Source organism: Xenopus laevis, chromosome 4S (assembly GCF_017654675.1).
Source record: "Xenopus laevis strain J_2021 chromosome 4S, Xenopus_laevis_v10.1, whole genome shotgun sequence".
NCBI classification, from domain to species: Eukaryota; Metazoa; Chordata; class Amphibia; order Anura; family Pipidae; genus Xenopus; species Xenopus laevis.
Window position 1 is genome coordinate 87,701,978 of NC_054378.1, and position 275,323 is coordinate 87,977,300.

The following is a 275,323-nucleotide window of genomic DNA, read 5'->3' on the forward strand; positions in this document are numbered from 1 at the left end:
GTAAATGCCCTTCTAATGGCCAATAAAAGCCCTGTAGTGACTACCTTCCCCGGAGCATTGGACTTGGGAAGTGAGTGCTGTGTGACCAATACCTTTTACTCCAACCCAAGATTCCAGCGTGAAACACTTGGGATGCTGGGAATTAAGATGGTCCCATTGTGAAAGTTATATGAGCCTAGTGATTTCAGATATATTCATGAAAGAGATATACAATAGTTTGTTTCCCTAAGGTCACATCAAGCTAAACATGATCATTAAGCTCAGGCTTATCGAATGTACAAATTACTCTATTAATCTTTATCGGTCCCAGTGCAATCTATCTATGTTTGCAGGGACAAGCAGGCAGCTACCCTTTGTTTTCCTGGCAATATTGCCTGAAATGGTCTTTTTAGTTGATGGACAATTCGTACGATAATTTCGAGATAATCGTGGTCTCACGATGACGATCGGATCTTTTAAAAATCTTTACATCTATGGCCAGCTTAAAACAATGACTGGTTGTCCCTATAGACCCTGAATGTACCTTGTGGATTTTTTGGTATCTACGAAGGGCATGAGTTAAAAGCTAATGACATGTTAGACAGATCATGCATTTCCTACTAGGCACATCCAGAGAAATGCAAAATGAGTACTTCAAACATGTGACTTTACATTACAAATAAATTCATGACATTGCTTTGCCATTTTTGCAGACCAGTCCTTCTGATAAATCTCATATTTACTCTACATTCCCTCCATTCTGCAGCTGCATCAAGTATGGCTGAACTAAGTATGCTGTTTAGGAAGGCAAAGCTAAACTGGCCTGAGATCCACCCAAGTCACAAAACAGCGGGGCATTAATAACCTAATTATTAGTCTGGAAATACCTGAACAGCAGTTTGTGTGCCGAGTGTGCTCAGTAGGCATTTTCCAGGGCCAAGATTCAGATGCTTTACACCTCAGTTCTAATTAGCTCCCCACAGTGCTCTAGAAACAACAGATGAGCAATGACCAGCAAGAATAGGAAAATTATTCCTACCAGCTTTTCTAAAATCTCAAATGCTTGGAATGCTGGACCATGAGCAGCTGCCCTGTATGCTCAAAGGTAATGTCCTTCTAGCAGTTATATGTATTGGGGGGACACAGAAAGCTTGCCTTTCAGCTCAATCTACTACAGGGTGCAAAATCACCCATATGGTGAAGGTGAGAATTTGTCTGTTTTGAGGTGTGAATATTCCCCAAGGTGAAAAACTTTGCTGTTTCCTTGGATGTGATGATTTTCACCCCAGGGTTAATCAGTTTTGCCTGTTAGCAAATATTACATTATTTTAATCCAGTAAATACCTTTTGGGTTAGCTCTTTATTGGTGAAGCTATTTTAGATTTTTTTTTTTAAAAGTTTGGTGTCATCTTTTTGCTGCATTATATTCATGCCATGTGCATTCACACTATACTCCTGCTAGATGATCAGACCATATCATATCAAACCATATCCTAAAATGAATAACAAAATCTAACATTATGTATCTTTGCATGTAGATATTAATTCTACTTTTTTTCAGCACTCGATTATGAAAACTGACTGCAGAGTTATAAAGAGGCAGCTTATGCAAAGTGAGCACAGAACATTTAATTTCCAGTATGGATAAATCTGTATGAAAAGCTCCCATGTAAATGTATGTCAAAATAACATGTTTTTGTAGCATTGTTTTGTGCTACTCTGGACATGGCAAAGTCCTCTGAAATCAATTGGGCAAATGCTACAGACAACAGTCTGGGGTTAATGGCTGATACACTATCATAAACACAAAGTTAGGGTGCAAAATAGTCCTCTGCTGTATCTGGGGTATTAATAAATGTTGCATTAATACTTCTTGCAGTTGCTTCTCACAAACTGATATAGATTTATTCAGCTTTGTCTGTTATGTACCAGTACATGCAAGTCTCTTTTTCCCCAAGAATTAATCTATTTAGACGTCCAAGTTAGAAAGTGTGTTTTTGAGCCCCATAGTTCTCTTGGATCTGGGATCTCTTTAAATGATCCCTAGTGTCAGATCTGAACATATATAAGATAAGTGACACTGTTCTTATATATCTTTTCAGTTGGCAACTCCAATGTAGCTGCCTTATTATTACCTTGCTGTGGGTATAATAAGTTGAGTTTGAGGGAAAATGCTTCTCCAATTGAAGTATCTGAAAATACTTTTTAATTAGGACTCATTGGGAAACTCTACTCAGGTGGCAGCACCCCTAGTGCGAAAAGCACAATTGCACTCTCTGCACTGGCAACGTGAACCCCCTGGGTGCCAAAAAGGTGAGTTCAGGATGGGGGAGAGGAGGATGCCAGAACAAAAGCCGCCTCGGGTGGCAATGGGGGACAGGATCGCCCCTGAATCCAGAAGAACAGAAATTGCACCTAGTGCATATGATCAGATTGTTTAGCCTATGCACTAGGCATCCCTGGATGAACTACCTATATTAGACCAGTTCTTTTTAAAATGACTTAATAGGCCTCACAAATATAGGACATGCAATGTGTAAAATGCAAAACCATGCACACATGTTTTAGGAAATAGACAAATGCCCTCCAAAAAGACAAAGATCAGTGTTCCACCTATGAATACAATACTGCCAGCATTCTGTAGAGCTGTACTCCTGAGAGGTGTGTGTGTGTGTGGGGGGGGGGTTGTAGTTGGCACAAGTTTGGGGGCATTGGAGCTCTCTGCTGAGTCAAGCTTATTATTAAATGTCCCATTATTTCTTCTTTCAATTGGTTTTCATAAATGTATATGGGTTGATTCAGCTTTGTCCATTATATTCCAGCACCTTAAAATGTTTTTTTTCCCAATAATACATTTTATATAGTGATGGGCGAATTTATTCGCCAGGCACGAATTTGTGGTGAATTTGCGCGATTCACCACCGGCAAATTAATTCACAAAACGGGCTTGAAAATTCACTGGGTAAAAAAAATGGACGCAATTTCGCAAATCTTTCGACGTTTCGCAAAATTCGCAAATTTTTCGGCGAAGTGAAACGGCGCAAATTCGCCCATCACTAATTTTATAGTCTCTTTATAGAAAACTCCATTTGCATTTAGACACAATGTAGTTCTAGAAATTTTGTGTCATATCTACAAAACGAGATATCTTTATGTATTTATATTCGTTGCAACAGGCTTTTGGGCTCAAGTCCAATATACACTAAGCTCAAATGAATATAAATAATTTGTAGCTGAATAAGTGGGTTGTGTGTATAGAACATAGACATTATACACGCAAAGCCACTGCAATAACAATAAAAGCATTATGGCTTCAAGGAAATCATTATTATTAAATACCAGACAGGAGACACTGGTATGTGTGTGAAAATTCCATAGCATATTCAGATGTTTTTACATCAATATATAATGTCTTATTTACAGACAGCAGGGTAAGACACAAAGCTGCCATGTTTTTCAAACTTTGCATCACAGGGAACCCCCCATAAATTACATCTTTTTCCTTGAGCCGCCATTTTATGATATTCTGTGTGCTTCCTTAGAGATCACCTGACCAGAAATACTGCAGCTCTAAAACTTTTTTTTTCAATTGGCTCATGTGTGGTTTGTTTGGTTTGTTTGTGTGAGCCGTGATTGGTATGATCCCATGGGTGGCCCTTATTTCTAAAAATGACAATTTTCTATCTAGGATTACCCAATGGCACATACTACTAAAAAAGTATATTATTTTGAATATGGTTTATTTAGATGAAGCAGGGTTTCACATATGAGCTATTTTGTGCAGTATTTTTTATATAAAAAGCCTACTTTGTTTGCGGGTAGTTTCCTTTACCAGTGCGATAGTCATGAGTGTCGGGCAAGGGAAGATAGACAAAGGAGTTCCACTCAGTGTCGGACTGGGACACCAGGGGCCCACCAGAAGACCTTAGACCAGGGGCCCACCAAGAAAATTTAGGCATGGGGCCCATTCTCAGTACTATTGTTCTTCCTCTGGCCTCTCCTCACTCAACCTCTATTCTCCTAGTCTCTATTCTTTACATACTATAATCTATTATTCCATCTATTTAGCCTCTTTGTTCTCCTAGAAATAGGGAATGGCTATGAAATAGACCAAATGTTTAGCAGCAAAAGGGCCTACTGACACCTGGGCCCACCGGGAGTTTTCCTGGTGTACTGGTGGGCCAGTCCGACACTGGTTCCACTAGCACACTTATATGTTTCTTGTAATATGTTTTATAGACTGCAAGATAGTAGCCGTCATGTTTTTTCCTCTTGCAGTCCATTGTGAAAAATACAATAAAATATTTGAACAACAAAGGCATCCCATCTCCTGACCCTACTCATCCCCTAACTTTTCTTAATTTTACAGAAAAGGGCCATGGGGTGCACCAATTAAAATAATATAGATCATGTCCCCACATTACGTTGGGGGGGCAATAGAAATAAAGAACTATTAAGGAAAGAAGCTAAATGGATTTGTTTGCTAGAAACATTGGAGCCCCATGGCCTTAATCGGGAATATGAGCTCCACCCCATTTTTAGGTAGTTTCCCATGTCATAGGTGAGAATTTTTATTTAGGTTGTTTTTAATGTATATTTATTGTATTTTTACTATTTTACAGATTTGGACTGATCTGTGCGGATTACCTTAATAAAACAGATTTATTAAGAATGAATGGCTGATAAAGAGACAGAAATTTGAACCTAAATGTTACTCAGATAAGTGATAAAATGTTTTTTCTTTTGTAGCACTGTTGGGAGTTATGATACAATGTAGCCATGAGATGGCGCTGTAAGAGGAAGTATAAATTGTAACACAGTAAATGTATCAGTAACTTGACAAAGGGCTGGATTTAGGCCCGAAACTTTGTAATGTTGCAGATCTAAAGCCATGAGCAAATAAAGGCTTTTTAAACTAACATGGCAAGGAGCTGTGTCATGTACTGGATTGGAATGACCACTGGATTGGAATGGACCACTGGAAACGTGCACTATAATCTAAAAAAAGGTGTCAATTGGGTGAGTGCTGACTAAAAAACTACTTTTAAACATGAGGCCCCTAATCTCATGTTACCTGATATTTATCTGATAAAATTCCCTAACTCCCAGTCTGCTGGATAAAATCTCTCTGATGATACACTTTCCTGGTCAATGTTATTTCCATGCACATTTAGCAAAGGTAAATGACCTTCTTTACATAGTAAACATGTATATGTTGCTGAATTCAGTGTAACATACATAATTGAATTATGTACTTTTGATCTCAGTTTCTAGGCTCTTCAGTAAAAGCAAATCTGCTTTCTAAATGCCTTTCATAAAATCATATTGAATACTTTGTGATACATTAATCTATATGATCCTTCAGGATATGTCCCTATTGTAAATGCCAATTAATTGTAGCCACAGCACAAAACAGAAAGTGTGCCAAAGGTGAGAAAATTTAGAAGGAAAGTACACTGGCCCTTTAATTCTTCTTCAACACCGTTGAACTGTGTATTGCTTCAGTCACTGTTATATAGGTTGGGTAAGCCTTCTGCACTACTACTCAACTACAGTTCTGAGTCCCTTGAAAGTATGTATGTTTATTTTATAAATCAGAGGAAAGAGGGAGTCTCTAGAGAACGGGGCCTTGATTCTACATAGCAGCACCAAATGGAATGGTAAAACTAATCTCAGGCAGTACTATATTGTCTTAAGTGAATTTGGGAATTGAACTTCTAACTAATGCAAAAGGATGTGTAACAGAGTATGAACTGACACAGGTATATTCCTTGCTCACACTTATCAGTTGACACTGTGTGGCCCCGTCACATTATGCAGAGAACTTACTGTATGCTCATCTCTATTACATGAAACTAACACATGCACTAACAAGCATTTTTTGCAGAATAAACTTCAATTTGAATAATATTGTATTTATACTGGCACAGTGTTTCTAAAACCTTGATGTATTTGAAGATTATCCAGTTTGGCAAATTAAAAAAAAATAATTTCAAAACTGGTTGAATAGATTTATTTACCAATTATAGTACAGTCTGTCTAATCAGCAAACACCTCAGAATAGCAAACTGGCTGCTCTTTGAAATCTATCAACAGTATGTCTCAATGTGTCTATGGGTTGCAACTTAAAGGAACATGTGGCACCTTGTTAATGTATGGAAGCATGGCCAAGCTGTGCTATCAGTGTATTCCATTGTGCATGAGCCACATAAATTGCAACAGCAGGGAAATCATCATTTATAATCATTTCAACATACTCTATAATCTACTGCTAATAAAGTATTGACAGCGTCGCTTCACCATAATTAATTATAGTCTCCTTTGCTATAGGGCTCCAGAAAAGCACTTTTGTTAATAAAAACTTAATTATACATTAATACAATAATTATACAATTTAAGTCCAGAGTTTTTTGTAAAGTCAGTGTCCCCCACACCCAATGTGCAGAAGTTTGGGAAACCCTTCCCTTCCCACCATTCTTTTTTGATAATCTACTTATTATTGAATAAGCTGTGGGCGAAGAGGATCAAATATGCAAGAGTTCTTGCATTTCCAAGGTTATATGCACATCTTTCCTGAGACCTGTAGTCTCTTAGGTGGTATCATATGCCGAATCAAGTCTTTCAGTGGTTTATATGGGATGTCCAACCAAAAACTGTGATTTGCATAATGAAAAAGAATTTAATTCTAAGTAACTTTTCCAGTGTGGATTTACAATTTCATTAGGTTTTCATTATTTTTAAATCTAACGGATAAAGGAACTGAGATTATATTTATGTAGTAATTGGTGATAACTAGATTGTTTTGCACTATTTGGATTGTTGATAATTCATTTGATAAAGGCATTTACACAAGAGTTATGCCATAAAGGCTTTGCTATGCAGGGGAATGTACTGTATGCAGTATCTTTGTATGGAAGGAGCACATCTACCGGCCAATGCCTTTCAATCCATTTATTACAGCAGAAAATACAGCACAAGCTTTCGGGGGATACCCCCATCCTCAGGTGTAATACACTTACACACTCAATTAAACCATATGCTTAAATACATTCCTTAACATGTGACACAATCACATGATCAATTAACCCCTTAGTGCTTTAACCCATAGTCCACAATTCAGTCCATATCCAAAAATCATGGTATATCCAGTTGATGTACAGTATGTACATTAATAGTGCAAGATACTCAGAGACACAAATTCAACTATGGAACCTCGTAGAAGCAAGAGGAAGCCTCTGTTATCCACTTTTACTCTTCTTCTTTTCTTCCTATTCAGTCATGGAAACAATGAATTCTCAGTAAAAAGAGGAGAACCAATAAATAAACTTCTGACTTCTTAATAAAACTAAAGAAAGAAAAAAGTCCAGCATACTATTTGGTTGTTGTTTGAAAACAGCCTAACTGTAGTTTGTAATTAAAATTTCGCAGCTGGACCCTGTGAGGGACAGCATGTCACAATGTGTTAAAAAAATTCACGGCTCATCTCTAGGAAGGGACAATACCACCCGTTGCTATGTCATCTGTTCCTGAGTTGTCCTGACAACTGGACCAGCTCCTCTAGTGATAAATCAGCTTCTGTTATCAGAAAATAGCAGTGCCCGGGAAAAGGCCAACACTCAGCCAAAGCCAAAACATCTTGTTAGAGGCTGACATTGTGGTATAATACTGTACAATGAATGCATTATAGCTAGATCTGTATAATAAAACTTCCTCTCCATAGTATCAAGTGTGAAGACCATCTGCAGGTTAAGTAGAGGGCTGTTAAAACAGTGCATCATTTTATACGGTAACACACAAATCTAAGATGACCCCTGGAATTCAGGAGCAAATACTGTTTCAAAGTGCAAATAGAAACTGTTTGCTTAATATATACTGCACTACTTTATTATTGTCTCTTATATCACTATTACCCTATTTTGTATATGCTGAGGGTTATTCTACCTAGAATATTAAAAATATTAAAACCACATTTTTCTTCAGAGCAGTCGACTTCTGTCTAAATAATGAGCTATAAAGTCAGTGGTGTAACTAGATATTACTGGGCCTGGCAGCAAATTATTTTTCAGGCCCCCAAAATGTCTACAGGTTAACTTGTTTTACCAATATATATTGAAATTGTATATAAATTAGGGCATCATGGGGCCCCGATAACTCCTGGCCCGCAGGGTCTGCTTCCTCTGTAGTTACGCTCCTGTATAAAGTTTAATTACCTGGTCATTTACCTATGAATAGGTGGAGTCTAATATATCACTATATATAGTTTACTTTTAGACTACAAATTTAAGGGGATGTATACCCACAAATAAAATGAAAAAAAAATATTCTGATCAATTTTTACAATATACCTTAACTAAACATTCTCAGTGTTTTTACAGTTATTTGTAAAATGTAACTGCATCATTGTTCTGTCTCCTTTTGCCTTCCTGGGTTTTTGATACAATGTTGCAGCAGTCAGAACCACTAGTGCAGAGAGTATCAGGGGACAAATAAATACTGTACTGCTTTCAATAGCAGTTACATTTCCGAATAACTGTAAAACTAATTGTTTAAAGGGTTGTTCACCTTTAACATAACCTTTAATATAATGTAGAGACTGATTATCATTTTTATTATTTGTGGTTTTTGGGCTTGAGTTATTTTAGCTTTTTATTCAGCAGCTCTCCAGTTTCAGCAATTTGGTTGCTAATGTTCAAATTACCCTAGCAACCATTCATTGATTTGAATACAAAAATGGAATATGTATAGGAGAGGGTCTGAATTGAAATATGAGTAATAGAAAGTAATAGTGATGGGCGAATTTATTCGGCAGGTGCGAATTTACCATCAGCGAATAAATTCGTGAAATTGCAGAGAGAATTCTGACCCCGTCAACAATTTACTGCACGCCCATTAACTTTAATGCAGTTGGATAAAAGAGGCACGCATCAAATTGTCGCCAGCGTTGATTTTGATGCCTGTGAATTTCGCGAGAAATTCGGGAATTGTCAGGTGAAACGAGACAAATTCGCCCATCACTACAAAGTAACAATAACAATACATTTGTAGTCTTACAGAGCATTTGTTTTGATATTGTGAGTGACCCCATTTGAAAGTCAAAGAAAAAGGCAAAACTATAAAATATATATAATGAAGACCAATTGCAAAGTTGTTAGGAACTGGGCATTCTATAACATACTAAAAGTTATCTCAAAGGTGAGCCACCCCTTTAATGAAGTAAATTGCAACTTGAAATTAAATTTATTTTACATCATATATAATTACATTTTGGGGTTTACATCCCTCATTGAATATTAGTTCAGTAAACAGACAAATGCAGAGGTGGCAAAGCTCCATGTGCCATTTATAGAGAAGAAAACTTAGATTATACATTTGATTTGACCAATGCAAAATGACTGCAGCAGAGGAGCACACGATTAACAAAGCTTTTCTGGTGCAGTGGAGTTCGGCATACTATGTAATTAATATTGTGCTCATCATGAGCCTGAGTCGATTCACTATACTTGAGAATAGTTCTGTTTTTAACACGTTATTGAGGATCAGTTCAAAGATAAATCATCATCTTTCATCTTCTTTCATGTGAACACAATACTGTAGACACTGTGCTACATGGCTGACTGCTGTTAGATTGTTGCAGAATGAAGAAGCCAATGAGGCGTGAGGATTCACCTGCACATTGTGTGCACAAAGCAGGATTGTTGTGAGCAGGACCCAGCTCAGCCTGAGTGATAGAGCAGCAGCAAGGTCAGCCGGCCACATGTCTGTCATCCGAAGTCTATAAAGAGCAGCAAGGACTGGACCAAGACCAAATGAAAGAGCCTGTCTGTTCCTGTGGATATCTCCCATCTCTCTGTGCCTCAGCAGCTGACTTCAAAGGACTCATCTCTTGTATTGCTATTAACTGCAAATAATAACAAAGTATTTGTAGCCACCACCAAATACGTTATTAACATACAATATGTAAAGTGTTCCCTGGATGTTTGATCACCAAATGTTTTTTTCTTCCCTCTCAGCCTATATCCTCCCCTTGCCTTTGCTCTTTTTCTTTTGCTTTTACTTAGCCTCTCCCTGCAGCTATTACTTACGTTATTCACATTTTGATGGAAGTGCCTATTGCTGCAGCTCACCTGTCTATCTCTATGCACACAAACTGAGCTCAAAATGTGAAACAGCACAGTGCAATGTGGCTCCAGTTCAAATATTTTTCCATAGCAGAGAGGTACTTTCTGATGCTTTTTCCCATTTAGGATTAGTTTGATTCCTTTCTATTGGGGCACAAGTGCCTATTCTAAACATCATTCATCATGATTATCAACATTTATTTATATAGCACTAGCAAGTTATGCTAGCAGATTTATAACTAATAAGGGCCTTTAGCAAACATCACAGAATTAAAATAAATTTGGGCGTTGGCACATAAAGTCCATGTTTCTGCTGCCAGCAACAGGTCTTGTACTGAAAGTACAAACCAAACATTATCAGTGCCAGTTGTTAGATTAAATATATAATATATCTATATGTGTGTGTGTAATATGCCAAATTGTTAACATAGTAACATAGTAAGTTCGGTTGGAAAAAGACACTGTCCATCAGATTCAACCATTTTTAGCCTATATATAACCTGCCTAACTGCTAGTTGATCCAGAGGAAGGCAAAAACCCCATTTGAAGTCTCTCCAGTTTACATCAGTGGGGGAAAAATCCAGCGCCGGATTTAGTGGGCGGGCACCCTGAGGCCGCCGGTCCTGGTTCCCGGCTGCCATGGATGTCAGTACTGTGATCACAATCCAAGCATTCATACAGTAGGTGTAAGTACTTTAGAGTTTAACTGGGTATAACTATACAAAATAGAAATACAAATAGTAGCCAGTATCACACAAGTGTCTATTTGGATCACAAAACTCAAAAATTATAAATTTGTCCAAAAAAAAAATCCCCCACACCAAAAAGACAAAGGCACCACAGTGTTTCATGGTCCCTGAACTCCTCCCTCCTTACGCATTTCATGTCATAGTGTATATACAGTGAATGTGTGTATACTGTGCTCATGCTCAAAGTTTATATAAACTAGATATAAGTACCATAAACTTTGTCAAAGTTTATATTCAGTAGATGTGAGTACTGTGCTCGTGCTCCAAAGTGTTCATATAGTAGATGCGAGAACTTTAGGGTTTAACTGGGTATGTGAGTAGTGTGCACTTTCTCTAAGGGGGTATTTATAAAAATCCGATTTTTTTTCAGACCAAACTAGAATCCATATTTATTATTTATTATTAAATGTAATTATTCGTTTTTCACAGCACATCACTAATGGATTCCATTTGGGATTTGATTGAATATCAAAATATATTTCAGGATATGGATTTGACTAGTGATGGGCGAATAAACTCGGCAGGCGCGAATTTGTGGCGAATTTCCACATTTTGCAACCAGCAAATAAATTTGGCAAAAAATCCGCTGCGACAACAAAAATTTGTCGCATGTCAGAATAGTCTCGTGCATAAAATTGCATTTGGCCATTTGGACAAAATAGTCACGCGTATAAAAATTGTTGCTCAAGTCAAATTTGTCGTGCGTCAAAATTATTTTGATGCCCATTGACTTCAATGCAAATTTTGCGGTATATTCGCGAACAGCCTCGATTCACCCATCACTAGATTTGACCTTTGTAGAGAATAATCCAGTAGCACACTGATTATCAAGCCTTGATAAAGGGCCCAGTGGGGTCCGAAATGTTGCCCTTACCTTGTATGTATGTGGGCTAAATAAACAATTTACCACTTATTACACCATAACCAGTGTGCTACTGGATTATTCTCTACATTGTATGCTGGACCTGTTGGGCAGTAAAGGGTCAACCAGATCAAGCACCTGATACCCTGCACAGGGTTTACCTGAAGGGTTGAGCATATTGTAAATATAGATTTGACCTTTGGTCTTTAGCTGAACCAAATCCAAGTGAAAATGTAACAAAAGCCATAAATAAAATAACCTAAAAAACCTTGCGTGAATAACATTTTTAACTTACGTAATATACTTATATAAGTGGTATATACTTTTCCAGGAAGTGGTTTTATTACATACAATGCGCATTTGTTCAATCTATAAAATGTGCAATTTTTCTTTCACTAAAGGATGAGGTCGCTAAATAATCTAAGGAAGCTAGATTAAATTTGTGCAAAGGAAAATGTGTTTTTCGTTACATTTTCCTTTATGTATGATAAGGTCATGTGACATTAAAGAGTTGGCAAAGGCAATCATTTTTGTTTACAGATTATATAATTTTTTATGCAAAGATTAAGCAAATTGCAATATGAAAAATAAGGTGCAGATTCATGACTACAGTAGTGATGACCAAAAATTTCTGCAGGCTTCACCGCAAAAAACGCCCACTTTCCAATTTTTTGACAAGGCGCAATGAGACAGATTTGCTCATCACTACTTGGAAGCATTTAGATTCCAAATCTGCCAGTTTTTTGAGTATATTTTTACTTTATAAATCTCTAAAATCTGCTTTTTGAATAATTTGCTACAATTTGTCAACAATTTGCTACATAAGTTGATACATTTAATGAAAGTCAGGGATTTTGCACAGCAGGGCAAAATATAAGACATTTATCAAATGTATCAAATAAAGTGCAAGTAGAGGAGTGCAAGAGCTGCAAGAGTGTGCTCCACTTGCATCCCTGGGGTTGCGCCGAGTCTTTGCAGATCAAGAATGTGTCAGACGGTTCAGAGAGTAGCATCAGGAGGCGCAGCTTAGTCCTGTCTGTACCACATGCCTTAAGGTAGGCAGTTTACACAGGGGCCCAATGCAGGTTGCAGGTCCTCCTGGCACTCACTTACATGTACATGAAAATAACACGCAAGTTAGGGGCAGATAGGGGCTCGGATGGTGGCATGTAAGCGTCCTCCCACTCACTCCCCTATTAGATCAACAACTGACTAACTGAGCATTTGATCTCAGGGGCACGCCACAGGTCTCTGCACTTGTTTTTACTTCTATTAACCCTTTATAGTATTAGTAACTGCCTTTCCAATGCTATAAACAAAAATTTAGTTAATGTGAAAATATTTTTCTATTGCTCAGAATTATCTTTATAAATATGGCTTGAGTTATTTCACACTGTACATGTACAGTTGAAGCATAATTGAGGAGTTGTTTATCACAATAATAAGCAGTATCAGGTCCTTACTATCATCTTTACTTCTAATAGTATCCAGAAACCCTAGTAGGGAAATAATCATATTAATTAAATCTTGTATTGACTCTAAAATACACTTGCTCGGTAACTGTTGTGTTGCACATAGCCCAAAAAATATATGTCTGAGCCCATAAAAAATATATAAGTCTGCTGCCCAATCATTACTAATACAGTTATTTTCCACCTAATGAACATTTCCAGCAATGTAATCTACCTGTAGTTGGCAGTAAACTCCCTCCTGACCCCTAACTGTGAGTCACTAAAACTATATACTGTGTTGTATTAGAAGACAAAGCTGTTTTCCATCCAAAACCTGTTTTTCGTATAAGAAAAAAAATATAATTATTAGCAAATTTTCTAAATACTTTAATGAATATGCCTTTGTTAACATTTTCTTTGATTTGAAAATTTTTTGTAAAGGTAATTGCTATAACAGAAGTATTTGGTCTGACTCTTGAAATAATGTAGCGGCCAGTTAACCCCTAGGTTTGTTAATGAGTTGATTTCTGCTACATTAATTTAGGAACCCGATTCAGAAGAATGAATATAATCAGACAGATAGATTCCTTTACAATTCCCCAGCTAATTGTCAGTTCAGAATATGGTGCCGATGTGGCATTTGCATTTTGCCAGAATTGCTTGCTTGTTCCAGTGAATCTAGTCTTTTTAGAAGGCATCATCCTAAAAAGGTGCTAGTGTTACAAGCATTTATACCAGGATGACATTTGGGATAAATGCTAATGTGATGTTCTACATTCTTTTTTATTTTATTTATTAACTGATGGCAATACATGAAATGCATACAAAATGCAAATATATTTGATGAAAGAAATATACATGTACAAAGAGCAATGTTTTGTTGGCATGTAAATAAACACTAGTATTCAACAAAGAAAGGGGGGGAATAGAATAAAGCTAAGGATCCACTGTATTTGCAAAGTACAGAGCATGGCACAAACAACTCAAACCCAGGGGCGTAACTATAGAGGAAGCAGACCCTGCGGCTGCAGGGGGGCCCAGAAGGTATAGGGGCCCCACGAGGCTCTAATTCATATACAAATTCAATAAAACTTGGTAAAACAGGTCAATTTCTAGACATTTTTGGGGCCTATAAAATTATTTGCTGAGGGGCCCACTGATATTTAGTTACACCACTGCTCAAACCTCCAATTTTTTTGCACTTTTGCACCCTTTTTAATGGATAGTCATAGGCCTTTAAACTTTAAAATAGAATGCAAAGTCCAGCATCAGTCTCATGAATGCAGTATGCCTGTATTTCAGCAGCTTTGCTGTTTTGGGAAGGGAGAGGGACATAGGTGTCCCCCTGCCACCCCCTTACATCTTTAAGGTAAGAAGAGGGCTGCCTTATTTTCATTGGCACTGCAACCTGTACCTTGTGCTGTGTTTTTATTTTGTTACAAGATGCAGCATTATCCAATATGAATGAGTGACAGGCGGTGAATCCTTAGTGCTCGTGCACTTTCAGTAGGAGCATTGTTAAAGGAGAAGGAAAGGTGTTTTTACTTGGGGTGCCAAAAGTTATGCACCTCCAAGTGATTGTATTTACTTACCTGACACCCGGGGCCGTTGCTCATATCAGGAGAAAACTGCACTGGCCCAGGGTTATACCAGTGAGTGATCTTCTTCCTGCTCTTCTTTCTTCAAATTTCCCTGGGGCAGACACATGCGCAGTTGAACGAAATAGCCGGCTTTTCGTTCTACTGCACATGCGCAGCCGTGAGAAGAAAGAAGATGCCGGAAGAGCATTGCTCCATGGTGCTCGCTGGAATAACCCTGGGCCGGTGCAGTTTTCTGCTGATAGGAGCACCCAGGGTGTCAGGTAAGTAAATTGAATCACTTGGGTGACTAACTTTTGGCACCCCTAGGTAGAAAATGTCTTTCTTTCGCCTTTAAATGAGCCCATGGTCTATAATTCAATGAGAATCAAACTAAGATCAATTTGGTTTGATAAACAGAAATATGTCATATTCTTGAATGTGTGTTGCACAATGGTAAACAGTAGGCGCAGTATAACATTACATGAAGTGCAAGGCATAATTCTTTGAGTAAAAGGATCAAAGATGTAGAATATAACCTAAAAAAAGACTGTGAATACACCGTGCCAAGGTGCTGAAAGAAGTTACAGGTTTGTAGCAATAAACAGGTGAGCTATGTTTTGGGAGAACGTTTCAATCTGTAGTTCAGTTTGGCCAGAGCAGTACAAAAGGCACCTTGTCTCCCTGACAGGCCTATCTCTGAGGTGGGCTGAGTATAAGGAGTTTATAGTCATGTGCACCTGGGCTTAGCACACAGGAATGTAAGGGATTTGGGCTTTTGATATGCAGCACCAGCATACACCTCAGGATTTCATGCAGCCGCTCTGTGCTACGATTTTTCCATTTCCATTACTGAATTAAGCCCAACAGTTTTAAAACCCCACAGCATTTGCAATGTGATAAAGATCATCTCCAAACCCCAATGCATGTATTAAACATGAGCAACATTTAAGAACTTTGTCACTCTTGAAAGCTTTTAAGTCATATGACGTATATGCGGGAATTTAATAAGAATTGGTAAAATATGCACAGCACAAATATTTTCCTTCAGCGCAAATAATTTTGCCTTTGTACATATTAAATATTGATTTTGTGAACCTGTAGAGCCTCATCTATTAATGGAAATCAAACTGCACATTTTTGAGTTTGTTCCAACACGCCGGGGGTTATTTATCAAAGTCTGATTTTTTTCTAGTCGGACTTTTAAAGGGGAAAACCACAATTTTTTCGTAGAAAAAAGAACGAACATTTTTCTGGATTTTTTAAAGTCCGATGGTGTTAAAAGTACGAATAAAAAAGTACTCCAACTCAGACCTGCCAAGTTCATGTTAAAGTCAATGGAAGATGTCCCGTTGATATCCTGATCTGCACTGGGTTTCGTGCAATAATCGGAAGATTTTGTGGTTTTCGGGTAACAAATCCGAAAAAGTCACAGTTTTCAGTGACAAATTCAAAGAAGTCGCAGTTTTCAGTGACAAATCCGAAAATTTGTACGATTCAGATCTTTTTCATGACTTTATATCGAGTTTTTCCAGCACAAACTTTTTTTTTTTTTCAAGAAAATTTCGTTTTCAGGGTAGCTTTCTGAAAATTGTGAGAATTTTTCGGATTTTGATAAAAAAAAAAAAACCCTCAGTGTATGTAAAATCCTCATATTGGACCTGTCTCCTTCAGGGAGGGTATAACAATGTGCAATTAGCATTTATAATTTGCAATAAACAAGAACAATAAACAAGATTCCATTGCAATTTTCATTCTTATTTTTACCAGTAATTTCCCTCTTTTATTTTATGACTCCCCTAAGGCTTTACATTTAGTATAAATGAATACTCTGGGGAAAAGCATTTTACCTGTTGGAAAGAATCAGCTACTCTGCCTGAATTTTTATGCCAGAGGTAAAAATGTTCCTACTATTTACAAAAATTATTATATAAGAAATAAGAATATAAGAAATGTTTGCATACAGTGACATATAGGTTATAATAGTTTCACCACCATAAAGATGGCAAACAGTTTTAGGTGCAAAAACTGTAAGATACAGTAAATGCATTTATCTAATGTTGCATTATATGAAAAGCATAATGTAATGTAAAGTAAAGTGGTTTTCACTACCTCACGCAAACAGTTTTAGAAGAAATGGAAAATTCTAAAAATGCTTTAATAAATTGCACACAGGCAAAAATAATTATTTAACTTTTCCTATTTTGGGAAAAATACCAATTTTATTTAAAAACTTTTATACTAAATCCTGGATTAAGTGTAAACCACCATATGTCCAGAATGTATATTTTTATTTATATATCAAATACTCCAGAAAGCCCATCCGCAGGGGCATCGCCAATTTACAGGTGTAGAGGACATTTCGCTAGTGAAAGAGTACATTGATTGAATTTTCGCACACTTTCACCAGGCGCATTTTCATTCAGGCAAACGATCATTACTCCACAAATTCCCTTAGTGTGAATTTTACATAACATTACCTCTTTCGCCAGAGTTTCCTTAGCCAGCTTAGACCTGGCGAGCTGATAAGATGAAGCAACATCCTCCTCAATCTTAAATCAGTGACATCATATCCTGTATGCCGAAAATTCATAAATATTTTAAAAAACGCTGGCGTTTTTTTCAAGTTTTAAAGCGGTATTGTCTTTAAAAGTTGTAGCTATTAAAAACTTTTAATTTAACATTTTTTTAACCATTTGAGGGACATGTCACATTTGTTTTAGGGTGGGCTCATATCTAGGGTATTAGAGGATCTCTTTTGCCTTTATTTTGCTTCCATAAATATTCTTAATAATACATCGCCTTTCAAGCATTTGCACCAACATCTCATGTATATCACCTATATGTGCCCTATTTAAATTGACCTAAGCGTAAGTGTACTAACAAAGTTTTGCTAGGCAGAAAAAAACAAAAGTTTGCTATGAAATGCTTGCGCTGACAAATTAACGCTAGCGAAAATTCTCCACCGTTTGACTGCAGAGACGCAACTTCACATTTTAGTGAATTTGCTTTGTGGTAGTGAATTTGCACCTAGAGAAGTTGCGCCAAGTGTGGCGAAGCCTTCACAGGTGAAAATTCGCCTTAAGTGAATTATGTCTATAACAATGTAACAATGTAAAATGAGTCAAAGAATTGCCCGAAACCCATGGACAAGAGTTGGGGTTGAGGAAGAACAATCGAGGGCAATGGCCTATACCACCTATATCTAAAAGGTGGGTATCCAAAACCACTGATACACCCACTCCACCAAACACAAAATATAATTGTTTTGTAAAATAGTTTCTTAGTGTAAATAAATGTTCGTTTTTCAGCCTCTTTACTGTCAGAAAACCAACCCCCACCGGCTATGATGGGGTTAAAAATGTTGAAGCCCTTGTATTTTTGCATGGATCAAATTCGAAATGTTTCTGTGTTGGAAATGTTGCACTTTCATGGATGTATTACATTAGAAATGATATGGTACCTTGTGGTTTTATAGTCACACAGGTAAAGAGTATAGGATGGCCAAAACCTAGATCCCCAGTGGCAGATTCAGAATAATATGCATCAGTCTGTGCTGTAGAGAAGCCCTGCCAGGCTCAGCAAGCTTGCTTCTTTTGCTTCATCTAGAGTTTCAATAACAAAACCCTTTAATGCGTCTGGCTAGTCATCCCCAGCTTGAACTCGACTCTGCCAGCCAATGCCGAGTAACTGGATCTCTAAAGGTGCACAATGCACATACTATTTTGGGTGAGATGTTATCACATTAGGACTGGCCTCCTGCACGTGGTCACACAGTGTTTATTCCAAGGTGGGCTAGGTAACTGTCATCTACCTTTAGAATACTGCACAGTGGAGTTTGTGTAATATAGAGGTGATACATATGTACATATAACAATAGTTTTATTCTTACACCGAGCCACCACAGGGTTTTGCAGAAGTTCATATCATTTGTAACGCTTGTTCTTTAGAATTCACAATTTATTTTTGGAACTTAAAATGCAGAGAATGACCAATGTTGTCAAGTTTAACCAGTGGATAAATGAATCCCAAGCACTATGCAATAAATAATAGACAATTATATCAAATGGTCAGTGTAGTAAGAATAAAAGAAATAGAAATCTAAGCAGTCTCCAATAATATATAGATGGCTGAATTTGTTGTATTTTTACTTTAGATTGTGGATCACATATCCTTATGCAACCATTCATTTTCTGTTTCTAAGAAGGTAATTTCTGCCTATGCAGAACTAATAGACAAGGGGCATATGTTTAGTAACTGGTGAACATACACTTTAAGGACATTGTATAAGATATAACTAAACACAAGAATAATGTCCTTGAATTACATTACTGATAAAGGGAAAATACATAATTTACATTTATATTCGCAAATCAATTATTTGCACTCACAACGTATTTTTACAGAGCAATATCAGAGGGCTTAGCTGAGCTAAGATGCTGAAAAACAGCATATGAATTACCTGCTCCTGATGCTTGCCTCTGGTGTTCCTGCACTAGGCTTCTGGCATCTGACACCATGTAATCTCCTCTTTAGTATACACACAGTTTTAACCAATCACCAGACTGTATGGCTGTCAGACAGACCCCTGTTCTGACATCAGATCCTCTTAAGGCCCCCATACACGGGCCAATAAAAGTTGCTGACAGCTTATTGGCCTGTGCGGACAGGCTTTCCCATTCGATCGAGCAGGGTAAAAAATCCCTTCGGATCATGGCTGCATCTGTTCGTTGATGCAGTCCGGCGATCCGAACCCCCGTATGGCCTCCATTCTGATCTGATGGGCCCACGATCGGATCAGCTCGATATCACCCACCTCAATGTAGGCATATCGGGGAGAGATCCGCTCGTTTTGGCAACATCGCCAAATGAGTAGATCTCCCTGTGTATGGCCACAGGGAGATCTACTTAAAGGGATACTGTCATGGGAAAAAATATGTTTTTTTTCAAAATGAATCAATATTAATTGATTCATTTTGAAAAAAAAAATATTTTTTCCCATGACAGTATCCCTTTAAGTAGATCTCCCTGTGGCCATACACAGGGAGATCTACTCATTTGGCGATGTTGCCAAAACGAGCAGATCTCTCCCCGATATGCCTACATTGAGGTGGGTGATATCGAGCTGATCCAATCGTGGGCCCATCAGATCAGAATGGTGCTGCTCTAGCAGAATTCTGCACTAAAAACCATTTCTCAAAAGAGCAAACAGATTTTTTTATATTCAATTTTGAAATCTGACATGGGGCTAGACATATTGTCAATTTCCCAGCTGCCCCAAGTTATGTGACTTGTGCTCTGATAAACTTCAGTCACTCTTTACTGCTGTACTGCAAGTTGGAGTGATATCACCCCCCCTTTTTCCCCCCAGCAGCCAAACAAAAGAACAATGGGAAGGTAACCAGATAGCAGTTACCTAACACAAGATAACAGCTGCCTGGTAGATCTAAGAACAACACTCAATAATAAAAACCCATGTCCCACTGAAACACATTCAGTTACATTGAGAAGGAAAAACAGCAGCCTGCCAGAAAACATTTCTCTCCTAAAGTGCAGGCACAAGTCACATGACCAGGGGCAGCTGGGAAATTGACAAAATGTCTAGCCCCATGTCAGATTTCAAAACTGAATATAAAAAAATCTGTTTGCTCTTTTGAGAAATGGATTTCAGTGCAGAATTCAGCTGGAGTAGCACTTTTAACTGATGCGTTTTTGAAAAAAACATGTTTTCCGATGACAGGATACCTTTAAGTAAGTGAAAAGAAAAAAAATGTAATTCTAAGCAACTTTCCAATATAGACATTTTCAATGATTTTAGTTATTTGAAAATAGAATTGTTATTAAAATCAACATATATCAAGCTATTTTTTGCACTCCTGGTTTTGACTCCTGAAACAGTGTTTCAAACTAGCTGGTTAAGGCAGATTAAAAGGGCAGATTTAAAAGACCTGGCTTTTCAAAATCAATTACATCTACAAATAACTTTAAAACCATTAAATATAAAATGAATGTATATTAGAAAGTTGATTGAATTATATCCAGGATCGGACTGGATGGCCCGGGGCCCACCGGGACTGCTGGTCCAGGGCCCCCCTCCGGCCCTCTACTGTGACGCACCGAGCTCTGCGTGACTGTGTGAATGCAGAAGGCGCTTCGCATTGCCGAAAACTTTTTTCCCCAAAATTTTAACATCTGCAGAGGGGGTTGGGGCCCATCGGATTTTTTTTCCGGTGTCCCGCCGGCCCAGGCCGACACTGATTATATCTTCTTTTGTTATGGCTAAAGCATATTTTGGGTGGAGAAAGAGTGGGCCTTTTAAGTGTTCTAGACTTCTCCCCCTCTTTAGAAAATTCCCATAGAGATTTAAAATTGGAGTTAATATTGAAAGTGTAATACAAAGGATACATATACTAAAAATTATTTTTCAGCATCCAAGTCTTTCAAAATCAACATTACCCTTCATTCACATTTATTTATGATATTCCTTCGATTTTATCCCCTATGTTAGATTGACACAGGGTCATTAGATTTTAGATCATTATTCTGTTTAATTAACCTTGCTGAGTTCAACAAAATAACCCCAGTTCCTAAGTAGTATCTCTGCAATTGTGGCCAATGAATCAAAATTGACTGGTTGGTGAAATTTCTGGAATCGGTTGTGAGGGTGGTGTATGCAGCTGCAGCATATACTTTTGGTGCAGCTCCACTGAGGCAGTTGATGCACTCTGCTGTGTATCTACCATGGGGTTACACTGCATCAGTAGGTGCAACTAACTAAATTGAGAACAGAATGCAGCAGTATTGGTTAGCACAACAGAAGTGCAAGGAGTGCATGTTGATGCAAGCAACTTTAATAAACGTTTCACTTAACTGACTGCGACCAATCGCATCTGGACTGGTGGTTGGAAATGATACCTAGTGAGCGGGAACATAGACTGTCCTAAAGCCAGTATGAGTGAGAAATTGTAGTCGATTGTATAAATGCAAGCTGTAGATCCATGCATGGGCATTGTCAGCTATGGGCACATAGGAACCCGGTCCCAGTTCACAAAGCAAGTGACCTGGGTCTCATAAGGTACAGCAGGCTTTTTGTTTTTTATACTAATTCTACTTATCCAATTTCGGGGCCCATGATCACTCGTCTCTTAAGGTGGCCATAGATGTTATTGGAAGACCAAGCTTATCTTGAAACGATCATTTAAATGTAAGATTTCATCATCAAATAAAAAGACCATTTCAAGTGATATTGTCTAGTTGAAGCCAGGAAAACTGTGGGTAGCTGCCTGCTTGGCCCTGCAAACAATTGGACAACGGATGGATTTCATTGTAACCGATGACAATTTTCTAGCCTGCTAGATCGAAAAAATCATTAGATGCACGATAGTTCAGTGCCCACTAACCTCATGATAATTTGAGATTTGCTAAAATGCTAAAATTGGTCATTAAGGAGAGGTCTATGGTAACCTTTAGTCATCTAGCAGTGTGGGTGCTGGTGCTTATTTCCCCTCTTGATGCAGGAAATCACTTTGACCTTTAGAAACGTTAGTAACTGCGCTGTTAGTCGCTGGGAGTAAGTGTCCCATTAATACTGGAATTTGTGAGGAGTCTTGGTCTATATGCCATTTAATTCTGAGGATCAGCATTTGATATTGGGAGTCACTGTGTCACTGTGCTATTTAATGCTGGGAATTATTGTACCATTTAATGCTGGGAGTCACTGTGTCATTTGATGCTATGGGTTTCTGCCAGGAACTTCTGTTGGATTTAATGCCAGGAGATACTATGTATTTTTATGCTGCTGGGATCACCAATGCTCATTTATCAAAAGTGGTCAATTTTGCACAATGGCAACCACCAATCACATGTGGGCCACTGATAAACAGACTACACCTTAGAGGGAATGCTTCCACTTAGCGAAGGCCCTGATCCTGAAGTGTGAGTCCAAATGTAACCATGCTCTGCTCACTAGCTGGACTGTGGTGGGGATAGCCCAGATTAGCGTTACACTATGAAAAGTGGTTAATTGTAGATTAAGTTATACATAATACATTAATCTTCCCAGGCTGTTAGTTGCTCTAAATATGCAGATACATAAAGTGTGGTTTTATTTAAAAATACAGGTATGGTATCTGTTACCCAGAATGCTTGGGACCAGGGTTTTTTTTAAAGGACCAGGGATCTTTCTGTAATATGGATCTACATATCTTAAATCTAAAAAATTATTCAGACATCAATTAAACACAATAGGATTGTTGTGCCTCAAATAAGGATTAATTATATCTGACTTGGGATCAAGTACAAAAATCAACACAGAAAAATATTTAAAAAAAATAGAATTATTTGATTAAAATGGAGTCGAAGGGGCAAATTTACTAAAGGGCGAAGTGACTTACGCTAGCAAAATTCTCCTGCGTGACGTCATTTCGGAACTTCGCTGCTGGCGTAATGAAGGAGATAGACTCTAGCATACTCCATTCCCTAACACCAGGAGAATTTGCGGCTCTGGCGAATGGATGTAACTACGCAAATTCACTAAGATGCAGATTTTACTGAACGTTACCTCTTGTGCCAGACTTGTCTTCGCCACCTCAGACCTGGCGAAGTTCCTAAAAAAGTCCCAAAAAACGCTAGCGTCTTTTCCTTTTCAGGGAGATAAGCTGCAAAAGATCATAACATTTTTTTGGGGTAACCGGCTTCCCCCCTACAATTCCTAACATATGGCACATAAACTATACACTGGGCTCATGTGTAGGGCAATATAACAACTTTATTTTCCTTTATCAAGGTTTCCTGGGATTATGTAGTGTAATGTATTTGCTGCAACACAATTCAAAGATAAAGAGCCACACTCACACCAATCACTGTTTGAAGTCACAGGTGCACGCTGTCTCCTCTCTGCAAAAGGTTCTCACACATGGATTGAAGTAACTGCAGCAGCACTCTGTTCTGTGATAAATGATATTTATTCGTGCATCGGCAACGTTTCGAGCTATACCAGCTCTTTATCAAGCCAGAGCTTGATAAAGAGCTGGTATAGCTCGAAACGTTGCCGATGCACGAATAAATATCATTTATCACAGAACAGAGTGCTGCTGCAGTTACTTCAATCCGTATTTGCTGCAACATATACGTCCATTGAACTTTAACTTCCCGCCATATGCAAATTTTGCAACGATAGCGCAACTTCGCTTTGCTTGGCGCAGTAACGCTAGCGCAACTACGCCAGCGTTCGGCAAACTGAATGCAACTTACAGTGCTACGCAATATGTTGGCACTATATAAATACATGTTAATAATGAATTAGCGTTGTCCTAGCGATTCTATGCCTGGCGAAGTGTTGCGCTGTGAGCGAAGCCATCGCTGGCGAATTTGCCCCTATGGGAGATGGTTTTCCCATCGTTTGGAGCTTTCTGGATAACAGGTTTGTTCGTGGATAATGAATCCTATAGCTCTATACGATTAATGTATAGTCTCTTATATCTGGTCAGTTTCAGAGGTTTTTAGAATTTATAAATGCAAACCTGGTTTTAAGGTTAAAAATTTGGCCAGGGTAAAATATAGATCATAGCACAGCTATAGACATATGGAAAAACATTGCTGTGTAAGAAATTAATCCATTGCTGCAAGTATATTTAAAATAGCAAATAATTTAATCCTCCTCCAAACAGACCATAAGGCTGAATTTACAGAAGTATCTATGAGAGGAAATTTCACTATAACTAGACTTCATGCAGGGATCCCACAACTACTGCCCTTGGTACATCTGGGTGGGCTATATATTTATTTGGCAACCATTGGCTCATTTTGTGTTTATTATTTTATTTCTTTATATTAATGTGAATGTTAATGCGAATGTTTTAGCAAAATTGTGTTGAAATTTCGCAAAAACATTTGCGGTCGACAAAAATTTGGAAATTCACAGCGAATCCATGCCTGGCGAATAAATTTGCCCATCACTAGTCTCTCTATAAATGGATAGTAAAATGCTGCAGTTCTGAATGAATCAGATGGGAATGAGCTTGCCCGGGATGACTTTGGCTAGTTAAATATATTGCAATATACTGGACACATAGTTCATCCTCCTAAATTTCAAGAAGAGAGAGATTTTTAGCAGTGTTTTGTCTCTTAATATTAATAAGGAGGATTGCAGTGGATACACAATATCTACATTGCACATGATACACACTGCCAACTGTTCAATTACCCAGGTCCAGCCAGCTGTGACCCAGTCTGTGCCTTGTAAAGCTTACAGGTTGCACTATGTGCCTTCATGGGGTCTGGGGCACATTTTTATACTGAATTCCATTTCTGGGCTTTCATGTGTACATAGCCAGAATGGGATGAACAACTTTGCTGAAATTCAAATCTTTGGCTGCTAAGACAACAGGCTACTGTATACTGCAGTTTATAAAAACATACTCTAAGGAGGTTTATCAAGATATCATTGCCCTTGCCAACTACATTTTCTGGCTTAAATATACAAATGAATGTAGATACAGCACAAAACAATAGCTCAGTATCACAAATGCACACAGAAAAATATTGGATTTTGGTAGCTATTATCCAAGCAGCTGCTATTTTGAAGGTCATCCAATACTCAGCAATTTTTCCATCTTAAAGGAAAACTATACCCCCCAAACAATGTAGGTCTTTATTAAAAGATACTGAGTGAAACAGCTCATGTGTAAAACCCTGCTTCATGTAAATGAACCATTATCATAATAATATACTTTTTTAGTAGTATGTGCCATTGGGTAATCATAAATAGAAAATTGCCATTTTAAAAAATAAGGGCCGCCCTCTGAGATCGTAAGATTCACTGTGCATACATACAAACCACATGTAAGGTCACATGAGCCATTTAACAGACAGAGTTCTGCCTTTTGCTTCCTCACTTCTTCCTGTTACAGTTAGTGTTGTAGTATTTCTGGTCAGATGATCTCTGAGGCAGCACAGATAGAGTCACAAAATGGTGGTTCAAGGCAAGAGATGTAAAAGGGCAATATTTATGTAAATATATATTCCAGTATTGTAAGATTCTTTAATATGTCATTCAGTTTGATATAAACTATCTGTTGCTTAAATATTCATTTTGGGGGTATAGTTTTCCTTTAACAAAATGTTATTTAATGTTATTGGTCAATGGAGGAAATCAAGTAAGACGAGTTCTTTGCAGTCTCAAATATAATGCACTCAAATTCATATTCCTGTTTTCTGTGCCACCGCCAATCCAAATACATATTAAATTCTATAAATTTACATTTACCTCTCTATGAAATTCCTCCTTGAGTGGTATTCCTCTATAATGCTCTATTTGATGCTGTTTTCTTTATGATGTTTACATTGCAGTGTTAAAAACGTATAGGTACAATCTGTTCAGTTCTTTGTAACCTATTTTTTTTAGTGCATAGATGTAATAAAATCCTCTTACCCTGGTGGTCTAGTCGTGCGACGCCCGCCGCTCCTCTTCATGTGCCATGTCTGTCCCTTAGGGCGCGTGGACGTGGACACACTGGCGTGATGACGCTAGCGCGCAATGGTGCGAAATTCAAAGGGTATTTAAAGGGACTTCATTCATTCTTGCATTGCCCATTATAGGACTTGTTTGCTGGTGCTGTTAGCTGTTGCTATTCTGTTCTGCACCTGATTCTGATTACCTGTTTTGACCCCTGCCTGGCTTTTGACGATTATACATTCCGTATCCTGACCCCTTGCCTGATTACCGACTCCGATTCTGCTTAACCCTCTGATTGACTTCCTGGTCGTGATTTCGTTTGTACTCTGCCTGCCCCAACCCAGCCTGATCTGACTACGATTCTCTATAACGCCTAGTACCGCAACCTTCTGCCCTAAGACTTTTGCTTTACAGTTGTGCCCCTTTGTTTGTCCAGAACCCTTCGCCTTGCATCTCACATTATAAGACCTGGCGGCATCTGAGTAGCTGAGGGCTCCTCTCGAGGCCAAAGGCAGAAGCACGAGCCAAGACCAGGGTGCTTGGCATCGGTTCTGGGTTTAGGGTGCCAACAGTTACAATAGATCTCACATTGCACTCTGACAACTGCAAGGGTCAGTTTATGAATAATGGGTTATAATGAGAGATGTTTGTTGATAACCAAGGCTAGACTAAAAATGAGCAATAGATGGGTGTCACAGGACTGTTCCCTTGCACCACAGTGCTGTGACTTGTGTACAGTATTAGGTGTTCACAGTAAGAAAGTTCCTGTATGCTGCATACCTTTTTAATCACAATTATATGCCATTTTTTGCTCACAGCATTGATCCCAGTGATTGTAAACAAGCCTTTCTATGTTATGCTAAGCCAAATAACCAAATATAAAGATATTCCCAGTAGCCAAAAAGTCTAAATTATTCCTTGCCATGATATTTCTCTCTTAAAGGAACAGTTCAGTGTGAAAATAAAAACTGTGTAAATAGATAGGCTGTGCAAAATAAAAAATATATCTAATATAGTTAGTTAGCCAAAAATGTAATGTATGAAGGCTGGAGTGACTGGATGTCTAACATAATAGCCAGAACCCTACTTTTCAGCTCTATAACTCTGAGCTAGTCAGCGACTTTAAAGGGGAGCCACATGTTACATATCTGTTCAGTGAGTTTGCAATTGATCCTCAGCATTCAGCTCAGATTTAAAAGCAACAGATATGACCCATGTGCCCCCCTCAAGTCTCTGATTGGTTACTGCCTGGTAACCAGGGTAACCAGTCAGTGTAAACCAAGAGAGCTGAAAAGCAGGAAGTAGTGTTCTGGCTATTATGTTAGACATCCAGTCACTCCAGCCTTTATACATTACAACTAACTATATTAGAAAGATTTTTTATTTTGCACAGCTTATCTATTTAGCCAGTTTTTATGTTATAAACAATTCCTTTAATACTTCCATTATATACTTTCAAAGAACAGCTGTCAGTATATTTTGAATAGATCTGTTCAGCTTAAAGGAACAGTAAGAACAAAAAATTAAAGTGTATTAAAGGAATGACAATATAATATACTTTTAACCTGCACTGGTAAAACTGGTGTGTTCAGTTCACAAACACAACTATAGTTTATATAAAAAGCTGCTGTGCAGCTATGGGGGCAGCCATTCAAGCACAGGATAGACAATAGATAACAGATAAGTGCTGAAGAATCCCATTGTGTACTATAGGCCTTGCCTGTTATCTGCTGTATATCCCGTGCCTTTTTTCCTTCTTTTTTCAGCTTTGAATGGCTGCCCCCACGACTACACAGCAGCTTGTTTATATACACTGTAGAAGTGTTTCTGAAGCAAATACACCAGTTCTACAAGTGCAGCTCAAAAGTTCATTACATTGTCATTCTTTTAAAAAACGTTCATCTTTTGGTGTTACTGTTCCTTTAAATTGCTATTTCAATACATCATATTCAGGTGGCTTCTTGGAGCATTCAGAACTTTTGTACAGTATTTAGTAAATCCATCTTAATAATCCTATGTAAATGCTATACAATACAGTTGACTGCTGAATCTGATGTTAAATCCTTACACTGTCTCTACACACATCTCTACATACTCCCCCACCCATCTCCTTGCTGAGCTGATAAGCTGCATACAGGTCAGTTCTGTAGTTAAGTCTGTCATCGTGTGATAATTTTTGCGCTGGCTGATCCACTCCCCTTTATCTGAACATTTGGAACAGGTGTCACCTGGAATCATAACTGAAGGGATAAAATAAAAATGTGACCTACGTTTGCAGATGGGTTTTGAAAGTCCGGTCCTAAATATCTAGTTTAACCCTTCCAGTAAATGACTGTAATTTAAATGTATTCAAAATGACAATAGCAGGAATTCTAAAACTGACTTTAATGAAAATCACAGCAATATGTGGGTCAAAATGAGTTGTTACAGAGATATCAACTAACTGCAGGTCATAGGGGTGATAATGACCACTAGCTCTGACCCTATTCCATGTAATTATTTGGTTTAAGTGGATGTCATTAGTTACATGCCAGGACTAGATCATAAGTCTGATGATATGGAGTTAGTCTCTGATTTCAGTTTGTTCCAAAAAGAATGTATTTAGAGACTCGAGACTGTGATTTCTGTGACCAGATAACCCATTCTCACTGTGCTGTGAAATCTCTGCCCTCTACTGTAAATCTGCAACAAGACATCCCTTCTGGGGCAGTGCGGCTCCAAGAGTAATTACAATGCAGATGGTCCATTTGCAAGGAATACTGTCCCTGGCCATATTATGCAGATCCGGCAGAGTGCAGAAAGAGTACCTGCTTACTATATTAAATTGAGTAGATTTTGTATCCCTATATGTTTTGTCAACTAAGGTCCTTTCCATCATCAATACCCTTTGATATGAATCCCCATATAACCATAACCATTCTAATTTGTTATTCAGTGTAGTGATATGTTCAGCTCTACGTCTGCAATGCTCATGTTACAATAATGTAATGTTATTACAACCCTATTCATTCTGGTTAAACAATCTTCTTCAAATATTTCTAGCATTTGTTACTGTAAATTACAAATAATTGTTTTGCTGTGCTTCCATGTGTTTTTTTGCATTGTTATTGTTTGTTGTTTTTGATTCTTACTGATGAATTATTTTGGGGCCTCACCTTAAGCCATATCTATGCTACCCCTTTCCATGTTAGAATATTAGACTAAATAGCATTTTACCTTGCCACGATTTAATATCTCCTCCAACCTTCTAGCCATCTTGAGTAAAGTTACTCATGTAACTTAAATTCTCTAACAGCTTTGGATCTTTAATAATACTTCACCCCCTTAACCTCATTAACTTTTGTTCTCTTCTGGCCTTGGTCTTGCTTCTCTTCTCGTCGCTTTATCCAATTTCCATTTGCACACTTCTGTCTTTCACTGAAACTTCCTGTCTTAACCTACCCTTCCTTCCAAACCTTCAAATTCACCCTAAAGGCTCACCTGTACAGAGAAGCATATTCATTGCAACCTGATTGATCAGAGATCAAGTTCTCACAAAGAATCACCAATTGTTTTTATCATCATCAACTCCATCAACCCACTCTGTGTCCTTTAGCTATGAACTCATGGACTTGTATTCATAATGAGACAATAATAATAATAATAATAATAATAATAATAAGGGGACATTTTCACAATAAATTATTCAATCTTTTTGACATATATTTCCATATATTTTGGGACAAATTTATTACCACCTACTGTAACTTACAGTAAAAGTAACTTATGAAGCTTATATATTCAGAAATATTTTTTTTAGATTTATATATTTTTTAATTTTAATCTTTACTATTTTCTATTTTTCTTCTTGGTTTTATTAGTCAGGTTTTACATATTAGTTCATGTGTATTCAGGGAGCCTTAATGCAATTCTGATAGTTTGCTAATCAGATGTTTGACTTCTTACTACTGTATAAATGAATGATGATGATGATTTGGAAAATTCAAGTTTTAAAAACTCAAGCTAAAATGCATGTGAGATTGTATTTTTTTGCAGTGATTTTGTCAAATTTTAACCGATGACTGTTCACAATAATAATAATAATACTGAATGAAACACAAGAAAATTTAATTCACATAGAGAATTTCACACAAAATGTTCCTATCTACTACAAGATTATAACGCAAATTACTATTTTGTATAAGTTAAGGGCACATATGTGCAATATTAAATATATATCCCAAAGACAATGTGACCTGTCTGTTCAGTCTGTAGCAATATAATTCAGTTAGTAAAATGGATACGAAAAATTTATCAGTCTACTATTTTCCAGTGTATGGCTCATGGCATGAGTATCAACAACTATGTCTTCTCTATCTCTATAGCAAGACTGGTTTTCAGGTATTAGGTGTTGGTATTGTTTCAAAGTGGACTCACATAGAATTGCATTCATGTTGGACCATTGCTGGTGATGTTCACAGTTGTTAGCAATGTTGCACAGTTCTTATATATTCCTTTTGGTAACACTGCATGCAAAGATACAGTAGCAGAGTGGTTTTTTATTGTCCCTGGAAGATGTCAGATACTGTATGTTGGGAGAAACATTTAGATTAGACTCAGTGTAACACTAATCATCATTATTAGAACTAATTAGAAATCCAGAATCCAAGTGTAGGGATTATAGCAGCAGCTCAGGATATTCAGTGTACTGTAGACTTAATAGCAGCTGAACAGACCAAGAGTTTGTTTGGTTTCAGCCTCACAAAAAATGGCCAGTGTTTTCATTACTCTTGCATTCTCTGTGCTTGTAGTTCCCAAGAAAATATTACAGTGGAAGTGTACACAATATTTCAGCTTTCAAGTCTTTAGAAGAATCATTGGCAGGAAATAGTTTGCTATTATTTCAATTAAGTGTGGCATAATCATAAAAAGTGCCAAACATCAAGACTTCATGATATCTGCTCTGCCACCAAGCTTGGTTTTTCAAGATGTAAAATAAGAGTTTTGCATGGAGTAAAGGCGATCAATTGGGTTTCCAATTCTGCCCTGTATAAGTCCTAATTCTGGTCCATGTAGAAGGCACTCACTCAGGTTGTTAAGGGAAGCGTCATCACTGTCGATATCTTGAAAAATTGATTCTCCACCTTAGAAAAGAAAATTACAATTCTTTAATGCCATACAATCATACAAGCATAAGAAATATTATGCACCTACTAGTTATTGGGACATACTAAGGCAGGGCCATTCAACATTTCCTATGTACTGCTTGAATTTTATTTAAGTGATGACATCATAGAAGTGAGCTGAAAAATACCATTGCTACCAACATTTGGCCTACGGCCTCAAGCAGGCCTCCTCCTGCAGGGAGTAAAGGGTCTAGTATACATTTCAAATGAAGTTAGACATCATGAATTGATATCATTAATTTATTTATATCCTATAATACTTAAAGCCATGAACAAAAGTCATGTAGAGTTCATATCAAAGCAGGAAAATATGGTTGATTTACAGTGGCATAATGTGCTAATGATAATGTATTCTTTTCTATTCATATTTTTTTTGTAGAAAAGATTTTCTGAATAGCAATGGAGCTCAAAGATCATCACTAATAAATTGTCCTCTTGTATGTAATAATACAAAATATTGCTTAATAAGCCCCTGTGAATTGGTGCATACTAGACTGTGTCTCAGAGAACTAATATTCCATACCATAGGGGTGCATGTGGTCTCCAGGCATCTGTGGGGGAGTAAGACCTTGCTGAAATGGGTCAGAACTGTATATATTCTGCTCTAAGGAAAGAAGTTGTTGCTGTGGCAGGGTAGTGAAAACATTCATGAGTCCTTCAATACTAGAGCTGCTTGAATTATGCGTTTGAGCTGTAAAAAAAATATATATCATGAGAATTTACATATACATCAGTGATAATAACGAGAGTCAATTATGTTACTGTTTTTGCATCACGTGTATATTTTATTAGTATTCATGGCAGACAGTATTAGGTTCCAGTAAAAAAATAGTAAATGCTCTCCAGTTAAATCTTTTATCCTAGAAGGGAAAGTAATTTAAGGGTGCAGAGATTGGTTGTTTACTAAACAATACCAGGATGCTAGAATATTGCTATTTTTAATTTAAAAGTTTGAGTCCAAGTGTCAGCAGACCCAGCAGCTGCTTGAGAGATGGAGATGCATGGCAGGCCCATTGGCAGTCTTGAATGATGAATTATTCCAGTATATTACTGGCACACTAAGTTCTGGCCGTCCTACTCTTCAGTCCCTATGTTATCTTTTTGGGAAACATTATATATCCCTTATGTAACAGGTAGGGATGCACTGAATCCACTTTTTGTGATTCGGCCGAACCCCCGAATCCTTTGTGAAAGATTCGGCCGAATACCGAACCCTAATTTGCATATGCAAATTAGGGGTGGGAAAACATTTTTTACTTCCTTGTTTTCTGACAAAAAGTCACACAATTTCCCTCCCCGTCCCTAATTTGCATATGCAAATTAGGATTCGGTTCAGCCAGGCAGAAGGATTCGGCCGAATCCGAATACTGCTGAAAAAGGCCTAATCCTGGCCGAATCCCGAACCGAATCCTGGATTCGGTGCATCCCTAGTAACAGGACTAGATTGTAAACAGTGCAGTACAGGAAATCAGCATGACTTGAAATTCAGCTTACAGATGTATGTAAAACAAAGAAACCTAAATGAAGTCTAATAATAAGGTTAGCATTATTAATAACAGAGATATAATATTTGTCTCTTCCCTAGCGGCTCAACTGCATCCAGTTAATACTGCTGAGAAACTCTTTTACCTGAGGGAATGCGGCTTGGGTTCTGCTGATCTTGCTGCGGCTGCTGCTGCTGTTGCTGCTGTCTCCTTGCCAGCTTTTTCATCTGTTATAAATAAAGCACTAGATTGGGTTTCTTGTAATTGACAGTATTTGCTTTTTTACAGTAAGTTCTTCAGACAAGGCTATAAACCTAGTACTCAATTCTTGTTGTGAAGTTCCTTTGCAATATTCCTTATTGATCTTTACTGTGTTTATGTCCATGTAAAACATGTCCTTTTTTAACAGAGATGGCCCATTTAGCAACATTCTAATTTTAGTGGTTTTCGTTACCTTCAATTTAAGAGGGTTCAGAAACCACAAAAATTTTTATTTTCTCTAAAACCACAAATGCCAATTAATTTATTAAACCCGTCTAATATAAATAGCACAAAAAAATTAAATTGTGGAAATAATACGAAAACTAATCTGAATAGCTCGAAATCCTTTTTTTGTGCAAATACAAGTTAAAAAACACGAAAACCTCTGAAAGCTTGAAATAAAGAAAGATTTTGCAATTGGAAAAGGTCAAATCCCCATTACTTGACATTGGCAGCTATTAGATGGCAAAGTTTTGTTATAGTATTTTTCATGTTTTTTTCATTTAATAAATTAAGGGTTTTTTTTCCATGGTTTAGAGTAATTAGTACAATCCCATTATTTTTAGCACTAAAATGACAATTCAGGGAAAAGCCAAAATATGAATGCTAGTAAATTCACCCCTTAACGTCAGATATAATCTTGCCTCGGACAGAAAAAGCCCCGGAGTTGCTGGGGTAGCAAAAAGATGATTGCGTTAACTTTAAGAGACAAATTACCAGTCATTAAAACAAAAATTTGGCTCTTTCCTAGCAGAGGGTAATTTCTCTCTCTGCACTAGCGATGTGGCCCCCTGTACATGCTTTTGCACAAAAAAAGGTAATCACTGGGGACTGAGGGGGGCAGCATCGCAGAAGCCGCCTCAGGCACATGAGGCAAATAATTGCCCCAGCGCATGCTATAAGTTCATTACATCTTCCCCAACTCAGGGGCAAATTCGCTAGGGTTTGGCATTTTCGTTACTGCACAAATTCACTAACGAACGCTGGCGTAGTTTCGCTAGTGTTACTTCGCACCCTTACGCCTGGCGAATTTTCGCTAGCGACGTAACTACGCAAATTCACTAACTTGCGCAGTGTACTGAACGCTACCTTTTACGCTAGACTTCCTTCGCCACCGCAGACCTGGCGAAGCGCAATAGAGTAGATAGGGATTGTTTCAAAAAAAGTCAAAATTTTTTCTAAGTCCCAAAAACGCTGGCGTGTTTTCTACATGATGGGTGATAGGCTGAAAAAGATCGAAAAAATTTTTGGGGCTCCCCTCCTTCCCCCCTACATTTCCTGACTCATGGCAACTTACCTAGACAGTGGGCACATGTGTAGGGCAAAATAAAAATTTTATTTGCTGATTTGAAGGTTTTCTAGGCATTTGTAGTGCTGATACGTATTCCTCCATTGAAATTTGAATTTGGAGCCGTATGCAATTAGCCTTCGCTAGCGTAACTTCGCTTTACATAGCGAATCAACGCTAGCGCAACTTCGCAACCTTACGCTACCCCTGAGCACAACTTCGGATTTTAGTGAATTTGCGGAGCGCTGGCAAAACTACGCCTAGCGAAGTGCGGCGAAGTTGCGCCTGGCGAAACTACGATTGTTAGTGAATTTGCCCCTCAGTGTCAGGTAATGAACATTTATCACCAATACAAAATTATTTCATACATGGTACTAAGGCCAAATAACTAGCAGTGCAATATATATTTGGTTAGCCAGCGTTACTTTTTCTGCACTGCAACCAACACGCTAATGCTGTGAGCAGTTTGCTGTGTACTGTGCACAAAAAGCATGGTTTAGCAGGTCAACAAAAGAAATAAACCATGTATATCTCAAAAACTGCAAAAAATTCTATTTATGACAATCAATTTTTGAGTATTATAGCTGAGTGCAAGGAAAGGAAAACGTCATTGCCAGTTTACGTGCTATAAACTGTACAATAGTGAATAAAATGGGTTTGTTTGTAAATGTCATCTTTTTAATTTTCATTGACAGGCACAAACTCAAATTCTTCTTTATCGTTGCACATTAAAATTGTTTATACCATCAATAATTATCTATTCTTACCTTGGCTCTTTGATTCTGGAACCAGACTTGTACCACGCGAACACTGAGGCCTGTTTCAGCTGCCAGGGTCTCCCTCACCTTTACAAAGAAGTACACCAAAGTATTTTCAGAAAATTAATTGTATATCTTCTTCTTTTAATTGTGGATAATACTTAAACAAAGCTTTAGAAGACTATTAGGAGAATGTAATTAAAATCGCAAAGAGAAAAACAATTTGCACCAATAAGAATAAAAATTCAAATCTCGCAATGTAATATTGTTCCTTAAACTGTTATTGCATTGCGAATGTTAATTGCGCACTCTTAAGACGTACTTGAAGGTGTCGTAATCTTTTGGAGCAAACATAACTTTTTCAGTAAGAAGTTTTATTACATTTACTGCCGATTAGCGCAAACTATAAAATTCGCAACCGGTCACAAAACTATATTAAATTCACGCAAAGCAAAATTTGTTTGCGCAAAGGCATAACCTTTCGCAGTGCGAATAGTTCTTCCGTTACTGACTTTTATTACATTCCCCCCGTATGTTGGAAACTTGGGTAGCAGCACAATCGATTCCTTCCTTTCCAACTAATTGCTCAGTGATACACCACCCACCTAGTGCTCACTCTGCTACTCCTAATCATCAAAATATAGATTGCAGTCTACTTGTCGATAGATTGCAATCTACTTGTCGATCTTGAATTGGTGCCTGATAGATAACAGCAATCCAACATACAACTCAATGAGATCACTCTTTTGGATAGTTTATATTTAGATTATCACTTGAGAAATTAGTGGTGTTCACTGGAACAAAAAATGTATGTTTTCCTCAGTATAATACGGTCGTAGTGAAGACTCCATATGGCTACAATTTTAACAATCTGAAATCAGTGGTTCTGTCAGTGTCGGACTGGGACACCAGGGGCCCACCCAAAAACCTTTGACAAGGGGCCCACCAATTAATCTTAGACCAGGGGCCCACTCTTAGTACTATTATTCTTCCTCTCCTTACTGAACCTCTATTCTCCTAGTCTCTTTCTTTTACATACTGTTATCTATTATTCCATCTATTTAGCCTCTTTGTTCTCATAGAATTTCGGAATGGCCATGAAATAGGCCAAATGTCTAGCAACATAAGGGCCCACTGACACATTGGCCCACCGGGATTTTTCCTAGTTCCCGGTGGGCCAGTCCGACACTAGGTTCTGTGGAAGAGTATATTTGATAGATACAAACTGAAGAACAGTAGATAAAATCATACCTTCCTGCAAGGTTTGGAGGAGACCTCAAAGGAAGCCTTGAATGCCCTCCGCTGCTGCGTAGTTAAGATAGTTCTTGGCCTCTTGGGACGTTTTTGGTCTTTTCCATCCTCTGTGCCCTTGCTGCCATCAAACTTCACAGAATCATCTTCATCTTCACTTTTACCTAACAGCAGGAAGGGTGATTGTGGAAATTATTATTGGCATGCAATAAACGTCTGCTTCTCAAATGTTTTTTTCTAATTACACTTTTATTTACGTTTTGCCAAGATACATATTATTTGCACAGTACAATATTTACTATTAGTATTTTTTTTAAAACTAGAGATTCTAGTCTATATTCATATATATATTAAATTGACAAGGAAAGGAGGATGACGGCAGAATCTGGATTGTCCAACTTGAAAAATAATCATCTGTATTGTATGGAAGCACAATGGTTAGCACTTCTGCCATTTAGTACTGGCACCCTGAGCTTGATTTAGCCTAAACTATCAGGAAGAAGTTCTCCAAAGTCTACTTGGGGTACCTCAATTATCTCTCACACCCCAAAAAATAAGCAGACAGGTTGATTGACTCCCAATGAAGCTTACTAGTGTACATCATTTTGTTAATGATAGCGTTTAGATAAATAATGGTGTAGAGTGCTTATATAAATAATGTATAATAAAATGCACTTTCATTTATTTCCATGGTCTTAATGATAGTTTCCATGTGGAAATCAGTTTATGATTAGCTATATTAACTATATTTGCTATGACATTTACTTGGCCATACTTAGTGGACTCCCTTATTTTCATATTGTGTTCTTTTTTTTTTATAATAAACTCAAATTCCATTTGTCCTCTCGGGCAGGATAATATACTTCAAAGCAAAATATATATATATATATATATATCTAACAAGATTACTTCAAGGAGCTTGGATAGGCCTACTGTTCAATAGCATAAGAGACACTTATTCCTACAGCAATACTTCCCCTTTAATAAAAATATTTCCCAAAGATCCCTCTTGCAGTACTTGACTATATTCTAGTGGAAAAAGTGTAGGATTAAATGAAGTGGCTAATCTGTTCTCTTCATGATGACAGACTGTCTTTATCTCTATATCTTATTTAAAACAATGTATCCACAGTCTATCTACAAATATGCCTGGTGCAGGAGCTGCCTGAGAAAGAGCAAACATTAGCACACAGGGGATTGCTTACACACTAGGGCCCTAATATTGCCCAGCTTGTCACCACCTGCTATAAATGAAAACAGGCTTGCAGATAAAGTAGACAGCTAATAAAAGTGATGCAAATTCAAGGACAGGAGACTTAGTTTTAATTATCGAAATCTGTGCCTCCTTAAACGTCTCAGGCACTAGAAATGGTGCTTAATTAAGCCTTAACCCTCATCCCTTGGTCTAGAGGAAGAAAGGAAAAACATATTGTGTGTGGATGACCTTTCATGAGCTGGGCATGGATTGCTTTACATGATTCTGTGGTCCATTTTACACAAAAGGAGATTGTCATCAATGTGGGATAAGGGAAAGGGGACATCTGTATAATGAAGCTACATAGATCATCTCTTTCAGTGCTTTGAATAGCCACTTCTTTAGCTTGGAGGAATTAAGGGGAGAGGCAGAGTTAGGGCACTTAATTGGAAATGGGGATGGTTTTTGAGTTGCTGCTGTTTACCTAGGATTGAGTGCTAGAGTAGTCAGAATCTGTAATTGAAGTAAGAGCTTTGGAGATTAGTCTCAGCATATGGGATCGGCTGGTCCACTCTCCCCCTCTGCATTTTTCCAATAAAATTGGGTTTAGCTTACGATCTCTCTCTCTCTCACACACACACACTCTTGTTTATAAAAAAGCTCTTTGAAAGTTAGCCAATAGACAAAAGTGAAAGAATGGAGGGGTGAAAATCAAATAAACTCATAAATAATGGTGGACGTTGTTATGACTGTGTTTTAGTACTTTGCACCTGTACTGCACTATATATAAATATGTGGTTGTCTGAAAACAAACTAAAAAATGTATAAAATGAGAGCTGTTTTTCCCATTTGTTTCAGTGTGTGCCAGTGTTCCAGTGAATGTTGTACCTGAATCAGAGGCTGCTGGGCTCACTAGGCTGAGCAAGTCTCTTTCTCTCTCATAGTCACTCTTGCACAGCAGCTGTCCATCTTTCAGAACAAACTCATCGCCCTTCTGGAGCTGCCTATCACAGACACAGCAGCAGAAGCAGCCCAAGTGGTAGACAATTTTCTGTGCTCTCATGACAAATTCACTGGGTGTGATGGTATCTAGGCACGATCCACATTTCACAGCAAACAGTCTGTAGGAAATGAAGGGAAACTGCTTACAACCTAAATACTTTTAGTGATAAGAGCATATCAAATACTTCAATATTGCAAGCTGAGCACTAAGGAAGCAAACAAATCTTTTTAAATACAGAAAACAATCACAATTATTTCATTCTGAGGGCTAAGAAAATGGTATTGTGAGATACTCATAAGCTCTTCAGTGCTTGCACCTTGGCATCATAGCAAGAGATTAAGCCAACACAAGAAGGATCTTACTAGCCTAAACAACCTAAATTATAAAGACCCATACTTGGCATCCAGCATTTTTAAACCATACCGTGACATCAGTTACCAAGATAAGGTGTTGAAACAAATACAGCATTGATATAATTTTTTTTGTTTGTTAAAATGGAATCTATAGTCGGCCATCGACAAATCGCCTCTTCTTCGGGCGACTAATCTCCCCGCAATGCCTTCCCACCGGCTAGAATCTAAAGAGAGCTTTGTTTTCCGAAGCCGTCTGAAGAAAAGGCAATATGTCGCCGGGCGACTGAATCTCCCCGAATCTTCACGTGTCTCTCTGCCCTAAGGACAACTTGTAATAAACTTTTATAATTTTCTTAACTACTTTTAAATTAGAATTGCTCATTCAGCCACAGGTTAAACAAGATGGAACTCCAATTGTAACTAAGAGGGTGAGTGTATTGAGTGGGGCCTGGTGGGATGTGAGTGGCGCCTAGTGGGTTTGTGAGTAGATATAGCTGTCATTTCAGAACATTGACCTTAGAGCACTGTGAAGTGACAGAAACACCTACTCAATTCCCATTGACTGTTAATCTGATCAGCAGACTTGACATGACAGCGGGAGGGCTTTTCGGGGAGAATAGTCACCCGAAGAAGAGGCGTTTCCACGCCGGCTGACTAAATCTCCCTGAATCTTAGCGTGTGCCCTTACCCTTCCACAACTCTAATAACTTACCTATATCAAAGAGCTTAGCTGGTTAAAGCTAGGCTTTCAGCTTTTGAGCCGCCCACCACCACCCACCCATATATTTAGTATCTGAAACAAACCAGGGCCATGAACTCAAAGGCTTTCCCTTGTAGTTCACAATCATATCAACCCTGGGAGTCACCATGGGCTTCCCTGTCTACACTGAAAATATAAAAATGGACCACAAATGGGTCAGGTGTTGAGCTTCCCTACCAAGTGACATGCAGGCAAGTCTTCAAATTGTGAATTGCCACTTGCTGAAGAATGTGAAAAAAATATCAAATAAACATCTCTCCTAGAAATATTCTGCTGCCTAAAAAACAAAGGCTTATGGAAATTTAGTTAGCAATAATAACTTATTGGTTGCAATAAACATACAATCTATTGAGCCATTACTTGAGCCTTACTCATTGTTTCCCCAGAGGATACTGTAACTGAGAATATCATGGGTATAAATGTGTTTTATACAGTAGGTTAGAATAATGTTATATATGTTTTGTATAATTTGCACCATTGGAAATGGTGGCATTGCCTGCCAATAAAGTATGTAAACATTTATTTTACATCATGAATTTGCTGGTCACAGCTTTGGTGGTTGGTCACTTAATATATTAATAAAAGTGTCAAGTCAAGAGGAGGAGGAGGAGGAATGAATGTTTACAGAGCTCATTAAAGGTTTGGTACTGAGTTAATCTGCTTAACTCCAGCAATAACATGACAGGATAACATGGCCTCTAGCTTAATATTGTAGAACCGCACATAGCCTACAAGAGAATCATTCCAATCCCTGATCCTAGCCAGCTGTTTAAGCAGTAGCCGCACAGGGGCCACTGATCTCACAGAAAAAGAAAGCAAATACATTTGAATAAATCTGTAAGACGCTGAAGATAGATACAGAATATACTCAGAATATGTCAGTGTCATTAAACTCAAAGTTTTTTCGACTTTTTGGTAGACTTTGAGGTACAACAACAAGGCAGGGCCCTTTTACCCCATGACAACTTTAAAGATATACAAAAACAGTGTCATTACTAATCATTCTTCTATAGTTTAAAGCATATCAAGAACAGAAAATAGGTTATCACCACAAATCCTGCTCTAATTGGAATTTAGGCCTGACCTCCATTAATAGCTATAAGAGCAAACGATCATAAAAATCCCAACATTTCACTATCAAAGAAATAAGGATACTATAACAACATGCTTCTAAAATAATTAAAGTATTCATCTTAGTTATTAAAGGGGAAGCAACAACATGCTTTTGATTTTTTTTTTTTATTAATGACAAAATCGCTAATGAAGAACAACTGCAGTCCTCCAACAACTGTAGTCTTCCATCTATTCATCATCTCCTCTAGCTCCTAGAATTCCTATAAATACCTAAACAGTGCACTTGAACATGAATTGAGATCTTTACACCAGGAGAATTACAGTGATGACAGGCAGTCCCAGGAATGTCTCATTGTACAAAAATCTCTGTCCACTCGAATGAACTGTCCACTCTGCCCTAGTGATTAACAAAGCAGAAGAACATTCTGTAATAAGATAAAGGACAATCTGTCAGGGCTCAGTTATTAGGAATGTAAATGTTAGTCAGTTTTTGGGACTCAGTGTTAATGATCAAAGTGGTTGTCCAGCAGTTAGGAACTCTTTGTTATAAGGAGCAGACAATCAAACCAAAAGATTAAGATATAAAAATATTCCAACAAGCCAATGTTTTCCCATCCTACACATTTATACATTTACATTTCAGGAAACCGCATGATAAGGAGGGCAGGAAAGGATTCAGTTGGTGAAAGAATTACTGCTCCTTGCAGACACCAAACATGTTTCCAAGGTCAGAGTCCATCAATCTCTCTGCACAAAACTCCCCATCCTGCCTAGTGAGATTACTGTAGCATATTAATTAACCTCTTTTCGCAGGAAATTAACTCAAAATTTCCACATTGAATATGATACAGTACAACTTTTAGGGGCCTATTTTTTAAGCCTCAGATTTTTCTGGTAACCTTTATTTTTTGAGATTTATTATGCTTCGAATCTCAAAATACTCCAACTAAAACCTGTCAAAGTCAGGCAAACGTCAACGGCAGATGTCCTTTATACAATTGGAAGATGCTTTTTGCCTTCATGATTTTCAAGGGTTTTGGGCTGTTTGACACTGGTTTTCCAAAAAATCCCCAAAAATGTGTGGTTTTCAGCAACAATTCGAATAAATTGCAAGATTTGAATTTTGTTGAGATCAAATTCATGTTTAATGCACATTTATTTATCACAGCTAGTGACAGATTGTCATTTTAAGCTATTGACAGGCCCGGGGGTGCATCTTTGAGTGTATGTGGGTTTCCTCCTGGTTTTATAGTGTCCTCTCACACTCCAAAATCTACAGCCAATTTAATTGCCTTCTGATAAAAAAGCTGAACTCTTTATCTATCTAGGCTGCGCTGCAGAATGCAGTCAATAGAGAAGAAGTGACCTCTACATAAGAACTGTTCTGTGCTCTGTTGCACCCATTAGCGCTTTTTCTCAAATCTAGATAAGACCCCTTATAAGCTCTTTAGCTCTTACTGCCCAAACATCCCCAATTTGCACCTGTTCCTTCCCTCCATCATGTATATCTGTCCTCTACTTCATGTGACCTTGTACATTGGGTCTAATACTTTGATTTAGTTTTCTGGCATGAACTATGGCATACTTTTTGCTTATAAGACCCCCTTGAGTCCCAGTATAGGTTATGACCTTGTCATCCCCCCCCATAGTAATGCCCCTGCATGAAGTAATGAGCAGAATAAGTATGAGTAATTTCAAATTTGTGGTCTCCAGTTCCACACATGCCTGCTACAGGTGATCTACAGACAGAAGCCAACCTCCATATATAAATGTACCATTCTAAATAAAATTAATGTTAAGAGGAGCCCTGTAAACCTATTATGGTAACATATTTTATAAATATCTTTCAAAAACATTTGTGGTGTTAATGTGTAATAGCAAATTACATCTAGTGCAATGTAAATACTTTTGTTTTGTAATGGGGTTCATACAAGAATTTGGGATCTATTGTATTTGTACGTCTCCTCACAGTCTGAGCTTGTGCAGCTTCTCTTCAGGTATTTGGCTGTTGTGCCTGATTCAGCTTAATTTATCAGTGCATTTCCATGGCTAACTTTCAGTATTAACTAGATCTGGGGCCGTTCTGTTGGCAGCTGAGTGCTGTCAGGTTTCCATTCTCAGCAGGACAGTGGTGAAGGAAGGAAGGAGGAGGGAAAGGGATAAGAGGATTTAACACCTTATAGATTCCTTCATGGTCTTATCCTCCCCTGCTGAGTGGTTACTGGCTGACATTATGTTCAAGAAGTCCAACAATAGACTGATTTACGTACTCTGTATTTTTATTTTGCTTTAATTAAACTAGGGGATTAGAATTTAACAAAACAGCTCCAGTGTTTTGTTGGTAGATACACATTTTTATGAACATTAGCTTTGCTGCCAGGTATAAGGAGGAACTGAGTAAGAATTTTCACCTGTGGGATTGTCCCCAAGATCTCAAACCAAATGTCTCACCTCAAATGTATCAGAAGTACTTTAAAACCATTGTCCCAGAGCTTTGCTCTCTATGGGGTATATTTATCAAAGAGTGAAGTTAAAGATCGCCACAGTCCACTAGAGAAAAATTCTGCCACTCTCCATTCATTTCTATGGGATTTTGAAAGGTGTATTTGTTAAAGAGTGAACTTTCACTTTTAGCCATTGATAAATACTCTTAAAAATCCCATAGAAATTAATGGAGAGGGGTGGACTTTCTCTCTAACGGACTATGGCAATCTCTATCTATCTGTTTAGCACAGTCATAATAAATAATGTTAACGATCATCTTCTGCCCACTTTCATTCATTTCATTATTAAATCTGCTAAAAAAAAACATTTAGAAATGTAATAAAACCAATAGGATAGTTTTACCACCAATATAAATGTATCCAGCTTAGCTAGAATCAAGTACAAGATTTTATTATTACAGAGAAACATAAAATGATGAAAACAATTAGAATTATTTGCTTGATATGGACTATATGATAAACTTTCCATAATTCATAGCTTTCTGGATAACAGGCTTTTGGATAAGGGATCCCATACCTGTAGTTATATAGCAGCTGGAAAACAGTGAAAGACATAAAAATACCAACCACTTACTAATTTACTGCACAATATATTTCCAATGATATTATGTAAAATAATTTTGACAAGGGACCACTGCTGAGACTAGAGACCCAGGCTAAACTCTCGCTATATGAGCAGGTCCTGTATAGCAGTTTGTAATGAGAGACAGGGCGCTATTGTATCTATACACATACCTCCCAAGGGTCTTTACTAAGTCTCTGACTCTCTCAGCTACATTTCTGTTTCCATAGCTAAAAGTTGCTTCATGTGATTAGCTAGCCTGCCGTTTGTTTTTTGCTTTAGTAGTTAACATGACCTCTTATTCTCTCTTTGTGACCCTCTCCTCCTGTGACAGACAAGTTTTCGTTTAATACCTGGCAACCAAGGGAGAGTTAAGCTTTCTCAAATATGAGCATTTTTTTGGCTGGAACGGCACAGGGCTGCTGCCCAACCGAGAGAGAAAAATTAAACACCACAGGCCGTGGCTCCAGAGAAGAGGAGATAAAGTGTTCCCATGGAGTAGGCCAGGCTCTGTCGTTCTCTAGTTAATACTTAACAAGACCTCTCAACAAAGACTGCCAATGTAGCCTGATCTCAGCAAGCATATTGCTGTGTAATAGAGAATTCTTTAGCCAGTAACCCTTCACTTCCACTATCCTTCCAGATTTTATAATGGTGCATCCCCTTTTCTGTATCTCTCATAGGGGCAAATTCACTAACCTCTGTAAATTCGCCAGCGACGGCTTCGCTCACATCGCAACACTTCACCAGACATAGATTCACCAGGACAACGCTAATTCACTAAAATCCAAAGTTGAGTACAGGTTGCCGAACTCTGGCGAAGTTGCGCTAGCGTTACTGCGCCAAGCGAAGTTGCGCCAGCATTGGCTAATTTGCATATGGCGGGAATATTAATGGACGTATATGTTGCAGCAAATACATTACACTACATAAGCTCAGGGAAACCTTAACATGAAATACAGTTGTTATAATGTTCTACACATGTGCCCAGTGTATAGTTTATGTGCCATATGGTAGGAAATGTATAGGAGAGCCCGGGTACCCAAAAAAAATTGTGAAGTAGCGCTAGAGTCTATCTCCTTCACTAGTGAATTTTCACTAACGTTAGTCACTTCACCTTTTAGTAAATTTGCCCCTTAGTGTTTACATTGATGAGATAATATGATCACTCTCACATACTAAAGTGCGAAGTGACTAACGCTGGCGTAACTTCACTAGCGAAGGAGATAAACTTCTCACTCTTATGCCAGGAGAAGTTTCACTCTGTGAAAGAGCTTTACTTCGCAAATTTACTAAGATGCGGATTTTACTGAATGTTACCTCTTGTGCCAGACTTGCCTTCACCACCTCAGACCAAGCGAAGTGCAATAGAGTAGATAAGACTATCTAAGTCCCAAAAAACGCTGTTGACTTTTCATTTTTCAGGGTGATAGGCTGCAAAAGATCGTACATTTTTTCTGGGGTACTCGGCTTCCCCCCTACATTTCCTAACATATGGCACATAAACTATACACTAGGCTCATGTGCAGGACAATATAACAACTCTATTTTCTTTTATTAAGGTTCCCTGGGCTTGTGTAGTGTAATGTATTTGCTGCAACATATATGTCCATTCAACTTTAACTTCCCGTCGTATTCAAATTAGCCAACGCTAGCGCAACTTAGCTTTGCTTGCAACAGTAACGCTAGCGCAACTTCGCCAGCATTCGGCACCCTAGACGCAATGTCATTTCCCTTGATGCTACAAGCAGTTTATTTGCAATGTCTATTCTTCAAAAAACATAATTACGGACACCATCCTTTTTTTTCTTGCAAAGTCCTGATTCAAGCATAATTAAAGTATCAATAGAAATCAACACTATAGGGCTCAATGCAATGTACATAATAATGCAAATAATGCAAACATAATTCCAAAGGTTTCATTTACAAATGCCAGAGGCAATGCACTTGGCATTAAAATGCACTAGTGGGCTTCCACCAAAAATATCTGCCACAACTTGTGATTTACTGTTGCAGGAACTCATTATAGTCAACTTTGAAGTATTGCACACAAGTTCCCTTTCAATGTCTATATGGTGTCATCTCTGGCCTGGAAATGCTTGAGGTGCCCTTCCACACAGGGTTTTTTAACTGTATTTCTATGCAGTAGGTTTTGTGCATTCCACTGCGTGGAGATGCAGGCACTAACTGACCCCATTCTTCTCTATACACTTGCTGGTTCAGGAATAAAATTTTATATTGTAGAGTGAATTATTTGCCGTGTAAACAGTGTAATTTAGAAATAAAAACTACATCATAAAAATCTTGACCCTGTATAAGAGCTCTTAAAGGGGTTGTTGAGAGTGATGGGCAAATTAGGGGCGTTTCGCCGAAAAATTTGCGAATTTCCCGCGAAATTTGTGAAACGGTGAAAAATTTGCTAAACGGCGCTGGTGTCTCGATTTTGACATTTCGTCATTTTTTCGCCGTCTGGGAATCGCGGGAATTCGCCGTGAATTGGTGCCTGGCGAATAAATTCGCCCATCACTAGTTGTTGACCTTCCAAACACATTTTTTTTCAGTTCAGTTGTTCACCAGAAAAAAAATACTTTTTTCAACTTTCCATGTTTATTTATGATTGTATAAAAGTTAATTGTTTGTGTCTCGCGACCCCACTACCAGAGCTGCTTCAGAAAAGATATATAAAGGCGAAAAATGAAACTTCAATATTAAAAAAAAAAACAACAACAAAAAACAGTCACCAATAGAAAATAGAAGATAATTGAAAAAAGTATTTTTTTTCTCATGAACTATCTGAAACTAACTGAATTGGAAAAAGAATTGGACCGTAAACAGCCCTAGGTGCAAACCAGTTGCATGTGCAGTAGCAACACGCAAAGGAGGGCCCCAAGGCAGGTGTTAATGCCAGGACTTTCTTGCATCCCTGTGCCCTGTACTTTGGACCTTCTTCCTTGTTCAGCAAAGCACAAGTATAGAAGACAGTTTGCTGATGTAAATATTATTTTGAAAAACATTTAAATACATGCATTTTTGTCTGCATTTTGGTGTTTATAATCATGCAGTTATGCAGTAACATTTCAGCAGATAGGGGACTTGCAACGTTTTGATTATGAGTAACCAGAAGGAGATGTGGAGAGAAGCCATGGTGTGGGGAATAACCAGATGGAAGCACCACAATTTGGACCTATACATGCAAAGATTAAGAATAAAGCTATCTTGTTTTTCTCAAGATTCATTCCGAAATAGTAAAACTATGACAGAAATGGTAATCCATTATAGCAAGTATCAACAACAATAGATATAAAGAACAGAGAACAATGTGCCTTTTTTGACTGCTATTAATCAGAGATCATTTCATAAACGAATACTGAGCATCAGGTATTATTCGACATGCAGGGCAGTTAGACAGACCAGAAAGTTGAAGTTCTTAAGTTCAGTAGGGAATTTTATCCGACAGTCACACTTTGTCCAGAGCAAAGGAAATGCAACACAATTTAACAATCTTGATTGGTACACTGGTAAGCTGATATGATCATTACATTATTGACATACGTTACTTTTTCACTTGTACACTTCTGTTTCAGAGCTTATCCAGCCAATAGGTATAAAAAGCTTGTAATTGCAGGGGTGGACTGGCTTGTTCCTTAAGCCTGGTTCCTCCTATTGGTACTGGTAAATGTACTGCCCAGAACAAACTGCCCTGCACATAACAATAACACTCGCAATGCCACACAAAACTTAACTGACCCATAGACAACTCTGAGCCAGAGTAATGAAGGAAAATTTACGCTACCAATTCTCCAATTAAAATGTGAATCCATTACTAATGATTACTACCTCAAAGCAGAATTGGTTTTGGCAGCTCAAAGCAGTTGAACACTTTCTAACAAAGTGACACAGGTATTAGCTTTGATAAATGTGTCGACTGGGGTTGTAAAAATCAAACTGAAAGCCAAATTCAGCACACAGGCCACCAGATAGACGGCCCTTATCTGAACCACATGCTGTAGGACAATATAAACATACATATACACTTACATTATCTGAGTATGGTACAGCAAACTCACAAAATGTATTTCTAACACACACCAGCTAAATAATTCAGCAATCGCCACAATTTCAGAGCTGCTCAACTGATTTACAAATAAAGCTTAACTCTGTTGTATTTGGCTTCATGGCCTGTATAATTTAATGGCTATTTCGCCTTTAAATTAATGTTATAGAGTGTCTTATTCATAGCAACTTTTCAAGTGGTCTTCATATTTTGTAATTTTTCACTTATATGTCTTCCTGTTTTGTCTTTTTCTAGAACTATTGCTCTCTAAGGCTTGAATTTTATTGTTTCTGTTTTTATCTTTCGGTTAGCCCCTCTAATCTTTCTGTTTAGCCCCTTCATTAATAATGATCAAAAACTTTTAAAATCTAAACTTTTTATAAAAAATATTTAACAAGAGGGTGTTAAATTTGCTAACACAAGTTATTTTATAAAGGACATACTAATTGTTTTCAAGTAAAATTGAGCAGTCTGTCACGAGTATTAATCTGTTACACAGCAAAAGTTTAATTTAATTAAATCTGTCCAATGTTGCTTTTGTGCATGTATGCCTTTCTGCCCACTCCAGTCCCTTCTGACCTCGATAAATAGCAAATTGTCATGACACCCTCCAGGGACCCTCATTTCATGGCCACTAAAGGTGCAGAGATATATTAGTAGTAGACTGGAATTCCGTGAGTAAGTAAAGGTAAGAGGAAAGTTTGCAATTAAGGGACCTAAATGCCTTAAGTGCTTTGAGTTTCACATTTAATGCGACAAAACTTTGATGATGCAAAAAAACAAATGACAGAAATAGACTGGCTAAAGAGTTTACCAGAAGAGTAAAGAGTAAAGATTGGCTGCTATTTAGATTTTTTATTTAGTACATCAATCCAAAATAAAAAATCTTTTTTGATGAAACAGCAAATTGGAGTGCGGGTCTTTACAGCAAATCTATATGGGAAATATTTGACCCTACACCAGCAAATATTGAGGAAAGTCCGGTTTTGAGAGTGCGGCTGCTTACTACTGATTATATATATATATATATACTGTATATATATATATATATATATATATATATATATATATATATATATATATATATATACACAAATATAAAGTTCCAGCTGTGGTGCACTCCAGTCAAGCGTTCTCTTCATGCCTAAGTGCTGTCAAATATATTGTAGAAAGTAGTTCCCCAAGATTGATTTGGAAAAGGAATGATGTTTTATAAAATTAAATGGTAACAATTTCCTGACACTCAAATAAATTGAAATATTTATCAAAGCTGATATATGTGTCAGTTCATCAAAATGTGTTTGATTGTTTATAGCAGTGGTACATCTTTCTATTCAGTGGGGTGTTAGAGCTCATTGGCAAGGCTAATAACCCTCTGAACCATTAGGGGGTTATTTATCAAAGTCTGATTTTATCTCAATATTTTCTGCTACAAACTCCGATCAAATCTGCTTGGGTTTTTTACTCTTATTTATTATTACATTTTCCAGAAAATTTGCTTTGTGGGAAAAAAATCCGATTTTCGTGATTTTTTTGAATTTTTTCATACAATTTTTATGATTTTTACCGCAAAGCAAATTTTTCGGAAAATGTAATAATAAATACGCATAAAAAACCTGATCGCATTTGATCGGAGTTTGTAGCAGAAAATATTGAGATAAATTCGGACTTTGATAAATAATCCCCTTAGTGTCTGAATGTCTATTTGCAAGCAGGAACTAAAGTTTCAGACATATGTTTTCTTCATGCTTTTCACCACTCCACTGGCCCCAGAATAGTTGCACCACTGATTTAAAATTAATGACTTTTTGACTTTTGTAATTATACACGTATATATAGTCAGGTGATCCCACTGGTGTCTAATAAAAGGGCAGCCAAGTATGGAGGTTTACTTTGAAAGCAGAAAGTTAAGTTGCAGGTAAAACCAAGTCCCTTTGTAAAATGTATAATGAAACTATAGAATTCTTAATGAATCAGATGGAATTGAGCATAGGACTGGCCAGATATGGGATGACTTTGACGTAGTTGGCCAGCTTAAATATATTGCAATATATGGACAAACAATCCCTGTTTTGTTTAAAGGGTAAGGCATTTTTTAGTAGCAGTATGCACAAAATGTCGCTGTCTTAAATATATTGATAATGGGTTGAGTGCAGAGGACTCTTGTATTTGACTGTATGTATTTTGTGGTCACAGCCTCATTGCACCCCCGCCTAATGGTTTTAAAAAATAGTGGTGAGCACAACTTTCCCTTGTTTGTTATAGTTTATACAGGAGCAGTGACCAGCTCCATGTTGTAGCTCCCACCCTTCCCAACTATAGTCAGGTGATCCCACTGGTGTCTAATAAAAGGGCAGCCAAGTATGGAGGTTTACTTTGAAAGCAGCAAGTTAAGTTGCAGGTAAAACCAAGTCCCTTTGTAAAATGTATAATGAAACTATAGAATTCTTAATGAATCAGATGGAATTGAGCATAGGACTGGCCAGATATGGGATGACTTTGACGTAGTTGGCCAGCTTAAATATATTGCAATATATGGACAAACAATCCCTGTTTTGTTTAAAGGGTAAGGCATTTTTTAGTAGCAGTATGCACAAAATGTCGCTGTCTTAAATATATTGATAATGGGTTGAGTGCAGAGGACTCTTGTATTTGACTATATATATATATATATATATATATAGCTGTTGGTAAGCTTTAAGAATGCTATGCCTCCTTAAATTTTCATTATTCTTACCTATGCCATTGACTGCACATAAAGTGTATAATCTAATGTTTAATTCAGTGTATTACTGAGCCTTTTTTAAATGGCTAATAGCTGAACTGTCACTGACACTGTTGTCATTATTAAGCTTGCACAGCGTTCCCTCAATCCCACTGTGAGCCCAGCAGGAGTTGCATTGTATCACCAGTCATTGGTTTCAATCCCTTCTATCCTTCTTCTTTGCTCTGACATTTCAGTCTCCGTGTAACCTTTGTGTTTGACTTGTAACTACTGTGTTACCAGTGTATTGCCATTGTTGGTATCATGAGCATGGATAACATTCTCTGTTGTACCCAACATGAGCATATTGTAGCTAGTGTTTTTTCTTTCTTCCTTCTAAACAAAAATGTCAGTTTCTATATCTAAGACAGCATTAATGATAGGATGTGTAGCTTCTCCATGATTGGCTCCAGCTATGAGCGGAAGGTGTTTTTGTCACTCACAGAAACATGGTGATGAATCCAACTGAGCAATAATAGAATGAATATGTGATGACTCAAGCATGACAGTATGTAAATACATGTTGCCCTTAGCTACAATTTAGTGCATTTTTTACCCATTTATTTGGCTCTCCAGGGGCTTGCCTGTTCTTCATGCTGCATACCTTAAGCATGAATATAGTGCCACTGCTATCAAAGGGAAAACCTTTTCTATTCTTTAGGATTACAGTTTCTTGGGGGCTTGACTCAAGGAGTGTAAGGTTATATATTATTTGAAGTGTGTATAATTTCAAGCAAGATCTTATAGGATGAGGAAAAGAAGAAACATACATTATAAATAAGTTGTACACACAATACAAGGGCAATTGCACATGATGAAAGCAAAAGCAGTGTGATTCCTGTGGACTACAAAGAGGAAACAATTTGCAATGCTTCTGGGTGTGTTGTTAGCACTTTAAAAACAAAAACTTGATTAGGACAAAAAGCCACGTGGCTACATGTTTTGTGTTTCCTCCAGTTTCCTGTTGAGCATCTCTATGACACATGGGTCATTCTCATTGTCATTGTTTATGGTTGGTTTGGAATTAAGTCAGTGCTATAATTAATGGACTGGTTTTCTAAAAATGACTGCACCCAGTCGAAATCAAATTGTGTGCTTCCATGTAACTAAAGAGGAATGACAATTCTGCATTGAGAGCACAGCAACATCACATACATTGTTGTAAAGCATGGAGTAACTTGCTGGTTCTATATAAATTAATGATGTTGCATCTGCATATTTAATATTATTACAGTCACAAAGGTGATTTTTCATTTATTGCTTCTTTAATAGTCATTCAGTGTACACAGGGGCCTTGTTGCATGGTGAGTGTCTTACCCATGGTGAGTGCCTTAAAGGGCCAAAAATGGATTAGAGGGCCTACGATGCCTGTGTTTGTCAGTGTTGTATACAAGAGGTGCAGCTGGGGGGGGAGCACATAGGCATGCCCCTTTCTGTCCCCTAACCTGCTTGTTATTCAGACACCCACGTTAGGGAGAATCAATGGGCACTGGGTTCAAAGGAGTTTCTTTCTTATCTCCTTCCCCCAGGTGTAGTGTACAGGGCTGTCTTGCACCACCCTCACTGCACACTGCACCTAGAGAGAGAAGACAAAAGTCTGTGTTAAACTAGTGCAGCAATTTTGCACATTTTAGTGCTCCTGGGGTTAATAAATTAATAAACTTTCAGTCTACCGTTAATTTGACATGGACAGAGTTCTCACCTTAGGGAATATATAATGTGCTGACTGGGCTACATTTTTCCATTAATAGATTACTAAAAATGAAATCTCAATTTAGCATGTGCATGTTCATTTTATGCCCATGACATATAGGTGCCTCAGTGACAGCTACATTGAATAATATGGTACACCCTGGGATGCACAGTACTGTATAAGTTCACAGATGCACCTCAACAGCTCCAAAGTGACTAAAGCACTGACCCAGCTCTGAAACATGACCGCTTACGTTCAGCATAAAAATTGGCATAACCCTGTAAACAAAAGTAAGCCTGCTGGGGACATAAATTATTGCTTGTGCTCCTTATACATAATTAATACATACACATATAATAAACACATATCAATTGGCAGTGTGTATTTTACATTCATTTCTCCCCATACTGAAAGTTTAGGTCCATGACGGCAAACAGGCATATGCAGTTTATTTTACAACAAACACAAACATCATATTTTAACCAGAACTAGCTTATACAAGCTCTCTGTTTGCTTAACTCAATTGGAAGGAAATCTATGACATGCTGGCGTGCATCACAGTGGGTTTGCAGCATTGTACTGATAGCATTATTGATTAATGACACAGGAGAAGAGCAATCTCCTTCACAGAGAATAAGGCCTGGAACCCTCTTGTATTCTTGTTCTAATGTAGCCTCTAGTGACTAAGAAAAGTGATTGATGGTCTGGTTGGTTAATAACCCTCTTCTAGTGACTTGGATTTACATGTTACTATGCTTACTGCTACTCTGTTAGGTGAAGAGTTAATTAGAAGGCCAGAAAAACAAACTGTATATATGTGGTGCAGTCGCCATCCATGCGTGTATCAAGGCTTATTAACATTTTGGCCCTGGTTTTTATTACCACTGTCTCTATCAATATTTGGTTTGTAATTAAAAGAATCATCACAGGGAGATCTTTTTTATGGTTGTGTAAATTTCCTGATTTGTAAATAAACCCTTTTCCTCCAATTACTTTTTATAGCTTACATTTATTATACCAATTACAGCCTCTGGCTGGAAAGTTAAATACAGCTTCAGCTTCCCAGAGAGAGAGGTCACAAAGGTTTCAGTTGTAGACTGATTTCTAGGTGCTATACAGGTTGACATTTTCATGACAAAAATTTTTGTTTTGCAAAGAGAAAAATATGGAAAGTGTGCTGCTTTTTTGTTCACTAAATTGCCTCTGTTCACTGCTATACAGCAACTCATTTACTACTATTATGGTCCATGGGGGCTAGCTTAAACTACATATCTAGCTTTCTTGAATAATTCTTAGGGAACGTCCCAAAAGAAGTTGCCTAATGACCCCTACAGTACAGTTAAAATTACAATTGTATATTATTAGAAAGAGTGAACTAAAATAATAAACAATATGATGTCCAAGGAAATTAAATGGGCGTTGAATGGACTCTTTATATTTTTGCTGTTGATACTAAATTGTGCAAAACAATAGGTTCCATGCAAGATGGTGCCACTTTGCAGAGTGATTTGACTAAAATTAGAAACCTGGGCAGCAAACTGGAAAATAAGGTTCAGTATTGATAAATGCAAGGTTATGCACTTTGGTAGATATAATATAAATGCAAGTTATACACTAAATTGTAGTATATCCTTAGTTGAGAAATATTTGGGGACTTTTGTAGATAACAATTTGTCTAACTCCAGGCAGTGTCATTCTGTGGCTACTATAGCAAAGAAAGTTCTGTCTTGCATAGAAAGTGCATTAACTCAAGGGATGAAAACATAATTTTGCCTCTTAATAAATCCCTGGTAAGGCCTCATCTGGAGTATGCAGTGCAGTTTTGGACTCCAGTTTTCCAGAGTGTAGGGACATGAAACTAAACTGGTTAGGGATGAAGGATTTAGACTATGAGGGCAGACTGTCTAGGCTCTTGCAAGGAGACATGATTACTCATTACTCAAGAACACTAGAGGAAATTATAGATATATAGTAAGGGATCTTTTTTCCCATAAAAATCATCAATGTATCAGAGAACACCCTTTAGACTACTAGAGGAACAAAACTTTCATTTGAATCAGTGTAGGTTGTTCTTCACAGTGAGGACAGTGAGTTTGTGGAATGCCCTGTTGGGTGACATTGGGATGGCTGGTTCTATAAATGCCTTTAAGAGGGGTTTGGATTATTTCTTGAACAAGCATAATACCCAAGGCTATTTGATACTAAAATCTACAATTCAGGGCCTGAACTAGGGGTAGGCAGAAGAGGCGCCTGCCTAGGGCGCAACAAAAGGTGGGTGCTGGGCAGGTACCTGTCTTCTGACTACCCCATGTCCATGTTCACTGCTTTCCCGGCCTCCCTCTCTTCCTGCTCTCTCAAATTCCCTCCTGCTCTTTCTCACCTCCCTTCCGACTCTCTCTCCCCTCCGGCGCTCCCTCCCCTCCCATGCTCGGCACATGAGCGTGCTCTACGCATGCACATGAGGGGTAGTGCAGTGGCCGACCGGGTCGCCTAGGGTGCCTGGTCGGCTTAGCCCAGTGCTGCTACAATTAGTAAAGATATTGGTATATATAGTTTATATATGTGTGTATATATCATCCTGTGATTGTCTATAAATGCCAACTAATTTTCGGATTGCAACCACTCATTGATGAAGATGGACCTATCCTGTGATTGGCAGCAAAGTAAAGATTCTTGAAATATTTTCTGGCAAACTATAGCTTGTGTTCAGATGAGAGTTTCTTCACTGCCTCCCTACTGATCCCAAGGAAAGCAGGGAGTCTTAGTAAAGCAATAAATCCAGCAGCACTCCGATATGTGAATCAATTATTTATTCATGCCATTAGCAGAGCAACGTTTCGGGCTATTCCAGCCCTTTATCAAGGAAAGCAGGGAGTCTTAGATACTCACTGGTCTGCACAAGTTTCTGTCTGTAAGTGGAAAGGAATCAAATTACTACCTATCATTTTGGGCTAAACACCTTTGGCATGGCTATGAAGATCTCTTAATATACAGTAGAGAAAGCCTTTATGAATGTATTGCATTGTTATATAGTTACATAGTTAGTTAAATCAGGTTGAAAAAAGACAAAGTCCATCAAGTTCAACCCCTCTTAGTGAAAACCCAGCATCCATACACACACCCCTCCCTACTTTCACATTTATTATATATACCCATATCTATACTAACTATAGAATTTAGTATCACAATAGCCTTTGATATTATGTCTGTCCAAGAAATCATCCAAGCCACTCTTAAAGGAATTAACAGAATCAGCCATCACAACATCATCCGGCAGTATGGTAGAGTGCTTCCACCCCTGATCATGTACCCTTTGTGGTACCAGGTGCTACACCGGAGAACCCACTCCTGTCGTGTGGGTCATGTAGATACATAGAAGAAATTCCAGTGGCACACTGAATGCTGAAAAAAGTGTTTAGTTTATTCACCCAAATACATACAGACAAGGGCAACGTTTCGGACCACTCGGGCCCTTGACGTTGCCCTTGTCTGTATGTATTTGGGTGAATAAACTAAACACTTTTTTCAGCATTCAGTGTGCCACTGGAATTTCTTCTAAACATCATCCGGCAGGGCATTCCACAAACTCACTGACCTCACTGAGAAGAACCACCTACGTTGCTTCAAATAAAAGTTATTTACTTCTAGTCTAAAGGGGTGGCTACATGTATGGTGATCCACTTTATTGGTAAAAAAGATCCCCTGCTATTTTTTTATAATGTCCTCTAATGTACTTTTAAAGAGTAATCATGTCCCCTTGCAAGTGCCTTTTTTCCAGAGAAAACAACCCCAGCCTTGACAGTCTACCCTCATAATTTAAGTCTTTCATCCCTCCATAACCAGTTTAGTTGCACATAGTCTCTGCACTCTCTCCAGCTCATTTATATCCCTCTTAAGGACTGGAGTGCAAAACTGCACTGCATACTCCAGGTGAGGCCTTACCAGGGCATAACCTTGCATTTATCAACATTGAACCTCATTTTCCAGTTTGCTGCCCAGTTTCCCAGCTTCAAACTAACTGGCTTAGTGGTAGGAAAGCTTTTCAAAGGATAAGATACTGGGCTTCATAGCAAATACTATGAGTTTGTGCCAGCATGGTTTTATGCATAATAGATCTTGCCAGATTAACTTAATTTCTTTTTATGAGAAGGTAAGTAGAGACCTCGATTCTGGGATGGCAGTGGATGTGATTTAGACTTTGCTAAAGCATTAAATACAGTGCCACACAGAAGGTTACTGGTTAAATTAAGGAATGTTGGCCTGGAACATAGTATTTGTACCTGGATAGAGAACTGGCTAAAAGATATACTACAAAGAGTGGTGGTAAATGGAACATTTTCTAATTTGACCAGTGTTGTTAGTGGAGTACCACAGGGCTCTGTACTAGGTCCTTTGTCTCCATTTAGCCATATTTGTGCTTATATACTGTACTGACATTTGGACTTAAATACTGTGTTATTTAAATGGATCCTGACTGAACACAGCACACACAAACATATTGTTTAGAAAAACAATTAAAATAGTGTAAAACCAGGGAAATCATTACAGGAGCACAGCTGCATCTGTATCAGTCTGTCCTCTGGCTATCAGCCCCCTTATGAGATAATTTCACTCTTTATAGCAATTGAGATATCAGCACTGTTCGACTTGTCTGGAGATAATCTTCAACCTTCAGTGGCCATAAATAATTAATGTGTGTTTTAATGTAAAGCGTTTCCTCTATGAGCTCAGAGCATGGCTCGGGGAATTACAGATTACGGAACTACTTATATGCTTTGCTTTTCAGATGAGAATTCAGAGTTACCTGATGTAAAAGGCTATGTTGTTAAGAATCTTGGGACATTTTGAAGTGCTAATAATATTAACATTACCAATAAGGAATATGGACTGTCTTGGAATCAGGACAGCGGATATGCTCAGTCTGTTAATTAAAAATGAATACCATATTGCAATAAGGAATTAAATTTAAAGTGGGCTGGCAGACAGGAAAAGGATACCCCCAGAATATCCTGGCACATGTTGGGTTAAGCCATAACTCAAATGAAGCTGAAGTTATAGACATTAGGGCAGTGCCTCAATGTTGATTTTGTATCTCTGTGCTCTGTGCTGAATTTCTCCCTGGAAAAATATAGAAGCACTTTGCTAAATGTTTTTCTGTGGTGTCAAAATTCACAGTCCAATTCCAAGATGGATTCAGTAAAGATATACTCAAGTATGAGCTAAAAGCCTCACTAGTTTCTTATGGTAAATGGTAACTGAGCTAGTTGATATTTGTTGCCAACTGGAAATATTCATGTCTGAAAAATGTTTAATGTTAACCCATCAGCATGCGTGGTCCTTACACTTCTCCTCATGGACTTAGTCTAACCATAAGTATAACCATACTTATATACCTAATCTACAAAGACACTGAATTTGTTCAGTGTTAAAGGGGAACTGTCATAAGAATGAAAAGATCAATGGAAATATTAAATATTTTTTAAATATAATCAAACACTCTGGAAACTCCCTGCATCATTATCACAGTGATCTGAATTTATTTCTAGAAGATGCTCAGTCATACTCATTTAACCTGGTTGCTGCGTTTACTATAGTGGAGCCCCCAAGAAAATAGATATGAGCCTCTAACAAAAGTGCTCCAGAGCAGTTTCTTGAAAAGGGAAAATCTGATTGGTTGGCCAAGCAAAAATATGAGTCCTTGGTTATAATGCTGTAGAATGTCAAATAAAATTGCTATGGTTAAATAGTGTGATCAGTATCCAGGAATTATAAATGTTGATTACATTTCCATTCCTTATTCTCAAACATTTTACCTCTGTTCTCTACAGAACTGAATATGTTCAGAATATCAACTGTGCCCAGATAAAGCAAATAGCCTGTCAGGCCTCCAGCACGGTGTATTATTCGTTAGCCCTCTGCAAACCTAAATCCTACAACTACTTTTACTGTTTTTGTGTTTGGAATAAGAGTAGGTACTAAAGTTTAGTTCAGGGACAGACAACCTTTAGCCTTTCAGCTCTTGCTGAAATACAACCCAGTCCCTACCAGGGATGAGTTGCCATGTAATAACTGTAAGTATGTAATAGTTACAGAAGTATACTGCTTGAAGAGCCATTTCAGTGACAGAGTACAAGGGTGGAACCAGTACAAGAATCTCCAGAGCAATTGAAAAATGTTATCACAATTCATACTTTTAAAGGAAAATTACACATAAAAGTTGTTTCCCTCTAAAAACAATACTGTCTAATATGGGTTTCTTGCAGAGCTATACACTTCCATATCTGTGCAGTTTATTAGAAGTCATCCTGCCATAAATGGAGAACCAAAACATTCAATATTAATCAAATTGATGTGCAAATATCAGGCCAGGACTGGTCTTGTCTCCCAGTTGGACATTCTTTGCCACAATACTGCTAAATGTGTTTGCTGTTGTACTGTACAGGTATGGTACCTGTTATCCAGAATGCTCAGGACCTGAGGCTTTCCCAGATAATGGATCTTTCCGTAATGTGGATCTTCATACCTTAAGTCTACTATAAAATCAGGTAAACATTAAATAAACCCAATAGGTTGGTTCTGTTTCCATTAAGGATTAATTATATCTTAGTTTGGATCAAGGCACTACAAAGAAAAAGGAAATCATTTTTAAATTTGAATAATTTGGATAAAGGTGAGTGGAGTTTCCGGATAACAGATCCTAAACCTGTTCACTACTATTTAAAGTACAGAATTATAGTAAAATTATGATGTTGTACACATATAACAGTAATGCTCTTGGACAGGCTGAGAGCTAAAAATCCCATATGGGACCATATTCAGCCCCCAGGCCTCCAACTGTACAGTCCTAATTTACAACATTTGATTTCACATAAAAGGTGGTCCATATCGTCAGGCCACTATCCCATAACTTTTGTATTTTTAGAATCATCATTTACAGGTAAGTTCATAACTAGGGTAATCTGTTAAAGTGATCACATAAAATATCAGTTTACCCTTACATATAAATATGTACTGTATCTGTACACAGAAAGATGAAAGATGATTCATATTACTTCTATTTCATATTTAGAAAATCAGACATTAGAGTTACAAATTGTCTATGGCTTTGGGAGAAAACACAAGTGAGTGTTGTCACATTGTATGGATAATCACTTTCTTTTTTTTTCAGTATAAAGTTCTAATCACAGACACATGTGCACCTGGTCTATAGACACTACTGACCTTCCTTCTAAAGTGAAGCTCTTTCTCTAATGATGCTCTAGGCATTTCTCTTGTTATGTACTAGCATGTCCTAAAACATGAGCCTTTCTAATAACTATAGCAACCAATCAACCGTTACATTTCTCTGGTCTAATACTATTAAAATGCTATTTTTTTTTTACTTCTTGCAAATTTCTGAAGAATAACCTGGTGAGTGCCATTAAAGATGATAGTACTTTTGAAGTTATTTTGGCAAAGGTATTTCCTATTCAGATGAATTCAAAATCCAAAGTACAGTTGCAATAAACTTATGGCGCAGCTTGAAGAATTCAGGCAGCGAAGTTGAGGAACATCACAGCTGTAACTCAATATAGCATTCAAATGTGTTTAGAGATTCTGGTGAGGTATATTAGTATGCCTCAGGCTGTACTACTCAAGGTGAAATAACTGGTTGTCTTTTGTGTTGTTCAATCAACCAAGAGTTAATGCAGAATGACTAAATTCTGGAACTCTGTCCAGGTCTATAAATGGTTTCTGTAACAAACAAGGGAAAGTTGTGCTCACCACTATTTTTTAAAACCATTAGGCGGGGGTGCAATGAGGCTGTGACCACAAAATACATATAGTCAAATACAAGAGTCCTCTGCACTCAACCCATTATCAATATATTTAAGACAGCGACATTTTGTGCATACTGCTACTAAAAAATGCCTTACCCTTTAAACAAAACAGGGATTGTTTGTCCATATATTGCAATATATTTAAGCTGGCCAACTACGTCAAAGTCATCCCATATCTGGCCAGTCCTATGCTCAATTTTATCTGATTCATTAAGAATTCTATTGCTTCATTATACATTTTACAAAGGGACTAGGTATTACCTGCAACTTAACTTGCTGCTTTCAAAGTAAACCTCCATACTTGGCTGCCCTTTTATTAGACACCAGTGGGATCACCTGACTATAGCTGGGAAGGGTGGGAGCTACAACATAGAGCTGGTCACTGCTCCTGTATAAACTATAACAAACAAGGGAAAGTTGTGCTCACCACTATTTTTTAAAACCATTAGGCGGGGGTGCAATGAGGCTGTGACCACAAAATACATATAGTCAAATACAAGAGTCCTCTGCACTCAACCCATTATCAATATATTTAAGACAGCGACATTTTGTGCATACTGCTATTAAAAAATGCCTTACCCTTTAAACAAAACAGGGATTGTTTGTCCATATATTGCAATATATTTAAGCTGGCCAACTACGTCAAAGTCATCCCATATCTGGCCAGTCCTATGCTCAATTTTATCTGATTCATTAAGAATTCTATTGCTTCAGTATACATTTTACAAAGGGACTAGGTATTACCTGCAACTTAACTTGCTGCTTTCAAAGTAAACCTCCATACTTGGCTGCCCTTTTATTAGACACCAGTGGGATCACCTGACTATAGCTGGGAAGGGTGGGAGCTACAACATAGAGCTGGTCACTGCTCCTGTATAAACTATAACAAACAAGGGAAAGTTGTGCTCACCACTATTTTTTAAAACCATTAGGCGGGGGTGCAATGAGGCTGTGACCACAAAATACATATAGTCAAATACAAGAGTCCTCTGCACTCAACCCATTATCAATATATTTAAGACAGCGACATTTTGTGCATACTGCTACTAAAAAATGCCTTACCCTTTAAACAAAACAGGGATTGTTTGTCCATATATTGCAATATATTTAAGCTGGCCAACTACGTCAAAGTCATCCCATATCTGGCCAGTCCTATGCTCAATTTTATCTGATTCATTAAGAATTCTATTGCTTCATTATACATTTTACAAAGGGACTAGGTATTACCTGCAACTTAACTTGCTGCTTTCAAAGTAAACCTCCATACTTGGCTGCCCTTTTATTAGACACCAGTGGGATCACCTGACTATAGCTGGGAAGGGTGGGAGCTACAACATAGAGCTGGTCGTAGAGCTGTTTGTTATAGTTTATACAGGAGCAGTGACCAGCTCTATGTTGTAGCTCCCACCCTTCCCAGCTATAGTCAGGTGATCCCACTGGTGTCTAATAAAAGGGCAGCCAAGTATGGAGGTTTACTTTGAAAGCAGCAAGTTAAGTTGCAGGTAATACCTAGTCCCTTTGTAAAATGTATAATGAAGCAATAGAATTCTTAATGAATCAGATAAAATTGAGCATAGGACTGGCCAGATATGGGATGACTTTGACGTAGTTGGCCAGCTTAAATATATTGCAATATATGGACAAACAATCCCTGTTTTGTTTAAAGGGTAAGGCATTTTTTAGTAGCAGTATGCACAAAATGTCGCTGTCTTAAATATATTGATAATGGGTTGAGTGCAGAGGACTCTTGTATTTGACTATATGTATTTTGTGGTCACAGCCTCATTGCACCCCCGCCTAATGGTTTTAAAAAATAGTGGTGAGCACAACTTTCCCTTGTTTTGTTATAGTTTATACAGGAGCAGTGACCAGCTCTATGTTGTAGCTCCCACCCTTCCCAGCTATAGTCAGGTGATCCCACTGGTGTCTAATAAAAGGGCAGCCAAGTATGGAGGTTTACTTTGAAAGCAGCAAGTTAAGTTGCAGGTAATACCTAGTCCCTTTGTAAAATGTATAATGAAGCAATAGAATTCTTAATGAATCAGATAAAATTGAGCATAGGACTGGCCAGATATGGGATGACTTTGACGTAGTTGGCCAGCTTAAATATATTGCAATATATGGACAAACAATCCTTGTTTTGTTTAAAGGGTAAGGCATTTTTTAGTAGCAGTATGCACAAAATGTCGCTGTCTTAAATATATTGATAATGGGTTGAGTGCAGAGGACTCTTGTATTTGACTATAAATGGTTTCTGCACAGCTGGATGGAGGAGCTTAGAAAACATCTGGCCAATCCCTAGAGCACTTGTTGCTTGATGTCCAAAATCATTGTCTCCATCGCTGGATGACCTGGGCTAGGGCAGCTTAACCAGTTTATTACCAGTTTATTACAAGACAATGTTCATATGATTTTACTGTACTGTAGCAGCAAATGTAGGTGAATTTTATTTAATTAAAGCAAAAAAAAAATATTTATTGGGTTACACAAAAATATTCATATTACTATTTTGATTTTTCTAGCTACAGTGAAGAAAATTGTGACTCATCTGCATGCATCTACAGTCAACTTACTGCAGGCCCACCCTAAATATGGCCTCTGCCATGTACTTATAGTATGGGCCTAGACCACTCATGGACACACCCTAAAGCACCATAGGAACATGTTTATATTACTATTAAAATATTTAAATAAAACTTTTTTAATTTTAAACAATTGACCTCTGGTCAGATTACAGTTCATTTCTGTTACGAGAGTGAAAAGGTTCAAGGCAGAGCAGTGCCCCTTAAATTTCCATATCACGATATTCCCAGCCAAATGCACTTTGGTTAGAAAGAAGGGTACCTCAAGCCCTCAGTTTTGAAACTGATTTTTTTTTACAGTAACAAGTATTGTAATAGTTGTATTTTGACTGTGTATCAACATTTGTCTCAATTCTATTAATTGTTGCTTTGCTCTATTACATGCTCTGCATCACATAGGTACAGATGTCTGAAGAGAGAGAGAGAGAAGAGAGAGAAAAAGAAAAGTCATCCCTCCATTTGCACACGTTAGGCAATGATTAAGTGTCTTTGGATGAAAAACACCAGGCTATCTGGCATGTTGCTGACTTGATGATAGCTGTATTTTTTAAGTGTTTTGTAAATAAAATGGATATTTTCACTCACAAATTCTATTGCCAGTACCTGCACCTGGTGGCTTGTCTCTGGAGCCAATCGGTGTCATTCACAACAATATTGGCAAGTCATGTTAAAAACAAAGAGTAGCAAGCCACATAGAAAGTATGACAATGTTTACTAAATATTGGGTAAGTAAGTAATAAACTGCTTGCTTTGGGGTGGCTTGTGGATATTAAACAAATATATATGAATACATATATTCTATGTATATATACTGTATATAAACATTTTGTTTTAGTTTTACATTTTTGCTTAAGCCATTTCCTATTTTGCACTCAATGTTATCAGATAAAATTTATTTTACATTTTACTCCATCTTTCTGGCACATTCGGCACAACTAAAAGGCTGTATCTTTCCGACTTTTCTGGTTGAAGGGAGGGAACAGGTGTGGAAGATGTCCTGCTTCACTCAGTTTAAGCTTCTAACAAGTCCTGTTTGTATGATCAGCCCCCCCCCCCCCCGGGTTATACTACATCTTGAAATGCTTTTTAGGCTGACACAGGACCTCTGGTGTTTCTTCCACATAAAAAGTTCTATTGTGAGGAAAGACATCTGGTCCAGTTAGCAAAATTCAGGCCAAGATTGAAATATGAACATGACCTCACAAGAATGTCAATGAAGATATTTGGAAGGTTATATAAAGAAATGGTGTTTGTAAAAGCCATTGCACCCTAAAGAAATGTAGCATTAGTGAGTGTTGCATTCTTTGATGTTGTGCAAAATAGGAGAAATTTGTTGTTTGAACCTCCCAAGCATAACACTGCACCAAATATAAAGCAATAATGTAAAGCAAGAATCTGTATGTGAACAAAGAGAAAACTAATGCCAGTAAGTTACAGACATTGGTCCAGAGTCATTGCCTTTCCAGCATTATTTGTAAAAGTAGAAGAAAGAGAAATTGGGCACTTCTGGAGTAGTTTTGTGTGGGAGTTAAGAGAAATTAGTTTAAAAAATCAACAAGAAAAGAGATGTAAATGTGCCTTATTTTGGAGCACAAAAGAAAATGGTATTTATTTAGGTTATGCAGATCTGTATTTGGCACAGTCAAGTATAGGCAAAGGGGCAGGATCCCAAAAAGAAGCAGTTATAGGTGAAAACAGTGGGATATGCTGATACAGTAAGGCAAGATAGAATAGGTAAGAAAAGATGGTGACAAAAGCAGCTTACTCAGACATCGCTATTAGGCTCCCACAAAGTCTATTGTGCCTCACTCCTTGACAATATTAATAACAGTCCAGCCTGCAACCATGTATTTTATGCCCTCATTTTCTAATGTTATACAAAAACAACCTATAGAAAATACAAAATAATTAGATTATCTCTTACTTTCTTGCACAGTGCTCCAACCTTGTTAGGACAGTAGCTCAACACTTTAGATGCAGTTAGTATAGTCAGGCCCAGATCTCCAAATTTCTAATAGAACATAATTTTTCATCCTTCCTGGCAATACACCATTTTATTTATCTTGCTTTGGTGAACGTTGTCATCATAAGTCGAGATTTAGTTGGTTTATATTTTAGCATTATTTAACAGCAGACAAATATACTATGCCAGGTTTCCCTTGGTATGTATTATTCTTCAGTTATAATAAAACTCAGAGGTCATCCAAACACGAGAAATAACATAATTGCTTAGGCCTTCCTATGATACATTTATGAACTCTTTGCACTGACTGGCACATCTGACTTACTTACACAGACCAAGATTACTGCAACTGTGTAACTTTTGGATGGCTTAGAGCAGTGGTCCCCAACCTTTTTTACCTGTGAGCCACATTCAAATGTAAAAAGAGTTGGGGAGCAACACAAACATGAAAAAGTCCCCTGGGGTGCCAAATAAGGGCTGTGATTGGCTATTTGGTAGCCCCTATGTTGACAGGCAGCCAACAAGGGGCTCTACTTGGCACTATACTTAGTTTTTATGCAATTAAAACTTGCTTTCAAGCTTGAAATTCAAAAATAAGCTCCTGCTTTGAGGACCCTGAGAGCAACATCCAAGGGGTTGGAGAGCAACATGTTGCTCACGAGCTACTGGTTGGGGACCACTGGCTTAGAGAATCATCACAGCTTTGCAATGCCTTGCAGCAAACTGAGGGAAGCTACTAGTAAATAGATGAATTTATGTGTATAGGGACAGGCAAACACTTGCACACGCCTGCAGCTAATTGTGAAGAGGCAAAATGATCACATCACCCCAAGAAAGGGCAGGTGATAGATATCACACAAGGGTGCCATTAGTTAGGAACTTAACCATGAGCAGTTCCAGCCCAACGCTGCAACTATCAGAAAGGTACCGTTGAACTGTATAACCGGACACATAGTTTTTATCTAGATTCCATGTATCACTACTTTAAAATTCCAGTTTGTACCATTATACTTTCACACTGTTTGCCCAGTAAATGTTGGCATCATTTGCCAATAATATTTAACTGCTCAAGGAAAGAGTTTGGTTTGTCTTCTATGAACCCCATAAATGTTTTCATTAAAATTAATTCATCAGTCATTCATCTGCCTTCCTGCCCAGTACAAGAATCCTTTTTGGAAGGGATTTTGTATTTAAGAATATATATTACACAAGGTGCAGAGGATCCTGTACTCAATGCTTACCATAGGATGGCAGTAAATACAGAAGCTTTCTACCTTTAGGGCCCTGGCTCTCCCAGGCCTGAACGTCTGAATGGTGTGCAATCTGGGGAGGGGGGGGCTCTGAATGCAGCACTTTGCTGACAGAGCTGTATTAAGAGCATGGCACCCAACTATTGCACTTTACACATAAATGAGGCACAACGTTTACGTTTTTAGCAACACTGCAGGGCTGCACCCCAGAGGGGGTGGGTGGAAAGTGGCACATGAGTGTCCCCTTGTGACATTGGTGTCCTGTGTCCCTTTTAATCTGGTGTAAATTGCAAAGCACAGCCTGCATAGACTATTAGCCCAGATGCAAGTACTCTGCCCTATGGGATGCACATTTGAAACCCTTAGGGGCAGATTTATCAAAGGTCCAAGTGAATTTTCAGTTAAAAAACTTCGAATTTCGAAGTAATTTTTGGGTGCTTTGATCATCGAATAGGCCAAATTCGACTTTGATTCGAATAGAAGTCAAAGGTTTTTTTTTGAATATCATTCGATCGATTAACTAGTTCGAAACGATTTCTACGATCAATCGAACGATTGTAATTCGATGGTCGAATTTCGAAGTTTTAGCACAAAAAATAAGTATAGGACTACTGGAGACTAGTCACTGAGTTATTGGACTACAATTGCCTTCTCATGTATTAAATATTTTGCATCTCTGCAAGTAACTAGTTTTATAACTTAAACTTTTCCCCTTCCCCATTAGGCCCATGACAAACTTAAGTTTGTGTGATTAGAAGCCACCAGAACTGGGTTTATTAGTCTCCACAAGGTCGCACATATTAGTCACTGCACAAGTTAGAGAGAGTCTTTACAACTATGTTATTTTTTTTTACTCATTATTATAAGAGAGCAAGAATACCAGATTAATTGCAAAAGCTATGGTTTTAAAGATTTTTTGCCTAGGAATACACCACAGGTAAATATTGTGATAAATATATATTCTTTCCCTATAGTTCCTATGCAAAAGCAAATAAAGCATAAAACACACCTGGGTTAAATGCTTCAATTAATATATTATGATCAGCTCAATAAATTTATAGAAGGGCCATTAGTGGTTAGAAATCCCTCGTGATCATCCAAGACCCTTTTGCCATTAATTTTCATCATTGTTAAAGCTTTACCTCCATATAAAACATTAGTTCATCTTTAAAGATTAATGATCAGGAAAATGACTTAAGGTTCAGATAGCTAAGCATTTCAGACAGCATATGTAAAATGGCACCTGCCAATAAACACCCAAGCTCAACACTGTGCTGTAAACCAAGCAACAAAAAAAGGGTACAGGGGGATACAAAAATTTGGAGAGCTGTGGAGAGTAGTGGGCAGATCAAAATGACAAATACAAGTTGGATAACTGTGTTAGATAGCACTAGGATTAACCAGTATGTTGCATCTGTTACAGCTGCAGGGAAAAAACATCCAATTCTTTTGGAATTCACCCACATGCAGCAAGGAGTAAACAAAGGGATATGGAACTACTGCAGAGAAAAATAGATTGTAATACAAGAGTTGATGAAAGTGCATTATTTACACAATGTATATCAAATGCTAGGGATAAACTAGTGGTCATAAAGCAGTGCCATAACTAGAGGCCTAAGTACACTAGTGTCAGTTTGGAACCTTGACTCACTCCTCACCATGGAGACTCCTAAACCACCACTCAAACCTGTCAGTCTTTGCACCTGGACATTTTGTTTTGGCCGCTGTACACAATAATGAGAATGAATGTCCCCATGAGTCACTGAGGTGCTAGGGGCGAATAGATAATTATATGGGGTGGGAGTTATTCAAAAGAACCTAAATATTAGAAATAAGAGACCTACTTTTTGTGAATTCATTGTGAATAAAAAGGTATATCTGATATGCCATCCAAGCCCACTCTTAGGGGTGTCAGGGGATACATGAAACTATATTAAGTGGGCAAGTGAAACTAATGATAGAAGTGACACAGTAAAGCAATAACTGTAAAGCAGCCTCCAACCGCTAGCCTCCAGTTTTCCTAGACCTTTCAAAGAAACGCATAACTCCCTAATTGTTATGGCTACAAATACAAGAATGTTAGCGTTACAACTCACAACAGCTGTTCTGTTTTACTGGTGGAGTAGGAACTATTTCTCCAACCTGAAAGAAAGAACTTTATAATTCACAGTATATTGGTATTTTCTAACCATATCCTCATGATATTGGTGCAGTGTAGACCAGAAGCACCAAGTCTACTTCACCTAATAGATTCCTCAGGTGGTCCTCTTTTTGGCTTGGTGCATTTCAACTTTTATTTCACCCCCATATATGACCAAATAGGTAACAGATCTACTTATTCAGTGATCGCATGGGGTAGATGTATCTCTCAGGACATGATCTTGCAGAGTACTTTCCTATTGTATTGTTTTATAGAAGATGATGCCATGAGAAATTTTCTTTCCAGCTGAACAAGAACAAGTATGAAGAGACTTTGCATTTTTATATTTACTATATCTCAAACATTACTATTTAAAAACATTTTTAAATATATACACACATATGAATACAAAACTGTGATTAAAGGCTGCCTCATATAACATTTTACCTATTTCACCATAGGTCACAGTTCATAATGTTTATCAAACATGTCAGTTGCGGTATGAATAAATGCTTCATGTTTTGATAATACACCGCCTTTAAAATTAACAGAAACAATTAAGATCTAGATGTTTTTAAACACCTTATGGAAAAAAAGTGTAAGGAAAGGGGTTTCATTTCTCATGTGCCAAAGGAGACATCTACAGATGTTGAACAGAAGAAGTCTATGAGTGCATATCACCCATTTCTTACACTGGGATTTGCCTCTTCTGTGATTTACTGCGCCCCAACCATGGCTATGTGTCACCCAAAGTTCAGGTTTCTGCTGTCCCCTAGCACATTCATGATATTGTATTAATCTGGTATGTGGGGAGGGGCTGGAGGTCTAGTGATGGCCTCAGTAAACGGGATTTGTTACGCTGCTCCACAGAGGGTTGTCTCCACTGAGTCACATAAGTCACCAGAATTTGGAAAGAAAGATTGAGGGGGAAGTGAAATTATTGTGAGAGTCGCAGTGGGGAGTAAGGGGTCATGAAGTGATAACATGCAGCCGGGGGCAAAAATAACATGAAGGCGGAACAGACTAAATCAATAAGAAACCTTCTCCCTACAGAACTTCAAGAGAAGAACTTCTTATCCTGCTTCTATATATTTATTTATTTAAAGGCCTACCCAATAAGGTAGAAAACCTCTCTATAAAGTTTTGCTAACCTTCCCCTTATGTTACTCCATAAAATATGAAGCACTATATAATCATATAGTACTCTGTGGATGTGCATTAAATAAGACTTACCATACTTGACTTCAATTTAATACCTCAAAATTCTACTGATAGAGAAAAGTATTCCACTTAAAAGTAATGGGGCACTGGGTGACATTTTGTAGCTCTGTGAGCGGGGACAAAAAACTCCAAAATACCCCTTCCATAGCATGATGGAGATTACTGCGGACCATTATCCTTCAAAAACTATGTGCCACATGACTTTTGAAAGTTAATGGAGGAATTTTTTTTATAGCATTTGAACCCTTTGTATGGAGTCACAAATGCTTCAAATTATCTCATGTGCCATTAACTATATAGTATAAATGTAAATATGCCCAGAAGGTTTATTAAGTCCTCACTGCTTATCCTTATACTCCGTTCCTTCTTTATATGGCAGCCAATGAAAGCTGAAACATGGAATCCTAACTTAGTATATTTTCCAGCTAAACACACAGGAGGACACTGGTTTGTCACATAGTAACCCAAGCTGAAGTTTGTTACTGATGATTTACTGCTGCTGGTATCAGTGTGACTGGGATGTGCTGGTCACTATCTGTCATGTTATGGAATGCGAGATGGCATTTTATGAAAAAGCACCAAAGCAAACAGGACGGCAGGTAATGAAGGATTATCACATAGAAGGATGCCAATATCACTGGTATTGTCCCCTTTATGTGTGAATTATCTTTATATCTTGTATTTTTAACACTTTTATAACCTTTTAGCCCAAAAGGGCAGAGTGAAAGTGACCGGTATTTGAAGACAAAAGCTAAGACTCTAGGAGCTGCCACCCAGCAGGGGCATCTTATTGTGTCCCTCCGGGACATTCCAGGAATAACTTGAGTTATCCCTCCCAGTGTATAAAACAGCAGGTTCAAAGAGCTGGCTAATTAACCCCTTGAGCAAAAAGATCCCAACCTGAGACAAAAATAGAATGGGACAGACATGGGAAACATGAACAACACTGTGCATTCATAGACCTTATAGATGTAGATATGTACATCATTTTGTTTACTTTACTCTCACAGTGATTTTATAATGATGCATTAGTGGTTTGATGATAGTCAACATGCTTTTTACTTTTCCGTTAGTATTTGCCATGTTTTATATCTGTGGACACCTTTTAGCGCTGAATCCATGAATAATGCACCCAAGCAGCCATAATCCCAAACAAAGAAAACCTCAACAGCACATATATCAAAGTATAGCATAGCATGGAAAATGAGTGGCACATTGGATTCATATGTTATCTCCTCTTGACTATCATCTTCAATGTCCCAAACACAACCAGAAGCAGACTATATACTTAAGGCTAATGGCACATGGGACATGTAAATAGGTTTTAGCATCATATAAAGGAAACAAGGTAACTCAAGGCAAGCTACTAACCTACCGGGGCTGAAGAGTGCACCCACAGAAGTGTTAAACAAATCTTGATAATGTGTGCACATGGTTACTCGCATTGTTTGACCACTTCCAGCATTATAAGATCAAGGTGTATAAAATACATTCTCCTTGCACTGGTGGTATGACATAAATGATATTCTCTGTGTTTGGTTTAGGAGTGATTTTAATACTTCACTAGCAGTGCATTCAAAATACATTTAATATGCAGAAGGGCTGATTTGCAAACATAGTGCACATAAGCTACCATCATCAACAAATCAGCAATTATTTTTAATCTGACTATGACCCATTATAAAATGAAAACAAAAATCTAATAGATTGCTATGGGCAACTGTCCTCAAGCAATTTAGCACCTATGCTAATAAGGCACCCAAAATGTCAGTGAAACACTTCAACCACCATCAACAATACTCTTGTTACACATCCAATTACCAAAATAAGTAAACATTTACAAGTTGCAAATTAGTTTTGCTCATTGTAGAGAAAATCAAAGTTGACTTATCAAATATAATCGGGGCTAAAGTTTGGCAAGTGTACAGACAAGCTTATTGAATTCCATTTTTACTTACTTCACATAGTCGTTCCTACAGTAAAGCCTTTTGTCCCTGTAGAAACAGCTGCTTTCCAGTGGCTCTTTGCAGGTGCAGCACTGGGCACATTGTTCATGCCACAGACTGTCACTTATTCGGAGAAGAAATCGATCACAAATGGCCCGTTCGCATCCCTCACATACCCACTTCTGTTCCATGCTTTGACCTGCAACACCAAATAACACCACCATTTACTGGCCTGGGATACACTGTAAGGTAAGCTGAATTTGTAATAACCTGTGCTGCAAGGTCCTGGAAGGGGCACACACAACTAAATAGATTTTTAGAAGGGGCATAATTTTAATATATACAGTATCTGTTCATTTTGAACCTTTTTCAAAAACATATTTGTAAAGACCACATTTTTAATAGCTTTGCCAAGGGCAGGAGGGGTCTCAAATGTTGGTCCACAAAGGATGTCCTAAACAAAACAAGTCTCAAAACAGATTAGGAATAGCCATATTTAGGAATACAGAAACATTTATTATGGTCTTACACAGATTCATCCTGATGCATTTGATCCAGACACAGTTATTCAACGACAGGCTATAATTGAATTAATAGTCTCTCCAAAATGTGGCTGGTTTGATACACAACTTTGTGTAATACAAATTTAGAGACCTTAAGTACAAGTGAACTCCTCATTATTGCACCCGGGTACCACAACAGAGATGCCAGTCAATGCAATCCCAGGAAACAGAACAGTCATATGAAGTGAAAATATAATGTCCAACATTTTTGAAAAAGTGCAAAGACCTTGCTCAAAACCAAAATTGTAGCAAAATTAAATTTTTCTATTCAAAGATTGTTAGTAGATTTAGCAGATATACCCCTTTCTCTAGAAATAGTTGTTTACTCAATCAGGCACTTAGTTCCTCTACATTCTGCTGAATGCGCTCTGAGCTGCCAGATAATGTCATAAAAAAATTCTAATAGAGAAATTAGCCGGTGGGTATCCTGGAGAAGAAGGGTTAATGTGATCCGTGCCATCCCTTTATTAAATCTGCTCTATGCAGCCTGGGGTAAGAATGCTGCTCCTCAACGACCCGACTCTATATTATTACTCTTTGTGCAGGAAGCTCCAATAAAACACCCACTCAGGGGAAAAAAGAGGAAAAGAAAGGAATAATGGAATATAAAGAAGGAAAACATACATAACTGAAAGTGCTAAATTGAGTGTGTAAGAGGTTCGGGTAATCAGAATTTTGGGGGCAGAAGCTATCCGGGTCTATTACTCTAACAGAATCTTTTCAGCATTCTACTCTCTATTAGTCTCTATTATCTATCTGCGTCTTTTAGTCTTTCTCTAATAATCTGAATAAAATTCTCAGCGTTCAACTGTCAGATTCCATCATCTACCTGCGTCTTTCGTTCTCTGTCATATTCAGTATATCCTCATTATTGTACTCTTTGTATGTCATTCTCTATCATTTATCTACTGTCTTTCCTATTATTGTCTATCTCTAATATTCTTTTCTAATATTCATGTATTCTTTTCTTTTTCAGCTCTTCTTCTTTCTGTCCAATCTACTGCCCCTATAGTCAAGCAACAATCTCTTTATATCTGTCCATACAGATTACTATTACATCTATTGTAAATATGACTGTTTTTCTGTTGTCCTGTCATTTATTTATACAACCTTCTGTACTTATTGTTCGTTCTATCGAGTCATCAAAAAATGGAAAACAGTTATAGATAAACAATAAAAAAAACATGGAGCAGGTATGGGTTATTTTCTTCTCTATATTTATACATCTCTCTCTCTCTCTCTCTCTCTCTCTCTCTCTCTCTCTCTAGATATAGATATAGATAGATAGATAGATAGATAGATAGATAGATAGATAGATAGATAGATAGATAGATAGATAGATAGATAGATAGATAGATAGATAGATAGAGATATATATATAGATATAGATAGATAGATAGATAGATAGATAGATAGATAGATAGATAGACAGACAGACAGACAGACAGACAGACAGACAGACAGACAGACAGACAAACAAACAGATAGATAGATGATAGATAGATAGATAGATAGATAGATAGATAGATAGATAGATAGATAGATAGATAGTATTTGTTTTCTCCTTTAATGTATAATAAGGGTGCAGGGTCAGAATAACACTGAACTCTGTGAAATAAGCAGCACTCCCATAAATACATGTGTGTAAAATGATTTACATCCTAAGCAGCCAAGTTTGAAGAATGGAAGACTATCTATGTATATTAATCAGCGTATTCATATTTGATTGAAAAGCATCTGAATTATTTTAAAGTACAGCGGTGACTACCTGTATCAGCGCTCTTTGCAACATTAGGTCACTGGATAAACAAAAATTTTATGATGAATGTAATCGTTTTTTTTCCCAAAAAATAGAAACTTACGAACTGAAACGGAAAAGTGTATTTCTAAATATTTCTAACACAGGCTTGAGCTTAGAATTCAGCTACAATGGGGAAATGCCTTCTGATTGCCCCTAATAAAGAGCCTGGGTCTGTACTCAATTATATAGAATTTACATAAATATATATATACACACACAGGGGCTAATTGATAACAAAAAATATCTGTTTATATTAAACACAATTTACCGTCTTATCTAGAATTCTGAAATAGCGAGTGGTCTGATGTATCTAGAATTCAGATAATTCTCACATACAATAGGAGGAAACGTAAGGTGAGATCTAAAAGTCATAAAACCCTGCGTGGATTAAAACGTCCTTTGAAATTTACCGAACAGGGAGGAAAGTGCTGCTGAAGTTTGAATGACGTTCTGTATATTTTCTTCCAATTTCAGTCCATCCAACATTCTGACACACCTTCTCCCATAAAAGAAAAATTAAGAGAATATAACAGGTGTAAGGAATTTAAAATAGAGCCTAGACCCCTATACATTTTATTCAATCAATAATAAGGAAAGTCTATATCCACACGTTCATTCCAGTATTTAGACCTCCGTAAAAAAAAACCATATTCGAATATTTAGCATTAGATTATTATTGTTACAAATTCTAATATAATTGCGGTTCCTTCCTTGTGAAATGATCATGCGCCCACTGTCAGCCCTAACTGCCGCTTGTACCCCAGGAATAAGGCAGTATTCTATTTTATTGCCATGAGTGTGATGGGTTATGGGATTAAATCATTTTCTTGAAACTGATATCTATAAAATCCCAAATGGCCAGTAAATGTATAATGTGAGCGACACATAACATAAGAAGTTGTTAGCTAACTATGCAGGGAAGCGTAATAGAAGCTCGGCAGCAGGGGCAGAGAAGTGGCTGGGGCTGTTGAGGGGATCCCGGTAGAATGGGGGTGCTGCTCACCTGTAAGATCAGTAGTGATGCGATACTGCAGCTCCACACACGCCAACCTAGTGATAACGATTCGATCAGCTGCTCAGTAGTAGATGCCTTCACGCTGACACTGTGCTCCTATGGGATCAGCTGTTCAGTAGTTCCCCTTACTCTGTGACACTCAGCTCCGCTCAGCTCCTCAGTGAGTATCCCCAGTAGGTTTTCTCTCTACACACCGCTCCACTAGATCCACTCCTCAGTATGTCCCGGTACCCTCTGGCCCAGTGCTCTTGTAGGAGTTGGCTCAGGTCCCAGTAGGATATGACAGTCACAGAAACAGCTGTGCAGCAGGAACTCAGGAGGAGCAGGTAGGGGAGCGCACTGACTGACCCAGCTGGGATGCTCCCGTTAGGTTAGAATGGGTTGGCTGCTACACTGTAGACGAGAGCTGCTGTAAGGATCCTCCCTATGGCCGGTACCGGGGACTCTGAGTGTGCGAGTGTCAGGCAGCTAGTGATGCAGCTAGTGATTCAGCTAGTGAGCACAGGTTAGCATGGAGCTGTCACTAGGCTTGTCCAGCGACCCACCCTCTTATTGACACCTGTCACTGCTGCTGGCAGCCCACCCCCTGCACATTCCTCAAGGCAGAGAGTCCGAACGAAAACGCCCCGCCTGCGCTTTTATCTGTTAGGGGAGACAGTCGCTAAATACCTGAAAAGTATCTGCTTTGCATGGAGCCCGGGGTGGAGAGGTACTTCTAGTAAAGGACAACCCTCTGCCTTATTTTGTCACTCGCATCCTTTCTTACATCTTGCCCTGTTCAAGCTTCTAGCGCCTGTCCCACCCCAAAACCTTCTCTGTGCCCCTTTCTGTGCCCGTCATTTGCTTCTCTTTTCTCTCCTTTCCTCGCTTTTCCCTCTCTTCTCTCATTTCCTCTCCCCCAAATCCCTCCTTCTCCCTCCATCAGACATTAGTGGGCCCCCTCCACACTCTCCCTCCATCAGACATTAGTGGGCCCCCTACACACCCTTCCCCTCTCCGCCGCTGCCTCTTACTCCTACAATACTTTTCTACACGGTCTCTCCGCTCTTGCTTTGCAGAACCTACTTGTCCAGTGTAGGACTGGGACACCAGGGGCCCACCCAAAAACCTTATACTAGGGGCCCACCAAAAGACCTTAGACCAGGGGCCCACTCTCAGTACTGAATAATTCCTCTCTTCACGCAACCTCTATTCTGCTAGTCTTTTTTCTTTACATGCTATAATCTATTATTTAATCTATTTAGTCTCTTTGTTCTCATAGAAATAGGGAATAGCCATGAAATATGCCAAATGTTTTGAAGCAGGAGGGCCCACTGACACCTGGGACCTTCGGGAGTTTTCCTGGTATCCCTGTGGGCCAGTCTGACACTACTTGTCTCTCATATCTTGTATCATAATACACCCGTTTTATTTACACCTGAATAACCCCAGGTATAGGCACAGAGGAGCAGAGTATACAGTAGGAGATGGAGAGCTGCTGAAGGACTCAGTGAGAGAAAGCTGCTGATGATTGGTGAGAGAGACAGCTGCTGTTTGCTCAGATAAAAAGATGCTGGTTTGTCAGTGAGAGAGAGCTGGTTGAGGGCTCAGTGAGAGAGCTGATTCCCCAATAAGAGGGAGTACTGCTGGAGAGTTCAGGAAGATAAAGAGCTGGTTCCCCAATAAGAGGGAGAGCTGCTGTGGGGCTCAGGAAGAGAAAGAGCTGGTTCCCCAGTGAGAGATGCTGGGGGCCAAATGCCTTAAAAATTAATACTGTCTTCACTTATGAATGCAGTTTGTTCTGTAATGCTGTGTAGCCTTTGTTGAAGCCTTTCACTCAATCTCAACATGGTCACTCAATTATTATGGGGCAGGGGCCCCAATAATGAACCCATTGGTCACCTGAGCCCCTGGGCAGTAGAACCTGCTAACAAGTAGAGTGGAGACCCAATAAAACAAAACATGAACCATGGAAGCATAGCCATGTCCTTGATCCACCACAATCACACGTATTAGACTAAGCTCTGTCGAAACCCCACCCAGTCTCTCACAAGCCCAACACCCTTCATGGAGCTCAAACTTTTACTTCTCTTGGACCCCTCTATGGCATGAGCCTTCTGAGGGCAGTACCCCCTGGAGCCCTCTGATGGTAGTCCTGTAACCACTATGACTGGATCTGTGTGAAATATAATAACATGCCATGGATGGCTTGCAGTAGTTTGCAGAGGGTAAAAATCTTTTTGAGGGTCATCAGGGACGTTTACTAGAAGTTACTTTTTTTTTACATAGTAAAATACTTATTGGACCACCAAACTTTGTAAATGACATGTTGGGCAAAAAATGCCTAAGTACTTCACCATAAACTGTCTATACACTGGTCGACACTGTCTGTCTGGTGTAAGTGCATTTGGGGTTTCTTTGATAAATCACTAGATTATTTTACAGTACAGTTTCTTTTACTTCAAAGCCAGCTCTAATAGAGACTGTGATGCACCATAAGACAGCATTACTGCTTCTTAGAGTTGGGGTCTTTGGTTTGATCCTTACTGGGCACTTTCTGTTTATGTGATGTGTATGTTTCTCCTGTCTTTGTATGGATTTCCTCCATGGTAATTCAGCTTCTTCTCGCAATAACATATTAGGAGGGTAGCTGTTAAAATTGACCAGTGAGTTTATTCATCTGTAGTTGCGAATGAGACTGGAAGCTCCATTGGGACACAGAATGGTGTGTGTGATTAAATATATCTAAAACAATGCAAAATGTGTTACTGCTCTACTAAATGAGGATAATAAAGAAAGATTTTCATAAATCACCCTGTCGCAGTAGAAGGCATTGGGTGTGTACATCATGCAATGGAATCAGTAGATGTAGTAGAAAAGCCAAAAGACCCCCTGATGCTCAGCCAAGAAGTATACTGGCCATTATTGTCCTAGGTTCTAGACAGGGCAGATGTGTGGCTTTTCTGTATTTCTTTAAAACACAAAAAAAGTTTTATTTAGTGTAAAAAAACAAGAAAAACTGTAAGACAAAATTTTGCCAGGTAAATTCTGTTGAGGTCCTATAGAAGTCAATGGGAGCTGCCCTGATCTTATTGAACCATTTTTAATCCGTTTGGACTTTTAGAGGTTCTCAGGTTTTTGCTTTTTGCTACTAATTATCAAAAAACTCTGTCCAGCATTTTTCTTTAATCACACTTTTTATAATCGGATCGTTTAATAGCTTTCATGGCATTGGTGATAGCGTTTCATAATTAGTTGTTCCCCAAGCTATTGTATAATGCATAACCCTGTATTTTCTCACTTGCTAAAAAGTCATCTTGAATCGAATGTATCTGCCAGTACAAGCACTTCATGGAGAGAATAACACACCATCATAGTGCTCACTATAAAAAACCTTTTCTAAATATTATGATGGAACCTCCTTTCTTCTAATTGTAATGGGAACCTTAGTGTCTGCTGGAAGGACCTACTGGAAACTCAGTCAAGCTTTCAGTACTCGTCAAGCTCCTGTAGTGAGCACCCATCTCCTGCTGCTTCCATGGTATAATCATTCTGCACAAAAGCTTTTACCCCTATTCAGGTGCAGATTACTCCACAGACAAACTAACTTTTAACAGATAAACAAAAATGAAATTGAATTAAAGGATATATGCATGCAACTAAGCTATCATTTTTATTTGAAATATAAAGTGTTGCTTATATAAAGTGCATATTATTGTTGATGGTGTGTTCTTCTTAATGACCCCCTGCAGAGTGCTCTGTAAGGGAAGAAATTATCGGTGTAATCAATTCTCTTATCCAAAGTTTTTTTATATTGATCATTCCATAATGTATTAGCCCATGTTTCTTTCCATTTCAAACATGTGTATTCACATAAACTGTTCCTCAGATGGAGGAACAAGACTTACTAATAAAAGTGAGGTCAGCAACTCCAGAAAATTTTACAAAAAACTTCCTTTGATTATTGGAGTTGAGGAGCACCAAAGGGTCTGGATCTTTGCACTACATCAGGCCATTTACATAAGGTATAAAAAGAATAAGGCAATTTTACAGCGGTTGTTATACTGCATTTATTTTGTAGGATTGCAATGAAAGCCAGTGATATGCTCTATAATAATAGAGGAGTGTTGCAGTATTTAAGCAGTAGTAGTAGTAACTATGGGCTACTGCTCCTGTGCAAACTTAGTGCCTTTTATTACAAATGGGGGATTATGATTAATGAAGAAAATCAAGCTGGAGCTTTGCCCTCTTGTGTCAATGGGTGGTACCACATGCCCAATGATAAACGTGTAGTAAATGGAAACCAATAAAATAGCTTGAAGTAACTGATTGTAAAAGGAGTACAATAAACACTTATGAGGGAAAATGGAGACCCTTAGACATTTTAAACTCTTTATTTACAAAAATATGAGCTACCAATGTGCAACTACTCCTGAAAATGAAAGCATAAAACAGATTGGATGCTACTGGCAACTGCCTTTGTGCAAGTTAGCACCTATGTTAATAAATAAGCCCTACCATACAATAATGGGCACAAAAAACCAACGGAGGAAAGATGGCCCTATAAATTGTATTTTAATATTTTTCTGACATTTGTAATGTTTATGTAAGAGGAGCAGCAAATACATTCTTATCTCAGTTTGTTCTAAACTGATGAACAGGATAATATAAATGTTGATGCTGGTGTCATTGGATCATAATATTAACATGAAATAATTTAAAGCTATGTAACTTTTAGCTTTTTCAGGGTGTCGCTTGAAAAATCCACATTTTTCGGATTTAACGACCGAAAAGTCCAAATTTTTTGTGAAATCACGGGAAGACCTCAAAATGTTCGGATTATTGTATGGAACCCAGCGCAGACAATATCTTGGTTGAAGATGGAGTATTTTTGGATTCTGACTTTTTTGCAGCCTTGGGTATAACAAATCTCAAAAAAATTGAGTTTTTTTTTCCACTAAAAATTCTGATTTTATAGTAAAAAACTAGACTTTTTGAGTTTTTAGCATTCAGACTTTAATAAATAACCCCTTGGTATGTTATAGATGTACCTATTCCTAACAACAAAAACACACAGTCCACAAATATATAGTGGAGAGAATGGGCACAAAGCATTTCTTTACAATTACACAGATCAGAGACCATTTCAGATATTGGGGGTATGTCAGGTTAGTGTTAACAGTGACCAGTTGGAGGAGCAATTTATATAGTTATAAGAAGCATTTTGTAGGTCATAGAATGCACATAGAATGTTATTGTACATACATTATAAGAATACAACCTTATGTGATTTAATGCAATTTGATGGTGCCTATAATGAAAAAAAGTCACCAGCTTTTAGGTGTCAAAAATTTCCTTAGTTAGAAAAGCCAACTGGGGAAAATTATGAAAATTGCAAGGCTTTTTCAGCCCACAAACCAGAGTGAATACGGAAATTGAAACTTGATGATTGCACAAGCCAAAAAGCTCTATCACAGCTCTGACGTATATATGCCCCCAAATATGCAGATATCTTTTTTTATGTCCTCTTTATGGGGCAAATTCACTAAGCGCCGAAGCGCTGAACGCTAGCGTTAATTCGCTAGCGTTTGGCATTTTCGTTACCGCGCAAATTCACTAACGAATGCTGGCGTAGTTTCGCTAGTGTTACTTCGCACCCTTACGCCTGGCGAATTTTCGCTAGCGACGTAACTACGCAAATTCACTAACGCGCGCAGTGTACTGAACGCTACCTTTTACGCTAGACTTCCTTCGCCACCTCAGACCTGGCGAAGCGCAATAGAGTAGATAGGGATTGTTTCAAAAAAAGTCAAAATTTTTTCTAAGTCCCAAAACACGCTGGCGTGTTTTCTACATTATGGGTGATAGGCTGAAAAAGATCGAAAATTTTTTTGGGGCTCCCCTCCTTCCCCCCTACATTTCCTGACTCATGGCAACTTACCTAGACAGTGGGCACATGTGTAGGGCAAAATACATTTTTTATTTGATGATTTGAAGGTTTTCTAGGCATTTGTAGTACAGATACGTATTCCTCCATTGAAATTTGAATTTGGCGCCGTATGCAAATTAGCCTTCGCTAGTGTAACTTCGCTTTACTTAGCGAATCAATGCTAGCGCAACTTCGCAACCTTACGCTACCCCTGTGTGCAACTTCGGATTTTAGTGAATTTGCGAATCGCTGGCGAAACTACGCCTGGCGAAGTGTGGCGAAGTGCGGCGAAGTGCTGCGAATTCACTACGAATGTTAGTGAATTTGCCCCTATGCATCTCATTGTAGTTCCATCCATTCACGTGTATCGAGCAAAGATACATAGAGAATAATGCACAGAAACATTCTGTGATTGATAAATCTAGTGATTTAAGGATGTTGTACCTGACTTTCTATACTAGTTATACATGTATATGCCTATTCTGTGTTTGTCAAGAGTTTGTCAGTTGTACTGCTGACCACTTTCACTTTTGAAATCTTTGTAAAGGTGCCTGAAGTTTTGTGCAATTCCACTTCCATAAAAAGATATATGAACTTAAAGGAGAAGGAAAGGTAATTTTACTTTGGGGTGCCAAAGGTTAGGCACCCCCAAGTGATCGTATGTTCTTACCTGAAACCCGGGCCGGTGCATCGATCAGCAGAAAACTGCACTGGCCCGGGATTCTTCTAGCTAGCACCATGGAGCGATCATATTCCAGCTTCTTCTATCTTTAAATTTCTCAGGGCAGACTTACTTAACTTTTTTGTTAAAGTATGACTTTTCGCACTACTGCCTCTTTTCCTTCTCCTTTAAATGCCTCAAATGAAATATATATATATTGTTCATAAAGTAAAGAAATATATCAGAAATCCCTTTGCCTCCTGAGTGTGACATACAATATACTGTACAGTGAAACCTCGATTTTAAGTACCCTGAATTTACGTTTTCTTGCATTTTACCTTTTTTATTTGTGGTCCCCGTGCATTTCCTGGATTTTACATCAAAATGTTGTCCTGATCTACCCAAAAACTCCTTTTTTCTATCTATGAATGTTATTATTTGTGAAATAAAGTGGTTTAAAATTCTAACCAAATGTATATTTTGCCATGGTTCTGCCTGTAAATAGTCAATTCCAATTAGTCTACCCCTTATACAGTCCTGCATCATTCACTTATTGCTTTAGATTGTGTATGTGACTGACAGAGGCCTTGCATATGCCCCCCATAGTGTAAAATTAACACTGCAATGCGTAACCCTTATTAATACAATAAATATTGTATCTCAAAGTAAAAAGGATTCCTGTATTTATATCCTTTCAGTGCTTGAAGAAAAGGTTACTTTAACACATTTCCCTGATATTAGATTTTTACTGGATTTTACATACATTTTTTCCAGGTCCCCTGAAAAACTTAAAATGGGGGTTCTACTGTATTTATAATTTTATTCAGATCTAAAACTCACAGCAGTAGAAAAAAGCACAATTTGGATTGCAAGGACAAAATTAAGTTAACACCCAGAATACTATATATTCTGACAAATTCAAAATCAGTAAATATGCCACTACTTTAAACTACCAGTCATAAGCTTTGTTACAGTTATTTATTTTTTTTAAAGAAAATTTCTGTAAAATGCCTTCAAACTGTTTATGGCACTTACATAGGTCAGGGGTCTTCTTAGCTGTTTGATGCCTGATATGCATAGAATTATCAACGTGACCCCCAAAATGTGTTGATAAATGTGTATACTGAATGTGCAACTGCCCCTAAAAACGTGTGTGTGTGTGTAAAAGTAAGTGTGTGTAAAGCAGAGGGGACTGTAAAAACTGCTTTACCTAAAAGTGCCTCATATAATTGAATCTACAAACTTTGTCCACTGAAAAACTGTATTTTTTTTTTTTTGCAAATTAAAAGAAAACATAATGCTAATCACTTTCCAATATATAGTAGTTTAATGATAAATATGTTCATTGTAAATTTGATTCCAATTCTAAGCAATTTATCCATTTATATTATCTGCGTCTGATTCTTGAAACAAGGTTGAGGATATCAGCTCTCTTCCAGGTCTGTCAAGCAGGTGGCTACTGCTACATTATTTCAGGAGTCAGAGCTAGGAGTGCAGTGAATATAAACAATCCAACACTGCCTTTAATGGTGGTTACATAAACAACTTTTTCAAAATAAACATGAAAAGCTATTTTTTTTTCTTTCAAACATCCATACCAGTTATAAAGGTGTTTAAATATCTGAGCTGTCAATCATATATTGTCTGCTCCACCTCTGTGCCTACAAAAAGAGGAATGAAGAATGCAATGTTTTACTATTACTAATATGTTTTACTAGTATTACTAATGAAAAAAAGTACTGCCCACTCACCCTCCCATTTACTCACCGTTTGGCAATCAGAAAATGTGCATTATGTGTAGCATTGGTAGTATTGTCAGAATGTCCAAGGACCATGTGGATTATGGGAATATCAGTATCACTGCCAAGAAATAGCAAGCTCAGATTTTTGGGAAGCCATATCAGAGGGGGCCCTCCAAAATTATAAATTAATGCGGATGACTGGTGTGTGAATTGGTGGTTTTACTTCTCTCCATTAAAGGTTTGATTCAGTTGAACTATAAATATATATCCAAGATATATGTCCGAAAGCTCAATTCTAGTTATAAATTGAAAGTTTATTAAATATCACATTTAGAATGGTACATACTGACCCCACATAGCTCACGTTACACGTTTCATACCCTCCAGTACTTAGTCATAGGTATTAAATGACACAGAAACCTATGACTAAGTACCTGAGGGTATGAAATGCTAAGGTGGGCCATGTGGAGTCAATATGTATCATTTTAAACTTTACATTTTTAACTAGAATTGAGCTGTGGGGCATATATCTTGGATATATATTTATAGTACATTGTGAGTGCCTTTGGAACTGGGGCAAGTCACTTTGGCTCAGCCTGGATCCACAGGAATCAGTTACATAGACTCCCCATTAATGATAGAAAATATTTTTTGATTCAGTTGAAGCTGTCCTATAAAACCTACGAAACAAAGATTAGTGTCTGTGTATGTTTTCACCAGGTACCCTGGTTTCCTACTGCCAAGCCCTAGTATCATACATGTAGGTTTATTGGTTCCTGATACAATTTGAAATTAACCATTTTGTACATTTTACCGAGTAAGGAATATGCGGGTTCCACAATCTTGCAGTGAGATTCTACTCAGATCTATGAACTTCCCCTTCCTAACACTAGATAGCCAGACCAAACACCACACAGGGACAGATTTACTAACCAGCGAAAATTTGCAAGCGTCCACTTCACACCCAGTGCAACACTTTGAAAATTCGCTCAGACTACGCTAATTCTCTAAAATACAGAGTTTCGTTGTGGGCTCTGAACGCTGCAGACTTTCCGCTAGCGTTACTTCGGCAATGCAAGCATTTGATAGTGAAGAAGTGCTAGTGTTCATGTGTGCCTAGCGAAACTTCGTTAGGGATCTTGCACTCACTTACAGTTGTATGGACGACTTTATGTTAAATGTTGGTACATATACTTAAAAATTACACTTTTTAAAACACATGTCCAGGGAACCTTAATAAAGACAACAGTTATCTAATGCCCTACACATGTGCCCACTGTAAAATTAATCTTCTATATGTTAGCAAATATACGGGGAAACCCGGTTACCCAAAAAAAGTTAAAGTTAGGTTTTTTGCAGGCTGAAAAAAAAGGAAAAGATGCCAGAGTTTTTTGCATTTTTGGCTCACAGGATATGATGTAAGTGACCGAAGATTGAGTAAGATCTTGCTTCTTTTTAGCAGTTCACCTGGTCTGCGGTGTCGAAGGCAACTCTGGTACAAATCCACACTTCAGTGAATTTGCGGAGTAACGTCAATTTGTCAGAGCGAATTGTCGCCTGGCGATAGAGTGGGAATGGCAGATAACACCAGTCTCTTTCGCTAGTGAACTGGCACCTTGATGTCCTGCGGACGGTAACACTAGCAAATTGACGCCAGCGTCCGCCCTTTAGTAAATCTGCTCCTTAGTCTCACACTAGATAGCCTGGCTAAGATAATACATACAGAATCTCTACTAGGGAAAACGCTTCCCCCTGGTGGTCAATATGATAAGTTGGGGTCTTTATTCCATTTTTAATACGGTTTTGCCAATTTCTTCTTTGCACAGAGATCAGCCCAGCATAGCACGGGGAAAGATGTACCACCGCATGCCATACAACAGTAAGTCCACTCCCAACTGTCCCTTTTTCGGAGGGACAGTCCCTCTTTTGACAGCTCAACCTGAGGTCCCTCATTTGTACTGGAAAGTCCCTCTTTTCTCTGCACTGAACAGCCAGAAAAAGAAACAAAGTTTCTCACTTAATTGGCTTTTAGCAGAGAGCCCAGAATAGCTAACAGGTGCAAATAAGATACTTTGTAACAATTTTGAGACACAAAAACACAGTTTAGATAAGGAGAAATATTTTCAAACTTTCATAACCTGCCAAATTTTGTAAAAAAAAATGGTAATTAGGGGGTGGGGCCACATAAAGGGGTGTGGTCAAAAAATTGCTGCGCTACATGCTGAAAAAAAAATGTTGTCCCTCTTTTTACTTCCAAAATGTTGGGAGGTATGCATGCTATGGCACAGAACTCAGTGCGTGATTCATCTTCAGCAGCAGCCTGTTTTGTTACAATAATCCAATATAAAGCGTCCCTCAGAATGAACAGGACACTGCAACCTTTTCATGCGCTTTCCCTGCCAATCAGATGACTTCTAGGCCTTCAGAGAGATACAAATTATATAACTGGCTGCAGACTTTCCAAGTTACTTGCGGCGCGTTCATGCGCGTTTAATAAAGTTATCCGAAATTGAACAAGAAAAAAAATGCGTCAAACAACTTTATTGTCAGCGCGCAATTGACAGGGCGGAGAGGAGGATTGTGGGAAGTGCTGAGGTTACAGGAAGGTGAGAAGAATTTTTGTTTATATTGTTGTTTCTGCTCAGTGACAGCTGCTGGTGGGGTTCAAGTCTGCTGCCGTTTCTATAGGATAATAGCCCGTGTGTAGAGAGAATGCGTTATTTTTGTAGGCAGATTTAGGTCCTTCCATATGAATTAGTAAATATTGCTGATTGCTTTGGTCACTGTTAAAAACAAGTATTCGGCTTGAGCTAATAATTGCAGTGTCTCTTTGCCCTTTAAACCCTTTTCTCATCATCTTCAATTGGAGGTCAAGTGGTTTACAGGCTGCCAGGAGAAATTATGGGAATTGGGAATGCCCTCAGCACTTGTGTTTATTATTCTCATTCCTTTCTTTCTCAGAAAGGTACCAGATCTTGTTTTTATACAGTTGTCATTTTTACTAAATAGTAGTATTTGCTCACTTTCATTTGTGTGATTCTGTTACTGTCTCTCCCTGCTTCTTGTGTATATGCTACCTACCAGCGGAAACCTATAATCACTCATATTGCCATGAGTTTTAAGACAGGTCCCCCCTCAGTTTAATTTGTGAAGAGTGATGCAACCCTGTAGTTGTAATTGTATGTAAATGTTAAAAGATATATATATTTTTAATTTCTAAGAAATCATAATACAATAGTTTCAAGTATTGAGCTTTACACGTGTGTGTGTGTGTGGCTAGTACTATCATACATTTGCTGAATTTGTGGGGGTTGGAGTAGCCCTTGGAGTCAATAGAGTCTTGCCTTGCGGCAGGTCAGGCATCAGCGGTAGACCCACAAGATTTTGGTCTTGTGCCTACATTTGTTTAGCTCATTAATGTAGCCATTCTTCTTAATAACTTAATTTTCTGCTGACTATGGCCTGATGCACACAATGAACAGCAGGTGGCGCTGTTGTTTCAAATGCACGATAACAGCAGTGTAAAAAGTGTTTTGAAAGCTAGAAAAAAAGCAGTGTACATTACAAATTGCTTAAAAGTGTTCTGTGAATTTTTTATAAATTTGTTTTGGGCTTTTACATTTCTTTTAAGACTGGAGGACTGCCGGTTGGACATCAATTGTCATCACTGTTTATCACCATTACCAGCTGCATGTTTGGCTGCCAATATGACAAGCAGTAGTATTTCTTTGCAGTACCACACTGACCTCCGAGCTGGAAATAAGGAGGTGGGGTGTGTACAGAGGGGCAGGGGGTTTGAGTATTGTGGGTGGAAAGTGAAGCTTGTGCCAGATGTCCAATCTGCAAAAGGACCTTATATGCTTGGAGAAAAGAACAAACAATGATGTTATACAGTATAGAAATGATTAAAGTTATACAGTATAGAAATTATTACTGTCTTTTTGTTATTTTGTTACCTGGTACCCCTTCATACATTCACTTCTGATATTATATGCAAGCATTTGGAAGAACACCTGTCATACAGTATTAATTGGAGGTACACACAAGACTGCAACTTCTTTTCACATCCTGCTTTGCTGATCGTTTAAACTGTTGGCCTGAACAAATGGAACAAAACAAAAAAAAAAGCGTTGGCCCTTGTACTATTTGCTTTGATTTGACCTGCTGGCTAACTAGGTGGATGGATACAATATGGGATCAGCATATGTATACCCAAAGTTAGTATCACAAGAAGCCCAAGAGGAATGTTTGGTGTGAATAAAAACAAATATGCATAGAAATATAAATTTCTGTACTGTTCTTAATGCACCAACCAAAAGTTTCAGAATCTCTATAGCAGTAACGAGTCAGGCCTTCAAAGTTGTGCAAAGGGGGTCACCATCTTGGATTTTGTTAGGCGTTTCAGTGACATACACATGCTCAGTGTGGTTTGGGAAGTTGTTGAGAAGCTAAGTCTAGGGGTTGTGTAGATTATCAAGCAGAAAATTAAGTTTACCTGTAATATAAGCAGATGCTACAGGGTAGTTATTAAATGCTTCTGCAGATTGCACTGGTTTCTAACTAATTAATGCAGAGATGCAAAGGCTACACAGTGGCCCCAACAAAGTATATAGAACAGATATAGTGACCTCAAATAAGCAACAATACATATACTGTGCTTCCTAAGCTTTGATCCCCCACCTACAGTCTTCAATATCCGCATATGAGGATGACTGGGTGTTAAAATTCAACAAATAAGACGTTAGGAAATACAGTCAGGAGTAGTGGCAGGGGATCTCAGGTGCCCATTACACCCAAACATGCCCCTCCTTTACCCTGATTTACCCACCTGATGGCAGTCCAGGGGCCACCACTGGAATCAGGCTCCTGACAGGACTATTTTCAGCCCCATGATGGCAGCCCGGAAACACTGTTCCATAGTGTGACAGCCCAATAACCACTCTGATATTACATTACATTGCCTACAATCTTGCACTGCAGCTTGTGTGGTTATTGCTTTGCCCAGACACCAGTCCTATAACAAACAAGGGAAAGTTGTGCTCACCACTAGTTTTTAAAACCATTAGGTGGGGGGTGCAGCGAGGCTGTGACCACAAAATACATATAGACAATTACAAGAGTCCTCAGCACTCAACCCATTATCAATATATTTAAGACAGAGACATTTTGTGCATACTGCTAGTGAAAAATGCCTTACCCTTTAAACAAAACAGGGATTGTTTGTCCATATATTGCAATATATTTAAGATGGCCAACTACGTCAAAGTCATCCCATATCTTGCCAGTCCTACGCTTAATTTTCATCTGATTCATTAAGAATTCTATAGTTTCATTATACATTTTATAAAAGGGACGAAAACGTTTTACCTGCAACTTACTAGCTGCTTTCAAAGTAAAACTCCCAAACTTGCCTGCCCTTTTATTAGACACCAGTGGGATCACCTGACTATAGTTGGAGAGGGTGGGAGCTACAACATGGAGCTGGTCACCAGTCCTAGCCATAGCATAAGGCTCCTGAACACATTTCTGCCTCCAAAGGCATTGCATAACTCGCAGCAGCACCCCACTGGTAACCAGGGCCACAAAAATGCTTCTCCTGTTAACTTTAAGAGACAAATTTCCAGTTTTAAAACCAGAAATTTGTCTCTTCTAGCACTGAGTGTGCAATTGCTCTTATCTGCGATACCCCCTCCGCCACCAAAAAGGTAAGTGTGTGTGTGTGGGGGGGAGGAAGCAAAGGGGCCAGGATTGCCCTTGTCCATATAGTGGTCCCAGCAGTGTTGTTAAAGAGATTCTGTCATGATTTTTATTATGTAGTTTTTATCTCTAAAATTACACTGTTTACACTGCAAATAATTCACTCTGCAATATAAAACGTCATTCCTTAACTGGCAGGTGTATTTTTTAGTTGTAATATTGGTGTGTAGGCAAGTGTAGCCATCTAAGGTCATTTTGCCTGGTCATGTGCTTTCAGAAAGAGCCAGTACTTTAGGATGGAACTGCTTTCTGGCAGGCTGTTGTTTCTCCTTCTCAATGTAACTGAATGTGTCACAGTGGGACCTGGATTTTACTATTGAGTGCTTTTCTTATATCTACCTGGGAGCTGTTATCTGGTTACCTTCCCATTGTTCTGTTGTTAGGCTGCTGGGGGGGGGAAGGGAGGGGGTGATATCATTCCAACTTGCAGTAAAGAGTGACTGAAATTTATCAGAGCACAAGTCACATGACTGGGGCAGCTGGGAAACGAACAACATGTCTAGCCTAGGGTTGCCACCTGTATTTTGAGGGGCTATACTTCCTGCCTGGTTTTCCAAATAAGGAAAACTGGGCGGGATTCCCTTGATTGACACGGCGATCGGGCAATCGCCGCTCCAAAGCCCCGCCCACTGACGTCACGGGTCCACCAACTGATGTCACGGGTCCGCCCACTGATGTCACAGACACACCCACTGACATCACGGACCGCCCCCCGCCCGGTCTCAGCCAGACATAAAGGTGGCAACCCTAGTCTAGCCTCATGTCGGATTTCAAAATTAAATATAAAAAATCAGTTTGCTCTTTGAGAAATAGATTTCAGTGCAGAATTCTGCTGGAGCAGCACTATTAACTGATGTGTAGTCTTCCTAAAGGGTCATTTTAGTTGTTCATCTTCCAAACACTTTTTTTTTTCCAGTTCAGGAGTTACAAGAAGTAAAGACTCTTTCTTCAACTGCTTTCTATTTTTAATTTTTTCAAAAAAATTTTTAAGTGTATGTTAGTTATTGTTCCTCTCTTTGGGTCTGGCTGCTCAGGAATCCAGAAGCACAATGTGCTTCTTTAGTTGATACAGTTCTCGGCAGCACCTGTGGAATATTGGCAAGTAGTGATGAGCAAAGTAGTTTTTTTCCCAAGTTTCTCTGCAAATAATGACTCCTGATTGACTCCAATGGCTGAAAAAAAATTGTCGCATGTCAAAAAAATGCCGCCCATAGACTTCAATGCATTTCAGAAATTTTCTCTGTTTCGCAAATTTTCTCCTAAACGGGTCAGTTTCGCCCATCACTATTACCAAGTTTTATATCAATTATAACAGCTGTCAGAAAACTCTGCTCAGCAGGGCCAAAGATACGAAATGTATCAACTATACCAGTTTACAGTAAAACTTTTTAACAGTTTACAGAGTTGGTGACCCACTTCCAAGAGCTGCTTTAGAAAGACATAAAAAGGTGAAAAATTAAACTTTAAACTTCAGTAAAAATAAAATAGAAAGCAATTAATAAAAGTGTGCTACAACCCCAACAAAACAAGTAGTTGAGGTATTTACAGAGGGGCAGTGTAGGAGTTTTATGGGAAGTGCAGTGGTGCCAAATGCTGTCAATAGTCATAAGTTGCACTAATAACATGGCCACACAACAAGCATTGATGGTGGTTGCATTTAAGATATGTTGTTTTTCCTGTCTTAAAATTGTTTACCTTTGAGTTAATTTTTAGTAGGGATGCACCGAATCCAGGATTCGGTTCGGGATTCAGCCAGGATTCGGCATATGCAAATTAGGGGCTGGGAGGGAAATCACGTGACTTTTTGTCAGGGAAAAAAAGGAAGTAAAAATGATTTCCCCTTTCCACCCCTAATTTGCATATGCAAATTAGGGTTCGGATTCGGTTCGGAATTCAGCCGAATCTTTTACAAAGGATTCGGGGGATCGGTATGATGTAGAGAGTGAAATTCTGACACAATTTGCACTCGGTTTTTATATTTTAGAATTTGTGTTTTTTCAGTTATTTAACTTTTTATTCAACAGCACTCCAGTTTGCAATTTCAGCAGCCTGGTTGCTAGGGTCCAAATTACCCTAGAAACTATGCACTGATTTGAATAAGAGACTGGGGTATGAATAGTAGAGGATCTTAATATTAAGATGAGTAATAAAAAGTAGCAATAACCATACATGTGTGGACTACAGAGCATTTGTTTTTTAGATGGCGTCAGTGACTCCCATTTGAAAGATGGAAAGAGTCAGAAGAAGAAGGCAAATAATTCAAAAAGTATAACAAATAAAAAATGAAGATAAATTGAGATGTTGATTGTAACTGGCCACCCTATAACTTACTAAAAGTTAACTTAAAGGTGAATCACCCCTTTAATGGCCTTGGAGCTGGGTATGTTTCGAAAACTCGCACAGCTGCAAGTTTGGGCTGTGCACCAGGAGAGTAGATATGTATATTTATACTTGTATCTGTGAGCACTCTGCATAATTAAAAGGGAACTCTTGCTTGGATAGAAATTCAAGTACATTAATAAATCTGTTTCACATGTAAGCCTTTATTTGCAAAAGGCTAGGTGCAAGTGCAGGAGTGATTAGGGCTGCAGCACCTTTCAGCTTGGCTACTACACACTGCTCCCTGTCCCTGAATAAAAATTTGGCACAACGTGCAGAGCACTGGCAGGCACCCAAACACCCTGTACTTTAACCCTGCCATTTGCAGGTTTTTACAATAGGGCTTCCTACAACTTGCAACCCCAAGTGCTCCCTGGCATGTGCATTCAAGTAAGGATACAAGTTAGGAGTGTGTCCTGGTATGTGCATCTTTCACCCACTGCCTTTCCCTCCTGTATACAGTGCTGCATACAGATTGATGAAGTGCTTTGTGCTCATTTTTTGTCATTTTTTACTTGCCTTTTTTGTAAATGAGCCACATAGTCTTTTAGTATACTTATTAGGTTATTTGAGTTTCTCAACAAATACTCTGATCTGACCTGGTTGAAATCTATGCATATTTGAAAAGGTTGGCTTATTTGCCAAGATTGCTAAACTAGCAAATCATTGCCCAATTTGTCCTTTGAGATGGTGGCCAAGTCAGGTCGATCCAATTATCTGCCCCCCAGGCCAATAATCGGATCATAATAGAGGCCTGTGCCGACCCAGTCAGACCCATACATGAGCCAATTAGCTACCCACTCTGGAGGGTAAAGTCTACATTAAGATCAACTCATGTATACCCAATTTAAGAGGATAATTAACTGCAAACAGGGTTAGTTGTGTTGTTTACAGTTGAAATTAAATGTTTGTGAAAAATAATTCTTAAACCGTCCGTGCTTTATCTGTGACAGTGTCACTTAAAAGGAGCAGTAACACAAAAAAATGAAAGCGTTTTAAAGTAATTAACATATAATATACTGTTGCTCTGCACTAGTAAATGCTATGGGGCAGATTTATCAAAGGTCAAGGTGAATTTTCGAATTCAATTTTTTTTAACTCTGAGCTATTTTTTCTGTACTTCGACTAGGGAATAGTCCAAATTCGATTCGAATTTGAAAAAAAATTCAAAAATTCGAATATCAAAATTTATCATGTCTCTTTAAAAATTCGGCCATTCGCCATCTAAAACGTGTCAAATTGCTGTTTTAGCCAATGGGGGACCTCCTAGAACCTATTTAGAGTCATTTCGTGGACTTTGAAAAATCAAAGTTTTTTTGGGGAAAAACTTTGAATCGAATTCAATTTGATTCGTATGGTTCGAATTCGGCCAAATAAGGACCTATTTGATCGAAAAAGGACCTATTCGACCAAAAAAAACCTTCAACTTAATTTCAATTGGTCTTTTTGAATTCAAATTTCGAAGTTTTTTCAATTCAAAATTCGACCCTTAAAAGGGTGCCCCTATGTGTTTGCTTCAAAAAGACTAGTATAGTTTATATAAACAAGCTGCTGTGTAGCCATGGGGGCAGCCATTCAAACTGGAAAAAAGGAGAAAAGGCACAGGTTACATAGCACATAGCAGATAAGCTCTGTCCAATACAATGGTGTTTTATCTATCTGCTATGTAACCTGTGTCTTATCTCTTTTTCCCCAGCTTGAATGGCTGCTCCCATGGCTACATAGCAGGTTGTTTATATAAACTAAAGTAGAGTTTCTGAAGCAAACACATCAGTTGTCCCAGTGCAGAGCAACAGTAATTATATCTTAATTGCTTTGATCAATTTAAAATTTTTGTTGTTACTGTTCCTTTAAGGAATGTAAGCCGTGAGTGTGTATTTAGCACTGTGTATTGCAGAGGGAGGGCTGAGATGTGCTATTTCTAGTGGGAGGTCCCTGCTCTTTGTCCTGTCCTGACTCTATAACTCTGCACGTCCTGCATTCTGTGGGATTCTCAGGGACATTTGGAGGGTCTTTGTAGGAGGTGTACACAAGAGGAGGTAAGCTGAATATATATTTAGATGGTTTGCTGGGTAACAAGAGTTGTTTGCATCTGACAAGCATTTAGCAGTTGCACTACCCAGCTAGGGATACTATTCTAATTAGAGGAAACCCTAGTGTCATTCCTTCCTAAACAGCTGATACATTTTGCAGAATCGCATAAGCTTAAAAGATGTAAGTTATGCATTAAGACTTGGGTGAAACTGTAATTGTTCTATGCTTATTTCTGATATTTATGCTTCAGGGGGCGCTTGTGTTTTTATTTGCCAACTCCCTGTGCTCTGAAGAGGAAGCTTGCAGCAAGAAACCACAATGGAGCACAGTAAGCAGGTCCGGGTTCTGCTGCTTAACGATATGGAGAAGTTAGATAAGAGACTTTTCAGACTTGAGCAAGGTAAGGAGCTACATTTCTAGGTACGGTAAACAACAGAGCCTTCAGAAACCTGTTGATCGTTGCTTAGAGATAATAATACAGAATTGTTACTAGGAATGCACCGAATCCATTTTTGGGATTCGACTGAATCCTTCGTGAAAGATTCGGCCGAATACTGAACCAAATCCTAATTTGCATATGCAAATTAGGGGTGGGAACAGAAATGGTGGGAAAATGTTTTTTACTTCCTTGTTTTGTGACAAAAGTCTCATGATTGCCCTTCCCACACCTAATTTACATATGCAAATTAGAATTCAGATTCGGTTCTGCTATGCAGAATCCGAAACCTGCTGAAAAAGGCTGAATCCCGAACCAAATTCTGGATTCAGTGCATCCCTAATTGTTATATTGGTTGTGTTGGCAGCACAAGGCACCATGACAACACATTACAGAAAGAATTTTGTAAGGGGCTCACTTGAATTATTAAAAGAGAAAATTTGCTATATTGCTGCCTTGGGTAGAACAACTTAGTTTGCCTCTGTGTGTACAGCTCAGGCTCAGAGGGGAAAAACACAAGGTTCCTCTGATTTATGTTTGCTCATGTATCTGCCTTTAGTCAAAAATGCTTATTGGCATTTATACATATTTTTAAAAAAAATATATACACATTCCTGCAAAATCAGCAGAACAAATGTGCATTCATAAGACTGGATTTCAGTGTATACTTAAAGGAGAACTAAAGCTTAACTAAAGAAGTAGGCTAAAAATGTTGTGCATTATGTTTTGGGATTCTGTACCAGCCCAAGAGAACCACAGCCCTTTAACAGGGAAGATCTGTACTTCTGAAGATGCACCAGTAGCTCCCCATCTTCTTTTATGCGTATGGACTGACTCAAAATATACAGTACACATAAAATATAAATGTCACAATATAAGGCTGATTAGTAATTAATACAGATAATTACTACATGACAGCACAGAAACCAGTGCAATTAGGAACCGAATTTGTCTAATTTGTTGTAGCATCATTTTATATTACAGGCCAACCTAATTGCTTGATAATTTGTGACAATCCCTTAATTTAGCTTCTCAACAGATGCTCAGAGCCCACTGAACATGTCAGTGTCGCAGACACTTTCCAAGATGGTGACCTCCTGTGACAAGTTTGAAGTCCTGGATCATTGCTGCTATTGAGATGGTGTAACTTTGGGCTGATACAACAAGTTCAGTATATCAAATATGGCATTTGTAGCCATTATAATTTTTAGGGTTTAGTTCTCCTTTAACTGAATATTTGGAACTAAAGGGTTGAGTAAGTGGACTATATACACCATTTAAGTGCAAATTTTAAAAAGTTTTTTCATGGTGCAGTAATTGTAAGATTTACTAAATTTGCCTGTACAAGAGATACCATGGTCTGCCTAAATGCCAATTTTTTGCGATTGGAGGACAATACACAACGTAGCTCAAGGCACTTTAATAAGACTAATATAATTTTGGTTAGTACCACACATTGATATTTGTATTTTTTAGGTAACAGTAGCACATGACTAACAACTGACAGTTGTTAGTCCTGTGCTACTTTGGGTGCTTGAAATTGCCTGCTGTTGATGTGCCACCTGCAGTGATCTTGGGAGTCTGATCATTTCTACTTGTAGCGCCTAGTGTGCCATAGACAGATGTTGTTCTACATATAGCCAGGTCACCAATTAATATAGTGTTTATCTGTAGCTTCAGGCTAAAAAACCAATAAGTCATTCATGATAACCGCCTTTTGATATTTCATTGTAAACATTGACCTTCCCCATTAAGCTTTTCTGGGTCTTCCAATACCATCGCCATACTCTTTCTCACTGGGCTTTTTTCTGGCCCTACTCCCAAGTGCAGCATCTTCCCTACCTCCACCTGACTCTCTGCTTGGGTCACATTTAGGTTGTAATCATTTGTCCACTGGGTCAGTTCTGAGTTCATAAACATATGTTGTTGCCTTTATAGTCTCATTATTGCAGTGTAATTTTGTGTATTAAATCCCAGAAAATAAAATTGATAGTAGTATACTCTGCACAGCCTGAAAAAAAGATAAGATTTATAGAATTTATAGAATAATTACAACAACTTGAGTGCCTAGATGACCCTTTGTGGCCCGCCAATTAAAGGGTGCAATGTAATACATTTTGCAAAATTCTTAATTCAGTATTCCCAAATCTTTCTTCCAAAAAAAAAAAAAAAGCATATGACCAGTGAATCCTGCCTGCTGACTGATTGCTATAAGCTGTGAGACCTAGCATTGTATAAACTTTGCTCAAAATAAACTGTAAAAATGCAGTACAATAATGAGAAAAATTGCACAAATCTATTTTCATACCTGTCAATAGTTACTACTAAAAAGCACTATCATTATGTGACAGATGGTCTTTTCTTATTGTTTGGCTTTGTGTTCCCTACACTTCTCCTTTAAATTACAGCTATTGTACCTTGTTCGAGGAAGCCATTCAGAAAGAAAAGCTAGTTCATCACAGAGGCAGCTGCTTGAGAAGCAATACAGGGCTGTATATGCAACCCAAGTTCATTTCGAACATTAACTTTAAAGGGGTTATTTATTAAAGTCTGAATGCCAAAAACTTGAAAAATTTTAGGTTTTTTCTTTCTATGAGATCCAAATTTTTAATGGAAGAAAAAAACTAAATTTTTTTGAGATTTATAATACCCAGTGGATGGGAAAAGTCAGAACCGAAAATCTGGCATCTCAGACTTGCCGAGGTTGTGTATAAGTCAATGGGAGAGGTCCCTATCCTCTTTGGAAGTTTCTGTGGTCTCCGCTGAAATTAGCTTGAAAATCCAACTATTTCGGACTTTTCAGGCGAAAATCCAAAATATTCAGGCTTTTCGGGCAAAAGCCTGAAAAAAAACAAGTGATTGTGGGGGGGAAATCAAGCGATTGGGGGAAAAAAAAAAAAAAAAAAAAAAATTTCACTTAATTTTATCAAGTTTGTCCCCGATCTTATTAAATTATGCTTTTTTTTACCAATAAATAAGGTAAAATCGTGGATTCTAGTTTGCTCTGACTTTTTTAATTTAAAAAAATTCTGATTTTGATAAACAAGGCCCTAAATGTTCTCCCAAGCTATTTGGAATCTTATTTCTAGTAGCACTTAAACAAGCATATGGCTAATTTAGCAAATACTGAATTTTTATGGTCATTGTTGTACAACAAATTTGCATTAACTCTTCAAATGGCTTAAAAGAATGGTGCTTTATGTCTACATGCATTTTTACACACATATAAAATGAATATTAATACATTTGGCTATTGTGTGCCTGTTGCAGGCTCCTCCTGTGAGTGTGAAAGTAGACATGTACACATAAATTAAGCATTGCTGACCTTCTGATGATATACAGCATGCTGGGCAACTTTTGGCAGAGTTAATTAAAGATAAATATTTCTGGTGTCATTGCCCTTAGAAACAGAACACCGGTGGCATATAGTCTAGCAGTACAGGCTAATATTAGCGGTCACTGCAGTGAACAAACTGGAATGGGGCCTGGAGGTGACCTTTGAATATCTTCTACTTCTTTCATGTAATAACCAACTGCAGCTGAAGTTGGTCTGACCTACATAACCTGCATTCTAAAGGGACTGAAAAGTATAGTCACTCCTTATAAGCATTCTCAGAGCAGGCCATTCATTATATATTTTTACACATTACAATTAGAGTGCTGCAGAGGATAGTCAATAGTCATTTTTGGAAGCATAGTTTAACTGAAAGTAAATGGGTAGAATCTACTTTAAGGGGCAGATGTATCGAATTGAAAATTTGAATTTTCAAGTTTTTTATGGTCAAAACTGTTAAATTCGACTAGGGAGTTATTGAAATTAGAGTTTTTTTAAAAAATTCAAATTCGATTTTCGAGATTTTTCATACTCTGGGCCTTTAAGAACGCAAAATCGCCACGTAAAACATGCCAAATTGATGTTTAAGTCAATGGGAGATGTCCATGACATTTCCTGACATTCGAGTCTTTTTCTGAGAATCGAGTTTTTAAAATGTAAGACTTTTCGGGTCGATTTAATTCACCCGAGTTTAAAAAATTCGATTTTTATAATTAAATTCGAGTGTTCGAATTTATGGGAGTTTAGGGGAGTTTTTAAAACCTCAAATGAATTCAAAATTCGACCTTTGATAAACGTGCCTCCCAGAGTAGATTCTACTTATTTTTTAAAAAATATATATTTTTTTAGATAAACAGTATTGTGTTTACACAAAATGAAACCTATCAGAATTTCACCCTTTCTCTTTAATAAGTTTAAAGGCTATCGGGCCAGTTGGCAATGGTAACTTACCTTGATTTGAGGGGCATAGTCTGCACATCTATATGTAGATACTTCCAGTGGAACCCCCATTTTACGTTTTCCAGGGGACCATAAAACATGGTGTAAAATCCAGGAAAATGTAAAATCAGGGAAATGTATTATGCATAAAATATAGGTGGGACCACAAAACAAAAATGTAAAATGAGGGAAAACTTAAAATTGGGATGTAAAATTGAGGTTTCACTGTATCATGTTGCTGCTTAGAGTATAGTATAACGTAGAGCCAGGTGCCAGAGCATATTTATCTCTCATCAGTAAAGGCATCACAAAGTGTTTTACTCTTTAATTCTGTTCTTATGCCCTTTCTTCTGCCAGGGTTTGAGCTTCAGTTTAGACTTGGCCCCACTCTGCAAGGAAAAGATGTCACTGTATACTCAAACTACCCACCCCCCGGTGCTGTTTATGATCGTCAGACCTTCCACCCCCTGCAGTGGCACAATCCGACAGGTCGTGAGGAAGATTCTGATAAGTTCTGTAAACTGGACTTAAAGATTGCTGGCTCATACCAGTACCATTTCATGCAGTGGTAAGTGTCTGTGTGTCGCATAACTGCACGCCCAGATCTTTCAAAATTCAGGCTTCTTCCAAAGATATGTCTTTATTATTGCTAACAAAACACATATCCATGTTTGCTCAAACATATCTCATAAATATGGCTTCTGCCAAACATTAAGGGGCCCATTTACTTAGCTCGACTGAAGGGATAGAAGAAAAAATATTTTGAATTTCGAATGGTCGAATATGGCTACTTCGTCCATCGAATAGGCTACTTCGACCTTCGACTACGCCTTCGAATCGAACGATTCGAACTAAAAATCGTTCGACTATTCGACCATTCTATAGTCGAAGTACTGTCTCTTTAAAAAATACTTCGACCCTCTAGTTCGCCACCTAAAACTTACCGAGGCCAATGTTAGCCTATGGGGAAGGTCCCCATAGGCTTCCTAACAATTTTCTGATCGAAGGAAAATCCTTCGATCGATGGATTAAAATCGATCGAACGACTATTCCTTCGATTGTTCGATCGTAGGAATAACGATAAATCCTTCGACTTCGATATTCGAAGTCGAAGGATTTACTTTCGACAGTCGAATATCGAGGGTTAATTCGACCCTGTGTAAATCTGCCCCTTAGATGTTAGGTTTGCATTCAAATTGTTTTACATTGTGTCTAAAATGTGTATAAGTGACTGTTAAAGGGAAAATAGACCTTTCAGTCAAAAGGGCTCATTTACATCCTCACTTAGTCTTTCCTGCCTTCTGTTCTGAATGAAGCGCTGCCAGGAAATCCTGGAGCTACCGCTACATCCTGATCAGGTGGTACCTTCAGGGTTCCGTTTGTTCCCTGCATCAATAGGTGTGGCACACTTGTGTCATGTGCATGGCAAACACCAAAAGTAACGTCTGGCAGACTTTGAAAATATTCAGCACAATTGGTGCATTGTGGGAAAAAACACGGAGATTGCGAATGTTCCCTAAAGTCTGAGTGTGCTGTAAAGCATGTTATTTCAGTACGTTTGCACTCGATATGTAGTATTTTTTCTCTCTGTAGTTTTGTATCCAGAGCACTTTTTCATGCCTACACCTCAGAGAAAGAGAATTATTACAAGCACAACCCCCCATTCTCTAGCCAGTTATGTCATAGACCCGTTTTGCTGAAATGTATTTATCATGTAAAACACTAAAATGTAATTGAACCTTTCAGAAATATTGGTGTTAAGAAAATGAGCAAGATACACACAGTATGGTGAACTGAACCGACACACCAGCTCACTATAATCTCTTATAATGTCCTCCCACAATGATTTTTATTGAATTGGTTACAGCTACTGACCAATTTGGTACAATAATGACTGTAAATAACTGTTAAAATATATGCCCATCTTTAGTACAAGTAAACAAGTTTTCACAGTCCCATTGTGAGCCCTGAAAAATGTCTGCAAATGTTTAAAATCTTTGTGTTGCTTTGGGTATTTGCAACACTTGTGTCCCAATGCAAGTACAGAGCATGTATGTGATCTGAACACTTAAAGGGGATGGAAAGCTCCAAGACAGTTTATTGCCAACATATTAGCCACAATAGTGCAAGCTAGAATGCTATATTTATTCTGCAGAATGCTTTACCATACCTGAGTAAACCGCTTTAGACACTGTCTCTGTTTGTTTAGAATAGTTGCCATATAACCTTGGTGTGACATCACTTCCTGCCTGAGTCTCTCCCTGCTCACTTACAGCTCTGAGCTCAGATTACAGCAGGGATGGGAGGAGGGAGGGGGAGAGGAGCAAACTGAGCATGCTCAAGCCATGCCCTGGAGGTTTCAGCTGAAAACAGGAAGTCTGATACAGAAGCCCATGCGTACACAATAGAAGGAAAGAAATGTGGTGTTTCTTTTGACAGAGGACTCAGAGCAGCATTACTCTGAGGGGTTACTGGTGTATTTATATAGACCTTTCTGATAAAGCTTACTTAATTTTAGCCTTTCCTTCTCCTTTAAAAGCACAGCTGCTGATGGAAACCCTAGTACTAGTATGTACTGAAATTATAAGATCCCTTATATTGCCTCTAGTGCGCAATATACATCAGTGTGTCTAGATGCAGCTGCAACTGTAAGAGAACATCTTTTTTGTAGTGTTTTAGCAAGGGGCAATACATGAATCTAATACAGGGGGGTTCATGTATAAACAGTGGACAAATTTGCTCATGGGCTGTAACCCTTGGCAACCAATCAGATTACTTTCAGTGCTCAACCTGCAGCTGGATGGCCTGTATTTATAAATGAGCCCCAGGATTCGTATATTGGTCAACTAATCTAAAATGGGGAGTAGGATATGCTTGTGATAAATATACATAAATTACCAATAATAAATAAACACACCAGTAAACCCGATTATTGTGATAGACCTTAATGTTAGTCTGGTGTTCACACTTGATTTGTTTTTTAGATCATCTAAGTTATCTTGCTACTTTTCTTAATATTCCAGCCCCTTAAGCATTTATTGCATAAATTCCCAAATTACTGGTGGAATATAACTTGTCTTTAATTCTTTCAGTGAACAGAAGAGCGGGGAGGGATACATTGTAGTAGATCCCGTGCTCCGGGTTGGAACTGATAATCGAGTGCTTCCTCTTGACTGCATTACCCTTCAGACTTACCTGTCCAAATGTTTGGGGCCATTTGATGAATGGGAGGACAGACTGAAGGTGTCCAAAGAGTCAGGTAAGTTCAGAACATAAAAAGCTTATTACTTGACCCAGGCAAAGATTGATCATAAAACAGGTTGCTTGTATCACAAAATATCATATCACTAATGCAATTTCTGATACAAATTATATCATACTTTTATGAGTTTAGCCTTTTGTTTTTGACAATATATTTAACTTCTTCCAGAACTAGGTGTAAGATGAATTGGCAGTAGTCTACAGGTCTTTTATTTTAATTATTTTATGTCTTTACTGACAATTTCCCTATTAAGTAATAGTCGTGAGACTAAGGGTCGATTTAACAAAAGTTACGTGATAATATAATTCATTCTCAACAAAGTAACTGTGTTTCTCCCTGAGATCAAAACTTTCAGGTATTCATTTGTATTGAATCTTCTTCTTTCTAGTACTTCACACTAAGAGGGTTATTTACTAAAATCCGAAATGTTCTCATTATTATCACTATTTTTTTGGATTATTGTACGAAATCCAGTGCAGATCAGGATATCTACCAATTGTAAAAGAGACATCTGCCATTGACTTCTACATGACCTCGGCAGGTTTGAGATGGAATAATTTTTATTCGGACTTTTAGCAGCCTCCGGTATAATAAATCACAGAAAATTCAAGGTTTTTTTTTCGCACGAAAAAATTGTGTTTTCCTCTTAAAACTCCAACCAGAAAAAAATCTTTAGTAAATAACCCTTTAAAAGTTCAAAGATACCAAGATCTATTCAAATGTGTGTGTGTGTGTGTGTATATATATATATATATATATATATATATATATATATATATATATATATATATATATATATATATATATATATATATATATATATATATATGTATATATGTATATATATGTGTGTGTGTGTGCGTGATAAATATATATATATATATATATATATATATATATATATATATATATATATATATATATATAAATTCTTACAGAGGAACCTGCACTCCAGATTCTTGTGTTGAAAAAACTTTTATTTATTCATCACTCGTGCTTTCGACGTTTCGGCCCACAATGGGGCCTTATCAAGGATGTGGGCCGAAACGTTGGATAAAATATAAAATAAAATAAATTAGTTTTTTGAACACAAGAATCTGGAGAGCGGGTCCCTCTATAAGAATTATACAATTTCCATTGACCCACAAACGGATATTGGAGTTAGAGTGTGGGTACCCACTGGACTTGTGTGTGTGTGTATATATATATATATGTATCAGTAAGGGTAAGGACACACTGGACGATTTGTCGCCAACGTTTTAAAAAAGTAAATCGCGGCGACAAGACGATCGTCTTTTTTGAACAGACGATTCACAGCGACTATTGGCACAGAGCGATTTGTATCCCATTACTCTGTGCGGTACGTGCTCCACCCAAGCCGGAAACGGTTTGTGCTTCCCGCTGTAACCTGGCGTCTTTACGTTCTTGCGTCATTGCGTTCGCATTGTAATTTGAATACAATTGCTGCTAATTATCTGTATGTGTGTGCGTGTCTAGGAGATTTCAGTGCCTTTCTAAGTACATGCTATTTCTGATAAATCGCTCGGAAAAGGGTCTCAGTGCGTTTTGGAGCTACAGGCGATTCACAAACGCGCTGTGGGCACAGGAGCTGGCGTCTTTCATTTGGTTTTGTTCAGAAACAAAACGAGCGATATGTCGCCGCGATTTGCTTTTTAAAAACGTTGGCGACAAATCGTCAGCATTGGACTAACTTTTCGGCCCTGTCCAAGGCATTTCTCTTTCTCTTTGACCGGGCCGAAACGTCAGTCCTATGCTGTTTTATTTTCAATAAAACCTTTTATATATATATGTACAGTAATTATGTATTAATTATATTTGTGTGTTACTTTCAAGTGTCTATTTACATCTGTTTTGGTGTTCATTTTTATATTTTAAAGGTTACAACATGGTGCATTTTACCCCGCTACAGACACTTGGAGAATCTCGTTCCTGTTATTCTCTGGCTGACCAGCTTCAGCTTAATCCTGACTTTTCCCGGCCTGGAAAAGTATATGGTTGGGATGATGTCGGCAAACTGGTGGAGAAAATGAGGAAAGAGTGGAATATGCTGAGTATCACAGATGTGGTGTATAATCACACAGGTGAGGAAAATATGCAAGGCTTATCTAGTGGCACTGTCAAATCTAAACTGCATATTTTTTATGTTGCTAAATTTTCCATTTTTAATTCATATAATTACACAATTTAAACTGGCAGAGAACTGCCTCTTGTGACTTCAGCTTGAGGACTGTATCTAAGCTGATGTTGTCTTCAACCAATGGGATTTTCAAACTTCTCTTATAGATATCTTGCTGATTTTCTGCCAAATATCGGTCTGACAAATCCTCCCTAAGGGCCTTATAGACAGACCAATAAGCTGTTGACTTGTTCTGGAGAGGCCAATGTGGCAGCTTGTACTGGCACATGTATGGGCCTCCTTTACTTAGTCACTCTGCTATTAAATGGTTTTATAAAAAAGCCTGCATTGATCTAAACAGTGTATTTTTGATAGGATTTTAGGCCACTGTGTGATAAGGCTAATAGCCAATGTCAGTGAAGCACCCACAAATAGCTTGTTGGGTGATGGCAAAGGCAGTTTGGGTACTTCTCTGCTACTTGAAATATGCTGGTGGATTAAATCTCAGTTTACCATAACCCTAAAAATTACTAAACTTGGAACCATAAAGTATAGCAGAATGGAAGAGCTTAACCAATTGAAAAAGCTTTGCAATACTAGTAGAAATGGGACTATAACTTTTCAGTGTTTCAGTGAAATGAGCTGTTCCTTCCTAAAGATTACACACCAAGGGTCATGTAGCCATGATTCATGGTAAAACCACAACTTCCATTTTTTACACCAATCACAACAAAATAGTTTCAGAGAAAGTTTTCTGATATTTTTTTCTGCAATGTTGCACTATTTGTAGAAAACAAATCATTCAAACAGTTTTTTATGTAATAAATGTTCCCCTAAGTTTAAGCATCTGATTATGGTACAAATACTGACTTAATTTTGGTGACTCATGTGGGTTAATTGGGTGCTGTGAATGTGACGGACCTAAGATTGTAAGCTTCATTGGGGCAGATACTAATTTGAATAATATGTCATCTCTGGATAGTGCAGTGTAAATGTAGCAGCATTATATAAATAAAGTATAATAAGAATAGAACCCTGTAACTTAAATAATGAGCCATTGTAAACAGCACCTTCGGAAGTTGGCTAGTGACACCATTTACATTGCAGCTCATAGGAAACATGTTTTATTAATATAAACAAACCCAGTTTTTTTTTTCTTTTATTCAGTCCCTTCACATAAAAAAGTATTGTTAATAGTTAAATGAGTACAGCCATATAGCAGTATGTTCTAGCAGAGATAGATGTAGCAAATCACAACATGTTATGCCATAAATAATAGAGCTGACCTGTTTTACTGCACTTTTGTTACCTAAGCCTTCTACTGTTTTCTTATAGCTTTTCTTATATTGTCCCACATCTTCTTTTAAAGAACAAGGAAAGCCTCAGCATTACTCTAATCCATGTGCTAAGGTCTCTTAAAAGGAGTGCATGAGTACTTACCAGGCATCCTATATATGCATCCTATATATGCATCCATTTCCAACAGCACTACTGTGATTCTGCATTTTTCTAAGACTTGGCTGGCTTCACATCTAATTACATGCTGTGTTACAAGTCAGACCAAGCACTTGCGCAATTAGTCCATCTGAAATTCTGCACATGTGCTCCTAGGATATGGCACTTCTGCATCTACAATGATGAGAATATCATATGGTCCCACATGATAACCACAGCTGAAAGCAGAAAGTTGTAGCTGTGCAGTTCTTATCTCCTCTTTGCTGCTTTGAACGACAGCTTGTGTACTGTAGTATTTATAATCACAAGAGCTCCATACATGTATATTCACATGTGCAGCTTGAACAAAATGGCCTAGAGGATGGCGCCAGCAGAGGCAGTAGGGCTGGCACAGTCCTCTCAGAATATGTGAACATCCCCAGAATGACTGCAGCAAACGTAAGGGGGTTTAGAGCATAATCAATAAACCATCTTGTTTGTACCAGTTTTTTTTTTTTATATACGTTGGCCTTTAAGCATATGGAGTCCGACTCTGATAAAGAGTCTGACTCTGATATAGATGATAGTTTAATGGACAAATTAGTGAAACTGCAATATTTGCAATGACAAATCATTTGTAATAATTGTCAGACCCCTTGTTTTATTCAGCTGAAACTTCTACATCATACAACAAAAAAATAGATTATAGGCAAATATTGCATTTACAATTTAGCTCTGTTTAATTACCAGTGCTGTTTTCTCTCAACTGTATAGTAACTGGAAGTAAGGAATCTCCAAGAGAACAATGGCACACCACGCTATGTCGTTGCCAGTCCAACCATATTCACTTCCATCTGCTTTTTGTCATAAGTGCACTGACAGGCATGGAGTTGGCCTCTGTGTGCACACAAGAAGCAGATTTATGATTGGAATGCAGGGTAGAAACTTTAAAATAGGGCAGTAGGTCATGGGAATGAAAGGAATATTAAAGAAGAAAAAAGAATAATCAGCAGTTAGCTCAAAGTCTTCATCTCAAGATATTTCCTGCTTTTTTTTTTTTTTCTCTTGTCTTACATTTTCATATTCTTGTCTTGTGTAGCTGCCAACAGCAAATGGATTCAGCAGCACCCAGAATGCGGATACAACCTTGTGAATTCTCCTCACCTTAAGCCAGCATGGCTACTCGATCGGGCCCTATGGCACCTGACTTGTGATGTCGCTGAGGGAAAGTATGCAGCAAAAGGGCTTCCAGCACTGATCGAAACTGACCAGCAGCTAAATGTGTGTAAATCAAACTATGCCCTTTAAGTGAAAGAGATGTCAAATAATCTTTCTGTAGAAGTGGTAACATAGAGTAGAGATGCACATCTAACTACTGAAAAACATGCCCAGGGAATTATGAAAATTGCAGCTAAACAGCATGTTTTTCACATATTGACCCCACTTCAGTAATGTTTTTTTTTTTTTGTCCTAGCAAAATAGTGGGGTTGTTTATTTTTTATTTGCTCAGTGAGTTATTCACTGGTGATTGAATGTGCATAAAAAAGGAGAGATGTATAAAATGTAACATGGATATAACAAGGAAGGGGTGGCATTTATAAGGTAGAATATAAATATATATGTTAGCACTATAGCATAATTGTATATTACTAGATATTAGAAGCACCTATTATGTGTATTATTTGTTTAGAGCATCCGCGGTATTATGCGGGAGGAAATCTATCCCAGAATCAAGCTGTGGGAGTTTTATCAGGTTGATGTTGATAAAGCAGTGAAACAGTTTAGAATCCTGCTCACCTCAGGTAAGTAACCAATCCAAAAAAGTGCACTTTGCTAACACTGGACAGAACGTTATTCTGTTGGTATCAACTTTTTTTATTGGTTAACTTGCTTCAAGGTGCACAGAAGAAAGGAAATAAGTCTGATCCTAAGCACTTGATAATCATTCAGGACCCTGAATACAAAAGATTTGGGTGCACTGTTGATATGGATACAGCTCTCAACACATTCATACCACACAGGTTAGTACTGCAAGAAGAACAGTTATGCGTTAACTGTGTATATTATAATGTTTTCACTGCCTTTTCTGTCATGCCATTTATAGGTTATTAAGGCTTTTGGAATACTACACTTTCTTTACATGTCTGTAAAATGTCTACTGTACAATAAACAGGTTAATACCAAAAGATATGCAATTCAATGACCGTAAATGCTTTAATATATTCTCTGTCATTAAAGGGGAACAACCATTGTGTACTATTTGTGTACCTAATGTCTAACAAGCACTTGAACAATGGCCAACATAAAAATTCTGCAAAAGGCAAATTTGCTGCAATCCTCAGTGTTTAGTGAAAGCTGATATGTACAACATCCACTTTTGTTTTGCAGTGCAGTGGTCACTGTGATGTTTTCTTCACTTTTTTCAATGCAAGTCAGTGGAGGGTGGCTTTAGGAGCTTTGGAACCACTTATTTAGGCTACTTAAAAAAGCAGAATACTTGTCTGTAAGCTAGAATACACCAATGGATAAAATGTCTCATGTGCCATTACCTTATCAAAAACACCTGGCATGAAGCTAGAAACAGTGTTTATGTTGTTTACCCAAATGAAATGGGAATAGAAATAGTGATATGAGTACCAGTAATCAGATACAAGCACTTTTTCTAAAGCTGTAAGGCAGATGGTACACCTGGTGTTTTTGCCATGTAGCACTAGAAGCCACCACTGCTGCATGCCATTTACTGAAATGGGAACTGCATGATATTTCGGATACTGGCTGTTTTCACTCTAAAAGTGAGCATTTTCAGGTTGAAATGTTCCAATACCAACACATATATTTTCCCATTCAAATTAATGGTATATAGCAGTGACAATTCTGACAATTCTGTAATTATTTTTCTGACAATAATATACACCATCAGAGAATATACCATGTGTGCCAAAGCCCTAAAGCCATTTTCCCCTCAAAACTACACTACTGCAGAATATATATCTTTATTTCAGGCAAACACTAGGGGGGTTTTAATTTTTGAATAAACTTTCAGTATATCATAAACTGGTCTCTTAATATTTTTTTTAAAGTCATTAGCATTCCTATTCTGCCTTTTTCTGGCATGCAATTAAAAAAGACTGCCATCATCTTCCATTCTGACTTCTCCACTGCTGCCTAGTTGCTGGGATAATTAAGGCCTAGCAAGTGGATGCCTGTTCAGATTTCAAGCCTGACAACTGGAAAACAATAATGTAAATAATCTAAAAAAAATGAAGACCAATTACAAACTATTTTACAATTCTTCTGTCAGAGTCATACTTCATTTTGAGACAAAGTACTCCTCAGTCTGTTTCAGTTTAATGCAATGTTGTTAATTAACTTCTCTAGATAATAATTGTAATTACCATTGATAGTTTGTGCCTATTACTTTCTCTTGCAGTAATGGCCCTTCCGCAATTGATGAATGCTGCACCTGGTTCCGCAAGAGACTTGAGGAGCTGAATGCAGAAAAACATAGACAAATGAACTTTCACCATGAACAGGTAAACAGCATGTGACTAAATTGACCCATAGATAATTGTTTGTAATTAGACTGTTCTAAATAAACCTCATGTTATTAAAACTTTCCAATATATGGCTATTCATTATTCTGTTGAAACAAACATATTTATCTGTATGTTGATGTTAAATGGAATAGGATCATTGTACTTACTTTGCCAAGCATATGTTAGACTAAAGAGTGATCTTGTTTAACCAATGTCTATTGTTCTTAAAATTTGTAATTGGTAAGAATATTTAATACAGTGCAATGCGCTTTTAATATTGTTTCAAGTCTAAAAAATACATTTGTCCTTTGCACATATACATTCTTATATATTTTTTGTGTTTGGTTTTTTAGGCAGTAAACTGCATTTTGGGTACCATGACTTATGAGCGTATGGCCAGTCATGGTCCAAAGCTTGGTCCTGTCACCAAGAAAGACCCCATTGTGACCAGGTACTTTCCTTGCCTGCCTGTTATATATACTGTGTTATTTGGAACACCTAAGTTATCTTTTCCAGGTAATTTATTAACATTGCCCTTCAGGCATCAACTGGAGAAACTGAGGTCTGCACACTGTCCTGCAAAGCTCTGTTTGACACACATTTGAATGCAAGGCATAATTTGTTCTTTGAGATTTATGTAAAAGCATGATAAAAAATAAGATTTCATCTCTATGCAGATATTTCACCTTTCCATTCAAAGCTATGCCTCTGTCTGAGGAAGAAGCTATGATGCAACAGCCTGATAAAACATGTTACTTTTTGGCTCACAATGGATGGGTCATGGGTGATGACCCTCTTCGAAACTTTGCTGGACCAGGTAACAAATGCTTTGGGGAGATAAAATATATCTAGTGAAATACTATAGCTGCAGTTCAGCCGTCAGGTTTGTAAGTGAAGTCTCAGGAGGTTCAAATTGACTTGCCTAATTAGTTTCAAGAAATGAAAGTGTTCTGTAATTAACTACATTAATGAATTCAAAGGATTTACCATGTTATCCAGTAGATCATGTTTTTGCACGCAGGCACAAACTAGAAAAATTGGGCCGTTTTTTTAGTAATCCTGTTTATTTTTTTATAAAAAAAGAGTGTCAAACATTTTAATACATTTACATTCCCATATCTCTCTCACTCTTTGTAATTAACCATTTATTCTAAGCAATGCTGTACTCAGGTCTGGTGCCAGCCTAGGCATCAGACTTTACTCCCCCCCCCCTCCAGCTTGCGGAAGTGACATCACAGGCACATGATAATACTTCTACTTAAAATTCAAGTCATGTTTTCATTTGATATGATATACCTGCTGTATCATTCCTTTGCTTTATTCTTAAAAAGTGATCAAAAGAACACTTTGTGACCAAGATTCTTGCACTAGAATGTAAACAAAATATGAGTAACAAAAGAAGTCCTTTTAAATCATGAATCCCTTGTCTGAAAGGTTCATAGTTTCTGTTGTTGGCATAGTTTTTGTTATTGGTGGCTGCTTTGTGTTGCAACAGATATGGTACAAGAATGGGTATCTCATCATTTGTTAGTGTCCATAATTTATGTTTACCTCTAAGGTAAGCAAAGAGTCATTTGTATAGCTGAATTATCACATTTATTATTATTGTCTCAAGAAAGGAAGCTTGTTAAAACACTTAAATACATTTCTGTGTGTCTTCTTTTCCACATTAGAGATTTAAATTCACTGTTGCCGTGACCCTTTATATATTAGGCAAAAACATTGAATTAAAATGACCTTTCTTTTTTCTTCTTTGTTTTTTGATTTAACTTATTTTGTCAATATGAATTACTGTGGAAGATTACATAGAAACATTTTCCATCTTCCAGATTCCAATGTTTATGTTCGAAGAGAGTTAATCTGCTGGGGAGACAGTGTTAAACTAAGATACGGTGACAAACCATCTGACTGTCCATATCTCTGGGATCATATGAAGAGGTACACAGAAATTACAGCTAAGCATTTCCACGGAGTGCGCCTGGACAACTGCCACTCCACCCCCATCCATGTGGCAGAGGTAGGAAACCCAACACAGGGGTTGTTATTTTGCAGGGGTTTGGTAGTCATTCTGACGCTGTAGTTAAAAAAAAAAATTCATTTATTGATGGGCTGAGGGATGAACGGAGTCCAGATAAGTTTGATTTCTTACCTATTAGGGTTTTCTGCCTATTTGGCTCACTGAGCAAATATAAATACTAAAAGTGCTCAGCCCTTTAATATGCAGTTTTGACAACTTATATTTAATAATTTACAAATTAGGGGTGCATACAGTTCAATATTAAGCAGACTCTTTTGTGGATGATTCTGTATTCAGTAGAATCCAAAAATAAAAGATTTAGTGCATATGCAAATCTTATATGTTGTGCATGCCCATCTGCAGGGAAGAATGCTGTAGTTTATCACACACATTCACACATGAATTGTTGGGTACAGAAATTGAGGCTAAGGTTGAGACAATGCTACAGCATTTTTTTTACATCAGAATCTTTATATATGAATGCCTAACTATAAATAAAGCTAATGGTCCGGCAATTTTCATCTGTAATAAACGAATGATGTGTGTGAATTTCATAAGTGATATCTAGGGCTCATATCAGCACAGAAATTACACTCCACTGATTTAAAGGATATAATTGAAAGCATAGTTTCATAGCTCTTGTATAAATGTTACAATCAAGATTTGATACAACCAAACACCAGTAATTTCTACATAATTAATGTCAAATCCTGAGTGCTTGGCCAAACATAAATCAAACACTTAATGCCACATGACCTTAAAGCAATGGTTTGCTGAGGGATTTCACTCACATATTGTAATTGTATGTAAAAACGTTTTGCGTTTCTCACATTTCTCTGGTCAGTTCTAAGCAGAGCAACATCACAAGTTGTTCCTCCTGTCACTAAATGCATTTTATGCTGGCTGTGTCCAGTCATCTGGTATAAACAGCGAATGGTACTATTATTTTAAAGTGGTTGTTCACCTTTCAAACACTTTTTGAGTTGTTTTCAGATTGTTCTCCATAAACAAATGCTTTTTCCCAATTACTTTTTATTTTCTTTGTGTGACCATTTTTTCTAATATTGAAGTGTAAAGTTTCATTTTTCACCTTCTAAAGCAGCTCTGGGGAGGGGGTCGCCGACCCTGTAACCTGTTCTAACTTGATACATTTAGTTGCTATATTTCTTATCTTTGTCCCTGCTGAGCAGAATCCCTGAGTTTTATTAAACGCAACTGTTGGAATTGATACAATAGCATACTCCAGAGATAAATGTATCAACTAAATGTTGCAAAATTTAAACAGTTTAGCATCTGCACCTGAATTACTAAACTGTCGACTGAAACACCAGAGACATGAACAATACATTTTAAACTTGGGGGCAGATTCACTAAGGGTCGAATTTCGAAGTTAAAAATACTTCGAAATTCGACCCTCGAATTGAAATCCTTCGACTTCGAATATCGAAGTCGAAGGATTTAGCGCTAATCCTGCGATCGATCGAAGGATTTTTCGTTCGATCGAACGATTAAATCCTTCGATTCGAAGGATTTTAATCCAACGATCGAAGGAAAATCCTTCGATCAAAAAAAGGTTAGCAAGCCTATGGGGACCTTCCCCATAGGCTAACATTGACTTCGGTAGGTTTTATCTGCCGAAGTAGGAGGTCGAAGTTTTTTTTAAAGGGAAAGTACTTCGACTATCGAATGGTCGAATAGTCGAACGATTTTTAGTTCGAATCGTTCGAATCGAAGTCGAAGGTCGTAATCGAAGGTCGAAGTAGCCCATTCGATGGTCGAAGTACCCAAAAAATACTTCGAAATTCGAAGTATTTTTCATTCGAATCCTTCACTCGAACTTAGTGAATCGGCCCCTTAGATTTTGGAAAAACGGTACAATATTAAAAATATGGAGAGTAATTGAAACAACTTATTTCTGGGGAACAATCTGAAAACCACTGAACTGAAAAAAGTGTTTGGAAGGTGAACGACCCATTTAAATTAAAACTAACAATATCTTGCAAACTAGAAAAAAATCATTTATTTGTTTTGAGGGTTTATGTTTCCTTTACAGAGGCAAGTGGGAGGTTCAATCATGAGTGCTATTCGAAAAATGTGAACCAGAAATATTTGTGCATTTCACTTCTTGTAGTTGTAAATGTATTATATAATAAAGCATCATTCTCAATGACACATAAAATAATCCATACTATTGTGGGAGCTTTGAGAAGCTATAGGTAAATGACTAGTGGTGTGTCAGTACTTTGGAGCTGTGTGAGTTTAAACATGGACGTGTATTATACGCAGCACTTTATGTCTGTAGGAGATGCTGGCTGCAGCCAGGTCTGTCAGACCCAATCTTTATGTGATTGCTGAGCTCTTCACTGGCAGCGAATACATCGACAATGTGTTTGTCAACCGCCTGGGGATTACAAGCCTCATTCGAGGTATCAGCAATGTGAAAGTGTTGCTGCTGTATTTACATGACTGCTGAATCAAACACTAAATGTTGCTCTGTTTCTTTTCCACTCCCCTTCTCGTCTCTCATCTCCTTCCTTGTAACATTTCATTGTTTCTGGAAAACCATGTCACTTATCACCGTCTTCTCAACATCCCTTGCATGGTCTCCAATATCCCCCTGTTCTGCCTGCGCCTAGTGCTTTTCTTTACCTTGCTTCACTACCTTACCTCAATCTCTCTCCTGCCTTCACTAAATTCTCCTCCAACTGTCTTTCCTACTACTTCCTTCATCTGTCCTCCCAACTTCCTTTTGCTCCTGGCTGTGCTTTTTGCAGTACTTACTGGATGTTGCTAGAAAAGTCCGCCCGGATTTGTATGTAGTGGCTGAACTATTCACTGGAAGTGAAGAGCTGGACAATGTGTTTGTCACTAGACTGGGAATTAACTCACTCATACGAGGTAGGCCGCTTTGTTTTTGCATGTCATAAACCAGCACAATCCTTGGCTTCTTTAACAGCATGTCTGTTCATTTTTTGTCACATCTATATACACATCAAATGTCTCACAGCACCAACAATAAACACAGTAAAATGCCATATATGTTCTAAAGTTATTCACTACACTGCAGTAGATGAAACAATGATATGCACTACTGCACTTTAATGGGTATCCAAATATATGAGACTTCCTCTTATATGGGATGCAGATATAGTATTTAAAATAACTAAACGCGTGGAACAAAACCGAGCTTGCAGGAAAAAAAGGATTGTAATTGAATCAACGGACCAATAAGGAATATGTTTAGTCTTGTCTTCTAAAACCTTTTTTGACTCAAGTCAAAGCAAGCCTAACTGTTCTAGTGAGCTGCCTTTAAACTCAGGGAGTGCCACACTGCAGCAAACCTAGAAGGACATAAGATTACAGGGGTTTTTACATTACCCTGGGGTGCAAGAGCTAGAGCGCTAACAGGTACATGCACCCCTTAGTTCTCAGTTCTTAGTTCTCACTTTAAATGCACGTGTGCCTTGGGGTAAGCTTCACTGTGAGGTAAGCAGTGCTTAATCCAAGGGGCATGACACAGGTCTTGTTGCTCCAAGAATTTGCTGTAAGTTACACAATGCAGCACTCAATGTGTAAAGTCCAAGAAAGGGCTGATTCAGATCAGTAAATTATTCATTTTTTTTTTAAAGTTAAAGGAGAAGGAAAGCTACGGAGGCATTTGATTGCCAACAGATTAGCTGCATTAGTGCAAGCTAGAATGCTATATTTATTCTGTAGAATATTTTACCATACCTGAGTAAAAAGCTTTAGAAGCTCTCTGTTTGTTTAGGATAGCAGCTGCAGTATTAGCTTGGTGTGACATAACTTCCTGCCTGAGTCTCTCCCTGCTCACTTATAGCTCTGGACTCAGATTACAGCAGAGAAGGGAGGGGGGAAGAGAAGCAAACTGAGCATGCTCACGCCCGGTGAAGGAGGTTTAAGTTGAAGGCAGGAAGTCTGATACAGAAGCCCATGTGTACACAATAGAAGGAAAGAAATGCAGTGTTTCTTTTGACAGAGGACTCAGAGCAGCACTATTTTGAGGGTTTACTGGTAAATTAAGGTGGACCTTTCTGATAAGGCTTACTTAGTTTTAACCTTTCCTTCTCCTTTAAAAGGAGAGCCATGAATTTTTACATTAGCAGACTAAGGCTTCCCTCTTACAATAAAACTATCAATTGCTTCTTTCATCCCAAAATTGACACATTGTTGCTGCAAACCATATACAGATACAACATAAAGCGTATGGTATTGAGTACAAAATCACATTTTGGCACCTTTGTCACAGTTCAATATGATCTGTCTGTCATCATACCAAGATACACAATTCTGTTGTAGTTCAATTGTTCCAAAAGGTGCTACTGATCATACTTTAAAAAAAGGAAAATTAGGAAAAAAAATATGAAAATATATAGTGTAGCGTTCTTTGTAAAATTCACACCTCAGTGTAATTGCATTCACACATTATCAGTGTTATATTCCCCACCTAACCTTAAAGTGCAAGTGAATTAATTTCAGACATACTCATACACCATGCACATTTTTTGGAAGTTGGAGAGAACCTACACATTACTGGGGATCACACTTGGTTTAGCTTTTTTGAATTGTAATGACTAGTTAGTCTTTTTGCCACAGAGGCCATGAGTGCATATAACAGCCATGAAGAAGGCCGATTGGTGTATCGCTTTGGTGGAGAGCCTGTAGGATCATTTGTCCAGCCCTCTCTTAGGCCACTGGTTCCCAGTATCGCTCATGCGCTTTTTATGGATGTAACACATGACAATGAAAGCCCTATTGAGGTAAGTCATTTTGAGGCTCTACACCTCTGATTGGTCAATTAGATTACATATGTTTTATACTGTTGAACCTAAACAATAATACATTTAGCCTAAAGACAGACAATACAATTTAAGTAAATTTCACATATTGATCAAATAAAATTTTACAATGATTATATATTATATCTGTCTAGCAATTTCTGTTACCTCCACTGCTTGTCCGGGCTACATGTACCATTGAGAAATGGAGAAGTATTCTGCTTTCTTCCGGGAAAAAGTTTTTCATTACATTTTAAATTAATATGCTATTTTATTTACTTTATTTTAGTGGAGTTCCTCTATGAATCTAGATATAACAATTGCATAGGGTGATGACTGATGGCAAAAAAATGAATAAAAGTTTTCTGTTTGGATTTTAACACATTGACCATTATAATTCTTTCCACTTAGCATCGATCTGCCTATGATTCACTGCCTAGTTCGGCCATTGTTTCAATGGCTTGCTGTGCTACAGGGAGCACCCGCGGTTATGATGAAATGGTACCCCATCAGGTCTGTTGTAAAATGACTTTATATTTAGCTGGTTTATTTCACAATATCACTGTATGTTTGTGCATATATATATTATTTTTTTTATTTTTTTTTTTTAATATATAAATATATATAAATATGAGAGAGAGAGATGTGTGTCTGGATGCAGGGGTCTCTAAGCCTTTTCACCCATCGAGCACATTGAAAATAAATAACACTTTGAAAGCAACATATACAAGCATATAAAAGCCGGCAGCTTACAAGAGGCTCTGTTTGGCAGTACACCTGTTATGCAGACAAATATTACCTCTAAGCCTGGATTTCAAAAATAAGTACAGGTATAGGACCTGTTATCCAGAATGCTCTGGACCTGAGGTTTTCTGGATAAGGGATCTTTCCGTAATTTGGATCTTCATACATTAAAGTGGACCTGTCATCCAGACATAAAAAGCTGTATAATAAAAAAAACTTTTCAAATTAAACATGAATTCCAAATTCTTTTTTTTTATTGAAGCATTCTTAGCTGTTTTAAACTCATTTAAAATCTCAACTGTCAGTCAAATATTGCTTGCTCCTCCTCTATGCCTTAGGTATAGAGGCGGGCAAGCAATTACTTTCACTTTCCATTCAGCACTTCCTAGATGTCACTGCTCTCCACACATTCCCCCGTTCTCTTCACCGTTTAATTGTGTACCCAGGACATGGGGATGGACATCAGGTCCCTCATTCTGGTGCACAAACAAAGATTTTGAGATGATGCAAGTCTTGCCTTAATAACAATTCGGAGCTTTCTGGATAATGGGTTTTTCGGATAACTAGTCCCATACCTGTATCTGTTTTGAGGCCACTTGGAGCAACAATCAGGGTTGGTGTGCAACAAGTAGATCAAGAGCCATTGGTTGGGGACCACTACTCTGAAGAATACTATATAATGCATATTATAGACAGTTGTTTGTCAGGTGTGTTAGAAACAGATAAGCGGGATAAATATGTAGACAAACAGGCTGATTATCAAACTCCTTCATACCCTTCAGAAACTCCATTTTGATGTTTTCTAATTTTCCCTATTTATCAAAACTTTATTGCCATTAATGTTCCTGTTTATGTTCCTACAATTTGACATTTATCAAAACGTATACCGTTTTCTGTTAGACAGAATGTATTAAACTGATTTGAGGAGTCAAGCATAATTTTGATCCATATTAGCTTCACTATTTAAGCATATTGATAAATTCACTGTTGCACTGCAGTTTATACAGATACAAATTTGATTAGAAATTTTTGTGAGAATGCACATGTGCTCCCTATGGCAGATCTCTGTAGTATCTGAGGAAAGGTTTTATACGAAATGGAACCCAAAGTTGAACACTCCCAACGCCAGAGATGTGAATAGTCAAAGTGGGATCATTGCTGGAAAGAAAGCAGTGAACAAGCTTCACCTGGAGTTAGCAGCACGTGGATTTCTGCAGGTAAGCTATATTGTGCTGCTTGCTTGCACTCTGTTTCCTATTCATGCATTCTCTCATTGTATATCTCTTGTTGAAAACTTTTTTCCAAAGCCTAGGTAAAACAGATTATAGCATCGTCTTTGAGTAAATCAAAAAAATGTGTAATTGTGCAAAAATGCAGATAAAATATTTTATCATCACGCAAATCATTATGTATTATATAATCATATATAATCATAAGTATTTTTGGATGTCTTTTGTCATCCATGCTGACAAGAAAACGTGTGTGTTTTTTTTTATCTTAAGGCTCTCTCTCCAAAAGCGTTTTGTACCTGTGGCATTATATAAATAAATAAATAATGATAGATAGATAGATAGATAGATAGATAGATAGATAGTGGCTTTAGTGCCTCCATAATACAATGTATGATTTGATGCAGCAGAGATGTGGCAGAAGAGCCCAGACTTTCTTTAATCATTCTTGGTAGTAGTAGTTCTTATGAGACCTTTCTGAATACATTTTTTTAGCACACATAGTGCAACTTGTGATTTAATGCTTACCTTTACTAAATATTTGGAAGGGCAGTGCCTTTATTGAACTTTGGGCTGCCAAAATAAAACATTTTTTTCCAGTGCTGCGCCATCTGCGCATGCGTGCCGAGTGTTGCCGTTTACACATGCACGTGGTGCCGTTTGCGCATGTGTGTGGTGCCAGCTGCGCATGCGCGCCGAGAGAATCGCCGCGCCACAATAGGGGATCAGTGGGGGCCCGAAGGGGGGACCTGGACAGCAGTCCCGGTGGGCCCCGGCCCCCCAGTCCGACACTGTATAAAATGACATTCCTTATTCTTTAAGCACTATGTCTTTCTCCCTTTTTTTCTAACTGCATGCTATCATCACTCCAGGCCATTTTCCCCTTGTCTCCTGTAGTCTATGTTTTCACTCCCCCCTGTCCTAGGCTATCCCCTTATACTTTTCCTTCTCTTTGCCCTTTTCTAGGTATATGTGGATCAGGTGGATGAGGATATAGTAGCTGTGACACGTCATTGTCCACATACACACCAGTCTGTGGTGGCAGTGTCCAGAACAGCCTTTAGAGATCCTAAAGTCTGTTTCTATAGCAAGGAAGTCCCACAGATGTGTATCCCAGGTACTGCTTTTAAGCTCCCTAATGCCAGTATAGTATCTCCAGATAAAAATTGCCGTCAATTGTTTATCCCCATGAGCAGTATTTAGTTTGTGTTTCTCCCAACTATTAACTAATATTTTTTCTAAATAAAATCTAGTAATAATATCAGCTAGCATTTTATCACACATATTAAAGGTATTCTGCCATGATTTGTATGATGTAGTTTTTATTTCTAAATTACACTGTTAACACTGCAAATAATTCACTCTACAATATAAAATTTCATTCCTGAACCAGCAAGTGTATATTTTTAGTTGTAATATTTGCTTGTAGGCAGCCATCTCAGGTCATTTTGTCTGGTCATGTGCTTTCAGAAAGAGCCAGCACTTTAGGATGGAACTGCTTTCTGGAAGGCTGTTGTTTCTCCCAACTGAATGTGTCACAGTGGGACCTGGATTTTACTATTGAGTGCTGTCATTAGATCTACCATGGAGCAGTTATCTTGTGTTAAGGAGCTGCTATCTGGTTAACTTCCTATTGTTCTGTTGATGGGCTGCTGGGGGGGGGGGTGATATCACTCCAACTTTCAGTACAGCAGTAAAGAGTGACTGAAGTTTATCAGAGCACAAGTCACATGACTGGGGGCAGCTGGAAAAATGACAATATGTCTAGCCCCATGTCAGATTTCAATATTAAATATCAAAAAAACTGTTTGCTCTTTTGAGAAGCGTATTTTTGAGAAACAGAATGCTGCTCCAGCAGAATTCTCCTGGAGCAGCACTATTAGCTGATGCATTTTGGAAAAAAACATTATTTTTTCCCATTTCTATCCCTTTAAGCAACCATTAGAGATCATTGATCATTAAACAAATTTGTTGTGCAATATGCTTTCTGCTCCTCAATTACAAATGATACTGGAACTTATTTATAATGGTTGTTATATATGGAAAGTTACTACTAGTATTGGAGGAGCTACAACTGCAAGAAAAGGTGCACAATAATGAAGTAGTAGAAGCTGGAAAGAAACAGAGGTGGGGGACAGAGAATCTAGAAAGGGACAGAAATGCGTTGTGTAGAAAGGGGTTAAAGAACATAGTAAAGCACCAAGTAGTTGTTAAGGTTGAAAAGATGTTAAGCAGAAAGGGCAGTAAGATAAAGAAGCTAAACAGGGACAGAGAGGGTAGAGAAGTTGGGTTGAGAGAGAGGGGTTAAGGTGCATAAGGGATAACGGGTAGATGAGCTGAAAAGAAACATAGGGGGTAAATTTGAAAAGCTGGGTAGAGACATAGGGGTTTAAGGTAATTGGACAAGGAGGGTGGAGGCTATGGTGCAGACACTTTATAGGGACAGGTAGATAAAGGTAGAGAAGCTCGATAACGACAGTAGGGGTTACATGGGGATGGGCGAATTTGACCCGTTTCGTTTCACCAAAAATTTGCAGCCAGCAAAATGTCGCTGACGCCCATTAAAGTCTATGGGCGTTGAAAAATATTTGTCGCTCAACACCATACAAGTCAATGGACATCATTTCCGTGGCGAAACAAGGCGAAAAAAATCACCCATCCTACATACACTGTATTTGAGGAGAGAGAAATGAAGTTAGAGAAAGGGTGAAGTAGAGTTTGACAGAGTTATTATGGTGTACTAGTTATTTAATTTTAAATTTGCTGTATGTAATTTAGTTATGTAATTTAGTTATAGGAAGTTGAAACAAAGGGAAATATTTCTGTTTTATCATGATTATACAGGATTTTGTGTCATTTTGCAGGAAAAATAGAGGAAGTGATTCTAGAAGCAAGAACAGTTGAGAGGAAAGCTGAGCCATATTCACAAGATGAGAAGTTCATTAATGGCCTGCCCCAATATACAGTTGAGATAAAGGAGCACATCCAGGTAATTTATCAGTTCTCTGCATCTTGCACATGGTAAACTGCACAAGGGTCCTTACACTGAGCAATGAATGACTTTTCCTTACAGCTGAAAGAGAGCAAGATTGTAAAACAAGCTGGCATCACATCAAAAGGACCAAATGAATTTGTTCAGGAAATAGATTTTGAGAATTTGACCCCTGGAAGTGTAATTATCTTCAGGTACTGATTCCCTGATTTATTTGAGGTTAATGTTGTTAATCATTTAATTCAAGTAACCCCAAAAAATAAAAGCATTTTAAGGGTCAGGCCACACAAGCAGATTCGGGGAGATTAGTCGCCCCAACAAAAACGAAGAAAACGAAGCGCCACATGTGCATTGCCGCAGGCGATTTTAATTTTAGCTGGCGGAGGGCAGGGGGAAGGCAGTTCGGAGAGATTTTCGCCCTGAAGAAGAGCCGATTTGTCGCTGGGGCGACTAATCTCCCCGAATCTGCTTGTGTGGTCTGTCTCTTAAGTAATTAAAATATAGTTTACTGTTGCCATGCACTGGTAAAAGTTATGTGTTTGCTTTAGAACGACAACAATGGCATATGTAAATAGGCTATTGTGTAGCCATGGGGGTTGCCATTCAAGTTAAAAAAGGAGAAAAGCATAGGCTACATAGCAGATAACAGATACATTCTGTAATAGAATACAATGGAATTCTACAGAGTGCATCTGGTATCTGCTATGCTATGAATGGCTGTCCCTATGGCTACACAGCAGTTAGCTTGTAAAAACTATAATAGTGTTTTTAAGTGCAAGGAATCTGTAAATTATATTTTAATTTCTTTAAAACACTTTAATTTTTTGGTGTCACTGTCCATTTAAATTTTTGTGTTTTTGAAATAATAATTACAGTACGAATGATCAGTTCAGACACTGATATTTTTAAGAGCACCGGCTCTAACATACTGTAAAATATTGTGCACTACTTGGACAATAGATCGATGGATGGATAGATAGATAGATAGATAGAGAATGTAAAGGTCAGGGATATGATTTTTAAGCAATTTTAATCTGCATTTAGCACAAACAGTTGGTACCATTTTGGGCCATTTAAGACACAAATTCATGTCTGGCAGGATTTAAAGCTGGTGTACTGCAGGTTGCACAAATCCAGTACGTCTGCCAGGTTTATAAAAGTCCAAAGGTCATTAATGTTGGTCTCTGGTCCTCTCTTCAGTAATGGAATATGGTTAATTTTCTTTAGGGTGGATTAAAGTTCCAGTAATAGGTGGTTCCTTGTCCACTGACTCCCCAGTACTACACACACCTCTCTTAGAACATACGCTGTTAATACATTATCCATTGTATTTCTACACCCCTCCTTTCAGATACAGGTACTATTATTCTTTTGTTCTAATCCCCATTCTGGACTCAGTGGGTGCTGCAGCAGACAAGGTATGGGCTGGAAATATTCAGAAACTTTTTTAAAAAACTCCATCACAGCGACTTAGTCGATGTAGCCAAACATACATGCCGCACTGAATCAGCCACATTAAAACAAAATATAATTCCAAGATAAATGCTACAAGCCCATGACAACCCTTTATCCAGAAAGCTCTGCATTACGGGAAGGCTGTCTCCCATAGAGTAAATTTTAAGCAAATAATTCCTGATTCTATAATTTCTTTTTTCCTGTAATAAAAGAACAGTACCTTGTACTTCATCTCAACTAAGTTGATTGTATCTGTATTGGCAAAACAATCCTATTGGGTTCATTTTAATGATTTCTAGCAGAAGTAGGGTATGGTTATTTAAATTACATAGTATGAAATTGTTTCTTGTGGAAATATTTTTGGTCTCAGAATAATGATATTAATCCTTATACCTCTGTGTTATTTCTAGAGTAAGTTTGGACCCTAAAGCCCAAGAATCAGTGGGCATCCTGCGTAGTCACCTGATCCAGTTTACACCACACTTCACGTCTGGAAGTGTGCCAGATGACCAAGCTCATCCTATCCTGAAGGTGCCCTTTGCATCGTGAGTACTGAATTTTGGCTGATTAAAGTCTTTCATTGGGATTCATTTTGACTCGTCTAACAAAGTATCAAATAGCATCAGCGTGTTCATCAATAAGTTATTTCCAGATAACAGGAACTACATCTTTTACATACACAAATCAAATCAGAATTCTTTATCAACACGTTTATGCAAATATATGCTAGATACCATGTACAAAGCAGTGATATCTAAATGTACAACCAACTGCAAGATACATACAGTAATAATACAAGCAAATAAAGTGAACTTACAGTTAGTTCTAATTTTGGTTATGTACATTACCACAGTGAATTTTAAATGAAACAACTCAGATGCAGCTGAACTGCAGATTTTCAGCTTTATTTCAGTGGGTTGAACAAAAAGATTGCATAGAAATATGAGGAACTAAAGCCTTTTTAAGACAATCACTTCATTTCAGTGGCTCAAAAGTAATTGGACCATTGACTTAAAGGCTATTTCATGGGCAGGTGTGGGCAATTCCTTTGTTATGCCATTATCAATGAAGCAGATAAAAGCTTCATTGATAATGGGGGGTGCTTGTATGTGGATGATTTTGCTGTGAACAGACAACATGTGATCAAAAGAGCTCTCCATGCAGTTGAAATTGCTACAATATTAGGAGTGGCAAAATCTACAGTTTGGTACATACTGAGAAAGAAAGAAAGCACTGGTGAACTCAGCAACACAAAAAGACTTGGACGTCCACGGAAGACAATAGTAGTGGATGATTGCAGAATCATTTCCATGGTGAAGAGAAACCGCTTCACAACAGCCAAACAAGTGAACAACACTCTCCAGGAGGTAGGCGTATCGATATCTAAGTCTACCATAAAGAGAGCTCAAATCCAGCTAAATGCAGTCAAATTGATTGGGAGGCATTTCATAATGACCCAAAACATACAGCCAAATCAACCCAGGAGTTTATTAAAGCAAAGAAGTGGAATATTCTTGAATGGCCAAGTCAGTCAACTGATCTGTACCCAATTGAGCAGCATTTCACTTGTTGAAGACTAAACTTCGGACAGAAAGCCCCTCAAACAAACAGCAACTGAAAGCTGCTGCAGTAAAGGCCTGGCAGAGCATTAAAAAGGAGGAAACCCAGAATCTGGTGATGTCCATGAGTCCAAGACTTCAGGTTGTCATTGCCAGCAAAGGGTTTTCAACCAAGTATTAGAAATAAACATTTTAATTTCAGTTTTTTAATTTGTCTAATTACTTTTGAGCCCCTGAAATGAAGTGAATGCGTTAAAAAAAGGCTTTAGTTCCTCACATTTTTATGCAATCATTTTGTTCAACCCACTGAATTAAAGCTGAAAGTCTGCAGTTCAACTGCATCTGAGTTGTTTCATTTAAAATTCATTGTGGTAATGTACAGAACCAAAATTAGAAAAAAGTTGTCTCTGTCCAAAGATTTTGGGCCTAACTGTACATGTTGCAGCATTATCAAATAATACAACAGATTGACAGCAACCTCCCAATGTTAAACATGGAGCCCTTTCTTAGGAGTATCCACTGATCTGGCCCATACGTATTATAGTAATTAGCACCATGCAAACTTGTGTTTGATATGGGTGTATTGTTCTCTTTCCTCACAGTATTGCTGCAAAGCTGTCTCTGGCTGATCTGAATCAAGTACTGTACCGCTGTGATGCAGAGGAACAGGAAGACGGAGGTGGCTGCTACAATATCCCAAACTGGACACCTCTGAAGTATGCAGGTCTACAAGGTATGAGGTGCAGAATGCATTTTGTTGTTTCTACACTGAATCTCTCAGCATGATCTAGGCCTATATATTACAGAAAGAGAAATGTATACATTTATGATATAATCTCTTGATTTTATTTTGCAGATATTTCTCATGCTGTTCTTAAAGAGGTTGTTCACCTTCAGAAACTTTTTTCAGTTCAGTTGGTTTCAGATTGTTCACCAGAAATACCGTTTTTTATAACAATGAAGTGTAAAGTTTTATTTTTCACCTTCCGCCCTGGGGGGAGTGGTCGCCGACTTTTTAACTATATTTAAATTGATACTTTTAGAGGCACATTTATTAAAGGTCAAATTTCGAATTCATGTGCATTTTTTTTAACTCTATTAAATTATAATATACTTGAAACGAGATTGGCGGTTATTTAAAAAAAATGAAAATAATCAAATATCTAAAACTCGTACAAATTTTACAGACCCGAAAACTCGAATCAAATTGGACTAAACTCGATTCCAGTTTTTTCTCCGAAAAAAACTTGAATGTGAGGAAGGCTAGCAATATGTCCAAATTGGTCCCTCTCCCATTGACTTATACATGAACTCACCAGGTTTTAGCTGGCAAATAGTCGAATTCGAGTTTTTAATGGGCCCCAGTGTGATAAATCTTGAAAATCAAATTGGAATTGGAATTAAAATTCAAAGAGAGCTTTGACCATTAAGAAAATTAGAAAATTTGAATTTTCAATTCGACCCTTAATAAAATCTGCCCCTTAAAAATTCAAAGAGAGCTTTGACCATTAAGAAAATTAGAAAATTTGAATTTTCAATTCGACCCTTAATAAAATCTGCCCCTTAAAAATTCAAAGGAAGCTTTGACCATTAAGAAAATTAGAAAATTTTAATTTTCAATTCGACCCTTAATAAAATCTGCCCCTTAAGCTGGCCATAGATGTTAAGATTTTTAAAAGATCCGATCGTCATCGTAAGACCAGAATTATCTCGAAACGATCGTAAGAATTGTCAACTAAAAAGACGATTTCAGTGATATTGCCAGGAAACCAAAGGGTAGCTGCCTGCTTGTCCCTGCAAACATAGATAGATTGCACTGGGACCGATAAAGATTTTTTAACCTGGCCGAACTATTTTCTGACAGCTGTCCGCCGAAAAATTGTAAGATGTACGATCGTTCGAATCCCACGATAATTAAAAAGGATTGGTCGGACTTCGCTAAAATCGGTCCTTCTGCAAGAGAAATCTTTGCGTCTATGGGGACTTTTAGTTGATACATTTGTTATCTTTGTCCTTGCTGAACAGAATCTCTGAGCTTCATTTAAGGCAGCTGTTAGAATTGATACAGTAGTTGCTAATATCTCACAGACACTACTGAGAAATGTATCAACTAAATGTAGCAAATTGTAACACTTCATAATGGTCCTGATCACTGAGCTGCCAGACCGAAACCAGAGACAGGAACATTAAACTTAAATTCTGGGAAAACTATAAAAAATAAAAGATGGAAAGCAAATGAAAAAAGTTCTTGTTAATGGTGAAAAATCTGAACAACTGAACTGAAAAAAGTGTTTGGAAGGTGAACAACCCCTTTAATACAGTGATCTCTGTTCTTGTGAGTCAGTTAGGTTGGCAATATGGGGTTTTGAGTAAAGGTTGGCCATACATGCTTAGAATTGGTGAGATAGTTTGGTTGATTTCAGATTACAGCTTAATATTGTTTTTTAAGCAACTATTATCTGTAAATACTGTCTATAATGTTCTGTGGCAGGTGTATAGTTCTCAGCACATGTTCACAAGTAAAATTAAACACTGAGTTCTCCTTCTCTGGAACTGTTTTGAAAGAGGTTATGTGTTGCATTATTGTATTGCTGCACCCAAATGGACCCACAGACCTTTACCAATCCTCAATTACCATTATATTTTTTTTTCACTACCAGGTTTAATATCTGTGATGGTGGACATCAGACCAAAGAATGATCTTGGACATCCCTTCTGTGACAATTTGAGGTGTGGGGATTGGATGATTGATTATGTCAGTAACCGTCTGATTACACGTGGAGGGCCGTGCACAGAAGTGAGTAAGCACCTAGGAGGCAGCCTCTCCTTCCCACACATGTGAGGGAATACTTTTCCAATTACTGAACATAGAGTTATTCGATTAGCCAAGTCCGTGAATATGTGGCTAATGATTACTATATTTATGAACATTTGGAAAAAAAAAAAAAAAAAAAAGTTTACCTTAAAGTAGTAATATGATGGTGACACATTGTTATCAATTTTATTATTACATAGCTATAAAGCACCAACATTTTCTGCAGAGCTGTACAATAAAAGAGTACATATATCAAACATACAAAAATAACACTTCCATAAAGAGTGTGCTTTTTGTTCCGTGGTGTGTCGGTAGACTTGGGAAATCTTCTTTTCCTCAGGCTGTGGTCTGTGCATAGCTCTGATTAGCAAGTACATCTCAAAACTGAAAATTAAATCATACTGCACATTGTAAATGAGTGAACATTTAAAAACCTGTTTATTCAAAGGTATAGTTTTTTTAACTGAAAATAGCAAAGCCTTATTTAATTCCTGCATACAAGAAGGACACGCAGTCATAGGCTGAGAGCAGATGCATGTTTCCTAAATGTCTAAACTTATAGACTACAACCATCAATGTTCAACCACTTGTCACGCTATACGTGTCTGCTAATTGTGATATTAGGCTTTAGTGCCCTACCGGTGACAATAATATTTAATGTAAACTTACTTTTCTTACAGGTAGGTAAATGGTTTCAGGCTATGTTCTCCTATTTGAAGCAGATCCCACGTTATCTCATTCCATGTTATTTTGATGCCATCCTGGTGGGAGCATATACAACACTGCTAGAAGCTGCATGGAAGCAGATGTCCAGGTATATATTATTTGCTTTATTCCCTACCCTGGGACATCACCTGCACTGTTCATTTACAGAAGCATTCAATGTTTATAAAAAATTTTTGTATACGTTTTAATTAAGTAAAAATTCTTGACATATTGATAGCGCTTGACATATTGATTGATCGCTTAAAAGGTGTTTATTTGCTAGTTATTCTTTGAGATGACAAAGTTATTTCACCAAGGCACAAACAGAAATAGTTTGGTGAAATATGTTTGTTTGGTGTAAGTATACAGTAGATATTAGCACCTATTTTAATTTACCTAGTCATCAGTCATCACTTGTTTTTTTTTTATGCAGATCAATTGAAATTTTAAACTGTGTTCTTTTGCAGCTTTGTTCAGAATGGATCCACACTCATTAAACACTTGGCCCTTGGATCTGTGCAGATGTGTGGAGTGGGAAGGTTCCCTGCTTTACCTGTGCTATCACCCTCTCTGCAAGATGTCCCATATCGCCTTAACAGCATCACACAAGAAAAGGAGCAGTGCTGTCCCTCTTTAGCGGCTGGTAATCATGAACTGTGTCTTATATCAGACGTTGTGCTTTAGGAGTAGTGTGTAAATGAGTTTTGGAAAGAATCAGGCCAAGGGGGGGAACAATATAACCTGTTGAGTGCACAGGGATTTTATTTAGGCAAAATGTACAAGTGCATGTTTCGAACCTCACTGATCCAGACTTTTTCAGGTCTTCCTCATTTCTCTTCTGGAATTTTCCGATGCTGGGGAAGGGATACATTCATATCTCTGAGAGGAGTGTTGCTAATCTCTGGACGCCACCTTGAAGCCAGGTAAGATGTACATTATTACAGATTTACTTTATGTTATACTGGTTTCTCATACACTTTGTAGATATCAACATCTTTTACAAAACAGTCTGTTAAGTTAGCATTTCACTCTCTAGATTAATAACATTTACTTAAGTCATGATGGATCCCATCTGATCTGATCTATGCTGTAAGAACCCAGTAGTTTAAGTTATGTTCTTTTATTTTGTGCATGAGAGTTGTATATCCCCAGTTATAACCCTGTTATAATTTATATGTAATCTTATATAAACATTTAAAAACTCTGTGCCTGCCCTCAATAGTTGAGGTGGCTGGTACACCTGTACAAGTGTCAAACTAGGCACACGCATAACTACACTGCAAGGCTATAGCAGTTAACGCAAAGGGGGTTAATATAAGCTGCAACATGTCCAGTTTGAACTTTACTTGCATAGGGCTATGTGGGGAATCATACTGCCATTCCATGCACTGCACTGACCACAGCCTTAGTGCTATTTTTTCTTTATGCAGAAATGAACAAAAGCAGAATTGCAAAGTTTTAAACAGATAATTGTATTATGTATTATTTTGGACACTCCAGCTATCATGCCATACTTTTGCCATACCAACAATTGTAATTACTCATTGGTACCACTGATGAGAGTAGCATCACTATCATGTCCTATGTAATACACAGTATAGCGAAACGGCCCAATGTTTTTTTGTTATCAGTCAGTCAGTCAAATTTTTAAATCATAGTGCGATTCCTATGATTTAAAAATCTGAATTTTGGCTCCTAAAGTTACCAGGAGCAGCTCTTTGCTGCCTGAGGCGAATTTCTCAACACGCCTCATGGCAGCGCGCCCCTCAGGAAAATTTCCTTCATTCTAAATTAAACCATTATATGTTCATAAATAGACGTTTTCAAGCTTATAAGTTAAAGTTAAACTAAAAATGCTTGTTTTGCAGCATAAGACTGTGTTTTTCTCAAGGCTATAGCCTGACTTACACCTTTTTCCAATACAGTAGAACCTTTTTCAGGGGACCAGGAAAAATTGGTGTAAAATCCGGGAAAAGTAAAATCAGGCAAATGCATTATGTGTTATACTGTATGTTGGTGTAAAATTCAAGAAAAAAATCAGCCTATGGGGGTAGTATTCAGCAGTAGACTTATTGAAGTCTGAGTAAAACAGGATTTGTCCTCTCATTTATGTTTTGATATTAAATGTGTGTGTGTTTGGTATCATGTTTTTTTTTTTTTTTGGCTTTTCAGAAACATTATCCTGGCATTTGCAGGAACTCTGAGACATGGGCTGATTCCTAACCTTTTGGGCCAGGGGACATACGCTAGATACAACTGTCGTGATGCTGTGTGGTGGTGGTTGCAATGTATACAGGATTACTGCTCCATTGTTCCAAATGGCACTGCAATATTACAGTGTCCTGTCTCCAGGATGTACCCCAAAGATGATTGTTCTGCACAGCCAGCAGGACAAGTGGTAAGCAACTTTTTCTACAGGAATAACCTTGGTTGGATAATTCTGTATACTAAAGGGATTCTGTTATGGCAAAACATGTTGGTTTTTTTTTAAGTGCATCAGCTAATAGTACTGCTCCAGCAGATTTCTGCACTCAAATCTATTTTTCAAAAGAGCAAACAGTTTTTTTTTTTTTGTTTTTTTTAAATCTGACATGTGGCTAGACATATTGTCAGTTTCAAAGGTGCCCCCAGTCATGTGACTTAATCAACTCTGATAAACTTCAGTCACTCTGTACTACTGCACTGCAAGTTGAAGTGATATCAACCCCCCCCCCCTGCCAGCAGCCTAACAATAGAACAATGGGAAGGAAACCAGATAATAGCTCCCTGATACAATATAACAGCTGCCTGGTAGATCTAAAAATAGCACTCAATAGTAAAAACCCAAGTCCCAATGAGACACCTGCTGGAAGGTAATAGGTTGTACAACCTTGAATTAGGTAACCTTTTTTATATTGTAACCCCTGCTTTCCCACATTGTCTGGCTTCTCACATTCCTAACTCCTATGTCTCAGACTGAGATTCACGGGGTGATAAATTCACTGAGGGCAGGGGCATACATTTTTTCTTTTGTTTTTTTTTGTTATTTTTCTTTTGCTACTGTCAAGTAGAGTTAAGGTGAAAGCTGAAATAACATCTTTTTCTATAGGATCAGCCATTGTATGAAGTTATCCAGGAGGCTTTGCAGCGCCATGCCTTGGGAATCCATTTCCGGGAGAGGAATGCTGGCCCACAGATAGATAGAAACATGAGAGATGAAGGTGAGTGTGGCATGACTGCATATAACTTCTCACCTTGCAACAGATTCTGTATGTGCACTATGTCAGCACAATGACTGCTGCTTTGAACAGTGAGATTGCATATTTGTAGAAAGGCAGGTATTCCTACATAATTGTAATTTCTAATTTATTCACTATTGCAACGAAAATGTTTTTGGGTGGAATCATACCACCATCATCGTATTTATTCTGGATCTTTTTATTGCTACAAATTCCCTCTTTGTTCCAGACTAAATTATGCAAATGGCGATCCACCTTAAACTGCACCCATTCATTCAAACATTTGTTTATAAAGACAGGCTCCACTAATAAACCTTTTATCTGTGGCTGATATGTATAATAAACATAGTTTTCTTATTTACACCAACAGTATGTTGTTAAAATGTTAAAATCAAGTAGTCTGTTAAATGCCTGTTCAGTTATGAGACTTATATCCTGGTGAATACAAAGTTTTATCTGTGGATTTCGCCTGGCCTTTACAAGCTTCTGATAATTTTGTTTCAGGCTTTAATATTGTTGCTGGAGTAGATCCAGAAACTGGTTTTGTATTTGGAGGAAACCGATTAAATTGTGGGACGTGGATGGACAAAATGGGGGAGAGTGAAAAAGCCAGAAATAAAGGAATCCCAGCAACTCCAAGGTAATTCAGAAATGTAGATGGTAAACTCTGCTGAGCAGATCTGTATCTAGATCAGTGTATACACTCATCTGTTGTTCAGTGCTGCAAAATATGTTAGCGCTTTATAAATATAGGTATGGACCTGGCTGGAGTCCAACTAAAAACCATTTAAACATTAATTTAACCCATTAAGATTATTTTGCCTCCAATAAGGATGAATAATATCTTAGTTGGGATCAAGTACAAGGTACTGTTTTATTGTAACAGAGAAAAATGCAATAATTTTTAAAACTTTGAATAATTTAATTAAAATGGGGTCTATGGGAGATGGCCTTCCCCTAATTTGAAGAATTCTGGATAATGGGTTTCCAGATAACAGATTGCATACTTTTATTACATGTTAATATAATAATAAAAATACTGTACCCACCTGCAAAAGCAAATATGTCCTTCACTTGCATGAAATGCAATCACAGTTGTTACCCAAGTATAAATGTATATCCATAGAGCATTAATGTAAGTATACACATTTCTATGGGCATATAAACAAACATGGCTCCAAAATATTATGATTGCAGTGCACTGATGTGGGGTATTTGTGACCCTTAGTTACTGAACTTGTATTCATTTTATTCTCCAACAATGTATATCTACTCCTGGCTTTCCAAATCTGTTCTTAGGAATAAGATGATTTCAGAATAGTTTAATATTGAAAATTGTATTTTCCTTTCCCCCTGTGTTTACTTAACCACTGTTGACTTAAATACAAATGCAGCATTAAGGCATCTAAATATCATGATCAAGTATTTTTGCTCTCCTTTTTCAGTCTGAGGACAACAGGGGCAGTGCCTTACCATAGATCAACAGGCGCTCTCTCGTTTCTACTCTGCTCTACATCTCACTTATACCATGTGACATTGTCTCACTGAGTTGCATTTTCATTTACTCTATTAGAGATGGCTCTGCTGTGGAAATTGTTGGCCTTTGTAAATCCACTGTGCGCTGGCTTAAGGATCTGAATGAAAAGAAGCTGTATCCATACAAAGGAGTGACTGTGCAGAAGGACGGTAAATATCTGGAAAAGGTGTATGCAAAACAACAGGATTAAAACTGAGCAGAACTGCAAATTCTGAAGTGTAAAAGTGTAAATACATTATATAAGGAAATAAAACTGTAAATTTACAGTGTGGTATACCCCAAGTAACAAATCACATTGTGAGCCAGCTGTTTATAAACACTAGATATGTGAGGAAAGGAGGTTCACAGTCCCACTTGCATCTTCATGTGAGATGAATTTGCCTGTTGTAAGTGTGCGTTCTGACCTGGTAGTGGGAAGGTGGAGCGGTGATCCTTATTTATTATTTGGTAATTCCTTTTTAGAGTATCTTTATGGTCTACAAATGTGAATAAAGCTCTGCTCTATCTGATATCTTTCAACAAAACAGATGTTTGAGGAAAATAATAAAACAAACACATAAGAAGCAATCACAATATAACACATGGAGGCCTATTTATTAAAGGTCAGGTTTTTGTGGTTTGTAGAGGTTTTTGAAACAACGACTAAACTCACAAACGCTAAAATCACAAATGTCATAACATTTATTAAAAGATTTGAATATAAAAAGTACAAGTTTAAAAAAAGCACTGAACAGTACTCTCAAACAATACAAATACCACTAAAACCTCTAGTTTTTAGGACAATTCCTGGCGAGAAAGAAATCAGAAAACCAATAACATCTAAACAACTCCCATTGACTTCTATAGGACCCCAACAACTTTAACTTGCCAAATTTTTGCATTAGAGGTTTTCGGGGTTTTTATACTTAAAAAATCTCGGTTTTTTTCATGAGTTTTTAAGAAATGTTAAAAAAAAAAAAACACAAATTTTTAGAGATTCATGGAAAAAATCTAAATTCAATTGTTAATAAATGGGCCCCATAGAGTAAACCTGGCCATATAAGATCTGCTCGTTTGACAAGGTCGCCTTCAGTAGGCGATATAGGGCAAGCTTTTACATTGTGGAATACTTATATAATTGCATTAAATTCCAAGTTTAATGCTTTCCTCTTTAGGTAGAGAAGTGACAATGACTTTCTCTGAGTGGAACCAACGTATCAAAGATAATTTTGAGAAGAAGTTCTTTGTATCTGAAGATATTTCTGATCCCAATGAGCAGCGCCCAGACCTCGTCCATAAGCGTGGTATCTACAAAGACAGCTTTGGAGCTTCCAGCCCCTGGTGTGATTACCAGCTCCGACCAAATTTCCCTGTGGCCATGGTTGTGGTGAGTCTCTATAACAGTGTGGGGGTATAAGGTAAAATGCTGTAGTGTGGGCACAGGAAGCCAATTATTTGTCAGTTTATAGATTCTGGGTTTTTTTTTACTATATATTCATAATTATTTACATAAACTCATCGCAATATACAAATCTTAAAGGATTAGGAATCTAAAAGAGAATACTGCTCATCCCATTTAAGAAATGGTTTGATGTTGTGGAATATTGTTGGTAATAATCACAATTCCTTGGAAAGCATCAATTCATAACAGATAGCAAAAAGGATTGTTTTTCTATATAAACGTCTTGCGACAAATCAACATTAGCATCAGAAAAGCTGGAAAATATGCTGCAACATTCAAGAACTAATTTGGATTTCTGCATTTGTTATTCCACGTCTACAAAGGCCCCGTTTAGATGCCCTCTATATTTAATAGATGCATAAGGAGCTTCTATAATGCCTTCCCCATTACCTTATTTCCTATTTCCATTTAGACTGAAAGGTTCTGAACCAACCATAAGCTATTATGGGAGTTCTAGCCCAACTACAGTGGGAAAGCTGCAGGTTAATATCACTATATTTAGGGGCAGATTTATTAAGGTTGGATGGTAAATTCTAATTTTCGAATTGTTTTGGTCCAAACTCACAATTTGGAATTTAAAACCACCAACTCGAATTCAATTCCATGCTTTATCATTCCGCTATGCTTGAAGTAACTCAAATTCGATAATTCAGCACCTAAAACCTGACAAGTTCATATAGAAGTCAAGGGCAGAGGTCCACTGACCTAATTGATGAAGGTAATAACCTTCCTGGCATTCAAGTTTTTTCTAAGAAAAACTCGATCTGAATTCGATTAGAATTCAACTAGAATTTTCTAGTAAAAAAAACTCAAACTAGATTGAATTTAAGACGTTAAAGTTTTTTCTTAAATAAGATACCATAGGAGTTTCAAGGTAATTTAAGGTGAAAAAAAACTCTTATTACTTTGATAACTATGCCCCTTAATGTATTTCTTTGTTTGTTTCAGGCCCCAGAACTGTTCAGTCCTAAGAATGCTTGGAAAGCTCTTGAGATAGCAGAGAAAAAACTAATGGGGCCATTGGGAATGAAGACCTTGGACCCAGAGTATGTATTTTTGAGAAAAACAAATCCATAGGCTAAAGTTTTTTAAGGTCTGGCAATCCATAGCAACCAATCAGAGAATAATTATCTTTAGCTTTAGGATTAAAGCAAATGTGTAACTATACTATAAAAAATAACATATTTTTTACAGATGGAGCAGTTGTAGTGGTGCGTCAAAATAAGCATAAGTGCCACCCAAATGATGATGTTCTGTGGTTCCTACATCACATTCAGTTCAGACTTCATCTCTATATATGTAAAACAGGGGAATAATCATAAATTTTACAATTTTCTTTTAACCACAATCTCCCCATACAGTTTATATATTTTTTAACTGAACGGTTATTTCAATATATTGTCTTTAATGCTCATGAACAAACTGGAGGCCCCTGTCTAAAATGACTACTTAATTACCTCATACTAAAACTAACTCTTTCCATTCTGTGCTTTATATTTCATATGATTTATAAGGGCAAATGCTTCCAAACACCTGACTTTCCAACATCTAATTCCAAAACCAAGGCCATTAATATGAACTTGGTCATCTCTTTGCTTATATAACAGCCTTTTTCCTGGGAAGGCTTTCTATTAGATGTAGGAGCATTGCTGTTGTGATTTAATTCTTTAAGGCCACAAGAGCATTAGCAAGGCTGAACACTGATGTTGCATGACCGATATGGCCGATGTTAGCATTTCAGTTCTTCTTATAGTCATTTAGTTGTGTTGAGGTTAGGGCTGTTTGCAAGGCAGCCAAGCAATGATAAAGTTAAGGCATGTCTGCTTGCCAGATGGTGAAGCCTGATTTATAAATCCAGTTTCCAGTGCTCAAGAGTCCAAAAGCAGTTACCTCTAAACCACGCCATCTGATGCAAGGCATTATGAATGGTTGGTAATAATTGGCTTGTGTGGCTGAACTTCTATAAAAACTCATTTTTCCTTTGCTGACGTTGCTCTCAAGATGGTTTAAAAATGTCCACTGAACTGCAATTCTAGAAGGAAACAAGTCCCAATACTCTTGTTCATATAATGTGCTACTTGTTAATAAAGGGTGGTAAGGGAAGAAGGTTGCATTCTTTTATTGTGTAAAAGGCGGAAGCATTTCAAAATTAAAATAATGTCAATCCATACTATGAATGCTGCCCAATCCGATTATTTGTTTCCACCATCAGGATACAATAGTAAAAAAGTAGAAATTGATTGCATAGAATGTAATGCTTTTATATCAAAACAATACATAAAAGCACACAATCAATTTAACATGAGTTTGGAAATACCCTGATATAATATAGTGACACACCATTCTGATTTCTGAGTGTAAAGGACATGTGATTTTGTATTACAGTGACATGGTTTATTGTGGAGTGTATGACAATGCTTTGGACAATGATAATTACAACCTTTCAAAGGGATTTAATTATCACCAAGGGCCGGTAAGAAATATCTTCATTTAAATCTCAATGATATATCTCTAGAAGGCTTAAGTTTAAAGAAAACACTATTTTCATTCCTAGGAATGGCTGTGGCCCATAGGATATTTCCTACGTTCCAAGTTACATTTTGCAAAACTGATGGACCGGGAATCATACCAGAAAACTGTGGTTTTGGTGAAGAATGTTTTGTCTCGCCATTATACACACTTGGAAAGGTAAGCACTGAAAAATCTCCACATTGTTATTTATGACATCTTTACAGCTACACAGTTATTCCATATGTGAGCATCACTGATACTGAAAACAGACATTTCTAAGCATGTGATGAAATATATTCTGTTTGATGCAATTCTTTGACAGTTACTGGAAACGCTTAGATGGAGGGCAGGCATTTCACATAAAACTTTACAGGAACTGAGTTTAGTGTAAAACTAAAAACTGGGAAAATAATAATAATTAAGGTGTGAGACTTTACAAGTTGCTTATAGCGACAAGTAGGAAAGCTATGGAAGTTATGGGCTGGACATTCAGGCTAACTTACATTTCCATGTAAAGATAAAAGGTTTAAAGGAATTGTTCAGTGTAAAATAAAAACTAGTTAAATAGATAGACTGTGCATAATAAAACATGTTTCTAATATAGTTAGTTAGCCAAAAATGTAATGTACAAAGGCTGAAGTGACTGGATGTCTAACATAATAGCCAGAACACTACTTCCTGCTTTTCAGCTCTCTAACTCAGTTAGCGACTTGAATGGGGGCCACATGCAACAAGCAACAGTTATGTCCCATCTAGCCCCCCTCAAGTCACTGATTGGTTACTGCCTGGTAACCAATCTGTGGAAACCAAGAGACCTGAAAAGCAGGAAGTAGTGTTCTGCTTATTATGTTAGACATCCAGTCACTCCAGCCTTTATACATTACATTTTAGGCTAACTAACTATATTAGAAACATTTTTTATTTTGCACAGCCTATCTATTTACCTAGTTTTTTTTTTTTTTACACTGAACAATTCCTTTAAACCTTTTACCTTTAAATGGAAATGTACGTTAGCTTGCATGTCCAGTCCATAACTTCCATAGCTTTCCTACTCGCTATAAGCAACTTGTAAAGCCGCACACCTTATATACTGCACCCCTATGTGTAGGATATATTATTGTTTCCTCACAAGCTATAATAACAATACTTGAATAGTGAAGTTGTAGCATGAATCACACACATCCTTTTTGCAATTTTGTTGCCCTTAAATTTTTACCCTTGAATGACCAGAATCAGAGAAACACAAAAATGATCTGGATTTTTTTCAGACTTTTTTTCCCTATACTTTTTTTTTTTACGTGATGCATGATAAAATAAAATATCGTTGAGAGGACAAAAACAATGGGAAAGGCTTTATGCATATCTGTAAATTCGGTGTAAAGAGGAACAAAAACTATAACATATAGTAATATGAAATCAGCATGTTTCTGCTACATGTACAGTATCATACACCCCATCCTTATACACACCTCTTAGTTATTCTTTTATGTTAATTGTCCAGGATGCCAAGATTCTCATATTCATAAGATTGCAAGTACTGGTTCTACACAGGATTTTCCTAGATATTACCCATAATGTGCATTTATTAAGCTTTTTTCATTGTTTTACGTTTTTTGTCTTGCAGATCTTCTTGGAAAGGCCTACCAGAACTAACCAATGAGAATGGTCAGTATTGTCCCTTCAGCTGTGAAACTCAGGCCTGGTCAATCTCTGTAGTTTTGGAGGTCCTGTATGACTTGTAGAGCACCATCATCTTGAAAATGCTTATTTGAAGATACTCCATCTCCATGGTTTAAAGAAGCAGAGGATAAGTGGGTTTCATGGCATCCCCCAATGGGGAACTAAGTGTGAGCCACTTGTATCAGTGTAATGTGGTACACATTCCTACAATGATTTGTTTATCACCTGTAATGCCTACATACTGAAACAGTTGCCCTCCTTCCACTGCTTGATTTGCTCTCCATACAGCACATTTCATTATTAGTAGAAATACAGATATGCTCTTGCAGCTCTTTTCAACAGCTTTAGCGATATGTTTTAATAATAAATGATGCTGTTCTTAATAAATGTAAATAAAATCCTAGAAACACCAATGATCTCAGTGAGCTGGCCAACATTCTGGTTCACAAGTGTGCCGTCTGTACTTGGTAGATACACAATGAAACTCAGAATGGTGCAAGTCTGAACCAGACAGGGCTTCATGCTTCCAGTTGGTGATTCATGAGATGCTAGTGTCAGGTGATATAGGCAGGTTCTTTCTGCAAAACAAGTGCACTGTGTTCCTTGTTAATTTTCAGAATGTATATGGAAAGGTGCAATACTAAAAATACAAGTGATAGCAGAGGCGTTGCCAGACATAAAGGATTGTAGGTGCTGTGGCATGAAATCAGTTACATATAAAATATATAATACTGTCTTCCTAGCCTTATCACTTTAGGTAGAACTAAGAGTCAGCTGCTTGTGTGTTATTGCTCCACTGTGTGATTCGATGATGTGCATTTGTGCTGGAAAATTACTGTTAAATAATGTCTACTTTATGTGCAATATCTTAATAAAGTGTATAACACGCACACTGTCTATGTTTTTGCAAAACCCTGATATTATTGTCCCACTTCATATGATCCCTTTTCAAATGAACTAGCCCCAGGGCAAAGTGAATATGGTGCAACTTTTAAAATTACAGTGCACCTATTTTCATTATTTTGTAGACTGAACCAATCACAGATGAAGGAGCTGTATCCAAAAATATGTAAATCATATTTTTAAAAGGCTTCAATGATTATAACTCATGTCTTTTCCAGCTGGTGCCAGCAATTTGACTGGTGCTGGACTCACTGACACACAGCATGGAAATATTCATTGCAGAAAGAAGACAGTGTTGAGTTGAGGAAGCACATACTGTAAATCATTTATATTTCATGCTAAAGAAAAATGTATAAAACCTGTAAGTGAAAAATAATTGTAATTCATTTACTGTATTATTTATGCGTGACATATGCTGTCACAAACTAGCAGCACTCAAAGGGATTCAAATATAAGGCAAATATTTATTTAGATTGACATTATGGTTACTCTCAAGAGACTTTTCAAGACATCATGTTTATTGGCGTGCTCTGTTTGACGCTGCTGTACATACATACACTTTACACACAAATATATATATATAAATATATATATATATATATACACACATACACACATTTATATACACAAATCTTGCCTTTGTACAAGTATTGTATATCTTCCACCTCCACCTAAACCACACCTACATGTGGCCCATTTCAGAGAAACTGCAGAACAAAAACTTTCTGTTTGCATCAGTAAGGTTATTAGATGAGGGAAAAAACAGGAAATTTGCCTAATACAAGGCTGTATATATTTCAACATTGTTCCCTGCACAATACATATTGCAATAAGGGAGTGTTATGCACAATACAAGGCTGTAATATTATCCCTTTAAAACCAGATTATTATAAAATTCACATTCTTCATGCTGCAAACTGCACTTATATATATATGCATTTAAAGGGCTAGTAATTATCCCTTTATGAATGACACCTAATCCAGTGCTGCATACACTTGTCACGGCCGGCAACCAATACCAGAACAAGTGCCAAGTACCCTAGTCTCTGCTCGGCTTCATTAGTAGTGTGACCACCGTTGGTCTTAGGGAGGAGCCCTCAGCTTACTTGGGTGCCACCTGGACTTAACGAGGGGTACAAGGCGAGATGTTCTGGCTGGCAAAGGGGCATGGATGTTAGCAAAGTCTTTTGGGCCGAAGGTCATCGTACAAAAGGACAAGGCAAGCGGATGGTCAGACAGGCTGGGTCGAGGCAGGCGGATAACAGAATCGTCAGGCAGGCAAGGGTCAAAACCAGGTATCAATCAGACAGATGGGATCAGACAAGAGAGTGGTCAAAGTTCAGGCTGGGTCAATATTCAGAGTAGTCACTATATAGGCAGCGTCAAACACAGATTATCAAACAAGATACAGGTTCAGAAAGCACAAAGCTCAAGAAGCACCAAGATATCAATCCTATCACGGGCAAGGTCCTGTGGCTTTTTTATTTTTTTAAATTTGGCGCCATTGCACGCTGGCGTCATCAGCGCGCCTGCGCCTTTAAAGGACACGGAGTCGCACGCGCGCCTATACCGAAACAAGATGGCGCCGGACACAGAGCGGCGCGGCGGGCGTCCCCGCCTCACCACTGGACCACCAGGGTGAGTTTTATTTATTACAACACTTTTACATAGGTTGGCATCAGATTACTAAAATGAAATGGCACTCCCCTGTGCCACACAGATATCATTGTAGCCCTTCATGGTGGGCAACTTGCAAAAAGATATGTGTTCAAGCATCAGATTTATTCTTCATCCCATTGTGTTTTTATATCATTTGTGTTGGTAATTGCAAACAAAGTAACGCAAGATCATTTTTCTTGTTAAACCGGTCTTTTTGCAGAAGTGTTGTGTATCCTATAAAAACTATAAGCTCTACTTATAAGTTGTATTTTAACACAGTTTCTCTTTATAGGGTAATGGTGAGTTGACCAAGTATAAACATGATGGGGTTAAATGCAGGCATACAAATTTGGCTGGGTAATCTGATGCCAGAAATACCATTCCTAATGCCCTTAGTGCTACAAGGACTCCTGTATATTGCATGGGAAACCCAGTGTACATCAGTTGAGTATGAAGTGAGCAATCTATTTTTTTACTAATTAATGTAGATGGATTCCTCATTAATGTACAAACATTTGAGTAATATTCCTTGTATGATCAGAAATAATGTACTTTTAACTAAAGTTATATGGGGTAGAGTGCCAGAAAATTTCTGATTAGGGGTCTTTCTGTAATTTGGATCACCATACCATAAGTATTCTAAATAATCAAACATTAAATAAACCTAATGGGGTTGTTTTGCCTCCAGTAAGGATCAATTATATCTTAGTTGGGATCAAGAACAATCTACTGTTTTATCATTGGAAAAAAGACAGGGGCAGATTTACTAAAGGGCGAAGTGAATAACGCTGGCGAAGATTCCCCAGCGTTACCGTTTTCACAAACTTTGCAAATTAACGGGCACAAGTGTCACTTCGCTAGCAAAGGAGATAGATGCTTGCGATGATTCGCACTACATCGCCAGCGGATTTTACTGAACGTTATCTATTTCGCCAGACTTGCCTTCGCCAGCTCAGACCAGGTGAAGTGCATTGGAGTGCATAGATCTTCCTCATTCTTCTGTTACTTACATCATATTTTTTAGTGGAAAAAGTTAAAAAAAAAATGCTGGCGTCTTTTCCTTTTTTCAGAGTGATAGCCTGCAAAAGTCCTTAAAAATTTTTTGGGGTAACCTGGGCTCCCCCATACATTTTCTAACATATGGAACATTAACTATACAGTGGGCTCATGTGTAGGGCAAAATATCTTCGCTTTGATTTGCTTGCATTGCCGAAGCAACGCTAGCGAAAATTCGACTTTGCATTTTAGTAAATTGGTGTTGTTTGAGCGAATTTTCGCCTGGCAAAGCGTTGCGATGGCTAAGAAGCTGTCGCTGGCGAATTTCCGCCACTTAGTAAATTTACCCCATAATGTAAAAGCATTTGGAATTATTTGATTAAAATGGAGTCTGTGGTAGATGACTTTGCTCTAAATCAGAGCTTCCTGTATAACGGTTTCCGAATAATGGATCCTATACCTGCATATCATTCAAATAGCAGATTCCCACCATTAGAATATTGGAAAACACAGGACTTCTATGACATTAGAGAGGCATAAGGTTACAGGGCATGAAATTCTAATGGGAATGCGTATATCCTTATTTTATTAATAGGAGATGCAGTATTTGTTATTAAATAAGTTGTATTATACAACACTAAGCACATATTATAAATTATAACATCACTAAAAGTTTTGTTTAAAAGGATATATTTTGCAGGTTAATTATGGCATTTTGGCACAAGGTGGCAAAAAACATTGACACAGGTTTTAAGACATTTGTGGATTTGATTTTAGATTATTTTCTGGAATAAATTACTGTAACTGCAGAACAGGGCTAACTACACTGTTGTGAATTCACTCCGTGTACCTGTGGGATGTAACAGTCATGAAAAAGTTTGGAAACCCCTCTCATCCTGCATAAAAATTTACTCCACTTTCAACTAAAAAGATAACAGTGGTATGTCTTTCACTTCCCAGGAACATCTGAGTACTGGGGTGTTTTCTGAACAAAGATTTTTAGTTAAGCAGAATTCATTTGTATGTAATTAAATCAAATGTGAAAAACTGGCTGTGCAAAAATGTGGGTACCCTTGTAATTTTGCTAATTTAAATGCATGTAACTGCTCAATACTTATTACTGGCAACACCAAACTGGTTGAATTAGCTCGTTAAGACTTGAACTTCATAGGCAGGTGTGTGTCAGGGAGCCGGGAGATCACTCCAGGCAGGTAGTCAGGATCGAGGAGGAAGCCCTCTAGAGGGAGCAAGGTCGCGGTGTCCAAAGGGTTAATCCAAAGAGTAGTCAGAATCCAGGCAAGAGTTCAGGGGCAGGCAGATAACAGCGAAGTCCAAAGTCCAGGCAGGGGTCAAGATAAGTAATCAGGAACAGGATTAGCAATATCAGCTCACAGGAAACCCAGGAAACACTTAGGAAATGTATTCCTATACTTGGGCGCCATTCTGGCATCTAGATGGCGTTTTTATTTTGAATTTGGCGCCATTGTGACGTCATTGGCGTCCTTGCGCCAGCGCCGCTACCCACATGGCGACCATGGGCGCCACCACCCACGTGGCGACCATAGGCGCGGCCATTTTGGGAGCGATGCCGGCAAGGGAGGACGCGCCGCCCGGAGCTCCAGGACCTGCTCAGGGCGGCGATCGTGACAGTGTGTCCAATCATGAGAAAAGTATTATATAAAGATATTTAAGGTGGCTAATTGCAAGTTGTGCTTCTGTTTGACTCTCCTCTGAAGAGTGACAGCATGGGATCCTCAAAGCAACTCTCAAAAGATCTGAAACAAAGATTGTTCAGTATCATGGTTTAGGGGACGGCTACAAAAAACTATCTTAGAGGTTTAAACTGTCAGTTTCAACTGTAAGGAATGTAATCAGGAAATGGAAGGCCACAGGCACAGTTGCTGTAAAACCCAGGTCTTGGAGTCCAAGAAAAATACAGGAGGGGCATATGCGGAGGATTGTGAGAATAGTTACAGACAACCCAAAGATCACCTCCAAAGACCTGCAAGAACATCTTTCTGCAGATGGTGTATCTTTCTACAATTCAGTGCAATTTGCACAAAGAACATCTGTATGGCAGAGTGATGAGAAAGAAGCCCTTTCTGCACGTCACAAACAGTCGCTTGTATGGAAAGCTCATTTAGACAAGTCGCAGTCATTTTTGAACAAAGTAATTTGGACTGATGAGACCAAAATTGAGTAATTTGGACATAAAAAGCAATTTGCATGGCGGAAGAAGAACACCGCATTCAAAGAAAACACCTGCTTCTACTGTCAATTTTGGTGGAGGTTCCATCATGTTGTGGGGCTGTGTGACTAGTTCAGGGACTGGGGCCCTTGTTAAAGTCGAGGGTCGGATGAATTCAACCCAATATCAGTAAATTCTTCAGGATAATGTTCAAGCATCAGTCACAAAGTTGAAGTTACACAGGGGTTGGATATTCCAACAAGACAATGACCCTAAACACACTTGGAAATCTATAAAGGCATTTATGCAGAATATTCTGGAATGGCAGTCACAGTCCCCTGACATGAATATCATCGAAAATCTATGGGAATATTTGAAGCAGGCTGTCCATGCTCGACAGCCATCAAATTTGTAGAGATTTTGTAGATTGAAATCCAGACACTTATCAAAGGCTATAGGAGGCATCTAGAGGCTGTTACATTTGCAAAAGGAAGCTTAGCTAAGTATTGATATAATATCTCTGTTGAGGTGCCCAAATTGATGCACCTGACTAATTTTGTTATGATGCATATTGCATATTTTCTGTTAATCCAATAAACTTTATGCCACTGCTGAAATACTCAGTTTCTTATAAGGTTTAGGCTTGAAACCAAAAATACTGAAAACTACTGGCTTAAATGAACACAAGCCAAAAACATTGTTTTGATTCTAGGTAAAATACAGTAGATGTTGTTTCTTCTTTCAGCTAATGTTTTCTGCCACCTATGGTTTGATCTAACCTAGGTAATAGGCATCCATCATTATAGAATTAAATTAAAGTCCTCGTCACAATTAAAGGATTCTTACAAAATTTAATAGGACTTAAGGACATTTTTACTGGTGTATTCTTTTTAATTACACAAACCCACAGACAAAAGCTTGTTACAACTTGCAACATATTTATTTAGATTTGTTAACAATATCTGGGCTGGTCCAAATCCAGTCCTGTGCTATATAATAACATTATTATTATTAGCAAGGGAAGAGCAGTCACAGTCTTGAAGTCTTGCAATAACTCATGAGCTACAGAGATTATTTGTATACTATATGCACAGTATAAAACTGAATCTTGGTTAGTGTAGGTAGGACCATAGGATGCCAGAGAAAAGCCCAATTTCCCATTCTGAAAATGTTTCCAGTTCATACAGGAAAGGGCTGTGCTGTATTTATAAGATCAGCTGGCCATTCCTTTAAGTACATTCAATTAAAAAAACGGATAAACTGCTAAAAATCCCTTTGCACATGGTGTGTTTTTGCACATGTTCCCCTCCAGTGGACCTTTCATGCATTCAACCACAGCAGATCGCAGGGAGAATGGTTTAATTTATATACCATATATCTGCCCAGAGGGAGGGACAATATCAGTTTATTTGCATTCTTGCACAATCTGCACAAATTAAACAACAATCAATTTGATTTCTAATACTCACACATTTTATTTTACATTAGTGGTGTCATTCTCTCTCTCTATAGATAATATATATATTATTATACAGTGTATATATATATATATATATATATATATATATATATATATATATATATATATATAATATACTGTATGCATTTGTTTGATTATGGATATACACACACACCTACATATGGAGCTCATGCTTTACATTTTACATTGTTACCGTTCTGTGATATTTAATAGCTAGTTTGAGATGATTATATACTATCAGCTAGCTGGAGCCACTGATTAAGGGTTTAGGTGTTTTAGTCTCTTGCTTTTTCCCTAACATATACTTTATTAAAAAAAAAATCACATTCCTTAAGCTACAATGCATTTTACAAACATGTAGGTATTAGTAGCAGATTTTGACCAAAATATGTAAGCTCATGCATGTCAAGATGCCTCATGTAGCAATGCCTACTGTGTATTAAATAATGAAGTGCATTTAAACCCTTTGTATTATGTGTTACTGAGTGGTAGAGCCGGGGCCACTTGTATATGCTCAACTGCAGTGTGTAGGTTAGTCCGAGCGCTGATAAAATGGCAGCTTTTCAATGCTACAGTGTGGGTCAGACTGAACGCTCCAGATTTCTAGTCTGTGTACATATTATAGCTAAATATTGCTGTCATTCATCCTTTAGGAAAAAGGTTCAGGCACCTGTATAAAAGCTTTCTTGTCGATCTCTTGTGAGTTTCTAAACAAAGAGTGAACATGGTTCCACAAGTTTTACATAAAAAAAGTTGGCACAGCCTGCAAAAAGCAGGCAAGTAGCATGTGAGTAGTGTATGCATTTAATTGGCTCAGTTCTGGCAAAACTTTTTAAAACCAGCAATATACCCAATGTTCAAAATGAGTGCTAAAAATAGGGCTTTTTGCCACTTTTTTTCATCACAAAATATGTATTTCTTGAGCTAAACAGGGCAAATTGGAAAACTGAAGCAAACCCATGTTTGATCCTTGTAAGGTACAAAATTATAATCCTTTAATAAGCAGATGTTTATTGTGCAGGATATTATCTGTGTATTGGTAATATTTCTACCTTGCAAGGACCAAACATAAAGTAGCTTCGTTATATGTTTTTTCCTGTCTTCCGCAAGAAATTAAAAAAAAAAATAGATTATTTTTCATGAAGGTAAAAAGTATGTACAGCCCAAACCTCATTCTCATGCCCCATTAAGAACCTCATTTAAGTAAAGTTTTCTTGCCAAAGTACAGTTTCAGATGTTGTTACTATTTAATCTATGTGAGTGTTTTATCCATAATTTAAGATCACCCATCACTCATTTTTATTCTATTGTAGATGTTCTTTTTTAAATACAGTTTGACTGGCTGGGGTACAAAGACTTCGCTATGTTCCAAGCAATTGTCCAACCAGAGGGAACCTGCTGGTGGTCCTTTAAATAAAAATGTATGTAAATATCAGGTATTGCTGGGATTCGAGCCTGGGACCTTGGGGTTTTTGGCTTGATGCCTTAACCATTTGGCCAGGTGAGCAGCCTGAAGGCTTGTTCGCTTTGTGTTACCTGGCCTCTGCAGTCCCAGCCCAGCTCAGCTGCCACCTGATTAGTTACAATCAGCCAATCAGGGCTGACTCTGCCCTATTTAAGGTCAGCCCTCCAAACACACCTTGCCAGAGCATTGCTTCCCAAACTAGCAGTGTGGCATTGTTCCTAGCTAAGTGGTTTAGCTTTTGCCTTGTTCTGTCCTACCTTGAACCTTTCCTCCTTATCCTTCCTTGTTCTGTTCCTGTCTGGTCCCTCCCAGTTTTGCTCCAGTTCCACCTTTCACCTTTTTTTAATCTATTTCAGCTTTGACCTTGACCTAACCCCTGCCTTGCTTGTTCTTGATTTCTGCTTCCTGTTCCACCTTGTACCTTGCCCTGACTTCACCTTTTACTGACCTTGCCTCACCTGTTCCTGATTCCTGCTTTCTGACCCTGCCTTGTACCTTGTACTCCTCTCTTGCTATCTGCTGCAGTCCTCTCTAGCTATATTCTCCTGCTATCCTGCTCTCCAGCCCTCTCCAGCTATCATGCTCTAGTCTCCTTCTGCACTCTATCCCCAGTTTGATCTGATCTACGCCCGCACCATCCTGTCCCATCCAGTCTGGTCCTGTTCCACTCCTGCTCCGTCCAGTCTGTTCCTGTCCTGAGTCGTCTCCCTCTTCTTCCTGCCTAGTCCAGTCCTGATCTTCGCCCTCTCCATCCTGTTCTGCTCTCAACCTGATCCAGTCTGACTCTTCGCCCTCATCAACCTGTTCCTGCCTTCCATTTACGTGTTCCCTAGGCACATAAAGCTCCTGCCTCAAAGACTCACCCTTTCCCTATCAGTCTCCACAGCGCCCCTACCTAATCCTTGACAGTAATTCAAATCACCAGACACAAAGTTCAGTCATTCATACTCTTTACAGCAACCAACCCCTCTACAGAAAATATTGAGATTCCTCCTTCACCGGCACCCAAAGGAAGTACAAGACAAGAGTGTCTAAGCAATCTTCAGATCAAATGACAGAAGTATCTGGAGTTGAGCTTCTGGTAATTCATGAGATGTGACATGGGCTAATATTACTCTCCCAACCAAAAATACTTAAATATTATTTTGAAAAACTGTGCATTGTCTATCTAAGTAAAACTTTTCCTCCATGTTGTGCAGCAAAGTCATACAAGAATTCTACCATTTCTCATTGCACACTAACCTCAGGAGGATTCTGCTTTGTGTTATTATATAGTTACTGTATGTTCCTGTTTCCTCGTCAGAATAACGATGGCTGCTCTTATTCATCTAAAAAACATAGGGCTCAGTGTGTAGAATGACATGCCATAATGTCTACAATTTTTTAATGAATGTTTATAAAACAAAATCAATGGGTGTCTGGTGCACCAAGATCTCTAGCGGCCTTTTGTGCCAAAAGGGTTTGTCATGAATATTGGATATTCATTAATACCTAATTCCAGCTACTGCTTGAATCTGGTACACCCCACTGCTACAGTATTACAGTATTCATAGGATGCCTTTTATTTGTGTTGGAGCAGAGGAATCACTACCAGCCCATGCAATATGTCAGCCTCACGATCCTTCAAACATGTCCATCCACATACCCAAACACCACCATGTTTTTAGTCTTATTGCTCTTAATTCTCATTTCGCCCAACTACTACATTGTGTAGCACTGCATTGGTCTCTTCACTCTGCATTTTCTCTCATTAAATAGCAATGGTCTAAGAACTTAGGCATCCCTCTCTGATTTCCTCCATTTTTCATGGTGGATCTGTTACTGCAATATCACTTAGCATCAAAAGGCAACTAAGAAAGTAAATAGATGATCTTAAGCATTTTCGGAAAGTGACTTTTTAAAAATAATAGTTATGACAAAAAAAGATCAACTGAAGTTCACAGATGGCAAACAAAAAAGTGTTCCTTTCTATAAACACCTTAAAAGGCTAAGGCAGGCTGAGTTACACCCAAAATGATGCAAGCACATATTATGTTGTAACAAATGATTCAGCACAGAGAAATAGTTGCAACCATAAATACTGAGAGCCTTACTGGAATAGGAGTGTAGTTTATTATGTTGAGATTGCACCCAGGCCCTAGGACCTAAGAAGGTTGGTCCCATAGTTGCAAAGAGGTAGATATTAAGTCACATTAAAAAAGCTTGTAGCTTGAAAACAAGCTTCACAGTCCCACATACAGGGGAGAAGAGCGATAGGTTGCCAGAAAGCAAAATATTTAACTGGAGAGTGACATCAGAGAAAAATAAAGAGTGATAAAGAGACAGATGAATCCATATCTAACATAAAAACATTTTAATTGAAAAGATTTACAATGTTTCTGTCTCTAGGCCATTTCAAGTTTAAAGGAGAAGGAAAGCTCCAAGACCGTTTTTCGCCAACAGATTAGCCACACTAGTGCAAGCTAGAATGCTATATTTATTCTGCAGAATGCTTTCCCATACCCGAGTAAACGGCTCTAGACACTGTCTCTGTTTGTTTAGGATAGCAGCTGCCATATAACCTTGGTGTGACATCACTTCCTGCCTGAGTCTCTCCCTGCTCACTCATAGCTCTGAGCTCAGATTACAGCAGGGATGGGAGGAGGGAGGGGGAGAGGAGCAAACTGAGCATGCTCAAGCCCTGCCCTGGAGGTTTCAGCTGAAAATAAGAAGTCTGATACAGAAGCCAATGTGTACACAATATAAGGAAAGAAATGTGGTGTTTCTTTTGACAGAGGACTCAGAGCAACATTACTTTGAGGGTTTACTGGTGTATTTATATAGACCTTTCTGATAAAGCTTACTTAATTTTAGCCTTTCCTTCTCCTTTAAAAGGACAGCCACAGCTAAAGAATACAGACTGAAAGAGTGATATCCACTTTCCATACAGAATGCTATAAAACCTTCTACAGTATTACAGTTTACACCAACAGGCAAACACTTTGGGTAGAAAATCATTAAAAAGTATTTTAAAATGTTTTCAAAAATGTACACAGACAACTGTAGAAATAAGCTGCACCCGAGCCACCACTTGATACCGGTGAGTGCAAGTCACACATGTTTCACTTTGCCGTGTAATTTGTGCCTGAAGGAGATGGACCTGGGGGTTATCTGTTCATCGGGTGAGCCATGGCTAAATTTGTTCACTGATTAATTAATTAAATACATAGATGTCAGAGTTTCACTCATTCGAACAGATACTTTTTTTTCAGCATTTTTTTTACTTATTTGGGATTGAGCAGCAAACAATCCTTTCTTTCTGAAAAATGTAGACAGACATGGTTGTTAATGAAAAAAAAATAGTTTTCAAAAATAGAAAAGCAAAAACCAGCATTTTTACTAGATTCTGTACTTAAAAATACTATGGATTATTTTACCTCCAGCTGTACTAGCTAGAGATTCATTTTATTTCAGTGAATTTACAAAGCATCTGCATCTTATTAGTTACAAGAACCCCTTTCCTGTAGACATGGTAGCCAATTATAATTTAGTGTTGTGAACAATTCATTACCGGTCTTGGTGAGCTGCCCTTTCTGTTTATCTGCTGAGATTTATTTGTTTTACTATGACATCTGAATCCTCATCCTTCTCTCTTTGTTTCATCTATAATTTATTATTGTGTGTCAGTACTATATGATACATTACTTCCTGTGTACGCAAACTGTCAACACCTCTGTCCTTAATGGTCTTTTCCCCTTAGAATCTCTAACAAACTGTACTTTAACCTACAGTGTGCCACCTACAAGTCTTGCACTCTACACCCATTTCTACACAGGGACATTTGGGACCCTTTGCCTTTTCATACTAGCAGACACTGAGGACTAGGTATGGGGTTCACTCAGCTATAGGTAGATAATGCATCTTCTAAGACGCTGTTATAGCACAAGATATTCTTCATGCTGCTGCAGAAAGTGGTAGGACTGGTCAGTGGTGATTGATGCACATCTTATTGGGCTACTATGTATTGCAGGGATTTTGATAAGCCTCCAGTGCCTCTCATACTTGAAGGGTCAGTACTAATATTAGAGTAAAGAATGGACACCCAGTAATACTTATACAGTTTGTTTTCAGTATAAGAACAAGGGAGATTATAGTGACTGCAGTAATTATTGAGGCATTGTCCTTTTTTTTTAAACAGTAGGAAGGATATTTGCGCAGGTTTTGACTGACAGACACTGATAACAAAACCTCATCCAGAATCCCAGTGCCGCTTTAGGGCAGAAAGACCCACCACCAGCATTTTCTGGTATTTATTGATCTGACCAAGACATTTAAGTTAGAGGGCTATTCCAATCTCGGAGAAGATTGGCTGATCTCCTAAGCTGCAGAGTATGCCCATCATTTTCTCTGGGGTCAAAAAGGGCATTGATCTAGTTCTGGTCCCTTGTTCCATCAACGGCAACACCAACAGTGGTGTAATTACCAGGGCAGGGTGCAAGTGTACCATGGTCCATTCATAATGAAATCTTGGCATATGGATGAATAGCCAGTATGTTCTCACTTAGCATTATCTTAACTGACTTTGACATGTATGGTATGGCTACATACCTAAATAAATTATTTATGCCCAATTTGCCATTTGTAGCAGGCATTTTTGGCACCCTTCTCTTTGGTTCAGGAATGCCTGTAAATGGGATATTAGAAGGTATGGCATCAGCACAGATAACTGTGAGGCACATGACTAAGATACCAGACAAAATGGCAAAGGGGGAAACAGACAGGCCAACTAGCATTTGAAAAGACAGAACACTGAAAGTGAGGGGTAATTTCCTCCTTGTTACAGTAACCCCACTCACATTGGGTCACTGTCATTACTACGTGTCCTAAGACAGACAGTAAGGACAGGGTTGAGCTGCGCGTCCTAATGCCGCTCTTCACTGGTTGAATTATCCAGCATTCAGTGCAGAGCACAGTGTCCAAGAGAGCACGAGTGCTCAGGAAATGAACATTAATGGATGCGCTCCTGCTTAGTGCTTGTCCATTTGTGTACCCAGGAGACATGAATGAGTCCTATATACTGCAGTGGCTGCAGTCCAAACGGGTAATTCTGACAAAAATAGATCTTCCATTCCAGAACTGTAAGAAATATAATAAAAGGAAAAACTACAACTGAAGAAGATAGCACTTGCTTATATTTTCCCTTCACCAGTCATTTCCTGTATGTCCCATATTCTTTAATTTTATATTGCTGAACTTTTTCAATTTCATTTCAGACGTAGACTTTTTTCAATGAACAGTATTGAATTTTGATACACAGAGATTTCAAATTAGAGTCAGAACACTGTAGGACATGGTATATTAGGGCAGGTACAACCCTGTTCCATTCAGACCATACCGAGTGTTACTACAACTCTTGGAATGGAAACACAAGAAATACGAGTTTTTATGTGCCTAAAGTGCATTAGAAGCTCAGTATTAATACTGATTGGGATTTGTTATTAAGTGAGTGTTTTTTGCATGCCCATTGAAGAACCCCATTTTCTGGGCACTGGGGGGATTAAGTAGTATAGAAAGCTGCAACAATTGTCCCACAATTTCCAAACTGTCAATGTTTCTTGGGTGTGGAAGATAAGTCAGTTGCATCACTGAACATCACATATATACTGGGTTAATTAATAAAGGATATTGATTCTGGTTGAAAGTCACAGGAAGTGTCATTTTAGCAAGTAAGCAAAAGCATGAAGTTACATTATAATATGAGGCAGAACGGAAGTGGTTAGGACTTATAGAGAAGCTGGCAGTGGTGAAAACAGAGTGACCCTGCAGAACAGAGAGTGGAGTGGGCGAGGAGACTGTGAAGGCTGTGGAAGTAGGTGAGACCTATCTGGGGTATTACAAGGGCATGAAAATAGTGGTTACTTGGGAGGTGCCTATTGGTAGTGGCATTCCAGTGGTCCCCCTGCCACCAGATGATTGCCTTCCAAACTTTTGAATGGTTTTTCATAATGATTGCTGATGAACATCCTACATAACAAAATGCGTGACTCCCTTTTACAAGGAATTCTAGGGACCCTGTTATTTTTTTGTGCTGCCACTGGTATAACAAACTTGACATGTATGGACCTGGGCAGCCAAACACTTTGCCACTCAATATCGAAAAGTAGAACATGAACAAATGTTGACCAGGGCTTTTTTTGAGTAATTCGATATATATAATGTAATATATATATATTACATACAGGCATAAGACCTGTTATCTAGAATGTTTCTATTAAAGGGAAAAAGGAAATCATTTATGAACATTTGAATTATATGTTTGAAATGGAGTCTATGGGAGATGGCATTCTTGTAAGGTAGACCTCTTTAGATTATACCTTTCTGGATAATGAAGCTCATACCTATGTATATAATTGTGTTCAAGACAGTTTTTTGATTAATGCAAGAAAAAAAACCAGATAAAGAGCCCAAACATTCAAATTGTGGGTAATTTACAGTATATATGATATCTTAAATTCTGTGAGATCCCATCCCTACATTACAGTTTCATTCTGTCATTCTGAGCTAGGCACATTATTTGTTAATGCTAAACTAGTATGAAATTTTGCATTCAGGAAATGAGCCATAAGACAAAAAAACATTTGATTCTTGTTTGTCCTGAATCTAAATTTCCAAAACTTTCTTCATAGTAATTACATTGTAAAAAAAATCAGGTCTGCAGCTGAAAGAAACTGGGAAGGCTCCAGGCTACTAGACAGGCTCCACCCAAAGCTGGATGATCATTTGGAACAGGCATTGTGTTGAGATCAGAGCTTAAACAACATCATACCTGTCTGCATGATTCAAGGTAAGGAAGTAGCACATCCTACTGTATATCTGCCAAATGCTCAGTATTTGTTATAAACACAGTAAGTTATATGTTTTCCATGAATGTTGATGCTAAACTGTGTAGTTTTATTAACAGTCCAAAGTCTTGATGACTCTTGTAACCTTTGTTATGTACAATTACTTATTATTATTGTAATCTGGGATATATCACATAAGGGATATTCCTTAATCTGACCCTACATGGCAAAAAATCTATTTGAATTTTAAAACCCCAATACATTTATTTTTTGATCACCACAATTTAAAATTCGATTAGCTAATATTATTGACAGAATGTTACAGAGAAGCAGTTAATCAGGCAAGCATTTAAACAATACAATGGCATATTTGCTGTTTATAGGGCTTGTACAGAGAAAAGAAACTGTAAAAAAACTGAAAGTTTAACATTGATGCTCATTTAACATTGGTATTAGTGGTGTTTTGGTGCAGATAAATAAAACAGGAGTGGGAATATATTGTTTGATTAAGCATTTCCTAGTATTTAGACCAGAAATGAGTCATTTACTTGTGCAAAGCATATCTTTTATTTAATATTTACATTGAAAAAAGTTGATATGGGAACCTCAGTAGGGTTCTTTAAATTATAGAGTAGTGTTCATTGAAGCCCCAGTATACCAATAAAGGGCCAGTATACCTTCATGTTAAATTTTGTGCCAAATAAATATTGAGGTGACTTGATAAATATTTTGTTCTTGCTTTGTTTTCCCTGGTGACGCATCTCAAAATATATCATGGATATGTGGATTTGACACCAAATGATGAATGAATTTCTAAAGGCAATACAGATATTATGTCAGATTCAATTCAACGAGAAAAAGGTTTATCACGGGAAAACTCATTCAATTTGACATGCAATAAAATTCTGAAAAAGCTATCTCACAGTTTATCATCTCACAGTTTATCATGTAACATGACATTTGGAAAGACATCCAGTATTTATTGGAGAAAATAACAGGGGTTAACTTACCAATGTTAACAGGGGTCCAGGGGCTCATGCCCAAGACCTTCAGCTTAGGGGAGGTAATGAAAACTTTCTTGTCTTCTCGTATGAGCTGGTACAAACCAGACATCACATGGAGATTGATGCAGTTGAAAAAGTAATTTATTTAAGGAAAAAAACATCTCAACGCGCCTTATGCTTTTCATGCATTGTGGGCACTTAGTCATAGGCTCCCAATATGTTAGCAAATTATCACACCACTTAGAATAGAACTGAATTAAACTTCTTAAAGCAGGACATTTTTTTATTTTTGATAAAATGTAATCTGCTGAGACTCCATCAGGATTCCACAGTTCAAATTCTCATACCTTTCAGTCTCAAGCAAAGGGCAAATAAAAAACACTATTTTAAAAAATTATATATATATGTATTGGTAGAAACCCATAGCAATCAAATTATAAGCCTTTTTCAGCCAGCCAGCCAGCATGTACAGTAGAATAATAAAGGCAAATATCTGACTGGGTGCCATGGGTTACTGCACAGTTGCAAATGTGCCCAGTGATTATAAATAAACCCCTCTAAATTCACTGTGTAAGCCACACACTGTTTTGCAGTATAACAGGCAATATAAGATTTTAATTTATGGGATGTTGGTGAGCCTGCCTTTATTCAATTGCGCTGACTTTGCCATAGTGCCACTTGATTGACATTACAGGGGACTGCCATGTCTGATATATTTTTATGCTAACTTTTTGTCCAAAACATTAGTATTAATTACTACTATTGAGAGGTCCATTCACATCTGGCCACACCGCAATGGCATTATGCTACACCCTCTGGCTGTTGGGCTACTTGATAATGGGCAATAATACAGTAGGAGGGTTATGAATGATTATAAGAAGACTGTGGCCAAGTTGCTCAGGCATGGCTGAAACTGCAACCTGAGCCATTATTGCAAGGGAACACAAAAGGAAAATAAGGAAAATAGCACATGGGGAGATTTGTTCAGTCTGCTGTTCAACCTACTATACACTACAGAAAATGCTTTCCCACTGGCAAAAATATAAATCTCCGCTGGCTTTCCGATTGCTACTATATTGCTACTATATTAAGGCGAGATGGATAGTTGCAGGTTTGTTGGGTGGGGAGACAGGCATAAGACATTATACTGCTCATTTATAGACCTACTGTGCAACATGCGCATTGCTCTCAGTGAGTTGCATCTGAAACTACTTTCATAAAAGGTACATCCATAAAAATGTGCTTTGCACATTTATGTATAATTGCATTCATTGGCGATCAGTCCTTCCTGCCTTCTATACTGAATAAGCATTGTTGTGCCTTTTAATGCCCAGCACTGTGCAAATTCTGGAGCTACTGTCTCCTCCTGACCAGACAGTTGCTCTAGGGTTCCCTCAATGCCCCATGTCAAGGCAAGAATACAAGCATAGTTGTATCCATTTTCACAAATTAGACACAGTTGCACCAGATGCAGTGAGCAAGAGCCACACACAGCTCAATTGTGTCCGATTCAACACCAGTTTTGCACGTATAATGATATGTGGGAAATACCGTTGCACTGTGGAAAAAAACATGCCAATTGGGTGCAAAGGTGCACTTTGTTTAATGTGTCAGGATACGTGAGTGTCCCCTTATGTGTCCACAATTTTGTCAAACACACATTCTCTAAGCAAAAGTCATTTTGTAACTTGTGTATGATTTTCCCAATTATTCAACAGATGGATTCAGCATTACAGATTACAGTTATTTTACTGACCATCTGCTCCCTTCATGTTTCTGCCTATCCCAGTGGGAAAGTTGAAGCCTCCTGCAATACAATGGTGCCAGGTCATGGAGTTGCAGCCCAAACATCTGCTTCTCCTTATACTCTGGATGTATCTAGTACTACCTACGAGGATGAACAGAGCATAACAGGTATGGTAACTCTGTGCAGTTCAGCTTTGTAGCATAGGAGATAAGCAGGAAGTAACTTTAGTTGAGCATTAGCACTTCGATCTCATTCCCAAAAAGTGGGTGCTAATAATTAGTCTCTGTTGACTCCCCCCTCCTATCCACTTCATTTTCCTTGAAACTGCTGCAAATACAAAACAAGGTACATTTGTGCATAATAAACAGTGACCAATTTCCAAATGGGCAGTTGAAGTGGTTGCCCAGGGCCCATAGTTTCTAGAGGACTGGGGTAGTAGCTTAGATGAACTGATGAGGTGGGGGGGGGCCCAGGGTCTTTCAAAAGAAATATGGCCCCAATAATAAAAATATTAAGAACATAAAACTCCTAATATCAACATCAATGGCAGATAACTGTCTCTTATAAGAATAAAGTTTTTGCACAGATTCAACCAACAATTTCTACCAAGTATTGGAGATCAGAAGGTCCTTCTGTGTCCTGTTATAGTTTCACTCCAAATCTGTTTCATCCAACAGTCACACTCAGAAACACATCACTGGTGCCTCCCTTTAAAGGCTTCATGATACAGGCTCGTGCAGTCGGTGATGGTAATAATATTGCCCTGGGAACCTTCACAGTCAGCAATTCAGCCGCTCAGACTCTGCAATGTAGCACTGCAAATGTGAGTTGGTCTTGTTGATATTCTACTGAAGAAAACCCTGATGATTAAATGCTGATTATAAGCCTTGTAGATGCATCATTTTAGCCTTAATATCCATAAACTGTCAGATGAATGCAGAGTAGCTATAGAGAAGGCATTATAAATGTTTTTTTACATGAAGAAAGAAGGTTAAAAACAGGAGTTCAACAATAAATGATAGGAAGTGATACCACTTTTAAAAGATAAGGAAAGCTACAGAGACAGTTTATTGCCAATAGATTAGCCACAATAGTGCAAGCTAGAACACTGTAATACTGTATATTTATTCTATAGAATGCTTTACCATACCAGAGTAACAGCTCTCTCTGTTTGTTTAGTATAGCAGCTGCCATATTAGCATGCTGTGACATCACTGCCTGAGTTCTCCCTGCTCACTCGTATCTCTGGGCTCAGATTACAGCAGGGGGGAGGGAGGGAGAGAGGAGCAAACTGAGCATGCTCAAGCCCTGCCCTGGAGGTTTAAGCTGAAAGAAGGAAGTCTGAAACAGAAGCCCATGTGTACATAATAGAAGGACAGAAATGTGGTGTTTATTTTGATAGAGGACTCAGAACAGCACTACTTTGAGGATGTATTGGTGTATTTATATAGACCTTTCTGATAAGTCTTCATTTTAACCTTTCCATCTCCTTTAAGAAATGCATCACAAGCCAGCATATGCCATAGAAGACAATTTGGTATTAAATACCACACATATATGCACATACAGTAAATATAGTGCATCAGCTAAGAAAATCTCATTGGCAGCACAAATACAATCTTCTCAATCGATGTATGTATCTGTACTGATAAATGCACTGGCAGGAAAGTGTTGGGAATTCCTTTGGATTCCTCAGTTCAATGATGTAAAAAATATGCCTCTTAATTTTATTAAACTGACTGCATTACTGTAATGCGCCGTAGTAAAGCAAAAGCTGGCTCTCGCACACCCAGAGTAGAGATGCGAAGTCTGGTGCTCAGTGGTAGAGGTTCGGCCACCTCACAGTAGAATCCAATAGGAAAGAAATCCACGGCACACAGGCTGCTGCAAGCAAGGAACCCCTTGCACGTTTAATGCGGAAGTGAGCAACGTTTCGGGGTCACGCCCCTTTGTCAAGCCTACGGTAATTAGTGCATACAAACATAAATAGCCATACAAAGGCCATGATTGGTGCAGTAATCAGATCATGTGATAACAGTGCTAAGTGCATTTAGAAAACATTATTCCAATAAATACAAACATTCTCATACAAGATAGAAAAACATATTTTTATAAACATTTTTATAAAAAAAAAAAATTTTTTAAAAAAGACAATTTTTTAAAATTGAAAAAATTGAAAAAAATTGAAAAAAATGAAAAAAAATCAAAGTCCAATAGTGATACCAAACTAACTAAAGTCCATAAAATATCAAAAAATTATCAAATAAGTAAATATTAGCGCACAAAAATACAATTAGTGTATAATGATATAAGATATATTAATTTTAATCAGAACATCTTACCCTACCAGATGATGAGCAGCAGGTTACAGTACCTGTCCCTGTCATATATTATGGGAAAATTATCTGTAAAAAAAGAACAAACGTTACTTATAAAAAGCATGCCAAATTGTACTCTTCGTTCAAACCCTTAGGTTGCTTAGATTGCAAACGCCAAATCCAAAAGCATTCTCTTTGGTGTAACAGTTTTTTTATATCCTGCCCAGGCCTAGAAATCACCCGCTCCAATATTTGCCAGCGCAATTGCGCCACCCGGTGGCCATGGGTAAAAAAATGTCTTGCCAACAGCATTTCTTTCTTCTCTTTTTTATCTTTTCTATCCTTTATCTCCCCATCAAGAATACCATCGACCGGTCGTGACGACCCAGTGGGTGGTTTGTAATTCCTTATAATAGATTTATGCTCATTGAGCCGTGTCTTGATAGGTCTAGTGGTTTGGCCTACATAGGCCATCCCACATGGGCATTTTATACAATAAATCACATTTGAAGTGTCACATGTAAAGAAACCTTTTAACTTATGTTTCGTGCCGAGTGATGGATGCATTACCACATCCCCAGGAATTATGCCACTGCAATGCCCGCAGTTTCTGCAGGGGAAAGTACCATTAGACTTAACCGAATGATGGACATCCATTTTACCCTTAGGTTTGGGTTTGATTAAGTCCCCTATATTTCTGCCCCTTCTATATGAAAAGAGAGGTGGCGATTGAAACAGATGTCCATATTTCGGATCAGCCTTCAAGATGCCCCAATATTTTAGAATGACATTTCTACATAATTTAGAATTAGAATCATATGAGGAAATAAAAGGTATGCGTGTAGACACAGTGCTACTAGAAACCTTACGTTTCAATGTTTCATTTCTAGGGATTGCCTTAACGGCCTCTTTGGCCAAAGTTAACTCCTTAGTGTCATACCCTTTATCGGCAAATTTTTGCATGATATTTATAGATTCTTCCTCAAATAATTCCTCGGTGGATGTAATGCGCTTAACACGTAACAGTTGACTCCTAGGTAAACCTTTCAACAACCCTGGTGGATGAAAACTTGAAAACCTAACCAGATTGTTCTTATCGGTAGGTTTCGTATACAGGGACGTAGAAAAAGAATTACCTGTATACTTAATCCACACATCCAGAAAGTGTAACTCACAAGGACTAGCCTCAAAGGTGAATTTAATGGTGCCATGTGTGCTGTTCAAATACGTGACAAAATCATGTAATTTGGTGAGGGAACCTGTCCAGATAAAAAAGGTGTCGTCCACATACCTCATGTAAGATTGTATGTGTCCAGAAAATTCGACATTAGAAAAGATGAAGGTTTTTTCAAAAAAATCCATAAAAATATTAGCATAGGCGGGAGCCATGTTGGCCCCCATGGCGCAGCCCTGCTGTTGTAGGAAAAAATCGCTTTTGAATTGAAAATAATTTTTTGTGAGTACACACTCCAGCAACGTACACAAAAAATTGACCATATATGTAGGTAACATTCCCTTAGAAAGGTACGTCCGCACACATTCGATGCCCTCATCATGTGGTATAGAGGTGAAGAGATCCTTCACATCTAAAGAACACAGGAAGAAAGGTTCCACGGGTATTTCTACATTGCCTAGTCTGGTAAGAAATTCAGTAGTATCGGTTAAAACCGGTTCCAATGTGGGCAATACCTCCTGTAAATATAGATCAATATATATGGAGAGAGGTTGCCAAATAGAGCCAACATTGGAAACGATAGGCCTTCCTGGGGGTTGTATTAAGCTTTTGTGAATTTTCGGCAAAAAATAAATTTGCGGTATCTTAGGAAATTGTGTTAGCAAAAGCCTCCCAGTCTCATCTGGTATAATCCCTTCCAAAGTAGCCTCATTTAAAAGCATGTTAATCTCATTCATAAATTTATGGGTGGGATCACTGTCAAGCCTTTTATAATGCACACAGTTATTTAACTGGCGTTCTGCCTCTTTATCATAGTCGGCGGTGTTAAGAACGACTATGCCTCCACCTTTATCTGCTTTTAAAATAGTCACTTCACTTTTACTTTGTAAGGATTGTAATGCCCCTCTTTCGGCCCTTGTGATATTACACTGTTTACCCCTAGTTTTATTGGCAAGTAATTTGGACAATTCACATGTAACTACAGACTCAAATGTATCAATAGCAGCAAAAATACCAGGTGGAATAAAGCTACTTTTCGAGCCTAATTTACTCTTAAGCATTGGCAACCTTGTATCTTTATTAGTACTGCCAGATTTATCAGAGAAAAACGCTTTCAATTTCAAAGACCTGGTGAATTTAAATAAATCAACAGACTGCATAAAGATAGGAGCCGTAAAGGTAGGAACATAATTTAACCCTTTGTTAAGCACATTCAGTTCAATGTCAGTCAGTTCGTAAGCAGAGAGATTAAACACCGAATTTACCTGCGGTGTTGCTGCTGATGTCTCCGCCTGGTGTAGGGACGTGGTGGTGGGTTTCCTGCGTCCCCTCCTGGTCGCTGGTTTCCTTGTGCCGGGCCTGCTCCTAAAAAAGAGACCGCAGAGCCTTGTGATGATGATGGAGAGCCGTGTTCGGCATCGGAGGAATGCTGTGATCCCTTGTCGGACGCCAGCCCAGAAGCCGCTCTCTGTTTGCGATAAATGCGCCGTTTCTCCATCCAGGTGTACTCCTCTCCCAGCTCGTAATCTCGGGTGTCGCGCCGAAACTTGCGTAGCTTCAGTTGCAGGATCTCTTGCTGCAGGCGTTCCATCTTTACCTCGAGATCTCGTAGTAGCGTCTCGTCTGCCTCCACTTTTTCCTTGTAGCTTTCCTCGGTGGCGTGTATTTGCTGCTTTAACTCCTTCATTCCCACATGCAATTGCTGGACCGTCAATGTAATCAGGTCCAAGCTGCACCGGTTCAGGATACATTGCCACTTTTGAAGGAACTCGTGATTGTCCTTGAACAGCGCTGGTTGCAAGGTAATCCTTAGCCCGCGTGGTATCCGCTGTGCTTTTGCATATTCTGCTAAAGATGATGAATGCAACCCCCATGCTGTTTCACGCCGTTTCAACTGTTCTAGTTTACGTAGAATATCTGCCCCCGCTGGTATAGCGGTAGAAGGTAAGCTGTGGGCAGCACTTAGAATTTTCTTCCTTTCAGCTTCGGTAAAGGAAAAGGTATCAGCTTTATGTTCCGTAGTAGCTGCAATATCCGCGAAGGACATAATTCAGGACACACAGTCGGGGTGCTGAGGGCACAATGCCGAGAGACTAGTAGTAAAGCAAAAGCTGGCTCTCGCACACCCAGAGTAGAGATGCGAAGTCTGGTGCTCAGTGGTAGAGGTTCGGCCACCTCACAGTAGAATCCAATAGGAAAGAAATCCACGGCACACAGGCTGCTGCAAGCAAGGAACCCCTTGCACGTTTAATGCGGAAGTGAGCAACGTTTCGGGGTCACGCCCCTTTGTCAAGCCTACGGTAATTAGTGCATACAAACATAAATAGCCATACAAAGGCCATGATTGGTGCAGTAATCAGATCATGTGATAACAGTGCTAAGTGCATTTAGAAAACATTATTCCAATAAATACAAACATTCTCATACAAGATAGAAAAACATATTTTTATAAACATTTTTATAAAAAAAAAAAATTTTTAAAAAAAGACAATTTTTTAAAATTGAAAAAATTGAAAAAAATTGAAAAAAATGAAAAAAAATCAAAGTCCAATAGTGATACCAACCTAACTAAAGTCCATAAAATATCCAAAAATTATCAAATAAGTAAATATTAGCGCACAAAAATACAATTAGTGTATAATGATATAAGATATATTAATTTTAATCAGAACATCTTACCCTACCAGATGATGAGCAGCAGGTTACAGTACCTGTCCCTGTCATATATTATGGGAAAATTATCTGTAAAAAAAGAACAAACGTTACTTATAAAAAGCATGCCAAATTGTACTCTTCGTTCAAACCCTTAGGTTGCTTAGATTGCAAACGCCAAATCCAAAAGCATTCTCTTTGGTGTAACAGTTTTTTTATATCCTGCCCAGGCCTAGAAATCACCCGCTCCAATATTTGCCAGCGCAATTGCGCCACCCGGTATTAATATCACAAGGGCCGAAAGAGGGGTATTACAATCCTTACAAAGTAAAAGTGAAGTGACTATTTTAAAAGCAGATAAAGGTGGAGGCATAGTCGTTCTTAACACCGCCGACTATGATAAAGAGGCAGAACGCCAGTTAAATAACTGTGTGCATTATAAAAGGCTTGACAGTGATCCCACCCATAAATTTATGAATGAGATTAACATGCTTTTAAATGAGGCTACTTTGGAAGGGATTATACCAGATGAGACTGGGAGGCTTTTGCTAACACAATTTCCTAAGATACCGCAAATTTATTTTTTGCCGAAAATTCACAAAAGCTTAATACAACCCCCAGGAAGGCCTATCGTTTCCAATGTTGGCTCTATTTGGCAACCTCTCTCCATATATATTGATCTATATTTACAGGAGGTATTGCCCACATTGGAACCGGTTTTAACCGATACTACTGAATTTCTTACCAGACTAGGCAATGTAGAAATACCCGTGGAACCTTTCTTCCTGTGTTCTTTAGATGTGAAGGATCTCTTCACCTCTATACCACATGATGAGGGCATCGAATGTGTGCGGACGTACCTTTCTAAGGGAATGTTACCTACATATATGGTCAATTTTTTGTGTACGTTGCTGGAGTGTGTACTCACAAAAAATTATTTTCAATTCAAAAGCGATTTTTTCCTACAACAGCAGGGCTGCGCCATGGGGGCCAACATGGCTCCCGCCTATGCTAATATTTTTATGGATTTTTTTGAAAAAACCTTCATCTTTTCTAATGTCGAATTTTCTGGACACATACAATCTTACATGAGGTATGTGGACGACACCTTTTTTATCTGGACAGGTTCCCTCACCAAATTACATGATTTTGTCACGTATTTGAACAGCACACATGGCACCATTAAATTCACCTTTGAGGCTAGTCCTTGTGAGTTACACTTTCTGGATGTGTGGATTAAGTATACAGGTAATTCTTTTTCTACGTCCCTGTATACGAAACCTACCGATAAGAACAATCTGGTTAGGTTTTCAAGTTTTCATCCACCAGGGTTGTTGAAAGGTTTACCTAGGAGTCAACTGTTACGTGTTAAGCGCATTACATCCACCGAGGAATTATTTGAGGAAGAATCTATAAATATCATGCAAAAATTTGCCGATAAAGGGTATGACACTAAGGAGTTAACTTTGGCCAAAGAGGCCGTTAAGGCAATCCCTAGAAATGAAACATTGAAACGTAAGGTTTCTAGTAGCACTGTGTCTACACGCATACCTTTTATTTCCTCATATGATTCTAATTCTAAATTATGTAGAAATGTCATTCTAAAATATTGGGGCATCTTGAAGGCTGATCCGAAATATGGACATCTGTTTCAATCGCCACCTCTCTTTTCATATAGAAGGGGCAGAAATATAGGGGACTTAATCAAACCCAAACCTAAGGGTAAAATGGATGTCCATCATTCGGTTAAGTCTAATGGTACTTTCCCCTGCAGAAACTGCGGGCATTGCAGTGGCATAATTCCTGGGGATGTGGTAATGCATCCATCACTCGGCACGAAACATAAGTTAAAAGGTTTCTTTACATGTGACACTTCAAATGTGATTTATTGTATAAAATGCCCATGTGGGATGGCCTATGTAGGCCAAACCACTAGACCTATCAAGACACGGCTCAATGAGCATAAATCTATTATAAGGAATTACAAACCACCCACTGGGTCGTCACGACCGGTCGATGGTATTCTTGATGGGGAGATAAAGGATAGAAAAGATAAAAAAGAGAAGAAAGAAATGCTGTTGGCAAGACATTTTTTTACCCATGGCCACCGGGTGGCGCAATTGCGCTGGCAAATATTGGAGCGGGTGATTTCTAGGCCTGGGCAGGATATAAAAAAACTGTTACACCAAAGAGAATGCTTTTGGATTTGGCGTTTGCAATCTAAGCAACCTAAGGGTTTGAACGAAGAGTACAATTTGGCATGCTTTTTATAAGTAACGTTTGTTCTTTTTTTACAGATAATTTTCCCATAATATATGACAGGGACAGGTACTGTAACCTGCTGCTCATCATCTGGTAGGGTAAGATGTTCTGATTAAAATTAATATATCTTATATCATTATACACTAATTGTATTTTTGTGCGCTAATATTTACTTATTTGATAATTTTTTGATATTTTATGGACTTTAGTTAGGTTGGTATCACTATTGGACTTTGATTTTTTTTCATTTTTTTCAATTTTTTTCAATTTTTTCAATTTTAAAAAATTGTCTTTTTTTAAAAATTTTTTTTTTTTATAAAAATGTTTATAAAAATATGTTTTTCTATCTTGTATGAGAATGTTTGTATTTATTGGAATAATGTTTTCTAAATGCACTTAGCACTGTTATCACATGATCTGATTACTGCACCAATCATGGCCTTTGTATGGCTATTTATGTTTGTATGCACTAATTACCGTAGGCTTGACAAAGGGGCGTGACCCCGAAACGTTGCTCACTTCCGCATTAAACGTGCAAGGGGTTCCTTGCTTGCAGCAGCCTGTGTGCCGTGGATTTCTTTCCTATTGGATTTTACTGTAATGCGCCAACAGAGTGCAGTGAGCCACACCTCTGCTGCTGAAAAAACAGCCATCCAGGTCACATGGATGGGACCAAACGCCAATACATCCGCCTACGAAATAAGGTAACGGAGTTAATTCTTCTGTCGTTAACATTTGAGGATACATTTCAGAGGCCTTCTCTACAAGAATACTGGCAGTTAACTTTGTGTAAAAGAAATTTTCAAAACACTTAGGGGCAGATTTATCAAGGGTCGAATTTCGAAGTAAAAAATACTTCGAAATTCGACCATCGAATTAAAATACTTCGAATTCGAATATCGAAGTCGAAGTATTTTTCACCGAATTTGGCCATCGAGCGATTGAAGTAAAATAGTTTGAACGATTCGAGCGATTTTAGCGTACGATTGAACGATTTTTCATGTGTAAAGACTTAGAAAATGGTTGTAGAAGGTCCCCATAGGCTAACATAGCACTTCGGCAGGTTTAATTTGGCGAAGTATTAAAGTCGAAGTTTTTTTAAAGAGACAGTACTTAGATTATCGAATGGTCGAATATTCGAACTATTTTTACTTCGAATCGAATTCGAAGTTAATTCGAAGTTTTAGTATCCTATTCGATGGTTGAAGTATCTTCAAAGAAATTACTTTGAATTTTTTTCAAATTTCAAATTTTTTTACTTTGAAAATTCCCTCGAATTCACTTCGACCCTTGATAAATCTGCCCCATAATGAGTGCATAAAAAAGTGATCTAAGCAATATTATATTCATTTGGTTTAAAGATTAACATTTCCTTTAACTCCTCTTCCACACCCCAACTATTTGACATATGAATAACCTTGTTGCTGACCTTACGGAAATACATGCACTTAACTTCTCTTACAAATGCGCAATTCTTTATATATGTGACCAAAAGGGATTTGCTCTGGATCTCAGTAACTTCTAATTATATCTCTGTCCAACAGAGTAAATTGGAGGAAAGGTGGCACAGCCATTCATCTATACTCACATTCAGTACTGTATTCTTTCATTTCAGAGCCACAGTTGTACAGAGCAGAAATATTTTTTGGATAAATGTTCGAAGTTCAAATATTAAATTTACTGGTTCTGGAGGATTCAGGCTTTTGGTAAGAATTCAGGTTCTTGTCATTATTAATAAGAGGGAATGTCTGACTAACTCAGAGTTAGAGAGCTGAAAAGCAGGAAGTAGTCTTCTGGCTATTATGTTAGCCATCCAGTCACTCCAGCCTTTATACATTACATTTTTGGCTAACTAACTATATTAGAAACATTTTTTTATTTTGCACAGCCCATCTATTTACCCAGTATTTATATTTACTCTGAACTGTTCTATTAATAAGAGTCTTTAAAAGCAACTATGGGAGCGTGTTGTGAAATACACATGTATGGTTGCTATCTCAATCCTTTAATATTCATTACATATTTACCATATATATTGAAATACAACTATACTTTGCAGGTCCAATTTGTACCCAGCAGGAAGGATGCATTCCATACGCTATAATAGCAAGAATCAGAAGTGATTAAACCATATATAGAACATGACTGTTTCATGAGTGACTGGTATTAAAGGGATGAGGTAGCAAGCAACCTTAAAATGTATATTATAGAACCTCTAGGAGTTACCTTTACATATACTGTAAGCTTTAAATCTATGCAAGAGGACTGCAAATAATTATTTAAGTGTATTAAGTGTGTTTGGATGGGAAAAAGAGCTGGATACTTTACAGTATGCATACAACCTTTCTGTGATTGCCCCATGACTTTAGAATGCTTTTAGCATCAGACTGGGGGGTCCAGGGCCACCACACCACCCCTGTGCCCCCCCCCAGTGGCTATACACACATATACATTCCTTATTTTATTTTGTTGCAGCCACAACTGGGGCCTGGGGCGAAATAAGGGTGCCACGCCCAGGGCAGGGAGCAGGTTTGGGTCAGCAGAGCCCACCCTTTAAGGGAACCTGTCACCCAGACATACAAATATGTTTAATAATTTTTTTTAAAAAATTAAACATGAAATGTAAATTCATGTTTTTAAATTAAAACAACCAACCATTCATGTCACGATTATGGTACTTCCAGCTGCAGGTGACTTTAGGTGTGACTATCATTGGTCACTAACTCCGTCTCTCACACACCTTGCACACAGGTTAGACTAATACACCTGCATCCCACACACCAACTAACACCCACAAAACTCATACAAAACTTGCTGCCACTAATCTTAGGAGAGATACCTTCATTTATTATACAGGTACGGAATCCATTTTTTTTTTTTACCAGAGCCTCCATGTTAAGGGGAGGGGAGTTTAGAGTGGAACCCCAGAATAGAATATCTATTAAGTGGTCCGCTGTCTCCTATTATAGGTCTTTTTAGGAGAGGCAGTTAGGCTCAGGGCTATTTAGCTGAGCAGTTTTGAGGTCCATAAATTAGTGATAGAGGGACTGTTGCCCATAGAGGGAACCAGTGTATAATCCATAGGGGCTAAATAGTTCTACCCAGGTTAAACTTAAAGAGGCTTTCCAAGAGAAGGGAAGAGAACTCTATATTGTTCTTTGTGTTTTCTATTGAAACATATATCTCGAGTCACATTGAAAGACTTTAATGTTGCATGGAAATTTGCAAACGTTTATCTGCAGCTATTGGGGTGCACCAGTGAGCCCCACCGATTGCAGACATTTCCCACAGAAAAGTAATTTATTGTACAAAAGTATATAGTGATCTATGCATAGTTACATAGTTAAATTGGGTTGAAAAAAAAAAAAAAAATCAAGTTCAACCCCTCCAAATGAAAACCCAGGATCCATACACACACCCCTCCATATTTTCATATAAATTATATATATACCCATACCTATACTATAGAGCTTAGTATCCCAATAGCGTTTGATATTATGTCTGTCCAAGAAATCATCCAAGAAACAGGACACACCGGCACAACATGGGCAATTCCAGCAGGTAAAACCTTGCTCGTTTATTGCGGATGCAACGTTTCGGGGCGTGACCCCTTTCTCAAGCATAGAGAAAGGGGTCACGCCCCGAAACGTTGCATCCGCAATAAACGAGCAAGGTTTTACCTGCTGGAATTGCCCATGTTGTGCCGGTGTGTCCTGTTTCTACGTTGTTTTTGAGGTTGCCCATTCCCTCTGGCATCGAGCACCTGGGAGTCGCTGAAGTCTGGACGGCCAGGGTGTGCGAGTGTAAGTCTTTCTTTTTGCAAGAAATCATCCAAGCCATTCTTAAAGGCATTAACTGAATCAGCCATCACAACATCACCCGGCAGTGCATTCCACAACCTCACTGTCCTGACTATGAAGAACCACCTACGTTGCTTCAAATGAAAGTTCTTTTCTTCTAGTCTAAAGGGGTGGCCTCTGTTACGGTGATCCACTTTATGGGTAAAAAGGTCCCCTACTATTTTTTCTATAATGTCCTCTAATGTACTTGTAAAGTGTAATCATGTCCCCTCGCAAGCACCTTTTTTCCAGAGAAAACAACCCCAACCTTGACAGTCTACCCTCATAATTTAAGTCTTCCATCCCTCTAACCAATTTAGTTGCACGTTTCTGCACTCTCTCCAGCTCATTTATATCCCTCTTAAGGACTGGAGCCCAAAACTGCACTGCATACTCCAGATGAGGCCTTACCAGGGACCTATAAAGAGGCATAATTATGTTTTCATCCCTTGAGTTAATGCCTTTTTTTATGCAAGACAGAACTTTATTTGCTTTAGTAGCCACAGAATGACACTGCCCAGAATTAGACAACTTGTTATCTACAAAGACCCCTAGATCCTTCTCATTTAAGGAAACATCCAACACACTGCCATTTAGTGTATAACTTGCATTTATATTATTTTTGCCAAAGTGCATAACCTTGCCTTTATCAACATTGAACCTCATTTTCCAGTTTGCTGCCCAGTTTTCCAGTTTAGACAAATCACTCTGCAAAGTGGGAGCATCCTGCATGGAACCTATAGTTCTGCACAATTTAGTATCATCTGCAAAAATAGAAACAGTACTTTCAATGCCCACCTCCAGGTCATTAATACACAAGTTGAAAAGCAAGGGACCTAGTACAGAGCCCTGTGGTACTCCACTAAGAACACTGGTCCAATTAGAAAATGTTCCATTTACCACCACTCACTGCAAGTAAATGAACCCACTCTGAGCAGCTCGACATTGGCACCAAGCCTACTGATGGTAGAGGCAATACAGTATGTGATGTTTATACTCCTGCCCTCCTGAAAACTTTGTCTTCCTTTTTTATAGTTCTATGTCATTTGTATTTTTTTTTTAAAGTTCTTTCTAGACTAGACTTTAAACTTAATACTTAATCCTTCGGATTCTTTGTGTTTTTGTCTAACTGGTAATTTTTTTCCCCCATACAGGCTCCTGCACTCAGCCAGCTGCTCCTTGGTGCCTCTGCACTGATATTGATGCTGCTCATTGTCTAATGATTCACAATCTTACAGAAACTGGACACAATGCCAAGATAGTTTTCTCACTTTATAAATAGGTTGTGTGTCCTTAAAGAAAAACATTTTTGGGAATATGGCAATTATACTCATTGAAAAGGCAGTTGAATTGCAGAAATTGAGCTTGAATATATACTGTACCTCTTACACCCTCTAGTCTGTAAAAGGCTAAATTAAGACTTACACAAGTGTTTCTTATGTGTTTTTTTCAGGGAACCCAAATTAAGTTTCAGAATCATGGGACACAATTTGGCATATAGCCTCTTATTCACCTTATTTTAATTACTAGCATGGGGATCCATTCTGGTTGCCACAGTGATGACATTAGGCACATTTTACTGGTTTGATTCTGTCCATGCGCATTAACATGGAGCTACACTTTCCAGCACTACTGGATCAGGTGGGGTTTCATTTTAAAGGGGTTGTTCAACGTTGAGTTAAATTTTAGGGATATTCTGCAATTTGCAACTGGTTTTCATTTTTTATGATTTCTGTTTTTTTAGTTATTACACTTTTTAATCAGCAGCTCTCCAGTTTGCAGTTTCAGTAATCTGGTTGCTAGGGTCCAAATTATCCTAGCAACCATGCACTGATTTTATTAAAAGGCTGGAATTGGAATATGAATAGGAAAGGGCCTGAATAGAAAGATGAGCAAGAAAAAGTAGCAATAACAATAAATATATAGCCTTATAAAGCATTTATTTTTAGATCGGGTCAGCGACCCCGATTTGAAAGCAGGAAAGAGTCAGAAGAAGAAAGCAAATAATTCAAAAACTGTAAAAAATTAAATAATGACAACCATTTAAAATCTTGCTTAGAATTGGCCATTCTATAACATACTAAATGTTAACTTAAAGATAAAGCACCCCTTTTATGCTGTGCATTTTTAAAAGTTTAAATTTTAATGCAATGTAATGTGACAGTGTATATGCATAACAGTAGCTACAGTATTTAAAGCTAGCAATGCTGTGTGATATTTTAACAGATAACTATTTGTACTGTTTATCTGGGTTTTCTAGGTACATTTACTCAATCTGAAACAACATAGCTCAGGGAGGGCTTTCCAGCCTCCACTGCTCCTTCTGTTGTTAAAGGAGAAGTAAAGCTAGCAAAGCAGTTATTGCCAATAGATTAGCCACAATAGTGCAAGCTATAACGTTATTTATTCTGTAGAATGCTTTACCATATGGGAGTAAACAGCTCTAGAAGCTCTCTCGGTTTGTTTAGGATAGCAGCTGCCATGTTTTCTTGGTGTGACATCAGTTCCTGACTGAGTTTCCCTGCTCACTCATAGCTCTGGGCTCAGATTACAGGGGGGGGGGAGAGGAGCAAACTGAGCATGCTCAAGCCCAGCCCTGGATGTTTATGCTGAAAACAGTCTGATACAGAAGCCCGTGTGTACACAATAGAAGGAAAGAAATGTGGTATTTCTTTTGACAGAGGGTTCAGAGCAGCATTATTTTGAGGGTTTACTGGTGTATTTATATAGACCTTTCTGATAAAACTTACTTCATTTTAGCCTTTCCTTCTCCTTTAAGTTAAAACTCTCATGCTGTCTGAGGTTGCAGGGAGTTGTAAAATCCTCAGAACTGCGGTGTTCACATTTTCTCCAAGGGAATCAGGAGCAGAAAGGAAACAAAACAGAAACATTTGGCTTCCTTCCATAGTTGAAAGGGAAGACAATTAAGCTGGCTCTAGTCCTTCTAACAATTTGGTGAAAACATTATTTAAAGCACAAAGCCATTCTATACATTTGCTGAACTATAGCTCACCCAAGGGGAGAAGTGACCTGGGTGTAGAAACCCCAGGTCCGACACTTCAAACACTTGATTCAAACAAACATAATGTGCTTAAGGGCTCTTACACATGAGCGTTTTTGCCTGCGCTCCCCTGCGTTCCGTTTTTCGGCGTTCAGCCGCAGGGGAGCGCAGGAATAGACGCATTTAATTATTTCAAATGGGGCTGTACTCACACAGGCGCATGTAGGCGCCGAACGCAGGTTGAGACGCAACATGCTGCATCCTGCGCTCCCCTGCGGCTGAACGCCGAAAAACGGAACGCAGGGGAGCGCAGGCAAAAACGCTCATGTGTAAGAGCCCTTAAAGTCAGCAATAAGCGCACTCACCAAATCCGGTCGTTGGCCCAGGTGCTGTGCCCCGAACCCGTAGCTTGAGGCGTTAATTACATCAAAGAAAGTGTGCGCACTCCTGCAGCCAGCCGGTGAGGTGAAAGGAGAAGCTTTATTCCATTCAATTAAAAGTCAATCGTCCTAATGCATTTCGTATCACTGGATACGTAATCATAGGCCCTTCCTTCCATAGTTGTCCAAAATAAATTCACTGCAGCTTTATATAACAAGACTGAATGCAATTTTCACACAACATTTTTGGATAAAACTGTATTCAAGTGAAAATCTATTCGCCTGCAATTTTTAGACATTTCAGCAGAGATGAAAGGCAATTATGCTCTATGTGCAAAGTTCCTGCGTGCAGAATCTACTGGAAATTTCCAAAGTGGCTTCAAATAATAAAAGTTTTTTTCCAAAAAATTGTTGTTTCCTTACAATTATACAGTTATTACAGGGTATCCGGATACTTACAAAACAATAAAGTACCAAGGAACATCTGTGTAAGATATTGTACTAAGATATTGGCAAAACTGAGGAAGGAAAAGGAAGAATAGTGAACAATAGTGGAAAATTTTGTATATTCAAGTATCAGTGTAGTTAAAAGGGCTCAGTTATGTCCACAAGTGCAGTGAACAAAATGAAATTGTAATCTCCGTGTTTTTTTCCTACAATGCATGGCTTTCCCCAGAATTCCAGCAGCATTGTAGTCACAAGGGGGCAGTGCGCTTGGTGCAATTATGCTGTGCCTATCGCAACTGTGTCTGATTTGCCACAATTAACAGAACTGCATGCAAGTTTTGTTGTTTAACGCTGAGGGAGAGGGAGACCTGTAGTAACCGCCTGGTCCATATGTGTTGGTAATTCCATGGTTTCCTGCCTGTAGCAGCCACCTTTGGCCTCGGGAGGAGCCCTCAGCTACTCAGATGCCGCCAGGTCTTAACTTGAGAGAAGCAAAGCAGATGTTTTGAACGAGCAAAGGGGCATGTGCGTTTCCAAGGTTTTGGACGGAAGGCAGATACTAAACGAGTTATACCGAACAACGGGCAACAAATTCAAACCCAAAGCCCCTTTATATAGTTTTGGATGACAAATCGCAATGATGTCATCATGCTGGCGCATAAATTGCAGAAGTGCGCGCCTTAGGAACCCGGCACCAGGAGAGGTAGCAGCACCTGGCCCGGCCAACTAAACCACCAGGGTGAGTCGTCACACCATGATAGGCAGAGATGGTTCCAAAAAGTAATATGTTTTTGGAGTACAGAATATATAGGCATGAAAAACTATTGTCAAGGAGTAACCAGTGTTTCTGGGAGATGTATTCCAGCATACTGGATGAAGTGTTTGTAACTGTATCCTGTCACAAAATGTATTTTACCAGCTTGTGCTGGTTTACACTGGACTCTTTTTTTTCCAGATGGGTCCTCACTAAATGGAAGAGGAAGGGAGATTGGTTTTGTGCAATGACTGCTCTCTGCTGCAGTAAATGTTGCGAGTACACATAAGGTTCTTAAACATAAAACAAAATGTATATTGTGAAAAACAGCAGGGTTATACTCACAGATATACAGTCTCAGATATACTCACAGCACAGGTGTCACCACTGTGGGGAGGCTTGATAGGTTTAAGATACACATTTAGGATACCAGCTAGCGGTCTGGATCCCCTTCAATATAATTGTTCAGGGAGTAAATAGTAAGCCTGAATCCCTTTGCTACTGTGGTCCCTTCAGTTTAGGCCAGTTATGCCTAAGGAAGAGCTTCCTCCAGCTTTCAATCTATAGATGGAGCACAAGACTGTTATTTATAGTCTCACTATCTTACATTACCAGAAGTAATGTAAATCTTGTGCTGAAACTTGCCATTTTTTGGTAGCTGATTGATCTCTTCCCAGGAGTTTGGTTCAAATATTTCTTGTGTGTAAGCTAAAGAGTATCTGGGAGCTGGTATCCCTTTTGTGGTACGGATTGACCTTCACAGTTCAGTTTCCTCTGTGACATTTGGTTGTTGAGTTGAACTGCTTTAGCCTGTCTGTTTCTTTTATCCCAATCCTCAGGATTGTTTCAGGAATCCCTCCAGCCAGAGCTTAAGAGGAAAGGCTAGGTCTGGAGAGTGAGCCCGCCAGGACCCAAGAGAGGTGCCTATGAGCATTTGTCCCCATGGCAGTGTGCAGTTAGAGGAAGTGTCATATAGAAAGCTGGGAGATTGAGCCCTGTGAAAGTGCTGCTACTTAACTGAAGGCAGTGACAATAAAGAGAACGTACTTGAACTGTAACTCCCTGCATCGTGTGTTTCACTGAAAGTCCCCCCCCCACACTCACAAAAGTTTGGCGGTACATCAAGCGTTAATAACGGGTATGGCATAGGAGATATTTGCCTCCGTTACAAGCCAATCGCAGTAGTAGACAAGAACCTCAGAATCCAAATTATTTTGCAGGTAAGGACAGGGCTTTTTCTTGCTTGAATTAAGTGTTGCCTGCTTAAAGCAGTGCTCAGTTCAAGAGAGGCAGGTGAGGTAAGCACCTAGGCATCCTCCTCTGGTCCTCCTCCTCCATCCTCCTTGAGGCACAAGGTTCTGAAAAACAGAAGGCACATCTCACATCTGGTCCATGTCCAAGGAGCCAAGATCATTCTGGGTGCTCCCTAATAGCTTATGTGATATATATTAGCACTATGGTGCTTATTCAAGAGTGAAAATGGCTGGCAAAAGGAGTACCCTTAGTGAGTTCTAACTGGAAATGTGGAAGTAAAAGACACAGATAATGATGTTTATTGGCTGATGTAAACTAGCATGGATCTGTGAGACATAAAATGGAAGTTTTTCTATATGGGATTTTTTAACGACAAATACTACTAGAAAAGTATATTTTTCATGAACAAACTTTATATATATAAAACTTGTTTTACATATGGGCTGTTGTAAAGATTTTTTATAGAAAATGTTCAGAGGTATAGTTTGCCTTTAATTGAGGAAATATTTCACTCATTAATGTTTGTGGCATCTGTATTGCTTAAGGGGTAGTGGCTGTTTCCCACTCTACAGTGGTGTGCTTTAATCTGGAAACCATTGTACATCATTCTGATTCAGCTAGATTTATCTAATTTAGCTCCACTGTGCCGGCAAGGTTTGTTTTGGGGTTTTCAGTGGGTGTTATTTTATATAAAGCTGTTCAAGCTTGTTGTTTTAGATGCTCTTTATTGTAGCTTTTGTGCATTTCACAGCATGCCAGTATTGTGTTTTGGTGTGCACATTCCTGCTTGGTCGACGACAGGTAGATGTTAAGTAAATGATCCTTGATGTCACTCATAAAATCCCAAAGCATGCTCAGGTGCAAAAGAGCTTGCACTTACATGCCTGATCTTTATCTGAAACAGTAGGACTGAGGTCCCAGCCCTGTAGACCTTGAAATCTAAGGGGGTGGTTAATATATAAACACAAATGTGTTGTGTGTGAAATGCATACCAATATTTATAGGATGGGGGAGATCGTTTTTATTAGTGTGTAGTGTAATTAAAGTGATACTGACACTAAAAAACTACTTTTTAAAATATGAATGTACATTATGGGGCACATTTACTAAGGGTCGAATATCAAGGGTTAATTAACCCTCGAATTCGACCCTTGAAGTCGAAGTATTTATTGCAAATACTACGATCGATAGAAAAATCATTCGAACGATGAAATACTTAGAATTGAACTATTCGAAGGATTTTAATCCATTGATCGAAGGATTTTCCTTCGATCAAAAAACCCTTAGAAAAGTAATGGGGATGGTCCCCATAGGCTAACATTGTAGCTCGGTAGGTTTAAAGTGGCGAAGTATGTAGTCAAAGTTTTTTTTAAAGAGACAGTACTTCGACTATTGAATGGTCGAATATTCGTACGATTTTTAGTTTGAATCGTTCGAGTCAAAGTCGTAGTCGAAGGTCGTATTAGCCTATTCGATGGTCGAAGTACCCAAAAAAAGAAATAGAAATTCGAAGTTTTTTTTTACTTCAAATCCTTCACTCGAGCTTAGTAAATGTGCCCCTAAAAGTCACCCATAGGTCATGCTGATTGTTTTTTGCTGAGAGGTCTGTTTTTGTAAGTAATTGTTAGTTGAATTTCCTAAACCTGACTGTTTTGCCAACCTGACTGTCCCATCTCAGCCTGTCAGTTAAAGTTTCTAATGCTAACGGACTCCTGCTGCACAAATATGGCAGCCCCCTTATAGGCTGACGTTTATTAATCACAGGCAGTCAGACAGGTAATGTAAAAGCGTTGGGCAAATACTTTATGGCAAAATTATAAGAAGCATGCAAAGTCAATTTTATGGTAGATGTAAAAAAAAGGTTTAATTTCTGGTGTCAGTATCTCTTTAACCCTTCTTACTGTGTTAATGCTTAAACTTATTCTTTGTATATAACATGTTGTTACCTATGCTTTCTTTTTATTCCACAGTTGGATTATCCACTAGTTTGTACCTGAACCCCATGAAGTTGAGGCACTACTTTATAATATTTTACCAGTTTCATTGTCTCTCTGAATGCCTCTGCAGTGCGATTTCAGGCCCAGGCCAGCAGGTCAGGCTTCACAGTAGAATGTAGCTGTTTGGAGTGTGTCAGGAATGTTTACAGGTGCTAGACTGTCCTCATTGTTCAGAAAGAGCAAATAATGAAACATAGCTGGTTCATGTGAACCCTGTTATACGGGGAAATAGACTTGAAATTATCATAAGAATCACTGGTTTGTTCAGTTTTCAATGACATTTCTTTCTAAAAATACAAAGTATTTATTGAAAGTGTGTGCATTCTGTAAATTGTTCCTTAATATACTAACTTATTGTATGTGAGCATTGATTCTGTGTATGCAGAGCATTGATATATTAAAATGGAAGTTGCAAAATTATTCTACTTGCAATTGTAATGACCACTAACTTTTCGGTTACCCCTTTCAAAAACTGTTTCTATGTTGTTACGCAAGTAAGTTCTTCAAAATTACTCATAGAAAACTATGTATATTATGAATAAGGAATCAACAAAAGTATTTGAAACCTAGAACATACACAATATATAGGGTTTTTTTTTTAACATCTGCTATGTTTACCTATGTTGTCACAAAAATGTGGCAGCCTAAAGGACATGTCCATACTAACTATCTAGTTAAAAGGTGGGGGACAAGGTGCAACAATTGTCCTTAAGGACAGACCTTGGCTGAGAAAATGGGAACATTATAGCAAAGCACCTGGCAGCATTTCTTAAGTGACATCAAGGGACCCTTAGACCAATGCAAATTTAGCCAAGGGTTTCTTCCTTATCATCAACAACTGCCTGTGCCTCTAATACTCATGCACAGCTATAGATGAAAAATGTTGGAAGTACAAACCACAAGATGGCACGCACATAAGATGGCGTTGCCCAGGGAAAGAAGATGCCGCATTGCGGTGCAGTGACGCATGGTGTGGCGCCAAATTCAAACTTTAAAAGACGCCAAAAGGCTATAATAACTACCCGTGGATAGGTTTTGTTTTGTACGTTCCTGGGTGTACATTTCTTCTTCATTATAAGACTGATTCCTGATCTTGACCTTGGCTTTTCCTCCTGACTACTAATCTCTGCTGCCTGTACTGACCATCTGCCTGGATACGACCACCAACTTGTTTAACCCTTCGGATACCCTGCTTGGATCCAGTGACCCCTTTTGGCTTCCTCCTTGGTCCCGACTTCTACATCTGAGCCGGTAGGCCCTGACAGTATCTTGTCAATATCAATTTTCTATATTCTTCCTTTTTTTGTATGATGGCCATTTATCAATTCAGGATTCTACCAGATGTTTCAGATCAATATATCCACCATCTTTAGTATCTCTGTACTCGACCATATAAGAAATTAGATACATTTTCTATTTTGTTCCTTTTTTATGTGAGGCCATTAAGCAAATTTGGTTCTAGTAATGCAGAATATTATCATTCTGCCTTGGAATGACCATAGCTCTGTATACAGCCTTGCATTTGGTCAGAGGACCCTACTTCCGATAAACTAAGAATACAGTACTTCTGCTGCTCTTTCCCCATGTCCCAGCACAGTGCCACTGGCAGAGAATACATTCAATGTGTGAGCAAAAAACACAGCAAAAAGGCCATTTCTGTTGTGCCAGAAAAAACATGAGAAGCGATTTTTTTTTTCTTACAAATTTGCAGTTTCCAGCTACAGAAAATGTAATATTATTTACAGTAGTTTTAATATGTAGTTTACAGTATATGTACAGATTTTCTTTCTTAATAAATAGTAGTCATAGTGATCCATAACACCTTGTTCTAACCATTCCAGATAAGAGATCACATATGCGTTTTGTTTTTTAAGAATAATGCTGATGGCATCTGAGGAATCATCGGAAGCAGTTGAGCTTATACTGTTGTTCATACAGGTGCATGCTCTGCTAGGCTGGGTGAATGGCGAATGGTCTGGCCCCTCCCACTGCTATGTATTAAATGTTCCTCCTTGTGTTTAGGGAAGGCAGACAGCTGGAAATTCTCTGACACACCAAACACTGCCTAGAAACCTCCTGTGATTCCAAGGTAAAGATAATGAATGTATATATTCCTTTATCACACGTACAGTAGCACAATAACTGTACCTTAGCACCAGGGATTACTGTACAACTCAAGGGGGCATGGGCCTAGCATTAGATTACTTATCTTGTACAGGTATGGTATTGATTATATGGAAACATATTGTCCAGAAAGCTCAGAAATACAGGAACAGGAATACTATTTTTTGACTGATTTCCCTAATATTATTTATGAATTAACTTGTACTTGATGATATCTAAGCTACCATAAATCCATGTTGGTGCCAAAACAATCTTATTGGGTTTCTTCAATTTCTAAATGTGTTTTAGCTTTAGGGAACAGTGCTCTAACTTCTATATATTCTCCCACTCCCATTTACTCCTTCCTGAAATATTATTTGACATTTTGATCTCTTTCTAGTGGGATCATGAATCACTGTTCTGAAATAAGACAAAAAAAACATATTATTTGAGAAACACCAGGAAGTAACTTGCTTTTCACACAAAACCATTCATGTGTTTGATTATGTTTTTAGCTTCACATAATTGTCTTTAGATAAATAATTTAGTGTCATTACCATAAGTCCTCACATGACGGTTAAAACTTTTCACGTATGGGTTTAAGGCAATATTATGGTTGGATATAGCATAAGGCAAATAAATACCTTCTAAGAAGGTATAGTACAGGTATTGGACCTGATATCCAGAATGCTCAGCACCTGGGGTTTTCCAGATAACTGATCTTTCTGTAATTTAGATCTTCATACCTTAAGTCTACTAGAAAATCATGAAAATATTAAATAACCCCAATAGGCTGGTTCTGCTTCCAATAAGGATTAATTATATCTTAGTTTGGATCAAGTACACGGTGCTGTTTTATTATTGCAGAGGAAAACAAAATCATGTTTAAAAGTTTGGGCTATTTGCATATAATGGAGTCTATGGAAGACAGCCTTTCTGTAATTTGGAGCTTTCTGGATAACAGGTTTCCGCATAACTGATCCCATACCTGTATTATTATTAAAATCAGTGTTATCCTTGTTTATTTTCTATGCCTAAGAATAAATGAACTTGGTGATCTAGATGAACTTACATATCCCACATATATTTAAATGATAGGTGCAGCCAATTGGAGTTGACAGTTTCTGTTGGTTGTATCCACATATAAAATGACCCAGCTGTAGAAAATAAATTACAGAATACACACACACACACTGTGATCTGAAAAAAGTCGGGTAAGATGTTCAAAATGAAACTAAAATTTTAGAAACTTGGTCAGTGCTTCTGGTTTCAAGGCCTAAAGTCATATATGTGGGAGCTGTGCTAGCTTGTTATACACTGGCTGTCAGGCTTGAATATTACTATGGTCACCACTGACCAATGTCAGAGTCTAGCACATCTGCTCCACGACTTACTTACTTAAAACTGGAATATTTCCTCAGCAGATGGCGCAACCATTACAGAACTTGTTGATCCTATTATGTGCCCTTCTACCAAAGTACACTGATGCTTTTTCAAATGGGAAAGTTACAAGTGTTTGTGCCTCAATGCTTCCTTCTCATGGTGCTGCACCTCAAGCCAGCGACCCTCCCTATACTTTGGTCTCATCAAAAGACACCTACAATCATGGAGAAAAAATCACAGGTAAATATTTTCTGATTGCCAGAACCTGTATGCCAGAGCAAAATACTAAATTCATGTTGCTTTAGATGCCATCTTTTCTGATATAGCAATAAGATCCTAAAATATAAATGCACGTATTGATTATTAAATCCTATATATATATATATATAGAGAGAGAGAGAGAGAGAGAGAGAGAGAGTATACGTTTATGTATAGTTAGTTATATAGCTGACATATTAAGTTAACTTCATATTATTTGTGGATTTTAATAAGTAAGTAAGAAGAAAGGTGCTTGCATAATAAGGAATATGTGAATAGCACAAGCAAAATGCTTCAGTGTGCATAAACGTTTTTGCTGCTGTCTTTATGTATTTTTCCCAGTAAAGTATTTATCATTCATTACATAGCTTTGTTGGTAATAGCTGTGGCACAATGTGGAGCTGTAAGAGACAGGTTTTCAATATATAGAAAATTATGTTTTCTCACTGCCTCAAGTCATAGACTCTCATTATCCCTACAGTTATTTGATCCCCAGTAATTACATTTGGGTATATTATACCCTGCATTTGTATTTATATTTATTCCAATAAATGTATTGGATATAGTTATTTGATCAGCCAACCTATATCCATAAATCTACATTTGCACATTTTTGTAACAACCCTGCAGTTTGATTACATTTACATATATCCCTGATGCATAGGCACATACCCTTTTGGTTACATTTGCTTGGGTCGTGAAAATGCTTACAGTCACTGCATAGCCTCCATATCCCCACAGTAGTGCAGTTACAGCTGCACATGCACATCATATACCTGCAGTTACCCATACCCAGATTATCCCTGGACTGTACCATTTTGGTTCCATTTGCATATGATTTCAGTATGAAAGGAGTTCAATTTGTACAGAATCCCAATAATACTGTAGTTATATACTGTATATAAAAAAACCTGTTGTATGCTTAAGCAACATATGCACAGACACTCTCAATTAGCATTAATCACACCTTGGGAATACCTCATTGCTAAGATACTGCCGTGGTTCCTTGCAGTTATGGTTGCACAGACCCACAGTACCTATTTCATGTCAATGCTGGATATGTGGAAAAAAAATACTGCATTATGGTTCTCTACATAGTGTAACTATAAATTAAAACTTTACTTATATAAACCAGAAAATTTGTTGCCAAGAAATAATTTATTGGTCAGTTTGACAGATAAAATCTTTAAATATAAAAAAACAATTTTTTCTCCTTATGGTGTCTCTCTGCCAAAAAACAATATTATATTGCATAATAAAAGAGAGTTTATTTCTAAGCAACATTCCTATACATACAAATGCATAGATTGAAGTGTTTCAGTGTTTCTAGTAATTTGTAAATGTACTGTAGTTGCTAATGACTGCATCTATCTGTATCTTGCTGTTCGGGTGAGTCTACAGCAAATGATGGCAATAGTTTTAAAGGGGAAAGCACATGCAATATTTAGATTTTCAAGCATTTTTTAAAGGAGCTCTGAAGGTAACTCTCACTGACTAGTTAATCAGTGCTCTATCACTGCTGCATCCCTTTGTAATGACTGTATGGAATTAACTTGCACTCTCCGTGGCACTACCTGTTGGCTCCCTAGGGTAACTTAACCTTAGAAACATGGACATAATCTTAAACTGTCAATGACTTAAAGCTTATCCTCTGTTTGAAGGTAGCAGCTGGCTTACATATGGAGCACAATGAAAAAATCCTGCTATACAGATGCATTAAATATGACTTTTTTTTAAATTCTGGGTTAAGTTAATCCTTTTGGAGCAATCCTTGTGTAATTTATGCATTATTTAAACCAACATATAACACAATGCTTAACAGAGTTTGTCACTATATGCACAACTTTAGGTAGCCCTAGTGCTAGCGATGTGCCGACCCCTGTCTTTTAGGGTTCGGCAGAATCCCTGAGTCTAGGGTTACAGATTTGGCCAAATATCAAACCGAATCCACACCTACTGTCCATGCTGTAAAACCGGCGCATATACCCTCCAGTCACACATTCAGGTCACTTCAGTGGGTTCACAACATCTGGATTCACAGTGTAGCATTATTCAAGCCCAAAAAAATTAGGCTTTGGTGCCATCTACTCACTGAAGAATTACTCAGGAGTCTTTTTATATTAGAAGCAATATATTCATGTATCTTGCAATCTTTATTCTACTAAATATATGAAAAATCCTGGAATTTTCTTATCTGTCTACATGCTGTAAAAGCTTTGGTTTCGTTTTAATTACACCTTTCATATTAACCCAAGGCATGGTGTGTTGTGGATCAGCACAGTCACAGGTTAACAATCTCTTACTTTACAAAAGACAATGTATTGAAAGCATACCTCAAGAAGTTGGGAAAGGATTGGCAGCTATTTTGCAACTGGATAATTGCAGTATTACCCAGAGTCCTTATGATGTTGACCTAATTATGTCCAAGATAAAATCATGTTTATGCACACTTAACATAATTTGCCTCCAATGCAGAGAAAGAACTCAAAGTGAAGAAGTATGGATAATATGCTCTGTTTTCTAAAGACTATTTGAAGTGCTCATCTCTGTTGTAAATTCTGTTACCTCCTGCAGTCAGTCTCTCAACTACAGCAACTAACATGATAAAAGGTTTCCTGGTTCAAGCTCGGACAACAAATGGTGATACTCTAGTTGGTTCCTTTGAAGTCAGCAACCCAGATGTTCAGACACTGGACTGTACTAACCCTGCAGTGAGTATTAACTTGCTAACTAGCCCAACCCAAACATATCAAGGCCAAAGGTCAGTGGTTATAAAACCACTGGGGAGGGTGGTCATTTGCTTTCCTAGATATGCCTGTGCCTTGCAAGTCAGTAAGGGCAAGATTTGGGGTGAATATATATATATTCACTGTGCTATATATTTTTTATTTTAAGGACCAAGGAGACAGCTGGTTGGGTGTGAGGCAGAGGAAAGGGAAGCTCCTAATTGATATGGAGGAATGACTATGGATGGGTTTTGTGTCCTTTAGCACACAAGCATTTTGACTGCTCTATCTACTTTTTGTTGTTTCATGTAACAAAGTCGTTTCTACCACAGCACTGACAGTGTATAGAAATACTCTTACATGAGCATCACCAAATTCTGACTGCTACACTTACAGAGAGCTCACACATCACTAGTGGGGCATCCCAAATACATCTACAGTACTCCAGGAAAACAGTCAATTGAAATGTAGCTTCTTATTCACTAAATGTGGCTCTAAACTGGAAGAGGTGGCCTATTTTACATACAGTACCTATAAATAACAGCATTTTCCTGTTTTAAAGGAAAACTATACCCCCCAAAACAATGTAAGTCTCTATAAAAAGATATTGTATAAAACAGCTCATGTGTAAAACCCTGCTTCGTGTAAATAAACCATTTTCATAATGATATAATTTTTTAGTAGTATGTGCCATTAGATATAGCAATAGAAAATTACCATTTTAAAAAATAAGGGCTGCCCCCTGGGATCGTAGGATTCAAACCAAACAAACCATATATGTTAGGTCACATGAGCCAGTTAACAGACAGAGTTCTGTCTTTTGCTTCCACACTTCTTCCTGTTACAGTTAGAGTTGTAGTATTTCTGGTCAGGTGATCTCTGAGGCAGCACAGAGACCATCATAAAATGGTGGTCCAACGCAAGAGATGTAAAAGGGCAATATTTACTTAAATATATATATACCAGTTTGGTAAGATTCTTTAATATGCCACTTAGTTTAATATAAACTGTTAGTTTAATATAAACTGTTGCTTAAATATTCATTTTGGGGGTATAGTTTTCCTTTAACTCATGTACCTCAGCTAGGAGGGACTTTTCTCCCAAGATGCATTTATTCTGAGTTTATCTTCTTGCACCTGGGTCTTGATTTTAGTTGGTGGTGGTACATTACTCAACATTTTATATGTAATTCTTTATCTTCCAGGATGCAGTCAGTCACACTGGTTCCACCTCCAAATCAAATATACAGGTGATGTGGAAGGCCCCTGACGTACTGACTGGAAATATAATGTTTAGGTAAATACATGAACTAGTCTGAGATTTGGGGAAAATTATATACTGTAGCACATCAATCATGTTTTTCATTGTTTTGTTAAATTTTTTTTTCTGTGTTGTTTTCAAGGGCCACTGTTGTGAAAAGTGAGAAGACATTCTGGACAAATGTTGTCAGCAAAGCACTAACCTATAATGCAGAGTCGAACAGTACAGTCACAGGTGTAAATGGTACAGCCACAGGCGGAAGTGGTACAGGAACAACTTCACTGGGTTCTCCTAACAGTGGATCCAGACTCTCTGTAAGTGGTGTCCTTAATGTTTATATCCTAATGATGTGGTGTCCTTAATGTTTATATCCTAATGATGTGGTGTCCTTAATGTTTATATCCTAATGATGACCCATTCTAGAATTTGGTGGTGAGATTTAATCAAACATAAAAAACACAATCCTATGGCAGTCCAAATCCTGAATTAATACTAAATTAATTTAATTAACTGAAACAGTTAACAAATTATTATAGGACAAACAGTTATTATCTTTGTTCAAACTGGATGCAGGCCATAAAGATGTGCTATGTGTCTGCAGTTCATTCTTGTTCTTCTATCCTTACCTTTCTATATTTACTTTCAACAGACCCAAGTATTATTTGCATATATTTTTTTGGCTGCAAGTGTGCCGTGTGTATTGACACAGGCCGTTGTGGGAACCCTGGAGCTACAGGCATCTAATTGGTGGCGGTAGATCCAGGGTACATCTGTGTCAATATGCGAACTTGCGGGCAGGATGGATACATCTTTGCCAAGTGAAAGTATTGGAGGTGCAAGAAGTATGCTTGTATGTAAGTACCTTTCATGAATAGTGACAATTCATACAATAACTGCATCCATCTTTGGACGACCACTCTCAGTTTCTGTCTATTGGTGGTTTAAAGAATATGTAAATCATAAAAAATGTCATTTAGAATTACTCAAGGTGATTTTCTATGAGCTTTTGCAATTAACATTAATTATAATGAATTTTGTAACAAAAGCACCACCAGCTGGTCATTTAATGTATCTATACATTCAAAGAGATCTACATTTAGAAGGAAAACAAAGAAGTGTTCTGATGTTGCTCTGCTCGGCAAAGTGATCAGAAGCCACAGTTGCTGTTTCTCAGCTCCTTCTTGAGCAAAGCAATATCAGAACACTTCTCTGGTTTCCTTCTGACTGTACAGTGTATATGACAAGCAGGTGGCACAGATGTTACAAAGTTCATTATATTAGCAGTTAATCAAAACATGGCACAGAAACTGGGAAAAAAATAAACAATTTAAAATGGAAAAGTGTTTCTAGGGTAATTAAAAGGGGCTACTTTTCTTTCTTTGGCTAATGCTCTCTCACTGTTTGGGTTATGACTATGTTCTAACTTTTATTCAAGTTGACCCCTTTCTGGCTGTTTTAGCAACCCTTTCTTGCCCTCTGATTTATGGTCAGCATTTCTCTACCCTTTAGCTTACATGTAGGCTGTAGATTTACAAGAATAGTATTGTAAATATATTTTATGTGATTAATGTTGTTAATACTCCAGCCACGAGATGGAGCTGTTAGGCAGGCACTACTCTGTGTCACTCAGAAGGGGATTTCAGTAGGTAGTCTATTTAAAGGACTGAGTTCTAGGCCCAGATCATTTGAACTGATGAAATGAAATAACTGATGACAACACGGGCCTGAGGACCAATATGTCACATTAGGGTAAGAGTCTTGCATACAACATCTTTTAGATAGGTCACTTAATATTAGGGTAGCTTATGTGGAGCTCCCCGTAGTTGTTTAGAGCTGGGAGCAGACCAGTTAGCTTAGTATTTCAGGTTGCACCATGAAGGAAGGAAGGGGTTTGTACCCTGGCTGCATTGACAATTATGGGCACCGTTTTAGAGTTGTAGGGCTAGAGAAGTCCTTGTTCTGCTAGGTTTCTGGGCTTCACTTAGGCCAGACACCGATGTGAGCCAAGACGGCCCCTGAGTAAAAGGAGAGACTCAGGGAGATGATCAGGCTAAATGTGTAAATAAGAAAATATTGGTGATCTACAACATTGGTGACTGTGAATAAAGCCTGTTTCTGAGTTTATCTGCAAGATTTGTGGGCCATTGGTGCGCCATGATGAAACATATTACCTTGTTCCATTGTCAGACTTTCCTGCAAAACTTTCTATACTATGGTTTTAGGTCATTTGTTCTGATCTCATCTGGATAATCCAGAACCATTGACAGTGAATTGTTTTCTTTTCTAGGATCCCTTCACGTTTGTGCTCATGTTGGGTATTCTGACTGTGATCGCTTTTCTCCTTGGAATCTGAAGATCAAACCAAATATTTGAAACATTTAGAAAACGAAATTGTTATGTAAAATGAGCACTGTTATACTATATAAGCAAGGTTGCATTTTCCTATTAATAATAACTGGACACAGCTTACACAACTTCTGATTTCTGTTTATTTTTGCTTTTACCTAAGGAAACTACTGCAGACAAAATACTGACCCCCCCTGTGTCACTGGCCTTTAGACCACTAAATACTAATGTAACTACCAATAAACTGAGCAATCGTGTAACTTGCTCCTTGTTGACAATAAGGCAATAAATGATTTGCACAGGGTTCACATTCAGATTATATGCATTTGTATTTCCCAAATGCCTTGGTACACATATCAGGTTATTGTAAATGCTATATTTCATGGTGTTTACTTTTGAGTAACTGAGTACTTTTATTAATCTCAACAGTTATTCCTTCTGAATATATTTCTCAAGTAAAACCTTTAAACTCGTTGTTGTACAATGATACACCAGTATTACCAGTGCAGCACAACAGTACATTATATTTTCATTACTTTAGGACACTAATTTTTTTAAATGAATTCTGCCACTTCTTTCTGGGTAGTTTTAGGCAGACCATCTTGTACTTTGTAAAGAGCCTGTATGGGGTGTATAGTGGTGTGAGATCTGTTGGGCATCTATGTTCAAGGTAACATATGTGAATGGGTGTAGTATTTTTAATTATGTTAGAAAATATTTAGTGCATTTGTCCCCTAAATTTTATGTTTTCTGTTAAATATATTTTATTTAATTTAACATAAACAAAAAAAAAATTAATGTGACAGCATATATTAAGCAGATTTAGAGAATGGTTTTCTGTTTATACATAAGATAAGCCTTGTAGGTATATAACGTTTTAGCTGTAGTATTTTTTACTTCCAAAGAGCTTTTTTTTTACACTTGAATCGTATGGGCATGTGTCTCTCTTGAACCTAAATAAGTACAGCATGATGCATGTAACTATATTTCTACTTATAAGTTTTTATTTGAACAGCTGTTGATGATCTGGCACCAGTCTTCAACATTTTAAATGTTTCTGATAGCAGATGTTTTATCTAAGCCAAGTTCCAAGGGCCACATGGTGTTTTTGAGAAGAGAATGAATCATAATGACTCTGCATTATTATACCTGCAGTTTTATGTTTTTACTTTTCATAACAGTCATCTGTTTGAGATGATTCTGGTCCAATTTATTCTTTATAAAGCAATAGTAAACATAGTAACATAAGTCTTACTATAACTGGTTTATGCTGTGCTGCAATGTAGTGAGCACCCCAGGAACAGCAGTGTGCAAAAGGGCAGCAATTTCAACCTGAGTCATTTCTTTTATGGTATTCAAAATACAATATCTAATACAAACTTAAAGGGGAAGTAAAGTCTAAAATAAAATAGGGCTAGAAATTCTGTATTTTGTATACAAAACAAAAACATGAACTTACAATCGAACAAATAATTCATGCTTTACAAAGTTGTCAGCAGGGGGTCACTGTCTTGTAATTTTTTTAAACATCTTTGCAAGACCAAGACTGTGCACATGCTCAGTGTGGTCTGGGCTACTTAGGGATCATCATAAATTTTCAAAACAGCACAAGTCAAATAATATCTGCCAGAAGCCGATACAGCAATACTGATTAATAATCAGAATAGGCAGACTGCACTGGGTCCTGTGTTGTCATGTAATTTAATGTGGATTTTATAGTTTTTGTATTGTTTAATACAAACTTTCTCCAATTCTGTAGAACCAGTGGCTGCAGCAAAATAATCCTCCAAACGGAATCCCAGTTTATCTGTTTAAATCTGGCTCCGTGATCTTTGTCCCTGCAGCTGGAGTTGGAAACCATAAAGGGGATGTAAAGGCAAAAATAAAATCCAATACGAAACTCTACACAGTCGTCAACTGCTCTACAGGGAAACAAACAAAGCTGCTTGAGTTCTGCATGACTGGGAAGTAAGGCGGGAGCTCCCCCTGCTGTTCATAGTTATGATTATTTCCCTGCAGAGCAGTTAGTCATGTGCCCTCTGGAATGCACGGTCAATCTGCAATAAACTAACAGCAGTCCATGACCTCTTTATAGCTAAATCCCTTCACCTTCTTGCAATCACTGAAACATGGCTCTCCCCCTCAGACACTGCTTCACCTGCTGCCCTCTGCTATGGAGGCTTCTCACTTACTCAAACTCCTAGACCGGATGGCCGTCATGGCAGTGGGGTGGGATTTCTTCTCTCCCCCAAATGTAGGTCTCAAAATCTAACTACACCGACTTCTCTCTCCTTCACTTCTTTTGAAGTCCACAGCATACGTTTGTTTTCTCCAATCTCTCTGTGTGTTGCTGTCATATATCACCCCCCAGGTCCCTACTCCACCTTCTTGGATCACTTTGCTGCCTGGCTTCCATACTTTCTCTCCAGTGAGACACCTGCTCTCATTTTAGGGGACTTCAACATCCCCATTGACAACTCTGCTTCTGCTGCCACCTCTAAACTTCTCTCTCTAACAGCTTCTTTTGGTCCCTCTCAGTGGACCGACTCACCTACCCACATCGAGGGTCATGCTCTTAACCTTATATTCTGCCACTCATGCTGCCCATCCAACTTAATTAACTCTCCCTACCCTCTGTCTGACCATCATCTACTCTCCTTTCAGATACTGCTTTCACCTGCACCTTCACAACCATCTCTCTCTACCCACACGTACAGAAACCTTAATGCCTTTGAACCACAACAATTATCAACAGTATCAGCACAATCCATATCTCATATTAATACTCTCTCCTGTCCCAATATGGCAGCTTCACTCTACAACGATGCCCTTTCAACAGCACTAGAATCCCTTGCACTTTCTACCACCCGTCACAGCCGGCCAGCTAAACTCCAACCCTGGCACACTAGTGTAACACGGTACCTCAGAAGATGTAGTAGATCAGCTGAGCGACGGTGGAGAAAGTCACGAACTGATCCTGACTTCATCCATTTCAAATTCATGCTCTCCTGCTATAACCGAGCTCTATCATTAGCCAAAGAACAATACTTCTCTTATCTAATATCTACTATGTCCTCCAAACCACAGCAGCTGTTCGCCACATTTAACTCACTCCTATGCCCTCCTCCACCTCCTCCACCTATTAATGTTACCGCCCAAAACCTTGCTCATTTCTTTAATGAAAAAATCGATCTCATTAGGCTGAGCATACCGTCCAACAATAATCTCAGACCAACATGCAGTCCACTCACATCTACTTTGCACTCCTTCATCCCTGCAACTCTAGATGAAGTTAGCAAACTTCTAGCCAGCTCAAAACCCACCACCTGCTCCCTTGACCCCATACCCTCTCGCCTTCTCCACCCAATCTCTGATACACTCTCTCCTGCACTTACCCACCTATTCAATCTTTCACTCTCTACTGGTACCTTTCCATCATTATACAAACAAGCACTAATCACTCCTATCCTCAAAAAACCTTCCCTTGATCCCAGCTCTCCCACTAACTATCGACCGGTCTCCCTTCTTCCATTCACATCCAAATTACTAGAAAGGCTTGTTTACAAACGCCTGATCCAGCATCTCACTCACAACTCCCTCCTCGACCCCCTTGCAATCTAGCTTCCGCCCATCACACTCGACTGAAACTGCACTCACCAAAGTAACCAATGATCTTCTATTGGCAAAGTCTAAAGGTCATTATTCCATTCTAATCCTTCTAGATCTCTCTGCAGCCTTTGACACAGTTGACCACACACTCCTCCTTGACATTCTACACTCAGCTGGCATTCGGGACACTGCTCTTTCATGGTTTACATCTGATCTGTCTGACCGTTCCTTTAAAGTTTCCTTCTCTATCTCTACTTCTACTACACCCAACTCTACTTGTCTACTCCTGATCTTTCTAATTCTGTCCTTTCCCAAGTCACAGACTGTCTCTCTGCTGTCTCCTCCTGGATGTCACAGCGCCACCTGAAACAGAACCTTTCTAAAACAGAACTCATCATATTTCCTCCAAGATCTTCCCCTGTACCTCAGATATCACTCACCGTAAACAACACCACCTTTCATTCCACCACACAGGCACGCTGCCAAGGAGTCATCTTAGACTCTCATCTGTCTTTTTCACCACACATTCAAACACTTGCAAAATCTTGCCGTATTCAACTGCGCAACATTGCTCGAATACGACCCTATCTCAGTTCAGAATCAACTAAAACACTGATTCAGTCTCTCATCATCTCCCGCCTTGATTACTGCAACTTACTCCTCACAGGTATTCCAACAAGTCACCTTTCACAACTCCAATCTATTCTAAACGCGGCCGCTAGACTCATTCATCTAGCTTGCCGCTAGATGAATGAGTCAGCTGCTCCCATATGTATGTCCCTTCACTGGCTCCCAATCTCTTCTAGAATCAAATTCAAATTACTTACACTCACATTCAAGGCCCTTAATAATGAAACCCCTCCCTATATTTCATCTCTAATCTCCAAATACTCTCCTTCACGAAACCTACGCTCTGCTTCTGATCTTCGCCTCACTTCTCCTCTGGTCACTTCTGCCCATTCTCGTCTACAAGACTTCTCTCGGGCTTCTGCTTTTCTCTGGAACTCTCTGCCACAAGCTGTCAGACTTTCTCCTTCTTTCCAAACTTTCAAGCGCTCCTTAAAGACCCATCTGTTTAAAGAGGCCTATTCGATGTACCTTAATTAATCATTGCTGTATCAAAAATGACTAAGTGTTTATACAATCCTAATGTCTCAATTGTACCCTAACCTTTTAGTTTGTAAACCCTATTGTACTCTGTAATCCTTGTCTGTTATCCACCATTTATTCCCTGTTTGCTATAACTGCAGTAAAGCACTGCGTATCTTGACAGCGCTATATAAATAAATGATGATGATGATGATGATGATGAAGGGAGAATTTCACTGCAGACAGTCAGGTTTCTTATAAAAACGGTACACATTTTTTAACTACAGTAAATTAAAGATAGGTTTCTTTTTCATTAAAGAAAGTAAAAATTGGATTTTATTTTTTTTGCCTTTACATGCCCTTGCATGTGTTTTATATTAACGGAAATCACATACCTCCCACCTGTCCGTTTTTTAGAGGGACAGTGCCTCTTTTGACAGCTCAAACCGTAGTCCCTCATTTGTACTGGAAAGTCCAGTTTTTCTCTCTTCACTGAACAGCCAGAGAAAGAAACAAAGTTTCTAATTTAATTGACTTTTGGCAGAGAGCCCAGAACAGCCACAGTAGAAGATAAGATACTTTTGTAACGATTTCTAGATAAGCAAATAAGTAATTATATAATTATAACAATATAAGATAGCAGGTCTCTTGGGAAAATTTAGACTCACAGCTTAAAGGGCAATTCACCTTCATTAGCAAAACTGTAACAACTGGGGGGAAAAACAGAAATATGTTCAAACTTTCATAACCTGCCAAATTTTGTAAAATGAATATGGTAATTTACATGGTAAAATAAACATGGTAATTAGGGGGTGGTGGCCACACAAATGGGCGTGGTCAAAAATGTGAGGTATGGAAATCAATTTTGGGGCCATATTTTTTTTTACTATTGTTTATATTGTCTCCACCTGCTGAAATGGAATTAATGCATGTAATTGTAGAAAAACATTGCATTTACAAAGCATATTCTCGCTAATAAAAAAATCAAACAAAATAGTTTCCATTTGTGCTAATCTATCAATCAGGTAAGTAGTTTATATTCATGTTCTCAGTGAGGATATCGGGGAGCATAATTGCTCATGTAATGGGCATTGCTGGAAATGGAACCGGTAAAATCATGTAAAGAACAAGCAAACGATTCATAGGTCATGCAACTCTGAAATGTGATTAGCATGCTATAGAAATACCTCAGCTTAGCCTCTTTAAATGCTAAAGCAGATTTGAACTGTGTTTGTATCCTTGTCCATTTCTTGGACTTGGGTACCATAAGCAGTATCTTCCCCTCTCCTTTCCCCAAATGCCATAGACTTGAATCATAAGAAGTAATCCAGACACCTTCTTTAAGTGCAATATTGGATTTGTATATATATTCATTTGTGTAGTGCCTCTAATGTACACAGTGTAAAGACTTCTGAAAACAGAAGGTGTTTACATGCCTCAAGCTACACACATAGGGTTGCCACCTTTGGCAGAAAAAAATACCAGCCTTACTATATATTTATCATTTTACCCTATTAATAACATTGGATCAACCATCATTTTTAACGGCCAGGCTGTTAAAATACCGGCCAGGTGGCAACCCTATACGCACATAGCACTGCCTTTATACCAAAACGAGATTTAACTTCTCTGATTTGCTACTCTCCAATTCCTATCCACTCACAGACTCACAGCAGGAGCTTAACCTTTAAGAGAAACCTTGCAAGAAGCTTGGAGAAGTTCATGGCATTGCTCAAAACAGTCATTATTGTGCTTAGCGCCTTCATCCTGTGCTGGTCCCCTCTATTCATCTTCCTGCTGTTAGATTTTGGCTGTAAAGTCAAGACTTGCCCTGTCCTGTTTAAAGCGGAATATTTCTTATCACTTGCTGTTCTTAACTCAGCCCCAATTCCATCATTTACACTCTAACACACCGGGAAATGAGAAGAGCCTTCCTTAAAATGGCTTGTTGCACTCATTGCTCCATCTTTGGTTCCAGTTCAAAAGTCAAGAGGCCGATCATCACAGGAATGGAGTTCAGCAGGAGTAATTCAGACAAATCCTCTCACCCACAGAAAGAAGCCATGCCATGCTCCAATATCTTGCACTGATGAGATCTAACAAAATTGAAACAGGCTGTCTGTATATATTTGTGTATATAACTCTGAACTATTAGGCTGTATCTGTGCTACAAAACCAGTTATTTGGGATGCATAGTTGGCCACAGGGACATAAAGGAGTGATTTGCATGTCTCCATCCATAATGCCTCATGTGAGAGTTAAGCTCCCATTATTGGCATTGAGGCAGTGCTATATGTTTAGCATGAGGCACGGAAATACCTTTTATTTTCAGAAGGCTTTTTGTCAGGTTCTGCACCCCAAATCCAGAACCAGTGCTAGGCTCCCTGGTCTCGGCTCTTGCTTCTGCCTTTAAAAACCACCTTTCACTTCGAGAGGAGCCCTCCGCTTATTGGATGCTGCCAGGTCTTAGTAAGAGAGGAGCCAAGCAAAGGGTTCTAGACGAGCAAAGGGGCCAGGATCCAAGCATATTGGACGAAAGGCAACACATCTCATAAAAAGGGCCAGACAGGAAAGCGTGGTTTGGCAGACTGGGCCAGCACAAGCAGCATATGAATAACCAGACAGGCCGGGTCAGTACAACCAGAGTACAATGAATGGCTAGACAGGCTAGGATCAGGATTGGAGAGCTAGAATAGTCAGCAGGCAGGCAATGGTCAGATTGGAGAGTTCAGAATAGTCAGCAAGCAGGCAAGGGTCAATACCAGTAATTATCAAACCTGATTCATAGAAAATAGGCACCCAGGAACTACAGAAAATAGACCTAACAACAGGCCATGTGAATATACAGTAGTCCCTTTAAATAGCTGAATTTCGCGCCAGTGCACAATGACGTCATTGCACCAACACGTAAAACCCGGAAGTGTGCGCCATAGAGGATACTGGCATTGGAGGAAGAACAAGCACGCAGGCATCCTCGCCAGAGGTGCGACAGGGAGTCCTTACAGCTTTACACTGAATGTCTTGCATTGTGAAGGGCTCTTTGGCTCCTTTTAGCCCATCTCACCCTAACCAGGTTGGTTTCTCTGCTTCTGTAATTTACAAATAACAGAAAAGCAGACATAAACTATATATTAAGGGGATATAAGCAAGTACACAAGCAAGGGTTTGTTGTAGCAATAGAAGACTAGCAAAATGCTTCCTCTATAAACTGATTTTTGAAAAGTTTTTAGCTGAGTTAGCGTGGGAACTTTCCTGTAGAGCACTCCAGAGGCATGTGGAGACATCTGGGATTATGGTTTTATGAATGACTCAGCTCTTGTGGTGAACTGGATGTCGATAGACATAGAATAGTAAAGCTACAACAGTAAGGCATTGTGTTACTTTTGCCTGAATAGCATGGATGAGACATGTGTGCTATCAGCAAGTTAAAGGAGAAGGCAAAGGATATGACTGGGGGTGTCCATGCCCACCAGCTTTGCCACATTTTTGTGCCTTTTCCTGCTAGGACATTTGTACTGGCAACTGCTCAATCTTTGCCCTATTTGCTCATTCCAGACCTGGGACAAATCAGATTTAATGCAGTCCTCGACCCATAAGATTTCCTGGTAGGCATCAACACCAGCAGCAACTTCTCCCTGCCTGTGCATAGTCATTTGAAAAAAACTAGAGAGAAGATGCATGTTGATTCATAGCTTATTATCAAGTTTCCTTATGGGCATTTATTGCATTTATTGCTTTGCTGGATTACTGGATGATGGCATTAAATAAAAGGATGAATCACTGTTGTGTCCATTGTTTCATTTATGTTATATTAATAAAGCAGAGCAAAGCGTTGTTACTACATCCTTAAAGTGCAACTTTTTATAGTTGAACCTTTAATTTTTTAAAATTAGTTTTGGGAAACCGTTTTTTTTTATATTGTTATATGCCTTTGTGGTTGCACCTTTACTTACTGTATGCAGTCACAGTATAAAATTGTGTATGACTGAACGCAACCCCTATCTTGTGCATCATTCAGAAGCTTTCAGATTAATTCGGGGGCTGTGTGTCCTGATGCCCTTTTGTACCAAGCAATGGATTTTTCCAGCACCGCTTAGTGCAAAGCACAATGTGCAGTGCTCCTGTAACTGTGCCTCCCTGACCATGTCACTCTCTTATGTTGCTGAGCATTCATAGCTACTGCCTTCTGCTGGGAGGTCTCACAATGTTTATTACTACGTCACTGTGTATAGGCAGGATTATCTGCTCAATTATAGACAAGTTGCTACAACTATACTTGTGCTTTGTGTAGCTTCAGGTGCACGCTGCTTTCCCACTGCCAAAGGAACCAATCATTCATAGAAAAATTCACGCTGCAGAACTTGAAATGGTGAAAATCGGAATTTATTTGTGCCAAAGACTAGGCAACGTTTCGGGCTCCTGCCCTATATCAAGGCAGGACTGTCTGCATTACTATAATGACATATGTGAGCAGAAAGATGGGCACAGTTGTATCCAATATAATTACAGTGGTCTAGCACCGACTACTTCTGAAATTGACACACTACTATGGCTGCTTTGCACACCTCCACCTCCAGCACAGGCCTTAAATATTTAAAAGCGTGAATGGATGGGTAGTATAAACTAGCAGGTCCAATTACAGTAAACGGCACCTGCCTAGGGTGCAATGGGAGGAGGTGCTGGGCACATACCTCTTCTGTCTGCCTGTCCCTAATCCAGGCCCTTGCCCCTCTCAACAGCTCATCTCTTAACCTTGTTTCTCTCCAAGCTTTCTTCTTCTTCTTGCAGGTTTCAAAACTAAAAACTATTGTTCTTTAAGGCTCCAGTTTTATTGCTATTGTTTTTATTAGTTTACTTTCAAGCCCTCTCCTATTCATATTCCATTGTCTCATTCAAAGCACTGCCTAGTCGATAGGGTCATTTAGAGCCTCATTTAATGTTTAAAACCTGGCAAAAACAAAATGTATCCTTTCCATTGCTGCCTGGCTTGCTGACTATGTCCCAACTGCTTATTGTGTAGGTATTTGTGTTTATTGTGATCTGGAAGATGATACAGTGATACTGGCTTTTCTAGCTTAAAAAAAAAAACCATGAGGTACAGGCCTCTGGTATGCAATAACTTGATTATTTTCAAAAGTACCTTTTTAGTCTGTCATTATTTAACAAGTTCATGCTTCAATTTATAGTATGACGTATGTCTTTAAAAAAAAGGGCAACAGTGGGGACAAAAGGGTGAGTTGTGTGAGTCTGGGCTCCTTACAAATCCCAGTCTTTGAATGATAAGGAGGACACCTATGGAGGAAGTTGCTTAGATAGCAAAAGTTTGTTATTGTTTTTATTTTAGTGCAAGCCATCATAACAATGTGTTGTAAGTCATTTTAGATAATTATTTTGGAACTGTTTATTAATGTGTTTAGACTTTGTTTGTTAGAGGAATAGAGAAAAGCCGACAGCACAAAAAACACAAAGTGAGCTTGACTGATCTATCCTCAATAATGATGGGCGAATCTGTCCCGTTTCTCCTCGCCAAAAAATTCACGAAATGGCAAAAAAATTTGCTAAACGGCGAAAAAATTGCAAAATGCATTGAAGTCAATGGGCATCCAAATAATTTTGACGTGCGTCAATTTTGACGCGAGTGTCAATTTTTATACATGCGACTATTTTTTCCAAATGCATTTAAGTCAATAAAAAAAATCTGAATAATTTCGACACACAATAATTTTTATACACGGGCAAATTTTGACGCACAACAAATTTTTTTGGACACTGCAAATTTTTCGTCTGCGAATTTTCACTGCAGTTTTGCGAAAATGCTGGAATTTGCCATAAATCCATGCCTGGTGAATTTATTCGCCCATCACTAGTTCTCAACCCAAATGAGCACTGGAAATCAAAAAAAATCCAAGCTTTATCTGCATCAGTGCTATAACCTCCTTCTTTTTACAGCTATAACAATAGAAGAAAAAGTCCACCTTCATATTAATACCCTTGGGGGCAAATTAACTAAAGGGCGAAGTGACTAACGCTGGCAAAAATTCACCAGCATGACATCATTTCGGGACTTCGCCGATTTACTAATGGGCGCTGGTGTAACTTCGCTAGCGAAGGAGATAGACTCTAGCGATACTTCGCACTCTAACGCCAGGCGAATTTTCGCTCTGACGAATGGACATAAATACGCAAATTCACAAAAATGCGGATTTTAATGAACGTTACCTCTTGTGCCATACTTGCCTTTGCCACCTCAGACCAGGCGAAGTGCAATAGAGTAGATAGGAGTTCCTCAAAAAAAATGTTTCAAAAAAATTTTTCTAAGTCCAAAAAAACCCTGGCGACTTTTCAGTTTTTCAGGGTGATAGGCTGCAAAAGATCTTAAATTTTTTTTAGGGTACCCGGCTTACCCCCTACATTTCCTAACATATGGCACATAAACTATACACTGGGCTCATGTTTAGGGCAAATTCGCTTTGCTTGCCGAATTAATTAATGCAACTTCGCATTTTAGTGAATTTGCGTTGTCCTGGCGAATTTTTGCCTGGCGAAGTGTGTGTCGATGCGAGCGAAGCCGTCGCTGGCGAATTTCCGGAGGTTAGTGAATTTGCCCCTTGGTTCGGTAGAGGTTTGACAGGCCATATATGGTATATTGGCTTTGTTCTGTTGAGTTCTTCTGTCTTCCTTTCACAGTAATAATCTGACAGGTTTCAAGCATCTGAAGGCTGACTGAGGAAGCTGAAAATATGTATGGTGTAGATCAATAACAGCTAGAGAGTAACAGGTTGGATTAATGACTGAATCATTAAAAATGTTTGATTTAAATAAACAGATCTTTCTATGGGACACACTGTACATTGTATACTATATGTACCGCTCCTGCTTTCTGGCGATTATATTTCATGGATGACCAGTGTAGTACAATTGCATTATGTATTACATTTGCTACTACTTGGGGCAGGAGGCATAAATTATTTATGGTCAGGCTCACATTTGATACAACACATCACCAGGCAGAGTGTAGTTTCCAATTACACATTTACTCCAGGGGCACCTCGGAATAAAAGCAGCATGCTGCTAATGAGCTGTCCAGATTAGTAAAATCCCTGTTTCCTGTACTTGTGCTCACTTGGGGGAATGCCCAGATGAAAGCAAATGTAATATTGCATTCAGCATCTAAACATTATTACAGTTTTTATTATGCACAAGCAGTAAGTGTTTTTAATCATTCCTATTTATTTTTTTACAATAAAACGTTGAGACCAGACTTACATCAAGGGGCAGATTTATCAAGGGTCGAAGTGAATTCGAGGGAATTTTCGAAGTAAAAAAATTCGAAATTCAAAGTAATTTTTTGGATACTTCGACCATCGAATAGGATACTACCAGTGGCGGAACTACCGGGGGAGCAGGGGGTGCAAGCGGGCCAGGGCCCGCACCCCCTCAGGGCCCCCCGGCAGCTCGCGCACCACTCAGTTCTGCGGCCGATTCCAGCCGTACGGAGGGGGGCGGGGCCCAGCTGCACGTCCCGCGCCAGGGCCCGCCCCCTCTAGTTACGCCGCTGGATACTACGACTACAGCTTCGAATTCGGTTCGAAATAAAATAGTTTGAATATTCGACCATTCGATAATCGAAGTACTGTCTCTTTAAAAAAACTTCGACTTCAATACTTCGCCAAATTAAACCTGCTGAAGTGCTATGTTAGCCTACGGGGACCTTCTAGAGCAGTTTTCTAAGTTTTTTGAAGTCGAAGAAAAATTGTTCATTCGATTGCTGAAATCGTTCGAAACGAACGATTTTACTTTGACTGCAAATGGCGAAATTCGACGAAAAAAACTTCGACTTCGATATTTGAAGTCGAAGTAATTCAATTCGATGGTAGAATTTCGAAGTATTTTCAACTTTGAAATTCGACCCTTGAGAAATCTGCCCCCAAATGTATCTGTCTGAGCATCAGTAAATTTGATATTTCTTGCAAAAGTGCTTTGCAAGCTCTTTTTTCTCTTTTCCATTCTGAAGCCTTTAAGGAGGTGGCTCCTGCCATTGCTTATAATTGTAATACATACCTCCCAACTGTCCCTTTTTCGGAGGGACAGTCCCTCTTTTGACATCTCAACCCGCAGTCCCTCATTTGTACTGGATTTGTCCCTCTTTTCTCTGCACTGAACAGCCAGAAAAAGAAACAAAGTTTCTCACTTAATTGGCTTTTAGCAGAGAGCCCAGAATAGCTAACAGGTGCAAATAAGATACTTTGTAACAATTTTGAGACACAAAAACACAGTTTAGATAAGGAGAAATATTTTCAAACTTTCATAACCTGCCAAATTTTGTAAAACAAACATGGTAATTAGGGGGTGTGGCCACAGAAAGGGGTGTGGTCAAAATTGCTGCGCTACATGCGGGAAAAAATTTTTTGTCCCTCTTTTTACTTCCAAAATGTTGGGAGGTATGGTAATACATATTTTTTTTTTGTTCTAAAACTTGTATTCTTCTAAACTTGTATTCTTGCGCATAGTAAAAAAAGAAAATTAGAGTGGCAGGTCAGGTCATCTGCTGGTATATAAGATCTGATTGGATGCCTTTTCTTTCCTCTACCTGTGTGCACTGACAGACATGCCTGTACCTGTTAGCAAAAACACAGATTAGAGTTCGGCACAGTAACAATAATGTACATGGGCATTTTCCTATCTTCACCAGCGGAGAAAACAAACCTTGTGCCGTGAGTCTAAATGGATATGTATATGAAACAGCTAACAGGAATTGTATTTAAAAACCAACTTCACGTTTTTGCCTTGAAGAAATAAATTGTACGCTTAAATGAATAAGCGTGGCTCCAGGGACCATGCAGATAAAGGAGGCAGAGGCTCATTTACCCCACCCACATCTCCACACCTTAAGATGCAGGTGTTTATATATACAATAGACACGTTCCAGTTCCACTGCTCCTGGATACAACCTACCCAGCTCTCTCATCTTCTCACTGTACCACTGAGCTGTATCCCCATCTCTGAAGAACAGGACAGCATTCCAGGTCTGTTACCCAAAGCAACTAAGTATTCATTTTGGATTTATTCAGAATTAGGGCTAACAGATGTAGGGACTGTATGTTCTCTGTGTGATACATGAGTGCTGTGATACTGTATATATATATATATATATATATATATATATATATATATATATACTTACAATAAATATTTTTTTATTTCCATTTTATGATGGCATCATTTATGTCCCTAGCATAAATCTGTGTTTTGGTGTATACAGGTGTTTGCATACAGATTTGATCAGTTCAACTTTTATTTATCTTACGGTATTGATTAAAGAAGGCTAACCCTCTAAAACTGTACCTTTCTGGATAAGTACACAGTGAATGATATCCACTCATGGTGGGAGATTGAATGCAAATATTCAAAAATGCATAATTTCAGTTTCTCAAACTTTTCCTTAAGGGGCAATAACGACAGGGAATGAAAACTTCCTAAATGCTTTTGCACATATATTCCTGACAGTCAGAGAGCTTTTAATATATAGTAGAATAGATTGTTCTTCCATAGGGGATATATTCCAGGTATGGGATCTGTAAACCGCAAATCGGCTATCCAAAAAGCTCAGAATTATGGGAAGGCCATTCATTTCAGTTCAAATGTTTTCAAATGATTTCCTTTTTCTATACGGGTATAGGATCCGTTATCCTGAAACCAAAAAAATTCAAACGCTCAAAACTAGGGAAAGGTCGTCTCCCATAGACTCTATTATAATCAAATAATCCAGATTTTTAAAATTTGTTTCTTTTTTCTCTGTAATAATAAAACAGTACCTTGTACTTTATCCAAACTAAGATATAATTAATCCTTATTGGAAGCGAAGCCATCTTATTTGGGCTTATTTAATGTTTACATGATTTTCTAGTAGACTTAAGGTATAAAGATCCAAATTATGGAAAGATCCAATATCCAGAGAGCCACAGGTCCCAAGCATTCTGGATAACAGGTCTGATACCTGTACAACAGTACCATATACTTGATCATAAGGTGTAATTAATCCTTATGGAAGGCAAATGTTTATTTAATGTTTAAATGATTTTTTATCACACATGAAGTAGGGTGATCCATATGACAGGAAGTCTCCTTATTCACAAAATCCAATGTCCCAAGCATTTTGGATAACAGGTCCCATACCTACAATAAATCTACCTCTACAAGAAGCTTTCTTTAGTTAAATGATGTCTCTGCACATGAGAGAGAACGGCAACATAGCAAAAATCCACAGCAACTGAAATAACTACAAATATAGAACTCACTGGTATGTCAAATAACTAATTAAATTTTCTTTTTGTGGTGTTAATGGCCATTTAATTAAATTGTATGCTATCTCCAAAGGATGTAGAGTAAATGTGTTATGCATGAAAAGAGAAACATTGAATTCAATCAGAGTTACATATTAAACAGAACCGTGTTTGTTCTGTAATTTGTTCTGTTAGCAGTATCCGCTAATAAGGCAAATAGTTAAGTAGACTTGACTATTTTGTGTATCCTGCAATTTTCCTGGGGAAAAAAAACTGTTCCTATTTTTGGAGTTCAGGAACAAGTCCTATTAAATTCTTTTCATAAATAGAAATATCAAATACATACACTATACCAATATTTGGAAAAAAACTCCCCACATATCCCGCTGCATATAGCAACTTTTAGGGGGTTATTTACTAAGCTCCGAATCCCCGAAATTCCCTGAAATCCGGAAAATTAGTGATTTTTTTTTTATAAAATCGTTGTTTTAAAAAGAATCAAGAATTTTTTGGAATTTATTAAACCTCGAAGGCTAAAAAGCCCGAATATAAAAACACGGCATCTCAAACCTGTTGAGGTTGCATAAAAGTCAATGGGAACAGTCCCATTGATTTTTGGTTGTGTCGGGGGTTTTGGGCAATTTCACATGTTTTCGGAGCTTTCGGGTGAAGACTCCGAAAAGTTGCCAGTTGTCCTCTTTACTAGCCGAGTCTACTAGTGTACTATATGAGCCTGCCTGCCTGATACAGGAATGGGACCTGTTATCCAGAATGCTTGGGGCCAGGGGTTTGCCAAATAAGGGTTCTTTCATAGTTTGGATCACCATAGCTCAAGTCTACTAAAAAATAATTAAAACATTGGAAGTTAAAAACCGGTACAGAGCACTGAGTTTTTAAAAACAACTGTTAGATGTAATGTCAAGCTTTCTATAATACCGGTATGGGACCTGTTATCCAGAATACTCAGGACCTGGGGTTTTCTGTAAAAGGGGTATTTCTGTGATATGGATATCCATACCTTAAGTCTACTTAAAATTATTTAAACATTAATTAAACCCAATAGGATGGTTTTGCCTCCAGTAAGGATTATTATAATTATAGTTACATAGTTGCATAGATACATAGTTAAATAGGGTTGAAAAAAGACAAAGTCCATCAAGTTCAACCCCTCCAAATATAAACCCAGTTAGTACAGAGCCCTGCAGTACTCCACTAACAACACTGGTCCAATTAGAAACTGTTCTATTTACCACCACTATTTGCAGGGCCGGACTGGGGGTAAAAAGCAGCCCGGGCAAAAAAAAAAAAAGCAGCCCACATGTAATGTTTTTTGTACACATCCACTCATATATTGGGGGAAAACTCAAAAAAAATATGTGCGTTAAGAGCTGCCTTGTAAAATATGTTTAAGATTCTGCAGCATTGTGCCTTTATATACCTTGATAAATATAATGGGCTGTCTACTGTACGGCACAAGAAAAATGACTGGGCCAAGCAGCGTGGGACTGAGGGGCCCCACAGCCGCAAAGTCCAATCTGCCGGGAAACCACCTCCGTGCGTGTGCACACCTTTTCCCTGCCCGACTGGGGTCCGGGAGGTTAGGAGTAAGTACAGGGAGTGGGTCTGGGCTGGCAGGGGCCCCACCAGGTGTACATACATTTTGCCGGTGCGACCAGGGTCCGAGAGGTAAGGGGACGGACTGGGTCTGGGCCAGCAGGGCCCACCCTAGTAACACGGATACATTGGACAACAAAACATTTTTTTTACTATTTTATTCATTCTTATAAAAAAAAATTGAACTGAAAAAGTGTTGAAAACAAACAGACAGTCCTGGTTAAATTTTTAAAAAAGACAGATTTAGTCAGTACCTTTGACTCTTCCTACCCCATAGTGATTTTGCCTGCAGCCTGCTCTACAGAAATCCACACCAACCTGATGTTACTGATGTGGTGTGTTCACAGGCAGGGAGCATAATGTGCAGGCTTAGCACAGGCAGGCAGGCCAGCAGCTGCAGTATCTCCTATTCATCGGGCTTCCATGCTCATGCTGAGCTTGCTGTGACATACAAACAGCCGGCAGAGGCAGCAGCGTCGGAACAGAGAGGAGTGGGAGGGGCAGAGCCACAGTGTGAAAAAGGATGGAGGAGCGGTCCTAGAGCCCGCTGGATTAATCAGTAGCAGCCCACTCACACTGATTTAAGAGCAGCCCGTCGGGAAAATGCCCGAACAGGCCAATTGCCAGTCCGGGCCTGACTATTTGTAGTCTATCTTTTAGCTAGTTCTCTATCCAGGCACAAATACTATGTTCCAGGCCAGCATTCCTCAATTTAACCAGTAACCTTCTGTGTGGCACTGTATCAAATGCTTTAGCAATGTAAATCACATCCACTGCCATCCCAGAATCAAGGTCCCTGCTCACCTTCTCATAAAAAGAAATTAAGTTAGTCTGGCATGATATGTTACGCATAAAACCATGCTGGCACAGACTCATAGTATTATGATTTGCTATAAAGTCCAGTATATTATCCTTTATTAGCCCTTCAAAAAGCTTTCCTACAACAGACGTCAGACTAACTGGCCTATAGTTTTGAGGCTAAGAACGGGATCCCTTTTTGAATAGCAGCATCACATTAGCAATTCTCCAGTCTCTCAGCACCATGCCAGACCTTAATGAATCCTGAAAAATGAAGTGTGAACCATGCATCATTAGTTGTATTACTAGAATTGGAACTATTAAGAAGGAAATCTTCATTAACTGGTTCCTCATTTGTGTAGACAGAAAAAAATGAGTTCAGAATCTCAGCTTTTCTTTGTTTTTTTTGTTCTCATCAACCAGCTCACCCCCCTCTGATATTAAGAGTCCCACCCCTTTCAGCTTAATATTTTTAAAAATAACATATTTAAAAATAATTTTGGATTCTTTTTATTTCTTTCTTTCTTTTTATTTCTTTCTGCAATATCCTTTTCCATATCAATTTTAGCTTGCCTTTTTGCATGATTTATTGGCCTCCTTGTACCTTATAAACGATTCGGCTGTCCCAGCTAACTTGAAAGCCTTAAAAGCACGTCTTTTCTTAACCACCTCAACACCAACGCTTCTATTGAACAAAAAAGGTTTCGCTTTGCAACGACGTTCCTTGCTTACAAGTGGAATATACTGACAAGTATATTTATTAAGCAGCATTTTAAAGACTTCCCATTTTTGTTCTGTGTTTAACCCTGTGAAAAGCATTTCCCACTTAATATGTTGCAGAGATGCCCTTATACTGTCAAAGTTTGCACGTCTGAAATTTAGTTACTCCCTTATAGAATTGCCTCTGCAACAGAATCTCAAAGGAGACCATGTTATGATCACTATTTCCTAAATGCTCACCCACACAAATGCTAAAGATGAGATGATTATATTTTAGTTTAGATCAAGTACAAAGTACTGTTTAATTATTACAAGGAAAAAGCAAACCATTTTTAAATATTTGAATTATTTATAAAAATGGGGTTTATAGGAAATGGCCATCCCATAATTTAAAGCTTTCTGGATAAAAGGTTTTCAGATAACAGATCCCATACTTGTGTCTGGCTAAAAACAACCATATATATGGGTTTGAAATATGAATTTGAGGAGAAGAGCATAGGTTTGCCCCTGTTCATGGGTTGTCAAATAACACACAGATTCACTTATTTGACAGCCTTGGATCTGGTAGTGTAGGCATGTTTGGATCTCTAGCATATATACTGCCACAGAGAAGGGGACAGTATCAATGTAATGCATGTGGTCCTCCCTCAAAGGGATTTTCAAACCTTCTTGATTGCTATATGGTCGATTTACAGCCAGATATCAGTCAGACAAGCCTTTGGGAGAGCTCTATACATAGGTCAATAAGCTGCCGAGAGACAGAGACTTTTGTCAAAGGGGTATAAGTGTTCTAGGGTTTGGCACTAAAATCCCAGCTCTGATCATTTTATAAGATTATTAGAATTATGTTCTAGCAGTAGATAAATATGCCCTGATGAGTTTTATAGGTAAGATTCAGATTGTTTGAGAATCCTCACAAAGTGAGCATTTTTTCCCCAGAACAGAGCATATCGCATATGTAACAATCATAAGTGGTGTGGGAATTAGGATGGCAATTTCACAAAGTACATAGGCTGCCTCAGGAGCCATTATGCAGGTTTTAGGTAAAAGGTCCTAAAGCAGGAGTGCCCACAGTATTGCAGGGTCTACTTTAAGTGATGGTGTTCCATTATGATCTACAACCATAAAAACATTGTTAGCATTCTGTTTCATGGAAAATATGATTTAAATACTGATTTATGGGAAAATGTTTATTGCTATATTTAACAAACAACTATTTTGTATTTAACCTTAACATAATAAATATCTGAATGTGAAGCATAAAACATGAGATGTGCAGATTATGTCCAGCGGAGTTCACAGCAGCCATCTTCAGCCGATTATCTGCGGAATGAGACCAGAACTTCTGCAATTTTCATGCGTTTCGGCGCATGGGCAGTTGTTGCAGAAAATTGCTCCAACTGTGCATGCGCCTCTTTGCCAGTCTCATTCTGAAGATTACCGAAGAGAAGAAGATGGCTGACATGAACTCTGCTGGACTGAATCTGCACGGAGGGGTAAGTAAAGAGTTAGGGGCATTTGCCTGGTGAGGGAGCAGCTAGGCTGGGGGGGGAGGGAGAAGGGTCTATGTAGGGCAGGTGTAGGGTTTTTTTTTTATTAAGGGTTTGTTTCTCCTGTAAAGCCACCAAAAGTGGAACTAAGAAGGAACAAGTGATATATGTACAGTATACGAGCTGTGACATATGGGGCATTTCATTCAAACTTTACTTGTCAGAATGTTTGAAATGTAGTGTTTTGGGATTTTGTATGTTACCAATGCATTTTCTGAACAGCGAGTGGCCATAAGGTTTGGATATTAATAGATTCCTGTATTTGTGTTTTTTCTAGGAGAAAATGGAAGCATATTTTTTAATTCTCTTTAGTATATATTTTGCAACAGTATCTGGTTATCCATCAGGAAAAATAAGTGCTTCCTGTGATACAATGCTTCCAGTACATGGGAACAGTGCCACCCAGACAGCACCATCACCCTACTTCATCACCGTATCCACAAATACATTCAGCACTGGAGATATTATAACTGGTATGGTATACATTTGGTGTAAATATGATAAAAGTTCCAGGGGGTGTAATTAATATTATATAATACATAATGTTAGTGATTTATCAAGGACTACACTTGTGAATAGATGGTTACTGACATCGGTCCTTCTTGTGATCCCATTGTGTGTCCACACATTTGATCAGCCCAAATACAAAATATTTGCTTTCTGATTAAATGGACAATAAACAATTAGAAAATCATAAGGGCAAATTTACAGGCAGAAAATCAGGACTATGGTGGTAGTCAAGAAAATGTTAGTTGGTCAGATATTTACACTTGACCATCTAGCGACCAGACTGATCTCTAATGGTGGATACCACAAACCATCATCATGCTGTGTCCTTTTATAGTTATAAAGGATTTAGCTTGTTCTGTGGTGTTGTTCAGTGTTACATGACGTCAAATCCCAAGTGAACTGGACATGTGTACTAAGATTATAGAAAGAGAATATCTTATTAGAGGGAAACAGCTGATTTCATAGCACAAGCCTGACTTATAATGAAGTGTTAGCTCCCAAGGGAGACATATATCAGATATATGTTCCCAAGGAAGTATATATCTGAGCTTCAAATCTTGCAGTAGAGGAAGACAGTCATAACACTTCATGTCAGATAAATCCCTTTACTGTGCAGCACCACTCAGATTTTAGTTTTCTCCAGATTTTATTTAATCTCTGACATTCTCCTGTGTATTATCTCTTCCATAGCTTTAAATAAAGAGTAAAATATGAGCCCCAACCCACCTTAGACCTGCTCAGAAAGTGACTTGTTCCTCCGTGGACCAGGACAACCTTTCCTGCAAAGCAGGTGTCAGCATTCTCAAGGATATTTATACATTGGAGAACAAAATTATACTGCTTATGCTAAAAAGGGCCTTACAAGTGCTTTGGTAATGAACAGAATAACACTCTCCTCCTGTTAACCTATATCTTATGGGTATAAGTGGCTGGAATATTTTAAAATCTCAAATATATAGCCTTACATTTATCAACACTGAATCTAATCTGCAACTTAGTCACTCAGACTGAACCTATTACAGAAGGTAAAGTCGCAAGGATGTCACTTCATGGATAGTATTAATTGGCCTGCATAGTTTTGTGTCACTGATATACAAAGATTTATTTTATACAATGCCCATCCCAAAGGCATTAATAAACAAATTGAATAAAAGTGGACCTAATGCAGACACCTGTGACATCCTATTAATGACCCTAAAGAATTACAACCTCTGTACACAGTCTTTTAGACAGTTTCCTTTCTATGTTCAAGCACACCTAAAGAACTTAGCTTACTAAACAGACCAACATTTTATCTGCCATTAACAAACTCTTGCCTGCTACAGATGTCAAATGTACAGGCCTATAATTACTAGATTAAGAACAAAATTCCTCTTTAAATGCTGGACTTACATCAGCTTTGCTCTAGTTCATCAGCCATATTCCTTTTACTGTTGATATTTAAAAAATGTGGGATTACTCTTTGTTTGCGAACCAATCAGACCTTCCATTTCTATTTTTGACTTTCACATTGCTGTTTTAAAATAACAGTAATTTTAGGTTCCCTTTGAGTTAAGGGTGTTCCTTAACAATTTTAAGTTTCTTTCTTAAAGGAAAACTATACCCCCCAAACAATGTAGGTCTCCATAAATTATATTGCATAAAACAGCTCATATGTAAAACCCTGCTTCATGTAAATAAACCATTTTCATAATAATATACTTTTCTAGTAGTATCTGCCATTGGGTAATCATAAATAGAAAATTGCCATTTTAAAAAATAAGGGCCGCCCCCTGGGATCGTATGATTTACTGTGCACACAAACATACCAAACAAACCATACTTGTTAGGTCACATGAGCCAATTAACAGACAGAGTTGTGTATTTTGCTTCAACACTTCCTGTTACAGTTAGAGTTGTAGTATTTCTGGTCAGGTGATCTCTGAGGCAGCACACAGACCATTACTAAATGGTGGTTCAAGGCACGAGTTGTAAAAGGACAATATTTACTTAAATATATATACCAGTTTGGTAAGATTCTTTTATATGCCACTTAATATGATGTAAACTATCTGTTGCTTAAGTGTTCATTTTGGGGGTATAGTTTTCCTTTAAGGGAAGATATTGAGATCAGTAATGATTTCATGAAATTTTAAATGACAACCGTTTATGGTGTGTGTTTTTATCTGAAAACCTCCTGCCACAATCTACCTGTTAAAATAATTATTGCAGGGTGCTAAAGTTTGGTTTTCTTAAATTTGGAGTCATTGCTGACCCAGTGTATATTTGCTTTTTACAGCAAACATAAAATAAGATAATATTTCCCAAGTGATCTAGTACTTGTGCATTTATAATTTGTTGTGTAAGGACCACTTGATCCAATATAACATTATTCCTGGTTGGGTCATCAACAATCTGTTACATGAGATGCTGGCAGTATTATTGTTCCAATCAACATTGGGGAAATTAGAATCGACTATTAATTAGACTTGCTCCAAACCTTGCAGCCATTTCTATTTTCACTTTCTATTGGCACAACTTTTTCCTTTACATCCCTCTATACTTATAGGGGGTTATTTATCAAAGTCCAAATTTATCTCAATATTTTCTGATACAAACTCCCATCAAATTTACTCGGGTTTTCTACACTTATTTATTATTACATTTTCACAAAAACTTGCTTTGCGGGAAAAAAATCTGATTTTCACAGATTATTCAGATTTTTTCATCTAATTTTAACGATTTTCACAATTTTTTTTTATTGCCCGGAACCCAGCGCACATGAAAAAATCATTGGGACTTCTCCCATTGACTTATATGCAACCTCGATAGGTCTGAGATGCCGGATTTTCCGATTCGAGTTTCCATCCTCTGAGTTTAATAAATTCTGAAAATTTGTGATTTTTTAAAAGTCAGATATATTCAAAATGTCAACGGGACATCTGCCATCGACTTCTACGTAAACTCGGAAAGGTCTGAGTTGAGTACTTTTTTATTCTGACTTTTAACACCATTGGAGTAATGAATCATGAAAAAAATCACTCCAAAAAATGGTGTCTTCCCCTTTAAAAGTCAGACCAGAAAAAAATCTGACTTTAATAAATAACCTCCAATAGTATTTAAAATATTTAGTCATATTACTCATTCAGCCATGGTTCAGCAATGTCAACTGCACGAGCCAAAACTCCAAAGTGTGGGATACTGCCTAAAAAGTCTGTTCCTTTGAATAAATATAGAGAACGAGTCATGGTCACATGTTGTAAGCATGGGAAAATAAAGGTAAAAAACTACAACAATTACATATATAACTTCTAGGCGACACCCCACAATTAATGCTACTTATATGGAAGACTCAAATAAATAAACAATAATGGGATGGGAAATTCATCTAATCTAGCAGAGGCAAAGCATGAATTCCTAGTAAAAAATGCTATATAAAGAAAATGCATCTTTTATCTGGTGATAAATTGTGGTTTAGTCATTTAAGTCTTAGGTGTCATGCCACCTTTGTCAGGTTGGTTATTATACAACTAATTAATTTTGTATACCTCCTTCTTTTCCAGTAACGTTACAGTCCAGTGCAGGATCTAGTTTCAAAGGATTCCTTCTCGAGGCGCGAACTGTAGGAGGAGACAGAACTACTGGATCTTTCACCATCAGAGATGGGAACACTCAGGCTCTTCCATGCAGTGCAGGAGCAGTAAGATTTTACTAATTATACCTAAACATTAATGGGATCATTTTCAAATGTATCATAAATGCAAAGCACAAAATCGACTTGCTATTTTGAGCACAAAGTAATTGCATCAATACACCCTTACTTGTGCCAATGTACTGGTTACATTATTTCTGCAACTGCAGCATCCACAACTTGCAACTTAAATTATGCTGAAATTCACTGTTTTGTGGGACTACAAATATAACGTAGATTTTAACATGCCATTACCCTCAGTAAGTACTGGAAATAAAAAAAATGGAAAAGAGCAGAGAATTCTAGAATTAGCATTTCAGCAGCAGCTGGTAAGCCTTTCAGCAGGAAGGAAACTTTCTTATATACAATCCTTTCCTATCCATTGTAGGAAAAAGTTAACATGAGATTAATTTATCATATAATGTTTGTTTTGGTCTATAAGGTTGCTAGGGTCACTGACCCTCAAACATGAATACAAAGATAAGTCCACAATGGAAAGGTTAGTAGCTAAAAATAATAACAATAAAATCTAGCTTTACAAGCAGCCTACATTCTGGTTGTTGGAGTCAATGACCTAAGCCGACTGATAGCAATGAGAAATGTAGGATAAAGAAAGCAAATAATTAAAAAAGCACAAAATATAATAAAAAGACCAGTTGAAAGCTTCTTAGTTTATTACCCTACAATATACTAGTGTAAATGTCACCTTTGCTTGGGTCAGTCACCATACTATTTGAAGGATTGTCTGGCTCAGTCTGGCAAGCCCATTGATCTCCATGGAGTCAACCAGACTTATTTTTTGTACATGTAACTTCAATTTTAAAAGTCAGTATTGAATCTGAATCATATTAACGTTTCACATTTTTTCCTCACAAAATCATGCGTTTTTTGTTGAACAATATTTTGATGTTGCAAAATCTGCCTCACTAAGTTGCTAGTCCCAGTTAAAGGGATACTGTCATGGGAAAAATTATTTTTTTTCAAAATGAATCAGTTAATAGTGCTGCTCCAGCAGAATTCTGCACTGAAATCCATTTCTCAAAAGAGCAAACAGATTTTTTTATATTCAATTTTGAAATCTGACATGGGGCTAGACATATTGTCAATTTGCCATACACGGGCCGATAAAAGCTGCCGACAGACCGATCGGATCAGCCCGATATTGCCCTCCTCAAGGTGGGCATATCGAAGGGAGATCCGCTCGTTTGGCGACATCGCCGAATGAGTGGATCTCTCCATGTATGGGCACCTTTAGAGTGATATCACTCCCCTCCCTTTTTTCCTCCAGCAGCCAAACAAAAGAACAATGGGAAGGTAACCAGATAGCAGCTCCCTAACACAAGATAACAGCTGCCTGGTAGATCTAAGAACAACACTCAATAGTAAAAACCCATGTCCCACTGAGACACATTCAGTTACATTGAGAAGGAAAAACAGCAGCCTGCCAGAAAGCATTTCTCTCCTAAAGTGCAGGCACAAGTCACATGACTGGGGGCAGCTGGGAAATTGACAAAATGTCTAGCCCCATGTCAGATTTTAAAATTGAATATAAAAAAATCTGTTTGCTCTTTTGAGAAATGGATTTCAGTGCAGAATTCTGCTGGAGTAGCACTATTAACTGATTCATTTTGAGAAAAAAAATTTTCCCATGACAGTATCCCTTTAAGGCAAATGTTGAACTTGGGAATGTATAAAAAGTCAAAGAGAAGAAAATGAGCAGCAACTTCAGGCTGTGTTAAAAAATTATTTGCAAACTTTGGTTTACAAGTTTTCCAGTATTTTGGTTACTTTCTTCTCTTGGGTGATATAATATTCATGGTTGGGGACACTACAGAGCAAACACTTGGTGAGGCATCTGGTGTTATCAGGCTACAGACTACTGGCTGGAAGTGAACAGTGGGGAGTTTTGAGAGGCATATTTCACTGCACTTATAAAAAGGCAAATCTATTCCTTCCACTGTATACCTACCCCCACTGTGCAGCTATTACATTATGTGCCTATTGACACAGCCTGCAGTGGGAACCCTGGAATTATCTCCAAGTACAGTTTGACTGTAGCTCCAGAAAAGACTAGATGGTGCAACTTTGTGGAAGAACAAGGAATGTTCACAACTATTTTGTTTATTTTGCCAAAACCACACTTTCAGCTGCATTTGTGAATCAGCCCTAGCGTTTTCTGCTAGAATCCATTAACATGTTAACCAATATCTTTTCTCTTTCTATCCAGAGTTCAGCAGTCAGCCACACAAGTAGTACTATAAAGACATCTATTACCACTTCTTGGACTGCTCCTGCTGGAACAGGGCCCACATACTTCAGGTACATCTGGTTACAGAAGGCTTTGTGATGATATGGATTATTGTGCTTGGATTATGAAGTAAACAGCTGACTGGTTGAATTGACAGGAAGTTTAGTACCAGAAATAGCAGGCAGGGATTATCCGATATTGGTTTAAGAAATAATCTTTTTGAACATCTGTAGGAATTATTCAATTTGATTCAATTAAAATATTAGACAGACTCGCAACAATATATAGTCCAGCTGCAAAAGTGATTAAAATTAAATAAACAAAAACTTGCCTCATTCTAGATATTGTGGCAGATTGCATCAGTCAATTGACATAAAAGATTCCCAAAAAATTATTTTTGACATAAGCACATACAGGTACATGACATTTACCAAATGAGAATGTGTTAATTTTACTTGAGTTGGTGATTTGTTTTTGTTTGGAAACTCAGGGCTCTAGTACAGCTTGCCCTGGGATGTTCCTTAATGTCTTCTTGATTGGCCAAAAGGATTGTCTGGTGTCTTCATACTTTATTATATTATTACAATACACAAAAGCCATGAATATCTTGTAAATTATATCCTTATAAATGGTGACTAGTGATGTCATGAGTTATAAATGGTGAGTAGTGATGTAATTTTTGTCACATGATTCACTAAAACTTGTAGTATAATAAATAAAGTACCCCTGTTGCAAAATATGAGTATATTAGAAGTCACCTCTAGTGATGGGGGAATTTCTCCCATTTTGCTTCGCAGAAAAATTAGTGAATTTCCAGTGAAATTCGCGAAACAGCAAAAAATTCATGAAAACAATTTGCGAAACTCAGAAATTTTGACACGAGCGACTTTTCGGACGCGTTTTCCACGGGAGATTTGCGACAAATTCACCGAAAATTCACCGCAAATTCACGACAGGCAAATTTATTCGCTCATCACTGACCTCATGGAACTCAGAGGCCACATGCTTTTATATGGTCATGGAACTCCTCGGTGACTTATAATATCCTTATATTTTACAATAGGGGTTACTTTATTCACTATTTATTATATTATATTAGGGTTATCTGTTCACAAAAACATACAAATTCCTGTTAAGATATATACTAGATCGAAAATATTTCTATTTCCGGAATAGACTTGATGACTTTTGTGAACTTTTGGTAACATGTAAAATGTTGGAGTCCTTGAAAATGAATTGACAAGCAACTTATATATTAATATTAATCCAATTTGTAGGGTTTACACTATTAATAGGGACAGAGAATTTCATCCTACAGCCAAAACATCTTGTTTCTACTCACAGTCCCCAAACATCTTTGACTGACTGTGAGTAGAAACAGGATGGTTTGACTATGGGATGAAGATATCTGTATGGTCGCTGAAGAAAATTGCTGATTGTGGGAACATTCTGCATGTGGCTATAGGAATTGATCTTTATGTTGAGGGGGGAATATGGCTTGAACTCAATTAAGGTGATTTTACTCTCAGCAACACCACAAAGACCATAATTAGAGATTTAAAAAACCAAAGGTGCATTTGTTTCTTGCAGTTGAACTGAGGACACTTTTATTCAAAGTTTATACAGCTTTCACTAACATCTTCATCTTTACCTTCTCAATCCTACCACTTCCCTAAAGCTCAGCCTCCTGGTACACATTGACCTTCCTGGCCTACCAGTGTCCAAGTTGACACAAACTAAGGGGTCCCACTGACAACAATTTATGAGGATTTTGCTGGCCCTGATATTGTACTTGCAAGGTACCCCTGTAGTGATGCTGAACTGAGCTCCTTTTGCATTATATAACTATAGGAAATAATGTGGTAGCAGAGTCACACACAGTTGAAGGCGTTCAGGGGGCAAAATTGGGAACCTTTAGAATCTGCCACAATATTGATTGCCTAATTGCAGGTTAATTACACTGCAATTCTAGGAAATAATGTTACAGTGTGGGTACAAATGCCAAACTGTGCTGGGGGTTTTTGAACATTCTGTTCCTTTAATAAATAAGCCCTTAAGTGTTTCATCGTTTACTTAATTTATCACCAGGTAGAAAAGAGTTATGAGTTATTCTTGCAACAATTTTCATGAATTAATTTGTTTATTTTTGCTTCGGCCTCCCTTTTCCTCCTTAAATGTTGACATCTATTATCACAGTTGTCTGATATTACTGTGACCGCAGAAATAAGTGCAGAATAAAATATTTGGGCTAAACCATAGCAAGGGTCAGTTTATGAAAGGAGCAGACTTCTCCTAGCTTATCTTATCCAGTCAGTACTATTTGGAACTAATGAGACTAAACAGCTAACAAAGGAGATTGACGTAATGAAACCATTGCTTTACAAATATGTATAGGCATTCCGAGTGCAATAACTGCCTTAGAAAGCTTACCCACAGGGAAGGGCTGAACACCTCACACAAGTCTGCAGATAACCCCTGAAGTATTTCCAGGAATAAATGAGTAATGGGTGTCTTTGTAAAGACGTATATTAAAGGAGAAAGAAAGTGCTTTAGAAACCTTAGGACAAACTTATCTAGTGGCACAGGATTGCACTTGCTAACCCTGCTGCACTATTCAGTAATAAAACAGTCCATTGTACTAGATCCAAACTAAGATATAATTAATCTTTATTGGAAGCCCAGCCTATTCGGTTTATTTAATGTGTTTAAATGGACAGAAAGACACATTACTTATAGCCTCTCAATTTGGAAGGTTTACTGTTTTCTGAACAAACCCATTGCATTAAAGGAAAATGTACTAGTAACACTGAGGCCACAGATTTTGACCGCAAGATCCATTGTGTTCCATTCAATAAATACTGGTTGAAGAGCAAAGGAAATATAAGCCACATGGATTAAATGCATTAGCTTTTTTTATTTGATCCTGTCTCTTTGTTAATATACCTTTTGTGCTTGGAATATATCTATATAGCAACCAAAGCTCATGTTGCTAGCTCTCAGCATACATTCATTGGTTCAGCAACCTTGTACAATTGTTTAATAAAAAAAATGAGTTATAGAAATTCGAAACTATCGTTATTTTATTTTTGTAGCACCAGCAGTTTATACTTTATTTATTATTATTATTATTATTATCATTATTATTAACATTCACGGGTTAAAGGAATTAAAGGGGTGGTTCACTTTAAGTTAACTTTTAGGGGCAGATTTATCAAGGGTCGAATTTCGAAGTACAAAAACGTCAAAATTCGACCATCAAATTAAAAAACTTCGAATTCGAATATCGAATTTGAAGTTTTTTCACCGAATTTGGCAATACTGTGATCGAATAAAAATCACTCGAACGATTCGAAGGATTTCATCGATCGATCGAAGGATTTTTATTCAATGTGTAAAGACTTAGTAAATGGTTGTAGAAGGTCCCCATAGGCTAACATAGCACTTCGGCAAGTTTAATTTGGCAAAGTATTGAAGTCGAAGTTTTTTTAAAGAGACAGTACTTTGATTATCCAATGGTCAAATATTCGAACGATTTTTACTTCCAATCGAAGTAGAAGTAAATTCGAAGTCGTAGTATCCTATTCGATGGGCGAAGTATCCTAAAAAGTTTCTTCGAATTTCGAATTTTTTTACTTCGGAAATTCCCTCGAATTCACTTCGACCCTTGATAAATCTGCCCCTTAGTATGTTTTAGAATGGACAAATTGAAGCAACTTTTCATTTGGTCTGTATTTTTTGTAGTTTTAGAATTATTTCTTCTGACTCTTTTCCTGCTTTCAAATGGGGGTCACTGATGCCATCTAAAAACAAATGCTCTGTAAGGCTGCAAATTTATTGAAATAACTACTGTTTTATTACTCATTTTTCTATTTAGACCCGCTCTTATTCATATTACAGTCTCTTATTTAAATCAATTTATTGCTGAAATTGCAAACTGCAGAGCTGCTGAATAAAAAACGAAATAATTAAAAAAACACAAATGATACAAAATAAAAACCAATTGCAAATTATCTCAGCATATCCCTCTCTACATCATACTAAAAGTTAAATTAAAGGAGAACAACCCTTTAACGAACCCTGCTCACAAGAGTGGGGTAGACAATCCGTTTGTCTAGTGAATGAGACTTTGGCAAATCTGCTTATTTGGCAAACTTTAGTGAAACTGTTCTTTGCTATCAGGGTATAAATTATTTTTCCTTTGTAGTTAGCCTCTTGCTTGTATCCAGTTACAGATATTCACTGAACATTTACTTTATTTTTCCAGGGCAACTGTTCTGATGAGTTACAGTGTATTTTGGAGCCGAGTGGAGAGTGAACCTGTTATGGCAGTAAGTCTGTCTCTATTACTGTTTACTTTCTGAGATACTTATCTATGAATGCACCACAATAGCTGAGTTTTACTCCTCTTACACCAACAGACACTGGCAATGAACAAAGCGCAAACATCAATCATTTACACAAGAACATTTTCCTCTTTTTTGATGATTCCTCCAGCTGGTATACACTGTTTACACTGGAGCCTGTACAGTATATATTTATCCCAAGGGAACAACCTGACATCCAACATGGTTTTGGGACTTAATTAATTACAGTCATTACGTTTCTTCATAATAAAAAAAAGATATATATATTGAACGTTGTGCTCACCACTAACTTGCAGAGGACTTCTTATATTTGTATATATAAATATATGTACAGATGTATATAATGAGGGATATTATAAGTCTAGTGTTTTTATACAGGTCATGGAACTCAGAGGTAACTTCTAATATCCTCATATTTTACAATAGGGGGTACATTATTAATTATAATACATACGTTTCAGTGAATCGGGTGGCAGAAAATACATCACTAATTATTAATTATAAAATTAATTTACTAATTAAGATGGCAAAGAATGATTCAACAACTGGATTTTCCGGTTTATTGCTGTTTATAATCTATAACTATTTTATAAAGAAAAAAAGTTTTACTGTAAGTGATAAACAAGTCTTAAAAAGTCAACTTGTTCTCTTATACCAGAGAAAGGAAAGCAGCCCAGAGATCTCCTCAGGCGAAGCTCTTTGCTAAAATCTAAATAAGTAGAACCTCAAGGGCCACCTCTACATGGGGTACTACAGGATAAAAAAAAAATTGTATTTAATATGTATATTAAATAGGAACATTTGTCTCTTCCTGTTATTTAACATGATTGTTCTGCCACTTCTGGGGAGGTCAAAAGTTACAGTAGATGAGAGGTCTGAAAGTGAGCCGCTGTCCTGCTTGACCCTGAGCATGACGGAGAAGCAACAAACACCCATAAGAAATGATACAGAATGTTTGTGAAGTAGTTTTATTACATATTCACTACAGTTTAATGGACTATTCATAGTAACTACTACCCTTCTGTAGTATTATCCATCTTCTTCTAGTTACAGATTTCTAATACCACATGTGGTACACAGAAGATCTGCTTTAGCAACCCACCAAACTGCAGCCCAGACAACAGCAGCTGTCTCTTCATGTCTTCTGTCCCAGCCAATAATGGATTTGTCTTTGAAATGAGCGGCTCAACCCCAGGATATCTAGCCATTGCATTTTCTGATGATCAGCTGATGGTAAGATCAACGCAGATATATGATATGTTATGAGGAGTCTCTACTTAAAGGAGTTGTTTACCTTTAAATTAAGTTATTTACGGCATTAGAAATGTGGGATAGATCTAAAATGTTTACAGCAGCTTAATATATTTTATAATCTATTTTTTGCTTTATCAAAATGATAACAAAACTGTGGGAAAATGTGCAAAACAGTGAAAATCTGCAAAACACATTGAAGTCAATGGGCTGTTTTGCAGCAACTTTTTCTGCGCATAATATGCTGGAGTCTAGGGGTTTTTTTTTTGGTTTCATGAAAATATTCACCGATTGAGTCTATGGGAATTTTTTATGGCACTTTTTTGTGCACAATACATGGGGGGGGAGTATTTACATATTAATCCATAAATGCCAATCATCACTACTTCAAACCCACTGTTTTTACAAGCCCCTCACTGTTCTCAGAATAGAACATTATGGAACTTCATTCTATGGTATATTGAAAAAAATAATCTTCGTTGGTACATTCAAAACAATTCCAAACCTTAAAGTTACTTTAGGGGGTCTTGTGAAAGTCATATATCTTTACCATACTGAAGCTATCATCACAGCACCCAGGCTCAAGATATTTAACCAAAACATCTCTAATTTGTAGGGAAACGATGATATTTACATCTGTACCAGAAATTCAAGTGGAAACATCCTGGTCCAACAAGCCTTTTCTACTGGACATGTCACTCCCCAAGCTAGAAACATAGTAAGTCCATTGGAACTTTCCATAATTAAGAGCTTCTGGATAACGGATCCTTACCTGTACTTCTATTATGGATTTTAAAGGGGACCTGTCACCCAGCATGAAAAGCAGTATAATAAAAGTTTCTTTTAAATTAAATATGGAACCCAAATTCTTTTGTTTTATTAACACACCCATAACTGTTACACATTTGTTTAAAAGTCTCATTTGTCAATCATATATTGCTTGCCCCCTCCTCTATGCCTTTCACTTTTCAATCTGCACTTCCTAGATGTCTGTGCACTCCTCACATTCCCCTCCTTCCTCACCTGCCTGAATAACAGTGTCCACAAAATGGCACCTGTCTGCTCCATTTGAAAATACTGAAAACAGTAATGATTTTTCAGGTGTTTTATCTAAAGCCTAAGCAGAATATAAAGTTAGTAACATTAAAGAAACAAAAACGCCAAAAAATATATTTTAAAGTAATTTGAATAAAATGTACTGTTGCTATGCTATGCATGTCGATGTGTTTGCTTTAGAAAGACTATGATAGTTTATATAAATAGGCTACTATGTAGCCATAGGAGTAGCCATTCAAGCTAAACAATGAGAAAAAGCATAGGCTACTTAGCAAATAACACTTAAATTCTGTAAATAGAATAGAGTATAGAGATTATATAGAGTACATCTGGTACCTGCTATGTAGCCCGTGCTTTGAATGGCTGCCACCATGGCAGCAGCTTGTTTATATAGCTTTAGTAGTGTTTCTGAATTAAACACACCAGTTGAACCAGTGCAGGGAAACAGTTCATTATATTTTAATTATTTTAAAACAATTTAATTTTCTTGTGTTACTGTTCCTTTAAATTAGATAAATTAAATTAATGTGGCTTTCCAACACAATTAGTTGCTTTTTAACTTTTTTTTTGCAGATATGCATTGTTGTGTTAAAAGTGGGAGCTTGACATGGGTGGTGCCCTGTGAATATTTTGTATTTCCTGGATGTTTGTGTTATAATTAATGATCTAATGCTTTATAGCCTTTAACCCATTACTATTGCTTCAAACATCTGTAGGATAAATGTCATGAGAATTATATTTTACTATTTTTACATTTTATATTAATATTTAATATTTTTTGATCTTTCTATTGCCAAATGTTTTCTTTTTCTAGAGTACCACAGGCTCTATAGTTGCATCTTACATAGGTGGAGTGTTAAAATGCTCCTTCATTAGCCAGATGAGCATCTCCACCCAGGCTCGAGCCAGTACAGCCCCCAGCTACTACATTTTCCTTGGAACAGGCCCATCCCAAGGAAGTGGTAAGTGTGGCAAAGAACCCAACATTTGGTGAGGAATCACACAAATACTTTATGAATCTGTTATGCACATGTCAAGAGAAAAAGAAAACGCATCAACACCACATACAACAAAATATTTAATTACTTATGACAGACCAAGTACTGTAGTACAGACTCTTTTTTCTATGATTGCAACTCACACTTGTCTCAAATTGGAAAAGACACATCAAATAGTGACAGCTTTGACCCTATATGAGGTATGGGCGAATTTCTCCGCATTGTTTTGCTGTGGAAATGACGCCCATAGACTTGTATGGCGGTGTGTGCCCAAAAAAAACACATGCGTCAAAAAAAATTTTGCCGCACGTCAAACATTTTTGGACGCCCATAGACTTTAATTTCGCTGGCGGCAAATTTTTGGTGAATGAAACGGGACAAATTCACCCATCCCTACCTATATTACTTTCTGATATGGATATTCATGAAAATCCTAATCCTATCAGTTGGCTCGTTGATCGGGCTGGCTGGAAAAACTTTGATCAGGCGCATTTGACAGTACCCGAACATCGTCCACTGTTTAATGCTGAATCGTCAGATACAGGTAGCTATTGTTTCTATCTGTAAATCTGATTATTCAGCTCTACACGTGTGTATTGAAACGAATGATCTTTCTTGGAAAGATCTTTTTCAGGAAAGATTGTACTCGTAGCATGTATGGCCACCTTTAGTCTATAAGTGATATCGTTTGTAAAATGTAACACAATCTTTTAAATGCAGGTCAGATACTCATGCACACAACCAAGCCACTAATATCAGCCAGTAGAATTGATCTCTCCAGTTTTGCTGCTAGTGCAAGTGTACAGAGTGGAACACCTCCTGTTACTCTTGGCCACGGTAAGTAATGATATAACTGTATCTATATCACCGTTTTGGGTTTTTTTTTCCATAGCCTCCAAGGACTACATACTTTTCCATAGCCAAGCAAAGAGTATTTAAATAGTACACCAACAAGAGCAATGTGGGTACTTATTAACCAACAAGTGACTAATGTGTTACAGGTGCACTGATGCTTATTGCCTGGATGACTACAGGGACTATTGGAATGCTTATAGCTCGTTATATGAAACATGCAGCTAATAAGACAGTCATTGGAAAAGGTCTTTGGTTTTTGGTGAGTCTAATTTGTGAAGGCACAAAACATCTGCTTCTACTCTTGTGTTACTGAATTTGGGTTTAAGTAAGATTAATTCTAGATTAGTGATGTTGTTGTCCAATCTCGGGCCCTTCTTCTGTCAAATGCACCTTCTTACATCCTTGACCAGCCTTTGTCTGCAGTGACCTACTGGTTTGTTAGTAGTGATGGGCGAATCTATTCGCCAGGTGCAAATTTGCGGCAAATTCCCGTGATTCACAAAACTGCTGCAAAAAATTTGCCGGCGTCTAACAAAAATGGACGCTGGCATCCAAAAACAGACGCTGTCGTTGAGAAATGGGACAAATTCACCCATCACTATTTGTTAGTCTAACAATACAGCAGCTGGAGTAATGCTGACTGTATTTTTCTGTTCTTTTACAGGGATAATATACCATTCGTTTTTTATATGAGTTCATTCAGTTGGACTTCTGTAAAAAAGTTGCATAAATTCTGAACTTCCTAAAATACAGCATAGATATAAATACATTTGTACACAGACATTCTGGACATTCATGAAAGCCTGATAGTCTATCTCCCAACTCCTTAGGCTCATAATGTCATGCAACCTCTCCTTCAACTTGTTCTCATATTGATTACTAGGTGTACCTCTGCTTTCCATAGTAGGTCATGCACAGATGCATCCCCACATTTTCCTTCCCAAATGTATGCACAATCTGAGCAAAAATTTTTAAATTGCAGACATATATATTGTCATTTTGTGGCACTTCCAAACAGATGTACTGAGTTCTGGTGTGCTTCTAGTTCTCATTATATATATATATATATATATATATATATATATATATATATATATATATATATATATATATATTCAACTATATTCTTGTATACTTATAACCATATATTGTATTACAGTGTTCTTGCATCTTTGAATTTATTCCAACATTAGCTCAGTGTGAAAATAAACACTGTGTAAATAGATAGGCTGTGCAAAATAAAAAATGTTTCTAATATAGTTAGTTAGCCAAAAATGTAATCTATAAAGGCTGGAGTGAACAGATGTCTAATAAAACAGCCAGAATCCAACTTCCTGCTTTTCAGCTCTCTAACTCTGAGTAAGTCAGCGACTTGAAGGGGGGCCACATGGTACATTTCTGTTCAGTGAGTTTGTAATTGATCCTCAGCATTCAGCTCAGATTCAAAAGCAACAGATATGACCCATGTGGCCCCCCTCAAGTCTCTGATCAGTTACTGCCTGGTAGCCAGGGTAACCAGTCAGTGTAAACCAAGAGAGCTGAAAAGCAGGAAGTTGGGTTCTGACTGACAAGTTATACATCAAATCACTCCAGCCTTTATACATTACATTTTTGGCTAACTAACTATATTAGAAACATTTTTTATTTTGCACAGTCTATCTATTTACCCAGTTTTTATTTTTACACTGAACAATTCCTTTAAGTAGAAACTAAACTTTTTCTTTCAGCTTCATGTTTTCCTAATGGTCCTGACCATAATTCTGACAGTCACTGCATTTATCATGGTTTTTGTTGAAGTCTCTGGCTGGAGTGGTGTAAGTAAATGTATTTTTTGTTTTTCATACTAAAATCTTGCTAATTTGAATTGGTACAATCATTGTTTCAATGCTTAAGCTTTTGTATTTAGTTATTTTAAGTCTATTACATACTGTACGTACCTAATTACATTTAAAGGAGAATGGGGGAGGGGGAAGCAATTCTAGTTGCTTACCTGCTACCCCTGCAACCCTGGGTCGGTGCTCCATTTCTTCAAGAAATACACCATTTTGGGGTACTGTTTGATGAGCACCAAGCTTCCATCTTTTTTGGTATTCCAAGAAGTGCTCAACGCAGCTCTTCAAGTTACCTAAACACGTGTAAAGATTGTTCAGAAAAACAAAAGATGGACAATGGACATAGATATACTTTATATGTGGAAGATGGTGTATGGAATACACATGGTATAAATTCTAATTAAACTTCTACTGCTTGCACAGGATATTGGGGCCCATCCTATTCTTGGCTGCATTGTAATGATTCTCACATTTCTTCAACCATTTGGAGCTTTGTTTCGTCCAGACCCCAATCATAAAAGGTACAGGAATTCACAGCTTTATATTGTGCCTATAGTACATTGTAATCTTGCACTGTCCTCAATAAAATCTACTGATAGACTGTGGAGAATGCATGCAATACCATTGATTTTTTAAATAATTTGGTACATTGATCTTTATCATTGAATTCTTGTGTGGGAAAGACATTCCTGATATATTTTAAATATAAACGATATGCTAGACTGATAATATACTTTGGGATCAGCAATGGAAATGGGAGTTAAGCTGCTGTTAGATTACCCTGGGCACAGAAGTATTACACCCATTTTATTAACATTTATATAGTATGAAAAAATACTGCTGACACTGCAACTACATTTACAGGCGTTTCATCTTCAACTGGGTACATGGTCTGAATGCACTGGTGATCAAGGTATTAGCGGGTAAGATTTTTTGCCTAGAAGAACAGCATGTCTCCATATTCAGAGTAACATAATTGGGTCTGTTAAGACGTCACACCCTGTTCTCTTCGATTTATAAGTGTACAGTAGGTCTAATGCAGTGCTCTACAAAAACTGGAGTAAAACTGTCAATTAGCTTGGGAGGTTGTGAAATTTTTACCATTCACACTTTTCAAGACTACTACATTGCTTTCAATAGTGGATAGCACAGCTAAACATGGCTCTCCCATATCTCTTGTTTAACAAGTAGAGGCTCCAGACAAATACAAGGTACACACAGGAACTACATAAGAAAGATATTTAAAAATGTAGCCTTAGAGACATATAAACTCATTGCATAGCCATTGAAGACACCCTGGACAAACAAAGCACAGCCAAGGAGCACTTAATGCGTCATGCACATCATGACCATTACTGGCTCCCAGTCAGGGCCAGGACTAGGGTAGGTGAAGAAAAGGCATGTATCTAGAGTGCAACTGGGGCAGCACTAGAACCCTACGCACATACTGTACCTCTTTTCTCTTTGGTTACTCTGACCCTGTACATCAGAGAGCAGGAGAGTGGATCATTACTGTGTATACATAGAAAATATTGCATTTCAGGTCATATTAATTTTAGGCTTTAGTTCACCTTTAATATTCAACTTCTGCAAGAGAAAATTTAGTTAAAAGAGAAAGGTGTATTAGGCAATCTAGTCAGTTTAGAGCTCAGGGACGCTAGAAGCAGGTAACAGACCTATTGCTTTCTGCAGTTACCACCATTTTTCTTGTCTCTTCAGTGGCTACCATATTCCTTGGCCTGCAGCTGGTGGACATTTCCTCTTCTCAATGGATGTCAAAAGTGATGGGTGGGTTTTACGGATGGGAGATTTTATTTTACATCATTCTTGAAATCAATGCACGTATGAGAACTAAAGGTAAGTAATATCCAAGGCTGTTTTCTGACTTTAGTCCTAATTGGATAAACCCAATTTTACAGATGGGTTTTTAGCTATTTGTTTCAATTAGGGGTCATTATAAATATGTTGTTGCATAGGTTATCCTTATGCTGTATGTGATGTTGAGCATCCTTTACTATTTTGGAAACACAATTAAAATAATTAACTGAAAGGAAAACTATACCCCCGAAAAATGATGATCTCTATGAAAATATATTCTGCATAAAACAGCTCATATGTAAACCCTGCTTCATGTAAAATGAACAATTTTCATAATAATAATACTTTTTTAGTAGTATGTGCCATTTGGTAATCATAAATATAAAATTTTCATTATAAAAAATAAGGGCAGAACCCTGGGATCCTAGGATTCACGGTGCACACAAACACACCAAACAAACTATATATATATATATATTAGGTCACATGAGCCAATTAACAGATGAGTTCTGTCTTTTGCTTCCACACAGTTACAGTTAGGGGCAGATTTATCAAAGCTCGAAGTACTTCGACCATCAAATAGGCCAAATTCGACTTTGACTTTGATTCGAATTGAAAAACCTTTGAAAATGCGACCACTCAAAAATTGGCACCTAAAACCTGCCGAACTACTGTTTAGCGTTTAGCCTATGGGGGACCTCCTAGAACCTATCTGAGGCTTTTGGGCAAGTTTTGAGAAGTCAAAGTTTTTTTTTTGAAAAACTTTCGAAGGGTTAAATCATTCGATTGTACGATTTTACTTATACGTAAAATACGGCCGTTTTCGCTGGAAAAAATACTTTTTTTTTACTTTGAAATTCGATCCTTGATAAATATGCCCCTTAGAGCTGCAGTATTTCTGGTCAGGTGATCTCTGAGGCAGCACAGAGACGGACCCACAAAATGGTGGGTCAAGGGAAAAGGTAAATATTCACTTAAATATTGCAGTTTGGTAAGATTCTTTAATATGTCTTTTAATTCAATATAAACTATCTGTTGCTGAAGTATTAATTTTGGGGGTATAGTTTTCCTTTAAAAGATAAATACAGCTATACCAAAAAATCTTACTCCTCAATCCTAAATTCAGGGTGTCTCCATATTACTTATCTAGCAAAGTTCAAACTTGGATGCCCTGGCAGTCATCCAGTAACCAAGGGGGTTATTTACTATAACTCAAATTTTCTCACATTATTTTAAAATTTTTTTACCAAGCTCCCAAACCCGAATACTGTTAATTTACCAATAATTATTCTCGATAAAATCGGTGCAACAAAAAGTTTCCACAAAATCGAGGGTCAATTCGAATAATTTTGACTTTTTCATATTGATGATCCAAAAACTCTACTTTTTCGAGTTGTTGCCCCAAAAACTCAAATTTATCGCCCTTGACTATCAACAATCCTGAAGGTAAAAAAAAATTCCAATTGTTAAAGGGTCGATGTGCCATGGACTTCTACATGACTTTGGCAGATTTTAGCTGGGGTATTTTCAGATTCAAATTATTAGCTGCTTCCGAGCATTATATATCTCGAAAAGTTTGAGTTTTATTTCTCTAAAAACTCGACCAGAAAAAATCGAAGTTTAATAAATAGACCCAAAGGGGCAAATTCACTAACCTGCGAAGTTGCACTAGCGCAGGCTTCGCCGCACTTCGACAGGCGAAGTTTTGCCAGGGCGCCGCTAATTCACTAAAATCCGAAGTTGCGCTCAGGGAGGCGAACGGTAGCGAAGTTGCGCTAGCATTAATTCGTCAAGCGAAGCGAAGTTACGCTAGCGATGCCTAATTTGCATACGGTGCCAAGTTAAAGTACAATGGACGTATATGTAGCAGCAAATGCATTACACTACACAAGCCTGGGAAAGCTTCATAGAATAAAATAGAGTTGTTATTTTGCCCTATACATGTGCCCACTGTATAGTTTAGGTGCCAAATGTTAGGAAATGTAGGGGGGAAGGAGGGTACCCCCCAAAAAAAATTCGATCTTTTTCAGCCTATCACCCATAAAAAAAGAAAAAACGCCATCGTTTTTTGGGACTTAGAAAAATTTTTTTTGAAGCAATCCCTAATCTACTCTATTGCACTTCGCCTGGTCTGAGGTAGCGAAGGAAGTCTGGCGTAAAAAGTAGCGTTCAGACAAATTCGCGTGTCAGTGAATTTGCGTAGTTACGTCTGTTGCACAAATTCGCCAGGCTTAAGGGTGCGAAGTAACACTAGCAAATTTACGCCAGCATCCGTTAGTGAATCGTCGAATTAACAAAAATGCGCTACGCTAGCGAATTAACGCTAGCGTTAGGCGCTTCGTCCTTTAGTGAATTTGCCCCCAAGTGTCAAAGGGGCCCCATAGACAAAAATAATTAAACTATTCTCTACAAGTATAAAAAGATCAATATTAAGGGAAATAGAATTACATTCTTCAGTGGAAAATATTAAATGTAAGCTCTGAGGGTATAGTATGTAGGAGTGGGTAAATCAACAAATCACCAGTAGAGATGTTTAGTACTTTCTTTGTATTTGCTTCACTATACTACAGAAATGTTGTTGGTATTATTTGTTTATTTTCTTCACCAGGATATAAAATCTAATGAATCTTAACAATTTCTCTTTTTACAGAATCCTATGAGAACCCAGAAAATAAGGTAAAATATACAATATATTTTTTAAAATACTTATAAATAAGGATGCATACTGTATATTAGTGCAGAGAGGTTAATAACAGAAAATCAGTATTTTATTTTAATGCTATATTGCAAAACTACATATTTTGCAATATTGCATAAAAACTAGTTGCGCCAGCACAAGCCACTTGTATTGATAGGCAGAATGTGAAAATATCCAGGTCTAAGTAAAATGTATAGAAATGTTATACTTTCCAGCTTGGAGAAATTAACTACAATTTCTTTTAAAATTCGATTTCAGGTTCAGCGTGAGTCAGTTATACTGGTGATTTTCATCTGCGGAAATTTGGCATTGCTAATATCTTTGCTGGTCGGCATTGGACAATCAGTCTAGCTGCCCTCTATGTCACAGTACAGGCTCTTTGCCAGAAAATGACCTTTGCAAAACAGCAAACGAGTATCTGTGCTCCTTGTTTCTTAATTCCTGCTTTGCAAGCAGTGTGCCATACAGGTTTCCACTGCATGAGATGCGCTTCCAAGGACACTTCTGTGACCGTGCGAATGATTGTACAGCAGAAACCACGCTTCTTTAACTGTATGCTGTAAGCATAATATTGTAATTTACAGATTGTTTTTTAATTATGTTTTTTTACTTGTTGATTGACTGTTTAAAACAGACAATAAAAATAATTTTATAATTTGGTTTAAACATTATTGTGTATTTATTCAGCACCTGATGGGTTTTCTTTTGCTGTGCAAATCATTAGGTCTCATTTTCCTTTATCTAGGTATATGACGAATATACAGGTAACATTGCATGAGATCTTTTCCCCTTTAAGTGAGGTTCCTGTTTGTTTTAGATATAAAACTAGGCCTTCCATGGTCTCATCCCTGGTCAATGCACACATCAGGATTTAAAGGTTTTGTGATTCCAAAAAATAATATTAGTAATATTCATGCACTGCACATTTTCTATAAATGTAACTGCTACTGAAAATAGTTTTTGAGTTTGCTAATTTCTGCACTTCCTGTTTTGAATTTTTATTTTTGTACGTTAAAAAATGTAGCAGAAATCAGCTGATTAAAAGACCTGTAAGGAACCATACAGGGCAGGGGTCCCCTCCCCCTTTTTTATGCCTGAGCCACATTCAAATGTAAATAGAGTTGGGGAGCAACGCATGAAAAAAGTCCCTGGGGTGCTGAATAAGGGCTGTCCTTAAAGGGATCCTGTCATTGGAAAACATGTTTTTTTTCAAAACGCATCAGTTAATAGTGCTACTCCAGCAAAATTCTGCACTGAAATCCATTTCTCAAAAGAGGAAACAGATTTTTTGGGGCTAGACATTTTGACAATTTCCCAGCTGCCCCTGGTCATGTGACTTGTGTCTGCACTTTAGGAGAGAAATGCTTTCTGGCAGGCTGCTGTTTTTCCTTCTCAATGTAACTGAATGTGTCTCAGTAAGACATGGGTTTTTACCATTGAATGTTGTTCTTAGATCTACCAGGTAGCTGTTATCTTGTGTTAGGGAGCTGCTATCTGGTTACCTTCCCATTGTTCTTTTGTTTGGCTGCTGGGGGGGGGTGGAAAGGGAGGGGAGTGATGTCACTCCAACTTGCAGTACAGCAGTAAAGAGTGATTGAAGTTTATCAGAGCACAAGTCACATGACTTGGGGCAGCTGGGAAATTGACAATATGTCTAGCCCCATGTCAGATTTCAAAATTGAATATAAAAAAATATGTTTGCTCTTTTTCCCATGACAGTATCCCTTTAACAACGAAGCCCCTCCCTATATTTCATCTCAGGTCTCAAAATACTCTCCTTCACACAACCTTCGTTCTGCTTCTGACCTTCGCCTCGCTTCTCCTCTCTTCACTTTAGCTCATTCGCTCATTCTCGTCTACAAGACTTCTCTCAGGCTTCTGCTTTTCTCTGTAACTCTCTGCCTTGAGCTGTCAGACTTTTTCCTTCCTTCCAAACTTTCAAATGTTCCTACCCACCTGTTTAGGGAAGCTTATTCAATGTACCTTAATTAATCAGTCACTACTGTATCATAAATTATAGATATGTTTCTAAAATCCTAATGTCTCAACCATAACCTTTAGTTGTAAACTCTCACAAGCAGGGCCAGAACTAGGGGTGGGCAGAAGAGGCACCTGCCTAGGGTGCAAAGATGTGGGGGCGCTGGGCAGGTACCTGTTCAAAAGTTTTCTGCCTACCCCTAGTCCGGCTTGTTTGCTCCCCTGCTCGATTCCTTCCTCTCCTCCCCTCCCTCTGTTCATCACTCCCCTCCCTCTGTCAGTCACTCCCCTCCCTCTGTCCATCACTTCTTTGTCACGCCCCTCCCACTGTCACTACCCTGCCCTTCCCTTTCTTTAATCTCCTCGTATAGAGCATGCACACTCACGCATGCATCTCCCCTATAGCGCATGCGCACCTGGGCATGCGTGCGGTAACGAGCGCACACACTCACATGGGGGGAGGGCAGGGGTAGCTGACCGGGTGCCTAGGGCACCCCGTCGGCTTGGCCAGGCCCTGCTCACAAGTAGGGTCTTCAAATCCTATTGTACGCTGTAAACCCTTGTTTGTTATTCACCATCTGTTCCAGAAGCACTTCTTAACCTGTTGGTACTATATAAACTGATGATGATGATTAAAAAATATAAGCACCTGACTCTAAGAACAGTTTTTGGAAAAGTCAGCTCTCTCCAGCCAAAATGCTTCCAACAATACTCCATATCAGTGATCCCCAACCTGTGGCTCGTGAGCAACATGTTGCTCCCCAACCCCTTGGATGTTGCTCCCAGTGGCCTAAAGGAGGTTCTGTTTGGCAGTACACCTAGATTTTATCCAACCAAAACTTGTCTCCAAGCCTGGCATCAAAAAATAAGTAAGTTTTGGTTGGATAAAATCCAGGTGTACTGCCAAACAGAGCCTCCTTTAGGCCACAGGGAGCAACATCCAAGGGGTTGGGGAGCAACATGTTGCTCACGAGCCACTGGTTGGGGATCACTGCTATGGGGTATTGTTGGAAGAGGTGTCATTGTTCTAAGAGTCAAAATCAGTAGTGCAAAGAAGGAGCAAATTTTTTTCAATTGGTTTATTTACAAAAAACTTTACGGCCATTTAACTTTTCTTTGTAGACTAAATCTATATATGTTTTCTTTCATAAAGCAAAAGTTTATTTTTGTCGTTCGAAAATTTTTAATTACATAAATTACCAATCTCTCAGAATATTACAAACTGGAATAGCTCTACAATAGATCCATTTTAGTTTCCATTTTACTTTAACATTGTATTGAAACAAAAATTACCAAGGGATGTTTCTAATAACAAGCTGGTATAATGGAGGATTTTATCTTTTGGTTTTCCATGTAGAGGTTGGCTTGTTTGTTTCCAATCAATGAGGACAAGCTGACAAGATTGCTCTGCGCAAATGTGGGCAAATGGTTATACAGTGGTATAGGATCACTTATCCGGAAACCCGATATGCAGAAAGCTCAGAATTACGGAATGACTCAATTTTATCCAAATAATCCAAATTTTTAAAAATGATTTCCTTTTTCTCTGTAATAATAAAACAGTAGCTTGTACTTGGTCCCAACTAAGATATAATTAATCCTTATTGGAAGCAAAACCAGCCTATTAGGTTTATTTAATGTTTAAATGAATTTCTAGTAGACTTAAGGCATGAAGACCCAAATTACGGAAAGATCCGTTATCCGAAAACCCCCAGGTCCCGAGCATTCTGGATAACAGGTCCCATACCTGTATAGTTAATTTTGGTTAAAAAAAGATAAAAATCCATTAAGTTCAACTCTTCAAAAAGATCCTCAGTGCACATGTATCACACACACAAAAAGACCTATACACACGTATATGGACAACTCTTCTAAACTAACTGTAGTTAAGATCACAAATGCCTTGCATATTATGCTGGTTCAAGAAATCCTCCAAACCACTCTTAAATGCATTAATAGATCTGCCATCACAACAACACCCAGCAGGGCATTCCACACCCTCACTGCCCTCACCAAGACCCATTTATGCTGCTTCAAATTAAAGTTTAGTTTTTCACATTTTCTGTTGGAAAAAATATCCACCGCTCTGTAATTAAGGACCTCTGAACTGGAGTCCAAAAATGCACTGCATACTCAATGCAAGGCCTTACCAGGGACATATAAAGAGTCAAAATTATGTTTTCATACCTTAGAGCCCTTGTTATACAAGAAAGTATTTTATTTGCTTTAGTAGCCTCTGAGTGACACTGCCTAGAGTTACACAGCTTTTTATCCACAAAACTCATCAAATCCTTCTCAATTAAGGATACCCCAATACACAACAGTTTAGTGTATAACTCACATTTATGCTACCAAAGTCCATAGCCTTGCACTTATAAACATTGAACTCATTTGCCAGTTTATTGCATAGTTATCCAATATTAACAAATTTCTCTGCAAAGTTGCAAAATCCTGCATGGACCTTATAGTTTTGCACACTTTACAGAAAAATGTTTTTGAACTTACAAAGTAATTTCTTCCGCCAGACTAAATTGGCTATTGAGTTTAGCCAGCCTTGTGCACTATTTCCTGGTTTTGAGTATAATATTTGGTATTCCACTAAACTGCATAGTATCCATTGATTTATGGGTCCAGTCTTGAGTAGTGATGGGCGAATTTATTTGACCAGGCGCAAATTCGCAGCGAATTTGCGCGATTCGCCGCCAGCGAATAAATTTGCGAAACGCCCGCGAAAATTTGCGGCAAAAATTCGAAAAAAACGGACGCCGGCATCAAAAACGGGCGCCGGTGTCGAAAAAACGATGGAATTATGTGCAAAGATTTTCACCGCAGGTGAACTGGACTGGACTTTTGTCTTCCATATGAGGCTGCACAGGGGCATGCACACTGCTTACTGGCATGTCATTCCACAGGTACTAGAAGACATACTTATGGGAGCAAGGTACTTGGGAAGCCCTCTACTCAAGGCCAGAATTAAGTGAAAGAGTTACTACTGTGTTACCCAAATTTTCCAGTTGCACTCCTACCTGAAAATATGCAGTGCATGTGAGGAGGCGGAGTGGGAGCCAGGTAGGGGGTAGGGGCACCTCTGAATATTTGTTTGCACGGGGCAGCAGAAAAATCTCACTATCTACCCCCTAATAAATGAGTCCCATTTCAGTGTTGCTGATCACATTGCATTACTCATCTAATGCCTTTAATCCATCTTTTCCTACATCTGTCTCCCCTTTGCACTTATTTCCAAAACGTGCTAACAGTTTGCACACTCACTCTGTAGATTAACAGCAGTGTATTCATTTAAACCATCTCAACCCAGTTATCATCTTAAGAAGTTGGGAAAATCTGCATTAACTGTGTACTTACTGTGATAATACAGAAGTATGAGTATCAATAAACTGTGTGGCTGAACTCTTATAACAGACTGCTATAGGTACACTGCTAGAGCCATCTAGTTGTAAAAATAGGCAGAGCAGAAAAATGCCCATTGACTTTAATGCATTTGGAGTGAGAAAAAATTGTCACTTGCAAAAAAAATTTACACCTATTAACTTCAATGCGTTACACAAATTTTTCACCCTTTCGCAATTTTTTTGCAGTTTTGCAAATTCTTTGGTGAAGAATGCTCATCACTAGTTACTACTACTACTATGTTTATATACAGTATTGTGTGCTTTTTTTTATTACAGCTGTACTGTTCCATATTTGAAAATAGAGACAAAGAATGGTCGTCATTATGTTGTTTAGAACTGATGTAACTTCTAGGCAATAATACGCAGTACATTTACTAATTACTAATGGGTCAGTCCAACTGTATGGGAATCACTGATATACAATGTGTGTTTCTATCTACGGTATCTACTCTATAGCTACACTTAGGTGCCCATTTACTAACAATCACATTTTTTTCTTTTCCAGCACACTTTGCGCCACTTCGCCAGGTGTAAATTCATTACCATTACACTAATTCAATAAAATGCGAAGTTGCGTCTCTGTAGCCGAATGCTGGCAACTTTTCGCTAGCGTTAATTCGTCAGCGCGATCATTTCATAGCGAACTTTCGCTACTGTTTATTTTTGCCTAGCGAAACTTCATAAGTACACTTACAATTTGAATAGGGCGGGTACATAAAGGTCGTATAGACGTCGTTATTAGAGATGTTGGCGCAAATGCTTGAAGGTGCCACTTATTATTTCAGATGTCCGAGGAAGCAAAACAAAGACAAAAGAGATCCTCTAATGCCCTAGACATGAGCCCACCCTAAAACAAATGTGGCATGTCCCACAAATGATTTGAAAAAAATGTTAAGACAAAAATTTTTAGTTAGGACTGTGGAAGGCAATCCCGCTTTAAAATATGAAAAAAACACCAGCGTTTTTTAGAACTTGTATAACTTTCCAGCATACAGGATTTGATGTCACTCACATAAGATTGAGGAGGATGTAAGTTCAACTTATCAGTTCGCCAGGTCTAAGATGGTGAAAGAAACTCTGGCGAAAGAGGTAACATTCTGTAGCGTTCTGAGCAAAAATTTGCCTGGCGATAGGGAGCGACAGTCTGTTTCCCTAGCGAATTGTCCTCTACTCCTGTTAGTAAATTGACAATCTTATTGTGCTAATCCTATTGGACTGATTTAAATCAATTCAGACTATTAGAGGTTTTCTGATTTTTCTAATTCAGCCAAAATCACAAACACAGATTTGGTACATAGCTTTGAGGAACACATTGCTTCACTTGCAAAGGCTAATCCATAAATGTATTTCCTCAATGCACATAATAGAGTGGTCAGAGATACAGGACCAGCTCTGTAAAATTGCAAATGACTTAGCTTAAACAAGTTTTCAATGGCTGACAGGATATTGTACTTAAATGTTTAAGCAAATTAATGTCAACAAAAAGCCAGGTCTGATGGAGTACTCCCAAAAGTTTAGTTCAGTTACAGCCATTCTAGATGGTAAGGCCCTTTCAAGAATAATATACATTATGTCAATAATCATATTGCAACCCCCAGACAAACAGTGCTTTCACGTGTGCTAAGTGACTGTGTGTGTATATATTCTGCACACAAGCTCCTCTAATAAAATCTGTGTTCTGATGTTGAGAAAATAGTAGTTTGCCATAAATGTGTTCTGTTATCAAGAGTTTTTTTTATTATTATTTAAATCAGAGGTAATATAATTTCTTTGGTAAGAAATATAAATATCTGGTGAGATATAGGAGAAGGCCAATAGCAGTTTAACTTTAAAGAGGTTAGAATTCAGGCAGTGGCACAACATACAGTAGCTAATAGCAAATTAATGATTGATTATTGGAATGATAGCATGAATGTAAGCTAAAAAACAAACAGTATATCACTTCGGCGTATTTAGAAAGTATATAGAGTACAACAAAGGGCCAGGAAATTTGAAAAGCTCTGACCTGGGGTTTATTGACCCTGCGTCACACGGAAACACACATCTATGCACATACAGTGTTGATTTGTACATCAATTATGCATATGGTTATTTATAATCATCAGGTACACAACAGGTACATAGTTACATTAATGTTGTACAAGATAAATCATTAAAATACAGATAAAAACAAGATAATTATAATTCATATCTAAAATATAAAAGGTATCCCTGTTCCACAGAACCTAAAGTCAAACAGTGCAGTGGAATTATAATAGCAAATCAGGTTCCACAACTCAATGGTGTCTCCCTCTGCTCGATCCAAGCCTCAAGTGGGACCCATAAGTATATTCTGCTGGGAGGCTTCAAGAGGCAAACTTGACAGAAACTAGTTCAAATGAATACAAATATTTTTTTTGCCATTTGTACCAGGAAAAATAAACCCTGTGACTGATGGGTGTGTAGAATGTTCAATGTGGCCCTAACTGATGAGTAATCTCAACATATGTTTGTGTAAGAATCATTCTATCTAAGTGGCTATTTTTATATTTTTATATCAGAGTAGTGAGGCACATTGGCTTTTTCTTTATTTGTAGGACCAATGATCTGAAAGAACGAATGGCATGCTAACTATTGGTGTCCTAAATATTCCAAGGTGATAAACAGCACATTGATGAGGTGCTGCTACATTCAGCTGCAATGAGACCTGTACAACAGTGATATGCGTGTTGACACGAAACCCATGGTGACCCACGGGTTTATCACTGGTTTGGATTGATGTTTGGCTAACCATTGCGGGTTAGGGTTGGGTGTGGGCCATATTGGGGAAGCAAACTCCTCCACTTCTCCTGAAGATTCTCTAACTTGGAACCAGAAGCAAACACAAAAGTACAGCATGCAGCGAGATGACATGGCTACAGGTTGGGTATGGGTCCTACAATGGCAACATTTTGCAGGCTAAGATCGGGTACGGGTTAAGGTTTTGTGGTTTGGGGTCCAATGGGGGTTGAGGTTTTCTCAGTCAATTAATTAAAAGCTTTGTTTGCAACATAAATAGCCTGGAAAATGCACTTGAAGTTAAATTACATATTGCATATACAAAAGTATAAATATACTCCACATTTAGAAGAAAAGCATAAAAGCACTGCAAAATGAAAGTTGGTTTGCTCACAGGGCCGATACTGATTTGCCACGTTCTTTACATAATGCAGACTGTAATTATTAACTGGCTATCAATAACCTGACCTATACAAATCTTGACATTTGTTGTACCAATCCTTATTTTAAGCATGTCACTCCATAGACAAACAGTTTGTGTTGTAAATATAACGTGCACTATTCTGGCACTAAGTCTGAATAAACTGTAGTTATGTTCTCAATAGGTCATTAAGTTTATGCACGTACAGGTATTATTCCACTTATTTTATTATAGTTGTCATTTAGCAACAATCCCAGCTAGATCAGTGGCGCTGATATCTTTTTTTCATGCATGTTCTTTTCAATTGTATTGGAAGTTTAATAGATTTAAAAAGTAAAATCTAGGCAGTTATTTTTTTCAAAGTTTTATTCAATCAAGTTTTTTACTTTCAAACTCTTAAAAAATAACAAATGTTTAAGCTTGGTCAAATTTGAAGTTTATTCAAGAGATTCCAAAGTTGACAAATATGAATATTGATAGAAACGCCTCTATATATTAATTTTAAGCAATCAGTTAAAATGATCATGCTTTGCCTATAATAAAAGTCACTACCTTTATCTACCTCTGCTGATACCTTGTGCTACATTAGTACTACATCTTTTGTGACAAATAAACATCTGCTATTTGGTTAAAAACCTCTGGTGTCCTTAAATCCTGATTGCACAGGATGTGAGTGGTGTAGCTCCACAACATCTCTTTCTTTTTTTGTACAATGCTTTTTATCATGAATAGCAGCTGGTCAACTCCAGAATGTGGGTTAGACCAAACGCTGGCACAAGGTGCTTCTAGCAGCTGGACAATGCCACAGAGTGGGTTGGACAGAGCACTGGCGAGACGTGGCATGTGAACTAACAAATTTGGCCAAAGTGTGGTACTAACACCTCATTTTTGAGGTGCAATAATTATTTTTAAATGCAAACTGTGTGCTGACAATTTTTCTGTGACTGTGTGCTGGTCTTTTTGTGTACAAATATTGGCTTTTTATTAATTGTAGCAGCTGGTTAACACAAGAATGTGGGTAAGATCAAGTGCTGGCAGTTTCTTTCTGTGTATCACGAGAGAGGACCAGAATGTAACCATAAGGATTTGCCAAAGCATTCATTTATCTAATTATTAATTATCTAATTAAGGACATTTTGGCACGTGGTGCTCAAATCTTAATCCAAGTCATAAATATGACAATTCATATTTAAAAAATGAACAACATATATAGTGTGTATTGTCTCATATGATATCTTTAATATCTCAAAGACAAAAATTTAAAAATTTGATCACAATTGCATCCAATTAACAGTGAAACAAGAGAAATTATTCCAGAGAAAGTCTTCACACATCATTTGGATACATTCTTTCTACACTATGTACACTATTTCTTTATGGTCCTTAGGCATATAGGGTGCATACAAAAGGTCTCATACTACACAGCAGTGTATTGTTTCTTTGCCATAATAAAACACAACAGATTAGCCCACTATTATATGTACGAGTATCAGTATAGATGACTAGATAGAATTAACTCTAGAGCAAACTGACTTTTCTGAATGTCCTTAAAACATTTCATGACTCATCTGAGCAGCTTATTCACCTGAGTAGGGATGTAGCGAACTGTTCTGCTGCGAACTAGTTTGCGCGAACTTCGACCGTTCGCGTCCGCTGAATGTTCGCGAACGTTTGGGAACGTTCGCATTTTGAGTTCGCTTTCGATTCGAATACAAGTCGTTCGACCATTCGAATTCCTTCGACCGCTAAAAATCGAACGATTTCCATTCGTTCGAACGATTGTAAGCATTCGATCGAATGAAAAGCATTCGATCGAATGGCTTCGATCGTTCGATTCGAATGAAAATCCTTCGATCGTTCGAATCGAACGATTTTAGCGGGTGTTCGAAGTTTGCGAACTGTCCGCGAACGTTCGCATTTTTTGCCGGTGTTCGCGAACGGCGTTCGCGAACACCAAATCGGCAGTTCGCTACATCCCTACACCTGAGTGGTAACAAATTCCTCAGCATTTAAACCCTTAATGGAAGTACATTCACCAATATCCAATCACTGTGGTTCCATTAGATGATACTGTAGATATAACTCATAGATGTGTGGAAGTGTGATCCAGTCACAACAGTACCATGATCCTCATTATGGTAAATGTTAATTTTCCAATGTACATAACTGGAAGAGTGTCAAAGGGGCATTTGCTTTAGACTTAATTCTGCTAGATACTGTATAGCATGACCTGGATGAATGAAAATACATACAGTATTACTCCTTTAGTAGGAGAATCCTAGTATGCCCCCCCTCCCCCATGTATGTGAGGTTTTCAGGCTAAAAACCATAGCCTTTAATTCTAACTATTTTTCTGCTGAAAAATCACATCCCCTTATTAAATGAAAATGAAGCTATAAACAGAGAACAGAAGCTCACCTGACCTTAAACAGTCAGCCCAAAACTAGGGGAATACAGGAAGTAGAGGTGCCTCTCCAGCTTTTGACTCAGAATTAATGGGCTATTGAATAGCATCTTTGTTGCCAAACAAAAAATACATTTAGTAAAACCTCCCTTATAGGTCCTATAACCACTGACATCCATAGGACCCTTATATGATCTGACTGTTAGCCACGTGGGCAGATCTCTGCTTGTATAGCTGGCCGTAAACCTACAGATTTTTATTCTTTGTATGACGAATGATTGTTCATTGCAATGTAACGATCTATAACTAACCAATCAAATTAAATAAGTAGGAAAAATAACAAATCAAACAATGTTCTGGCTATTAATTGACAACAGTCATACAAGTCGTGTCACCCACTAATATTACACAGGCAATACATGCAGAGATCTTATTGTTAGCCAACAGAAATCTTCTGACTTGTCTGATCAACTAAACGACCAATCACCATGGAAAGAAAAATGTCGGGATAATTATTACAGGAAAAGGAAATGGAGTTTTCCGCACACCTATAGTGGTTAAAATCCAAAATCTTTACTGAACGATAAATAAAGATTTTGGATTTTAACCACTATCGGTGTGTGGAAAACTCCATTTCCTTTTCCTGCAATTCAATACGGCATGGGACGCCAAGGGATTCCAGCACCTGACACTATTTCCATGGGCAGCCTGCAATCTGGAAAGCACCTTCGGTGAGTCTGAGCGGTATTTTCTGTATATATTCAGGGAAAATTATTACTCCACATACATACCGAAAATTGTACAAATCTTCATTTCATATGACTATATCTTCGCTTCTGTGGTCAGCTTTACTCTAGACAGCTGTAGATCCCTATAGACCAGTGCCTGTTTATTATTAAAGGGGTATAACTCTGCAGAACTTGCTTGTTAGATAAAGAGAACATCGTATGCATATACAGCTACATCTCTATAGAATCATTACAGACTTTTGTGGGAAACCTGTAACCCAGATATACGCTGTTATATAGCCATGTTTCAATATTTAAATAATGCTGCAAAGTTTTCCAGTTCATATGTTTTACATCCTTACACAGTTATGTAGTTACAGAAGATCTCCACCAAGAAACAACATAATCAAAAAAAACAACATTCCGATATATGTTATTTAACATTGGTTTTAAAGATACTTGTAAACATAATTGTGACAAAAAGCAGAATGTGATCCCTTTCTGTTCTCTGGACCTGACTCTTGAAACTATGTAGCAGATGTAAGATCTCCTCCATGCCTGATAATAATATGGCTTCTGCTAAATTGTTTCAGGAGCCAGACACAGAGAACAGAAAGGGATAAGCAAAAAACTATTATATAATACAATTATATTTGCAAATAAATGTAAAACTATTGAAAATTGTTTATTGATTGTATATTGGTACATGGCTTAGAATTTTCTGTCATAATGCAGTTTTTGGGTGGAGATTTAATGTAATGCTTCATTGATTTCATATTAATTTAATTTTCTTACTTCTTCTGCTCAGTAAAATTGCACAGGTTATTGCCTTTTCTACTAACTGGCAAGAAAAGAATCTTATATAAAGTTTCCTATGCACTGCCAGCTAATGATTTGGTTTTGGTACTACAGGTATAGGATCCCTTATCCGGAAACCCAATATCCAGAAAGCTCTGAATTATGGAATGGCTGCCTTCCATAGACTCCATTTTATCCAAATAATCCAAATTTTTAAAAATGATTTCCTTTTTCTCTGTAATAATAAAACAGTTGCTTGTACTTGATCCCAACTAAGATATAATTAATCCTTATAGGAAGCAAAACCAGCCTATTGGGTTTATTTAATGTTTAAATTAATTTCTAGTAGACATAAGGCATGAAGATCCAAATTAAGGAAAGATCTGTTATCTGGAAAACCCCAGGTCCCGAGTATTCTGGATAACAGGTCCCATACCTGTACATTTCTTTGGTTTATGGTGTGTTCTTTTCACTGCAAAAAATGATACTTTTTTTAATAGCTCTAGTTAAACAGGAGATCTTATGGTTTTACTCAGTGGCGTAACTATAGAGGAAGCATGTATGCTAAGCAGGTGGATGAATGGTCGGGTAGGTTGGCGCTGGACCCCTATAACGATTTTTTTGCTGGGGGACCCGGTGCACCATTGTTATAACACTGGTTTCACCTTTACCAGTAGAGAATCTAAGTATGCCAAATGTGTCTGAAAAGAGAGAGAAGAGTCTTCTGTGCCTTTTATGGAAAGCTAAAGATTTGGAGAATAATTTGAAAAAACTTTTCCTGTGCCTTATGATCTGACTTCCAATACTGAAATGTAATGGTTTCAATTAATTACTGAATTAGCATGACATTTTATAGCTTGGGTATGGGAAGCGTTAGCTTATCAGTAAAATTAGAAGGTACAAAAAGGTATACTGTATTTCATTTACAGTGATAGAAATAATTCTATTTTTATGATCCAGTCAAAAATACATAGTGGAAATAGTACCTCCCTACTATAATCTTCTTAAGACAGGTTACCAAGGAATTACGTGACCATAAAAAAAGCACAAAGCCATAAGTGGAGGTCACATAACTCCAACTAACTGGATCAAAAATAAAGGGTTATACAGTAATTCTTATTGTGCATCAATGCACAGTTCTGTACAGGCTGGACATTGTTCTTATTTGTACAATTCATTTGTTTGCACAAGCCCTAATGGTTCTGAAAGCATTTGATCGTAATCACTATATTCCTGCAAGTACTGTTGGAGAATGGAGATAGTGGGTGCCTGCCCATTAAAATATGCGTAGCACGTTCACCATTTATTCTTCACACTTTATCTCTGTGACTTTGTGGGCTATAAATTAAGGTTTGACATGTAATGCATTGTCTCTGTGACCAAGAGCAAAGTAAAAGCAGAAATCCAAAGCTTTCACTGCACTGTATTTAAGGTGAGAGGATGTATTTTCTTCTTTCTTATTCTATTTTTTAGCAGAACGTATGACAGCTGCCCCACTCTATAAAGCTTTACACTTTTACCATTAACATAATTTTGGGAGTTACTGAGCCTGCTTACTTCAAGTTGCACACTGTGTGTATATACAGATATGCAGTGACTGCAAAACCTTGTATAGTTATATATGCATGTGTGTGTTCTATGTATGCCTCTGGTGCTGTTATTTCAGTTTATCAACTTTATGAATCAATGTTCAAATTCAAATTTGTCTTGCACTAAAACTCCAGAATTCAAATTATGCTTTCAAAAACTTAAATGCATAAAATTTACTAAGTGCAAAAAAATTCAAAACTAAAAGTTGCCAAGTTCATGTAAAAAGTCAATGTCTATGGCAATTTTAAAGCATTTTTAAGTGCACGTTTTTTAACCTTTTCAACCCATTGAAAATTATAAATTGAGTAAAGGGCAATAGACTTTTTTTCAAACTGGAGCATCTGTGCTGCTGCTGATACATAAACTTAAACTGTTTTTCTAGGCTCCTCTAACCATGCCCAATCCTTTTTACATATGTGAAGGTAGAAGAGCAGAAGAGATTTGTAGCACATAAAATATTTCCCTGATCCAGGATGACTCAGTGGGGCTGATTTATAGAGTTTGCACCGCGTAGAATGATTCGCACAATGAACATATTTGCCCTGCGCATAGTTATATTTATAAAGCTGGATAAGAGTGGTGTATTTAATGTGTAGAATTGTGAATATTTATGTGAACACTCTGCATTTGAGTTACCCCATGACTTTGCTGGCGGAAAAGATTTTCCTTAAACATTTTTCACAAGTTGCGAATTTAACTACTGTCAACGTTTTTTTCATGCACAATGTGCCTGAACTCACGCAAACACCCATCTCATTTGTGAATATTTTTTGCGCATGGCAAATTTGCAACAAACAGAAAGAACAAACATGGTCAATACAACCATTTGTAAATACATGCGAATACTGCACAAAATTTATAAATGACCCCCAGTTTGTTGTCTGAATAAACCAATTCATAGATTTAAGCTCTTCTGGTCATGTAACTCATTCTACTCTCTACTGAAACTCTTACAAATTAATCTCACTGTTCAATGTATAATAATAACTGCATAATAACTGCATCCCTATTTGTGTTGAAGCCTTGTAAAGCACTGTGGGCATTAGTGGTGCTATATAAATACATAAACACAATACAGTGTCAGCAATCGGCTGTGACTTGGGCAGATTTTGTCAGCAACGCTCACATGCAAGATGGCAGCACCCAGGGCCGCGCACTGATGTCATCATGCCATGCTATGTGCATGACATCAAAAGAAAATTCTAAATAAATAATCTTACACTTAAATCTGCCCCTTTATTTCTGGTGATGCTGAGCTCACATAAACAGTATCTAGAAAAGATACTGATGTAATAATACCTCAAACCCTAGTTTAGCAGTGATCACAGATGAAAAAGAGAAAGGAGAAAATAAAAATTATTTGGGATCATTAAAAGTTCCTTTTTAAGATTAAAGGAACTTTTAATTAAACCCTAAAAATGAATAGGGCTAAAATGCCATATTTTATGTACTGAACTTATTGCGCCAGTCTAAATTTTCAGCTTGTCAATAGCAGCAATGATCCAGGACTTCAAACTTGTCACAGGGGGTCACCATCTTGGAAAGTGTCTGCAACACTCACATGCTCAGTGGGCTCTGAGCAGCTGTTGAGAAAGTAAACTTGTCAAAATTATCAAGCAGAAAATGAGGTTTGCCTGTAATATAAGCTGATTCTACAATGCTGAGTAATTATCTGCATTAATTATCTAGTATAAGTAATTCTAAATAAAACTGGTCTTGCTGAGTAACGAGGACTTCCCACACCAGTCAGTTGAACTAAGGAAGCTGCTTGGATGAGTAGTGAAACTTCTTCAATGATTACTCAGCAAGTCAAGTTGTTTTAGAATTACTTATACTAGATATACCATGACCTGGATGAATGACACTCTTCATAGTCATTTGTATTAATTACTAATCCGCCTTATATTATGACATTTATAGTCTATGGGTACTGTATATTGTGAGTGGGCCCCTAAGCTCAGTAAGTGACAGCAGCACAGAACATGTGCAGTGAATCAGCAGAAAAGAAGATGGGGAGCTACTGCGGCATCTTTGGAAGCACAGATCTTCCCTGCTAAAGGGTTGTGGTTGCCTTGGGCTGGTACAGAAGCCCAAAACATAATGTACATTTCTAGCCTTATTCTTTAGTTAAGCTTTAGTTCTCCTTTAAAACCTCTGTGCACTAAGCAGTTGTATAGGTGCTTAAAGTGATTGAACAATCCACAATTATTACTATCATGTGAGATACACTTCTTAGCAAGTTAATGTATCTGGGTTTTTGCCATATGTGTTATATGTAACTGGATCACAAAATTACACACGTCTGCTGGAGTCTTCTGTTAAGCACAGTCCCTAAACATGAGCTTAACATATTTCTTGTCATATTGCACTGCATTTGCTGTAAAAGCTTATAATACACAAGAGCCATAAATATCCTGTAAATTGTATCCTTATAAACGGTGAGTTCTGATGTCATCAGTTATAAATGGTGAGTTCTGATGTCATTTCTGTCACATGACTCACTGAAATTTGTGTATTATAATAAATAAAGTACCCCCAGTTGCAAAATATGAGGATATTAGAAGTTACCTCGGAGTTCCATGACCTGTATAAAAACACTCAGCCTTCGGCCTCGTACTTTTATATGGTCATGAAACTCCTCTGTAACTTGTAATATCCTTATATTTTACAAGAGGGGGTACTTTATTCACTATATATTAATTAAATGTCTCAAAGAATGAATCCTGCACCGGTGTGATTCCTATTATAGCAGGTGCACAAACTTTTGTATCTGGGTTGCAAAGTAGTAAGAAATTGGCACCAAGTACACATTTGTGTATAAAATACCCCAATACATCAACATAAGGGGACATTCTGTTGCAGTCAAATCCACTTTTAAGTATATGCCAAGGCAGTTTCTAAAACTTTGCTAACCACAGCCACCCCTTAAGAATACAGTGCTGCCAAATTCAGGAAGTACTGTACTCATGGGAAAGCACAGCATTGTATGCTCCTTTCATTGCCTTTGGGCCCATCTTGTGGAGGGGTGCAAAGTTCAAAAAGTATATGCTAGGGTTGCCACCTGATGATTTTCATCCTGGCTGCCTGGTTTTCAGAAGGGCTTTTCAAGGAAAACTGCCAGCTCCACCAGATCAGTTGAAAATTCAGTAACACATCTAGAATATCTAGTTGGAAGGCTGCACTGATAGCAATATGATTTCAATGTAATCACTGCACCCTTGCAACATGCAGAATTTTCAAATAATCAGTTTGTGTATTGTGACTGTAGCAAATATAGACTGTAATATGCATATACAGAATGCTATAATAGGTTTACTCTCATACTTTCTTTTCTCGGAAAAGGAAAATAATTTGGAAACTTAACCCTCATTAAAACCAAATTGTCCCAAAAGAATTAACACTGCCATCTTCTGGCAGTATTTAATTTTGTATACAAGGTTTAAATTTGTCTTATATTCAGTAGATACAGTAGTACAGGCTTGGGATTCATTATCCGGAAACCCATTGTACAGAAAGCTCTCCCATAGAGTCCATTTTAATCAAATATTTCAAATTTCAGAAAATTATTGCCTTTTTCTCTGTAAAAATAAAACAGTACCTTGTTATTAATCCTAACTAAGCGGCATGAATCCATGCTGGTGGCCAAACTATCCTACTGTGTTTAATGATTTTTTAGTAGCCATTAGTTATGGAGATCAAAATTACAGAAAGACCCCTTATGCAAAAAACCCAAAAAAAGTTCCTAAAAGGAAGTGATTGTTTTAGTCCACATTTTCCCAGCCTGGTGACCAAAGGAGCAGATGTAGATGTAGAGATGTATGTATATATTTGTCTGTTTGCGTCTATGTTAGTTGTTTATGCACTTGGACATGGCATTACCAAATATATAAGAAACATTTCAAGGAACATGTTATCCATGATGGCATTAAAAAAATCAGAATGTGCCATTTCATAGTATCAAGTACTTTTTAAAAGAAATTATTCAATTATTTTAAAGCAGTAACTTAAATTTTCCCAGGCACAACTGCTAGAATAAATGTGGAATGTTTGTGGTTGGGGTTTTCCAAATAAGTATTTTCAAAATACACAGCACCAATAGCACATACAGTACATAGACTTCATATTGCCTGCACTCACAGGTGCACTCGCATTGTCCACTTAAAATGTATTCCAGTATTTTCAAGATATAATAGCCTGAACCACAACAGTACCTGTGGGTACAAGCAATTTGAAATGAATACATGCCAATTTGGAGGCCACCTGAATGCCAAGTGGGAAAATACTTGGGTGATAAAACTGAATAAACATTAAAAGCCGAACCGGATTTGCCAGCATTCTGCATTATGCCATTATGCTAGCTTACTTAGCATTGAGTCCAAGGTACAGTCTAATTAACTGTCAGACACAAAGGTGCCTATTTATTAAACCTCACATTTTTCTGGTTGAAAAACTCGAATTATTAGAAGAAAAAAGATTTATTATGCTCTAAAGCTGCTAAAAATTCAAATATGAAAATACCCCAGCTAAAACCTGTCGAAATCATGTAGAAGTCAATGGCAGATGGTCCCTTTAACAATTGGAACATGTTTTTTTACCTTTAGGATTCTTGAATGTTTCAGGCTGTTTGCACTGGTTTTCGTTCGATAATCTGATCAATTCGAGTTTTTCTGGTATAAAAAAGTCGAGCATCAATTTGAAAAAGATGCATGATTCGAATTGACGCTTGATTTTGTGTTGACTTTTTGTTGCACCAGTTTTATCGAGAAAATACGATTGGTAAATTACAGGGATTCTTGTTTGGGATTTTTTTTTTTTAATACAGTGAGAAAAAATTTAGTTTTAGTAAATAGGCCTCTAAGAATTGTTTGTTCAAATAAGACACAGTGTGACATGACACATATATTTTAGAGCTAAGCTTTCTAGAAACAGGTTTCTGGATAAATAATCCTATAATCCAAGAATACTTTCAAAATATTTTCAAAGGTTTCCTATTGTTTCAAAGGTTTCCTATTTTACAATTGTTTCTCTTTATTGGTACTCTCTATACTCTGTAATTGGGCATCACTCATCCATATGGACGATCTGTGCCCAAGTAATCATTTTCAAATAATTTGCCTTTGAGTACATTGTACTGTCAGTGTCAGGATTTGGTTACTGATTCTTGGGGTGTGGTGAATTTTATTTTTTCCAGTCTGTCTTCAACATAAAAATGCTAACTGTGGGAGGGAAGAAGTTTATTACTGCAGAAACTTCACCAAGGAAATGGCAGTTAATTCAGCTTTATAGAAGTTTGCTCATTCATCTTTCTGCTTGTCTGTCTACTCAATCATTTCCCAAGGTGGATTTCTCTGTTTAACTATAAATCATTTCATCCTGTGATTCACTTGTGTTGTCAGGACTGTGACTTGCATCTGGGAAACAGCTCTGAGATTCCTGAAAGCTCCACTTATACACAAAAGCCAGCAAGGTATGTTTTATCTCCATATAGAAATAACAGATACAGTCTTATTAACAAAACACAGATAACCCTAATGCAAATATTTCTACTGACAGGTGTGTTTTATGGTTTCCTGAATGGGTTTACGTTTAATTATTTCTTAAAAAGCTTTAGGTTTAGCTATTATTCAAAGGATTAGGGCAGTGGGTGCAATTTACTTAGTCTTTCTAAAGCATTTGATACAATACTACACAGAAGGTTACTGGTTAATTTAAGGAATGTTGGCCTGGAACATAGTATTTGTACTTGGATAGAGAACTGGCTAAAATATAGATTACAAAGAGTGGTGGTAAATGGAACATTTTCTAATTGGACCAGTGTTGTTAGTGGAGTACAGCAGGGCTCTGTACTAGGTCCCTTGCTTTTCAACTTGTTTATTAATGACCTGGAGGTGGGCATTGAAATTACTGTTTCTATTTTTGCTGATGATACAAAATTGTACAGAACTATGTTCCATGCAGGATGCTCCCACTTTGAAGAGTGATTTGACTAAATTGGAAAACTGGGCAGAAAACTGGAAAGTAAGGTTCAATGACTGTAGATAAATGCAAGGTTATGCACAAATAATATAAAATCAAGTTATACACTTAATGGCAGTGTGTTGAAGGTTTCCTCAATTGAGAAGGATCTAGGGGTTTTTGTAGATAACAAGTTGTCTAATTCTGGGCAGTGTCATTCTGTGGCTACTAAAGCAAATAAAGTTCTCTCTTGCATAAAAAAGGGCATAAACTAAGGGATGAAAATATAATTATGCCTCTTTATAGGTCCCTGGTGAGGCCTCATCTGGAGTATGCAGTGCAGTTTTGGACTCCAGTCCTTAAGAGGGATATAAATGAGCTGGAGAGAGTGCAGAGACGTGCAACTAAATTGGTTAGAGGGATGGAAGACTTAAATTATGAGGGTAGACTGTCAAGGTTGGGGTTGTTTTCTCTGGAAAAAAGGCTCTTGCGAGGGGACATGATTACACTTTACAAGTACATTAGAGGACATTATAGACAAATAGCAGGGGACCTTTTTACCCATAAAGAGGATCACCGTACCAGAGGCCACCCCTTTAGACTAGAAGAAAAGAACTTTCATTTAAAGCAACGTAGGGGGTTCTTCACAGTCAGGACAGTGAGGTTGTGGAATGCACTGCTGGTTGATGTTGTGATGGCTGATTCTGTTAATTCTTTTAAAAGTGGCTTGGATGATTTCTTGAACAAGCATAATACAATAGGCTATTGTGATACTAAAATTTAAAATTAGTCTAGATATTGGTATGTGCAGTTTATGTGAGTGTATAGAGGGGTCAATGTGTGTGTGTGTATGGATGGATGAGTTTCATACGAAGGGGTTGAACTTGATGGACTTTTGTCTTTTTTCAACCCAACTTAACAATGTAACTTTATTCCGAGGAGAAAGATCCGCTTGCTTGCCAAATAAGCATATCTTGTATTGCATGAGTACCTTTAGTGCTGGCATTCGGACAATTCCAAAAACCACTACTGGATTCAGAGCATCCCTAGTTTCAGAGCTGCGTGGCATTTAAAATAGCACAATATATAATGCTTTAGCCATCTTGGGAGCTGATATGCAGTGGCTGATATGAAGGGATTCCCGTAATGTGTTTTTTCAGATAGAATGGACATATTGCTTTCTATTTACAATTTCCATGTACAGTATAGTTTACGAATGTGACAATATGTGACAAAGAGACTGTATAAACTACTTGTTGTTTTATGGAACGCCTTTGAGTGCAGCACTTTGTTTATTCTGTTCATTGCTGATTTGCTAACAAATTTGACTGGCTTATGGAGTGTCTGAATTTGCACTAAGCATACTTTAAATAAGCACCAATGAATTCAATACTAAAATTGCATTAAAGTTGCATAAATGGAACAGTAGTGTGTAATAAACCAAAATTGCAAGATTACACAAGGACATACTGTCTTGTACAGACCTCAGCTCTCAGCCCAACTTTAATCAAAGACTGTCATTATATATAATTTAAATATGTTTTTACATCTCTGCAATTTCAACACCCCCTCCCTCAATAAACAAATTTTTCCCTGTGAAGCAGAAGTTCTGTTTTGTGCATAACCTGTTATTAAGCAGAATCTTTATAATAATTCTCTCCTGAAACCCAGCCTTTCTGTATTTGTAGTGTCAGCACAGATCAAACCACTGTAGATTCACATGTGAACATAACAGTGGCATGCAAAATTGTCTTGGATTTTTGTTTGAAGACCTGAAATTAAAATGATAAAATCTGATCTTTTCAAAGTGTAAGAAAAACAAGAGTTGTCCTGTGATTGGGAGCGGGTGGTGGGAAGGAAATGGAATGTAATAAAACATGTAAATTAGGAGGGGGCTGAACCAACGAATAGAAACTTGGATTTTGTGCAATCTTTATGATTGGCAGACAAGTGTTTCATGACATTTGAGACTTTCCCAGTTTGAGGATTCTTATATCTATTTATGACAGTGTGGAGAATTAAGCAGGATTATTTTAGTGGTGTTTAGGAGAGGTATCCAATTATCTGAATATTGATTTTTTTTGTTTATGTAATGATAAGGATGCAAAGTTTAGTTTGCAACTGGCATTCTAAATAAAATATATTGATCTTTCATACTGTTCATTGTAAACTTAGCTGCAGTTATGGCCATTTTTAATGTCATTAAATAGTGATGATGACAATTTTTTGCCAAATTTTAATGCAAAAATGACAACCGTAGACACTAATGGGTGAAAAAAGTTTGTGCACGTTTTTTGTGTTGTGCAATTTGTCACGCGTCAAAAAATATTTTGTTGGCCATAGACTTCAATGCAGTTTTTCGATTTTTTGGCAGTTTTGCAAAGTTTCCAAAATGCGTCAGATTCGCAGATCACTATCAATAAATGCTAACTCATATAGTAGCAATGCCATATTGGACAGAATCATTTTTGTGGCATAGTAACTTGCATTTCAGTATATTTGCAATATCGCTGACCTCATGTCTTTCTTCTTTTAGATGAGGTATAAAGTGTTTGGCCTCCTTATCTTCTGCCTTATTAACTCTGTTCAGCCATTTGGTAATGGAAAAATCAGCTTGGCATGTGATACTATGACGCCAAGCCACAAAACATACACCACACAGGTATCAATGCCTCCGTACAGAGTGTCTGCCTCAAGTTACTCATTCAGCCCTGGAGACAAAATTACAGGTGAGAACATGAGAAAAGAGATCCAAGATCACAAGTCTCTGAGTTTTACTGTATTGGGGAATGGCATTATGCTATACAGGCATTATGAAGAAACTGGAGAAAAAGGGGCTTGAGAAAAATCCAAAAAATCTGTCATCACTTTTTATGCTGGTGCAGCGATTTCATTTTAGCTAGTGCCCCATTTTTTGACTTCCCCACCTTACCTTCTCAAATAAGTTCTAAGCAAGGCTTTGAGGGGCAGACATATGGTGGCATCTTCCCTTGTCAATGATCATTACGTTACCAGGTGTAGTACAGATGTGTATGTACCTACTTATTTTCTATCAAATCAACTGCAAACCATAAATAGCAAAAACCTGTATTTAAAAATAAAAACAAAGCATTAGTTACAAGAGAATCAATGTGACAATAAGTTTATTGGCTCAAAACATACTTCCAGAATCTTGATCAGTTCACAGTAATGTCCTATAATCTCTGCTGCCACCTTTTCCATTTACCTTGCTGAACAAAAGTATCCAGTAACTCCTACCCAAGGACCCAGGGGTTAGTACAGATAGCAGTTTCCTCTATACTTAATATGCAATGCTATTTTCTTGAACGGGAAGCTGTGGTGAGGCACATAGGCTTGTTCCCTCCTACCCCCCACACTGCACCCTACACTTCATGCTGTATTTTTTATCAGACACAGGGTGCAGAGTGTAGCCAGACCTTGAACAGGAGGAATGGCTCCATTTTTGCATCACAGAACTTGACTGGTGGAAACCATCCCTTCTCTATGTATCCTTAAGCAAGTCACCTAACCTACAGCACATAACTCCCCAGCATCACTGATACAAGTATTGAAGAATTGCCTTTACAGTATACTGCATATATAATTAGTTATGTGAAAAAGGCAATTACCATGTTTTCAAAGATTTGGAATTTATAAAAAGCCTTGTATTAGTTTATGATGGGTGTTGGGAAAGGACCTGGAACTAGCTGCTGTTTCTGTAAACATAAATGTGGTTATTATGAAATAACATGGAGTAACATTATTGCTAATGTGTTTATTGTGTCCCAAGAGATACTGTTTGGTTAGAAAAAAAACAAAGCAATAGTTTAGTGAAGGGAAAGACAGATCTAAAAATAAAAAGGGTAAGTGCAGTTTGGCCATTTACATGCGTCCTATCAGCCCTCAGGTCAGAATATCCTGAAATTTGGCCTGTGTAATGTTTTTGTAGTATATTATTAGTGTAAATATGAAAGAAATATACACTGAAAATATTTGAATTCACAGTTTTACCTCTAACTTTGCTCTTTCGAAAATATAGGTAAAGTTAGGCACTCTTTACAAACTACTCAGAATTTTACTTTCCATGCATTTTTATTTTGTAATAAAAAATCATTGTATAATAATCGCTATAGACAGAATATGGCCAGCACTTAGGATCTCTCTCTCCATAGTCAATAAATTTGAGTTTATTGAAGACTACTAAATAAAGTCAAGGCATATACAGGATGTGGAGATGTGTCGTCCACCCCCTTCCATGCAGTGCACTATAACCCAATTAAGTCTATGCACAACATTTTGTTAGTTTTATTCTGTTTACATGCCTATGCATTGTCTTTCTTTTACAGTGACCCTACTGGCAAACCCCAATACTACCTTTGAAGGATTTTTCTTGCAAGCTCGGGCTGTATCAGGAAATAATTTGGTTGGAAGTTTCAGGGTGCTCAACTCAGATTCCCAAATCCTTGATTGTGGAGGAGTAATGGTAAGTATCTTTTCACTTTTGCTTATAAGGCTGTACAAATGTTTATTTGTTTTTCATTAACTAAAAAATGCTTATTGTACAAAACAGAAAAGATGCAGAGAGTGCAAAAGAGTAAAAAAAATCAAGAACAGTTACAAACTCTGCACATTATAATGAAGGAAGAAATATATTTGTATGCCTACAACTTGAGAATAACAACTTGCTGAGATAAGAGTTGACGGGGAAAGATAAACACCAGTTACTCTGGTTGAGGATGTGTGAGCTGGAGATTCTAATATGAAGGTGCTGTTAAATCTTAAATCTTAATACTTCTGTTTTTCAGGGAATGGCAGTGAGTCATATAGATACAACCAAGAAGTACAATATAACAGCACTGTGGACTGCACCACACTTATCTGGTGCTATACATTTCAGGTGAGGTTTTATTACAGTTAACATGTTTTCGGAGTCTACTTAAAGTGGACCTGTCATCCAGACATAAAAAGCTGTATAATAAAAGTCCTTTTCATATTAAAGATGAAATCCAAATTCTTTTTTTTTTATTAAAGTATTCATAGCTGTTGTAAACTCTTTTAAATCTCAACTGCCAATCAAATATTGCCTGCCCCTCTTCTATGCCTTAAGCATAGAGGTGGGGCAGGCAATTACTTTCACTTTCCATTCAGCACTTCCTAGATGTCACTGCTCTCCCCACATTCCCTCAGTTCTCTTAACCATTTAATTGTGTAGCCAGGGCATGGGGATGGACATCAGGTCCCCCGTTCTGGTGCACAAACAAGATTCTGAGATGATACAAGGCTTGTCTTAATAAAAGTGTCCACAAAATGGCTCCTGCCTGCTTGCTATAATTATGAATTCCCAGACTGATGGAAACAAGATTAAAATAATTTATACAGTGTAATTAAAGTTAATTTTGCTTGACAAACATGATAACATTTTTAAAAGAAGAAAGAAACCTTGTCTGTGACTGTATAAACTTCTCCAAACCTTGTGTGCTTGATACACACTTTCCGTAGTTATGTTTATGACAATTAAATTGCTACTTGGTTCCTGTCTATCCAGTTGTTATTTAATTGCTTAACAAATAGCTCTTTCAGCCTGGACACCCAATTGATACTTTGTTGCAAATCCCCAGGGTAAACTGATAACACTAGATTACAGGAACTACTTGATATATATAACATTGTTGCTTAATGTGAACTTACACTTAATTAAAATAAGACTTACTGTGTAATAAATAAGTGCCACGTGCAGTATTCACCATGTGGATCTCAAAATAAATGTTTTTAAAAATTGACTCAATTATTTGTTTTTATGAATTGTGTTTGACGTCGCCGTAAAAAAATGATGACACTTACAATTTAATCACCATTAATTCTTTAATACTGATTTATTTGCATTGATTAATGCTAGGTGGCGATAATGTGTAAGGCTCAGATTAATCATTGGCTCAAAAACATCTCCAGCCAATGATTAATCTGAGCCTTACACATTATTGCCACTTAGCATTAATCAATGCGAATAAATCAGTATTAAAGAATTAATGGTGATTAAATTGTAAGTGTCATACATACGGTGTTAGGATATTTGCTGAAGACTTCAATTATCTCTCAAAGTGTTTCATGTATGATTATCTGTGTAATTCTGTGAGCACTTAGTAAACAGTAAACCTGAAACCCATGACATATTCTTGATGATCTAGAATAGAGCACAAAGAGAATTCAGTATGGAAACTAGATAACCCATCTACTGTCTACATTAGTCACTTTGATGTAACATATCAATAGTTTTAAAGATATTTGTCAATGTAATTGCAGTCGAATACAGTATTTGTTTATCCCTTTCTGTTCTCCTGAGTTTGACTCTTAAGGTGGCCATAGATGTTAATTTTGTTGATTTTTAAAAGATCTTCTCGTTATCGTAAGACCAAGCTTATCTTGAAATGATCATTTAAATGTACAATTTGTCCATCAACTAAAAAGACCATTTCAAGCAATATTGTCTAGTTGAAATCAGGACTGTGGTTAGCTGCCTGCTTGGCACTGCAAACTATTGATCAATGGATACATTTCAATGTGATTGATGAAAATCTTCTAACCTGCCCAATTGATTTTCTGCCCAATGTCGGACAAAAAAGCGTTAGTGGCACGATCATTTGGTGCTCACTAAGCGCACAATAATTTAACGGATTTGTCATATCACACTAAAAACGGTTGTTAAGGAATGTCTGTGGTGAGGTTTAAACAAGGTAACTGGAGTCAGAGCCAGCAGTGCAAAGCATCCAAAATATGCAAAAGCAAGACCAGCGCCTGTGGCAACAGAAGTTTAGAAACCAATATGGTGCAGTATTTCTGTTAGAAGGGATGACACTAGGGATGTAGCGAACGGCGGAAAAAATGTTCGCGAACATATTCGCGAACTTGCGTCCAAAAATGCGAACGGTTCGCGAACGTCGCGAACCCCATAGACTTCAATGGGAAGGCGAATTTTAAAAGCTAGAAAAGACATTTCTGGCCAGAAAAATGATTTAAGTTGTTTAAAGGGTGCAACGACCTGGACAGTGGCATGCCAGAGGGGGATCAAGGGCAAAAATGTATCTGAAAAATACATTGTTGACACAGCGCTGCGTTTTGTGCTGTAAAGGGCAGAAATCACACTACGTCACTCAGGTGATGTTTCTGGACACGGAATGTGAAAAAGCTCACACAGCTAGGTGGCACTTGGTTAAAGACTGGGCAAACAATGCCTGCAAGGGCAACGTATACAGTAGTGGATACGGAATATATTATTGCTGCTGTAAAACATCACTCAGGTGATGTTTACGGACACGGAATTATTATTGTTATTTAGACAGAATGTGAAAAAGCTCACACAGCTAGGTGGCACTTGCATACCTCCCAACTGTCCCTCTTTTGACCACTCAACCCCCTGTCCCTCTTTTGTACTGGAAAGTCCCTCTTTTCTCTGAACTGAACAGCCAGAAAAAAAACAGTTTCTAACTTAATTAGCAACAATTTTGACTCTGGTTGGTGCTGGTTGGTGCTGGTTGGTGCTGGTAGTGGTGAACTACTAGGAGGAGCAGCACACCAGTCCCACTCCCCAACACAGCTAGACTAATAGCACTGGGCTCTTACAGTAGCAAAGTAAAAAAAACAAAAAAGAAAATAAAAGCAGTCCTTGCAAGGACTATTGGGTTACAGGCAGCAGTCAGCAGATGAGAGATCAGCAGCAGGACAGCTGCCCACAGCAGCTACATACAGAGCACTGCAGTAGAAGGTAGATTACTAGCCAGCAAAGCTACCTAACCTAAAATGTCCCTCAAATCCCTGCAGAGTTCTGTCCCTACAATACAGAGCAGTATCAAGTAGATTACTAGCCAGCAAAGTTACTATCAACTGTCCCTCAAATCACTAACAGCTCTCTCCCTACACTAGCTCTTCCAAGCACACACAGGCAGAATGAAAAAACGCTGCAGGGCTTCAGTTTATATATGGAAGGGGAGTGGTCCAGGGGGTGTGGGGGTGGTCCAGGAGGGAGAGCTTCCTGATTGGCTGCCAAAAATAAGCGCCAGCTAAGGCGAACCCAAATTGGCGAACGTCGCGCGACGTTCGCGAACATTCGGCGGACGCGAACAGCCGATGTTCACGCGAATTAGTTTGCGGGCGAACAGTCCGCGACATCCCTAGATGACACCCAGTGTTTGGTTACAATTAACTCTAAAGGTGCCTATTACTTTTACTCTCTCCCTTTTACAGTACTACACACACTGCTCTAGTGTTCCTTTGTGGTAAAATTTATTGATATCATATCACATAAACCTTAGTGGACCTCCACCAAATAGCAGCAATTCCTACTCACAAACCAAGGGTATGAAACTGCACGTAGTTTGAATCCCTGTTCTGGTTTAGCTCAGGCTCCGCACCAGTCTCGTTTCTGAAATCAAATAATCGCATATAGTCCACATAGGGCGCTCTTCCAGGGGTGGTTTTGCCGGCTCTCTTGGTATCCACTCCGTGGTATTGTCTGCAGCCCCTATGTCATGTGTCCTTGTTTCCTTACGCGTTTCACCAGTGTTCCTGGCTTCCTCAGAGGCTAAAAAATGCTTTCTTTAAAAAGCTTCCATGTCCCTTTTTAAAACAAAATCTTCTCCGATCGCGATATTCGTCACTTCCGGTTCCAGTTTTTGCGTTCCACTTTGGTTTGCGTTCCACCTTAACTTTACTTCCGGTATTCGTCACTTCTGGTTTCGGTTTTTGCGTTCCACTTTAGTTTGCATTCAACCTTCTCATTACTAATGTGTTGTAGGGCTGTATGTTCTAATACAATTTTACTATCTCCTTTCTCTTACACCATGCATAACAAAGAGTTGTGAGTAACATAATAACATTCTATCTGCAAGACAAATTCATTTTTGCAGACTTTTCCATATATATATATATATATATATATATAAAAGAACAATTCATGTGATCTCCATATTCCTTAATCATAAGGTGCATATTTAAAAAAGGTTCCATGTTAAAAGTTTCTTTAAGAATTAGTGCTTAAACCTACATGATTAATACTTCTAATCACATACTTCGCCTATTTGCCGTGTTCTTATAAATAGTAGCTACTTTAAAGTGCAAGTGCTCTGTGTCCCCCTAGTGGTGAACCTAGTTACATAAATCATTAGAATCATAAAAATGCTCTTAAGTTTATTTCAATATTCAGAGCTTTGGTCGTAAATGTCTGCATATTGTATATCTATTTGGACTCTTCCTGTAGTGTTTTTCTTACTATATCTCCACCTCTCCAATTTTGTGTAATTGTCGTGATTCCCCAAAATTTTAAACCTTTACTACTTTTCCCATGATGTTTGCTAAAGTGACTGGACACACTGTGTTTTTCTATCCCTTTCTCAATGTTCCTAACGTGTTCATTTATTCGCTCTCTCATCAATCGATTCATTTTGCCAATATACTGCAAGCCACAAGGGCACTCCAAACAATATACCACATTTTGTGTTGTACACTTTATACATTCTTCTATTTCATATACTTTCTTTGTAACATTCGATTTGAATTTTTTCTTTTTTTTTTGCACGCCTTACACAGAGCACATGGATAGAAACCTTTCCATTCCTCTTTTTGTTTCTTAGTGCAAAGCATGTAAACAGTCAAACAAATACTGCTTTTAATAGCAATTACATTTTCAAACAACACTAAAACCATGGAAAATGTGTAATTTTATACCGAAAAGTTTCATTAATTATATTTTCTTTCACTGTGCAAAAACAGTTTTTGAGGACCCCTTTCAATAGCCAATACAAACACAATGCCTAACAATGCTTTTATTACCTCTTCTTCATTTAGAGCCACTTTTGTTCAAAACTTCAGAACATTCTGGGTGGGAGTTGAAAGTCCCCTCCTAAGTGTAAGTACTTTTCTCTGTTTTTTACTGCATCTTCCATAATATTATTTGCTTTGAACCACTTAAGATTAAGAAAAAAAATCGGCCCATGATTCACCTATAATTGTTCAACAAAGACCTGATGAAGAATCCATGGTTAATGACCAAAATGTCAAAATGTTATTTTAGAAACAGCACATTTGATTTAAATCTCCTTGACTAGTAACCAAAAAAAATCTAAAAACTATTTTGCCCTTTAGTAATTGTATATATATTACATATATATATATATATATATATATATATATATATATATATATATATATATATATATATATATATATAATCCCACAGCAGAAAACACTCACAGAAAGTAGATTTGTGCAACAACCTGGCAAAATTTTTATTCCTTCATGTTCACATCAACGCGTTTAAATCTGTAGGGGACAATCATCATCCTGATGTTTCTGAATGGTGAGCGCTGATGGTCTATATATACTGTATATATATTCTGAATAGTGAACACTGATGGTCTATATATAATATATATATATATATATATATATATATATATATATATATATATATATATATATATATATATATATATATATATATATATATATATATATATATATATATATATATATACTATAACAAACAAGGGAAAGTTGTGCTCACCACTAATTTTTAAAACCATTAGGGGGTGCAATGAGGCTGTGACCACAAAATTCATTCAGACAAATACAAGAGTCCTCTGCACTCAACCCATTATCAATATATTGAAGACATAGACATTTTGTGCATAGAGCTACTAAAAAATGCCTTACCCTTTAAACAAAACAGGGATTGTTTGTCCATATATTGCAATATTTTTAAGCTGGCCAACTACGTCAGAGTCATTCCATATCTGGCCAGTCCTACTCTCAAATAGAGATTCATTAAGAATTCTATTGCTTGATTATACATTTTACAAACGTTGAATAAAAGACCTGATTGGTGCGGTCTTTCGTTGTGCTATATATATATATTTTTTTTTTTTTTCATATATTAATAACCTTTTTAAGTGCCAATGAAAGAGCTTGATTTGTTTTACTTATATACTGCCAACTGACTAACATTACAACAAAAAAAATGTAATGAATGTAATCATCAGTTATCAATCACGTAGGCATGTAGGCATACCTGCTGTGATACTGGTATATGAACAATTTATACATGCAAACCATGCAATCTATATGTTTTGTTCTTGTTTCAGTTCTTCAGTAATTCAAACAGAAATGCAAATGTGCCCAATGTGCCCAATGTGCCAGCTGTATATGCCTTAAGCACAAACATTCCTGCAGTCATTTCCAGAGCATCTTGCGGCATAAACAAAGTTTGTTTCAGCGTTCCTACAGACTGTGACCCATCTACCAGCAACAACTGTGTCTTCATGTCCTCTTCCCCAATCTCACCTGCCAGTGGTGGGGGCTACCAGTTTGACATCAGTGGCCCATCTACTGGATATGTGTCCATTGGTTTTTCAGATGATACACAAATGGTGAGCAGCTTAGTAGCCATGCTACTATAATATATTAAAGATAAGTGATACACAGTTAAAATACTGCAGACAACATTTAGATGCTACTGATAAGGCACTTTTTTATATTACAGTATATACAAAGACTGTCAACCTGAAAGTCTTGTAGGCATAGAAGGCCCCATAAAGTAATAATTATGGCTGCCAGTCTCCTTAATGGTTTCATGGAGTTCTTTGTCTGACATCATTTTGATATAATTTTGCCAGTTTGATAGCTATAAATCCAATATACACCACAGTTAAATATTGTTGCCTTGTCATACTTTGAAATTAATGTATTATCTGTCATAAGTGTTGCTAGGCCTAGGTACACAGGTCATCGGCAGCAATATTAAGATATTAAGTCTATTAAATATCCTCTGCTCCAGGGAAATGATGTTATCTACAATTGTGTGGTGACTGCAGCTGGAGTGGTTGAAGTTCAACATGCCTACTCTGAAGGGAAATCCCTACCACGTGTCCTTACTCCGGTAACTTCTCCACCTATCTGTATGTTACACATAAATACACATGTCAACTCTCCCTTCCATGAACACCTTATATTAATATGGTTTACCCGTGTATAGTACAAAACCTGCAACTCTGGACGAGGTAAAAAGATACTAATACATCCAATATCGTTATAAGATCTATTATCTGAAAAGTTTCAGACCTGAGGTTCTTTTGATAAAGGGTTTTTCTGTAATTTGCATCTCCAAAAAATTTCGCACAGGGCGCAATCACAGATGCAGTAAGTGCATTTTTAGCGCAACTGCCATGTTGATGCAGTAAGCAAAGTGCCATGTTTTATCCACAAAGCACAAGTTGCCCACTGCAGCTGACATACATCAGCCAAAAGTTGTTGAGAGAGAGTTTATTTTACAGTTTGCTTCCCTGCCTATTGATATTTAGTTTTACTACATTCTACCCTGCAAACAGTGATTCTGCAAAACCAGGAAGTGCTAAAGTGTAGGTGGTTTCATTTCCTTGTTTAGTGCTAGAAATAACAAAAAACATGAATGTTTTTCAATAAAAAAAATACAATAGGCAAAAATGTTCAAAACAAGTCTTATTACTGTCCCTTAAATGTAATTCAGTCCTTGACCATGGGCGGTTTATTACCCCACAATATTGACAGGCTGATATACTATGTTGTTAAGTTTTTACCTCTGAATTCTAAAAGATTCCCAGCAATTAGAATTTCCCCCACACAGTTTTCTGAATACAGGAAAATATTCCTAGCAGTAAATGCATATTTAATTGATCAATGTGTCATACTATATTATGGGGTGTTAAAGTTTAGCTAAGCTCTACAACCCCACTAAATCACTAATCCTCAAAATGAGCATTGAGTCAACCCCATTGAGCCAAACTCAATCATTAAAGGAAAACTATACCCCCCAAACAATGTAGGTCTCTATAAAAAGATATTGCATAAAACAGCTCATATGTAAAACCCTGCTTCATGTAAATAAACCATTTTCATAATAATATACTTTTCTAGTAGTATGTGCCTTTGGGTGATCATAAATAGAAAATTGCCATTTTAAAAATAAGGGCCGCCCCCTGGGATCGTGGGATTCACTGTACTCACAAACATACCAACAAACCATACATGTTAGGTCACATGAGCCAATTAACACACAGAGTTGTGTCTTTTGCTTCCACACTTCTTCCTGTTACAGTTAGAGTTGTAGTATTTCTGGTCAGGTGATCTCTGAGACAGCACAGAGACCATCACGAAATGGTGGCTCAAGGCAAGAGATGTAAAAGGGCAACATTTACTCAAATATATATTGCAGCTTGGTGAGATTCTTTAATATGCCACTTAATATGATATGAACTATCTGTTGCTTAAGTGTTCATTTTGGGGGTATAGTTTTTCTTTAAGGCGGCCTTAATGATATAGGAAAAACTTTCTAAACTGAAAAGGATTCATATGGTTTTCAATTACTGCTTAGCTAGTAATTGATCCTTCATAAACTGCTGCCCAAATTGTTGACAACACAGGAACTTATGAATAAGCATTTGTCTGTTTAATTAGCAACTTCTTATGAACTCCTTCACTTGTGGGTATTTGTGTAGGTTAGCTGTTAGGGTCAACAACAATGCCACAGACTAGTGTCACCCATAGTGGTTTCTTTGGCAGTGTGTGTATTCTGGCAAAAAAAAAAAATGCTCTATACAACTTCAAGCCCCCAAATGCCCCATGCAGGAAGCTATTGACTTTAATAGCAACGGACTGATTGTGGCTCCCTGCAATAGCGTTTCATAGAAAAAACACATTTTACACTTGCCATAGAGTGATCCGGAGAGGTGGCAGCCCTTCTGATAACCTAAGGCACAAGCTGAAAAGTTGTCTTTTTCCTTCCTACAGAATAATCTTGAGGTTATAATGACATCCTACAGCAATGGCTTTATACAATGTTCTTTCATTTCAAGAAACATCTCAATCCAAAATCCGTTTCAGCGATCCAATTCCAATAATAATAGCTTGTACTATATATTTTTGGCCCATGGTACATCCAACAATGGTAAGTGTTTTTGATTCAGGTCCATGTGCACGTTTTCTATGATTGCAGAATTATGCCTAACTACGCCCTTCTTTAGCCTTATTTTAATCAGGAAATAATTCTTGTGGTTGCATTCTTCATTGCCTTATAATAACAATGCATACTGTATGTATTTAAGATTATAAGTCAAATCTTAAATAGTAAAGCAAGTACTAAAGGTGCATTTCTGCTCCTCACTACATTTCTTCTCTTGTCTCACTATACGTTCCTGGTCGTCTTCTCCGCTCTTCTCAGAGCCACCTTCTCTTCACACCATCCACATCCACTGCCATCTCTCGTCTCAAACCTTTCTATCTTGCTGCTCCTTACCTCTTGAATTCATCCCTGAATTCCTCCGTAAGGAATCCTCTCTTAATCTCTTCAAGAAAAAACTAAGAGTCTACCTTTTGGACAACTAGAACATTAGCCTAGTCCTGTTCCTACTTACTATGCCTTACCTTGTGCACTTTTTATCTCCAATTTGTACCTGTATGTTAGTCTCCCATCCACTTAGACTGTAAGCTCTACGGAACAGGGACCTCCTTCCCACGATGTCTCTTACCACATAGCACTTAAGCTCTTTGTCCTATGATTCTGTATATATTTATTATGTGATTTGTCTCCCCCATTTATACTTTATATATATATATATATATATATATATATATATATATATATATATATATATTGTACTTTTATGCACTGTACAGCGCTGCGGCTCCTTAACAGCGCTTTACAAATAAAGTTATACATACATACATGCATACATACATACATTTGAATTTGCACCTGCACATTCATAGGTACAAATCATATGGGTTCAAAACTTGCATTATTCATCCTATTCACTGCATTCTATTGGGTTTAAGAAAAAAACTAAATTGACAAGTGCATACATGTGTTTTTATTAGCACAATCCTCTCAGGCAGAATAAATGTCTAAAACATGTGAGAACTGTACTACATTTGGCACAACACAGCAAGTGCTAAAGTACATCCTCTCATGACATTTGCTATGCCCTTGGCAGCACAACTTCTGTTCAGTAGAAGTGAAAGTTGCTGGCAATAGTTTGATGCTGTTTGAAGACAGCTGCTCTTGCTGAGATGATTGGAGAGACCAATATCATATGTCTGGGTACTAATACTTTACTCAAACCATTTAAAACTAATCTGTGAATTTTTTACAGGACAAATCCAGTATCATGGCCCTTCAGGGAGGTTTTCTAGTAGTTCTAGAATTGACCTTCTAGCAGCTAGTAATGTAACTAGCGCCTCATCTGAACTTGACCCTCTAATTAAGGCTCATGGTAAGTGTCCCACTTCTATCCTGCACTCTCCCAGTCACTCCCTCACACACAGCCTGAAATATAACATGATGACACCTTTAATTTGCTATATGTTTATTTTACTACACAGGCAAAAACACATTAAATGAATAGTTGTCAGGAAAAGGTAAGGGACATTAAGGAGACAGAGGTGGGAAGAGGAGTCCTTCTGGCAGGAGCCGATACTGTGCTGAGAGGAACAGGGTGATGAGGGCTTAGAGTCAGGGTCAGGCTGAATAAGGACTATGCGGGTGAAGAGGACTGGACTGGATCAGAGACAAGACAGGAGTGGGGCCATGCGGGCAAAGAGGATTGGCCCAGATCAGAGACAGGACATGCAGAGCAGGGCAGTGCAGGCGAAGAGGACTGCCACATTAAGTCCCATATGCAATACGTATTTTAAAAAGCCCAAAAAGGTTAGATCAAAAATATATAAATCCTGGCCATACTTAGGGTAGGCTATCCTGCTTTCCTTATAAATAACAACCACACTTACTTGTTAGGCATGTACTAAGCCACAGGACACAAGCAATGACTGGCACAGTTATAGACACAGCATGGGGCAGATTTACTAAAGAGCGAAGTGGCTAACGCTAGTGACTTTTCACCAGCATTGCCACCCGCAGGGACATCGCCAATTCGCAGGCGCCAATTCGCTAGCAAACTGGACCATCGCTATCGGTCATTCACACTCTATCACCAGGCGACTTTCCACTCTGTCAAATGGACGTTACTCTGCAAATTCACTAAAATGCAGATTTTACTGAACGTCAGCTCTTTCACCAAAGTTGCCTTCGCCACCTCAGACCCGATGAAGTGCTATAAATCAGCTAGATCTTCCTCAATCTTCTGTACATACATCATATCCTGTGTGCTGAAAATGCATTGAAGTTCAAAAACGCTGGCGACGTTTCCTTTTTTTAAGCGGGATTGGCTGGAAAAGTCCGAACTTACTTTTTTGGGTAAGCGGTTTTCGCCATACATTTTCAAACATATGGAACATTAATTTTACAGTGGGCACATGTGTAGGGCATTATATAACTCTATTGTCTTTATTAAGGTTCCCTGGACATGTGTTTTTAAAGTGGAATTTGTAAGTATTTGCACCAACATTTAACATAAAGATGTCCATACAACTTTAAATTTCCCTGCAAATTGACCTAAGCGCAAGATCACTAGCGCTACGCACAAATGAATGCTAGCGCATCTTCGTTATGAAATGCTTGCACTGCCGAAGAACCGCTAGCGAAAAGTTGCCAGTGTTCGGAGCCCAGGACAAACTCCGCTAATAAGTGACTTGGCGTAGTCTGTGCACATTTGCACCTGGCAAAGTTTTGTTATGGGCGCGAAACAGACGCTGGTGAAAATTCGCCGCTTAGTAAATCTGCCCCCATGTGTCTGCATTGAATCACTTATTTAGAGAAAGGAAAACATTGTTACAGTTTATAACAGACAATGGGTCACATATGCTTTTGCTGTGGTGAAGTTTATAAATGTGTATTTTTGCCTCACCAAAGGTCAAAGTAGTTAATAATTTGGATGTGGTCCAGTATTACTATTATGCTGCCAGGGTTATCCCTATTGTTAAGTAGTGATTATATGATAATATTAAGCTAATGCACAGGCAAATTGCATTCTAAGATTATCCTTTGATTGTAGGTGCTTTGATGCTCATTGCTTGGATGACAACAGGTAGTTTGGGAATGATCCTTGCTCGATACTTCAAAGTGACTGGCAAGCAGCTGGTTCTGGGTAAAGCTATTTGGTTTCAGGTGAGAGTAAACCACTGCCATATAACTATCCAGGCCCGGACTGGCAATCTGTGGGTTCTGGCAAATGCCAGAGAGGCTGCTGTAAGATGCCATAGAAAGTGACTATTACGTGGAAAGGTGGGGGCTGTTTGGGCCTCTGTGTACTAGGAATGTCAGGGCCTATTAGGAATCCCAGTCCAGTCCTGTAACTATCAATTATGCTCTTCCCCACAATCACTCTGCCAGTTAATTTTAAAGGAATGGTAAACTGAAAGCAAACTATAGTAGTCTTTCTGAAGCAAACACGCAGCTTTTACCAATGCACCACAACAGTATATTATATGCTAATTACTTTAAAACACTTTCATTTTATGGTGCTACTGTTCCCTTAGCCTCTATAAACATTACCTTATATAGTAGACTGATTCTTAATAGTATTACTAATAAATTAATAATGAAATAATCATAAAAACTTAGGGTTGCTACAATCTCTATATACAGTATCTGTGTGTTTATCTGTGTGTGTACAATAAAATTGACTATAAATGAGAGTGCCCCCTTTTTATGATAATATATAATTTAAATAAAATACCAATATATATATATATATATAAATATATAACCACTCTCCAGATGGTAATAATAATACATAACTTCATAAATGATTACATAGATAAATAACTAATGCAAAGTGAATAAACACATACATAAATAACTTTCTTCACTATTTATTTATTCATGTATTTATGGGCTAATGAATTAGGCTGGTAGCATATTGAGTGAGCCATAGGTGTTTTTAAGAGATTCATATTGCCATCTAGAGATTGATTATTTATGTTTTTATGTTTATATTGGTATTTTAATAATGTTTTACTTTATAAAAAAGGGGTGCTCTTTTGTTACAAGTCAAAGAAAATGTAGTTTTGGCTATTGGTAGAGAATGTTAGCTAGGAGGATGAAATGCAAAGTACAATATGGGTATGGGAACTTTTATCCAGAATGCATGGGACCTGGGGCTTTCCAGATAATGGATCTTTCTGAAATCTGGATCTCCGTACCTTAAGTCTGTTAGAAAATCATGTAAACATTAAATCAGCCCAAAAGGCTGGTTCTGCTTCCAATAAGGATTAATTATATCTTAGTTGGGATCAAGTACAAGCTACTGTTTTAGTATTACAGAGAAAAAGAAAGTACCTGAAAAGGTACATTAGTAACAGGTAGAATACTCTAATATTCTGTGTACAGTGGTAGCAATAATAGTAACTATAAGGTGGGAAAGCAACATAGGTAGTAGGTAATCACACTATCTGCTACTGTCTCTCTCAGGCTCATGTTCTTCTCATGGTGCTGACAGTGTGTGCAACAATAGCATCCTTTGTGCTGGCCTTTGTCAAGGAGCGAGGGTGGAGTAATGTAAGTAATGAATCTTAATAGATACAAGTTTGTACCTGCCCAAGTATTAAATCTCTGTGTAACTTTCAAGAGGTGTGCTGTTTATTGATATGATACATATACAGCAGGATATTAAATATAAACATGGCTTTAACAAATAATGTATCACTGACATTTATAAGGCATCATAATTAATTAAACCTGCTTTCCAAAATATTCCAAGCGCTGACGTATTCCTGAACAGTCTCTTGTCCTGGCTGTGTTCATTGAAAATGTAACCAAAATTCAACACTACGGGGCAGATTTATCAAGGGTTGAATTGAAAATTCGAATCTAAATTTAAATTTTTTTCAAGTTTATTAGGGGTTTATTAGGGAATAGTCCAAATTCGGTTTGAGTTTAAAAAAATTCGAATTTCGAAATTGATCATGTAATGTCCTTTTAAGAATTTGACTAATCGGCATCTAAAACCTGCCAATTGGTGTTTTAGCCTATGGGGGACCTCCTACAATCAATTTGGAGTCGTTTGGTGGACTTTTGAAAAGCATATTTTTAAAAAAAAAAAAAAAAAAAATGTATGTTTTTATAAACTCCCATAAACTCGAAATTCAACCCTTGATAAATATGCTCCTAATTGATCATGGCTATACTTAAGTTTACTAGTTAAGTTGAATTAATATACACTCTTTGTTTTCTGTCCCTTTGGGCTATAAAACAATGTTCTTATCCTACTCAGAATCTAAGCACACATGCTATCATTGGCTGCATTGTCATGAGCCTGGCCTTTTTTCAACCTCTCATTGCATTGTTTCGACCATCACCACAGAGCAGCAGGTCAGTGGATAGGGGGATGCTGGGTAATTATAGATGAGGTCCATGAAATGACTTTATTTCATCTTATTTATGTCTCTGTTTACAGGAGATTCATTTTCAATTGGTTTCATGTGATCAATGCACTGGTCATTAAAGTTCTAGCAGGTAAATAGGTCTTTCCCTTTCCAGTGCCAAGTAAAAGGGACTTTATATTGAACAATTATGGTTTAGAACAAAATAAACATTTCAACCTGCTTTTCTTGTTGAGTAAAACTTCTTTGTTGCCAAATGACTGATTTTATCTCTCCAAATCTCTTGCAGTCGCCAACCTGTTCCTTGGACTGCAGGTTATATCCCGAACATATCCCTGGATGCCTGAAGTAATGGGTGGCTTTTTTGCCTGGGAAGCTCTTGCCTTTATATCACTTGAAATCAATGCTCAAATGGTAAAGAAAGGTAAGGTATAATTTGCCTATTTTTCCATCCTTATCAATTTTCAAGAAAAGTTTCAATTCAGTTGATGTATGTTGGGACCAATGGGAAGGTTCACATTTACACAATTTTTTATGGATATTTGCCCTATTTTCTGCCTTTTGTGTTTAGTCAAACAATATATAGAATGAGTTTTCATTCCCCAATTCCACTCAGTTTGAACTTTATGCTACATGCTCTAGAAGATCAAATAGACTTTCTCCTCAAATCTCCACTGCTTCAGCCCCACAATCTGACAACAATGGCAATAACATGAAGGGGGTTATTTATTAAGCTCCAATTTTTTCTAGTCGGACTTTTAAAGGTGAAGATACCCTTTTTTCAGAGAAAAAGATTTTTTCGGGATCCAATGGTGTTAAAAGTCAGGTGAAAAAAGTACTCCAACTTAGACCTGCTGAGAACATGTACATAAAAGTCAATGGCAGATGTCCTGCTAACAAATGGAAGATTTTAGGAAATGCGTTGGGTTTCTGAAAAAATCATAGCTTTCTGGCGATTTTACAAAAAAATCTTAACTTCCGGGAGCAAAATCAGAAAAAAATAATACGATTCGGATTTTGTGACTTTTTCCGCACAAGAAAAATTTATGAAAATGTATTGTTAAATAGGGGGGGAAAGTCAGTGCGGATTGGGTCGGAGTCGTTTTCAGAAAATAATGAGAACTTTTCCTATTTTGATAAATAATCCCCCGAAATGTTTAGATATCATAAATCATATACACCAGTAATATATGTTTCTGATGAAGTCAAAATGATATCAACCAATATGATGTATAACCCAGCACACCATAATCATACTTGTGATTGTGACTATTGCAATGTCATCAAGGGTAAAGCTCCTCTAACTATTTGTTTTTTATAACGGTATGGGACCTGTAATCCAAAATGCTCGGGACCTGGGGTTTTCTGGATTTTTTCATAATTTGGATCTTCATACCTTAAGTCTGCGAAAAATATTTTAAACATTTTAAACATTAAATAAACCCAATAGAACTGTTTTGCCTCCAATAAGGATTAATTATATCTTAGTTAAGACCAAGTACAAGGTACTGTTTTATTATAATACAGTAAAAGAAAGTCATCAAACGTGAATACTTTGATTAATATTTAGTCTATTGGAAATGGCCTTCCTGTAATTCAGAGCTTTCTTGGTAGCAGGCTTCTGGATAATGTATCACATAGCTTTACTGCACATGGACCATCATTTTGCACTAGCATCCAGTGCCTCTTATAGCTCCAATATAATTTCAACAGCATAATAGTTTAGTTTTAGATTTGTACAAATGTATTTTCAGTGGAGATGGTGACATAAGTCAGCAGACATTAGGCAGTGATCCCCAACCAGTAGCTCATGAGCAACATGTTGCTCTCCAACCCCTTGGTTGTTGCTCCCAGTGGCCTCAAAGCAGGAGCTTATTTTTGAATTCCAGGCTTGAAGGCAAGTTTTGGTTGTATAAAACCCAGGTGTACTGCCAAATATAACCTCAATGTAGGTTGACAATCCACATAGGGCCTATCAAATGGCCAATCACAGCCCTTATTTGGCACCCCAAGAACATTTTTCATGCATGTGTTGCTCCCCAACTCCTTTTACTTCTGAATGTTGCTCACGGGTTAAAAAGATTGGGGATCCCTGAGCTAGAGAAATACTCACCAAATAGCAAGCGTTACAGTCTTGATCATATCCTGGAAAGCTTGCAGGAGATGACAGCAAAACTCTCATAATTGCTTTTTTTAATCGCAGAAAAGGACAATTATGCTGTTAATGGGAACCAAAAATCAAAGAGCCCGGTAAGAATGCATAAATGTAACCCTGTTAATGATGCAAAAGTGTATATATGTGTGTGTATTAGTATGTATAAAAAGGGAGAGTAGGAAGAAAAGAATACACATATGTTGGAATGTAATAAAAGTCAGTAATGGAAAAACTATGTCTTTGTGCGAACAATTTTCCCTTTGTGGTAATTTAATATAGCTTTTAACTTGTTTAGTGGCCACTTCCGTAGTTGGAAGGAAGACTGCAAGTTTTCCAGTTTGCGCCAGTGCTCAGTGTATATAATAAAACTTCTTACTGTAATTGTTATGTTTGCGCCAAAAGATTATGACACATTCAAGAACTTCTCAAAATTTGGCAATGCAATAACAGTCTAAGGAAGAATATTACATTGAAAAACGCGAATTTGTATTCTTATTTGTGCAAATTGTTTTTTTCTTTTATTACATTTCCCCAACAGAGCATAAGCATTGTATAAAATAAATATAAATATACAAAGATTAAGTGCCATGTGGTACAGAGATACAAAAGGAAGGAGGCCCCTACCCTGTACAGTTTACAGTTGATAGATAAAAGGCCCACTGTTATTTTAGGTCATAATTAAATTTTTCATGCAAATCAGAGTGTACTATTTTGTTCAGGAGCATGTCTTGTCATTAATGATATCTTGCGGGTACTTTTGTACTTCGTTTTCTTTTCCGTTTGACTTGCTGTGCACATGATGACATTTTGGCATCAGTAAAAACTAGCACTAATACAAGTTTTAGAAATGACAGTTACAGTGACAGCAGTTCTAAAAGGTTACTCACTTTTATGCTTCTAATTTCAGGCAAAGAATGATGTTATCCTGCTGTTCATCTACCTTTGTGGGAATCTGGCATTTCTCATTACACTTCTTGTAGCAGTTGGCAGGTCATAAAATCAGTAATTGGAGAACAAATTTAGTCAGCACACCGATTCTTAGTATCTTGCCTTGATGGTGCACGTTCTGCAACGACCACTTTCCATTGACAGACCATGTAATGTAGAAAATGAACAGCACCATCGATTTGGATGTGGTTTAAAAAGCCTTTATTTGTGCTCTTGTGGGCATCCCCCGCGACGTTTCAGGCCATGTGGCCTTTTATCAAGCTTGATAAAAGGCCACATGGCCTGAAACGTCGCGGGGGATGCCCACAAGAGCACAAATAAAGGCTTTTTAAACCACATCCAAATCGATGGTGCTGTTCATTTTCTACATTACAAGGTCATAAAATCAGAACAGTATGGACACTGAAGAACATATAGTTTATATTGTTTCTGTGGAGCCCTCCTAGCCATTGGGTAGAGGTATACAATGCAGTGTGTCAGTCCCGGGAAACTGTTCATCTGTTTGCAACATATTTTATGACAGGATAGGTGCATTAAAATTACCAACTGTACAATCACCATCAGCCCATCCTCTACTGGTGACTGCCCCTACCTTCTTGCACCTTCTGGTTGGGTATACAAGTAAAGATCTCCTTGTTTGGAGAGCTTTGTAATTATTTGTACAAATTCCACTTTTTTATGCTTTGTAATTAGTTCACTTTCCATGAATTATCCCCAGAATCAAAAATGTATTAAAGATCTGGTTTATTTAGCCAATTATTTATAATGATGCTATAGGAAATTCCTACGATTCCTAGGCTGTATATATGAAGCTCTTCTTCTGATGCATCAACATGTTCTACTGCCCTGAGCCCTCTTCTACTTCTAATGAAAGGCACCTCAAACCTGCCCCATTGTATATTCCCCCTTGGTACTGCTATACTGAAAACAATTAAAGGACAAGGAAAGGCAAAAAAATAAAATCCCATTTTTACTTTCTTTAATGAAAAAGAAACCTATCTCCAATATACTTTAACTAAAAAATGTGTACTATTTTTATAAGAAACCTGACTGTATGCAGTGAAATTCTCCCTTCATTTACTGCTGTGGATAGGAATTGTCAGACGGTCCCTAACTGCTGAGCAGAGAAACAATCATACTTATCAACAGCTTATTACCAGCCATGCAGAATTCAATATGACGATTCCTAAGCTGCCCAGACCACACTGAGCATGTGCAGGGTCAGGGTCAGGCAAAGATGTTTAACAAAGTTACAAGATGGTGACCCCCTGTGGCCAACTTTGAAAGCATAAATCATTTGTTTGATTAGTCTTTGTGGTGCAGTAAGTTCATGCTTATGTTTAGTATACAAAATACAGCATTTCTAGCCTTATTCTATTTTAGACTTTCCTTGTCCTTTAAAAAAAGGAAACCTTTGCAAAGCATTGAACAGGGAATAGCCCTAATATTACCCATATAACCCATAATATTTTCAAGTCAGCCGACAATTAGGGGCAGATTTATCAAGGGTCAAATTTCCAGGGTTAAAAAACCCTCGAATTCGACCCTCGAAGTTAAAACCTTCGAATTCGAATATCGGATTCGTAGGGTTTAGCCCAAATACTTCGATCGAACGATAAAATCCTTTGAATCGAACTATTCGAACGATTTTAAGTGATCGATCGAAGGATTTTTTTTCGATCAAGAAAAAGTGCTGGGGAAGGTCCCCATAGGCATACATTACAGCTCGGTAGGTTTAAAGTGGAGAAGTATGAAGTCAAAGTATTTTTTAAAAAGACAGTACTTCGATTATCGAATATTCTAATAGTCGAACGATTTTGACTTCGAATCATTCAAATCATTAGATTCGACCAATTCGATGGTCGAAGTACCCAAAAAAATACTTTGAAATTCTAATTTTTTTTCATTCGAATTCTTCACTCGAGCTTTGTAAATCTGCCCCTTAGTGTGTCAAACTGAAACAAGATTACACTAAGGACTATGGCAAGAAATTAAAAATCCTTGTAAGATAGATATATGAACAAAATATTTTAACAAAGATGGAAAAGGTAGTTCTTAATTGTAAAAGCAAAATACAATCCACTATTTTTATTATAATCTGGGGAACAATAAGAATATGCAACCAAGCTTTGGGAGACCTATAATAGCAGGCACGTATCTAGTAATGTGGGCTGAGCAGGGCTGGGCCAGGCATATGCAAATTAGGATTTGGATTCAGTCCGGCCTGGCAGATGGAGTCAGCCGAATCCTGCTGAAAAAGCCCGAATCCTGGCCCAATCCCAAACCAAAGCCAGGATTCGGTGCATCCCTAATGTTCACCTCTCTCAGCATCTGTTTATTCTCATTTTGTCTTCTTTCAGGAGTTGAGTGTCAGATGAATGATCCAATATATCTTATAGGGGGGCTACTTTTTTGTATTAGAGCTCACTCTATTAAGATCACCAGAAATCTTGTCTCTCTACTTTTTTGCAAAAGGCAGTTATTTTGTTAGATTTTGTTTGTATTGGAATCAGTTATTTGAGTGAGCTCTAATACATCTGCTAGGAAAGGAAGCCCCCTTATAAGATATATTGGATCATGCATCTGACACCCAACTGCTGCATGAAGACAGAATGAAGAGAAACAGATGCTGAGAGATGAATAGTGAATATAAACTTGATTATTTCAGAAACAATGCAGAATTTTTAATTGATTGTGTTTAGAAAGTTTCTTACTTCAGTATGAGGAAGCTTATATTACATTTCATGGAACAAGAAGGCTCAGATCAGTGTCTGATCATGAATGATCTTACACTAATGCTGAATAGGTGAGACTTGTGCTACATTAAATACGATGGATGTAACCAGCTTTATCTACTTATTCTATTTATGGTTTATGGTTTCATAGGGTATCTTTCACTATATAATTGTTATAGGGAGATCACTCAAAAATGATTTACACTATGTATATAAGGAGAGATTAAATAAATGGGATAAGGAAGAAAGTGGCTGTTTTTATACTCTTATAATATCAGTTTTGTTCTTTCTTTCTATACATTCTCCTCAGCCCCCTCTCCATTCTTACTTCATGTGCCATTTTTTTTTCCTGAAAATGTTCAAGTGCCATTCTCTGCCATACACCTATTCCACCTGCTTCTTACACCCTGTGTCCACCATATAACGTTCTCCATTCTAAACTTCTTCTCCCTATTCCCTAACCTATACCCTGGATTCCCATGTTTCAGTATGCATAACCTTTTTTGCTCACCATATGTCTTTATATGCCCGTTTCTCTTTTACCCATAACCCCAATTCCTCCCATGTGGTATTTTTCCAAACCTATAATACTTCTCCACCCCTCCATGTTTCATTTTATGTTTGATCACAGTTTGATCCTTCTGCACCTGTCACCATTATTTTCCTTTTCCTTTACTCTATTCTTCTAATATTCTCCTAACAGGGCTAAATGACTGGACCAACATCATAGGTTGGAATGTGGAAGAAACACTAAATCCATAGAACTGGGCCGAGACAAGTCACGGGGGAAGCAGACACACCCTTTGGCTATACACAAGAATGCTGCCTGGTGTCCACATTATCTACTGTAGGAAATTTAAGCAACCATTAATATTCCCCAACCACCCAAACCCCCCCCAGCCTGGATCATACACATGGTAATACACCACTGTGCACAACACAACTGAAGCAGAAGTCTTCTTATTTATTTGAGCCCTTATATTAGTTACACACTTACTCAGAAATCCTCAGTGACTTCTTATATTCTTATATTTTACTACATGGAGTACAATAATCAGTACATATATTAACTATTAATACTGCATCAGAATGGCAAAGCCAGCGACACACAGCATCAAGTATATAGTGTCCACCAACAAGGGTGTCCTCAGCAGATTTAAGGGATAACTGCTCAGGAGTACAGATCAGTAGTGCTTACACTAATTTTCCAAGTATGAGGTTGTGGGTCAGGTTCCGCCAATCCAGGCTCCAACACAGTGGGGCTCATTTATCAACACTGATCAAATGTGAACCTGGGCAAGTAATCAAATGTTTGCTTTAATAATTATTTTTGCAGCAGCCTGAAAAAGACTAATAACTGATTGGTTGCTTTGGGTTATTGCTGAGGTACACAGTATTGATAACAACGCTTTTTAGGTAAGACCTGTGAACCTTAAAATTGCATAGTGATGTGGCACATAAAGAATAATGCGCAGAAAATCTTGCCATCTGCTTTTACTGTTTTCAGGCACATGATGTGAAGGTAAAAGCTCGGCAAGATGTAATAAGGAAACTGTACTTACTTTTCAGATAAGATATGGCATGTCAATAACCTGTAATATAAGCAAAAGAAAGTGCAGTAAAGCTGGCTGACACTAAAGCTGGCCATAGACATAAAGATATCATGGTATGAAACAAAGATTCGTACGATTTTCTTACCATGGCAATCGGTTGCTTAGTCGATCAGACAGGTTAAAAGATTTATATTGGATACCAATAAGATGTATGCATGTATTGCCTATATGACAATATCAACGGGAGGTTGCCACTACTATTTGTCGGACCTAACTTTTGTACGATTGCTGTCTGTCAATTAATAGCCCAAGCATATTGTGATTTGTTCTTTTTACTACTTTATATTAATCTGAACATTTAGTTGCAGGTTGGAAGATTTGCACTGATGATCATTTGTCCAACATAGGTGCTATAATCTGCACATCTATGGCCATTTTAAGGACAAATGTAATAAAAGCCATAAATGGGAAAAAAAATCACATACAAAATAAAAATTTGCATTTTACAATGCAATATTCTTCATGACAGTGTCATTGGATACTTTACAAGTACATTAAAGGACATTATAGACAAATAGCAGGGGACCTTTTTTCCTATAAAGTGGATCACCGTACCAGAGGCCACCCCTTCAGACTAGAAGAAAAGAACTTTCATTTGAAGCAACGTAGGGGGTTCTTTACAGTGGGGTCAGAGAGGTTGCGGAATGCACTTCCGGGTGATGTTGTGATGGCTGATTCTGTTAATGCTTTTAAAGGAGAACAAAAGTCTTTTTTTTTGCTTGGGGGTGCCAAAAGTTAGGCAATCCCAAGCGATTGTATATACTTACCTAACACCCTGCAACTGCACCTGCCTTGGGTTCTCCCAGCAAGCAACATGGAGCAAACTTTAATGAAAAAGCCAGCCATTTCATTCTACTGTGCATGCATCGGCCCCGGGAAATTTGAAGAACGACAAAGCAAAAAAGACATTCACTCCATGGTGCTTGCTGGCACAACCCTGGCACAGTTTTTTGCTGATAAAAGCACCGGCCTGGGGTGTCAGGTAAGTAAATACAACCACTTTGGGGTGCCTTACTTTTGGTACCCCCAAGTTTAAATAACTGTCCTCCTTTAAGAGGGGCTTGGATGTTTTCTTTGATAAGCATAATATCCAAGGCTATTATGATACTAAAATTTATAGTTAGGGGCAGATGTATGAAGGGTCGAATATCGAGGGTTAATTAACCCTCGATATTCGACTAGGAACTAAAATCCTTCGACTTCGAATATCGAAGTCGATGGATTTAGCGCAAATGCTGCGATCGAACGATCGAAGGATTATTCCTTCGATCGAACGATTAAATCCTTCGAATCGAACGATTCGAAGGATTTTAATACAACGATTGAAGGAATATCCTTCGATCAAAAAAAGTTAGGCAAGCCTATGGGGACCTTCCGAAGTTTTTTTTAAAGAGGCAGTACTTCGACTATCGAATGGTCGAATAGTCGAACGATTTTTAGTTCGAATCGTTCGAAATAGCCCATTCGATGGTCGAAGTAGCCCAAAAAACACTTCGAAATTCGAAGTTTTTTTACTTCGAATCCTTCACTCGAGCTTCATGAATCGGCCCCTTAGTGTATGAGTATATATAGTTTATGTGAGTGTATGGAGGGTCAGTTAGAGTGTGTGTGTGTGTGTATGGATGCTGGATTTTATTTACAGGGTTTGAACTTGATGGAATTTGGTCTTTTTTCAACCCAATTTAACTATGTAAATACAGTAGGAAACAGGGTCGAACTGGGGGGTCAGGGCCACCGGGGCTTACACATCAGGGCCCTGCCGCTGCCGTAGCAGGGCCCCAGGCGCTTCTCCCGAGTGGCAGGGCCCTTGTTTGCTACAGTCTCCGTGCTCCCTCTCCCCCTCCCCCTGCCAGCGCCTACCTGCTTTTTTCATGGTGTGCGTGCTCTGCAATCGGGCAGGGGGAGGTCAGGAGCGTGTCTAGCAGATGTGGCCCAGGGTCGGACTGCAGCGGGGGGTCAGGTCAGGGCCCACCAGGGCTGACACTTCAGGCTCCGCCATGGCCCCTCCAATAGCAGGGCCCATGCCACTCCCCTCTCCCAGTCGCCGGGCTCCTTCTGTCCCCCCCTGCCGGCGCACAGCTGATTTGCACATCGCACCTTCCTTACGCGATCGGGCGGGGAGGCATCAGGAGAGCTTGCTATGTCTAGCCATGCTGTCTGGACTGGCTGGGCCCATGAGGGCTGGGGCCCACCGGGTTTTTTCCCGGTATCCCACCGGCTCAGTCCGACGCTGT

At 37.9% G+C, this 275,323-nt stretch overlaps 6 protein-coding genes across 14 annotated transcripts; 5 read left to right on the forward strand and 1 right to left on the reverse strand.

Moving 5' to 3' along the window:
• Nucleotides 1-30,281: 30,281 nt before the first annotated feature.
• Nucleotides 30,282-74,139, reverse strand: lmx1a.S (LIM homeobox transcription factor 1 alpha S homeolog). The gene is made up of 8 exons (XM_018261069.2): nt 74,057-74,139; nt 71,295-71,481; nt 38,482-38,714; nt 36,399-36,562; nt 35,157-35,234; nt 32,986-33,067; nt 31,880-32,047; nt 30,282-31,314 (listed from the first exon to the last, which is right to left on the reverse strand). The coding sequence occupies exons 1-8, from the start codon at nt 74,130-74,132 to the stop codon at nt 31,154-31,156; spliced, it is 1,149 nt and encodes a 382-aa protein (XP_018116558.1). The 5' UTR covers nt 74,133-74,139; the 3' UTR covers nt 30,282-31,153.
• Nucleotides 74,140-85,446: 11,307 nt separating this feature from the next.
• Nucleotides 85,447-137,809, forward strand: agl.S (amylo-alpha-1, 6-glucosidase, 4-alpha-glucanotransferase S homeolog). Of its 4 annotated transcripts, none has more exons than XM_018261070.2 (34): nt 85,447-85,578; nt 93,393-93,542; nt 98,209-98,419; nt 100,944-101,110; nt 103,012-103,215; nt 105,784-105,965; nt 106,375-106,486; nt 106,582-106,705; nt 108,115-108,217; nt 108,574-108,671; nt 108,898-109,037; nt 110,050-110,237; nt 113,012-113,135; nt 114,852-115,015; nt 115,445-115,546; nt 116,839-116,994; nt 117,973-118,123; nt 119,871-119,995; nt 120,080-120,192; nt 121,864-121,998; nt 123,615-123,745; nt 125,673-125,809; nt 126,508-126,641; nt 127,000-127,175; nt 127,353-127,455; nt 128,705-128,930; nt 129,621-129,732; nt 130,255-130,390; nt 131,324-131,436; nt 132,442-132,653; nt 133,677-133,774; nt 135,114-135,201; nt 135,283-135,416; nt 136,864-137,809. In XM_018261070.2, exons 2-34 carry the CDS (start codon nt 93,461-93,463, stop codon nt 136,979-136,981), a joined length of 4,599 nt encoding a protein of 1,532 aa, XP_018116559.1. In that variant the 5' UTR covers nt 85,447-85,578; nt 93,393-93,460; the 3' UTR covers nt 136,982-137,809. The 4 variants fall into 4 exon arrangements, with proteins under 4 accessions (XP_018116559.1, XP_041417474.1, XP_018116560.1 ...); XM_041561540.1 differs by lacking the exons at nt 85,447-85,578; nt 113,012-113,135 and adding exons at nt 93,042-93,147; nt 112,540-112,663; XM_018261071.2 differs by lacking the exon at nt 85,447-85,578 and adding an exon at nt 93,042-93,147.
• A 13,562-nt stretch (nt 137,810-151,371) lies between these two features.
• LOC108715684 (putative ferric-chelate reductase 1) lies at nt 151,372-168,851 on the forward strand. 5 transcript variants are annotated; one of them, XM_041561541.1, is made up of 7 exons: nt 151,372-151,458; nt 152,276-152,433; nt 155,154-155,349; nt 155,860-156,005; nt 164,201-164,292; nt 165,204-165,294; nt 168,582-168,851. In XM_041561541.1, exons 3-7 carry the CDS (start codon nt 155,154-155,156, stop codon nt 168,645-168,647), a joined length of 591 nt encoding a protein of 196 aa, XP_041417475.1. In that variant the 5' UTR covers nt 151,372-151,458; nt 152,276-152,433; the 3' UTR covers nt 168,648-168,851. The 5 variants fall into 5 exon arrangements, 4 of the variants coding, with proteins under 4 accessions (XP_041417475.1, XP_041417476.1, XP_041417477.1 ...); XM_041561542.1 differs by having other exon boundaries at nt 151,377-151,462; nt 152,300-152,433; XM_041561543.1 differs by having other exon boundaries at nt 151,378-151,458; nt 152,300-152,433.
• Nucleotides 168,852-175,158: 6,307 nt separating this feature from the next.
• On the forward strand, nt 175,159-186,902 carry LOC108715100 (putative defense protein 3). Of its 2 annotated transcripts, none has more exons than XM_041561544.1 (7): nt 175,159-176,511; nt 177,283-177,349; nt 178,785-178,986; nt 181,579-181,715; nt 182,935-183,026; nt 183,133-183,304; nt 185,278-186,902. In XM_041561544.1, the coding sequence occupies exons 3-7, from the start codon at nt 178,788-178,790 to the stop codon at nt 185,341-185,343; spliced, it is 666 nt and encodes a 221-aa protein (XP_041417478.1). In that variant the 5' UTR covers nt 175,159-176,511; nt 177,283-177,349; nt 178,785-178,787; the 3' UTR covers nt 185,344-186,902. The 2 variants fall into 2 exon arrangements, with proteins under 2 accessions (XP_041417478.1, XP_018115422.2); XM_018259933.2 differs by having other exon boundaries at nt 175,160-176,511; nt 178,788-178,986.
• An 18,372-nt stretch (nt 186,903-205,274) lies between these two features.
• Nucleotides 205,275-226,909, forward strand: LOC108715005 (putative ferric-chelate reductase 1). The gene is made up of 15 exons (XM_018259861.2): nt 205,275-205,472; nt 209,052-209,188; nt 211,407-211,498; nt 215,692-215,755; nt 216,839-217,024; nt 217,659-217,760; nt 218,913-219,060; nt 219,817-219,933; nt 220,098-220,210; nt 221,679-221,765; nt 222,207-222,304; nt 222,648-222,706; nt 223,503-223,640; nt 226,252-226,277; nt 226,558-226,909. The coding sequence occupies exons 1-15, from the start codon at nt 205,283-205,285 to the stop codon at nt 226,648-226,650; spliced, it is 1,650 nt and encodes a 549-aa protein (XP_018115350.1). The 5' UTR covers nt 205,275-205,282; the 3' UTR covers nt 226,651-226,909.
• A 13,216-nt stretch (nt 226,910-240,125) lies between these two features.
• LOC121403738 (putative ferric-chelate reductase 1) lies at nt 240,126-268,967 on the forward strand. Its single transcript, XM_041591534.1, has 17 exons — nt 240,126-240,226; nt 245,781-245,851; nt 248,876-249,068; nt 250,686-250,822; nt 251,145-251,236; nt 256,177-256,237; nt 257,472-257,756; nt 258,164-258,265; nt 260,152-260,308; nt 261,513-261,632; nt 263,310-263,422; nt 264,728-264,814; nt 265,530-265,627; nt 265,713-265,771; nt 265,928-266,062; nt 267,842-267,888; nt 268,701-268,967. The coding sequence occupies exons 3-17, from the start codon at nt 248,876-248,878 to the stop codon at nt 268,788-268,790; spliced, it is 1,776 nt and encodes a 591-aa protein (XP_041447468.1). The 5' UTR covers nt 240,126-240,226; nt 245,781-245,851; the 3' UTR covers nt 268,791-268,967.
• The last annotated feature ends 6,356 nt before the right edge of the window (nt 268,968-275,323 follow it).

Coding starts and splice junctions, on each gene's coding strand:
- lmx1a.S (XM_018261069.2), bottom strand. CDS start 74,132: ATGTTGGATGGACTGAAATTGGAAGAAAATATACAGAACGTCATTCAA. Junction 71,482..74,056: donor AGCACTTTCCTCCCTGTTCG/GTAAATTTCAAA, acceptor TTGGTGTTGCAG/GTCAAAGCATGGAACAGAAG. Junction 35,235..36,398: donor CCTCCAAACCTTGCAGGAAG/GTATGATTTTAT, acceptor TTCTTTGTAAAG/GTGAGGGAGACCCTGGCAGC.
- agl.S (XM_018261070.2), top strand. CDS start 93,461: ATGGAGCACAGTAAGCAGGTCCGGGTTCTGCTGCTTAACGATATGGAG. Junction 115,547..116,838: donor ATGAAATGGTACCCCATCAG/GTCTGTTGTAAA, acceptor TCCCTATGGCAG/ATCTCTGTAGTATCTGAGGA. Junction 123,746..125,672: donor GAAGTATGCAGGTCTACAAG/GTATGAGGTGCA, acceptor TTTCACTACCAG/GTTTAATATCTGTGATGGTG.
- LOC108715684 (XM_041561541.1), top strand. CDS start 155,154: ATGGATTCAGCATTACAGATTACAGTTATTTTACTGACCATCTGCTCC. Junction 156,006..164,200: donor TGCAATGTAGCACTGCAAAT/GTGAGTTGGTCT, acceptor ATGCGCCAACAG/AGTGCAGTGAGCCACACCTC. Junction 165,295..168,581: donor CTGGAGGATTCAGGCTTTTG/GTAAGAATTCAG, acceptor TCCCCCATACAG/GCTCCTGCACTCAGCCAGCT.
- LOC108715100 (XM_041561544.1), top strand. CDS start 178,788: ATGGCGCAACCATTACAGAACTTGTTGATCCTATTATGTGCCCTTCTA. Junction 178,987..181,578: donor TCATGGAGAAAAAATCACAG/GTAAATATTTTC, acceptor TACCTCCTGCAG/TCAGTCTCTCAACTACAGCA. Junction 181,716..182,934: donor TGGACTGTACTAACCCTGCA/GTGAGTATTAAC, acceptor TTTATCTTCCAG/GATGCAGTCAGTCACACTGG.
- LOC108715005 (XM_018259861.2), top strand. CDS start 205,283: ATGGAAGCATATTTTTTAATTCTCTTTAGTATATATTTTGCAACAGTA. Junction 217,761..218,912: donor CTCCCCAAGCTAGAAACATA/GTAAGTCCATTG, acceptor TTCTTTTTCTAG/AGTACCACAGGCTCTATAGT. Junction 222,305..222,647: donor CCAGACCCCAATCATAAAAG/GTACAGGAATTC, acceptor CTACATTTACAG/GCGTTTCATCTTCAACTGGG.
- LOC121403738 (XM_041591534.1), top strand. CDS start 248,876: ATGAGGTATAAAGTGTTTGGCCTCCTTATCTTCTGCCTTATTAACTCT. Junction 257,757..258,163: donor TTTCAGATGATACACAAATG/GTGAGCAGCTTA, acceptor CCTCTGCTCCAG/GGAAATGATGTTATCTACAA. Junction 258,266..260,151: donor TACCACGTGTCCTTACTCCG/GTAACTTCTCCA, acceptor TCCTTCCTACAG/AATAATCTTGAGGTTATAAT.